Source organism: Zeugodacus cucurbitae, chromosome 3 (assembly GCF_028554725.1).
Source record: "Zeugodacus cucurbitae isolate PBARC_wt_2022May chromosome 3, idZeuCucr1.2, whole genome shotgun sequence".
NCBI lineage: Eukaryota > Metazoa > Arthropoda > Insecta > Diptera > Tephritidae > Zeugodacus > Zeugodacus cucurbitae.
Window position 1 is genome coordinate 75,115,976 of NC_071668.1, and position 272,124 is coordinate 75,388,099.

At 34.5% G+C, this 272,124-nt stretch overlaps 5 protein-coding genes across 13 annotated transcripts; 3 read left to right on the top strand and 2 right to left on the bottom strand.

Annotated features, from left to right (window-relative positions):
- Positions 1 to 11,397: 11,397 nt before the first annotated feature.
- Positions 11,398 to 15,425, bottom strand: LOC105212044 (protein gurken). Its single transcript, XM_011183793.3, has 3 exons — positions 14,560 to 15,425; positions 12,367 to 13,179; positions 11,398 to 12,078 (listed from the first exon to the last, which is right to left on the bottom strand). Exons 1-3 carry the CDS (start codon positions 14,621 to 14,623, stop codon positions 11,822 to 11,824), a joined length of 1,134 nt encoding a protein of 377 aa, XP_011182095.2. The 5' UTR covers positions 14,624 to 15,425; the 3' UTR covers positions 11,398 to 11,821.
- Positions 15,426 to 20,551: 5,126 nt separating this feature from the next.
- Positions 20,552 to 238,231, top strand: LOC105212045 (uncharacterized). Of its 2 annotated transcripts, none has more exons than XM_054227979.1 (11): positions 20,552 to 22,150; positions 44,687 to 45,210; positions 113,636 to 113,661; positions 145,829 to 145,981; positions 166,635 to 166,681; positions 184,888 to 184,917; positions 213,924 to 215,709; positions 219,594 to 219,809; positions 219,922 to 220,292; positions 220,374 to 220,917; positions 232,950 to 238,231. In XM_054227979.1, the coding sequence occupies exons 7-11, from the start codon at positions 215,451 to 215,453 to the stop codon at positions 235,550 to 235,552; spliced, it is 3,993 nt and encodes a 1,330-aa protein (XP_054083954.1). In that variant the 5' UTR covers positions 20,552 to 22,150; positions 44,687 to 45,210; positions 113,636 to 113,661; positions 145,829 to 145,981; positions 166,635 to 166,681; positions 184,888 to 184,917; positions 213,924 to 215,450; the 3' UTR covers positions 235,553 to 238,231. The 2 variants fall into 2 exon arrangements, with proteins under 2 accessions (XP_054083954.1, XP_054083955.1); XM_054227980.1 differs by lacking the exon at positions 20,552 to 22,150 and adding an exon at positions 28,637 to 29,400.
- On the top strand, positions 122,405 to 130,084 carry LOC105212047 (uncharacterized). 7 transcript variants are annotated; one of them, XM_054227982.1, is made up of 4 exons: positions 122,405 to 123,539; positions 123,598 to 124,334; positions 129,122 to 129,184; positions 129,285 to 129,376. In XM_054227982.1, the coding sequence occupies exons 1-4, from the start codon at positions 122,570 to 122,572 to the stop codon at positions 129,303 to 129,305; spliced, it is 1,791 nt and encodes a 596-aa protein (XP_054083957.1). In that variant the 5' UTR covers positions 122,405 to 122,569; the 3' UTR covers positions 129,306 to 129,376. The 7 variants fall into 7 exon arrangements, with proteins under 7 accessions (XP_054083957.1, XP_028895924.2, XP_028895923.2 ...); XM_029040091.2 differs by lacking the exons at positions 129,122 to 129,184; positions 129,285 to 129,376 and adding an exon at positions 129,936 to 130,084; XM_029040090.2 differs by lacking the exons at positions 129,122 to 129,184; positions 129,285 to 129,376 and adding an exon at positions 129,961 to 130,061.
- Positions 174,226 to 175,178, top strand: LOC105212046 (uncharacterized). 2 transcript variants are annotated; one of them, XM_011183795.3, is made up of 4 exons: positions 174,226 to 174,446; positions 174,561 to 174,572; positions 174,647 to 174,709; positions 174,764 to 175,178. In XM_011183795.3, exons 1-4 carry the CDS (start codon positions 174,280 to 174,282, stop codon positions 174,840 to 174,842), a joined length of 321 nt encoding a protein of 106 aa, XP_011182097.1. In that variant the 5' UTR covers positions 174,226 to 174,279; the 3' UTR covers positions 174,843 to 175,178. The 2 variants fall into 2 exon arrangements, with proteins under 2 accessions (XP_011182097.1, XP_054083959.1); XM_054227984.1 differs by lacking the exon at positions 174,561 to 174,572.
- LOC114803979 (uncharacterized) lies at positions 177,891 to 179,206 on the bottom strand. Its single transcript, XM_029040050.2, has 2 exons — positions 178,139 to 179,206; positions 177,891 to 178,071 (listed from the first exon to the last, which is right to left on the bottom strand). The coding sequence occupies exons 1-2, from the start codon at positions 178,604 to 178,606 to the stop codon at positions 177,922 to 177,924; spliced, it is 618 nt and encodes a 205-aa protein (XP_028895883.2). The 5' UTR covers positions 178,607 to 179,206; the 3' UTR covers positions 177,891 to 177,921.
- Positions 238,232 to 272,124: the final 33,893 nt, after the last annotated feature.

Sequence of the window (272,124 nt, forward strand, 5' to 3'; positions counted from 1 at the left end):
CAACAACAGCGTTTTGTATGCAAATATATAGAAATGTAGATATGTGTCAGTTAAATATTATATATAAGCTATGTACTTTCATAATTATATACTGAAGGTTCAATACACAGTTATAAAGCGCAATACATGCTATAAGCAGTCATCATATTCACACACACACATGCATTCATTAAGTCAATGCAAACTGTTAGTGCCTCTATGTATATATCTACTATCTATACATACATACATATATGTATGTGTTAGTGCTTTTAAGTGCCACTGTGCAATGGAAAACTGCATCTGAACATTAAAATTGTGTTGCACTTTTCTTCACATTTTCTATTCCCTTAATGCAACAACTTTTTACGCATTAAGCGCATTTACATACATACATACGTCTTAGCAATAGCACACACACACATACATACATACATACATGCATACATATGTATAACTAATGGCAATTACTATGGCTGCTAGCTTCTTCGATTAATCTTCGATTTTCTTACCTTTTGTGTGGCATTTGTTGTAGTTTTCTAATTTTGTCATATATCTACAACTCTTCTAGCAGCTAACTCTACTACACATGCCTTTCTCAGCTGCATTTTATGGCACTTTCTTACCATCAAACAAATAATCGTTCATGAATTCTAAGATGTTGCTTGATTGCAGCTTAATAATATTTTTTGTAGAAACTCACCCTCATTGTACTAGTTGTGGACTAGTTCATATTCAACTAAGAAAAATAAACTATGTATTTTCTATGTGATCGGATTTAGTTCAAATATGCGCCGTTTCGTTTAATCTGTTTCCTCCTAGACAACTTCATAATACCACCCTAGTAGAAGACCCCTCCTTATTTGCGAAGAACACGGACAGCCACTTTTCACAAGCCTCTTTTGAGTTCAAGTTTACACCACCAAGGGCGTTCGCCATGGACAGGACAGTTGGTAATCACTTGGCGCTATGTCCGGCCAATATGGTGTATGCGATAAAACCTCCCATCCGAGCTCCAGCAGCTTCTGACGAGTCATCAACGAAGTGTGTGGTCTGGCGTTGTCGTAGTGGAACACTACACCCTCTTCCTCTTCCAGTTGGCCAGTTCTGGATGCTTCCGTTCGATCGCCTGCTTCAATCGGTCCAGTTGTTCGCAGTAGATGGTAAAATTAAGCGTCTGATCATATGGAAGCAGCTCTGAGTGTATGATTCCCTTCCAATCCCACCAAACACACAGCAAAACCTTCTTGGCCGTCAATCCCGGCTTGGCCACTGTTTGGTACGATTCACCAGCCTTCGACCACGACGGTTTTCGCATGATATTGTCGTATGTGATCCATTTTTCGTCGCCAGTCACCAACCGCTTCAAAAATGGGTCTAGTTCTTTCCGTTTCAGCAGCATATCGGAAGCGTTGGTGCGGTCCAGAAGGTTTTTTTGAGTCAAATCATGCGGCACCCAAACATCAAGCTTTTTTGTATATCCAGCATCCTATAGATGGTTTAAAATGTTTTGGTGACTAACTCCCATCTGCTGAGCGATGTCACAAGATGCCACATGCCGGTCTAACTCGATGTTTTCCATGATGTGATCGGTATTCGTCGTCACAAGAATTCCGCCGGCGGGCTTATCAAAGCTGTACTTTTAACCCGCTTTGAATCGTCGAAACCATTCCTCCGCAGTTCTTGTGATAGAGTACCATCCCCCCAAATACCATTAATCTCACGGAACGTTTGTCTAGCGGATTTGCCTTTAACGAAGAAAAACTTTAAAATATCGCTTCTATAACTTTTGAACGCAATATCCAAACTAGTCATGCATAGCATCGTTTTGTAGGTTATGTCAAGACCTTTCAAAGATGTGTAGTATTTCCAGATACGAGCTCCGTAGCGCTTTATACATAGCCGCGAAATTCAAAATACAAAAAGGATATTTTGCCAACCTAATATTAAAAGTGAACCAATGAATGGGAAGCAACAGCCTCGGATGAGGCTACTATGGACTGAGTAGGCAATTTAAAACTATACTCTACAAGTCCCTCATCATTCCCGTCCTACTTTATGGTGCAGAAGCGTGGACGATGTCAACATCCGATGAGACGGCACTAGGAGTTTTCGAGAGAAAGGTTTTGCGGAAGATTTATGGTCCCTTAAACATTGGCAACAGCGAATACCGAAAACCACCACCCCGATGGAAGCACCAGGCGGAGAAGGACCTGTCTTCACTTGATATTACCAATTGGCGCCAAACTGCCAAAAGGAGAGATGCGTGGCGCGCTGTTGTGGACTCGGCTATAACCGCGTAAGCGGTGTCTACGCCAGTCAAGAAGAAGAAGAAGAAGAATATTAAAAGTAAAGTAATGATAGCAGTAATCACCAGTAATGATAACATTTTTTTTTTTAACTTTTTCTAATTTCTGAAAACCAAAAAAATCTGCTGGGAAATGTAGCTTAGTCCCACATAAAATAGCTTAATCTCAAATATAATTGCATATATTTAATATATAATGCATTTATATGTACTGCGTATGTATATACTTAAGTACTACTTATACTTTGAAATTTAATTATTTAAAATCTTAATACAAAACACAAATTTAAATTTATATTTTCAAATTATTGCTGTGGCAAGCGAGTTATGGCATAAGCATTACTTACTTACATAGCAAACATATATAATTGTCCGTCCATGTATTTATATTTTCATACACACATGCACACACTCAATTGCATATATGCTTTACTGCTTTATTACGAAAATTTGTTGTTTTTGTTGTTGTTGAAACATCTTGAGTGCAATCTTCTAAGAAGCCTACGCACAAAAATCTATAGGCCGATCACCTCAAAAGCGCCTTTGCCTGGACATTTGTGCAATTTTCTAATGTCGAACTCGAACACTTTTGTTTGCATTTAATAACGGCTTTTATATGTATGTGTATGTGTGTATGTGTGGCACTGTGCAACTACTTCAGAATTTTCTCAACATTTTCATTTAATTGCATTGGCCATAGATACAAGCGCACAAACGTTGCAGCAAGTAGTTATATATATATTTATATATAAGCAATTTGCGACACACGCACACACAGATGTAATATATTATTTCGTATGCATTATATGCTTATAAGATTTCCTCTGTAATTTTCAATCATTTTCTAAATTTCTAATAACCAAACATAAAAAGCATTTGTGCGGGTGTATGTGTGTTAGCTATATATTAATGTTGCTTTATTATAGATATTTAAATATATATATATTTATATATGCATTACCCAGCAAATGCCTCGAGTAGCTGCAACTGAAATTCTTTCTCTTGCTGCTTCAGTAAATCATATACACAAATACATATTTGCTTGCATTTCTTTGAGTTGTTGTTGTTGTTGTTATTGTTGTAATAATATTATTTCGGCAAGATTTTATAATAATATTATTGAAGAAATATCGAAATTTGTCATCGACTTCAACGAAACTCATTTAAAATTAAGACTACACTGATTTTTCATTTTGATTTCCGTGCTTTTGTGTGTGCATTCAGGCAAAAATAAGCATGCTTTTAGGCGCATAAATATGCTTGTATTAGTGTACATACTTAGCTGTTGCATAATGTATAGACAATGCATTTCTGCAAAGAAATATTTGATGGAAAATCATTCTTTTTTGTGCACATTTGCATAATTTATGTCAATAGCGAGTGCATTTTCTTAGACAATTTCATTTTAAGATTGCAAAAATCAAAATTTTCAATAAAATTGTGGGCGAAATGGCAGTCCACAAGAAATTTGTGTGATGTAGCTGCTGTCAGCGTAGTCGCTGTCTGATTTTCTTGGCGAAATTGCAAATTATTTTAATCTCCCTTTTCAAAAAGTATAGAACCTTTGCCCCAAAATGTTTAAAATACTAGAATGAACATACATAGAAAACACCTACTTTACCCTATATCACAGACTAGATAATTTCTCGCATCCTTTACAACAACCACTATCAAACAATCCTTTGATTCTTTTCTGTTAAATATACTCGCATGCCGGCTCCTTCTTTCCTACTTTATATCTGTGATTCTCCTTGCTATATCGCTCTTCAATTTTCTTCTGTGCGTAACATGTTTGTAATATTATATTGATCCGACTTTTCAGAGAATCTTCTATTTGAACTGTTAACCCTTATTCATAAACTCACTATTCATTCGTAATATTATTCACTATCTCACAGTCTCCACAAGTTCCTTATTACTTCTACTGTTTTTTCGGATTTGATAACATCTCAGATTTTAATCAAAATGACATGTTCAGTTTGGCTGAGGAGCAGCTACTTTTGGCTAGTTCCCAAACTGCACATTAGTTATGATGAATCCCAAGATACCGCCCTACTCATCTTCGAAGATATAAGAAGATCGTTTGAGTTCCATTAACTCCATATTACTTTCCGCTTTCTTAGATAATAACTTATTATGCTTGCATATTTATAGCCAGTAAAAGCAAAAGGCACACAAAAGTGCTTTTGAATATATTTGTTACTTGGCTGCCGTTATACTCGAATTTCAGGGATGAAACTGCCAACTCTCAGTATTGCCAAGCAATATTTGAACACTTTTCAGTGTGGTTATGACTTGTGATTAAATAATTTTGGACACACAGCGACCTCTGCAGGGAATTTGTTTTACATTTTGTCTTGGTGCGGAACTTTGCTAGTGTAATTAAATGACTGAAGATGTCGCTCCACGGACACTGTTCCATTTTGAAATCAATAAAGCTTTTGTCTCTATATGCGACATCTAGCCGTACATAGCAAAATCAAGGCAGTGCTTGCAAGCAATATGAAGCGCTTTTATTAATACAATGCTAGTAATTTTATTTTTTAGTTAATATACCAATATAGATTTACCTATGTATATTTCAACATTATACATATATTGGGACGACAAGAATATCATATTCGTATTGTTTTAAATACTTAATAGGATTTAAGTCAGAAGTTTTGACAGGCCATAGTAGGAGCAACTTGTGATTTGGGCTCAGTGTCCTGCTGCTGCATAGAGTTATCTTCTAAGTTGATTTTTTGTGCTGCGGTCTCTAAATTTGTACTGAGCATCACTCAGTACTACTCTCCTACCTTCGATTAATACCAGATTTGATAGACCACTGTAGCTACACATACTACATTTCCACTTCCGAGCTTAATGGTGCCTCGGATGTACTTACTTTGGAGTCTCTCATGACTCTTTCGTCAAACTTTTTTACTGCCTTTCGTATTCTTTAATTAAAGCTTGCTCCCATTACTCTAAATTAGTACTTTCCAAAAACTTGGCGGTATTTGATAACACTTTTTGGCAAGTTCAAATCAAGAAATATTAAAATAATAGTAGAAAATGTGGTGGGGTAGCCATAATTTTGTCGTATACTATATATGAGATTTCTAGTTCCTCTTTCAAACAGCTAGAGCATGTGATGTTTTGTATATATTGTGATTGCAAGAAGGCAGGGTTCAAGATACGATGAGATCTTTGTACCGTTTATACTCGCTAGTAACAAGGGGTTATTCTATAACCTCTGTCTGCCCATCCTTGGCGAAATAAATCTTACAACGTCCAATTTCGCTTAGTTTCTTTAATTGCAAATATCTCAGTCTTTGTATCGGATCACTGTGTAAATTGATTTTGACATCTTTGAAAGAAAAGCTATGTAAATAACTTGACACGACTGAATGTAATATGATCTTCCTACTGATCTTGGGATCTTGTATCAGTTCCCTGTTCGAGAATATTGAAATCACACGAAAACCATAAGGCTTTAGGCTAAAAGTTTGGATTGCTATAAGGCATTATAGTTTATATCAGTGCAATTCTCCTTCTTCCTTAAATCCTGTTTGAATGACGTCGACAGTGAAACACAGCTAACACTACAAAAGCGGGGATCTTTCCGAGAAACTCAATAACTGGGATTCATTCCTGAAATCAAAAGAACGTCATCATTAAAACATATATCCAGCCACACTCCACGAATGAACTCATGAGTTGGCTATCTCAATAATTCCATGCATAAAACGGCTGCAATCACAACCGACAGCCGAACAATTTTCTACTCGACTTGCACTCCTGCTCTCTGAGAGCACTCATCAGCATCTCGGTATAAGGGAGCTATGGGACGGCATATCAAACTCCTTACGTACAGCTGCAACCGAAACCATTGGTTTTCGGAAAAATCCAAAAAAAAACAGCTGGTATGATGAGGATTGTCGTCTCGCAGTGGAGAGAAAACAGACTGCCTACCTCGCAATGTTGCGATCGACCGCAACATGAGCGGGATGGGAAAGATACCGAGAGCTGAAGAGGGAAGCGAGACGCATTTGGAGACAAAAAAAGAAAGAGGCCGAAATGCGTGAGTATGAAGAGCTTGACAAGCTGGCCGACAGGGGTAATGCTCGAAAATTTTACGAAAAGATCCGGCGACTAACTGAAGGTTTCAAGACCGGAGCACACTCCAGTAGGACCTCCAGAGGTGATCTAGTTATTGATGACCAGAGTATACTGAGTTTGTGGAGGGAACACTTCTCCAGCCTGCTGAATGGCAGTGAAAGTACAACAACAGGAGATGGCGAACCCGATTCCCCAATCGACGACGATGGAGTAGATGTTCCATTGCCCGACCGTGAAGAAATTCGAATAGCAATTACCCGCTCGAAGAACAATAAGGCGGCGGGGGCCGATTGCTTACCGGTCGTTATTCAAATTCGGCGGCGAAGTGCTGATAAGGTGCTTGCATCAGCTTCTTTGCAGAATATGGTCGGAAGAAAGCATGCCTGACGATTGGAATCTCAGTGTACTCTGCCCAATACACAAAAAGGGAGACCCCACAATTTACGCCAATTACCATGGGATAAGCCTCCTCAACATCGCGTATAAGGTTCTGTCGAGCGTATTGTGTGAAAGACTAAAGCCCACCGTCAACAAACTGATTGGACCTTATCAGTGTGGCTTTAGACCTGTAAAATCAACAACAGACCAGATATTCACCATGCGCCAAATTTTGGAGAAGACCCGTGAAAATAGGATCGACACACACCATCTATTTGTCGACTTTAAAGCTGCTTTCGACAGCACGAAAAGGAGTTGCCTTTATGCCGCGATGTCTGAATTGATCCCCGCAAAACTAATACGGCTGTGTAAACTGATGTTGAGCAACACCAAAAGCTCCGTCAGGATCGGGAAGGACCTCTCCGAGCCGTTCGATACCAGACGAGGTTTCAGACAAGGTGACTCACTATCGTGCGATTTCTTTAACTTGATGCTGGAAAAAATTATAAGAGCTGCAGAGCTGAATAGAGAAGGTACAATCTTCTACAAGAGTGTACAGCTGCTGGCGTACGCCGATGATATCGATATCATTGGAAACAACACCCGCTCCGTTAGTTCTGCTTTTTCCAGACTGGATAAGGAAGCGAAGCGTATGGGTCTGGTGGTGAACGAGGACAAGACGAAATATCTCCTGTCATCAAACAAACAGTCAGCGCATTCGCGTCTTGGCTCCCACGTCACTGTTGACAGTCATAACTTTGAAGTTGTAGATAATTTCGCCTACCTGGGAACCAGCATTAACAGCAATAACAATGTCAGCCTGGAAATCCAACGCAGAATCACTCTTGCCAACAGGTGCTACTATGGACTAAGTAGGCAATTGAATAGTAAAGTCCTCTCTCGACGAACAAAAACCAAACTCTACAAGTCCCTCATCATTCCCGTCCTACTTTACGGTGCAGAAGCGTGGACGATGTCAACATCCGATGAGACGGCACTAGGAGTTTTCGAGAGAAAGGTTTTGCGGAAGATTTATGGTCCCTTAAACATTGGCAACGGCGAATACCGCAGACGATGGAACGATGAGCTGTATGTGTTATTCGACGACATAGACATAGTCCAGCGAATAAAAAAACAGCGGCTACGCTGGCTAGGTCATGTTGTTCGAATGGATGAAAGTGCTCCAGCTCTGAAAGTATTCGATGCAGTACCCGCTGGTGGAAGCCGAGGAAAAGGAAGACCTCCACTCCGATGGAAGGACCAGGTTGAGAGGGACCTGACTTCGCTTGGTATAACCAATTGGCGCAAAACTGCCAGAAGGAGGGATACGTGGCGCGCTGTTTTGGACTCGGCTATAACAGCGTAAGCGGTGTCTACGCCAGTCAAGAAGAAGAAGAAGAAGATATAACGTTTAAATCAGCTTCTCTCAAACAATATATGATATCGACCTCTTCAGGTTCTTGAAGCAAAACTTTCGATGAAATTTATTGAATCTCAATCCATAGCATCTAGCAGACAGGCTTTTGCCATTCTTCCTGACAAATTCTCAATTATGAAGCACCCAGCTGTTATTTAAATCCTTCATTTGTATTGACAGCCTGTCATGATTGCAATGCCCTCCATGGATTACAAAAGCGGATTATTATAATACAGCCGAAATTTTGCCAATAAGCGAATGCTAATTAAAATTCATGCAGATGCAAATTAAATGCGGAATATATACAATTTGAAATCTGTGTCTAATATCGAATAAAAACAATAAGCATTTAAATTCATTTGAAAGTATGCACATAAATGAAATTATTTTAGCACAAACATTCGCAAATAAACTCACAAACACACATACGTGAGTGTGCCGCTGCAAAGTCACGAGTCCAACCGCAGACCTCACATAAGCACACGCGGGCATACACATTAATCATTTGCCCAGCCACCCGCCGTCATTAAGTTGAAGCGCACACCACACACCAGATGCACACAACAACCCCACAATGCATTTGTTGGATACACAAAAATATATTTGCAACCCGACACACAAAAACACATACTCACACATCTACAATCGGTTTTCCAAAATCATTTTCACTTTCATTCCAGTTTCCCATAAAACTTACAACGAACTTTGTAACTACCCGCCACAGCGTGCGCTTTAAGCCGGTCTTCCAGCGCCGTGGTGAACCTCACTCAACCCAACTGCGGTTACCCCAACGACACCGGCAGCGAAATCACGTGCTCGCCAACCCCACAGCGTCTGCCGGCACGGTGCTCTGAGAGCCACCCCAATATCCAACATCCCAGTGTCACTCGCTTAATTTCCGCTCGACCACCTCCGACTGCACAACTCCCCGCTACCGCTAATCGCTTACACCGGCTATAACGGCATTTTACACAACAGCTGTTTCTGGTTACGTGGCGCTTGGCAACAATTTTCCAATGTCGTCAATGTCGTTTGCCATCGCTGACTTCCAACTGAGAATACATAGCAGCCAGTACCAACGGTTGGGAGCGCGAGGTGTTTTGTAAAGTTACACAAATATGCCTACGTATAACTGTTGTCAGCAACACCTGCTGGGGGGATGCCAAAATTTGTGGCTCTCACACTTTGCTTGGTTGGTATGCTACTACTAATTCTAAGATTAACACTACGCTCTCTTACAATGTTTCTCTCTCTCTCATCTTTAGATTGCTTCCAAGGTGGTAGCTTTCGCTCATCCGCTTAACTTTTGTCCAAAAATAGCTTTTTTACTAAATGCCTATATTTAGCCACTCACCCTTGTGTTGTGCACTCACACACTCTGCTCTCAGCGGTGCTCTCTTTCTCTATCTGTTTCACTGGCTGACCAAACATTTGTGGTCCTATGTGACCCTAAATACAGTTAATAATCGCATACATTTTTAACACCCACGTGCCGAATTCGTACAGTGTCTTGAAAGCGTAGAAAATTTGTATTAAAATAATTTTTTGACAAGCAACTGTCAGCAAAAACTCTCTAGGTCTCTCTTATTAGTCAGGAGACTAATTGGACTACTTTTAAACTGATGCTTATAGTTATTTAAGGCCGCTCTTAAATCAGTTCGTCCTGTGAAAGCTGCAATCTGTCATCCTTCAGTTTTTCTTTGTTAAACTTGTCATCTGTCATTAGTCATTAGTCATTAGTCGAATTATAGAACATATCTGTAACTTCTAGCACCAGCTCTACATAATTAAGAGATTATCTCTAAAATTTCAAGAAATTATTTCTAATCAAAATTTTTAGATAACTTTTTTATTATTCATCTTCTTGTTCCATGACTCTCCTCACTCACACAATAAACCAACGAAAGGGTTTTTCTCAAAAATTTGCAACCCTCAGTAAGTGACTCGAACTAATTTTGTTGTTGAAACAGATATGTAATTCAAACAAACAAACTTTGCTCTCATTAACACTTCAAATCTCTACCACCATCACCCACGCTCACAAAAAGCTAGCGTGCTCCATCACTACTACCCTACACTAGGCCACCTTCTAGGGGTCGTTGTTCGTTGCCAAGCATAATAAAATAAAACATTCTCTTTGCAATAGATAGAAGTAAATATTTGTCTGCTCTCCCTCACCAAGTCCACTTTTAAGGTAGTTAGGCATAACGTGCTTTTTACGTCGACAGCACGAGTAACACCAGGCAGCGCGGCGACCTACCAGCTGTTCGGCCGAACTCACGTGCCTAACATGTGCCGTTTGGTGAGAGAGAGCTTTGCAGCTTCTGCAATCATTGCTCTCACAAATATTTTATTAGAGATGGTTGTATTCCTTTGGAGGCGCTGTGCAACATGTTGGATGGTTGGTTTCAGTTGTGGTGGATTGAGTGCTCGGGGAAGGGTTTTAACAGCTAAAGAATTGTCGGATCAAAATGTTTAATATAGACTAGTACTATAGACTAGAAGTTTACTACAAGTAAGATGAGAAAAGGAAGTAAAGGACATGAAGCCAACGCGATGATCATTTCAAATATAGGTTTTCCATGGAACTTATTGGAAAACGTATTATCTTCTTTTTCACCTTGCCTCCTTCAGCCATATTCATCTATAGGAATTGGTTATGAGAAGTGGTTCTGCGGGAACTCTCACATTGTAAAATACATTATTTTTAGAACAAATAATCAAGTTTCGAGCTTGAAGCTTTGATTCTGGTAGAGAAATGGATGTGGTAGTAATGGTGGATTCATCATTAGATCCATCGCACTTTGACTATTCCATCGGTTTTTGATCGATATTTTCGATACATGAGGAACTAGATCCAGTACTTACCGGTACACTTGGGTGAGCTTAAAAAGCTCTTCCTCTGTTACTTTCAAAGGAGATCTCGAAGAAAACGAAAACTACCGAGTTGATTTTCTTGTTATTAGTATGTTTTTATTTTGAAATAAAAAGTACATTTTACGAATGCATCGCGAATGCAGAAAACCGGTTTCCGTTATTTTTTTAGGAAATTATATATGTGCATAAATATACTGCAAAATGCAGTGAAAATGTGAAAATATGTAATTAGTACATAGCAATGTATAAGAATATTAAATATTTTATGTGAATACTACAAATTTCTACTGAAGCTTCAGTGAAGTATGCCTAGTGTACAAAAATATAGATACGATACGAACCAAATTTGGCAAAAACGATACTTAAACGGGAATGCGCGCTTTCCCCGAAACTATAACAAATTAAAGCTAATAAAAAGCACTAACATACTAGTATATGTGTGGTAAGCTTTAAAGCTCACCGAGAAATGAAAAAAGAAAAAATAATAACTTTCACACGAGCGGAAAGCTGAAGCGTACATAAATTAAGCTACTAAAGTAATAAAGCTAAAATTTATTTTTTTGTATTTACTTTAAACATAAATATTTAAATATAACTTAGTATGTGTGCGTGTTATGGAAAGCGCTAGGCAATGCATGACCGACCATTTTAAGCTTTTAAGTTTAAAAAGCACTAAGCATAATATTTACAAATAAATTAAGTACTTTTTTCCGAGTGAAAAATTATTTTGATTTAGAAATATGTCTGCAATTTGCATTGCACTAGTCCGCATAGGTCGAGTAAGTGACTGTCTGGTCCACCATTGGGTAAGAATTCAACAGTATAAGCTCGCCAGCGTCATCATCGGGCAAAAGTTCCATGCGTTCTTTGATTGAGTGCGTTGGCGGGACGGGACGCTTGAACACAATCGCCGCGCCAACCATTATGTATATGACAGAGAGCGCCACCAACATGGGAAAGGAGAAGACGATGCGCGCCATAAGTATCTTCTGTTTTTTAATCGAGGGAATGAAGGAGCCTGCAAATGGAAGTATACATAAAGAACATCATTAATTACGACCACATTGAAATCAAATTAAGCTTTCTTTGTATGACATGATATTAGTGATATTTTAGAAAGCGATGACTGAAAGCCGTGTGATGGAGCTTTTATAATAAGTTGCTATTTTAAGAGCGAGATAGTGGTAACATAAGCTCTGTTCTTACATTCTTAAATTGTCGTATATGAAGATCTTGAGAAACTAAAAATTTTGTTCTTTTTTGAATTCTGATATAAATAAAAAGCTTCGAAAACTCAACTACTCACCATTCATACTCTTCGATTCGCAACGCTCACCGATGTAGCCGTCCGCGCAAATGCACGAATGTATCGTATCATTGCCGATGGGATACCGAAAGCAGCGTCCACGATTCAAACAGAATTCGGTATTGAATTGACCGCTACAAGGAAGTGACAAGAGATCGCGTACGTTCATAACATTCTCCACACTACTACCACCACCTGCACCCGCACTACTGGCGATTGTCGAGGATATAGGGATCGTCATCGTTGTTGAGCTTGACTCCATACTCTCAGGCTCAACCACAACGGTAGAGGTTCGCGCTCTTTGTGTCGTACTGATCTCACTCTCTACGAGTGTGCTTTGCTGGGCGTTTGTAGTCGCCGCAGTTGCTCGCGGTGTGGTTGAGTGTCTGACGGTGCTACTCATGCTTGTTGTACTCATCCTCGTCGTCGTAGTCGTTGTTGTTGTGGTTGTTGTGTCGAAAGCTGCTGCATCGAATATGCCCAACAAGCTTTCATATGAATCACTACCGAAATTCCCTAATTGCATTGCTGCACCGAGTATCTCCGTTTCGGTGGTATTCTCATCATGTTCATCCTTATCCCGTGAACGTTTATGCTCCTCTGCATAGTTTTTTATAAAGTCAATATCACTCTTGGCTATATCCACATATTGTGGTATCTTTTGTTGTAGCTGCTGCTGTTGTTGCCGTTGCAACTGCTCGTAATCTTCGTGTTCGTAATCGTAATCATCGTTTTGCGAATGGCGCAAACGATGTTGTTGTACGATTTGCAGTGTGTGTTCCTTGAGCAGTAATAATCGGCTCGAACAACAATCTGTATGGAATCGGATAAGGTAGGAGGGTTTCATTAGTCAAAATATAGTTCAAATGTGGATATATGTTTTATAAGTCGGTTATCAGTTAAAAAATCAGTCTGTACTTGAATGCTTGGGTCTCACAAAGACTGCGTCTCAATATAAATGTTTCGTAATGCCGCCAAACCAAGATGGAACTAAGAATTTCCATGGTATGAAATTATTGATCACTAAATCTCCCCAACTTAGATCTCTAATGTTCGGAGATCTTTCGTACAACTTTAAAATAGGGAAATTTTTTCGGTCTATAGTGCAAATATCAGTAGGTAAAATAGCAAGTTAAAATTCGGGCAAATTAAATCAGGCACTAATAATATCATCCTCATAAGAACATGGTCTTCAAAGAATCTTTGTTACTAACAAAATGTAAATCAATTGCAACGAAGTCTGAACTTCTGGAACACTATGGTGACCAAGTTCAAGATCAGTTTTGTGATAATAACACCACAAAATTTAATTTGGCGGACCCCAGTGTACCTTTACCTGTAAACAACTGGGTTCAATTGCAGTTAAGATCGATAACAAAAACATTTCAAGTCGAAGAAAAGGATCAACCAAGCTTCAAATAGCTCTAAGAGTAGAGAACTAGATCCAAAACGAAGGAAAATACACTTTCATTAAGGTGATGAAACTGTTATAGCTGCGATCCTCAATTAGTGAATCAAGTCGCAGGAGAAAATGAACCTATTGAAATATTTGTCGAGTACCTCGCTGCTATAAAATGGTTTACCAAAGAATACACTAAAAGAAATGTATTCGGGTTTAAGATGGCTGAGAAAGGCATTTTCATATATGAAACCCTAGACAGCAAATGATGTCAATTGCTGGTCTTAGATGATCAAGCTGAGGAATTAGTGTTAATGAAGTTTGATTAATGAAAATGGAACTTGCCAAGATAGTTGCAAAAATGGTGTCTCACGTCGAATTTAGCAGATATTGTATAAAGATCATAAAATGAAAATTTATTACGAGAGAACTCTCGCAGAAGAAACCTTATCATAAAAAGTTTTTATGGAACGAAAGAGGAGTTATAGAAGTGATTGAAAAAACCCTAAAATAATTTGTCGAGGAATCGTGCAACTAAAAACGCTTCAGAAAACCCATATGACTCAGATCTCTCGGAAGACGACGGTAATCAATTCTCGTATTCAATTCATATCTATATTTATTTCATAAACAAACGAATTTCATAAACATTTCCGTTGAAATTACTCCACCCTATGAGTAATAGCATTGCAATTGAAATTTATTCGTTGGCGTCTAGATCGCACACTTCCTTGGACAACAAAGAAAACGCCATACTAGACATAAACTATGGTCGTGTGTGGGTGAGTACGTACCAGTCACTACGACGATTGTTGACAGCATGAAAATTACTCTCAGCAAATTTTCCGAAATTTGCATTATGCCAATATTATGCGGTCATAAAAGATATTCACCACACGGAGAACGTGTGTGTGTGAGTGGTGAATAAGCGCTGTGCGCGAAGAAATGGATGCGAAAAAAGTCAAATAAAGTGGATATTTCAATAACGAATTGAAAAACAAAAACAGAAATCCAAACAGTAATTCAGACAGCAGCAGGCAGGCGACGACGACGAGCCGTGAAGCGCCAAAAATCCAAATGAAAATCGCGAGGTTAATTGAAGGTGAAGTTTCTGCAGCAACGATCGTGCGTTACACGTGTAACGACGAGCATTCGTTGCAAATGTTTGTATTAACAGGAAAAATGCGCAAAACTTGCATACTCATAGCGCGTACACTGTGAGAAATTCACTTCGAAAAAGTTTAGACAAAAAGTTCTGTGTCAATTGTTGGAACGCGAACACTGGAACGACACACTGCGCGGTTCATAGGAGAGAGAGAGGCATTTAATATGAGTCACATAACCGCAAATATGTGGCGTTTAACTTGAGTTTTTTTTTTCGAAGATAAATTACATTTTTTACTTCAACACTTTTTACTACGAAAAACCACTTTATTTAAATTATATTTTTTGAAATCTCTGAAGAAATAATCGCTGTATTAACACGAAGCGCAAAACTACTCGCTACGTAGTAATTGCTTGGACGCGTACGCGTACGTCAAATCCCGTTGCTCGTCAATGGGCGCACAAAATGAGACTGTGGTGAATGGGCGGCGCGAGTGTGGTGACAGGCCATCGCGGATCCATACAGTTCGTTCATGGCAGATCGCGCGCACAGCGTCCACTGCGTTGAATGTCATTACATTTTCATGTTATGTTGATTTTAGAGAGACACCACGCTAATTGAGGGTGCAAGCGGCGGAGGAGCGGGTGTGGGGCTGATGATTTAAGGCGTACGCGTGGGAGAATCGCTCTGTGCTGCAGGGAAATAGCCAAAATAGCTTTTATTAGCGTAGACGCTTTTATATCAGAACAATTTGTGCGTTATTTTATGTGGGCGCGAGGGGGACGCTGGCTAAGTGTCCGCAGTGTGGTGGGGGCGCGTAAGTGAATGAAAATTATTGCATTTTTAGTTTATTTGTTTTCAATGCGATTAAGGCATTACAAATGCGCTGTTGGTAGGTGAGTGATAGACGAAACGTTTTTGAGTTGTTGTTGATGGGTCGGCGGTGAGCGGGCTCTTCGTGCACGGCGCCAGGAATGTCACATCAAAAGATTACAAAATAAACGCAATTTAAGTGAAACAATAAATTTGTTGATGACGGAATTTGTACGCATATATTGCTGTGTACTTTTATTATATGTTTGTGTATCAATTCGAATATTTGGACAGTAAAATTAATAATAAAATTTTTTATTACTCATAATATAAATGAGAAAATTTAAAAATAATTTTTTTTTATTTGGAAATTTAATTTTCTTACTCATTAATTATCTACCAACGCTTTTTTGCATTTTTATTAGATAAATATTATGTTTGTCATAAAAGTTCAAAAATGTTTTCGAACAATGTACATATTTATATAAATTAGAAATGTATATTATATATATTCTAAATCAACAAAATAGCACGAAAGGAAAATAATTAAGCGCAATATTACCCAAAAAGATATTTTTGAGAAAATTTCTTAGATAATGAATTTCCTAGAGGGATATCTGACAAATCAGCTGCCAGAGTAAATACAGTGGAACTTCCATAACTCGAACTTCTATTCTAAGATCTCCATAATTCGAACTATTGAATTGGCAAGAGCGTTTAGGAATCAAATTTCATACTAATTTCCTTCCATAACTCAAACTTCCCTAACTCGAAGTTCTCCATAACTCGAACTCTTGAAGTGGCTTGCTTATGAATTGCAAAAATCATGTAACAAGGGCATGGGATACAGAAGTCAAGGGCCAAACAAGAGCAAAACGCAACAAAAAAAAAAATTACAGAATACAATTTTTAAGGCAGTAGTCTGCTTTAGAAGCCGAAAAAAGGCGTATTTTTAGCAATTTGTTTTTGAAAGGGAAGGAAATGATTGCGGTAAAGGGAATTTTAAGACCATAGTGTACTATATTTAAGGCTTAAAAAAACAATATTTATTATTAAAATATATTGAAATTTTTTCAAAGTTGTAAGTATTTTTCTGGAACGCTTGGATTCTGCACTTGTAAATCGGTGCCAGTGATGGAGGTCGTGCGATGCATCTGAAACAGTCGAACCAATTTTTTTTTTAATTTTTATAAGTTTCTTTTCTTTATGAACTAAAAAAATACCGAAGAAGTTAATTTTTTCGAAGTTTGAAAAAAAATTAATATTACTTCTAGAAACTACAACTAATATTTCAAAGAACGGTTGGACCTTTCCACGTTTATTCAAGTACAGTCAAACAATAGCATACATGGAGGGCGGAGTGCGCGCGGTCGGGTCTGCCTGAGCATTCGCACCTGCTCGACGCTCGGCCACTAAAACTGCTCTAGCTTCGAAAATATGTCGAATTGGCCTCTGGAATTTTAAAGACATATTCTTGGATAGTTTTGGAAGAGATTTAAAACAAAACTAAAAAATCGATTTTTGAAGCCTGTAAATCAGACTACTGCCTTAAAGTAAAAATAAGTAAAACTGTGTATAAATCTATATTTTACTGTTTTTTGGAAAATTGTATAACTCAAAGTCTCTTTAACTCGAAGCATTTTTTGTGGATTATGGTGATTCGAGTTAGAGAAGTTCCACTGTATATGTATTGAACACTTATATTCAGTAACATAGTTTATAGTACATAGAATCCAGAAAAGATTCTGCAGTCTAATATATTAATTACTGGTGTCAATAGTAGGCACTATAATCTTGACACTTTTGTAAACCAATCCAAAATGTAAAATTTACCTATTAAAATCAACGGAAGGTTCTTATTAAATGCGTTCTTGGTGATGATATTCACAAATTTAATATTTTGCATTCTAAGCATATAAGATGTAGTGGTTCCATTGCTATTAAATATAAAGTTTTCGGTCAATAAATCACAAGCACTACGCAAGACATGAGTCGATCCCACTTTTGATCAACATCGAAATAGTTTTCTATGAGCCACAGTCTATGTCAGTGAAATTTTCGACCATACTTCTGCCATGAAAAGACTGCTCATTAAATCCTTTATCTTATCGGTATAAAACTTGATAATTCAAAACATATGATTTTTATATAATTATATTATATTTTTAGAAAATTAATATTTTTTATTTTTTACTTTAATTTATTTATTTTTATTTATTTATTTATTTATTTAAAGGAAATACAATTATAAATAATTATACTACCTATAAGATATAACAGCACTAGCTACAGGGCCTTCGGCTGATTTTTACTTTAATATTTTATTCCAAGAAGGGTATACAATAAATGCATGTCAAACTTGTTCGATCTGTATGTTTGATTGCAGAAATACTTTTGTTGCAACAATTTGACTTTTTGTTCTCTCTCTTATGGAGAGCTCATTGCATATCACTAGACTCTCCTATTTGGATGCATTTTTATTATATTTGGCGCTCACTGCAAACTTATTTCTGCAAATAAGACCCACTGGACAGATGCACAAACAAACATTTGCCATTTATCTGACAACTGTAATGCTCCAGAGAGCCAAATCTAAAAGCAAAACCTTACAACTACAAATTTATTGTAATATATGTAATTTAACGTTAGCTATAGATATTAAAAAGGAGAGCGGCGGATTTAAAATATTTAAGAATATTTAAACTTTATTTGACCTTATCTAATACAGAAATATTTTTGTATCCAAACATTTATATACCTTTCCGCTTTTTTACGATTTCAAAGACCTCAGTGGGAGCCGGTGTGCGCTTTCGTGTAAGTACATTTGCTTGTATGTTTATTCAGCGCGATGTTTGCCAATGTTTGTGCAGCGAAGCGGCAGCCATAAATGCCAATTGCGTTTGTTGTTGTTGTTAGTTTTTCTCAACTTAACGGTTGGGCTGAAGAGAGCACCCAATGTGCGGGCTATTTGTACACATAGCCAAGGGTTATGTGTGTATGAGTTTATATAGAACTGCCAACAAATGCATTGAGCGGATAAGTTGCTAAGCTATTTGCTGCTGATGAGTGCAAACATTTGTAGTTGAGAGAGAGAGAGTGAGCGTGTAAGATGTAAGGTAGCAAGAGGCCAGAGGTAGAGGTGGTCAGCTACAATTTTTCATTGATTTGTATTATGGATCTGGAAAAGCTTTTGAACGATTATATGAGAAGTTTACCAAATATCTACGTTATATATATGGACCATATTATTTATTTGTCTCGAAACTCCCATATGTTTCCCATATGTAGGTTATTAGAGTGGTTGTTGAAAAAATATTTTTGATAGTTGAAACGGTCTCTATTATTTCCCATAGTAGATAGGTACGTGATCTTAAAATATTCTTGAAAAATTTGATAATTTTTCCACATTTTTTTTTGGTACTGTTATTGTTATTGACTTCAGACCCTCATAAGACGTTACTATAAAAGTTAAAAAAAAAAAAATTGAATGTAATTTTAACCCTGCTTAGATAACGTACGTCTGCGAGACGTACACTTGTTTTATTTTTCTTTCTCTCTCTCTCTCTCTCTTTAATACAAGTGAAATTTCCTTTCGATTTCTTAAATAAATAATAATTTTCTTGAAACAAATATCCGAAATAAAAGTATAATAATTAAATAAAAGATCTAGGTAAAAAATATCTGCAAAAGTGTTTCCATTGACATCCTTAAAGGACAAAAACTTGAATACGCCTCTCAGACGTACGTTATCTTTTCAGTACTTAAAAATAAGGTTATCTAAGCAGGGTTAAAGAAACCTGAAATCTAAACAATCCCACGTATGTAACTTTCAATATCATTAGTGCTTTCCAAAAAAACGAAAATATCTCGAGAACTTAGGAACATGGAATAATACATCTTTTTTAACTATTTTTCAATCATATTAGACACTTTCACTTCGAGCATGAATTTCATACAAACTAGAGAGAGATGAACAGAATATTGCTTGTTTAAACTAATGATCTGAAATCTTCTCCATTAAAAAGAAGTCTCAAATATATGTTCGAATACGAAAACCCCTTTGCGATTTTTAAACTCTGTTTCCGATTTTCGTTAGTAATTCTGGTATTCTTTGATATTCATCTTCACTCTAAAATCTTGTTTTAAAAGTTGAGGATTTACAGGCCTCTGTTAATTTCTAAGGAACTCACTAAAGAACTCCAACTTTTCGCTTGGGTATGCGCTGCCAGTGCGATTGCACTGAGAGCCACGACGCCCACCGTCACAAACAAACAAAATGTGTGACGTCGACACAACAATTGCGGTGCGCTGTCGTGTCAGCAATGGCAGCAAGACAATGAGCAGCGAAGTTTGACCGCAAGCGGCAGAAGCGGTGCACGGCGCGTTGCAAAGGGTAGACGCAAGCCGGTAGGCCAAAACGGCTGACAAACAGCGCAAACGACTAACTGACTGAGCATGAAGCTGTGGGTGTGTATATACATTGAAATGCAGATTGGGTAAGCAACTGACTGCTTGCCAAACTGGTTGTGTGGCACTGAGAGACACAGGAATCTTTAAAAAGTGTTTGCTGCAGTGGCGCACACAACGCGTGCCTGCCACCGAACCAACGGCTGACGGACTGTTTATTTGGCTGACGTTTGAGTTTGCTGACGCGAATGCGAAAGCTTGCAGCGCTGCAGCGCCGGAATGTGTGTACGTGTGTATGGTGAGGCAGCAAATAGTATTTAGTTAGTTGTTTGTAGCAGCTGGTTTTGGTCTGCTTTTTCCACTTTTGCCAATGTGCTGACGCTCAGGCAGCGCTCACCAGCCAGCAACCAGCACAGCCAACAGCCGACAGCCAGCATGCCCCAACCCCAGCAGACTCATCATTCGCTAGTTGAACGTGAACGTGTGAGGTGGCATGCCAATCGGTTCGGTCGTTTAGTAGACGCAGAAAGTGTTTGTTTGTTTGTTGTCGTGTTTTTGTTTTATTTTCCGACCCACTGTGCTGGTGTGCGTGAGTGTGAGTACTCAAAGTGTTTGTTGGTGTTAATGATTAGCGTTTTTTTTCTGTGTGACGTGAGAGCGCCGAATTTGCGGCTATATCACGCGAGTAAACAATCAAAATGTAAACAAAAACAACTACAAACTGCTTCTGTAGCGTTTGTTTAGCGCAAAGGTGGTAGGGCAAAAGTATTGGGGCTACACATTTCGATCGTCGCAGCACACACACAAGCGCATACTGAGCTTGCGCTCGCGAAACTCTCTCAAGCGCTCTCTGCCGCTACCGGTCAAGCGCTACATTGCATTCATGTTGTTGCTAACGTCATTTTTGCACTCTATGCTGCGGCTTCCCCTCCGCCGTCTTTTGTTGTGGCTGTGTGTGGAAACTGAGTCGCTGGGTCGATATGTCGATCGGCGCTTGGAAATGTGTGCAGTGAAGTCTGACAAAAGCATCTGCTCAATTAAATGCGATAAAAATGAAATGAATAAAATAAATGTGTAACCTGCAAGTACAAACTAAAACTGTAACAACAACAATAAAGCGCAGCAACAACCACCAAAAAGCGAAACAGAAAAGCTTAGCGTTCGAGCGTCGTTGCAAAAGCACACAAGCCGTAAGCAGCAAGCAGCTGCAGCACTGTCAATGCGAAACGATATTTGTAATAACAACAATACCTACTACAACAACAACAGCAACTCATGTAAAGCGCATCATTTGAATGCGCTGCCTCAGCTGCTCGTTGCTTAGCAAAATTTGCACAGCGCTTTAGTGCTTGAGGGTGTGTGTGTGTTTGCCTGTAACTGCTGGAAGCTGCGACGCTCAAGTGCCGTGTTCGCCGCAGCCGTCAGTGGGCCAGCGTTGAGTTGCTTTAGCAACGCCAACATTCTGTACTGTGTAGTCTGGCGTTGTGCGCGAAATTGTGAGGTCGTCGTCGTTGTCGTTGTCACCATCGTCTTCGTTCGATATTTTTGGTGTGCGTGCGAAATTATTTTGTAGTGAATTTTCGAAAAACAACAAAAAAGGGATTGTAGTGAAATTAAATGTTGGCTTAGACCAAATATAGTGTGTGGATTGGAAAATTGTATACAATGTAGTATTTACATTTAAGGCAGTGCTTTTAAACAGGTTAGCAGTGGAAAATTTATTAAATACTAAACAATATAAAATCCTGGGAAAGTGTTTAGACATTTAAAAAACGCGAACATTTTCGGAAATCTCATAAAACGCTTAGAAGTGAAGATTTTTGATCAGTTTAACAATAATACAACTTCCGGAATTGGATCTCGATTTTTTAAATATTTTTGTGTGTCAATGATTACCTCTGTGGTGTGCTTCTTATAATGATAATTATCTCATTTGTGTGTAAAAGGAAATGTCTAAATCAATTACTGTGAAATTCGAAGTGAATTTAAATTTAATTTCTTGCAACCAAGCATTGGAAACTGTATTATGATGTCTATTGATGGGATCCTTTGAAGAGAAAGTAAGTTTCAAAGTTGAAATTTTTTTTAAATATTTATAAATATTTATTATATATAGGTATTTATTATTTAAAAATATTTCGTATTTTTTTGTATGCTGGGGTTTTTAAAAGAAATTAAAAAAAATTAAATTTAGAAACTACTGAAAGAAGAAGGCCAGAAATCCACTCTCTTTTTATGTCGAAACAAGAAATTTGAAAATTCTGAAACATTCTACATACGAAACTAAAAATTTACTCTTACGAAGCTAAAAATTGGGTGCAGAGTTTACTAAGATTTCTAATTCTGAAAATGCCTAATGTTCTCCATACTTTATTATAAATAATTTCACTATCTAGAATTTGAAATGCAGGCACTGATGATGGGTGTTAAGTCCCATTCTACCCAATAAGAGCTAAGACAAAGGGTTTAGTTATTATTTCCTAGAAACCACAACCTTCGAAATTCACAGAAAATTGTATATTCAAAATGATGGAGGATGGACTATAGTTGCCGAGAGGGGATGCATATAAATAATTCAAAGTCACATCAGTCTGGGCTCCTATAACACAAAATGGTTCAATCGGAAGCTTTTTAATATTGATTCAAAATGAAATTAAATTTTTTCTTGTTTAGTCCCAAACCAAACCCTCAAGATAGGTAGCTTTGTATTTAATGACTATCATCTGATATGAAAAACGCTCTCCGAAGACCGAAAAGTAGGAATAAAATATAAGAGTTCTCAAGAAAGAAGTCTTTGGTCCGGTATTTGACTGTCATCCCAACTATTTATTAAAATGACTTAGCTGATAGATGAAGCTGATTAAAGATTCGAAATATTTCAGTTGAAATAGGAGATTTCTCAAAATAGAATCTGAGGACCGAGCGTTCATTTTTAAACAGATTTTACTGATTCTTGGGATTGCTTAAGATGATATAAATTCATTCAAATATTGTTTTCATTCTTGTGGTTTCCAAACCTAATTTGTGTGAGGTTATTGATGGTTGCGAACTGTTAATCTCTTTGAAGACACAAAAAAATTTTAATGTTGTTAGGCTATAGAAATGGAACACACATACAGATTGGAGGGCCTAATCGAAATATTTTAGTTGAAATAGGATTTAATTTGGTCTAGAAGATTTCTAAGAATTTGCGATAAAGGTTTATAATCTGAGTATCGGGTTTTTGTTTTTAACAAAATTTTATTGATTCCTGGGATACATAGAGATGCCATAAAATTCACTTAAATATTGATTTTTAGATTTTCGGTTTTTAACGGACTTCTAGCTGGTAATATCTCTGAGTAGACAAACAATTGTGAATGCTGAAGGAGTTGAGCTTTTAGAATGGAATAGGCATAAACATAGGCGGTAGGTATCTAATGCCATAGCGAAATACATTTCTCACAACGAAGACAGTTTCGAATAAAGCCATTCAAATGGTTTAGTTAGTCTAGTCTGTCGATTCTGTCAATTTACATGCATTATTTTTCCTCATATCATATTTAAATCACATGCAACTGGCTAACTAAGCTTTCAGGCCTTGTACACTGCATATATGGAGACCTCATATCAAATAATTGATATTTTCACTTAATTAAGTGGAATTGCCATATAATATTTATAGCGTTAGATGGCAGCAAATATAAATTACTTCAAGCACATACGCGCCCATTCGTTGTCGCTGCAATGTGACAATTAAACTAATCTAAATTGGAAAAAAGCGCACATTTCAAATTTCAATTACTTTGCATAAATAATTCAATTTAAAATCCTACTGACACTTGGCGCGCACACACATTATTGATTTTTCTTCCCAATTTTGTTGTAATTGCTTTTTTCGCACATTTTGCTACTACATATCTACAATGAATAGCACACACACAAACGGACACTCATACATAAAGCAATTCAATATTCAAATCTTAAATTAACTAAAGTCGTGCAAAAGAACAAATAACCGTGCTAAATATGTATGAGTGTGTGTGTGTGTGGGAGCTTAGGTGGCGAACCTTTGGCTTTGGTGTGCACAAACATTTATGCAAGCAAATGAAATCATTTCAGGAAATGTCCTTCAATCAGCGCGTAACAAATAAACGCTTAGATCTGCTTATACCAAATATATGCGACGCACACATTCATACAAACATTGCCAACACTTAAATGCTTTCTCCACGCTGGGTATTTGTGCGTGTGCTTGTGTGGGCCCTTAGGTATTTTTGTATGCATTGGCATAGAGGTAAATGTACTCGATGCTAAATTACCTCGCACGTTCCAGTTGGTAGTACCAATAGAGTCCCCCCTCCCCGCGCGCCGGGTCCGTTGACGAACATGTCGGAGGCAAGCCAAGAAAACGAGCATTAAAGCCACTTGCGAGTCGGCATAAAGTTCGTGTGCCAATCAAGAAAAACAATTGCTGCCACCGCCACTCCCATTACAAAGCATTCAACCAGCCGTGCCGGCAAAGTTGAGGGTGTTTGTGTACTTATGGGCGCTGCACAGTGGTGTTGAGCGGGAGAAATTTGGATTAGAGTTGAATTGTAGGCTGTTGTCTTTAGTAAATGAGATTGTACTGATTTTTATAACTTTATAGACTACTTGATATTAATCCAAGTAGCTGACTTACTTGCAAATATTTGACATTTAATTTGACACATGAACTTTGATATTGAAATTTTGTAGCTGAGAGTTTTTATTACATGTCTTCTCCATAATTGGCGTTTATCATTTTAACATTTCTTTTTGAATTTGGCTTATAAGTCAGTAGTTTATAAGTCACTCTCTATGTCAGTTTGCCATTCTGATAGTTGTCATTTTGACTTTGACATTTGCATCAATTGCATTTTTCCTATGACATTTATTTGATGCTTAGTAGTTGATATGGTATATGATGTTTCCCATTCTCACATGTCTGATTGGTATTTCTTTTAAGACATATGACATCTGACGCAATGTCATTCCGACAATTGTCAAATTTGTGTGTAACTTAGTAGTTGATATTTGACGTTTGCCTGACAGTTGTCATTTTGACATTTGTAACTATTTATTAATTTTTTGTTTCTATTTTATTTTATTAATTTTTTATTAATCGTTTGTTTGCAGTTCATTAGTTGATATAAGGCGTTTGCCTTTCTGACATTTCCTTTTTGATATTTGACATTTAACTGCCATTTCGACAATTGTCAATCCTCTGTTTGACATTTTTCTTTATATTTCCTATATTCAATGACTGAGAACATTAACCTTTAATTTTTTATAATATTTGATATTTATTTTCCATAAAAAATATTCTCTCCCACAACAAATAATGATTTACACATTTCTCACCACTCACAACCCACTGTACCACTTCAAATCAGTTCTATGTATGACAGTTTGTGCGAATGGGCAGGGCATTGGCACCAAGAGAAATCACTTTGTCATAAATTAAGAAATCTTGCAAATTTTCGTTTATCGTTTATTATTATTTTTTTCTTTCTGTTTTCGCCTTCTACTGTTCCATCAAATTTATGCTTGACATAAGCTTAGAAAATTACAATAAAAAGGCCGAAAAAAAAGAAGGCAAAAATATTTTAATTTAGCAAAGCTGATATTGCAATTCCAAGTCTAACGAAGTCTAACAGGCAGCGGCAGCTAGTAGGAAAGTAATAAAAAAGTTACTGTGCCGATTTGAATAGAACATTAAAAGGCACAAAAAGTAGCAACACAAATCAAGTTCTCGCTTTAATGAGTAGCAATTGTTGTCTACCACACTTATGTACCACACTTCGCCCACTAGCTTTTACGCTTTTACACTAGCAATTGTGTATGTGTGTTGTTGTACCCTTTAATAATTTTGCCGCTTCTCCACGTTGGCTGCCGGCTATAAGGATTCATCAAATGCCTGCAGTTGACAGCTGCCAACACCAACACCAATATATCTTAAGCCAATTTTCACAAGCTTCTCTTTGATTCGCGCCAAGTTTTATGCCCAACCACCTTCCCGCGCACTCTTTTATATTCTTTGCATAGTGTTTTCTTAATTATCTTCTTCGTTTGCTTTGCTTTGGCGTTTTCTCTAACGTTTTTATTTGACCTTTCACGCCTATGGAGGTAAACAGTAGGTAATGCGCGATAAAGAGGTGCCAAGAATACAATAAACCATGGGCTTTGCAGATGACAGTTGATTAAGCAGTTTCTTAATTTAAGATCTCAGATAATTTGTTTGCAATTTGGAAGATTATTCATGATTTAAGTTAATACATCAGATATCTTAAGCTTATTACATGGATCTGCTTTTAAGAACTCTTCTCAATATACTAACTCTCACTGGAGGTGTGTTCAAGGTTCTTTTCGAACACTCGAGATTTATCCCCAATCAATAACCCAAAATTTCTTGTTCTTCGAACTAGAAGAATATTATCAGAATATATAGTAAATAAACTAATAAGTCTAAATTTGTGATCTTGGAATCATAGGAAAGCATGCTGAGAACCATATTCAAACATATCGTCTATTTTCATTTCATGCTTCTTTGGCTAAGCAAAAAACAATATTTCTTCAAGTTTCTCTTTCTATGGTACTTGATTCCATAAAAGGTTATACATATATGGGATACAGATATATAATCTCATATTAGAACCTCTGTTAAACAAAATGTGGGATCTTTCTGTGAAAAGGTGTTGATATGAAATGTAGAAATGTACTCAACATGGCGGTCTAACGTTAAGTTGGATGTATTAAGTTCAAAGAGGACTTAATTTCTCAAAAAATATAAATAGTAACCCTGAGATAGAGCTTTAGAGTCTTCGAAAGTTGATATAAGACCGCATTAGCTCTTTAAAAGGTTCTGAACTTTTCAATAGTTGACCTTGAGAAAGTCATTGTAATACGCGAGATGTTCAAATCAACCCTGCGTTTTTGTATCTCTTATAATATAATCGAATTTCGTGTTCATATCCAGTACTGCAGTGCATAACAACATAAGCACATTTGTAGTACTAGGCACAATTGTATATCCATAAGTACAAATATATATATATACATATAGTGCCTATGTGACAATAGCATCGAGCAGGTTTTCAACTTGGAACATTAAATGCCGTAACTACAAATTCTTACTTAATGCCGGAAAAAGTGTATGCTTATATACATACATATATCAAACGATAAAAAGCAGTTGCTCATAGTGGCAGAAAAACGCTTAAGCATAAAGCTAAAAAAACTCGCTTTAAATATTATATTATAAGCGTAAATATATATTACATATACACGCCGATGCGCTGGGGCAAATAGAGAAGTTCGCCGTGAAGATTCTAGAGTCACACAAAGTAGCAAAACAGCTGTCAAACTTGTTATTACGACGAGCACCGACATTCTGGTGGATACACACCGCTTTGCCAATATGCAGTTACAGCAAGCAAAGAACGAAAAGCTTAGGACACAAGAAGACTGCTCTCGCCGTACAATGCATTCGCTTATCACACATATTTAGGTGTCGGTGCATGTCAGTGAGAGCATGTGCAGAGATTGTGTTTGGCCATAAAATGTTTATTAGCCACATAACTATACTTGTAACTGTAAGTCAAGAAGTCGAAAGAGAGACTGAGATTGTGGGCCAAACAGCAGTTGGTTTTTAAGTTTGCTGTAAGAAGTCTGTGTAAATCTTCAAGAGTTTATATTTTTAGCGAGAGAGAGAGTAGTGTTGTTGTTTAATTTTTTATTATATTAACATATTTTTTGCTATTTAAACATTCTCGTTTTTGATATCGATTTATTTACCCTTACGGCATGTTAGTTTGGTAAACGTCTACAAACAAGAGAGCATAGTTTTTACCATTACATTATGCATTACAAAACAGCTGAGCCAGAGAGAGATATATGAGAGAGCGAGCTGTCAATTAACATGCTGCTAGCTGAGATTACATAGAACTTAGTAAGAATGTATTTACATTGTAACAGTGAGAGTTAATTACATGAGTATCGAGCGCACTTGTAGTGTCAGCTTTCATTCTATGAATGTATATAAAATTTGCGTGGGTGGTTTACTAAATAAGAATATGGAATGTTCATTAGGGTAGATAGTTTTAAAAAATTGAGATAAATGATACAAAAATTACTTGAGAAGTTGGGATGGAAATTAGTTGAGATTGGATTGATTAGGTCTTGTGAAATCTACTAATTGCGAAGTTGAACTTGTTGAATGTATTTATTGCTTAGTTGAATTTGTGAAACACATATTAAATATAGTAATTGCGAAGTTGAACTTGTGAAACACATACCAACCAAAATAATTGAAATACCGTAGACACCAGAACGGTTTGATTTGTAAAAATAGTTTAAATATCTGGAAAAGGTATAGAATACTGAAGAAATTTCCATCCTAATAGAGCAACTATAATACCAATAGAGTTAAAGAGCCGATCACTAAAATCCGAGTAATATTTCCATTTTACTATCTTAAGGAGAAGCTAAATTTAGTGTAGATCCTACACACAGTTTTATTCTAGTCTCAGAGAGTTGATATACACAAAAACAGTATACTTATTTTGCAATATGTTATAATTTATGCAACTCGCTCAGCTGTTCGAAGCAAACTCTGCTCGCTCTGTTACATGATTATCTCATCAAACGTCCTCACGCGACGACAACTGTAACGCTACATACAAGCCCCATATGTTGACTCGGTGATATTGAACAGCGCTGTGCTCTCAGCTGATAGCACTTTCGCTTCCTTTGCGAACTGGCTGGTTGGCTGGCTGACTGCCATAAGCTAATAGCTGGCCGATTGCAGCTGTTGCAGTCCGCACGAACCCGTTGGCTGTTACTGCACGCTGTCACGCTGCTCTTCTAACATCCTATTGCTGTTACTTTGCAGCAACGCTATCCCAAAAAGCTATCGACATCAGCTTCATATGAACTTCAACAATTTTGTCTGCACGCAACTTCGTCCGTCGACCGAACGTCTCATGGCGTTGCGATTCCTGCAAAGTGTGGTCCTGTTCGTCCTGTCACCTCAGCCTTCGTTGTCGCCCGGTTCGTGCGTCAAATTGTTTGTTCGCCTGCTGATGCGCTTCATTTGCACGGCGGCTGTTGTGTTGTTGTTTGTTTTTGTTTGTTCGCCGGCTGTGACCGAGCTTTCTTCATAACGCACGCGCTGCAACGGCAGTCATTGGTTTTGTAGATAGCAAAGCGTTTGGTCGAATTCGAACAACTTCAGGCAGGACAGTGCCAGCGAGCCATCGAGCCAAGCCAGTCAGCCAGCCGAACACAGGCGGTACGCGGCCTCAGACCGGTAAATTGAATAGTTGAATTGTAGTGGCGTATTTTTTAGTAACGTAACAATTTACACTCAGCGATTTTTGTGTGCATAATACGATTTATATTGAAATTTGAAGTTGTGGTTGGTAAAAGGTTTAGAATTTTTATCGGCTGATTGAATTAATACCGGCGATAAAGGTGTAATGTTAGGCTAAAAATATAAGTTCTCTAATATATAAATATTTATGTGTGGAAAGGTGTTTTATGTTAGAAGCGAAGTAAGTTTATACTAGTGTGAGTGACTTCGAGATTTTTTTGCTTAAACCTGCAGAACAGATGCTATTATTAATTTTTTAATAATATATTCTAAAATTCTGTGTAGTTAACAAGCTTATTTGAATATGTTAAATATTTCTTAGCACTATAGTGAATGTTTTTGTTAGTAAATAGTTTGCACAGCACTGTCGGAAATGTATTAAAGATTATGCTAAAAATGACATTGTCATCCAAAATTAGATTTTAAAAAGTATTTTTAGCTGTTTTAAGTTTTTATAAAAAAGAGACTTGATTTAGCGTTGCATATCTTAAGGCGTATGAGCAATGTAGACATTTTAATAGGTTCGTAGTATTATATGTTGCTTAGTATTAATTCCATACAACGATATAAACTTGAAATTTATTGTTTAAAAATATGTTATGAGGAATTCTTAAGGTTTTAGCTTAAAAAGTAGGCTTTGTTTTTTTTTTCACTTTTAGTTATAATAGTGATAAGAGATGCTCAGTGCTTTAGAAATGCCGCAAATTTTGATATTATTTGAGTAAATAATAAATGTAATTAAAAAAAATTCGAGTTCGAAAAACTCGAAAATGAGTGTTATCTTAAGAGAATTATTTCCAAAATCAAGAAACTTGTTTCTAAAGTAAATAGTTTTTTCTAAATAATTATAAATATTAACGCAAACACCAAGCCTTCTTAAAAGCAAAAACTAAATTTGATATTTTACCAAAAAATAGTAAAATATATATGGGAAAATATAGATCTGCTGGGAAAATATTCTCTGCAAACAAATTTGAAATATTTTATATATTGAACAATTAACTTAATTACAAGCAATAACTTTATAATATTCATAAAATTATTATACAATTGAGAGTGCTGTAAATATTATTTTTTGACATGATTGTGAAAAGTGAAAAATATGGTAATTCGCTCAAATTTCGTCCTACCGAAATAAAATTTACTTTCTTGATGAAAAAAAAATTAAATATTCAATGAGTATTTTAATAAATGTTATATTTGAAAATAAAAAATAAATAATAACATGAAAAATCTCGAGAAAAAATATCAAAATTCTCTTGAATATACCAGTTTATTTATAGCAGTTGTTACAACGATTTGCCAATCTGCAATGTTCCAAAGATCGAAGGCAGTTTTTATAATTAAAAGTTTTCAAGCAAAATCTAACTAGCGCTCTCTTTTCTCTTCTATCATTTTCTCTTTTTATACGCGGTTCAAAATACAGTGGAACTTCTCTAATTCGAATCTCCCTAATCCACAAAAAAACTTCAAGTTAGAGAGGCTTTGAGTTATAGAAATTTTCATTAAAACATACATTTTTCAAAAATTTAGTTTTATATACAGCTTTGATTATTTACTTCGCATCACATTTTATTTAAATACATATAGTCTTTAATTTTGTTTTTTGCACTTTGCTATTGTTTGATTCTTGACGTCTGTATTCCATGCTTTTGTTGCATGATTTAAGAAATCCATTAGAGTAATATGATATTTTTTATTCACCTCCATACGATATAGAAAGACCCTTTTAAAATTGTGCCTCCATAGTAAAATTTTAAATTTTGTATTATGCCCTGGTCGAAAAGTTCGATTTATGGAAGAAAATTTGTATGAAATTTGATTTCTATTGCCAATTCAAGAGTTCGAGTTAGGGAAGTTTGAGTTATGGAAGGAAATTCGTATGATATTTGATTTCTAAACGCTATTGAGAATACAAAAGTTCGAGTTATAGAAGTTCCACTGTAGTTTTTTCCAATGTTATTGATATGATGTAGGCCCTTTTTTCTGGGTTACCTGAGCCAGATAATCGTCAAGCTCTATATTAATTATGTGAACGCTTCAAAATCAAATAGAATTATCAGAATGTTACTTAATCATATTCGTATTAATTAATAATTATATTGCTTCGGAGCTTCTTTAACCTTTCAAAATATAACAGCGGCCATAGACTATAGTCTAATAATTTTAACGGTGGCAGCTAGGATATCAGTCTTTAATGCTCCCCAGAAAACATGACGACTTTATCACTATCATATCAAAAGATCCCAGTTCAGTTCTCACTAATATTTAAGTTTAAAACTTATTATATAAGGTATATGTTTTTAGGGAAGGTTTGAAAGTTATCTTCTGAGCATTTTGGAATCATTGCCTGGAGCATTTGTGTAGTTTAATATTGATATCTATGTTGATGCCTGAGTAAACTACTGAAAATGTAAATAAGTCGATGGGATTTAAAAAGAAGCTGTTTAAGGAAGGTGGCTGTATCTGTATAATAAGAACGATATAGAAATTTGGAATAATAATGTTAAGAAGAATGTTACAGAGATTTAATTTAGTTCAACTCGATTAATTAGTATTCGGAATTTGATTTTTTTAATGGACGCTGTCACGTCGGCTGGCTCCATTTTTTTTTAACTTAAACACATTGAAGTATATATATTTTTTATCGAATTTGATTCCAGCCTTTATTCTGTAGACTGTTATTGAGCCTAAAGCATTTTCGAACATAACCATTATATGTATTGGGAAGTCGCTTGAAGTAGGGCATACAAATGTTCTTACTGAGTTCGGTTAACATTTTCCGAGATATGCAAATTAAACCTATTGGACGTGGCTCACTTTTCAAAACAGTTCTAACGTTAATATCTTAATCAAAGTTCATCCTTTTTAGCGCCTTCATGCAACCCGTAACATTTCAGCAAAATGTTTACGAAAATTTACAAATACAACTCACCTCAAGTACCGTAACCCAGTTTCAACTAATTGAAAACGATTTTATAAGAGCACACCTTCAGTTTCCTAACACTGTTTATTTACCAACATTGTTGTTGCTTTTGTGCAGCTGAACTATTACCAAATTTGTAGCACAACTTTTCACGGCTTCGAAAATTACGGATAAATTTAAACGTAACTGGTTCGAACATGAACCATTTGTTTGTTTATTTTACGCTTAAATTTTTGTTAAGTTGCAGACACATTTGTTTGTTTTTGTTTTTATTTTATTTTTAACTTAATTTTTTCTGTAATTTTGAACGAAAACCGGCTTTTTGCGGCAAAAACAGCTAAAGCGTGGAGCCACAACTCCATGGGTGCCGCCAGCGCTCGCAGCTCCAGCAGCTGGCTGTATCAGCGGCAGCGTGGCTTAGTTGTGCCGTTGGCCAGCTTTTTGGCAGTTTTAACATTTTTCAAAGCAGCCAGCTGCTGCTTTTGCATAATACCTACATTTGCGGTTGCTTACATATAAAACGGACTATATGAGATCTCGAGATATATAGCGTATATTTGAAGGCGCATACCGCCGAGCACAGCCATGTTTAAGTATTTTTTAATGCGCCTGCCCGGCACAGCATAGCATAGCATGGCATTACATAGCATTAGCTTACAAGCGCGCTTTGAGTTCAGTGTCTGGTTGACGATTAGTTGCCACACCAGCCACCAGCCACCAGAAGCTGCACTTTTTGTTTATTTCTTGCTTGTTTTAGACACTTTAAAGTGTTTCTGTCTATCCGTCTGGTCATTTCATTTCAAGTCGTCGTCGCAGTCGTCGTCATCAACGTCATACTTTAAGTTAACTCTTAGGCTCAAACGTTGATTGGCATCTATGTTTTGACTTCAATTTGCTTTGGTCGTGAAATTCGTTAGCGCTTTAATGGAATCGGGAAATACATATGTACTCGTACATATATCAAGCGTTTAAAGTCTCTGTAAAGGATTAAACAAATGTTATATTGTAAGTGGCTTCGTTAAAGTGGTCAGTGCTATGTGCTGGTTCTCTGAACAAGCTATAATATTTCCAATAAATGTCTTGAGGACAAACTGTAAATATTGGGGAAAACATAAGAGGAAGTCTAAGGTTTAATCTTACATGAAATGGTCTTTGGAAATTTGGCTCGACAAGTAGTATTTTCGGTCTATTTGGGTTTATGTATTAGTCGTCCTGATTATTTCTCCGAACTCGCATATTTTATTACAAATACATTAATTTGGCACAATTTGTATTTAGATATAAAAGAAATAAAGCAATATGGAATTCGCCCAACCGTCGGAAATAAAAACGACTCAAATGTAAATTTATAGTGAAGTGCAGTTGAAAATGGTGTTCTCAGAAAATCCTATGTTGATAATAATTATTGTGAACAGCTTCACGGTATAGGCCACTAAGATCTTTTAAGTATATTTTAGTGATCCGTTGCAACCTACCCTGAGGTGGAGCAATCTCTTTGAGTTTAGAGTTTCTGTATTCTACTTTTTCAACATTTATGAGAGACAGTCGGAATCAAACCACTCTTCGGAGGGCTTTCCATTTTTTCTCGAATCTGTGGATCAAATTTTAGATAGTTAATGTCGTAGATTTAGAAGGTTAAAGTCAAAGCTACATTCAAAAACATTTTACGTCTATTCGAAGAAGTAGTTTATCTCCCAAATTCACTTTCTTTTCGATAAGAGTTGATCCACTAACCTTCCAGAAAGAACAGGAGAGAGAGTGCTCTGGTCTTATTTCTGTTCAAGAAGGTTAGTGTTCCATCTTTTCTCTCCCGAATGCTTAAACACTCCGTTTATTTGCTGTTCGTGGATTCACTGTTTAGAGGCAGCAGAGAGGTATTATGAGAGGACTTTTGTATGTGGGTTCTTGGATATTTTTGTTAAACAAAATATTTAGGAACTATGCATATCAGAACGACATTCGTCTCGCCAAGCTCGTTTTCGCCCGAAAACCACCAAATGATAGTATAAAAGGTCTATAAATACCTCAGACATTCCACTCTAAAAAACCTTGGTTATCAGTTTAATTTTGGAAAAAACTTCAGTTTGTCTTCAAAGTAGATCATCAGTAAAGAAAAGGTGAGAATCTAACCAGAAACCACTTCTTTGATATCATAAAATTCGGAATTAGGCACTTTTTGTAAGCAGTAAATAATTGTCTTCCAGGGTTCTCTATGGTTTATGCTTACATTTTTGATCTCTAGATTAGGTTAGTCCACAAATCTGAACTTTGGTCGAATAAAATTTCAATATACATCTATTTAAAAAATTGTTGGAATCAACTTTTCATTGCCAACATAATATTGGGAATAATTGAATATTGAAGCAAACTCTGCAATATACGATTTTTTCTTAGTTCCAATATTTTTTATAATATACCTTTAGCAGGACTACAGGGAACTTTCATCTTTTTAGCGAAATTCGCTTGCTTTCATCGCTGCATTAGCACACTTCTTTAAATATACTATTTAGTTGCGCCAATAAATGAACCAAGGGCAGCAACAAAACAGAAGAAGGAGAAAAACGAGGAATATGTAAGTGCAACAACAACAACAAGAGGCAACGAAGAATAGAGCTAAGTCGCCAAACTTCTTTTTTTTAGCTTCAAATCTCGATGATTTTTTTGCTTGCAGATTTCTTTCACCGCTTGCAGCAGTCAAACCTAGGGACAAATATACAGACATACATAAATATATTTATAGATATATAGAAAATATATAGTTTTTTTGTCTGCGACGAATAAGGCGAAAAATAAAGCAAGAATTATGTTTTGCTTTAAGCTCGAAAAACTCGAAAACTTTGCTGCTGCTTTGTTCGATTACAGCAACGAATTTTTGCTGAGTGTTGCTCAAGCTGGCAGTTGTTATTCCTCGTTTTGTTGTTGGCAAACTTTAGTTGATTTCTTTATGCTGAATTTCAGTATTTTCCGTTGTTTTTGTTTTTTTTTTTTTGATATTTACTTATTTAATTTTTTAATTAATTTTTTTTTGCGCTCATTGTGTGTCTAAGTTTAGAAATATTGCCTGCTGTTGTTGTTGCTGCTGCTGCGCCTCCACATTGGCCTCGGCCATTTGGACGATTTGTGAACCCTCTGCGACTCGCCATCTATCAAATGGTGCGGATACTTAGCAACCAGTAGCAGTATATATATACAAATATATATATATAACTAATATATAGATAACATATGTACAAGGCTTAAGTATATGCTCACATGCTTCTATCACAGCTTGGCACGCTAACTTGTTTTTCATTGCGGCAGCAGCAGCAGCTTAAGTTGTTTCAACGTCCAATTCTACACAAACACACAAACACAGACACACTCATGCATAAATACTTTTATTCTTGTTGTTGCTGTTGTTATTTCATCTTTCAATTGTTGGCTTTGTTGGCTGCTTTTGCCACTTGTGCTTATGCACGAAGCTCGGACTTGTTTCGAAGCCAACAACTCTCTTGTTCATTACTCTTGTTCTGTGTGTCTATTATGTTGCGTTGCTTACTTCATTGTTGTTGTTGTTGTTGTTGCTATTATTATTAAAATACAAACGGACGCGCAGTTAAAGCACTTGAAACTAAAGAGTTATATAATTCATTTTAACAGTAATTGCGCCGGCGTAAAGACATGCGGAGCGCCAAAAATAATTTAAAATTCTTGTTGAGAGTTGGTACAAAAAACAACAACAACAAGAACAACACCAGTAAAAATTATACTTAAAAGAATTTATATTAATGATGGTTGAAACCACTTCTGAGACACTTGAAAAGTTATTCTGTTGTAAAACTATGCGTACAGGGTGCCACACCAGGAGGTTGAAATGAAAATTCTGAATGCGAAATTTCGGCTCAAATAAAGTCTAAATATAGTATATCATGGAAAAAAACACTTACTTAGTATCCTAAAAAACTCCTAAAATCAGGAGATTACGTGCCTTTTTCTGCTCAAGGGATTATGAGAATATTAAGGGGTCTGATAATTCAAACAAAAGATACATTCTAGCTTGAAACATAGATATTATTAGTAATCTATTGTAGAAACTACCTACCTCAGTATATTTCTTCTTCTTCTTGATTGGCGTAGACACTGCTTACACAGATATAGCGGAGTCCACAACAGCGCGCCACGCATCTCTCCTTTTGGCAGTTTGGAGCCAATTGGTAATACCAAGTGAAGACAGGTCCTTCTCCACCTGGTCCTTCCATCGGAGTGGAGGTCTCCCTCTTTCTCGGATTCCACCGGCGTGTACGGCACAGAACACATTCAGAGCTAGAATGTTTTTGTCCATTCGAACGACATGACCTAGCCAGCCTAGCCGCTGTCTTTTTATGAACTATGTCTATGTCGTCAAATAACACATACACCTCATCATTCCATCGTCTGCGGTATTCGCCGTTGCCAATGTTCTGAGGACCATAAATCTTCCTCAAAATTTTCCTCTCGAAAACTCCTAGAGTCGTCTCATCTGATGTTGACATCGTCCACGCTTGTGCACCATAAATCAGGACGGGAATGATAACCGACTTGTAGAGTTTGATTTTTGTTCGTCGAGGGAGGACTTTACTTTTGAGTGAAGTTACATTAGTGGGTGAAATTCAATTGAGATGATCTTTCTTTACAAAACTGTGATAGAACTAATTATACGAGAATAAATGAAATCCTTTCATTTTCAGTGAAAACGCAGGAACCTTTGATCTAAAAAGCTTTTGTGAAAAAGGTTTTTTTTATCACAAAGAACTGTTCTACAACTGTCAAAGTGTGATTGCCGTGCTCTCCGGTGATTAGGCGTTTCAACTAACCTAATTTAGCTCTGACTTAGGCTAGTCAGAGGGTCTTCCAACTTAACATATACTAAATCAGGATCGTCTCCATCATGAAAGTTAAGAGCTTTACATATAGAGGGCTACGGCAGTACGATGAATATACCAGTATATAGTCGAATCTCAACGGAAACTGAAAAGCTTTATAATACTTGCCGAAAGCTTTTTGCAATTTAAAGCTTCTAGGACCATTGAAATGTTGGCTTTAACAATTTGGAATTTAACCAATTTAGAAATTAGGCGTGTGAATTAGTCATATTAGAATTAAATGAATAACTGTGAAATTTGTGTGCAGGTGGCAACTCTGTTGGTATACAATTAACATTTTTTTTAATTCTTTTAATACTGATTAAATTTTTATTTGAGAATATAAGTAAAATAAAAGTTTTATTAATTATTTATTAATACGGAATTAAGTGGCAACTCTATTGAGAGATATATTTGGATAATGTTGCAGCATTTTTGTTTAAAAATGATATCAAGCTAGTTAGGTAAAATTTTCTATTAGATTCTATATTTGATACACATTTTTTATTCAACCAGTTGGCAACCCTATATTTATATTTTTTTTGCTTTTATTTGCTTTTATATGTACTAAATTTAAATACTCAATAGCAATGTGTTATTAAAAAATAAATATTTAATGCACGAAGTCATTATCGTTTTCTATAGCTAAACATAGAAAAAAATCCGTAAATTTGCCACTCAAACACATTTTCATGCGCTTAAATTTTTTCAAGCTTCTACTTCTACAGTAGTTATTTGGTTATTTCTGCAAAATTTTTCTAGTCTATTATTTCATCACTTATTTCAGTGGTATTTTTTTCAAAATTTTTGTTGTATTTTATGACCATGTACAAGTATTTGCATTGTTGTATTTCCTCTTTTGTGCAAACACTTCCATTTTGCGCATTCATTTGGGGTTTCGCTAATCGCTGTGCACATTTGTCAAACGTCGAACAAAATGTTGAAAAATATTTTTTTCTTGCGAATTGTTGGCTGCGCATAGTTTAACCCCCCGCGCACAACAATGTAGCGCATTTACCTATAAGAGCGCTATAAATGCAGGCATGTGTGTATATGCTTATTCACACTCATGTATGTACATATATATATTATATGTATGTGTGTTTGTTTGCCGTGCTGGTGTTGAAGCCGAAATGACTTGTTGGCCAGTTGGCAATTTGAAAAGGTCAAATATGGTTTAATTGCTTAAATGCAACAATGCATGACCAATTGACAGTGTAAAATAAAAAAGTAAAAAAAAAATATTACATGCAATAAAAAATGTTGAAAAAATATCGCATGTAATATAAAATTGCAAAAAAGTCACAAAAAACACGCCCTACTAATGACCAAGCGTCTGAAAAGCGTTGAACCACACCACTTGTGAGCTATTTGCTAACAAATTATGCGTTATTATGAAATACATACACACACACTCGAATAAGCATGCAAGAGTCTGTGTGCGCCTGAGTGATTGCCGTAAACACGGAAATCAAAAAGTTCGCGGTGAATGCAAAAGCTTTAGAGTTTATGATGTGGTCTTAAAAAATTATAAAAAAATAATTAAATGAGTTTATTAAAATTTACCGTTTTTTTATTTTCAATACTTTTTTTCTTTATATTTCTCATCGCACGCTTTGTTTATGTTCGCACTCGCCACCACCGCCTACAACTTATTAAATAAACAAATATGCCATAATTAAATAAGCGAGCGCGTACTTTTCGCCTCGAACGTGCTTTAATATGAAATACTAACGGTGTTTTTTGTCTTTTTATTCACTTTTTTTGCTTGAGATCTATGCTTGAGTGCGGCCAATACCTGCCATTTGCACACTTCGAATTAAGCTTTTATAAACAAGAAATGCGTGTACGGTTGTGAAAGCAAATAAAATATGTATTTGAGAAAAAAATGTCTGCAATTAATTGAATGTTTTCACTTAATATTTGTGTGAAATGTGCTTATATCGAAGGCCTTTTGACTTTTCCTCGCGTGTTGTTGTTCTTTTTTTCGCAGCTGAAGCTTTTTTATTTGGCTAATTCGGGCCGTGGTTCATTAGTGCAACGGTTTTTTGAAAGTGCAGTCGAGCTTTGCTTATTTAATTGGATATTTTTTAATTGAAAATTAATTGTTTTAATTAAATATTTTTCAAAAAGTGTTAAAATTCAATTTGCAATTAATGTTGTTTAATTAAAGCGAAATAAGTGCGTTCCAGAGTTGAAAGCTTTTAATAAGAAATCCTTGTGTTCAAGTGAAGTGATCAGTGCTTGTAATTCTCAACCAGTCACATTTAATTGTAAAATACCGCTTGAATCCTATTTTTAAAGGAATTATTTAAAAATTTTGAGCTTTAATCGTTTCCTTGTCTAAAGCAAGGTATTAAATATAAATTATTAATTTCGAGCCAGGAAATTTTGTAGCTCAGGTTTCCTAAATAGAAATGTTTATCAATCAAATTAATTTGGCAAAACTATAAGCAATCCATTCATGATTTTCTGATATTTCATTTTCATTGGTTGATACAAAATTACATACAATTCTCAACAGGTTTATAAATATTTGTTTTTAATAAAATACGGTTTTACGACACTTAATTTCATTTCAGTCGTACTTAGCAGCCATCTCTTTAACCATCAAATTTTCAACTGGTTTACAAATATTTGTTTTTAATAAAATACCGTTTTACAACACTTAATTTCATTTCAGTCGTACTTAGCAGCCATCTCTTTAACCATCAAATAAATTTACCTATCTCGCGTGCTTCATCTCTACTCCATATAATATTTACAGCTTTTCGAAAGGTCGCTTCTAAATTAGTGAATGCCAAATGCCTCAACCAGCATGCATATCACCAAAAATAAAATTAAAAATAAACCGAAATATATTTCCACATTCCAATAATGATATGTAATTAAATGAAAAAGAAAGTTAAGGCCTTCAAGGTGAAAGTAAACACATCCTCCGTCTCTACTCACCTTCTACGCACCCGGTCGAATATTTACATAAATGAATGTATAAATCAAGCACACACCCTTTTCGTAAGTCAAAACACACAAAAAAAGAGAAGAGAAGAAAAGCAACTTGCTTTCATTTGCGCGCTCTTTAATGCGAACCTACCTCAACTTTTCGGCTTTCAAAGCTCACCAAATCGACTAATTTTGGTTGAACTGATTTACTTTGTGGTGCATATAGATGTGTTTGTAAGTTAAGTTGTGTAAAAATCTATAACTAAAGCAATAAATCATTAGATTTGTATGCGGAAATTTTAGTCAAGTCATGCGGGTTGCTAAGCGTTTATCAAGTCTATATGTGTTCATTTGTATTTCATATGTTTATATTAACATATAATTAATGATTTTATAGTCATTTAGTTAATTTGTACTGGTTATATTTTATATTTTTTTATGATGCTTATTAGTATAATTATAATAAAGAGTGTCTTCTTTCGAGTTAATGAGCGAAGTGTTCAATAGTTTAGGTTTGTTAGTTAGTATTTGAGGGATCTTACGGGTTTGTTTTGGAACACTTTTTCTAGCATTGCTGGCTTTATCTAGACACTAAGTTCATAGTGGGTTCCTCAACATATAAAAAAAGGTACTCAAATAACGTCATATATATGGTCAATAACCAAAAGATCTATTCAAAAAGTGAAGGTTTCACGGAAATTATACCATCATGTTGGAACCACTAAGTGTCAAAACGATTTATAATAACATGGTACCATTTATCGAAAGATATGCATAAGATCTCAACCAAATTATATATTTTTCTGGATGATAAGACCCCTGGAGAGTCATTACAGGTTAGTTCGCACCCGACCATTCCACAATTTCTGTTGTTTACGTATTCATTAAGCTTGAAATAAGTAAAAATGAAAATGGAAGTCTGAAGCATTATTTGTGTTTTAGAAATATGTTTCCATGCTTTTTAAACGTTTTTCGGCGTTTGTCAAGCATTTTGAAGAGAAATGTCGAAAAAGTGTGCTCACTTTGACAACTCATTTGACAGGTGGTTTGATAGCACTCTCTCTTGGAAATACTCTGGCTCTAAAAACTCACCGTACATTAAATAATATAATGTAGTTTCATTAAATATCAACTTAATAAACTTAAGAAATAAAAAAATAATGAAAAAGATTAAAAAAACAATTTAAATATTTTTTTTGGCAATAAATTATTTTTTAAATTAAATCGAATTATTTATTAATTTTTTCCTATCATAAAAATGTACGCAAATACACCACAAAAGAGCAATAACTTTATTTGACATCTATTACGATTGGCGGCCATCGATTGCGTTTAATCGCCATTTCTGTCAAATAATTACAATGGCGCGGCACGTTTATCTACACGTTTTCATTTTCCATTTGATGTTCATGCTCATGTTTCCACATGTTTTGAAATATTTTTTGCTAACATGCAATTAATTTTGTTTGCTGTCAGCAAAAAGTAGGCAACACACACAAAATAAAAAAAAACCACACAAAAAAAAAAAGGAAAAATCCATCAAATACAAATATTATACATACATATGTTGATATATATATTTATAACTATAGTCCATATAGAAAAACCAACAACAATGTGTAATTTTGTTGCCAGGTAGAAGTAAACGGCACTTTGTTGGCACGGTGGAGTAAAAGAGGCCTGTCCGCGTGTAGAATTAATATGTTCATGTCACGAAAAAATTTAGTAAACACATGACTACTTGACACTCGCATCGGGTGGACAAACACAACACGCACAAACGCATACATATCTACATATATTCGTATATAAAGAAGTGAATATGAACGTGGTACATAGATACTTAGTACTCTAATATAACCATCGCACAAATAATTGCTGATTTTCTACAACCTTTTCTTGTACTCGGAAAGTGAACTATTTTTTTTTTGCTTTTTGCTGAGAAAAAATTTCAAAATTAAATTATTCTTTAAAAAAATTTAAAAATATTATTTTAAAAAATTAAAAATATTTTTAGGACCAATTTTAATTTAATTTAGACACCTTCATTCGTTTTTTTGGAAGTATTTTTATAAGAAATGTTTAGTTTTTGGATTGAAAAGTTTTAACTAGAATAAAAATTGGAAATAAAATTAAAAACAAAATATTTATTAAATCACTTTTAAATTGAAATTATAATAAAATAAATAAAAAAAAATTAAATTTCATCAAAAAATTATAAAATATTTTTTTAAATATTTTTATTAATTTTATAAATTGCTTTTTTAGAAATTTTTAGTTTTGAGAATTAATTATTTAAGTAAAACTCAAATTTTATTTTAATAAAATTATTTATTCAAGAATTTTAAAATTTTTTTAATATATTTCTTTCTTTCAGTCAGAAATATTTTTAACTGAAAATGTTTTTTTGCAACATAAATTTAACTTAAACAAATCGTCATTGCCCAATAGGCACACACGCTGTGGGACTAGCGATCAAGTCAGACGCTAGTTGCCAAAGCTGTTTGGAGGAAGACGAAGTGGAATCGTCCAAGCACTTCCTCCTTCAATGTCCAGCATTCGCCAGACTTAGGTTAAAGCACCTCGGTAGGCATATTTTCTGCAAACCCAGCGAAGTGACTGGAATCGACATTAGCCGACTTAAGAATTTTATTATAGAGTCCAAGGGCCTTAGTGATCCGTTAGGAGTTTTCTGTGTGTCACAATGGACAGTCGAATTTGTCTCAGTAAGATTCTCTGCATCTGCGGTGATCTACCGCTTAACCTAACTTAAACAAATTATTTAATAATTTTAAAACTTTTACTGAAAAATTGTCATTGAAATTACCTCAAAGAGTAGTAAAAAAACTATAATTTTTAATAAATAGTAGAACCCTAAAAAACAAGCTTTTGAAACTAAATCCGCATCGTTTTGAAAAACGGTTTTATCTCCTTAGAAAATTATGACTATAAAATTCGATTATCAAAAAATTTCGAATATCGAAGTGAGATGGCCATTTAAATCTCGTGTTTTCACCAAATTTGCAACAGAGAACATAAAATAAAGTCTGTGACTCTTTGCTTTAAGAATCTAATAGAGATGCTATCTCATTCATCTTTTCCCTACATTATTCCTTAGAAAATATGTTTTTAGCAGAAACACATAACCTCAAATATTTCTTAATGCGAAGTGTAGACCTTTTATAGCGTTTTTGGACAGCCAAACTAATTGATCAACTAAAATTTTTATTGGTTGCCTTTTATACTGCCGGCTATTCGATAACCGATCAGCTGTTATACATTTTTATTTTTCATAAGAAGTTCCATCAACTGATTAATATTTTTTATCAGCGACATCCGTAGCCTTTTTTTATAAGAAAAAAATTCAGCCAATTGTAATCTTTGACGCAGAGCTGCATTTCATTTTCAAATGAATTAAAATTGAATTAAAAATAAATGCAGATTTTATTTTGTATGGTAAATCGATCTTAACAAGCGTTTTAATCGAGCAGAGGCCGGTAAATTGATCAATTAGCTCCTGTCTCAAAACGGTACTTTATGCCTCTTTTGGCTTAATATTTTCTTAGTTTTACTCATTTTTCAATTGCGATCGAAACTCAAGTCTAGCAGATCAGTAGTCACATACTCAACGCAAACCATGCGACCAAATTGCGCATAGTATTTTTGGCCTAATTCGACGTTAATGTACAATAATTAGAAACAATAAAACTGTATATACTATACATATATATATGTATGTATGTATGGACGGTGTCAGTCAGTCTCGCATTGCAAACTATAAAAATGACAGACAGCCTTCGTTGGAAGTTGACCAGCGTAAAAATCGAGCCAACGCGCGTTTTCAGTAATTACTTTTTGCGCTGCGCTGGGTGTACATGCGGGCGTACAAATACCGCTGTGTGCGCTTGTATGTACAGTTATGTGCAGTATATTTGATGCCTCTAATTTATTTATGTTCTGAATGTGCCAATTGTTTTGTGTGGATTTTTTGCTTTCTTTTGTTTTTATTTTTGTAAATTTTTCTTTTATTTTTGTAATTTTCGCTTTGTACTCGCTGCTTTGAAACAGTTCAGCGAACAGCTGCGCGGCACTACGTGTACTTTGTGGTCAAATGACCGACCAACTGCCTGACTGGCCGGTCTCTTGCGCTCGTCTACTTGTTGCTAAGCGGTAAAGCAGCGCAAATTTTTTTTTTCGCTCCACCGACACAAGCTCGCGTGCTATTATCCCCTTTTGTGTTTGAGTTTATTTATTTTTTTTACACTTTTTATTGTTGTTTTGTTTCGTTTTATTTGTTGTTGCCTTATTTGCGTGTGCTTTGTTCTCATTTTTATGGTCAACTAATTTCGTGTTTGCAATTTGGCTGTCCATTATTAATCATAACTGAAATGGGTTTATAATTAATTTTAAAAATTTATGCAAAAATTGACGCAAATTTTCTAAATATTTGTTTTTTGTTTTCCTCTCGTTGCAGAAAACATCGCGTGAACATCGTCTCTCTAATGTGATAATTTGCAAGTCTGCTGTTTAAATGCTGTGAGATCCCCCACTAACTGTCGCCTTCTGGGTGTGTGTGATTGCATTTTCTAACAGTTAAAGGTAGAAAAACCAAAAAAAAAAGTTTGAATAAAATACTTAAATAATTATTAAGAGCAATACTTCAAGTGAAAATTAAATAACTACAATATTGATAAACAATGAAATACGAAGAAAAAAATAAAAGAAGTGTTTGTAAACATAAAATAAAATTCTAAAAATTACAAATATTGCTCAAAATGTCAGCATTAAATTAAAATTATTACAAAAATTTTATTGCGCCAAAAATGGCATATTACAACAAGAAAAAAAAAATGATTAAAAAGTAATTAATCTGAAAAAAAACTAAAACTAATTACTTTGAATGGTGTTTTTCATAAACAAATATGCAAAAATTAAAATAATAAATTTGAAGGCGTATTCTTGTACCAGCTGCATTTCTACGGCGGGCAAATTTGTAAGGTGAGTAAAATTTGTTTTAGATTTTTCCCATTATATTATTTTTATTCCCTTTATATTATTATTATTATTATTACTAATAGAAAGTGTGTGCATCCAATGTAAAATGTTTAAAATACATTTTTTCAACTAGTAAAACGAACCTTCGTCCTATCATACAATATAGAAACAGTTCTTTGACTTTTTACTATGAATTTGAACTAAAGATCAATTCATTGGATTTTATATGAAGAAAATGTTACCCAAATTGAACCGAAATATTTCCTAGCCTAAATAGTATGATAAGAAACCATGAGAAACCACTGATTCATTAATATTGATTCGCACTATATACTTTCCTACATATTTCATATTAGTTCAGTGTTAAAAATTGAAAACTTGAAACACTTTTTTATCAGAACAGTGTTTCCTTCAGTTTCACCCAACGTATCTCGGGAACTGTTCGACGGATTCATCTGAAATTTGTACCATACACTAAGCTTATGTAGCTCTATGATCTAGAATTAGTCATACATTTTAAGTACTAATACTTTTTTTGTAAGGATGAAGTAATGAAACATAATTCTTCGGAACGTTGTCGAAGACGTAATTTAAATTAATTTTTCTAATTACTCTTTGTTTTATTTTTTTCCTGGTAAAATAATTAACTCTTCTTATACGACAAATTATAAAAACAAATAAGCAAAATAGAGATTTTGAGCTCTTGGCAGATCATCTTGGGCACGACATTTTTATTTTAACTAAATTAGAGTATAGGATTTATATTTACCAATCGAAAGTCTAGTGAAGCTTTCGAATCTATCGGGTATTATTATGTATCCTATCTTTTTCCTTTTCTTGTGAAATTTATATTTTATTTAGCAACCTGCATTTTGTTGCAGTATTGTGGTAGTAATTTCTATTTCATCTTACTAGAGGGTTAGGGCTAGGGTCCCGAAATGTGATTTTCAGGATCGAAAGTGATGGATCAGATTTCATTTATAAGACCAATATAGTAAGGTCAGATTGAATATTTGCCCACATTGTTTTTTTGGTCGTTGGGAGAGACAAAAATCGTACGAGGAACTTATTTAGAGAAAAATTGACAAATCAATATCTGAAACATAGATCATGTAAATCCATTATTAGTATATATCATACTGATAGAATTATTACCTTAGTCTTCTAAATGGAGAACTATATTAGGAGTTATTATTAAGATGACTGGGGTTATTATAAGAGACTATTTCAACAGATATGTTCCAGAATACCTCAAGAGTTATATTAGTTGGTTTCAAGACCTTAGACAAATTATAGTATAGAAGACGGGCTTATAGTTGAAGTTTTGAAAGGTGATAACTACTAATCTGATTATCATCGGCTCAAAAATAAAATTTGATCTCAATGTATATTTATGCGATAACTAAATGTTATGTAAATAGCATTGATTTTATTTTATAAAAGTCTCTGATTTATACATCTATTAGCTAATGCACACTCTCATAGAAATCACAGGAATGTACACAAACATTTACACACGACTAAGCGCTCCTTGGCGCCCATTTGCCACGCGTTCGGCGTAAAATCGCTGAACTGCTCGTAATCTGCCAATTTTGCGGTATTAGAAAATCAATTAAAATCTAATTTTCAAGCATAATACAATTTTAACTCGCTAATAATAGCACACAAACGAACAACAAAAACAACAACAGAGCCAAAACAACAATAAATGCATTGAATACAATACAAATTAACAACCATCAAGTATATTAAAAACAAATAAATGTTCGCCATATTAGTATGTTTATGTCGACAAATGATGTTAATGCGAAAAATTTTAAGCAGCTGAAATTTGCGAAAATACATACATACATACCAGAGCGATAACAATTTTAAAATACAAAATTTATTATTAATCATTTGCATATTTCCGTTTATGGCCGCTACTGCGATACAAATTCATATTTGCATATATGTCCATATGTGCGGTTGTATGTGTGTTGTGTGAGGTGCTTTGTCACTGCATTTTATGCTTTTTCGGTTGCCAAAATATTTAGCAGTATATTTTAACTGTAAACAGTTCTTGTGTGCTATCCATTTGCGATTGGCTAAATAATCAAATAAATCGTTAAACTGAATTTAGTTGCATAATTGAATACCATAAACAATAAGTAGCGATTTGAATCGGCGAAACCACCAACATCAATAAGCGATAAATAATATTTAACTAATTTATTCATAAGCTTGGTGAGATTTCTGTATAATATTCAATTTAATTAGACAGTGGATGCAGAAAATAGTAGGACAGGGAAAATATAATATTTAGATTGCTTGGTATTTTTTTGGAGTTGTAGATTTATCTTGAGGTGGTTACTAGACTGAAAAGGTCGCTTCCATAAGATGGATGGATGGATGGAGTAGTAGTAGCTACTTTACCCATACATTTTGTAGTTAGACCAAACCTTCAAAATGAGTATGAATTTCTCAGCTCAAGGAGACTGTTAAAGACAAAATGTACATAACGATCCATATATTTAATTTAAATGGTTGTAAAATGAAGTAGATCAAGATATTTGACACTTCAAACGCCCTCTCTTGAAATCACCTTATACATGGAATCAACTCTTTATCTCAAGATACTCACTGGAAAGAAATGCCTGAGACTGAAAACTGTTTGAAGGTAATATACCAATGAAAATAGATCCAAAAAAGTAGAAGATTAGCATAATCCGAACATCGCCCTCAGCGATGTGACAAAAAATGTACGTTTTCGAGAAAACGGTACGTCATTTTCGGTAGTCAAAAGTTGTTTCTCAATAGAAGAGGGTGTTCAGTGGAGATGTATATCAAATTATCTGTCTGTATCTATAATTTTATCCACCACTATATTTCATGACTTTCTCAAGCGCCACTCAACAGCTAAAAATTTCTAAATAAATTACCAAAAAGCTGTTTTCTGACTTCAAAGAGTTACTTCGTGTAGAATGAGCATGTTGTCAATTCTCAACCGGTTTATAAAATGTATTTTTTCTAATTCTTATTAATTTTTCTACTCAAAAGCGAATAGAAAGTATATATTTATATGTAAGGACCTCTGTATATCTTAGTGCTTGTTGTTATTGTTGAGTTATAAACATCATACGCCCCTATGCTGTAGTCTAACAACAAAAACCGCTCACTTATTATGTCAGCATTTCCGTAATTTGCGTTGGTGGATGATATCTCATAAATGATTAATTATGTGAAAATCGCATGTAAAAGTAGCGATTAATTAATAAACTCAGTTAAATAATCATACACAAACACTTGCATGCATATAAATAAATACTATAGATACATTCATGTGTAAGTATGTACTCATATCTGTAGCGCTGTCATGGGAATTCATCACTTTGATATACTTCGCCTTCTCGCAATGAAATGAAGAGGGCTACAGCAAAATTTATTACCGCATTGTTTGGCGGTTTTCCTAAATCAGCAGGTGATAATAGCTTTGTGAAATTCATTTCTTCTAATTTTTGCCGAGAAAATGTTGAGTGATAAAAATAAGTGCATTATATAAATGTGAAATGCAGAGGTGGAAGCAAAAGGGATTGTTATTTTGGGATTTCAACCCACAATTTTTTGAGCAAATCAACAATTCAAGAAAGAAATTTTAATGCTCTTTAATGTCTTTTTACCAAAAGCAGTTGTGTATTCAGCTTCATAAGCGGCTTACCCCTCTTTAATATTTTTTATGCTACTTGTGGGCTAAAACGAAAGCATATTATTAATATATTTATTTTCTGCTTACTCTTTGCATTAAAAAAATTAAAAATATTTTTTAACCAATATATATACATACCTCACCTTGTTTTAAATTTGTTCATTTTTTACCCTTCTAAATTCAATTCACTTTCAAATAGTCTCTAATTTCCTTTCGTATTTCCTTTCTCCGCGCTTTTTCCTTGAAAAATAATATTTATTTATGTGTATTTTTCAAAATATATACATACACAAAATATTAATGCAAATACATTAGCTATTAGTATTCAGTCACCAAGATCATCAATCACACGCCAACTTTAAACATCTCGTGCTCTATTTTATCACACATCTAAAAATATATATAATAATTTAAAAAAATATTAAAAAAAGTAAAATTTCGCTAAGGTATTTTTGCTCAAGCCGTGCGAACTTAGTTTATAAATACTTATTAATTTTTTTTTTAAACAGCAAGTGAAAGTGTTGATGTAATGAAAATAAGATTAACCAAAGTGTGTTGAAATTCGAGCATTAATTAGTTTAAGTATTAATTATATTTTAATATTTTTTTCCATTTCGAAAACTGCAAAAAACTTCTGCGATTGTATAACTTTCAAACCTCATTCGCGCAAAATTTTTATATACTTGTTCATACTTATATGGTTTGTCCAAATCAGCAATAGTATTAAACTAAATACTCATACCCGTAGTCATACTCATACATAACCATATTGTGTTATACACATAATTTGCTCACATACACTCAATACTCATACTTATTTGTACTCGTACCTATAGTAGGACACATTTTCAGAGCGTATAGTTAACTGCAATATTATTTATTGACCTTACTCCTACTTACTTCTACTCATATTTCTACTCTAATTTGCTCATACTCAGGCATAATTTTTCACAGTTTAGATTATGAATAAAACTACACAGAACTTATCGAATACTTAATATAAATATTACTCATACTCACTCATACTCATAGCCATACTCGGTAGTACTCACACTCACTAGTACTCATTCTTTTTTAATTTAGTTTCACATTTTCTCAAAAATAAATCATATTCATATCCATATATAACCATATTGAGAACCACTCATACCCATTCACATTCATACTTACTATTGCTTTTTTAATAAATATTCCAGAAAAGTAATTAGTGGTTTCTTCAAAAGATTACATAATTTTTAATTTTTTTTAGAGATATAAAAATCCGCTGTACCATTTTTGACTGTCAGAAAGAAATTTTAAATCAAGTAGACACAGTGAACTGGCAAAAATAATAATTAAAAGTAATGTCAATAAGCGAGTACTTAAAATAGCTTTCGGCTTTAACTGACTTCGATATTCTTTCAACTATTATTTTTTTGCATTTCGCCGATTTATATTTCGTTCTCATACCTACATATATATAAATATATAGATATGTCTATATGTGCCCATATATAAAACTGCTGTTTGACTTCATGCTTCTCTCACTCGGTTCGGTTTCGGCTTCGGCTGCACTGTTTGCTGTGCTGTCAACTGTCAACTGCCAAATGTCAGCTATCAGTTATGCAAAAATTACGATGAAACAAGATACAAAAGAGGAGCACACAAAACAAAAACCAAATAAAAAACGAAAAAACCCGTAAACACAATAAAAATTGGGAAAATACTTTCCAAAAAACATATTGCCGTTACAGCACCAATCTAGCGCAACAACAAAAACTAATAGTTTACAAGCTAGGCAGCGGCGCTGTCGATAGTTTTACCGCTAGTGCGGGAGTGTGCGCAGTAAACAATGTGTTGCTATTGCTGTTGTTGTAAAAAGCTTGTACGTGTTAAGAAAGATGGCATTCTCGCATCGTAGAATCACCGAAAAGTATCACCTGTCGGCATAAATTATGTGCAACAACGGCACACCGTAAAGCAAGAGGCGCAGCAACACTTCAAATAAACAACAACAGCAACAGCAATTTGACGGTGTGAGTGTTGAAACAGAAACAAAAACAAAAACAACAACAACTAAAAGCAGCAAAATAGTACAACAGCAAACTGACAAGCAACACAACCTATTTAAACGCTCATCCATCTAAGAAACAATAGGTAGCAACACAAGTTATTTATACGAGACAACGAATAGTGACTTGGAGAAATTTAATGCCGTCGTAGTGTCTTGCGCAAAAAACCAAAAAAAAAGTGTGACAGAAAAAAGTAGAAAACCAAAAATCGCTGACAAAAGAAATTTTTTCTCATTACGAGCATTTATGATTGCTTGTATTTCGCCTGAAACTACATACGTAATATGAAACAGCAGCGCAGCAAAAAATTATATAATTTTTGATTTTTTTTTTGTATTGGAAATTGAAGAACGAAAATATTGTTTTCTTGCTCCGCTCGAAATTATGCAAAACCGCACCAGTAGCACACACTCACAAGGAGATCCGGGTTCAAGTTGTTATTTGCTGTAAATATGAATATGAAGTGAGTGAGGAATATTTGCGGATAATTAATTAATATTGAGCAGGCGTGAAGCCTACCGAGTCACTGAGTCTTATTGTAGTTGGTTGAAATTAGAGACCATCATAATTGATGGTCCACAAGCTGTCCAAAAGCAGTAGAATTAATGCATTTTATTAATTATAGTTTTTGGTTCTAGACAGCAAAATTAAAAAAATAGTGATTTGAGTGTTAAACGATCGCTTAGTAAACAGTTTGCGAAGAAAATTTAATATTCAGCACTAAGGCTGAGGACGCATCGAAGCGAAGATCATAATCAGGAATAAAAAAAAGTAAAATATGGACCCTTTATGTGAATATTGAATTTTCCAAAGTAAGAACTTGATTTCAAAAAATCCAAGTAAATGTCAGCCAGAAATACCTCAGATGTTAGGTTAAGCAGTGTAAGTTAGAATTGAACATTTTCAAAATAAGCTTATTTATTCCGTTATATAGTGTGCATCATAAAAATTGGGCATTCATTACCACATTCTGATAGCTTCACATTCATTCTAGAGTATATTAGGTCTACAACTTTGCTTCCGCCGTTTTCCAATAGTTTTCTCTAGGGTCAAGCACTGTTGTAGAAGCAAAGTTGTAGACCTAATATTATAAGGCTAATTTCAACTCTTCATCGAATCAGGTATTCTCTGGCAGATCCTTCTTTAATATCTTGTTTCTTTAATTATGTGAAACCATGTACTATATGTTATCAGATGAGATACTATCCACAAAATGGAATCAGGATAGAACTGGTAACTTCTTCAAACTGGTTCCACTGATCGCGTGTGATTCTATCAACTATGAACTTATGAAACACTTGAAAAAAATTATATATAAACCTTAGAAATGTTAATACCATCTCTGCTTAAGCAAAGGCTGTCAATAATAAATAAGACAAGACTACCAAAAATGTTTCTGTGACCTGATTGAAACCATATACCAACTATGGACTTATGAAACACTTGTGATAAACTCGATAAACGATAACGACATCTTTGCTTTACCCAAGACTACGTAAGACCGTAAGACCATATATCTCAATTGAGGTCGACTAGATGTTTCGGTAAGCTTATCCTCCCATTGGTGGTGTACGAAAGAGGACTTACAGTAAGGGAGGCTTGTTTAGATTCCTGAAATCTAGAGATTTTGAATTAGTGGTGAAAAGAGTAGTTAGATAGACCCCTACTGAAAAGTATAAAGAGCGGAGGAAGTAATGCCGTATAATTTTCACTCGAAAACTTGAGGAGAAGGATTCCACTTTCATAAATAGAAAGTTCAAACTCTTATAATTTTCTTCTAAATAACATATTAAGTCTACCACTTGATAGATTTATTTAAGTAATTCGGAGATCGTCCAAGACTAGCCCACAAACTATCGTACTTTTGGACTTTAATGTAAACCGTAACATAATGATTGATTTGGGTTTTTACTTATCCCCAATCTGAGGTACTTATACAAGTCGCGGTGATATCAATTATGCTGAGATTCTGAAAGTTGCATACACCAAAGATTATAAAGTAAGACTTTCTTGTCATTTGGTTACAAATTTTCAACTTTTTACAACTTAAATAAGAGTTCAAAATCACACAACAAAAAAGTAAAAGAAGTCACAAAGTATGTGAGATAAGCGCACAGATATGTGAGTGCGTAACTAGGTGGATAGATAGCTAGATGGAGATAGAATACAGTGTTCTATCTAGCGCGAGTGAAGAATACATCGCCTTCATAATTCCACAAACACACACTTATATATTTACTAACACATGTCTGCTGGCGCAAGCAAAGCCTCGTCCATAAGCCAATGGCACGTTGCAAGATTGCCAAGCAAACAGCACAGCACTGTGGCAGCAACTCCAGAGTGGCGTAGTTAAACTAAAGTGAAGTAGACGTTGTAGTTGTTGTTGTCTCTTACGTTGTTTTTTTCATATCTCCATTGCAGCATCACTCTGGTGTTGCCACTTTAGTGTCTGCAGCAATTCCAGCTGCAACACATTGTCAACTATGATAATAGCAGAATAGCTGTGCCATCGCACGCCGCCTACGCCGTGCTTTGTCTACCCGACGTGCCTTTATATTCACCATAGCGTACTTGTATGGGTAGTGAAGCAGGCATGCAGATTTTTTATGAATTTCATTGGCTATGCTGCTTAAGTGCGCGTTACTTATGCAAACGCACGGCGCAAGTTACAGTTATATATAAATGTGTGTGTGGCAGCCACCCGCACCTTCGCTGCCTGGTTGAGAAACGATCACTGGAGTTGCGTCCAGCTGCAGCAGCAGTTGTTTGCCGTGCCACATAAACTTTAACACTTTTCTGTTTATACTTTTCATTAAGCATTTTTCAATTCTCCAGCTACACTTTGCTACTTTGGTAGTTTTATGCACCTCACGATTCCCGGTATAAACTCAGGTGCACACAAGGAGGTGGAAAAAAAAACTTACTTGAAGATGGAGTATGCAGGAATTGTGCCGGAAATAGATGCTGGCGCTTGAATAAATGTGCATAAACTTAAGGGAAGGTTTAAAAGTAGTTATAACGGTAAAAAAATATTTAAATTAAAATTTAAAGTTAGCATACTATTTTGAGCCCTTAACCTTGAATGTATTTTCAATCACAATTTTGCTTCTCGGTAGCTTCAATAAGCTTAGGGCGGATAGAAAAAGAAATTTAGGACCGACATTCAGATATTTTGAGATGATATAGAAATCAACATATATAGACAGTACCTGTTTTGAGGATTCAGGATCTTGATATTTCTATAATTTTTTATCGTATTATCAAACCAGAAAACTTCATAAATTAAAAAGCTCGTATTTGCCTCTCTAAAATAAGGATTGTTGGAGCATTCTAAAGAGAACAAGAGTGCATCATCTGCTTACTTATCGAATTTGCTGGCCCCTATTAGAGGATTTGAGTACCATTTTAAACTGGAACTACGAAAGCTTTCTAGCTTTTGTCGAAAACACAAAAAGCTTTTAAAGTTCGTTTTATGACCGAGTTCACTAGATACTCCATTTTTCAGTGAAAGCTGCAAGTTTCCTTGCGGAAGCTTTTATCGAAAGCACAGTAAGCTTTTTAACTTCGTATTATAACAGAATTCACTAGAGAACTGACATTTTCTACAGCAAACCCCAGTTTTTCTCGAAACCCTACGTTCTGGACCTTGTATCTGGTTACTTAGTTAAATTATAAAAAAAAAAGTATTAAGAACGAAGACTGAAAATGTGGGTCATACTGATACCCTAGAACGCAATGCAGAAGGTTAATATCTTTTCCAACGATATTATACATACTAAGGGATAATCAGTGACCTGATAGTATATTCTTGGTGCTGGATCATTAATGGTTTAAGTTGTAGAGCAAACTAATGTTTGTTTCAGGTACGGAACACAAACTAGTTCATAACTAGACCGAAAGTGTATTAAAATGTGTGAAAAGACAGATCAATTCTAAAGTTGGTCAATTTCTATTGGTCTATATATAGTCTATAGGTACTGTATATGGTCACAAATAATGAAAGTACTCACGCATAGATACATACATACTCACACGTAGCTGTGCAACTGCCTCACCTTTTTTCATTGAAATAACTGGCTTACTTATTAGCTTGACCAGCTTCTTTCTTCAGCACAGAGTTCAGCTTGCACTTCTAACATAGTTTCTGCAGAATTATGAAGTGAGTGCAAAAAAGTGTCTAAAGTCTACCAACAGCGATTGATTTCTTGCTACATAGCAGTAACAATAACAAGAACAACAACAACAACTATAATAACAACAAAAACCGTCACACATCACTTTGTGCGCTGTGCTGTTGCATAACTGTATATTGAAGGCCTTCATTTGCCATTTGCCGTTCTTCGTTTGCAACACTCGCATCAAAGCCAAGCCAAGCTGCTGCATAACTGTTTCGTTTTTCTTTCTTTCTTTCACCGCTTTTCTCACATATATTATATTTTGCGTTTCTATTTGTTTTTCTTGTGCCTTTGATTTTTCTTAAGTTCGACTTGAATGCATTTATAACTTGACTAACGACAGCTGGCATTGCATAACATTGCGGACACCGTTAGTAAACAATATATAGTTTTTTGCAAATAAGAATAATAACAAAAACAACAACAGAAAATATGAATAAAAATGCGTTGCTGCTGTTTACCGAACAATTTGATCAGCGCAAATAATGCAGTGTTGTCTACATAAAAAGTTGTTGTTTAAATATATATATATATATATATATATATGTATCTGTCCATATTTATTTATGTCACACCTTTTTACCAGATTTATTTATCTCTTTATTTATTTAATGTTTCCAACTAAAAGTAGTTTAGTGTTATTTCTAATAGCAGTAAATAAACAAAATATTTACATGCAAGCTTTAAGCTTTATTAAGCTAATCAATCATTTATAGCAAATAATCAGTATTGCTGTTAAAATATCTCTATCAAAATGAATGTAAAGAGACATTTATTATTTCCTTATTTGCGAACTTTTTATTAATGCACACACTGCATTTGAAACAAACAAGCTTCGGCTTAAAATCTTAATTTTATAAACGTTAAGAGCTTTATAAAATAATACAAATCTTCACTACTTTGAGTAAATTTTTTGAATTCAGAATATCTCAGTTTTGAATTTTACCTTAAAGATTTTAATATGAGCTTTCTCTAAAAACATGTTGAGTACACAAATTCAATGTAATCTGCCTACGTAGACCGAACTGTGCTAGAGAGAATGCACACACTGCATTTGAAACAAACAAGCTTCGACTTAAAATCTTAATTTTATAAACGTTAAGAGCTTTATAAAATAATACAAATCTTCACCACTTTGAGTAAATTTTTTGAATTCAGAATATCTCAGTTTTGAATTTTATCTTAAAGATTTTAATATGAGCTTTCTCTAAGAACATGTTGAGTACACAGATTCAATGTAATCTGCCTACGTAAACCGAACTGTGCTAGAGAGAACCGTTAAATTATCTTATTTATACATTCATTCTGGATATAAATCCAACTGTCGATAAACCAGTTGGTTTTCGCTTTAATGACGAGATCTGTAGATTCAATACCCATACTATACCGATTAAGCTACTCTTATATGTCAGAAATACACTCGTAGAGGTTGACACAAAGAACTATCCTACGAGTATAAGATTACACTTAGAAAGCACAGGGAACACTAAAAAAGCTCTTCCAGCAACAAAAAATGTCTACAAAATTATTCAGAATGATGCTTGAGCTTTTTGGAAAACGGAGACTGAGCTTTTTGAGCTTTCTAATATTTTTTAAATAGCTTTTGTGAGAACGGTGCATTTATCTTACTTACACATCATTCGAAATTTTTTATGGTTCTATAAACTGGAAACACAGGTTCTTGGCAGGATATTAATCCAAATGTCGTGAAAACGGTTGGTTTTAGTTTTAATGTCGAGATCTATGAATTCGAGACTTCTATTAGACCGATTAGACAATTCTTGCATGTCAGAAAAAAACTCGTAGAGGTTGAGACGAAAAACGTTCGTATTACAAAGCACAGGGAACACTAAAAAAGCTTTTCCAGTATACAAAAACTTCTACGAAATTATTCAGAATGATGCTTGAGCTTTTTTGAGCTTTCAAATATATTTAAACAGCTTTTGAAAAGTATTTAAGGCTAAATAATTTTTTTCTACTAAAAAAATTAGCCAAACTAAAAAAATACTCAAATAGATTGAGATTTCGAAATATTTATTAACGAAAAGTCAGTGAGCTTTCATATAAACTTAAATCTCATTTATCCCATATTACACAATATAAATCCAAATAAAAATATATAAATATAACAAAACTCTTTGTACTTAAAACCCAAATCGACAATTAAGCTGCTCTCATAGTTGCTGACTTTTCGTGATTTAAAAGCAACTGATTGGCTTTTAATAAAGCACTGATTGAGTTAATTTCATCTCTTCTACAAATATAAAGTGCATTTGTCTTTAAAAATGCCGATTAAATCACACAAAATATGTGTGCAAGCAACTAATATTTGCTGGCCTAGCATAAATTGTCTGGCCAAAACTGCAATATGTATAAGCAAGCGTACGGTGCGTATACGTAATGTGCTTTTCCGGCCATTTTGAAAATGAAATAAATTTCATTTCAAAGCATTTAAATTTCATAAATCTCTGTGGTGCAATAAATGAGAGAGAATGAAGCTTAAATTGTTGTTTTTCTGTTTGCATTTCGAAAATTTTCCAAAAGAGTTGGGGACACAGCAACGAGGCTAGAGCGCAGCAACACAGTGGGTCATAAGCGCCGGATGTGCGTCTGTATGTCGAAATAAATTTCTATGAGAGGAAATGGTAAAATGCATTTTAGAAAAACAGGATCTATGCAATTTGCTAGCAAAAATAAATTAAGCAATGCAGTAGTTAGGAAAAGTGCATGTTATAACGCATATGCGCACAGAGAGCTTACTGAATGCATATGTGTTTGCGTACGGGAAACAAGAAATATATTTCTTAAAAGTGAACGGAAGCACGTATTGACGTGCTGGCAAGATTAAAAGTGCATTTGTGTACAGAGAACTTGGAAATATGAAGTTTTATGTGTGTGTCATTATGAAAGGGGGAAGTTTAACTTTGTAGTCGGTTAGAAATATATATTTTGAAAATATTCACTGAAATAAAAGTTAAGCTTCTTTGTTACAAATAAAGTCTCAAAAAGTTGAAAATAATGCTTCGATACTTCAAAAATGAATGTACATTGAAAAGACTGGATAGCTTACTAAAAGCTTTTGTGAAGCTTTAAAGCTTAATAGAATTCATCAAAAAAGGAGACTCAGCGTGTTTTTAACACAATTAGCTTCATCTGCAGCACTATTTCTTAAGTAAAATATTCCGTTATAGCTTTCGGTGCACGACAACATATAGACTTAAAGCTCATAAGCATGCTTAACAACTTCTGATACAAATTTATTTACTTCATCGAATTTTTTATTGTCTGTGTTAAAATCACAATAGTTCGTAACTTCATTCGCATTTATTGATGTCTCGAATATAATTGAAATATTATTACTGTTAGAGCTTTCATACATATATGACTATTATTCGTATATTTCATATTGTAGGACAACTGGATATCAGTAATTGGTCTAAGTTACTGCCTTTATTCATATAATATGTAAGTAAAAACTTGATTGCATTTTTAGAGCTTTTACAGCTCACTAAAAGCTTCAGAGCTTTTATTTTTTAATATTGAAAATAAAACTAAAAAATTTTTAATTTGTTTGTTATTTAGTTTTTCTGTCTTTGATAGAGTTCATGAAAGCTTCCGTAAAGCTTAAAAGCTCACTTAGAAAAAAAATATATTTTTTAAAACTCGAAAATATCTCATAAATATCATTTCTTATTATTGATTTAATTTTTTCTCTCGCTTCCAGAATTCCTGAAAGCTTTCATAAAGCTTAAAAGCTCATTTAATTTAAAATTGTTTGCAAATTTATTATAACTTTTAGTTAAAATTATTTATAATGATTTAGTATATCACCATCAAGTTTTTATAGGTAGTGGTTGAAACACTTAAAATATACATCAAAGAATCACTATCAATGTCCATATATACGAGCCCGCTGACATTTTTATCACTCTTTAATAGTTCCCAGACTCACTCTGTCATTAAATATTTTATTGTGCGGCGACAATTTCCATTACTTCAAGCTCCATTTAGCATAAATGTGTCCTAGTCGCTAGTCTTATCTTGAAAAATAATAAAGAAAATCACTTTTAGAAAGCGAGCGCAGTTAAAAAGGCCAACTGGGCAACTGATTGGCCGCTTTTATTGCGAGACATGTGCAGAACAACAGTTTCCTTTTTATGTTTATTTAAGTGCAAAATGAATAAAAGCAAATAAAAAGTTGATAATAAAAGTAAAAGACTGTCAGTAATGCCACTCATACGTAAATTAGTATGCCCGACGCTTTTTATGAATTTAATAATGCGATTGTGAATAGATATATTTATATATCCTGACTTCAATGGCACACCCACACACACCGACGAGTGCCTCGATAGCACTCACTCAGCCAGTCAGTTGCACTTGAAGGTGTTGTAGCTACACGCTCTCGACAGCGACAGGACTCAAGAATCTGAAACAGACTTTGCGCTTGTAAAGCTTCTTCATGCCTTTGTATCGTTCTTTCCTCTGCTGCTGCTGCTGAGCAGTCAGTTTTGCAAAATATTCATATTATGATTGTCCAACGCAAGCAAACATAAAATTGATTGCATCAAATGGTGCAAATGTTGGAAATGTTGGCTGCCGGTGGCATGATGATCAGTCTGGTCAGCAGTATACTGTGAAGGCGGCACACACAGCCATCCATGTCTTTGGTTTTGGCGAGCGTCTGCAAATGCTTGAGAAATGTACTGCATAAAATGGCTGCTTAAAAGTGATAGCTTTACAACTCATTACATGCTTTTAGGAGTATTTTATTCTTCACAGACTACAACTAACTTCCTTTGTTATTATATACGAGTATATATAACGAAGTGCTAGTGGTTATATTTATATTATGTGTTCAGATACTTATACATAGTGTAGAGTTTCATGTACTGTCTGTTTAGTTATTCTATGCACTAGGGACATCCTCAATTGCAGAATGAAACTGTTTACAACATATTTGTTGCAAAGCAAGTGTACTTTTGTAATATTTCTAAGAGGGGGAGATCTTAGGAGACCCTTCAATCCTGTGGGAGTTTTCTAAACGTATCAAATAGAGATCAAAAGCTAGTCTTCCATAATAGATCTAACTAAGCTATTCCGAGCATTCTCATAAGATTTGCCCCTAATTTCGATATTATAAAATATATACAAACCCGATTCTTCAAGGAAGAGGTGATCTCACATTGGATTAGAATTACTTTAAATTGTTATATGGAATACCGTAAACATATTTATGATCCTGTTAATATCGGTATTCATTCTTCCAATCCTGACCAAGCTCCTATTCCTCTTTTCAATTACAGTTCAATATCTACCTCGCCATCCTTCTAGGTTAATAGTGTAACTTTTCCTGACCTCGAACTCCGAAAGTCAGACGTCGATATATTTTTGTAGAACAAATCCATTGGTTAACGGTCTTTAGATCTATTTTACAGAAGGAAGACTGATACACTGTGGTTTACTAAGGTCATGGTAAAGAGTCTTCTTGACCGAAATATCGCAGAGTTACTTTATGGTTCAGAAAGAGCGGAAATAAGACATCGCAACAGAAAGGGTTTGACAAAATGGTACATACAGAGGAAATAGAAAGGAGAAAAGGCCCCGAATCGAAGAGCTTCCGCCGGTTATGCTCCATTTTGAGGATTACAATACGAGACAATTTTTCCAGATTTCTTTCTACTCCATTCCATATCTGTCTGTACTGTTGTATTCTGTCATTATAAATCATTTTCAGGATCGTTTCTGACTATTGGTATCAGAAAAAAGCCCGCATTTGGACGACTTGAGCTGAAGGCCCCTTCATAATATCTACTAATTTATTCTTTGCAAATATAAATTCATCTTATGTTTCCTACCATTTTCCTTCCAAACATGGGGAAGATTTAAAAACGTGCCAAGTTGCTAACTTTCTATGTGTACTCCATAGCTTACTGGGTTTTTATAGCACAGTAAAACATTCACTTCCAAACATTCCGCATATTCTGCCGCTATAGCTCCCACTACTGAAGGTACACACACCGGCCATCACTCAGCCTCACAGTGCGTCAGTCACTCAGTCAAGGGCTAGTGGACAATGCAGTCTGCTGCGCCCTTCTATGCACCACGCCACCAACGCTGTCGCCAGAAACCGGTTGTAATGCAGATCGGCTGCCAGCGGCCAGCATTTGAATAACAACTGATGCATTCAATGCCAGGAAATGAAGGCTGAAACGATTTTCATAGCAATTGGACACTGCTGTGGCAGTTGAAGAAAAAATTTGCACAACCAACAACAATAACAATAACAATGGCAACAGCAACAGCAACAAAATATGAATACACCAAATGAAGCAAAACTGTAAAAAACAAAAACTGAGAAAGAAGCGAAAACGAAAATTTAAACAACACAAACTAGAAATTTGCCAGCGAAAATTATACGAAACGCTGAGCGTTGAGCGAAAAAGAGTGAAGAATGCACGTAGCCACCTACTCGCTGGCTGGCTGGCTGGCTGCCTGACGTACCACGAGGCATAGACAAATAGACAAAGTGTATGCATTCGAAATAAATACTCGAACACCCGAGTCGGGCTAATGCCATGCCATGCCTGTGCGCTGTTATTCCTTTTGCCTTCTGCCTTCTTAGAATAGAACGATAAACGTGTCTTTATTTCGTTCCATTTTTTGTTTTTTCGTTTGCAAATTTACGCTCCACAGTGTGCGCGCCGGTGACTGGTGCCTGGTGCCTGCCATGTTTTGGCGTACGCTCGGCACATGTTGTTATTATGTTAATGTGATTTGTTGTTGATATAGTTGCAGCTGTTCTCTATGCGCTATTTTTTCGATATTCTTGATTCTTCCATTTTTTTCCTATTTTTCTATTTTTCAGCGAAACGTGAGTGCATTCGTGCAATGTATTTATTTGTCTAATTTCGAGGAGAAGGGTGCTGTGTGTACACAGTTGTTGTGAAAGCTTTGTAATTGTGCGGAGTTCTACAGCTGCAGTTGTTGTATAGCTTTGCGAACTTTTTGCTTTGGAAATTCTGGGAAATATTTATTCCTAAGTTAATAGTCGCCCCAATAATCAAATCAAAAATACTGTTTATTTGAATTTTCGCAAGTAGGGATTCCAAGAAGTAGAGCCTAGATAGTAAACGATATTGTGAGATTTAGGTCATAGCTACAATCTAACTTCATATGTTGTTCAAAAGCTTCTTGTCACTTCAACTCATTGCCGAAACGTTGGTGTTCGGGTCAAATAAACGTCATTAACTTATCTTTCAAGTTCGCAATCGATCCGGAAATCATGTGGTAGTCGGAGCAGATACCTCAAAGGAAAATGTCTTAAATTTAATTTATTTTTCCAATAGAATACAACGAGAAATTTCTTTACTTTAGTAATCAATGACGGAACCTTTAAGACTCACAAGACTTGTTGAGTTCCTTTACAAAGTCACTGTAATGTCATTGAAATGCCTAACTGCAGTCTTGTGTTAGCTCATCCATAGCATACGCCTGAGTCGCAATCTCGGCAAACCACTTGACTACTACTAAGCCCGCATAAATGTAGATCTCCTGGCTGCCGCTTCTCTATGACTGTGCGTTAAGAGTGGATAAAGGATCTATGGATCTCTGTAAGCGGAATTACAGAGAATTGTAAATTAGATGAGCTCTTAATATCAGCCATGTGGGAAAACAATGGAGTGCGACTGCCTTCTTACTACTTGAGGAGTCACTTGAGCGACAACTATGTTGTCATCAGAATTTCTACTGTTATATGGTCTTACTGACGCATGGTAAACCTCAAGAAGATTAGTTGACCTTGAGTAAGGTTCGTCTTTCACTAGTTGTAGGGGTTTTAACCGGTAAATACTAATTTAGTGTACATTAATGCATGCCAACTATCCAAGTTGTTTGGAAAAAGGCGAGAGAATCACCTAAAAACTTTATTTTTGAGCTTTGCAAGGTTAAAACCGTAAAGTCTTGGTTCTCAAACCTTCTATCGAGTTGAAAAAGTTAGAATCGAAGTGAATCAGCTAAGCAGTATCGTGATCAATCCAAGGCGTTTGTAGTCGAAGTGCGATCTCCATTTTAAAAAACAGCCATGGAACCATCTTGCAATCTCCATCTTGGACTCAAATATAGAACCAGCTGGAATCAAAGTGATTAAGCAGAATCGTGATGGATCCAAATCGCTAAATGTCTAAGTGCGATCCTCGAAAGTCAGCCATATCACATAAGCTAATCCAACCAATATCCAAGACTTTATAAGAGTTGGTTACGGCTCACCTAAATCATATTCACATCATCTAGGGTGCACTTGAAGTACGGAGCTTAGAGCTTGCTTGCCCGTCGCTTTCATAGATCTCACCTAAGTTATATTCACATCATCTAGGGTGCACTTGAAGTACGAACCTCAGAGCTTCCTTATCCGTCGTTTTCAAAGATCTGTAAAACCCCAAAAGAATAAAAAATTGAGGTTGAAATGAAAGATGTTTGCATTGCGATTGGAGTTTTATGACTTTTGTTTGGAAATTAAAAGAAATAGCGCAAATATTTGCTGCAGGCAATATTTCTGTGCATTCCGCTGGTGTGTTTGTGTGTGCACACGGCTCGTAAAAATATTTAAAGCTTTTAACGCGAAAAACGTAATTAAAATTTCTGTGCCGCTCTTTTTTATACAGCGTAGTAAATATAACCCCATTCGACGTTTAGATGCTGTTTTCGGTGCTATATTGTTGTTTGTTGGTGCTTGTCGTGTTTTTTTTTTTTTTTTTTTTTGTTCAAAACACTTTTATAACTTAGCGATGAACAACAAAAACGACAGCGGTTAACTAAGTCCAACTGAACGTCGCGAGGTCGTAAAATGCACCAAAACATATTTGCGATGACCAGAAATGAAAATAAAATTTACGAAGATACCCGTAGCAGATAGAAGAACAATAAAAAGGTGACTAGCATTGTTATTGTTGTTGTTGTTAGTAAACTACACACAATACAACAGGATGGCGATTAAAAGGAAATAATAGCACATAGAGTTCAGCGGAGCAGATAAGTTTCCAGCTTCACAGCCACAACAGCAACGCAAAAGTAAGAAAAACAACAACTAAGCAAGAGCCGCAGCAGCAGTCGCGCGCAGTCGACAGATCAAAAATAGTTGGCTTGGCAATAAACTTGTTGAAGACATCAGACAATACTGGCTGAAGAACTGTAGAGCTAACTGGCAATCAACTGGATCTAGAACTCAACTCAACTGGACTGGACAACTGGACGCGCGAGCACAGCGATTGAGTGACTGGCTGGTCAACAGCAGCAATAACAACAAAGTGTATGCGAGCAAGGAAACAGGTAGTCGTCGGACAGCCAGCCAGCCAGCCAGGTTGAATGAACAGATCTCATCGTATATTTTGCGTTTAGAAGGCAAATTGATGGCTGTGCCAGGCGCGCAAGCGGAGCTGCAGATTCGGGACGTGCATGAACGATGTTGACGACGGCGACGTCCGCTGTGGAATGGGCGGATATCAGCGTTTACGAGCGGACATATAAACCAAACAAGTTATGGTGCGTCGAAAAGTGAATAAAATAAATACTTTAGTTGTGGAAAGTGAGCTTAGAGTGCTGGCGTTGGAGTCTGTGCTACGGGGATTTGCAGAAATTAGAACAAAAGGACTTTAGCGGCTGCGTAGCGTTGGCGACCAGCGGGCAGCCAGGCTTAGCCACGAGAACCGGTTGCAATCGACGTAGGTAATAACAATAAAAGTGTCAGTGTCGTAGGTAAAGGACGTCAAGGTAAACGAATGTGGAAAGGCAAACCAAAGAGCAAAGGAACGAGCAAGGAGAGCTGGGTCGTAAAGAAATTACGAGTGGCAGATACTTGAGCAAATGGGAGAAATATGTGTAAACTCCATTAAAATATTATTGTTTAATTGTGTTTTGAGACTTAGAACGAGAGATGAGAACAAAGTGATCCGTATAGTGGTCGGCGCTGAGGAAAGTATAGATCAGCATTGAAAAAGCAGCTAATTTTTTTCCAATTATTGAATTTTAGAACACAAGTGATGCATTTTTTATTTCGCATGGAAATTAAAAAGAAAATTAAAAAATCTATAAATAATCAGCATTTTCAAGCTCAGCTTAAATATGTATGTGTACCTTATAAATAACCTATAATTACCTTGTTGCTATTCATAGCATCTTTAATGCATATTAATACGCCGTTAATTGGAATATTTTCCAATTCAGCAAATTCATGAAATTGAATACATTTTCAGATGTATTGAAAATTAATCGCATTAACGGTTATTGCAACAATAGAGAAAATAGCTAAATTTGCTTTCACACTAAAAAGCTGCATAAAAAACGATATTTTTGCCGTGAGCAAAATCGGCTCAAAGTGCAGCTGGCAGCAAGAGCTTTACTTTTTTGTAAATGAAAAAAAAAAATTTGATTTTGATGACAGTGTGAGTGTAATGAAAAGTTTTGTTAATAAAAAGCGAAAAGCGCAAACAAAATAGAAATAAATAGTATAAAACATTTTTTAAGCAATTCTTTTTCATGTCACTCCATGCACTGCTGACAAATTTTTCGCGACTGTGATTAATGACAGCCTTTCCGCCATTGCAGTGCGAAGCTTTATAAAAATCTGCTTGCGATTGTGTGTGTGTGTGTACTATGTATGTCATGTAACTGACATGCCATGCAACTTGATAAATAATCGCTTTGTGCCCAGCAAGCACCAGGCAAAAAATAAATAAATATGAAACAAAATAGTTGTTACGAAGTGAATTATAGAAATGTCCTTGAAATAATACGCTAAAGATACAATAAATTATGCTGTTTATGAAGCTTCATTGGTTAAATGCAAGATTAATTCATTTTTATATACTTTTTTGTGGAATTTGTAGAGTGGTTATTAGCACAATTTAAGCCTCGATTGAATTGTTTGCAGTGAAAATATATTTGAAGAAATATATTAAATTTCAAATTTTAAACTGCCTAAAGGTAGGCTAAATTCTATCACTATCAAAAACACGTTGCCTACATTTAGGCTTATCATATAGTTTTAATACTTTTTAGCAAAATGTACAAATATTTCATTAAGTAAGCTCCGTTATTGGTAATTTTGTAAGCTAGTTTTTCTTTGTTTCGTAATTTACAAATAAACGTTGTCTACATTTAGGGTGCAGAAATATTTTGGATATTTCGGTGCAGAGAATATTTTTCAAAAATATTTTTTGGCTGTTTTGCAAACATTTTTCATATATATTTATTATTATTATTTTTAAAATTATTTTTAGAAATTTTTTTTAATAGTTTTTACCAAATCCTTCAAAAATCACATACATATAATTAGCACTCATTCCGAACTCCATACAATTTGATCCACATTGTAATTACGATTTATTGAAAAGCAATCACTTTTGCGAATTTCAAGCACCACTCAGCAGTTTTTAAGGATATCACGACAGCCTCTGAGCCTAGCCAGTCACTCAGCGCTTAACTCCATATCAGTCACTTCACTCAGCGCGGTGCGGCGCGGCTCGGCGGGCTCACTTCAATACGCCTGTGAGTTGCGCATGAATTGGCAAAAGCGCCTTAATTACTGCAGTTTTTGTTGTTGTTATTGTTTTTATATTTTGTTGTTGTATTTTGTATGTTTTTTTTTTTGGCATTCCTGCCAACTTCGTTGCCTTTGGCTATGTGGATTCGCCTGCATTTCGAGCTTAATTAAAAATTATTTTCTACATAAAAACATACACCGAGCTTTATTGCCGGCAAGAGCGCGCAAAAACGTTCGGTGAAAAAAGCTGAAATATGCCTGCAGTGCAAAAAAGAACTCTCAAAAACTGAAAAGCATACACAATTACAGATACCAAATAACTCAGGCCACTTCATGGCATGCTGAAATATTAATTAACAAATACGGTGAAGTAAGCACGAAAAAAAGGAAAACAATAAATAATAAACAAAATATAATGAGTTGAAAAAGATTGCCAGAAATTGCAGCTTAAATGGATTTCGCAGCAAATTTGCTTAAATTCTGCAATTTCATTACGGCATGCATGCGCCTGTGTCAATATGCTTTTAGCGCAAATAATTGCACGTCGCTTTTAAGGCGAGATTTATTTAGACGCTTTGAAATGCAAATAATTTCTTCATTAATTATTTTTTTTTTTTTTAATACTTAAACGCATAAATGCAAGGTCTGAAGTAGCGCTCCTCATACATAATATATATACATAAAGATCTGCGTCGCTGAGAATAAATATTTTTGGAGCTAAATGTAAAAAGAACACTTTACTTTATGTATATAAACCAGCTTATACATCTTTTAAACCAAATTCTTCTATTCAAATGTTATATAGGCCCGATAAATTATATTTAGAAGAGACCACGGATTTCCCTCGCGAAATTAGTAGAAATTCTCCATAATACTCTGTCATTTATATATTCTTCTTATGTTACTCAGAACATAGTTATCAGAAAGCTTAAGGGTGTGGCAAGCTCGGTTATATGTATTCCAATGATGACTTCCCAAACTTATAATAAAACTACCTGAACATATTGCCTAATCCAAAAGTGCAAGCTACCACCAAAAAAGCAAGAAACGTGTCAAACATCGTCTATGATTTTTGTATATAGCGAACCTTATTAGATACTGTCTCATAAAGACCCCAACCCTTCATTTCAGATAACTGCCAGTGCTTCCTGATACACTCGGAAAGTCGCCAATGTCTATTCAGTCTCTAAGTTCTTTATTGCACTTCTAAATTTCTTTCTTGATATTGTTGTTCAGATTATTAAATGCTGTTTTCAAATGACTATAGTTCGACTAATAGATTAGCTCTTTTCGTTCGAAAAATCTGTATTGTCATCATTCCTTTCCTTCTGCAAACTCGTTAAGCACCTAGTACATTCGTAAGAAGGTTATTTAATAAGCTATGCTATGGCTCTCTTTTACCATCTCAAGTGTGATATTTGAGAAATGGTTCCGACGATTCTAAGCGAGTAAAACGACACCATGGATAAACCAGCCGGCGGAAGACCTGTTACGACGAATACCGATCAAATCATGAAAAAAATCGAGTTAGACCGGCATGTGGCATATCGTGACATTGACCAGGAGTTGGGAATTAGTCACCAAACCATTTTAAACCATCTGCAGAAGGCTGGCTACACAAAAAAGATTGATATTTGGGTTCCGCATGATTTGGCGCAAAACAACCTTATGGACCGAATCAACGCCTGCGATATGCTGCTGAAACGGAACGAACTCGACCCATTTTTGAAACGGATGGTGTCTGGCGACGAAAAATGGATCACATACGACTATATCAAGAGGAAGCGGTCGTGGTCGGTGAATCGTCCCAAACAGTGGCCAAGCTGGGATTGACGGCCAGGAAGGTTTTGCTGTGTGTTTGGTTGGACTGAAAGGAAATCATCCACTATGAGCTGTTCCCATATGACCAGACGCTTAATTCTACCATATACTACGAACAACTGGATCGCTTGAAGTAGGCGTTCGACCAGAAGCGTTCAGAATTAGCCAACATGAAGGGTGTAGTGTTCCACCAGGACAACGCCAGACCACACACTTTGTTGATGACTCGTCAGAAGCTACGGGAGCTCGGATGGGAGATTTTATCGCATCCACCATATAGTCTGGACATAGCGCCAAGTGATTATCACCTCTTCCTGTCCATGGCGAACGCCCTTGGTGATGTAAAGTTGAACCCAAAAGAGGCTTGTGAAAAGAGGCTGTCCGGGTTCTTCATAAATAAGGAGGGGCTTCTACGAGGGTGGTATTATGAAGTTGCCATCTAGATGGAAACAGATTATTGAACTAAAACGTATCACTGTCACACTTTTTATAAAGCAGTGAATAAAGAGCGATAAAGAGGATAGTTGCCAACCTAATATGTTGCTACTGTTAATCAATATACTGTCGCTTTGAGGAGTAATCCAATGTGGTTTCTTGCTTCCGCCCTGCACTTGTTTTATTAGGTCTGAGGTACTATGAAAGCTTTTTCCTTCGACGATTAAATGTGGGCTCGAATACTGTCTAAGCGTAATTGTCAAACTGACAGCCAGTTCTGTCAAATATTGATTTCGTCATATCTTCGAAGCGGCTTACTATGTTAGTAAATTTCCCATTGAACTACCTTTCCTATATTTCAATTAATATTTGTGTACTCTCAAGGCATGACAGAACGTGAAGTACATTTTGTGATTTTTCATTTTACTATGTACATAGCCTTAGGGTAATTGGAAGGCTGTATAACAGTATATGAAAAATTGTTAATTTTCTAGGGAATAGAGGCAAATTCTGTTTATCTTTTAAAGTAATATACACATATGTATGTGATAAGTATATAATCCAAGTAAATATTTAACTGTGTGTGTGTGCAACTCGGAGTGACTAAACGAAAAACATTCTAAAGTGAAACAATTTTTCCGCTAAAATTCACAGCACAGCAAAATCCATATGCCAATCACATAACAACAACAGCAACAACAAGAAAAGTACACATTACCCGCACATTACAACAAGGCTTTTTGGGTCATCGGGGACTCGAGTCGCGTTTGATGTAAAATATTTTTGTAGTTGCTTGCTTCTGTTATTGTTGTTGTCTTCATTCTTTACTTCGCTGACGAAATTTTCCTTCATGTTCGTTGGCAGAAGCGTTAAAAAGCAAATATATCGTAAACATGCATGTCAATATACTTTAAATATACACACGAACACACACACTGGCAGCATATTTTAGCGCTGGTAGATTTTTGCAACAACACTAGCAGCAACAACACGTAGAACAAAAGACAGCCACGCTTGTTTGCGCGCTTGAAATGAAATTGATGTGTTTATTTTTTGCGCTTTGCAATTTTATCTAGCCAAACATTGATGAGGAAAACGAACGAACAACAACAACAGCAATAACAACATGAGCGTCGCCAACGAATGTCTTCAGCGTTCAGCGCTGCGACTGTCACCGTCGTCACTATCAAAATCATCATCACTGTCGCCATTAACATCGCTCATCGTGGAATAGACTCCTCATTGCGGTGCTTTATCAGCACAATGCACGGGCGGGAAGTGGGGTGTGGAGATGGTGGTGCAGGGTGTGCATTGCAAATTTTAGTCAGTCGTCAGTCAGTTTGCCTGCGACTCTCCGCAGTTGTTTATATATTTTTCGCAACTTCTTTCACCATCAGCAACTAGACAAACAAATAAATAAAAATTCTCTTAATGTATGCATGTGTATGTGAGTGTGTGTGCACTGACGCTTCGATAGACAGTTAGGCGAGCGCATTATTTGCGACAAATATATATGTGTTTGTATGTGTGTTTTTTTCGCACAAATATACAGCTATGTGTGCTCAAAACTATGCTTTCAAGCGAATCGATAGCTTTTTAATATTGACATATGTGTGCCCCTGTGTGTATGCCTCTGTGTGTGTGCTTAATATTTAAAAATATTAGATAACATGCAACATCAAGGAAAAATAAACATTCTCCACTCAACGTGAGTTCGTTTTATTGCACTTCCATTAAAATGCTCGCTGCAGTTGTTCTAAAGCCGTTAGGGAGAGGTGGGCGAGGGGTGCTTGCAACTTATTGATAAACATTTTTGCACTTAAGAAAGTCACAGTCTTAGTCATGACTCATGTGAGTGTTGAGTGAAAGGCGATCCGTGTTGGCGTCTGAAATGTTATTGATATGCGGCTTGTTGATATAGTGGCTACACAACGGCTCCGCTTTGAACTTCTTGCCACACAATTGCTTTTAGCGGAAGGAATAAATGAGTTGATGAGTGATTGGCAGTTGGTTGTGGTGTTTATGAAGTCTTTGTATAAAATGCAGGATCTCATTAGTTCTTTTTGATTTAAGGCGTTTTACCACCAAAGACTTACTAGTACATGGCTTTATTTGGTTCCAAATCGATGACTAATCTCCGAAATGAGCTCTCAAAGCCAAAAGACCCCTATTAATGTAGCATATATTCTTCTTTGTGACATTTAAATTGATTTCAAGCCGTCTGCATGACACCTGATGAGTTTTATGAGGGGTCTTGTCTATTTTTTGGCTGAAATACACTCGAAGATTTAACTACGTCTGCTTATTGTGGAGTTCTTGGTTATGTTATCGACTTGTCTGCTTTTATTTCTAGTTCCGAAGGAGGTTCCAATTGAATATCTTCTAGAATTTACTTACGATCTGATCTATCTTTGACAAGCAACTTATCTTCTTCTCGTATAAAATAAGTTCTGACTTGATATTTCACGTTTTAAATCTATTTAAACTATCAACTCGTACTTTATGGCTTATGCCTCAGTCTAATGATTGCTTATATTTTCGCAATAAAAATTTTGATGTTTCATTATAACAATAAACTCAGAAAATATCACTATAAAGTAAAAATAAATAAATTCCTCACCACAAAATACCCACGACAGCGCTTACATCAATATTTTTTTGCAGAATTTTCACACGCTCACCGAAAAATTTATGCCGAATCGCAAATATATTTAACAAATATGGGTCACCATTAACAACAAACCACCATAACATTACAATCCCCTTTCAGAACGCCAGGACGTATGAGTAACATTTTTACGAAATGCGTCAGCAACAGCAAAACGCCATAACAAAATTAGCGCCAAAGTAACATAATTTCCCTTGATGTCTCGGCGGTGTAACCAATGAGTGGCAAAGGATTTTAACAGCCAGTGAGCGCTTAAGCAGCAAGTGATTACTCATGAGATTTATGTGGTCGCACGAGGCGGAGGCGGGTGGTGTGCGACGGTGTGGCCATTGGACATGCTCGCATGCCTGTGTGTCTGACGAGCACGTGACGAGCCTTGGCAAGGTCTTAATACACAGAAATACACGAAATTCGAGTATACACGCATAAATATATATACACACACATAGAAATTTAGTAAGACCTGTCATCGCTTAGACATTTTTGCCCACTAATCCATATTTATTAGAAACATTTGTGGCTTTGTTCGGGCGTTTAGCATTCTTTGTGCGCGTATTTTGTTCAACAGTAATGTCATTTATTTGCTGCTTTATTTCATTGCCTTTCACTGCTATTTCTTTGTTATTATTTTTCGTTTTGTTCAATTTTTTTCTTGTTTTTGCTGTCTTTTTTTGTTTCTTATTGCTCAGCGCTCCGATTATATCTACTCCAATTAATGCCACCCATATTTTGGTCGATTATACTAATTTTCTGTCAGCGATTAGCATCGAGCGTACACACCCACTTTCATTCACTAACCACTCGCACTCACACACACCAACACACTCAAACAGTTGTAAATTTGAATTTGTGCCACAGTTGTGTTGGTGTTGAGCGGAAGGTGTGGCAGCTTGATGGAAATTGAAATGGAACACAAAAAAAGCGCGAGAGAGTGCTCGTTGAAACGGTGTGCTGCCAAAGCTTTGCGGTTCGTTTGTACTGTGTGAAGGACACGTCTCGCGGTCAAGGTCGTCGGTGCGCTGTGTAATTGGAAATTCCCATTTATTTATATTTATGTGCGTTCGTGTGCATTGTGTGTGTGTGTGTGTGTGTGTATAAGCCTGCTGTGTCACTGCATTAGTAATACAATATGTTATGCATTAGAAATGACCTCAATTAATTGTGTAGCCTTAAATGCTTTGCATATCTCTGTGAGTGTCGTGGGAGCGAAACACCAGATTTCTTGCGACTCATATTTTTTTACAGAACAAATTTTCTTTTTAGCTAATTACTTGTAGAGTTGCGGAGAAAACTCAATTGTACTGTTTTCTGTGGAGTTTCACTCGGTGTAATTAACAGGTGTGCTTGATAAATTAGGTTAGGTTATTACTGAGTAAGTTATAGAGTGAAAGAGAGAGACAGAGAGATAGAGATAGAGATGGAGATAGAGATGGAGATGGAGATAGAGATAGAGATAGAGATAGAGATAGAGATAGAGATAGAGATAGAAATAGAGATAGAGATAGAGATAGAGATAGAGATAGAGATAGAGATAGAAATAGAGATAGAGATAGAGATAGAGATAGAGATAGAGATAGAGATAGAGATAGAGATAGAGATAGAGATAGAGATAGAGATAGAGATAGAGATAGAGATAGAGATAGAGATAGAGATAGTGATAGAGATAGAGATAGAGATAGAGATAGAGATAGAGATAGAGATAGAGATAGAGATAGAGATAGAGATAGAGATAGAGATAGAGATAGAGATAGAGATAGAGATAGAGATAGAGATAGAGATAGAGATAGAGATAGAGATAGAGATAGAGATAGAGATAGAGATAGAGATAGAGATAGAGATAGAGATAGAGATAGAGATAGAGATAGAGATAGAGATAGAGATAGAGATAGAGATAGAGATAGAGATAGAGATAGAGATAGAAATAGAGATAGAGATAAGCAAAATCAGATTAGGGTCAACTTCATATACTTTTTTAATTTTTGATTTTGATTGATGATTCCTTGCCAAGTTAATACATAGAATAATTCAGACCATAATCTCAAAGTAATATGCCATCGTTAAATTTGGACCCTGAACAGGATTAACAAATTCCTTGACTGACTGACCATCAAGATAAGTTTTGTACTGATATCGCAGCGGTTTCGAACAAGGTTCCATAATATATTGAACTTGTACAAGTCGCAAACATTCAATCAAGCACAGAACTTAGTTTACCTTGAACTAGAAGTCAATTTAGGCAGCGTGTTCAACAACCCCATTACTGCACATATTTGCATGTCTGCCGGAGAGTCAAAATATTTGCATTAACGCAGTGGTACAGCACACACTCTCATACATACATACGCGCAAATAATATTTTACTGTTATTTCTGTTTTGTAATACTTCTTCGGTGCGGGTCTATAACACCGCTGTCGCATGACTAGCACCAGTCGAGCTAATGTCTTTGGTGTGGATAATGGAAATTCCAGCACACCCGCCGCTAAATTAAATAACAAACAATAAAAGCTTTTACCAAAACCAGACATTAAGGCGTCACATAACGGTATGCGGTATATTCCACGAATAAAGCAACCTTTGTGCCACACTCGCTTGTGTGTGTATTCACTTTGGGTATGTGTGTGTGTGCAGGTTTTTATGCCACACATGGCCCGTAGCAAATTGCTATGCGCAGACAGAAGTACTTACTTATTGTAATTATTTATTTGTTGCATGCAATATGCATTCGCAATGTCCTTGGAGGCTTCGCAGAATGTGGTCTTCGTGAAATGAAATGATTCCGTTGAATTACATAATAGATAAAGGAGTATCACATTGGGTTCTATAAGAGTTAGGTTTTAAGAAAATAAACTAAGCTTCGTCATAGGGGGCACCCTTCTGTTTGGCCTACGAAACTTGCATTTCTTTGTTGTAATCTAAACAGGTTTGTACTAGAATATGATCTAGGAAGTACTGTCCATTTGAACAAAACGGTAAAGTCTATAAAAATCGCTTAGAACTTGTTAGTCCGTCAAATATTTACATTTCGATATCTTGTGCCTTTAGAAGATATTTGGAGTTCGCACGAAGTAAGATTGGTAGGAGATAACGGCTTTGAGATTAAAGATCCATGATATTTGACAACGCAGCGGGTCCCACAAGGACAACCAAAAATGCTGGTCCTTTGTGATATAAACGAAAACACTTTTACCTATGGATCAAGGCGACCAGTTTACTTAGCGGCAGGACCAAATTTTTGCGAAACTTTTACGAGTTGAGAATCAGAGCTCGTTTCAGTTATGTGGACTGCGGCTGCAGTTAGAACGAATATTTTTAACTTATTTATTTTGTTTTCTTTCCTAAAACTTTGTAATTCTCCGCAGATTGTGTTTGAGATCGCAGTGGTTGCGACTTGAGCACTCACATATCGACCAACCGCTTGGAGTCTTTCACAAATTTCTTAAGTCGACTAATATCAACGCCGGCCGGTTCGATAAGTTCGCCGAAGGTAGGCCTACTGAGATAATTCAACCGCAGTCTGACGAAAGCTGTACACTGAAGGATTCCATCTCGCCTAGCTCCATACAGCTTTGGCATCTTCCACATGAGTCTCACAACACGCTTTCCTATTGCACAGTGGCCAGTCATCAGTTCCATAATTGCAGCAAGATGAACCTTGTAGATACAGCGAAATACATAGAGGACTCTTGTGACTCCATTCCGAATCAGAAGGAATGATTGCCGTCCAGCGCTTAACGCAAAGCCTGTTTGTCTAACGCCGTAACGTCGTGTGGATCTCGGACTACCGACTTATTCCTAATCCGATGACAATGAGACTTTTCTTGCTAACTTATCGGTTTTGCAGTTTACGATAATTCCATTATATACCAAAAAGTCGGGTATGTAAGTACCTAGAAGCTAATGCCTTGACTCTATACCTTGACTACCTTTGAGAGTGCCATCGAACTCAAAACCAAAGCCTCTGCTTCTCAAAAAGAGGTCGCGCTTTGAGCAGTACTGGCACATCTACTGCCTCCTCAACCACCTAAGTCTACACCACGCTCCACACAACAATTTATTAGCGGTAAAAGTTCGCTTGACTTTCAGGCTTAAACTTTCCAGTAAGTTAATCCTTTTTATCGCCGTCGCCAGCCTGCTACCGTACAGAAGAAAATTACCACATGCCTTCATTACTTACATGATTACATATGATTACACTTTTCTTATTACCCGAGTGCCACACAAAACTCGTGTAATTTTCGTAAATCAGCAGATAAACAAAAACATTGCAACAAGACACCGCAAAATTACATTTTCCCCGCTTAATCGCCATCGCTCCCGCCTCCCCCCAACCACGGCATTACATTACCTAAGTACTTAATTTTAACTTGAAACACATTTAATGTGATTTTTTTTCTTATTCGTCTTCTTCTTTCTATTTGCAGGTAAGCACTGTGTAGCGTTAATGTGGTTTGGTAGGTGGCAACCAGACAGCTAGACAGCAAATAAAACCTCGAAGTGAAAAAACGAGAGTGGTGAGTATGAGTGACATGCACAACGTAACGAAACACAATAACAATAATAACAATAATAACAACAACAACAACAGCGGTGCAGCCATGGAAATTATAACTTACACGCCGCGCACAACATCACGTGATAATTGCGAGTACGAGTGGGCCAACAGCAAATAAACTAAAATAAAATGAAATATAAAAGGCTCAGCTCAGGTCTGCTCATGTGTGTGTATGTGTATGAGAAGTGGAGTAGCAAAGGTGCGAGCGTAGCTGACACACGGAAACGACGGTGATAGGGTAATCAGGATGGCAGGTCGGTAGGCAGGCGACTGAGCAGGCAGGCAGTCAGACAGGCTTTTGTGTAGAAGCGGCTGAGGCATGCGGTTAAGCAGGAAGTGCAAACCCAGAAGGCATATCCAACACACAGCCTTTGCTCCACACAGTGCAAAAAAATGAAAACAGAAACAGAAAGCAGGCAGAAAAAGTGAGGTTATAAACCGAAAATGCGGTGAGACATGAAAATGTCAGAAAATGCAAGCGGTAAAAATACTAATTCAGTGGGAAATGCAGACGACATAAAATTTATTTATTTTTTTCGCTTTTTGTTTTTGTTGTTTACTACACTTAATTTGCTCTGTTTTTTATTTTATTTCATTAAAACGTTTGGCCGAAAAGTGAAAAATTCACCGAAAAAGATAGCAACAGCAACAAAATTGAAATGAAAATGCTTGCGAAAAAAGCGAAAGAGCGAAGCTTCGTGGGTAAACACTTGGTTGCAGGAAATTTTATTTGTTGAACGGAAATGTTGTCTCACAGCATTGGCTGTGGTGGCACTGGCGGGAATGGTGACTGGTGAATGACGGTGTCGGCGGCAAAGTGAGCGTGTATTTAATCTGGATTAGATTGCACAAAGTGCAGTTGACTTTGTCACTGGCGCATTTGTGGGTTTGCCTTTAATTCACTTTTTGCCAGTTGCGGTTGGCTTTCAAAGATTTAAGTGCCGTTGGAAATTAAGAAACAATGAAAGGTTGTTAATGAAATTTCGGGTGTTAGGCGGTATGAGTGCAGTTGGGTTGAAAGAAATGTGAAAAGGTGAATGATTGGCGGTTTAAGACTCTAAGCAATTTGCTTTGAAAGTGGTTAGTGGTATATGGAGGCTTTTTTTGGTGTGTTTGGTGTAATTGATTGATTGTTCGCGAGAGTTCGTAGCTGTCTACAAAGATTGCCAATGAAACCGCATTTTCTTATATTTTTATGCTAAAGGCTAGCGAGAGTTGAATAGATTACTTTTCTAGCCCTCTTAGATCTCTCTTTAAAACGAACTTTCCAATTTGCCTTAAATGTTTTGATATCTTTGAGAGTAATTTTTGAGATCATTAATATGGTTTAAAGGCCTGGAAAAGAAGTTAGAGTATGGGAGGAACAGAACTAAGTGACTTCTTCCACGACCGAAAAGAGAATATTCTCATTATTTTATAATAATATTTGAGATCATTGAAATACGCATTTGACAGACAGAGAAAGACAGAGAGAGAGAGAGAGCGTGATACAAAAACCGAAAGAGAGTGATACAAAGAAAATGAGAGAGAGACCAAAAGGTAAAATAGTATAAAAATAGAGAGACGCGGATATAGATATAGCGGAAAAAAGAGAGTTACATATTCTCAGTGCTTTTGAAGAATTAAGATCTCTCTAGAAAACCTTCAAACTGTAATATGGGTTACGAAAGATATATTTCTATATTATCCACCAAGAAAGAGAACACATATTGTTTATCTCTGAGAATATACTTGTCATCTCTTTATAATTGTTCTCCACAAATGAAGGGGAGGTTAGAAAGATGTATAGCTAGAAATCTGTTATCTATAGATGGATAAAAAATTTTGGAAAGAACTAAACTTTTAGAGATTTTCACTATAAATAAAAATTAAAAATAGCAAAACCCTCATATTTACAGTTAAGTTTAAATAGATGGCTGTAACTATACCACTGAGGAACAAATTTATTATACCCAAATTCATTTAAACTCAGAATAATCAATATACACATAAGACTAACTACCGTTATCACTACCAAACTACATACATGCATAATCTTCTGTCCGTTTGGCAACACTTTGAGATTTATTAACGCAAATAAGCACATATTTAAGGCAATTAAACACACAAATATGATGCTCATATCAATGTCCTGTGATTTCTTGCAACACCAAACAACCATTAAATATGTCTTTATGGACATTCAATTGCACAACTACATACACACACTTACATGAATTAGTGTATATTTATCTAGCCAGCTGGTTGGCCACTTGGTTTGGTTCGACTGCGTCGCTCGCTTGGCCGGTCAGACAGGACAAAATTAATGATCTGCCAAATCAACATGATTGCCGTCATTGCATTTGCAATTGGTATTTGGCTAACATTTCGGTTGTAACTTTTACACGCACACACATAAACCACTTCCAAGTAATATACAACAACAACAACACAAGTAAGTAAAGTGTTGCACACACACTTAGCACATTGCTAATGTGAGCTAAGAGCACTGCGTATTTACTTGAAGCATTCAAAGACACCAAAATGCTTTGTGGACAACAGTGGCGGGGTGGAGAGTATCAAAAGGGAGAACAGACAAGCTCAACCATACAAATGTCTTCTATACGACAACCGGCTATGCAACGTGTGGCAGCTGTGGAGGTCAAAGTGGAGTTTCGTTGCCGCAAAATAAAAGAACACTCTGCCATTTATGTGCATTCCAACGTTTTAAATGTGCGTTTTCATGTTTGTGTGTGTGTTTGTGTATTATACTTTGCACTTGCATACTTTCGTCGTGGTGTTCGTGTAACTAAGCCCGGGATGAATTTGTAAATTTTGGCCATTTTCGTGCGTTATCGACTGTGACATGACCAACTTATGGCCCATTCACACCAATAACAGAGAGAGTCAATTGTAAAATATTGTTTAGTAGAAATCTTACTGTGATATATGAGCAATCGTCTGCCGAAAAGTTACACCAGAGAGAGTAGTGTGTGTGTGTTTGTAAAACAGCCCAATAGGAAATAATAAGTTGTAAATTGGAATGTGTGATAAATAGGTTTGCAACTTTGCTAAGATATGTTAAATTATGATCTCTGCCTCACTCTCCCTCTCTCTCATATGTTATTGCTATATGATATTCTATTCTGCATAAATAATTCATGTATTTTAACTATTTGCTTTTCATACTATTTTTATATAGATAAATTATCAGAAATCTTGTTCCATCACGATCTTCAACACACTCTTTTCCACATGTCATCCTAATCAATTCTTCAATTACCTCAATAACATTACCAGATATGATGAACCAAAGCTCTACTGAAATCTCTGGATTTTGCTAAAATAGAATCAAAGCCTAAATGTAGGCAACGATAATTTTTGTTTATACAAATATACTGTGCTCTTCGGTCGTTGGTAGAATATAATGTCAGTTAAAGCCAGGTCCTTCTCCACCTGGTCCTTCCATTGGAGGTGGAGGTCTCCCTCTTGCTCGGACTCCAATAGCGGGTACTGCATCGAACACTTTCAGAGCTGTAGAATTTTTGTCCATTCGAACAACATGACCTTGTCTTTTTATTCGCTGGACTATGTCTATGTCGTCGAATAACATGTACAGCTCATCATTCCATCGTCTTCGGTATTCGCCGTTGCCAATCTTCCGCAAAACCTTTCTCTCAAAAACTCCCAGTGTCGCCTCATCGCATCTTTCTAATATACTTATTCACTCACTCTCAGCAGGGTAGCCTCTCTCCCTTTTTCTCTATATACTATGTAGATCTTGGTCTCGGCTTAGCTAAGGCACCTACCATTAAGTCTCAGTACAAATCTATTAGGGCTATTAAATATTACTTTTGCCTTTCTTTTAATAATTATTTATGCTTTAAAATCTTCTCTTATTAATTTTCAAATGTCAAAGCTTACCCCAAATGCTCACAATCATTAAAAACATGCCAATTTGTAGGTAAACAAAGCATGAAAACAAAGAAATCAAAATATTTCTGCATGCTTCTTATTGTCTCCCTCAACCATTTAGAGAACTGTAAAATTAATTGAAAAGCACACATTTTACGCCAGCGATCAAATTTCACATTGGGCTAAATGCCTGTCACGTATAGCAAAGACACGCACTCAATTGTTGGCAGCAACAAACGCCGCTCACTCTTCTCTCTCTCTCGGAGGATGTAGCAACATAACAATTTTGCAATAACAACATTGTTAGCGACAGTTAAATTCGTCTGCGGCGCTGGACGGTGCAAGTAATAACAACGACAACAACAACAACCAACAAAATACTACATAGTCTACTATACGCTAGTATACGTGTTCTGTATGTCCGTCCGTACAATAAAGCGAATTGGAATTTTCGCACAATTTGCAATTGCAATTTCGCACTTTACACAATTTACAATTTCGGCCATAAATCAATGAGCAATAAATTTGCTCAAACGTCACAATGTCCTGTGCGAATCGCCGTCGTCGTCGTTCGAGTTCACGTTCACGTTCATGTTCTTAACTCCGTTCCACAACTGTTCATGCGCTGTTCTTCCGAAGATTCGAATTTTTGCCAACGTACGTGGAGCATACACACTCGCACAGACAGCCGTTATATGGGGATAAACGCTTTACTTTATGTTTCCTTCTTTTTTGCTCTCCGACCAGCTGAGGTGTTGTTGTTGGCTGTTACTAGCATTTACTTACTCGAATGCGCCGTCCGGCTGCGGTAATGTGTGGCAGCAACTGGCAGAAGTTATAGCATCGGTAAATGAAAAATTCAGCTGCCATCAGCAACAGTAGCCAAAAGTGTAGACAGGCAGCACAACAACAAAACAGCAGGGCGCCCGGTGAATGGGTGTGTTCGTGTTGTTGCATAATGATGTGGCTTGTTTTGACTGGCGCACAGAATCGTACAAATATACCAAATTTCATTGGAGGCCTATATTTGGGAGATCTCAGCATGTTTTTAATTAGTTATATTTCGATTGCTCTTGGCTGATTCAAGATTCTTCTCACTAAACTGTATTTAATTAATTTTATTTATTATTAATTGCTGTCCAGAATTGTTAACCATCATTGAAGCATACAAGAATGGTTAAAAATCTTTTGATTTTAACTTTCTCTCCGTCTCTCTCTTTTGCTCTTGAAACAATTGCAATGTATAACTCTTTGACTCAACTAAAAATTTTTTTATTGGGTGTGTGACTCTACTAAATAAGATCAGCACCTAAATGTAGGCAGTGTTTTCATACGGGGATCAAGAGTTGACAATATTTTTATTACCCAGGTGTAGCTCAGATTGGAATAGAATATTTAACATTAAATAGACCGACATATCTACGCAAACTTATTTCTACAGATGGTTAGGGTTAGGTTAGGTTAGAGTGGCTGATCTCCTGTGCTACAAGAGATCTCACTTGGTCCTTTGTGATGCCACAAACTCTTAAAAATGGCGACGAAGTGCTTTGAGCCTTTCACGAATTTGTGCAGGCAACTAATTTGTAGTCTGGATACTTCAGCTAGTTCCTCGAAGTTTGTCCTGCCAAAATATTTCCGCCGCAGTCTAGCGAAAGCCGGACAATAAAGGAGAAAGTGTCTCGATGACTCAATCTCTCCATTTTCCATGCAACTTTGGCAATTTGTATCCGTTTGGATATTTAGTCTCTCGGGATGTAACCCCATCGGGCAATGGCCAGTGATGATCTTCTGCGATTCATCTTAATCCAAAATGATCTCGCAGTCGCACAGGTACGGATTGTTGTTCATCGCCTACGATGCTCATTCAACGACCATTGATGCAGTAGAGAGGCATTTGTATAGAGGGGCACCACCATGTTCCCACTCTGATGAGATTGCAGCTTGGGTGCCCTTACGGCCTGGCAACCTAAGTTGTACTTGACACCAATTTCCTTGCAGAGGACTCCTCCAACTTACCCTTTGCACTTAGATCCATCAGTGAAAAAGGTTGCCGCGCCTCTTCTCCACCGGTTTCGACTCGCTCACATTTCTTTCGTAGGAATACGGACAGAGAAGGAGCCGCGGGACAAGTCTCCTATTAAAATGTATATCCAATTACTAGAAACACAAGACTATTACCAGAAATCAAATGGATTATACATATGACAGATTTAGCTGTCATCCGTTTGGAATTCTTTTTCACTCAAAATCAGCAAACTGCTCTTTGCTCTATGAATTGTAGAGACAATAAGTCGGTTTTTATATCTTTTAAATTGAGATAGTTCCTGTCTAGATATTGACAATATCCAAATTAAAATATTAAAATACTTTAGCAAACATTTACTCTCTAGAAGCTTCATTGATTCATCGATTTCAACTACTTGGTTTTCTACTATTTTAATATAGACAAATTATAAGAAGTTTTGTTCCATCGCGGTCTTCTCCCCACTCTTCTCCATATGCCATAGATATTATGAAGTTGAACCTAATCAATTCCTCAATTACTTCAAAAAATTCATCAAATGTGATAAACCAAAGCTATACTGCAAACTGCGGATATGTGACTCCGCTAAATATGACCGCATCCTAAATGTAGGCAACAATTATTTTTATTTATAAATTGTACATTACAGACTACATTTATATTTCTGCCTGAATCCTGAATATTTTCTGCTTTGCATATTAAGCCGATTTCCATTCTTCCCCCCACAAAAGCGTAACCAAAACTCATAGTGAACTTAAAACCGGCTTAAATTGCTGCCTTAACTATGAACCATTCACATGTGCACAGAGCAAAAAAAAAAAAAACAGAAAGACCTAAAGGCTAAAGGCAGTCCCTTCCCTTTCAAACATGCGCACTGAATTTTTTCTTCATTTTGCTATAAGCTACACATAAGCAAACCAGTGTGCTCATAAAATACATACAAACGCGATGCCTCGGCTCAGCTGTGTATCGGCAACCAATGGACTGCCTGTGGTTTTTCCTGCACTCATATAAAAGGAATGCACGGCTGCCGCTGTTGCAAGTGAAGGCGTGGGACTCAGCATTAGTGTGTTGCATGTATTCTTCTGTACATATATTTGCGATGTATGTGTGTGTTTGCGACGGCCCGTAAGTATATGCGCCGGCTTAAAAGCTTTGCTGCCATAATACACGTACTCGAACACCTACAAGGCTCACTGAACAGTACATTTTGGCATGAGTTCGACCGCGCCAATGTCCAGCTGAGAACATAATCTTGATTGATTTTCAGTTGATGTGAAAGCCGCTCGCCATACACACAGACAGAATACTCGAAGCGTAAGCCATTTAAGCTGCTCATGGTGGGCAGGACGCTGGCAAACGCAGAAGGAAGGAAAAGGATTGTGTCGCTGCAAGTAGCGGGCGGCGGCTTAAGGGCAGGTGTGTGTGTGTTGGAGTAAATCGCAGGATATGCACATGGTTCGATTTTAAGTGCTGAATCGGCAGCTGAGATGCAAGCGGTTTAATATTTGAGTGTTTTTGCGGTGCGGAGGGGGTAAAAGTAGTCGCAATAAGCATTTGCTGTGAGCGTGGTATGCTGTTGAGTTGATTTTATGGGAAATGAGACTTTTTGGTGGGCATACGTCGATTTCAGTGAATAAAATTTTATTTTATTTTTTTTTTTTTAAATATTTGCCAATTTCAAAAAAAAATATTTTATTGTTTTTTTAACTCTTCGTTTAATAAAATTACATTTATTTACCCACAAGTCTTTTAATATTCTGCACATAATTTTCGTATAATTAAATATTACATTTCCCTTGCAGACTGTTGTGGCGTATTTCTCGACATATATCTCCCTTTGTGTGCTACTTAACCTCATTTAAAATGCAAAACCACATCAACAAAGTAGAAACAAAATTAGCAGATTTTTAGGGTCCTTTTGATTAAGATTCAAGCAGTCGGTGTTTACGTGCGTGTGCGTGTGCGCTTGTGTTTGTGGTACTTAAAAATTCTGCTGTTTTCACTTGAAAAGGTCTGTCAAATTTACAATCTTTTTTAAGAGCTAATAAATGATTTTTATGGCAATGGACGAGTAGTAAACGACCTTCTTGCCGGCACTGAATTGAAAAAGGCAGATTTGAGGACGCAATAAACTTTATTTGTGTATATTTTAAATTAAATGAACAAATAATATTTGTGGAATTTCAAGTGTCTCCACGCAGGTAGGTAGCTTGAGTGACCGTTATTTAATATGCTACTTTAAGTTGTTGGAGAGTTTAAAAATTCTAAGAATGCGCTTTGTGAGTGCTTTACTCGGACGGTACTGAATTTTGTGTACTGAATGAAGGGAATGAGACTATTTAAGAGTTGTTTGCTGTATTAAATATTCGTATATTTTTTTTAAATTACGTGGCAACTCTTCCCGATTATATTTATTAAATTTAATGATAATTGAAAATTAAAAAAATAAAGTTAAAGGCAGAGAGAACGAGAGATTGATAGATGGATTTATAGAGAGAGAGAGTCTATATGAGGGCCCCTCACTGAGGGGAGGAAGAAGCAAGACAGACTGAGAGAAAGATAGATAGATAGATAGAGAGAGAGAGAAAGAGGGATAGAGAGGACGTGGAAGGAAGATAGTAAGAGAGATATATATAGTAAGTGAAATAGAGATGTATATAGCAAGAGAGAGAAAGATGGAGCGAAGGATCTGCAGAGATTAGATGCCATATAATAAGAGATTTCTTGAGAGATATAGGAGAAACGACATAAAGTGAAAGACAGAGAGCGCAAAACTAAGAGGCATGGTGCGAGAGACGGGATAGACGATCAGGAGAGATTAGATGGCATGTAATGAAAGATTACATGAGATGAGATGAATATGATTTTAATTATTAATTATTAGTATTAAAAGTAATCTGGGATATAAGATACAAATCAGATTGCAAACTATAAGAATTATGATATAGTAAGTGATAACAGAAGAGGGGAGGAAGAGGCAAGATAGATTGAGAGAAATACAGATAGATAGATAGGGAGAGAGAAAGAGGGATAGAGAGGACGTGGAAGGAAGATAGTAAGAGAGATATATATAGTAAGTGAAATAGAGATGTATATAGCAAGAGAGAGAAAGATGGAGCGAAGGATCTGCAGAGATTAGATGCCCTATTATAAGAGATTTCTTGAGAGATATAGGAGAAACGACATAAAGTGAAAGACAGAGAGCGCAAAACTAAGAGGCATGGTGCGAGAGACGGGATAGAGAATCAGAAGAAATTATATGATATGTAATGATATATTCCATGAGATGAGATTTGTAGGATGATATGAGATTAACTAATGAATAAGATGAAAATGCATGAGATGATATAAGATAAGAATCAGATGGCAAACTATGAGAAATGTGATATGGCGAGAAGAGTTAAGTGAAAATAGAAGATTTCGAGTATTCCTTTTTGTTTTTGTAATCAGGTAACATCTTACAGAACGCAAAAGATATGACTGAAACCAGTTCGGTATATCAGAGATTTGGTGAGATTTTGCTTTGATAACATATTTGCTTTTGTTTTTTTTTTTTATAATATGGTAATACTTGTTTTGGAGATTTTCTTCACATCAACAATATTCTTGCCAAATTATGAAGTTGTTTGTTAGATATTTCATATTTTATCTGCTTAATAAGTGTTTAAATAAAGTTCCAGCAATGTGACATTTCTACATAAGCTTAAATTTATATATTAGTTATTTAGTTACTCATACGCCATGGCGTCCTTATACAAATTCTTGTACTCATATTCGCTACACTATTAGCCAAAACTTCAAAACACTACAATCTTTCATCTATTAAATTGCTGAAGTGAAAATAAAATTGTATAAAATGCACCAAATAAAAATAAGCTGGCAAAAGCGCCACTCTCAGCCACGATGAGTCTGCATTCGTATTCAGCGGAGTTGTACAGGATGTACGCTCGAGGAAATGCAATGATATTTAGCTAGCTAAAAGCGTATTGCTTGTTTAATTTACTTAATTTTTGCTCACTTCTTTTCGCTCTTTCGTTTGAAGCTTAACTTTGTAAGCGAGATTTAACGCTACTTGAGATACTTGAGAGTCTCTGTGTTCTTACAATTTTATATAAAAACTGTAGATGCTAACAAAATAAAAATATCTTAAACAAAATGTAGTAGATTTCTTAGACTTTAGCGTGAATGTACAAGTACTACTTGTGTATTTGACTACAAAATAGATACGCACTTGAAATAAACTAAATGAAAGCTTTTGAAGGTAGATAAAATATTATTAACCTAATAGCGAGCGTACACAAAATGAAAAGTAAAGCCAGTTTTAGTAAGCCCTTTGAACTAAGAATGAGTACCACCAAATCCTGTCATACCACGAAACTGAATTTGAAATCCAGCAGTCATTAACTTGTGCAACATTCTTCCTCTTGTTCAACATTTATTTCCTTTTCCGCAATAAATGCTTTCCAAATTTTTATCTTTTACTTTTTACTTTCGCTTAACTTTCTTAAGTCCTTCTTCTTTATTGCCGTTTACATTGTTTTAGCGACAACCGACACTGTTGTATGCTGAGATTAAGAGCGGCGTCTTATTTTGTTGCGAGTGCAACACTTTTTCGCAGACAAATATTTGTTCATTTAGCAGCAGAGCAATAATTGTGGGTAAACGTAAATGTTTACGGTGAATTTATGTAATTGTTTATTTAATTTTGCCTTTATTAACAAATGTTGGCTTGAAGTGGCTCATAACATAGATTGTTGCAACGTTGGTGGCAAAATTTGGTATGTAGGTGAACTCACAGCGGGTTTAAAGCAATAGTGTCAGTGGTATATAATTAGAATCGATCTTGAAAGTGTTTCAAGAAAATTATTTCGACTTACACTGTTACTTTAGAGCACAGATTCGTTATTAAAAAATAATGTAGGGTTCCTCCAAATCACTCGAAATTTAGGAAAGCTGCAGAGCAGGTCTTTTCAAGCTTATAATTTCATTATGCGCCGTTTCTTTCAATAATCTGTGACACAGACGGCAACTTCATAATACCCCCCTCGAAGAAACTCCCTCCTTATTTGTGAAGAACTCGGCAGCCACTTTTCACAAGCCTCTTTTGAGTTCGTCTTTACACCACCAAGGGCGTTCGCCATTGACAGGCACAGGGGGTATTCCGGGCTATATGGTGGATGTGAAAAAAACTCCCATCCGAGCTCCCAATCCCACCAAACACACAACAAAACTTTCCTGGCCGTCAATCCCGGCTTGACCACTGTTTGGATTGATTCACCGGCCGGTGAAGGTCCAGAAGGTTTTTTTGCGTCAAATCATGCGGCACACAAACATCAAGCTTTTTTGTGTATCCAGCCTTCTGCAAATGATTTATAATGGTTTGGTGACTAACTCCCATCTCTTAGGCGATGTCACGAGATGCGACATCCCGGTCTAACTCGATATTTTCCATGATTTGATCTGTATACGTCGTCACTGGTCTTCCCTCGGCTGGCTTATCCATCGAATCGTTTTCACCCGCTCTGAATCGTCGATACCATTCCTACGCAGCTCGAAGAAATATAATATCATCCCCCAAAACACCATTAACCTCATGGAAAGTATATCTAGCGGATTTGCCTTTAACGCAGGAAAACTTTAAAATAGCGCGAATTCCGGGGTTAGTGAACTACATGTTTACACGTCTATAACTGTTGAACGCAATATCCAAACTATTCATGCATGGCGTCGTAGTTTATGGCAAGACCTTTCAAATATGTATAGTATTGCCAGATACGAGCTCTTTATACATAACCGCGAAATTAAAAAAAAATTCTTAGTTGACAACTTGATCTCGCTCTATCAACGATATGACAACTGCGTGAAACAAAAATTAGGCCCAAGAGTAATGAAGATTGACCAAAGTTGCTTGGACAAAAAAGGTTAAAATGTGTTGAAAAGTGTCACTAGAAAACAGCAGAGTAGGATGGATAGGAAAGAACTTGACTGGAGTAATTGATAAGCACTTAATGTCGGGCTATTACCAACTTCCGGTAATAAGTTTTTGTGGATATGGGTCAGCCATTAGATTAACTAAAATATATATTATCTAATTAGCAAAACATAGTTATGTAAATTAAATGAACTTTTTGCTAATAACAAAGTTAATCCTGGAACTACAAATATTTACTTCCTTCAGGAAGTATACCACTCATTATAACACACTCCACTTGGAATCAGTTAAAGGTGATAAAATGGCTGACAACGGTGTAGATTTGTGCGTGTTGCTGACATACTCAGTAATTGATGGCATTAATTGACACAACCAAGTGAACTTCCCTACAGTATTAGATACAAGTATGTAGACATAAAAAAGCGAGGCGAGAGGGATGCAAGACGGAAGTGGAGAAGGTCGAAGTGAGTAAACTGTAGCAGATTGTCAAGCTGTGAAGCAGACGAGCGTAAATCTGTTAAAGGACAAAATGCCAAATGTATGAAAGAAGTGGACAGAGGAGAAAGAAATAAAAATAAAGACAAAAAAGGAAAATAAAATCATGCGAATAAAAGATGGCGCGCAAGACAGAGCGAAAGAGTGTTGGCAGCGGTTGCTTTGCCTTTGGTTGTGAGTGAAAAACGCAAGCAAGCGCAAACATTAATTAGCTGCTGAATGACTGTCATTCAAATAGACATACGAGTGAGCGAAGCTATGCGACAAAAAATAACCGAACATATACAGTTATCTATATATGCACTCTTGTGTGTAGGTGGCTTCAGCAGTTATTCCTGTGCGCTTTTTTCTATGACTTACCGTTTGGTTAAGTGTCAACGTGCGTTAGTGTGTGCGCTGCTTTGAATTGCTACACAGCAAACATTTATATGCAATCAGCTAGCTGCTTTAGTCTATACAATATGTATGTGTGTGTAAGTATATATCCCAGCACTTCAGTGAGACAAGCAGCGCATCCTTTTTGCATTTATTCACGTATAAATGTGTGTGTTACTACTTGCAACACGGCATGATTAGTTGTTGATTAATTGCAAGACCATTATAAACACACACGCGCACACATACATACATTTGTACCAGCTAGTGTAAACATACGCTTCAATAAGCCAGAATAACAAGCTATTCGAGCGTTTAATCAAATATACATTTAGCAGCAAAAGAAATACGAAAGAAAGCAGCGAAAAAATATGTATGTATGTAAGCTAATAAAAACAAACGCTGGCACAACATTAGCTTCTGTGCTTAATTACAAGAAAACACACACACACACACACCCACACACATATCTAAGCATGTGTTGTAGTATCCGTAGGTAAATAGCGGATATTCTTTGTTTTTGCTGTGCAACTGTCTGGCTAATTAAATGCGTTAACAAATGAAAATATTTATCGTGCACGTGGCAAGTTTTGGGCGCCTTCGCCTTATTATAGTCAATGCTGTATTTGTCAGCTAGTTTATTTATTAAGGATTTGTAATTATGAAAAATAACAATTTCTGTTGCTGTTTGAGATTTGGTCGTCAAAAGGGTTATAGAGGAAATATTAATATTTTCTCGTAATAACCATTATATATAGCATAATAAATTTTTTTTTTTTTTTTTTTTTTTTTTATTTTTAAGAAATTTGTACAATAATAAATTATTTGACAAATGAATATTTAGCAGCGCTAGCAACAAGGGCCTTCGGCTGTCTGTAATCTAATATAACGTTAATGTTTAAGGTGTTAGTAGAGCTAACTACGATTTATTCTTAATATTAAATATGCTTTAACAAGTCAGTCTCTTTCAACAATTTGTACATCTTTAGAACGTTTGTGATGTTGGCCTCTCTCAAAAGGCGAAGGAAGAATTGACAAAATTCACTCATATTTGAGTTTAGAACAATATATGAACCCACTATACCCAGTTTTGGTTGCGATATCTTATACCAAGGTCTACAACTTTGCTTCCGCCGTTTTCCAATAGATGTCTCTAGGGTCAAGCACTGGTCGATTAAATCGTTTTATATCGATCTTGGACATTTGTGTCAACATTAACCCAACAAAATATTTGTGGAGATCTGTTTGCATCCCAAACTTATTCTCAACGACAAAATTTCACTTTTTGAGCCGAATTCTCGACATTTCCGGAAAATTTTGCTTTTCTTTTTTAATTCCAAGAAAAGTGCGGCTGAGGCTCCTCGAATGCTTTCGGATACGTACCGTGAGGCTGTCCTAAGTGAAACAACATGTCGCGAATGGTTTCAACGTTTTAAGAATGGTGATTATGAAGTCGAATACCGGCATGGTGGTGGAAGGGAGAAGATTTTCGAAGATGCTGAATTGGAAGCATTACTCGACTGAAACCATCACAGAAGATCGATACCGAACGCAATTGATGCGTTTGAGCCAAGCACTAAAAGAAAAAACGGCCACAGTACGAGGAAAGACACGATAAAGTCATTCTCCAGCATGACAGTGCTCGGCCTCACGTCGCAAGATCACGTGGAGATCTTACCCCACCCGCCGTATTCTCCGGATACCTTATTAACGATTAGATTTTATACATTTTTTGCTGTTCATGGGAAGTTGGTAAATTTCATCAGGTGATTGTTATTTTGTTAATAACCTTAAACTAATTTTCAGCAACTTGATTTGTATTCGATTAAAAATTAATGTAGTATGTATAATAAGATTTTACTTTTGTATGGTGAATCGATCTAAATCAGCGCTTTGATCAATTAACTTCTATGTTAAAAGCGTAGTACAATTCAATTAACACTAAGAAGGATTTAGAGGTAAAAAGAAACCACTTCTGAATATATTAACCAATTTATAACTAATATGCAAGATCTTTCTGGAATGATCATAATCACAAATGTGCCTTATAGCGTTTTTAGACAGCCAAAGTAATTGATAAATTAAAATTTTTATTGAGAAACCCTTTTTCGATAACTCGATAACCGATCAGCTGTTACACATTTTTGTTTTTGCTTGTCATAAGAAGTTGGCAAGTTCCATCAGCTGATTAATTTTTTTAGCAGCGACATCTACCGTAGCTTTTCTTCATAAAAAAATTCAGTCAATTGCAGGCAAAGAACGTATATCGTACGTCTTTGTCGCAGAGTTGCATTTGTTTTTCAAGTCGATTGCAATTCAATTATAAATAAATTTAGATTTTATATTGTTTGATAAATAGATTTTAATAAGTGTTCTAATCGAGCAGAGTACGGTTAATCGATCAATTAGCTTCTGTCTAAGGCTATTATTTACAAAAATTGTCCAATATACTCTATAACAATTTTGATCAGCCATCGATCAGCAAAATTAAGCTGAAAATGTAGGCATCTCAAGTCGGAGAGTTAATTTCAAGTGAGAGAGGTGATCTTGAGTTCAAAAGGAAATATCTTCTAAGATTACTGCCATTGATTTACAAAGTCAGTCAGTTGAGTCTCAGTCTTTATACTTGTTTTGTGGAGGCAAGATGGTAAAACCAGTTTTACAAGTTCTCAATAGAATTGTATAAGAAAATATTCTTCTTGTAAAATTCTATAATATTCTACAAAAATAATTAATGGTTCAACAGTACAACTAGTTAAGGTAAAATCAATAGAAATAATACGAAAAATCTTTTAGGAGGCTAATTGCTTTATTTAAAAATAAGAAAATATTTTTTTCGCTATAATGGTATTCGCTTTTCAAAACTATAAATGACTTTACTTTCGTTAATCATCAAATAATTTCCCCAGAGAAAAGTGCAATATTTCAAAACTGTCAAAATTCATTAAACGCTGCTAAGATTGCAGCACAACGTGCAAGTACGCGTATCTACAGACTTTGTAAGTGAATATAAACTTATTAAATGCAACTATGCAATCAAACGTTGACACGTTGCACGGCAAACCGCGGCACGTTGCACATTTGAAATATTTTGCATAGCATATTTTAAACATTTCTATTCCCGAGCTATTTCTGCCGCACACGCGGCAAATTTACGCCCGCCGCCGCCACCGCCAACAAATGGACGAATGTGCGCTGTCATTGTGCCACAAAATTAATGCGAACGATTGTGGCGGCTGCGGCGGTGGCATGCGGTCGTGGTGGCAGCACAACGCGGCGTGACAGCGCAGTCATCGGCGCTGCTCATTTGTAATTCTAATTAAACTGCCTCTTATGAAGTTTTTACATTTTTGTTTTATATTTTTATTTTTTGGTTTCTGGTTTTCCCGCGCTGGCCCACAACCGTTGGTGACTTTTGCCACGGTTTATTGGAAAGAAATTGAAAATACTACTGCTATGCAAAAGTTTCAAGAATTAAATGTGAAGAAAAACAACAGCAAAACAGCACAGAAAATTAGAGTTAAAGCAAAGCGTAGCAAAAAAATGCACAAATACGCGCGCGTATAAAGTCTTAAGAAAGGCAGCAGGCAAGCAGCGATTAAGGAAAAAAGCGATTCCAGCTGTGTTTGCCTGCTGCATAAACAAACAAGTTAACAAGCAAACAACGGCGTGCGCGCAAAACCGCGTCACGCCAACAATTTTACATGCCAACGTTACAACGCTTGCTCCACTTGAAACGCGGGTCGCGTCGCGCTCTGCTCTGCTCAGCTCAGCGCGGCTCTGGTTGCATTCTAATGAAATGCAGCGCTGGTAGCCACAACAAAATGTGCCTGCGGAATAATAAAATTTTTACCGACCAGCTGTGCTGATTATGGGCGCTGCCTATTTTACATTGCCTGCGCAATAAAAAAACCGCAACTGCTGCTTACCGATATTTCTGGCGGCACTACAACAAACATATCAATTAGCATGCGTACTGTTACATAACCAAGTAGAAAAAATTTAAGATTTTTTGAAATTCGTTGAGTTAAAGTGTAGTTAACCAGCGGTTAGCTAGAGTGGAATTAACCACTGGTTAGTGATTCTAGTATTTTCAAAATAAAAAGTTTGCGTTTAGGAAAAATATATGTATTTTATCTTTAACTCATGTAAAGTTAGCATATGCTTATTGGAAGGTTAAGCACTAACCTTCGGTTAAATTGTATTTCCATTATCCACCAAAAAGACAACTAATTTTTACAATTAACACTAATACTAATTGATAACCATAATTAAAAACAAGTAAGGAAGGGCTAAGTTCGGGTGTAACCGAACATTTTATACTCTCGCAATTTATATATTTAACTTTATTTATATTATATAATACACAATTTGACCCAAATATTCGTCATATATATTGTATAAAGTCCACTGAAAGTTGGAAACTATAATATTAGGTTAGAAGCACCGAGGTCCTCGTGTTCGATATATGGGGCCTTAAAAACCTATGTTCCGATTTCGGCGATGTTTAGAATGGGGCTGCCACACTATTAACATAGTATTTGTGCAAAGTTCTACATCGATATCTTCACTAGTACTTACTTTATATATTGTAAAGTTAACGATTCAGATTGTCTTCAAAGTTCTGGTATATTGGAAGTAGGCGTGGTTGTGAAGCGATTTGGCCTATTTTCACAACATATCATTGGGATGTAAGGAAACTATTACAAACCAAGTTTCATTGAAATCGGTCGAGTGGTTCCTGAGATATGGTTTTTGACCCATAAGTGGGCGACGCCACGCCCATTTTCCATTTTGTAAAAAAATCTGAGTGCAGCTTCTATCTGCCATTTCTTATGTGAAATTTAGTGTTTCTGATGTTTTTCGTTAGTGAGTTAACCACTTTTAGTAACTTTCAACCTAACCTTTGTATGGGAGGTGGGCGTGGTTATGACCCGATTTCTTTCATTTTTGGACTGTATTAGGAAGTGGCTAAAAAAAACGACTGCAGAAAGTTTGGTTTATATAGCTCTATTGGTTTGTGAGATATGTACAAAAAACTTAGTAGCGGGGGCGGGGCCACGCCCGAACGCATATACATCCGAATATGCCCCTTCATAGTGCGATCCTTCATAACAAATTTTATTTCAATAACTTTATTTATGACTTAGTTATGGCACTTTATGTGTTTTCGGTTTTCGCCATTTTGTGGGCGTGGCAGTGGTCCGATTTTTCGAAAGCAACCTTCCTATGGTGCCAAGAAATAAGTGTGCCAAGTTTCATCAAGATATCTTAATTTTTACTCAAGTTACAGCTTGCACAGACGGACGGACGGACGGACGGACAGACAGACATTCGGATTTGAGCTCCACTCTTCACCCTGATCACTTTGGTATATATAACCCTATATCTAACTCGTTTAGTTTTGGGTGTTACAAACAACCGTTATGTGAACAAAACTATAATACTCTCTTTAGCAACATTTGTTGCGAGAGTATAATGAAATATTTTTTAATTCGATGACTTAGAGTGAAGCTAACCACCGGTTAACAATAGTGAATTTAACCACTGGTTAGTGATTCTAGAATTTTGAAAATAAAAGTTTGATAATGTGAACTAAATAAAATGAAATTAAAATTATTAGTCCGGTTAAACACTAACCACCGGTTAAAATTTATTTCCTTTATCTACGAACCACAAATTATTATAAATCGATATAGCCAAAAACAACACATTTTGTTTACTGGTCATCAATCTGATTTTTGCTAGTTACTTCATAAGCCTACCGTTACTAAACACTAGGTTCACTATAAAGTACTGGTTACGTATTTTGCCCGCATAACCTCACTCTCATCGTGTTAAAGAGTGTTGGTTTCTTTTATTTGTTGTTGTTACTGCAAATATTTCTGCATTAGTAATGCATTGCTATGCGCTGCATTTTGTTGCTGCAACAAGTTTGTGGAAAAATGAGGCATTGAACTCAAAATTCGTAACGTGCGTCTCGCTTTTCTTACGCAACTGCCAAGCAAATCAACAGTTACTACCACATTAGCGGCAACGGCGTGCGAAATTTTCCGGTTTGAAAGAGTTTTGTTTTTTGCTTTGCTGTTTTTTTGTTTCTTGTATTTTTGTAATGGTCAGAAGAGAAATTATTGAACTGCGGAGTGAGAAATTGAAGTGTTAAGTCTTTGCATTTTTTATGAGTTGAAAGAGTTAGTGTTGTAGGAAGTGCTTATGAGATAATTGATATGTGATTTGAAGATTTCATAACGAAAAGCTAATAACTTTTCATTAAAAGAAATGGTTGATTGATTTAGTGACTAAAAACCAGTAAGAGTTTATAACAAGGAAGGCCCTGAATAACCAAATCTCGTTGGAGGAAATTGCAAATAATCTTGTTTTGAAGGCAATGTAACCAAGCTAATAGTAGCCTAATTTCTTCTATGATTTACTGTGGGTTCGATATTATTGTCGTTTCTTAAAAGCTCAAGCTTCCTGGCTTGTTCATGACTTTATTGCCAAAAACAATACTGTAACGATGTTCGAGCTTCCATATTCTCCAGACATGAATCCGTGTTACTGTTTTCTATTTCTTAAAATAAAGGAACTCAAAGGACCGTTGTTTTACAAGCGTACAAGAAAGCGCTGAAAGAGCCAAAGACTATCCCAAAAATTGAGTTTGAGAAGTGTTTCGACGGTTGAAAAAATCGCTGACATCAGTGCATAATATCGAGTTCGGACCATTTTAAAGGCGATAGCATTAATATAGACGAATGAATAAAGGATTTTTTTAATGGAAATTCCCGCTATTTTTTGAACACACCTAGTGGGCTGAAAAAATCAGTTTTTGATTATATTTTGCAAGATTTTTAACGAAATCTATTATGTAGACCACTATTTGTTTACAAAAATAGTTTTACGAGTCTCGAATGAATTCCAAAAGATCTCGATTTTTCTTCCTATATGTATGCCGCATCTTGAAGTCATTATACAAGTATCGTTTGCACTATAAGTTGGAACTCTTAAGAGTGATTTAGAAAAAAGTTGAGCAAATTTAGATGCGTCTAGTTTTAAGTTATCTAAAAATCTATATTTTTTTCATTTTTCTTTAAATTAGTTATTTCCAACTGACACCCTGCAAATATATTCTAAGCGGCAAGGCGACTGAACGCATAAGAAATTTAGCAGACATTGACTCCACGCTAAATATATGCACCCTTTGATGCGAGCGCGCGTTATTAGCTGCCGCACTTTTATGCTTATACAACAGTGAATGAGTAGTTTACCACGCTGCCACAATGAAAACACGCATACTTGAATATTTTCACGCGTTTTTTCGACGAATTTCAATGCTTCAAAGCAAATCAGCAGCCGGTGTGGGGTGTTTTAGATAAATCAACATTTTTCCCATCACACAGTGTGACCACAAAACACAGAGACATACTTACGCTTATAAATTTATAATATATATAGTTAGAGCATATGTGTGTAACAAGTTAAATAACAAAGATCAGCGCTAATATTTTAGAGAAATTACACGAAATGAAGCCAGTGGCACAATTGTGTCGGTATGGCATTGGTAGCGAGTATGCGGTCGGATGGTTGGGTAGTTGCAGTGCTTTCATTTTACTTTTCATGTTATTGCGTTGTAACTGTTTTCGCTTTTTCGCATTGTTGTTGCTTTTCTTGTTTACACAGCGCCGTTGTCATTGTTGTGGTTACGTTTATTGCTTTCCCACTTCTTTGTTATTGTTGTTGTTGCTGTTATTTACCAGCATTATGCATTGTAAGATTTCTGCATGCATCACTGCGGCGAGTGCAAATGATTTGTTGACATATCTCCCCTTTTTATCACTCATACGCCCTGCTGGTCGCCACAGTTGCGCCGCTGTCGCTGCTGATATCACTCTGGCTGCCGTCATTATCACTTCTGAGCGATGCTCGCTCGCTGCAGCAGCTGCTGATTAAATTTTGCACAATGTCATGCACTTTTTATGGCGCTCGCGCAGTTATTTTTGTTGCTGCGTCTTCTTTTTTATTTTCAATAATTTATTTTTATTCGCTTGCCAACGCTTATCAAGCGTTATTACACACACAATTTATTATTCTAGCAATGCTGCAGCTGCATTTTGTCTTTTTTTTTCTTTTATCCATGCAAAATATTGATAAACGCAACGCTTGCCGGGCTTATAACGCGACAGTGACAGCGGCGCGCACTCGCATGCACTCTTACATATGCAGGCGCTTGACGCGAGAAACTTGCAATCACAGATTTGCGCGTATTCTCCCCCGAGTTCGCACTTTGCATAATTTAAATTTATGACAAGCAACCAATTTGGCACATACACACACACGCAAATAAATAGATAAAATATACATGTACATACATATGTACCGCTTCTCGACTGCATACTTAACACCCGCTTAGTTGTACTTGCACTGCTGTCAGCGATACTTGAGCGCCACTTGCTCATCACAAGCGTTGCTGGGTTGTCGCTCTGTTTATCGTCTGAAATATGCTGTTGCATGCAACCATTGCTTTCCGCGCCTTTGCATTTGCTTTTGTGTGTGTGTGTGCGTGTAAGAATGTTGCATGATATGTTATTTGCTATGCAGGCTTTATTTCTGAGGGAGTCTACGACTGCGAGTTGAGGCAGCTCTTCATGAGATTGTGAGGTCAAAGATTCGATTTATGCTTTTGGTATGTTTAATTGAATTGGTGGCAAGTTGAGTCATATGTAGTTTTTGCTCTTTTTTGGTGGGAATAGTGTTGAAATTTAAGCGATACAAAGAAGTAGAAGAAATTTTTGATTATGAATGCTCGAAAGGGTACATTTGTTCGAATATTTCAACTCTTTGATTGCAATAAGATATTTGACAACCATTTCTGATCTATAGTCGAGAGGGATTTCCAACTCATCAGGCTTCAGTATCGCTAGCGGGGAGTCTAGAGATACATGCTTACTAGGTTAATCAGTCTTATTCAATCTTCAAAAGGTCTTCGTTGAACAGTTTTCTATATAACCTGGAAAAAAGTGGAAAGCGTCGACTTCTTTCCTATGAGGTTCCCAAATACTATACTACTACAAGATATGACATGGAGTTGCTGATTCATTTACTAAAAGATAATATATTTCCAATTTTAAGATGACTAACAGATCCCATGTTTAATCTTTTCTGTGGAAAAATCTTCAAGATCCTTTGTTCAAAATTTCTATATCGAGAAAGGACTTGGCAGATTTTTTGTAACATATTAAGTTAACTATCGCTTGAACATGGCTTAGGACTGTGTTAAATAGTCAAACTTGGAATAATTTTTAGACTAAAAGATTCTTATTTTGAATTAAGAAAGGCCAAGTATTTATTGAAAAGTTAAGATATTCTCAAAAATGCTTCCCGAAAAAAAATTCTCTGAAATTTCTTAAAAAAAATAATATTCGAGCACTTACTAACAATAAATTCATTTTCAATATCAACTTTTAGGCGCACGAGCGCTACCCATGACATTGACTTAAAGTCACAATTTACACGCGTTAAACCAATTTTCTTGCATCACGTTGTTTATGGCAACACTCCAATAGTCCGTCACAGTACAAAGAGTTTTTCATAGACTCTTAATTGTGCTATGTGCGCTACAGACCAACTGTGCGCTTAACTTAGCTGCATTACATCAGATTGCATACATTTAGGCGCACAGGGAGAGGGAGTTGAAGAGATTTTGCACCGCGCAGGAAACGCGAATAACGGACACAGCTTGACACAGAGCGCATATCAAATGCTGACCGCGATTGCCGCAATTGTTCGGAAGCAAAGTAGGAGACGGCGTGGAGTCAGTGGCTTGTGTGGTGGCTATGGGCGAATTAAAGAAAGCAGCAAAGCGCATTGAGAGAAAGAAAAAAGGGCAACGAAAATTGTTTGACATTCAAAGGCAGGCGTTGTTTTCGATTTGGCCTGGCGCAATGCCAAAATAGCTGTAATTTCTGGTGGATTGTGTACTGTGTGCGATTTAGTGTGCGTGAACGGGCGAAGGAGCCTTTGAGCTGCTAGAATGTTGTAAACAAGTGTATGGTGGAATGGAGTGTGAAGGCGCTTGAAGATATCAAAACAAGTCAAGTGATTTTGGAAAAAAGAAAAAAATTAAAGAGATATTGAAGTGTTTAACTGTTAGTTAATCTTTTTAAATAACTTTTTTAATCTTGAAAACGGCAGGAGTTATTTTTGACTCTTGTGCGGATATGCACGTTTTCTCTTCTAGTTAGCTTGTTTTAAAATTTATATTTTAAATTCGTACAGTTATTTAACCAAATGCTCATCAATCAATATCAATTTTTGGCAATCTCACAATTTTTCATTTAATTTCAATTGCCATTTTTCATGTCTGAGCCAGTGTCATTAATTTTTCTTGTTTATTCTGATGCGATATTTTTCTGTTATGTTATTTTCCTTCTCAGACATTTTTTCTGTCAAACAAATTTTATGGCGGGAAATTTTTTTTATGTCAAACAATATTCCTTTCAATTTTTTTTTTATGTCAAATAATACATGACATATTCCGTGTCAGACATAATTCACGACATAATTTTTGCAAATATTTTTTTACGTCAGAAATTTTTTATGGCAGACATATTTTATGTCGGACATTTTTTCTGTCAAACAAATTTTATGGCAGGAAATATTTTTATGTCAAACAATATTCCTTTAAAATTTTTGCCAGACAAAACTTTTTTATGCCAAAAAATACATGACATATTCCATGTCAGACATAATTTAAATCATCTTTTTTGGCAAATATATTTTTGCCAGACATATTTTATGTGGAAAATTTTTTATGTCAGACATTTTTATGTCAAACATTTTTTATGTCAGACATTTTTTAATTATAAAATTTTCGTAGATTAAATAAATCAAAGCAATTCTTCATTATAAATCGGATTCAAGGTTACGTTTTGCAATGACAGTCCCATTCAAATTATTCCGTATTTAGTTTCGCACTGTTTTGGAATGCGTTTTTTAAAAATGCCATGCCATAAAAAATACAATTAATATGTGTTAATATGGATATGGAATTATTTTGGTATGACATTTTTATGGTATGCCATATTTTATGATATAAGAACTAAAAATTTTTTTTTTTAAAGTTTGTCGTAGTATTGTATATTTTTACTTATTTTTTCTTGTCATAATTATTTTATGTCATATCATATTTTATGGCGACACTTTGTTTTCTTGTCATATAATGCAGTTTATTAGTGTTCTTGCTACTAAATTAGTCATATATAATTCCTTCTTTGTCAACTTGGTCACTCATGGTCACACTCGAGCATTATTATGTAAAATGACTAATTGAAAAAAGAGAATAAACTCCAAACTAATGCCATAAAATCCTAATTGATTTTCACAATTACCCTACCATCCATCACTTCCGCGTCTTAAGTGTGTGTGCTTGCTTGAATGGTCACAGTGCAAATATAATCGAAGCATCGAGCGTAAATGCTGTTTCTTTAATTGCAACAATATTATTATTTTCAATGTGTTCCGCACAATTGGTGGCATGCAAAAATTCTAATTAAATTTGCGCAGCCAAGCCAAATGGAAACAAATCAATTACGTAGCAGATGCTGCCAAGCGAAAGATGCAAAAATAAAATGAAATTAATAAAAATATATATATTCAGCAGAACGAAGAAAAAAAAATGGCGAAAAATTATAATACTTCGCAAAAGTAAAATGAGTCAAAGCGTTGCAACGAATTGCCGCCTTGCTTCCTGCCACTTCAGCGACTAATTCAATCAAGCAAACCATTTAGAGCGCTTGGCGTCGTGGCTGTGAACAAAAATTGCATTTTATTCAGACTTAAATGGGGGGGACTAATAGCACATTTTACAACACACACACACTCTCTCATATATACCTATAAGTCCGCCTGTATAAAGGTCTTATTTTGCCACATAAGGCTACAATATATGTATGAGAGAGTGTGTGCTTTTATGTAATTGAATATGCAATCTTGTTTGAGTCATGTGTTTCTCATACATACAGACATGCACACATATTGAAGGCCAATTAAGTCATTAAAAACTGCGAAGCGCGCATTTATTTTCATGCATATGCCGCTACTTAGCACACACACCCGTTGATGTGGATACATGCCTCACTTGTGAGTGTTCAACAGCAGCAGCTTAGACTAGACTAGACCAGTCAAAAACGAGCCACACACGCACTGTGGTTTGTAGTTGAGAAATTCAGCAGAATTTTTAAAACATGTGAAGAGAGAAGGAAAAAATTTACTATCTTTGATAAAATGGTATGAAAGCTCAATTTGAAAGCTCGACAAAATTGTAAAGCTTTTAAGGAAGTTCTGAAAAATTAAAATCATATTTTGGTGTCTTTGAAAATTTTGTAGAAATCTGTAAAAGCTTCCAAGCTACATTTTGCGAAGCTTTCGATTAGAGCTTTTACTTATTCTTCCGTTTTTTATACATGTATATATTTGATTATGGAAAATTTTATATAAATACATATGTATCAAATTCAAATTTAAATTACTTTTTTTCTTTTATAGCTTTCGGTTGGAGCTTTCACCAGAAGTTTCGATTTGTTTAAATTTAAGATTCTTCCGGATACAACACTATTATAAATGTTGTAGAAATTTATACCAGCGCGAAAGCTCCATATCCCAAGCTTTCGACTGGAGCTTTCACATAACATTCGCATTAGCTTTAGCGTTTCACTTTGCTCTGAACAAATACCAATCTCTGTACTTCAATTGGCCCACAGTGCTGTGAAATTACCGTTTCGTCGGCAAGCCCACACCGGAAGTCACCACTGTATGCATTTATCAGACGAGCTTTAACATTAAAACGAGTAGCGCTCGAGGCGAAACCGACAACCATTTAAGCCGCACACTTAAATACCTACACAAACTCATATACGTTCGCTAACTAGACCAAGCCAGCGCATTCGCAGGGTAGCTCGGAGCCGGAGAGACGTTCTTACTGTGCAAAGTAATTGTTGTTATTATGTTATTATTAGCCAATTGCCTATTCAAGTGGCTTTTAAAAAGTGGCAATTTAGCTTTAACGCTTTTTAACTACCGGTTGCATCCAAACTTTTACAACAACATTAACGCACATACTACCTACAAGCTTGTCAAATAAAATACAAAGTCATGTATGCGGGTACTTATGAGCGAGTATTTCACTTTAAATGACTCACAAGCGCTTGTGTTTAGGCATGACTGCATCGCCAGGATGCAGTTGGCAGTTTCCGCTCGTTTGTTGTGAACAACTTTTTCGCTGTCCTCAAATTGCGGACTTCGTCTTTTAATATCTGCTTTTTTGGGAAACTGGAAGTGAGTTCACTAACTTCCTCGTAGGCTGGAGGATTTTTATTTTTTAGAGTTTGAAGTGCTCGTTTTTGCAATATGGAAGTCACCTTCTTTTGGCTGAGTGATGTTCTTCAAAGAGTAAGATTCTACAATGCTACAAACCTAAAGACATGGTGAGGAGGTCGGCTAAGAAAAGTTGCATAATTTTTATTTTGGTATAATGGTGGAAATGAGTCCTTTTAGCTGAGAGGTAATATGTACTCAAAGTACAAATTATTTCAAATGAACTTCCAAAGAATTTACTTAAGATTTGATGTATTACATCATCAACACATATCAACAAGTCACGTCTTTACTGCATTCGTCACATCACAAAACATCAATGCCTTCGTTTTATTTTATTTTTCACATTAAATCACATCAATCATTTAAAAGAAGAAATTCAATTGGCGCACATCACGTCACGTCAAGAGCAGTTGATATCACATCAACTACAATTACATCACATGATTATATTTAAATTTGGAAAAATCAAATTTGGAAGTCTTAAGTACAATTATTATTTATAATAGAACGTAATTTTAAGATAAATTTAGTCAAATGACGTCATATCATATGTAGTGATATCACATCACACCTATAAGAAATATCACCATTTTAATCTAAATTACATAAAAACAATTTAGATCAACATCACACTGTCCCAGAAAAGTCATACTAACATCACATTATTAAACATCATTTCTAATTATGTCATATGTTACCTCATGACATCACCTCAAGTGATATCGCAAGAAATGTGGCTTCTATAACGAGTGATTTAAATAAAATTTCCTTCAATATGGCTCTAAAAAATAAAAAAAAAAAACGACTTACCAATTTATACTTGATTTAATCATATCATATATTCATAGTAGACGAATTTTGATTTTCAATCAAAAATACGTAATACAATACGTTTCCACATTATTTTGAACCTACTCACACACATCACTCCAACCAATATTACATCACAACACTCAAATATGAACAAACGATTTTCACATCAAATAATGTAATATCATATCATTCATTACATCGTAACATTACAACACTATTTATTTCTACAAAACAAATCAAAGTAATTTCGCATTGTACCAAATCACCTCGCATCACATTAACGAACATCACGCCGGCCATATCGCAGCATATCAAATCAGTACAAATCTCGGCATAAGTCAATAAATATTTTTCTTTTCATAAATTGAATAGTTCAATTTACAGCTGCTTACGCCCGCACGCCGAAAAAATGTTTTGCGCAAATCGATTTTCGCATTGACTTCAAGTTCATAATAGCTGCGCGCTGAGGCACCGCAAGACACGGCTCACGCTCACGCTCGTGTGGGCATACACTAATGGAACTTTAATCAAATGCCAATTTTGTGCGGTGCCTTATTTGCAAAAAAACAAACAACAAAATACCAATAAATTGCTTTTCAACGATTAACTCATACTTCTGGCAAATTTACGAAGTCATTCCATGAAAGTGAAAATGGCAAAAAAGCTTAAAATGTAATTATAAGAAAAAACATCTGTAAATGGAAATTGCCAAATAAAGGCGATTTTATGGCATATCAATTATGATGCGGCAAAAATTATGGATTTTATTTCATTTTATATTATTTTAATGCAAGCGCTTTGACTTGCCTGGTAATTGCCATATCGAATTCAACTAATGCAGTAGTGAGTGTGAAAATATAATTTATAAACAGGACTAATGAGTATTATAAAACACACACTTTCCTCTCACTTCCCTACATTTGCTAATTTTTCATTTTCTTTTAATTCCCACATTTCTTCCCTGAAGCCATCAGCATACTTCCATTTGACCTTTTTGCATAATTAATTATAAGTGGATGAGACATGTTTTTCACTTAAAAAATTGAATTGAAAAAAAAAAAACAAAAACAAATATTTCTCCATTTCAGTAAATGAGAAAAGTCCACTTTGGTTAAGTTCCGTAGAACATTTCGCATTTGATAAAGTGAGTAAGTAATTTTTTCAAAGCAATTATTGTGCCGCCTTTCATTTTTTATTTATCTTTCATTAATTTTTTCTCTCTCTCTTTTTCTCTCTGTTCCCCTTAAGTAGGGACACACTTATGTAAAGCTTTATGCTTTTTCTTGCCTGCAGCTTTTAAGTTTCTTTGCCTTTTCCGACCTTATTTCATAATTTTCATGCATAATTTTTTGTGGAATTCTTCTGTGTTCAAAGTGTGAGGGAAATTAATTTACTTGTAGTCACTTGTGTAAATTTTTTTATGTTAAAGAAATGATTTCGAACTGAAAATATATTTTTGGAGAATTTTTTGAATTAAAATTCGTTATAATTTGGTAATTTTATTATAAAAAAAAATTTAATTTTTTTAACGTGGCAACACCATCAAAATAGAATATTTTCAACTAAAAAAATAAATGAAGGTTTTTTTATTGAATAAATTATTTTTGTTGACTGAGTGGATAATTAAATTTAAAAAATATTTTAATTAATTGGCAACCCTAAAATTATTTTTGATCCATTTTATTTAATGACTCTTCTTGTTTAAAGCCATGAAAATGATAATATGATAATAATTAGAAAAATATTTTTGAAAAAAATATGTGATGGCAACCCTGTCACAAAAAAACTTTCTTTCAATTTTTTCGCCAAATAAAATAAAAGAAGAATTATTTTCCAAAGTAATAATTAAAGGAAATTAAACTAGTAAAACCAAAATATATGGCAACATTGTCGTTAGGATTTTCTAGGACTTTTTCTAATCTCCTTCAATACACATTTTGGGATTTTAAATAAATCATTATTTACTCTTATATTCGACTACATTCATACCCGTACAGCCATCGTACATCTGCTGAGTTCATATTATATCCACTGTGGCAACACTGATAAAGTAAATATTGGAAAACGCATATTCAAGTCTAAAATAAACATATTCATCATATAAAGTGAAGCAAGCCACCTCAAAAAATAAATAAAGATTAAATATAGATATGCATTCAATTCTCGTGCCCAGTATATTTATATAATCAAATGATATTCCTCGCTTGTCTACAGCCAATCAATTGCTATAAGTTTTAATATTCCACAAATATGTATTTAAAATACACGAGTAATGCATTTTTACAGCTGCTCCAAATGCTTTTATCGAAACGTGTGCGCCTGCTGGCTGATAATTTGCGTTGTACGGAATTTTTACGCTTCTAGCTGCCATGTAGGAAAAATTTCGAAAAATTAAAAAAAAAAGAAATTAATTTTGACGGTTACTACTTCATTGGAGAGAGAAATAATAAGCATTTATTTATGTATAAATAATTTTTGATCACTTCTAGATGCCCTGTTGGAAAAATTTTAAAATTTTTTTACGTTTTAATATTTAAAATTTTTTTTTAAATATTAAAATTTATTTCGACGGTTACTACTTTAGAATTTATTTACAAATATTTACATATATTTTTTTTGCTGCACTTTTCACTCATAGCTTTCCTAGTGGACGCTTGGGCACGTATAGTAGTACAGAGAAGTACCCACAGGCGCTTGTGTATGTCCAGTATTTACATAAAACGCTGTAATTTTCCACTTCAGTGTTTGTAGTTGTGTATAATGATTTAATTTTTAGCGTAATTCCTGCTTGTTATTAATGATATGAGCATTATGCATACATATGAGCGTATAAATGACCACACGTGCACACACACAGGAGCACAATGCTCGGTACTGTACTCTTTTATTTTATTTTAATTAAAATTGTACCGCATATCATTTTTACCCTTCATATTTGCATTATATACTATTTTATGGCTCATTTTTATTTGCTGTATTGTTTAATTCGCCTTTTTTCTGCGGTATTTATTATTTTTTTTTTTTGGTTTTTCCAACTGCACACACTTGACATTGTTTGCCACCGCATGTTCAATTTTTTACACTCGCCACAAACTTACATATATTTTCACCGCAATTTATTTACACGTTTTCAATTGCAATTTACGCACATTTATTTAAGTTTATTGGTTTTATGAATGCCAATGTGAATGTGTGCAAATAAAAGTACATAAGAGCATTCTTATGGTTTTGGTTTTGGGTGAAGTGTGTGAGTATATGAGTCACATTTGAGTCTATTCGATCGAATGAGTCATTGTGGTGAACGTTTTTAAGTTCTTTGCATGAATTTATTGTAAAAAGCTGGATTGGGTGATCTTTTAGAAATTTAAATTGTTTAAAAAGCGAAGTGTTTCAGAAGAACAAGCGAGTAATTGTCTATATGTAAGAATTGCTGCCCAAGTCTTATACGCGTCATTGGTTCATAAATCTCATAAATCTCATTCAGATCTTTCTCGCTTTCAAAAAATATTTATGAAGAGATGCAGCGTCATGGCTGACTGTAACTATCCAGCAGATCCCTCACAAATATTCTGTGCGTCCACTTTTTTGAAATTTTATAAGAAAATGGCAAATGAAATCAGGAAAGTGAATTATGGTATACTGAGACCCAAATGAATTTTTTGAACATTAAGTAGATTAGTAATTCTACCTTGGAAACTTTTGATTTTATTCTTCACATAGTTTGAACAGTTGTTAAAGTATATGATCCATATTACCCCAGAAGTACTCTAGTATTTCTCTTATAGACCATAAGTGGAGAATCTCAGGTTAGATGCCAAAAAAAAAATACATAAAATGGGACATGCTAGAATACTTTGAAGGCGTAATAAAGAGGAAACAATAAACATTTATTAATAATATATAATATATATATATGAGCTCATCTGGTTCTTCGATATAGATATATCTCAAATAATTTCTGGATATTTAAAACGGTTCTAAGTATAATAAAGGTTTAAAATATATAAACAACTTCATTTTGTTGCATATTAGGTGTATAGAAATTAATTCATTAACCATAGGAGAATTGGTGAAAAAATGTATTAACGAACGAAATTTAATTCTTCAAGGCTTCTAATTACACAAACTCAAATACGTTGCTATCTGTCGTGCGACATGTAATTTTTAGCTTAATTAAAATATTTATCGATTGCAATAGTTATCGATTAATATAAATATCGATTTCCATAAATATCGATTATAGTAGTTATCGACTTTTTTTCGAAGAGCACAAGTAAGTTTACACTTTATGTCATATTACAAATTTAAAAACATATGTTAAACTTTAAGCAGACACGCATACACAACGTCTGCATATGGGTCCACATAGTCACACAGTACACATATGTGATAAGTGAGTAAGGGCAGAGCGCAGAGTGCACGCGCGACACAGCGTCATAAATTATACGCACCCGAACACAAGCCCCTCGAGGCTTTTATAAATATAAATAAGTGTTGGGAAACAGTTCGCTTTTTTTCATATTTTTAACTAGGCCTTCTGCCATAGTCGCGCATTAATTTATGAGGCAATATAAAATATTGCGGTTTTATTTAAACTCACGCACACACACAGACACATGCGTAGCGTCTGTTTTTATATAAATTACACGCACGTTACAACAGCGTTATCGATAGCGCTGCGTTTGCATGCGTGGCGCGATTATAAATATGGCAAAATGAACTTTGACCTCTTTAAGTGTAGTGAAAATGAAATGAATTTAAAGCTACAAACGCTCAAGCAAATGCATTTCTAGAGAAATTTCCAAATGATTTATTCTGTTGCACTTTTAGTGTCCCACACACATATACTTTGCTGCATAAATGCATATATTATCTCACATCCACGCGAGTTCCAGTGTTTTATGTCCACACACGTGGGTTTTAGTGGCGCACATTTAGTGAAGTCTAATTGCAACTGCTTTGTGATTTGTTTGCAATTCCTCTATTTAGTTTTTTTCTCATATTTATTTCATTCAATAAAAAATTAATAATTATATAGTGACCGGTGCAATGCCATTCTCAGCTATCAATTACGCTTTAATTGTGGTCATTTCTAACACAACATGATAAATAAATAAATAACATGTTAGTAAAACACTAATGAATGGTATTGATATGTAAATTGAGTGGTCGATTTTTTCCCCCTTTTTTCTAATTTTATTTATTTTTTATTTTAATGGAGAACAAGCTTTCCACAGCAACTCCACGCATGCACAGTCACACACACAAACACATGTTGCGGCGGCACAAGCGCAGCGCAGTTAGTCGCTACGAAAACCGCTTAACCACCGAAGCGTGCGGCGGTTTGCGTTCACACACACACACACGCACACGCGCTCTCTCAAACAATTGGTTAGTAAAAAACCACAATCTGTTAGTCATTAGTAAAACTGATTGCCTTAAAACTGCATTTGATGGCGTCGATTTTTTTACTGCAGTTTTATTTGTTGGTGAAACGCTAATTTACGATTACTCAACTATATTTGAGAGGCGTGTCCCACAAAAAATAAATGGTAGTAGACAAATAATACAACTTTATGCTGCAATTCTTTGTTAATTCAGGGTCGCAGGTCGCATATGTTGAAACAAATTAAGACTAATTTGAAAGTGAACGAGCCAAATTAAATTAAAACTTTCTAGTCACCACTCAGCACAAGGCTTAAAACACTTAAAATTTGTGGCGGAGAGTGAGATCTAAGTTGTTGAAACAGCCAATTTTTTATAAATTTTTACGGATTTATGAAAATTTGATAGATATGAAAGAGATAGGTAGGTATAGTGTATATCGATCGATGCACCTGGGCCTTAAGGGGTCCATTGTGATACTTGAGTGATTAGTTGTATAGCCATTGGAACCAGTTAGATCAGTATATTGGCCGTTTATCGACATACTTAAATGATTATGACAATAAAAAATACCATATTTACACCAAAAAATACCTATAGGAGTCTCTCGTGGTCTGAAAACCTTTCGTGAACTAAAAAAAAATCGATTGAATACGCTAGAGAATAAAAACGGGACTTCGTATTTTGAGGATTAGTATTTTGTAGTTCTCGAGTTTTATTTTAGTAAGAAAAATATTTGTGTCGACTGCTTTAAAATGACGGTTATAGAACCACCGACGCATATTCTCTCATACGCTAAAGAGAGCGTAATTAAGACGAGCTCTCAGTGAAAAATGGAACAGCGCGATTCCCAGTATTCAGTATTCCCTTGCTCTGATGAAAGTTGAAAGTTTAATTTTTATGTAAGACCTAAAGCAGCTAATAGCGTTTCTAGCCACGCAAATTAATTTATCAATCAAAATTTTTATTGAGAAACCCTTTTTTGTCTTTTACATTGCCGACTACTCGATAATCGATCAGCTGTTATACATTTTTGTTTTTGTTTTTCATAAGAAGTTGGTAAGTTTCATCAGCTGATTGATATTTTTAGCAGCGACATATACCGTAGCTTTTTTTATCAAAAAATACAGCCAATCGCAGACAAAGAACCTATATCGTATTTCTTTGTCGCAGAGTTGCATTTCATTTTCAAGTCGATTAAAAAATTCAATTGAAAATTAATGTAGATTTTGAATTTGTATGGTAAATCGATCTGTTTTAATCAAGCACAGGACGGTTAATTGATCAATTAGTTCCTCTGTAAAAAGGCTATAAGCTTCGAAATGAGGTTGATTTGGACAGTTACTCAATCTATTGGGAGAATCCTAATAATCTAGGTAGATCGTAAGTGCTTGTCAAAATGATGAAGATTTTGATCTGAATATTTGATTATAGATTAGACCGTGTAATTTTCGAAAAAGCTCTTTAAAATCTTCTTAAAACTTTGATTATTTTTACCCAAGATTATCGAATTGTGCTAAAGCAGACACTGAATGGAGAACTGTTACCAAAAACATTTATTTTACGATGTTCATGTATGTTCAAAAAGTAACGGGAATTTTTAAATTTCTGAAATCAAAGAACTTGCCAAAATCGAGACAACTTAGATGTAAGAATTTTTCGAAGTTAATTTTCATACGACATTAAACCTTGTAAGTTTCGAGAACGGTTGTTATAAACTTATTACAACTTTAATTGTATGGATAAGATTGTATAAGATTCAGTAGCGAAATCATTAGTTATGTTGAAGAATAGCTACCTACGAACCGATGTAAGATTTTATAAAAAATGTCTTTACGAATAAATACTATTCTTGTAGTTGTTATGAAGTCAACTCGAAAAACTCTACCTTGGCATCAAGGAGAAAATTTGACGCCTTCCCGAGGCGCTAAAATAAGAATCCAAAAAAAAAATGGTTCAAAATATTTTTGGGTTTCCTTTAGTGTTCATTTTTCTTCATCTAAACTAACTAGCTTCACCAAAAAAAAAAATACATTCTTCAATTTTAAACTTGTGCTCGGCAACAAAAGTTAATAATCTAGTAAATTTCCAGTTCTTCCCCTTCATACAGTGGTTTTTATTGTTATTTTTATGATTTATATCGCAATAGTATCATTCGTAAAAGAGCAAAACAGCAGTGAGAACACACAATAACCGCCAAATAAAGAAATACCCAACAAAAAGGCTAATAAAATACGAGAAGAGAGGGACGAAGTAAATCAGCGAGCGCTTGGAGCGTGGCATGCCACTGTGTGGAACAACTTTTGGCACTTTATCAAATTTATCGATTAGTGGGCAATTGTAACCGCAATATTTTGTTTTGCGTAACTTTATGATAAATATTTATAAGGCAACGGGCAGAGAGGTGATGTAGTATTTGTGGGTAAGAATGTGTAATTTTTTTGGGTTTATTGGGTTTATATGCTATTAATTGAGACATATTATTGAGAGGTGGATGCTAAAACCAATCATTAGTGGAACTAAAATATTATAATTATTCGAAGTACCGTTATTTTAATTTATTCCGTTACGACTTTGAAATAATATTTTTTATTTTTCTTTTTTTTGTTAATTTACTGGTAAATATGAATTCCAACGCCCAGTTGAAATGCGTTTCACCGTTATCTTTTTCAGACATATTACACAGATTATTGAGGTTTTTTTCTTGTATTTGTTATGAAGTCAAGTCGAAAAATTCTACCTTGGCATCAAAGCGCAAATTTGACGCCTTCGCGAGGCGCTAAAATCAAAATCCAACAAAAAAAGAGCTTTTAACCGATTTGCCGTAGAAAAATTGGAGAATAAATTTGTAATTTTCGAGGCAAAATTTGGCTCATGGGCACTGTGGTAGCGCCTTGAGCGGGTTAAATTAATTTGAGTTCTTTTTGTTGTCCAAGCAAATTCAATAGAAAACCAAATACAAAATGCACACAAAGTAGCAGCAACAACAATAGCTGCTGTTGCAACACCGCTGCTGCACACGCTGCCACCATAGCGACTGTGTAGGAGACGCCGCGTCGCGCTTTGAGGCGCGGAAACATTTTACAATGGAAACTTTTTGCACAACAACAACAACAAGTATTGTAAAAATGTTAAGTTGTAAAACTATAAAAATTACAACATTTTTACTTTTAATTGCAAATGCTATTTCGTCAGCGCTTATGTATTTATTGTTTCAGCACTTATTGTAATGTGCGCTTATGTGCTTATATATGTGTATGTGTGAGTGAGGTGTGTGTGTTTGTGCTACCACCGTTTGGCTGCGCCGCTTGAGCGTAACTGGATATTATACTTGAGCAGCATGCGTTGGCGTGCTCAATGACTACCAAGCCTGAGCCTCCAAACCAGCAATAACAACAACAAAGTTTGCTTCAAATGCAACAACACCAACAATAGCTAATGTCTAATACAAATCAGCACATTTTTCATTACGACCGTCTAACAAATTGACAAGAAATTTAACTTAATTTACTAATCATCGGTTGTTTGCTGTTCGCTGTTGTAGTTGTTATTGTATTTTTTTTTATTATAACATAAAGCCGTACCCTTGCTAATTTATGCGCTACAAATGCGCATTTATTTATTATTTCATTTAAAATATTTAGCATGTCTTTGTTGTTATTGTATTCATTTTCTATTTTTTATTTGCTCGCTATTGATCAGTTGGCAGTAAAATGTTAAATACAAAAGGCGTGGGAAGCAGCTGCCGCACTGTGACCGCCAACGCCTAACCGCATGCATGTCGAGTGTGTGTAGTGCGTGGTTGGGCGCATGCGCGCGCGACAAATTTGCATATGTTTTGCATTTATAGCGAGATGTCATTGATTCGTTTAGAAAAAAATGTTAAAAATAAATAACTAAAATAAAATGAAAATAAAAACTAAAAAAATTTAATTTAAATGAATAGCTTGAAAATAATATAAAAATTGAGATTACCAATAAAATCCGTGTTGCTAATGTTCAGCTTGGGGACTGCCGTTTATTTCAGTATGTCTTCAAAAGTAGCACTCATCTACTGGGAAGCACTTTAATATGAGATATTTGTATTAGTTGAATATATTTGTGGATAATATTTAGTAAAATAAGCTGTACTAAGTGGATAGTAACTAGACCCCAACTAGTCCGTAACTAGTTTCAAACTAATTTAAAATGTATTTGGAAATGTATTAAATACTTTGAAATATATGAAATTAAAATATAAATGGAATTCTACCGCAACTATACCCTATTTGGGCTCCAAAATGTCCGTAACTAGTTCCCAATAAGTAACTAACTAAACCACAGCTAGTCCATACGTAGTTACCAACAATTTTGTGACTATTTAGTTCAAAAATTTAGTTATATAATTTTATTAATGAATTAATTTTTAATAATAAAATCATATTCCAATAATCCCTAACTAGACCTTAAGGGGTTTCATGGGTTTCGTGGGTTCAAAAAATCGATTCTGTGTTTTTTGCTAATTAATTTCTACAACATCTCAAGAACATTATCCTAAATTTTCAAGTCAATCCGAATAATAGTTTCGGAGATACAGCCTTTGGTAGGTGTGCGCTCCAAGTCAGGTATTATTCTTACTCAAAATTTTAAATGCGTTTTTCTCGAAACCGTGTTTTCAAAATCTGTTGTCAAAAACTACTCAACCGATCTTGATGAAATTTTGCACAGGTTTTCGAGATACAATTTACTCGTGCTTGAACGAAGGATTTTTTCTCTTTTCAATTACAACTATTTAAACAAAAAAATACAAAATTTCAGGCAAATTTGACCGAAATTCTTATTTTTTTTGGAAAAAATGTCTGCCAAAATTCCAATTTTTACTTTTTTTTTGTCTTTCCTGCTTGAACAACGAGTTTATGGTCATACCTTTTTTCCGAAGGGACACCTGAAATGACGTGACAATGGAAGAGTTTTAATTTTTTTATTGAAAATTTCAGAAATTATTCATTAAATTCAATAAAAAAGTTTGATTTAAATAAATATTTTTTTACATAGAAAAAAAAACATTGAAAATAGGCCTTTTTTATTCGACAAAACCCATGTAACCCCTTAATTAGTCACCAACTAGTCCGTAACTAGACTATAACTAGTCCGTTACTTGTCTCTCACTATTTTTTCGTACTTTCTTTATATATTCAACACATTTTAACGCTATATTTTTTCTATTGCAGATAAAAACAACAATGAACATTTCTTGGTGAGTGTCTAAATAATAATCTTTCTTTTTATATATACAAAAATTTATACTTAAATGCAACTCTGCCTTAATTTCAATATAAATGGATCACTCAAGCATTCACACATTTGATTGCATTAAATTCAAGGAGTTGCTTTCACAACAAACACTTCTAAGAAATACAAATGTGCGGAGGTAAGATCCATCAGCAGGTGACAAAGGTAACTACTCAGTGTGATAAGTGTGTGAGCACAAATATTATTCCTTACAACAGGACACACTTGAGTGTATATGATATTATTGAAGCTTAACACTGCAGTCAAATTAACTAATTGAAGAAACAAGCAAATTTATGGTTACTTAGTCGAAGTGCTGGTTCCAGTTTTATACAAAAAATAAAAAAATTTTACGGGATAAAGTCAACAACAATATTTTCTGCAAGAGCAACTTCGTTTTTCTCACAACCTTTTGTATTAAAATTTTCAAATATCAACTCATTTTGAGACTGATCCTCCATTTCTATCGAACTGTTCTCATTTTCATGCTATTCGGACCAGTTGCATACTTAATTAGCAACCGCTTCGTAACTATCTTTATCTTAACTGCTTGCAAATAAAACTTTTATGCATTGATACGACCACCCGTATGTCGTCTGGTATAGCATTTCCTATGTACACAACATTTACATACATACAAACAACCATACATATGGTGATGTATTTGCAAATGCTCTTAGCCAGCAAGCCGCTGGACATTGAATGACACTTACGCTAAGTGCGACAACATCAACATTAACACTGTCCAAGCCATAAAAGCGCTTACACACATACAAATTACATAAAGCACACACGAACACATATCTACAATCGTACATACATATCTATATTGGAATGTCTATAAATGCTTGTATTTGCTTTGCTATTCACATCAGTAGCAACAATATTATTAATGTCTTCATTTTCACTTTTGCTTAAACCAACATTCCACGCTCAGTGGATGAGCTGATGAGCTGTGTGGGTGTAGTGGAGTGGTGGGCCCCTCATCATTATGTGACATTCGTTAATAACTCTAGCTGAGAGGCAATCGAGGAGTTATGTACCTATATACATATATATTACATAATATTGAAAGCGTATACATACATATATACATGTAATACCCCGTACTCTCCTCGCAGTGAAATTTTCATATATGTACATACATACATATGTGTGCCCATACAGTTGCCATTAATTTGGTAATTTCCTTTGCTCCATTTCCCCCTTTGATTTCACGAAATTCCGACCGCAACTTGTGTGCGTAACCATCTGCTGGTCATTGCCATTTGCAAATTGGTATTTTGGTTGCACACGAGCCAGTGTTGCCATAGTTTTTGTTACAATTTGTTAAAAGTTAACCGAAATTGGTTTTTGGTTTCCTTTCAAGCAGCAATTTCAATATAATTTCTCTTTTTAGTAGAGAAAGTAGAATTTAATGGAATTTCTAGATTACAACAAATTCTTTTAAATCCAGATCACCCACCTCTTTTCTTGGTAATCCTTTTAATTTTAATAGTTAAATATGATCTATTTCAATTGGACACATTTTTTGGTTAGAGATAACACATCTAGGCATGTCTCTCTAAATTTCCATAAGCGAAACTTTTAAAAGTTATGCCATTAATGGTTTAACATAAATATCATTGGGACCTACAAAGCGACTAAAATTTTTAGATCTAGAATTAAACTCTAGGCATAAAAAATAACGTAATTTTCAACGTTCAGACAAACTGAAGTTTTAAAGATGAATGAACTCCCAACTTCGGTTCCCGAATTTAATAACACAGTGTCATGACCTGGGCCTCTCACTATGTGTGTCATATGTTTTTGGGTCCGAATCCGAGGTCCATTTAACCCCATCAGATCAGGGTTTTGAGATAACCCCAGAAAACCAATATGGTGGACAGCGATTTTTAAAATTCATCGGATTCGCATGAAACTCGTTATTCGGGTATTTTCGGGGTCGCTGATTACGAATCCGGTATCGGTTTTTCAAAATTCAAAATGGCGGATCGAATATGGCGGACGCATTTTTGAAAAATTCATCGGACTCGCTTTAAAGGGTTACATGGATTTGGTCGCGTAAAAAATTTTCAATAAAAACAAAAATGAGTGTTTTAGGTAAGACCATAATTTCGTGCTTGAACGAAGGAAAGACAAAACAGTGAAAATTGGAATTTTGACAAAAAAAAATAAAAAATTCGGTCCAATTTGCTTGACATTTTTTTTCGACTTGAAAATTTAGGATAACGTTCTTGAGATGTTGAAGAAATTAATAAGTCAAAAAACAAAAAATCGATTTTTTGAATCCATGAAACCCATGTAACCCCTTAAACTAGTTATTCGGGGGTTCTCAGGATCGCTGATTACGAAATTGACGTTACTATTTAAAAATTCAAAATTACGAACGAATGTGGCGAACATATTTTAAACCTTCCAATATTGCATTCGCCACCTGGTTTCGGACCAGTTGTCGCGAGAGACAGTCATTGAAACTTTTCGTACCTAACCCAATAGGCATTTTGCTTTATTCTCTTTTATTCTTCATTCCATTCCGATTAATCTAAACGATTTGTTATCGTCTTATTCCATTTCAAACTTTGTTCCGTTCTAAATTTCCCACCAGTAAATGTTTCATTTATAGTATTGTCATTTTGCCTCTTTTTCTTTCACTCTTCATTTCATTCCGATTAATCATAGTGATTTGTTATAGATTTGTTCCACTCTATTTTGTTCTAAACAGTTACTGCGAATTTTAAACCTCTATTTCATTACATTTCGTTCTAAATTTCCCACAAGTAAGTATTTCATTCTGTAAATTTTAAAATTTAATAATTTCCATTTCATTCTTCTGTTCTATTTCGGAAGTGTATGTTTCATTCCGTTACATTCCACCTTGTACCAACATATTTAATTTCAATTTACTTTATCGCACTCCACAATTCTATTCTATATTGTTCCACCAACTTTGTTCCATATCATTTCGCCCACCCTAATATTTTTCTCTCATTCATTTCAATTTACTTGATTCCGCTTCAAAAAACATGTTCCATTCCGTTACATTCCAACTTCATCTAAAACATTTAAATAAAATTTATCTTATCCCACTCCATAATTCTATACCATAGCGTTTCGCCCAACTTCGTTCCATACCGTTTCGTTCTCATTCAATTTTATAGACCTACTTTCATTTCTCACTTTCAAATATTCCTTTGTTTTACTCAAACTTAAACCTCGAAATTTTAACCACAAAACATTTAAAGTAACTAAATTGAGCTCTCAAAATTGGAACCAACGGTATTGAAGTGTCAAATACTTTTACGCACAAGTGTCTCGCAACTATGCATTGAGCTATGCAAATTCATGCGAGAAAAGTTATTGACGAGTATCAGTGGATGGCGCGTTCGAGCGATTAAATTAATTACAAAAACAACATTTTCACAGCCAATGCCTCGCTGCATAATTAAAAGAAAATAAAAGAGCCACACAAACACAGACACACTTACCTTCACAAAGCTAGAGTGTAATGAAAGGCGAAATGAAGCAACAACAAAAAACGCTCGCTTTGAGTGGCGTTGATAGCCAATGAAGTTCAAGAAAATTGGGGGTATGTATGGTAAATGGAAATAATAGAGACTGAGTGCGAGAACTCGTTAATGGAGATATCGACAGAGGAGTGTAGTGGGTAGGAGGTTAGTTAGAGAAAGACATTGGGCGTGCGGGGTAATTGCAGAAACATGGCCATTCAAGAGCAGAGCATAATAGCCATTTGAACTTTTGTGCTTTTTCTGTTCCTGTCGAGGACAAAAGTCCGATGAACAACGAATATGAATGGTACACGCCAGATACCATAGATAGACAGATAGATAGGAAAAGGAAAAGATGGTTAGGTGGATGAAAGGATGGATAGATGGATTGTTGTTGGTAAGTGTAACAAATTGCTGATGATGAGCTCATACAAAGGTGAATTTGCTGACTGACTCGAGACTCGATAAAGTGAGAATTATGTGTGCGCTCGTCCGCTCGTTCGAACGCGATGGCGGAATGGGAAGCCCAAAAAGAGCTAAGGACATGGACTTTGGACGTTTTCATAATTGAAACTGTTGTTGTTGTCGTTGTTGTGGTTGTAGACAACACCAAAGTAGATAGGTGTTGTTGCGATTCACTGATTAAAGAGCGCAGCCATAGAAAGACGCTGTGTAGACCCCCCACACCATTCGCCCCATTACTGCTCCGGTGTGTTACGTTCATGGAGCTTAATTGAAGCGAAGTCACTACGCTTTGGTGGAGTTAAATACAAGCTGCGGAAATATGCTTGCCATTCTGTGGCTGTGTGTGTTCGGTTGTCTGCTTGTGCTCGTGGAGATGAGTGAGCTGGCTGCTTTGATTGAGTTTCTAATTAAAACGAAAATATTTGTTTAGTTAACTTTATTTATTTTTTCGAAGATGGCACCTTCGGGCTGTTTGTGTGTGCAAATTGTTGAAGTTATTGTAATTGTTGTAGTCGCCAAAGGATTGCATTAAGTGGTAGGGGAGATATTTGTATATGTAAGAATTGGAGCAGAGATATTAAATTTGTATGATGAAAACTAATGAAATATAATAATTTGGTAATTTCATCGAATCATTTTAGATTTGTCAGACTTGCTGAAGAATCATGAGAAGCTTTTAGATTTGGGGAGAACCTCTTTTATGTTCCCTTTATTTCATTCGTTTTAGAGTTTTTATAATATTATTTTCTAAATACTATTCGATTCTGACCACACAGTCTATCACGGAGTAGTACATCCTTATAACATGGAGTCCTGTATATTCTAGTATTTAGTTATTATTTGCCTTAGATCTATAGAGCCAAATTTAGATGAATTAGCCTTATAATGACCTAGGCAAGTCCATTAGATTCCAACATTCTTTCGATTACCATTTTCAAACAAACAACCTACCAATGTAGATCCTTCTCGCTCGCAACACCTGCGTCTTAGGAAGGTTGAAACCTGGTTGTTCTAAAAGACCGTTAATAAGAGTTCTGAACCGCATCACATCGACATCTATTTATTAGTCTCTGAAGATATATTGGTTTCTTGTTCTTGATCGACCTCTTCTTGGCTTTTAAACCGTATTAACTTTGTAGTCAAGATAAAAATATACACCGTTAGAAAATATTTTTTACAGTATTTAAGACGAGATCGTTTCTTTTCGAAATAGATACTTCGAGAGTAGATACCTATACCATCAAATAAAATATGTACGTATTTGATGGCAAATTATGAATATAGACTTTATATAGTCAGTCTTGTTACCGGACCGAAGCTAAAAATCTCAAAAAGTTGGATTTTCCCCAGATGGCACTTCATACTGATGAACCTGAAAGCTTTAGTCCAATCGCGAGCAAAACTGAGTCTGTAGAATCCAAGAGATTTGAGTTGTTCAAGGTTATATAATTCCTTTCCCCGTTACCTCCACTTTACTAAAACACAGCAAAATTCAAAAATTCTATTCTATTGCAATTCGAAAGCAACTTCATTATCCTATCTTCCAATAACACAGCAACAAATATTTCACAATTAAAAAGCAATATAAATTCTCGCTCAAGTAAGGCAATATTTCCAAAATTTTAACAACCTCAACTAACTAGAGAAATGTTAATTCAAATGTAAGCAATTAGCGAGGAATAACAATTTCCATTCGTTGCCCTATTTGGCTTTGAACATTGCTGTTGCTGTTGTTGTTGAGTTGTATACAACCAAATCAGTTCGCCGCTATTATGGACTTGGCCACCAACGGAGCTACAGCCACATAGTCCAGAGCCACTGCACTCATAAACTCATTTCATAAATAATGTTGTAGCCGCGTTCGAATTAACCGTATTTGGCAAAAACAACGCCAACGGGGGGCCACTTTAAAAATGGCGTGCATTTTCGGCCAATGGCAAATTAGTCGCACTATTTAATTTGTCAATTCGGTGCCTGCAATTAATGGGGAGTTTTCGTGACACGTGACGGAATGAGCGCGCGTTCGAGTGGCGGCTGGTGTGTTGCTGATGAAAATTAAAATTGCAAAAATTTTTGTATGTTTTCCAAATCGATATTTGGTTTTTTTTAAGTAGTGCGCACATGGCTGACTGTATTTGTATGTTGTTATTGGTAGCGCGTGAGCTACATGACAAATTTGTTGGCACTTGTGTGGGAAAATGCAATTGGAGTAATCGAAACTAGTGAGGAAAATGCAACTAAATATTAGATTTTTGCCCAAAAAATTTTCAAGTGCGGTCCGTACAATTTTTTTTATTCTGGAATTAAATTTTATTCGTTTGAAAATATTTCCGTTAACCTCTTTAAGACTTTAAAAATTAAATTGAATTTCGATTTGAAAGTATTTTCTCGTATAAAAATATATACTTTTAGAAAAATAAATTTAAAATAGTTGCCAACCCTTTCAAAAATAATTTTGACTCATATACTCTCTTCACACTAGTATTAAAGTTTTTTTTTCACTTTTTAAACTTAAAAAATTTAGCAACCCTTTTGAATGTATTTCCAACGTTTACAAAAACAATTGCCAAAAAATAATTTTGAACCATATTACTTTCTTTAACTAGTATTAAGGCATTTTTTGTAATTTTTTTTTTAATTTTTAAAATTTCAAGAATGTGGCAACCCTGTTGTATGTATTTCTAACTTAAATTTATTTCACAATTCCTATGAGTTTCTATATGGATATATTTAAAATCAAATCATTTTGTGGTTTGAAGTTGTTTTTCATAATATACATGTACCGAAGGGAGTTGGCAACCCTAAAAATTGTGTTGAAAATCTAAATAACTCAATATATACTGAATAGTTAGTAACCCTACCGAAAATTTCCTTTATTATCATAGACTATAAAAGCTCTTGAAACCTTCATTGCCCCTACAAAATAGTAGATCAATGCGACAGATGGCGCTATTGATGTAATCTTCAGAAAATAGCACCAAATACAATTTTATTATACATATTATACCTAAATTTGCACTTGCATGCGAGTATGCGCCCAAAAGTCATTAGTTCGCATGCACTAAATTCCTCAACTCTGTGGCAATACTTTGCGCCACATACCGACACACGCATAACATTTTTTTTTTCGGTTACATAAATGCTTGAACACCGCAAGTAGCAGATTTACACGAGAAAAATCACACGAAAATGTAATAAGAAAATGCTAAAACAATCAACTTATGTTCACAGGTAGCGAATTTGCCGCAACACACACACAAAAAGCATTCACACTACCTTTGGGTGTGTGTGTGTGAGTTTGCACTTTTCATTTGCGCTTTGCAAATTCTATTTTTATTATATGCTCGCTTATAGTCACATATTTTCGCGCAATGTGCCATCGCTACTGTTGTGCACACTGGCAGACAGGCGATGTTGCATGCAACATATTGCCGCAACAGCAAATGCCAGCGCTGTGAATGATTTGCGGCATTGCATGTCACGTTGATTGTGTTACATGCTTAGCATGCGAGTGAGTATGAATTTGGCATAGTTTCTTTTTTTTTTGCAACTCACATACTCTATATACATACTGAGCAAATGGTATGCTGGCATAGCGCTTCAACGCTGAAGTGTGAAGAATTAGCAACTTAGTGCAGCACTCATGGCTAAGCATTAATTACAATTGCTCAACAATTGACTATGCAATCAGTGATGGCACAACACACAGCCATACAAACATACATGTGGCTGGACCGACATATCTCTATTTATCTGTGGCGCATTAATGCAGTGCATCTAAATGTGCTAATGGCTCGATTGTGGCGCTTAAAAATTATATAAAATAGCAGATCATGGCGCTGCGCTTAAATTTTCGCCTTTATGCATTTACAAAATTGCTTTGCATTTTATTAGCACTTCGTGTACGTGCATTATATGTAACGCTTAGCATCTTGGAGTCTATTTAAGAACTAGCTCTGCTTGAGAAATTACAAAAATTCGGTTTCTTTTATCATCTTGGTTTAAAAATGCTTTCCAATATAAATAGTTTCAAAAAAATAAAAAAATGTTTGAAAGCTTTTTTTGTGTATGAAAGCTTATATCACCAAAGCTTTCACCATTCATCAAAGAAAATAAATTAAAAAAACTTCAAAGAAGGTGGATGTACAAAATCTATTAATGATATGTATCATAGCTTCAAAGTTAGATTAGGATTATTATTAGTTTCATTTAAAATAATTTGTTAAAAAAAGTAAAAAAAAATAAATTGTGAAAGCTCTTGTTGTTAATGAAAGCTTACATAACAAAAGCTTTCACTTTTCATAGTCAAAACTAAATTAAAAATCATATAAAGGATGCAGTAAGTACAAAAACTCTTAGCGTAAAAGCTCTCACTTTTCATGAACTAGCGTAGTTATAAATCTCACACGTTCGATCTGTATTACATTTTATTTTATTTCAAAAGTTTTTTTTTATTAAAAATTAAGTAATGCATGAAAACTTTTGCTGGGAGTGAAAGCTTATTACAACTAAAGCTTTCACATTTCATACACAAAACGATACTAAAACGTAGAAGGTTTAGCGTTACAACTTTCACTTTCTATGAACTCGAAATGTAGCTGAGAATTTTCAGGTTTATTTTCATAAATAAACACCAACGAGATGCTTGGTGGATTATCAAATATATCTGAAATAAGATTAACTTAAAGCCTTTCACCAGTAGGCGCACTTGTTAACTCACAATTAACAATCACCTCAATGACTTCTCACAAATGACATAGAAAAATGTGTAAGAAAAATATCGGTAAACAATTTGACTTAATACAAAACATCAAAATAACAATAAAACAAACAAATAAAATTGGATTGATATAAGGGAAAATTTAGAGTTTTTCGAAATTTTTTTGAATATTATAAATAATGGATTATACAAGGGATAATAAGCAGACTACAGAGACACAAGATGAATCAAATGAGACGAAAGATGATGACGAAGATGCCGAATCCATTAGTCCACGACAAGCTGCGGATGCAGCAGAAGCCGAACGCGCACGAGAAACTGAGAAACAGGAAGACACTGAAGATGATGATGAGGACGGTGTACATGCAGTCTCCAGCGTTAAGGAATTCAAGCCAACGCCACTGATGGTAACACTTGAGGGCACACACACAACAGATACAACCACCGAGTCGCTGGCGAGTGTAGAGAGCACCGCTAGAATGCAGAGGCACGTTAATTTCGAACAGGTCATGGAGGAGCTGGGTATGCCTACGCCATCTACCAGTAAAGTGGTGGAGAATGTGAGAGAATATGTGAAGCAGATTGAAAGCCGTTTAGAGGACTACGGAGCTGGCGCCTGTTCCTCACCACGATTTGGGTCAACGCCACAAGCAAGTGCCGCACAAATTGTTGAGTTACCAAGGGAAACTTTAAAATTGGAGACCATCAAGGGAGCATCAGAGTTGAGTTTCACCAGCAAGCTTAGTGACGACTTTGCCGCATTCAACGAAGTCGAACGTATGGCACACGACGAAGTGGAACGCATTGTGGCGGAGAATATCTCGCCAGCGACGAAACGTTTGACCGAAAGACCAGACTTTCAACAGGTGGAACGCGAAAATCAAGAGATCGCCGAACGTTTTCGGCAAATAATGGAAATGTTCGATAGTTTTACCAAAAATTTGGAGAGTCTCGAAATGCCAGGATTACAGACAACCGAAGAAGGCGCTGAACGTGCAACATTGCCATTAAGTCGGCGTTTGAGCTTTAAGGGTGTACGTGGCGCAGAGCAAACTGCAGATGCAGCTGTTGGCGCACCGTCAGGCGGTAGTGTCTACAATGAATTTTACTTGGAGGTGCATGGTGAAAGCAAAGGCGATATGAGAAAAGGTAAGAGGCAATACAATTTTTCACAAACCGTATAAAAATTCTATGCACGCACTTGCAGAGGTGCCCGCGGTGCAAAGCGTTGCGCATAAATCGTGCAACACGCCTAGCAACAACACTTATCCACAAAAGTCCGAAGCTGGTTTGGATCCAATGTATCGCGATATGGCCACAACAATCAGTGGTTTGGAGTTGCTTGATGAGGCGAAGCCACCAGCAACAGTACCATCGTACTATACACCACGCGTACTGGCCGTACAAAGTCTCACCACTATTGGTTGCCAGACATCTTCCGACTACTTCACGGTGCAAATCTCGCCAATGGAAACCAGCTCATATAGTCGTTTACCCTCATCGTACGCAAAAGATCTCTCGCAGACCGAAGATGATATTATCAATGCGCTCATAATCGATTCCAGAACAGAACCACCTACTAGTTCTACAGCTGGTGCAGGCACTACTACTACCTACAACGACGTCACCGAAACCAGCGAGATTACTATCCCACAGCCGAAGGGTAAATTTCTGGGCTCCACCGATCAATCAGCGTTGGTGAAGATACGTGAACCACCGACTACAATCGACTTAACACAAGATCCGAATGCACCACGTGTCACCTCCGTAGTCACCGACAGCGCTGGTAACACCACCGATGCGCCCTGTGAACGCACCTACCATACCATACACATTGAGGCCAACTCTTCGCCCTCCTCGAGTGTGCTGCGTCGTCCGCCGCTATGCACACGTCTCTGGAATGTCATCACCGATTTTTGTGCCGCAGTCTGCCTATGTCTACAGGTTAATAAGGATTGTCTTTTCTGTTTGGGTTTCTTTATTGCATTCGTTGTGAGCGCTTCATTCTTAACGGCTTTTTTCTATCGTACTTTGAGTATTAATCCACACCTAGTGCAAGTGCCAGCAGGTTCCCCGAATTTTGTAAGTCATGCAAATGCTTTGCATATCATGCAAAATGACAACACTTTATATGGGATGTGAGCAAAGAGCGAAGGTTAAGCTTTTATAGCTTTCGCATGAATGAAAGCTCATATCACTAAAGCTTTCACTTTTCAAAAACATAGTTAACTGCTGTGCGCTCGCAATATTGGGTGTGGATTACATATGTGACTTTTTTATATTCGAGTTTAATCTGTGTGTGCTTTGTAAATGTATGTATGTATTGTATGTATACTTTTTTGGATAAACGTTTTTGTACCTGTAGGCATATGTATATGTATGTAACGATTGTAATCTTGTATATGCACGAATATAAAATCTGTCATATTGTTGAAGTTGAGTTGATTTGTTTTTATTTGAGTTTGAGTTGAGAGCTTTAAAGCTCTAGCTTCTATACATTAAACTAATTTCACAGAAAAACAAAATTACAAATCAATAAAGAACGAGTGAAGTGAAGCTTACAGAAGCTTTTAAAGTGGAAAAGTGGAGCTTTTGTGAAAACTTACGGAGAAATAGTTGCCGAAAAAAGTGAAAGCTCAGTGATTAAATATCGTAGAGCCAATAAGTAAAGATTGAATGAAGTGAAGCTTTCAGAAGCTTTTAAGGCAAGCAAGTGGAGCTTTCATGCGCATTTGAGTAGAAATAGTTCTGAAAAAATTTGAGATTTCACTAGACTGGATAGCATAGAGCAAAAGAAGCTCTCTCCGGAGCTTTTTTTTAACTCGGAATTTAATGCTCTATACAACTCGGTATACTAAAAGGCTCTTTAACAAAAGAAAATATTATTTGACAGTAAAAATACATTGTAGTCTATCTGTAATACTCTCTAATCTTTTCCAAAAAATGTGTGTATCACCACTACCGTTAGCAGCCTATAGCAACGCCATTGAAGTGCTTTGCAGTTACTCATAGTTCCCAATGAGAGACAACCAATTCACAGCTGCAACTTTAAGTACCTTTCTACCACCTGACAATGCATATGCGAACGTGTGAGTGTGTGTGTTTGTGTGCCAAAGTGTTTTTGTCTCCACAACAGCACTTCAGTTGTGCTGCAAAGTGAACGTGCCACAGCTAAAAATGAAAAGTTCTCTGTATGGCACGCTTGTTGGCTTTGCGTTGTGTTGTGTTGAGCTCAAGTGTTCGAGTTGCTGAAAAATCTGAAATTATTCTCGCACTTGCAACTCTGTTGCCAGCCAGTCAGCTAGCTAGCTTATTTTCAAAAACTTTTCATACACGTTACAATTCTTTCAACAATTTTTGTTTTTTGCTTTTTGGAGGCAACTCTACTTTCGTGCGCAGCTTAATGATGCAACAGGATATAGCTCTTCACTATAATTGGTTGTATTCATTGTCACTCGGTGTATATATGCGGCGTCCAGAGATTGTGTCTGAAGTGCTTTTCAAGTAGACAAAAATGCATTGTGCGACTGTAATTCTGGAATTGTTTTTGTGTTTTTTTTTTTTGCATAAAGAAAAATTTAATGTGTATGGAACAACATAGGCACTTTGTTGTGATTATATGTTTCATGAATGGGATGGGAGCTGCACATGGTTGTTAAACGATTTGTTTCCACATAGAATATATTTTTCGGAAATCTCGACTCCATGTCTTGACTGCTGATCTGGCAGAGTAGAGCAATCAATGCGGAGGAAAAACATTTTTAAACAGTCTTCTCCTATGGAAGCTTTTTAAAGGTCTCTACATCTAGATATTTCCTTCAGATGTTTCTAAATGATAAAAGTATAAAAACGACGGGTCGTCCCATAGGCATTGCTTGAACTAAGTTTCTTTTTTTAACCTTGTAGAAAGATTTTATAATATTATTAAATTTTTTTCAGTTCGAGTAGAACCTGTTCTGAGTCAAAGCACTTCTCACCGTTCTTCAATACATATTTTTTTATTATTTTTTAGTTCTATGTCATTAAGTTAGACAATTTAACCGTATTTTTAGATTTCTTTGGAAAATAAGTCTTAAATTCACCAAAAAAGTGCTTCCCATTTACACTCATTTCTTTCAATTACCTGCTTCCGTGCTACTAAAATATCTATTCCATTAGTTTTTGTATCGTTCTATTGCATTATGCATCTTAACTGTATTTGCGACAATCGAAAAAGCATTTGCATTCATTTTTGTTCATCATACGCCCCAGCACACAGCGCCAATCAGCTTGCTTATGCAACTGCAGAGTAGGGTTTAGCAATCTTCTTGTATATGAGAGTGTGTGTATATGTGTTGGACAATTGCATTTCAAATTTCAATTCATTTGCTTTTCCCCATTTCCTTTTCTCATAGTTTTTCTACTGATACTTGGTTCTCTAACACATCGCATTTACTGTAGTAATTTTGTATTTTATACTCATTGTTGTTGTTGTTGCATTGTAACTTTAAAATCATGTTTGCATTGCAAATAACTGCACAAAAAGGTTTGCATTAGTTAGCAATTTTCTAATTCACTTCTAAATGCATGCTAAATTTTTATTTGCTGCAAAATTTTATTCAGAGTTGTATTATCTCGACATTTTCAAAATACATAGATACATAGATGTTGCTTATACAAGTTGTTTAATAGCAAAATGTGAGCATATTGCTATGCTAAAATGATTGCTTGCTTTGTTTACCACATGCTTTTACACTGAAATTGTTTTAACATAGTTCGAAGTAACGTTATTTCTTTAAAATACAAAATACAAAATTTTGTTGAAGAATTTTGCAATTTTAGTATTATGTATTTATTCTAGAGAATTTTGCATTGGAAAACATTTTGCTGCGCTTCAATAGCGCTATATAGCCATTAATTTACCCACATTGTAAACCAGCAGTCATTAATTGTTAACACACGCCCACATATTTAGCTTTGAAATAATATACATTCTCACCACTCCCATCAATAGCCTATAATTCTTTGCGCTAATCACAGCCGAAGGTGCCATTAGCAATCATCTCTCACCTATGCGAGCGTTTCAATTAATGGAAAAAGTAAAAATCCACTAAAATATTGCATACTTATAGGCGTTTATGCTAGAGTATTAAGCGCTGATAAATGACCACGTCGAAGTATATAAATATAGAGCTTAGTTTGGTGGTGTTGAGCGAAAAATTGTGCAGCTGTAGTGTGGGGCTTAGCTGCTGTTTATGCTGCGAAGTTTGGAAATTTATGTGATATGTGAAAGCGCCAAAATGTAGGCAAGGTAAAATAGTAGAAATATAAATTTAGTTGTAGATACTGCATATATCATTAAAATATGTTCTACGTTAAGGATTTAAAGGGTTCTCGTCTCACAGCAAGATATAATCACACCGATTTTCTATATATTACAAGGGCAAACCCCTTTCAAACCTCGTCTTCAGTTATTAAAGTAAAATATTTCCACTATTTTCTTTTCAAAAGTCTCCCCACTGCAGCTTACTGTCAGCTGTGTTTGCGAAAAACATTGCAGTGTATCTTTTGTAAAATATGTAGATAATATAAATTTTATTTTCTATTCCATTCACTTTGAATTCAATTGAATAGAATTGAATTACATTTTACTTTGATTGCCGTTTGGTAAAGTACATATATAGATTTGTATGTGTGCTGTAAAGGCAGGGTGGCAGACTGTCGCAGCTGTAGCTGCAAAAAAAGCTTCAATTTATTTTAATTTTCTAAGTGAAATAAGAAATGGTTTACACATATAAAGTGAAAAGATAGAAGTGATATTAAAGTGATGTTGCGTTATAAAGTTGGGTTTGGCGTTAAATGGTTTTCTTAAAAAAAACCAAGCAGAGTAGTTATGGCGCCTTAAGTTTGATTAAGTTAAGTTAAGTTAAGTTTAGTTAAGTTTATTTAAGTTAAGTTATGTTAAGTAAAATTAAGTTATGTTAAGTTAAGTTAAGCTAAGTTTAGTTAAGTTAAGTTTAATTAAGTTTTATTAAGTTAAGTTATGTTGAGTCAAGTTAAGCTAAGTTAAGTTAAGATAAGTATTATTTATTTAAGTTATGTTGAGATAAATTATGCTGAATTAACTTTGGTGAAATTGAATTAAAGTTAAGTTAAACTACAAATAAGTTAAGTAAAGTAAATTTATTTAAATTAAGTCGTTTTACGTTAAGTTGAGTTAAGCTGAGTTAAATGATTTTAAGTTTAGTTAAAGTAAAATTTCCCTAATTAAGCTTGGTGGGATTGAATTTTAGATTATTAAAGTAATATTTAGTTAAGTTAAGTCAGAATAAATATGATTTAAAGTTAAGTCATGTTACGTTAAGTTAAATTAAGTGAAGTTAAGTTAAGTCAGAATAATATAATTTAAAGTTAAGTCATGTTACGTTAAGTTAAGATAAGTGAAACTAAGTCAGAATAATTTAATTTAAAGTTAAGTTATGTTACGTTTAGTTAAGTTAAGTCAGTATAAATATAATTTAAAGTTAAGACATTATAATTTAAGTGAAGTTAAGTTATGTTAAGTAACCTTATGATAATTTGAGTTATCTTATTAATAATATTTAATTTTTGCATACAGAGTAGTTGTGATTCTTCAGTAGTACTTACAGCTTACGTTTCGTATCTGTCATAAGTATTCTAGTTTTCCAAACTTCTTTTGGCTTTACCAATCTTTACTATCAATATTTGTTAATTTTTGTTCTTTATTTCAGAATTTTACTGTTTTCTTTCTCTTTGTGTTCTTCGTAGTCATAACAAATGTGTATGCTATTGAGGTAATGCCTTAAGTATTATTTGTATATTATAAAACATTAATGAAAAATAAAAATAATTGACACTTAACTAAATAAATTGTATTTATTGTACTCCATATAGTTTAACTGTGAATTATATTGAAATTTCAAGCTACACGCATTTGACATCAAATTTAGATGAAAGCAACTATTTTACGAAAATTGAATATTTTAAAATAGAAAAATTGTTAAAAAAAAGTTTTCAAAGAATCATATGACCACTAGATTTTAATGTTGAATAGCCTAATAAATTAATGTTGAATAAATTAAAATAAATTTGTTGTATTAAATTGTTTGTTGTATTTACATGTTTTTTGAAATTTAATAAATTTTGAAACAAAAATTTAAAATTGTGGTTTATAAAGGTGCTTCAGTAGGATTAGTAGTTAAAAACTTTCAAGACTCTTGTGAAATAAAAAAAAAGTTCTTTTTAAATATTTCTACGCTTTAAAGTTTCATAGTAATAGAGTACGCTTTAGAGGTTGCTTGGTCACCCCTCTGCTTGTCTAGAGCATATATGTATAACATATTGTTGGTATTGACATGGCGTTTGTCTAGACTAAAGCAAAATAATCTTTCTTTTATTTATTAAATAATCATTTTTGAAATATTTAAATTTCTATTTTTACTAAAGTTTATTTTTATTTTTATAAGTATATTTATATTTTAAAGTAGTATAAAATAAAATTAAACTTTCAACTGCAATTTTGGCTGACTAATTCAAATAGCTTAGCTATTATTTGTTCTATATTTTGCAGCAACAATATCAGAGGGGCGAAAACCCAAGACCGTATCATAAATCTCTTAGTAACTTGTCAAAACAAAATTGAGTGATCCGAAGAGATTAAAAAAAAATCTTCTGTCAAATATAAATAATATAATAAGTAATAAAAAAATAAATTGATTAATAAATAAAAAAAATAAAAAAAAATTGAAAACTGGTATAAATCACAAAGAAATGGTATAATCAAAGCTATGCACATAGCAAGCGGCTGTATAGATAAATGACCGTACCAAACACACAACTAGTATAAAAACAGTATATTGGTATAAACTAGCAAGCGATTATACCACTTTAAGAAGTAATAAGCAGCCTTCGATTCAACATGTCTTAGAAAGAAGTGAGTCTAACATGTAACTGTTATAAATATAATGTATGTATGTGATTGGCGTTCAACCGTTTAGGCCCTCTCCTTCCTCGGCATTCGGACAACATGACCTAGCCAGCGTAGCCGCTGTCTTTTTATTCGCTGAACTATGTCAATGTCGTCGTATAACTAGTACAGCTCATCGTTCCATCGTCTGCGGTATTCGCCGTTGCCAATGTTCTGAGGTCCATAAATCTTGCGCAAAATTTTCCTCTCGAAAATTCCTAGTGTCGTCTCATCTGATGTTGACATCGCCAAGTTTCTGCACCATAAAGCAGGACGGGAATGATAAGCGACTTGTAGAGTTTGATTTTGGTTCGTCGAGAGAGAAGTTTACTGTTCAATTGCCTACTATCGAGGCTGACATTGTTGGTGTTGTTGATACTGGTTCCCAGGTATGCGAAATTATCTACAACTTCAAAGTTATGACTGTCAACAGTGACGTGGGTGCCAAGACGAGAGTGCGCGGACTGTTTGCTTGATGACAAGAGATATTTCGTCTTGTCCTCATTCTCCTCCAGACCCATTCGCTTCGCCTTCTTATCCATGCGGGAAAAGGCAGAACTAACGGCGCGGGTGTTGTTTCCAATGATATCGATATCATCGGCGTACGCCAGTAGCTGTACACTCTTGTAGAAGATTGTACCTTCTCTATTTAGCTCTGCAGCTCGTATTATATAATATAATAGACTGGTTTAATATTAAAAATAAGATTAACGAGTGAGTTTTATCATTTTTCATGATAGGAGAGCAGGTCACAAACATTTTGAGCAGAAAACCGCCGAATCGAAAACGCCTAGGTAGTGACATATTAGGATGATATTGATAAACACTAATATTTCTCTGATAATGATTTTTAAAAATCGTTAAAGACATGTGATATGGCTGTCTTCTCTTTACATTAATATCCAGTAAATTCATTATTCTTCTCTGAATACAAATAATACTATTTGAAATTATATTTTCAGTAACAAACTACACTGCCACCCTCCTACCACACTCTTTTATTGCAATTAATCGCCTACTCCCTACTGTGTATCACCGTATCTCAAATCGCATCGCAAATGCAACCGAGCATTACAATTACCCACTAACCGAATTGTAATGATGATGATGATGACACAATTACTGACTCTAAAATTATTACTTAATGCATTTTCATGCTCTTCGTTGCATCTTATTGTACAATTAACAACCATACCGCATTCCAACAACAAATTTGGTATTTTAGCGATGAGCGCATATTGGGGGCTTACAAGTAATGCAATAGCATAGAGATAAACATAAGTACACACAGACATACATACATACTCTCCACCAAACAGGTGCGCATAAAAATGAAAAAGAAGCGTGCAGCGGCCCCTTCCAACTGTCAGCAAGTAATATTTATTTTGTTTTTTTTTTTACTGTTTGATGTCATAACAGAGTTTCGTGCAACATTATTTAATTGTTTGTTGTTGTTGTTGCTTTTTTATTTATTCATTTTTGAGTTGTTGTTAAAGATGCGATTTTCTCTGTTGACAATTTTGGCCGATAGACCCTGTATCTATATTATTGTTGTTGTTATGTGCCATGAATTCGTGAGTGCTTTGAATTGCATGCCTGTCACGCCGCAGCAATGACAGCATCATTCCAAATAATTGCAGTTAATTTAAAATTAGTCGCAGTTCAGCTATTATGTGTTTAGCTGAAAATCTAAATTATTGTCAGAAATTGGGTCGATAATGAGGGTTATATAGCCTTTATGTTGCTGCAATAGATTAGAACTCGTAGAAAGAAACATTTTTTGATATTGCTCTGATCATCAAACTAATCGTGTCAAAACTGGTATCACAAATTGATATCTGGGTGCTTAAGAAACCCTGAAAATAACTCCTCTTATGTTTTATTATCATAATTTTATTCGAAGAACACACTTTTTGGCAAACTCCTTCTTCCCTATTCAATCCATAACTTCACCAGAGACTCTCATTTTGTAGCTTAGAGTCTACAAGAGTGCTGCTTCACTACAAACTCTGCTCATTTTGGATGTTGAGAGTGGTACGATATATCTAATAAGTTCGCTCACTCTCATGATCACTTTTATCCAAAACGAACAATACTAAGCTAAGCACAGTAAACACCCCATCCGCTAAATTTGCATTTCCATCTCATAAACACTCGTTTCAAAATTTCTTATTTTCAAAATTGTATACGTAATATGCTCAATTTGATAACACAATTTGTTACGCTTGATTCTCAAGGTACATATGATATCCAAGGCATGCTCCGCTAACCTTCAACGATTTTCTTTCAAAACTTTCGCTTTGCAATTTGGAAAATTTGTGCGACCTTCATAGTTTTTCTCGATTTCTTGCACATATAATTTGCTTAAACATTTTTTATATGCTAATGTATTTATGCGAGTATGAAAGCACATATCTACATACATATATACTCGTATTATGAGTAAATAGTTTATCTGACAGCCGCGTTGACATGCGTCAAAGAAAATTACGCAAAAATGGCGAACTAAAATATATTGCCATAAACTTTGGCATTACGCATGCTTTCGTGCATAACCGGGCTAATGTAGCGTACATGTACATACATACCATATGTATATATAGAAAATAGGTACCAATATTGTTTAAATTTTTAAATTTTTTTCAAAGTTTTTAACAAATTAGTAAAATACATAAAACGGTTAAGATAAGAAACTAAATTGTTTATTAGAGAAATAGTAATATATAAAATATTTTTTATTTAATTTTAAATTTATTTAAATTATTAATGTCCTGTATTATCAAATCAAATGGTGTTGAATATAATGTCGTACAGTGTTGAATGTCAGAAAAAGCCGTACTAAGAATATGCGAAATTTTTAGAATAATCTATCTTTAGTCTATTATCATACCCTGGAATAACCCCATCAGTGTATTAGAACTGCCATAACTAATACAACTTTGTTAAAAAGGTCGATTAAAGCTTAATGAATTTCGCTCAATGCCTTAGGGATTTTCATCATGTTTTTCGGTAGAATTTTTATAACGAAATTGAACTATGAAAATTTTTAAATTTTAAAGTTTTTTCAAAAATATATTTAACATTTATTGCATTTTAAAATAATTTGAAAAAAAAAATGGTAACGCATAATACAGTGCTTTGTAAAAATTGAAATTTATAATTTTTATACTCTCGCAACAAATGTTGCTAAAGAGAGTATTAAAGTTTTGTTCACATAACGGTTGTTTGTAACACCCAAAACTAAACGAGTTAGATATAGGGTTATATATACCAAAGTGATCAGGGTGAAGAGTGGAGTTCAAATCCGAATGTCTGTCTGTCCGTCCGTCCGTCCGTCTGTGCAAGCTGTAACTTGAGTAAAAATTAAGATATCTTGATGAAACTTGGCACGCTTATTTCTTGGCACCATAGGAAGGTTGCTTTCGAAAAATCGGACCACTGCCACGCCCACAAAATTGAGAAAACCGAAAACACATAAAGTACCATAACTAAGCCATAAATAAAGCTATGGAAATAAAATTTGGTATGAAGGATCGCACTATGAAGGGGCATATTTGGATGTAATTTTTTTGGGGAAGTGGGGGTGGCCCCGCCCCCTACTAAGTTTTTTGTACATATCCCGAAAACCAATACCAATACCGAAAACCAAGCTATATAAACCAAACTTTCTGCAGTCGTTTTTTTTAGCCACTTCCTAATACAGTCCAAAAATGAAAGAAATCGGATCATAACCACGCCCACCTCGCATACAAAAGTTAGGTTGAAAATTACTAAAAGTGGGTTCACTCTCCAACGAAAAACGTCAGAAACACTAAAATTCACATAAGAAATGGCAGATGGAAGCTGCACTCAGATTTTTTTACAAAATGGAAAATGGACGTGGCGTCGCCCACTTATGGGTCAAAAACCATATCTCAGGAACTACTTGACCGATTTCAATAAAACTTGGTTTGTAATAGTTTCCTTACACCCCAATGATATGTTGTGAAAATTGGCCAAATCGCTTCACAACCACGTCTACTTCCCATATACCAGAACTTTGAAGACGATCTGGATCGTTTACTTTACAATATATAAAGTAAGTACTAGTGAAGATATCGATGCAGAACTTTGCACAAATACTATGTTAATAGTGTGGCAGCCCCATTCTAAAAATCGCCGAAATCGGGCCATAGGTTTTTAATACCCCATATATCGAACACGATTGCCTCGGTGCTTCTAACCTAATATTATGGTTTCCAACTTTCAATGGACACTATATATGACGAATATGTGGGTCAAATTGTGTATTATTAATATAAATAAAGTTAAATAAATAAATAATCGGTTACACCCGAACTTAGCCCTTCCTTACTTGTTTTTTTTTAGTTTTTTAGACATCATGTTTAGTGATTATAGTCTATAACTGTCACACTTTCCATACAGTTTTTTCAATTTTAAAATGTTCAGCAAAAAAAAAAAATATTTATTTTGAAAAAGTCACACCCCTAATATTCGTATATGCAAACTAAGTCTTACTCAAATTACAAGTAATTAGTACTCAAGAAGTTGATTATTCCAGTCGAATTGTGACAGCGCGCAATTTCACGCTTCGCATGCGCTTTGGATGTTTTTTTATAAATAATAGTATGGGTGAGATTAGGCGCACTAGAGCCAACATTTTGCACTATTTTTGATAATGACAGAAAATTTATTAAAAAAAAATAGTTTCTTAAATGAAAATTATATATAATTGTTTTAGTATTTTTATATAGCAGCTAAATGGAGTTTGGTTCAAAATCCCAGTTACCACATAAACGCTTGTATTTTAAATATTATTTTTTTTTATGTAAACGTATTAATATCAATATATATCTGCATCAATCAGCTACAAATTTTGTCCTCGCAGCTTCTTCTTTTATTTACTGTCAACAAAATAACAAGCTCCTTCTTCTACAATAAAGATTTCTTTCACTTCAGGCTATATGTTTTGCTTGGCTGATTTTGTTGTCAAAAATACGCTGTAGATATATGGATATATACAAATGTATATAATAAATCATAAATTTTTGCGTCTGCGTTACATGTGTATGTGCCATGGCGTATAATGAAATTATGACAAACACATTGCTCGCTGTTGACAGTTGGCTGACTTGCACTTAAAGTTGAAATTTAAAACAAAAAATTATATATATGAACATGGCAAAGACAAGCGCACAATAATAATAAAAAAAATATTCGCATAAAAAGCTGAGACACCCATTAGGCGAATAAAACGAAAATATGTTCAATAAAATTGACAGTTGCTGAATTATCACATATGTGACATGTTTTTATGATATATGGCGTATGTGGGGCTCTATAGTATATATGTACATACATATCTATTACTAAACAGACATGGAAAATCTCAAATATTTTATTTTTTATTAGGTTTTTGAGTGCACTATGGAGACATACATATGTACAAAAGTGGAATCTATTGTGTTTAAAAAAATAAAATTTCTCTCTTGTCCGAAGGTTTTATTAAGATTTAAAAATTAAGCAAGCTGTCTTCAAGGCTTCAAATGATATTACAAGATGAATAGAACTTTAGCAAAAAGAGGCTTGTAAAGTTGGTTATTTCTTCATATATCATTTCGTTCGAAAATTATCAAAAAATATTACTTTCTAAGACTCATAGCTTAAAAATATAAAAATCCAGCAATTACGTAATGCTTTTCATGTATCTAAGAGTATATTAATTTTTTTGCATTATTCTCCAAATTGAAAAGCACAAAATGAAATGAAAATTGTCGTAGTGCTCGGCCGAGCGCTTGTAATCTGATCGCGCGTGTTCAGTGTCGGGTCTGATGTGAAAAATGTTGCTGTGACCCGCATTTAACCCAACAATGCGCCAATTCATCTGAAACACACATGACAAGAACAAACGCTGCAACAACAACAATAACAATCCCGCAAAGTAATAAGACAATGCTCATGTAGTCACATGAACGAACGTACTTACCGACTGCATAAGCGTATGTATGCCTGTGCTGTTGGTTGTATAATTTAAGTCGCCTGGCCAGTAATATGGGCACGTGTAATTCAATGCGACTGCAATGACTTTTTTCTCATGCCAACGTTTGCGTGCCTTCATACACATTCAGCGGCCCATATATGTGTAAATGTGGCCAGTAGGAAATTATGGACTCTTATTGTTGTCGTCAATATTTTTCTAGACTTAAATGAGTAGTTTGAATACCTGAAAGTTGCTGCTCAATTTTCTAAATAAAGAGTCTAAGAAGTTGGCATTCAAGATACCTTGAAAAAAGATTCCGGTGTGTTCCTTTCATAGCACCGCTATCTCTTCGAAGCTGTATTTTGAAGTGATGCTTTTCGTTTAATACAAAGATACGGGAATGATTTTCTGGATGAGATGGGAAGTTGAAGAATCTAGTGGAAAAGTCTTCGGCCATATGCTGTAAACCCATCTTCCCTTCTATAAACCGTAGTATATTCGTGTGCCTTCTACCTTGGATCGATCTATCTGCTGAGTTGTCATATGAGCAGTAATTGTGTTGAGCCAATGGTGGCCGGCTTATACTGGCTCATAAGAGAGCAGAACCTTAGGTATGGCAGAAGTAAGATATTTAAAAATGGGCTATAAGAGATAAGAGTCTTGAATATAAGGAATAAAAATTAATTATTATAGGCAAAAATTATCGATTAATCGAACTAATATAAATTAAATTGTTCCATCTTATCCTTTGACTTAATCAAAAATTATCAAAAAAGCGCCTTCATTTAGCATTTAAAGTATGCTAATTTAAATTTGAAAACCGACTACCTCTGGAGAGCTATTTTTGAACGCCTTTATAGTAGTGTTTGAAGTACATGGTATATATGTCAAGACAGACCCAATAATATTTCTAAATTCTAGGTAGATAGGAGTGCAGCCATATAATTTTAATGGGGTCAATTAGCACTGGATGTGCCATTTTGATACACTAATCGTAGACCTTATAATTTACTGCTATCCCGTTTCATCCTTCCGTTCAAACCACTTTGTGTTTCCGATGAAGCTACTTATGTCCAATATGCTTTTAGTGGACATCCATTCAAGGTTTGATGCCTGATGGATCACAAGTGTCCTGTGTCGGATCTGCGTTAGGGCTGGACAGTCTCAGAGAAAGTGGAAAATTGTTTCCTTATTCCCCTCTAGTTCACAGCCTCGGCAAATGTTATTGTAGGGCATGCTCATTTTCATTGCATGTTCTTCAAATGGCCAATTAGCCCTTATAGTAGCTGTAAGTCTGAAAATACTTTCCCTGGACCTATTTAGTAAGGCCCGATATCTCGTCTTATCATATTTTGGCCATATATGTTTAGTAATTTTATAATTTGTTGAATTTTTCCATATTTTCTCAGCTAATTGGTCGAATTGTAAGTTGAGCTCTCTTCTGATTGATCCTAGCGGGCATGGTATTAACTCAGCATCGGACTCGTCTAGAACGGCTCCTGCTTTTGCCAACTCGTCTGCCCTTTCGTTAAATGTGCTAAATGTTCCTGTGGTCGGGAACCTAGACCAAGTCTAATTGTACTTTATCTTCTACAGTGCTCAATGCCTTCTTGCACTTATGGACTACGTTGGAGTTAGTCATAGGAGTGCCGCCTGACTATCTGTGTATATTATTGCTTTATATATCCTCTCGTAGTTAGCCAATAGAGTTCCAAATTACTTTTTCTAAGATTTTTTAGAGCTACATGCCGTCACTATGCTCAGCGAGCGGTTACAAGCTAGTGAGTAACAAGTAGCTGTCAATTATTATTCGCTAACGTGACGTCACAAAGGAAAGATTAATGGTTTCGTGAGTGACATTAAGATTCTTCCCTATACACTTCTTCGAGAAATAACCGAAAAAAGAGACTTTTGTCTCATATATATAATTAGAAATAGCCAAACTTTCCAAGTCACATTTTTCCTACTAGGCGCTTGAGCTACAATTACATACACCAATTTGCATGCGAAAGTGAACGTAAGCAGAAAATGTTACGTATGTAGATTCCAGAGAATTTCGCACAAAAAGCATACCACACTGTCACTGGCACAGCTAGTCAGCGAAGCGTTCTGGAGATGGTTGCAGAAATATGGTGGTCTCAGCGGTAGCAACCGACTCTCTGTGTGCCAGTGTGTGTTTGTGAGTGACTTACCTACGGTGCATGCCGGTAGCCGCAAAGTTACGTAGCAGCAGACATCAAGACGGCAAATAATGACGTCGGTCCCATGTGCGTAGCTGCATAGCAGCGCTTACTTAAAATAATTACATATATGTATGTACGTAAAAGGCAAGACATTTTTGTTTGTTTTCTTCTACTTTTTATATGCAAACGTAAGCATATTTGAGACAGAAGCACACAGACTGTCGTATAATAAGCGCATTCAATTATTTATTGGACACGACTCTACTGAAAAATATCAATTATTATGTAATTTTTCATTCTCTTTGAGCTGCCAACCCATCCGCCCCCCTCAACTGTCTTTTGCACTGCTTTTGTGAAAATAATTGCATGCAACCAATATAAATGACATTTATTTATTTTCGGTGCGCCTACAATGGCGCTCAGAATCGCCACTGTCACAACTCATATCTTTGGCTGCCACTGAAAAACAGTACCAACAACAACAACAACTCATACGTACATTAATAAGAAATGCTGGCAATAAAGTATGTGTCTGCAAAGTTTCCGAGCAAACAGTCGTGCGGCTGTGATGGTGAGCTGGGCAAAATGCCAAAGCCAGAAGATGCCACTGCACTTTCTTTGGAAATTTTCAAAGTCACCATTTAACAATTGCCTCTAGGCGCTGGGAAAATTTACTACAATTTCGGCGCTCAAAAGAAATGAAATGAGAGAAAAAACACATACAAATAAAATAAAATAATGATTTACCCACTGACTAACTTACTGCCACAGACACTTGGCTCGATTGCGCAATTCACTTTTGTGTGTGTACTTTGCTGTTGTTATTGTTGTTGCTGTCGAATTTTCATTTTATTTGTGAAAAGCCCAAGCGCTACTTACATTACAATGGAAATAATGACATTCGATGGGCCAAAGTGTCAGTCGGTTGCATGCACCTGAACGCGGTCGCACAATGTGTGTGTGTTGTGGCGGCTGACGCGAGCGTTGAGTGCCGCACTTTATATTGCTTTGCGGCTAAAGACAATTACGTATTTCTCAGGTTCACCTGTTATGTCAGCGTGAGGGCGAAATGTTATGCCGCTGTGAGATAATGAAAATGTGGGTAAACAAAATAAAAATTGATGATGAAAAAATGATTTTGGTTGCATGGTTGCATAGTTGTTATTTCGTTCGTATGCTGAAATTCCCAATTAGTTTATAAAGTATATGATATGTAATTTAAGGGCGTTTTTTCCACCGTGAAGGGCTATAAAGCTAGCATAGCTGTGTAATTGATGGAAGTGGTCAGATCGGATCGGTCTTGAACTCCACAAATAACCCTTTCGCATATCAAGAAGCTTTTCCCAAAAAACCTACTATTTGGATTCAAAAATGATGTTAAAGAGCAAAAGAAGGTCAAAATATAACGTCAGAGAGTATTCCGTTATATGTGTCATTCGTTTCTAAAATTATTAACTCATTGATCTCGAGGCTTGGTAAAGTTTTAGAGGCCGCTTTTATATTTATGTTACTAAAATTTGGTGAAAACTCATCGCTGTGTATTTGCATTAAGTTAGAAGGTCATAATGTACAAAACTGATTGAGAAAGATGTTCGATTTTTTATTGCATATCGCATTCTTAAGGCGCTTGAGGGGGGGTAAGGTTTGACAACTTTTTTTTTCCTTATTTTTTTTTTCTGAACCATCAACATCTCAAGAATATTGTGTTAAAATTTTAGGTCATGCGGAGAAAAACTAACGAAGTTACAGCAGGTTGAATAACGGTACCTCCAGCTACCTGCGCTGAGTGTACAAAACTTTGAATCGATTTTCCCTAATATGTCATTTTTAAAGTCGGTGACCAGCCTACGGAAAAAACTACTGCATCGATCGTTTTGAAATTTTGAACAAATATTCGACATATACATATATAGCTCTCGAATGACGTCGAGTTTTTACAAAACTTTTAATTGCTAACAATTTTACAATAACAAATAGGTCGATTTTTCGTCTAAAATCGTCATTTTGGCTTGAAAATGGTACCAAAAATAGAAAAATTGAAAGATTAAAAAAACTCGACGTCAATTGAAAGATAAACTAATAAACTAAAGAAAGCATTTTGATTTTTTGGTTTCGGATGATCCAGTGATGCTGTAGACTGGTCACCGAACAAAAACTTTTTTTCGAGCTGCCTGCAGAGATCGACGATAAATCCGTTATTCCTTGGTATTTTTCGATAAAACTTTTTTAAGTATCCTTCAAATGTTGTACTTTCATATAATAATAAGTAAAATAAACCTATAGCAATAATTTTTTCTAAAAAAAATTCATGAAAATAGGTATTTTTTCGACGAAACAAACCTTACACCCTCCTAAGGAAAGAATTTGTCAATTCTGAAGTTGACTCAAGATACAAATTAAATGAACCACGAGTCAATTAAACAGCCACACAAAAATATGTCTCATAACCTGGGGCTCTTATTATGTCTACCATTTGTTTTTGGGGTCGCTGAATGGGAATCCGTCAAATGGACTTGGCTTGAGATAACCCCAGAAAACCAATATGACGAACAGCGGATATTAAAACTCATCGGATTCGCTTATTCGTTATTCTGGGGTTTTCTGGGTCGCTGAACGCTTCCGGTGTCGGTTTTTCAAAGTTCCAAATTCCAATATGGCGGATCATTTTTGAAAAATTCATCGGAATCGCTCCAAACTCGTTACTCAAGGCTTCTCGGAGTCGCTGAACGCTTTTAAGTTACTTTTTAAAAATTCAAAATGGCGAGCCAATATGGCGGTTTAAATATTGCATCCGCCATTTTGATTTTTTAATAACCGACACAGGGTAATAATTATTATTGAGCTCTTGAGAGATTGTTTAAATACATACTGTAAATATGAAATTATGTTTTCAATAGTAACCCTAAGAGATGTAAACTGCAATTTAAAATTTTTAAAGCATTCTCATGTTGGGATTTTGAGTGAGTAAGTTAAAAGAAACGAATTTTAAGCAAAAATTAATTTTTTCGCTCAAAGTAACATTAAGCTCTAACAGATGGCGCTGCGTGCAATAGACATAATAAATATGATTCCTGGATTAATTTAAACTAAAATAGCAGGTTTTGTGGTATAACGAACTGTGATTGACAGAAAAGATTTAATAAAAAGCTTTATTGGTACGTCTATTTTAAGAAACTTTAAGGAAAAAAAGCTTTAGTGATTGAACTTTGAGTTCTAAATACATTCTGCTACTCTGATATATGAAGTTGCTATATATAGTTGCCAATATAAAAACTAAATCAGTCTTAAAAACTAAATTTTCAAAAATAAAATAAAATTGGACTCAATACTGCATTGTTTTTCTACAATTTAAAGCCTTCAACTCAACATATGCGAATTCCAAGCTTTAATAATTCAATTTGCAGAATGTATATTCCTCCACCACATGACCTAATTCGCCAGCATAGAAGACACATATTCTTTTCTAATACTATAATCATTTCAAAATTGATGGGTGTCATAACCTCAAACGAAAAAAAGCCACTGAATTCAAACGCCATTTTATATTTACGAGATATCAAATTTTGTTTTGTGAACGTTTTTTTTTTTTTCAACACCACATTTGCGCTTAGCAACCGCATATGAACTTGCTGACAACCAGCTACTGCTAGCTAAGCATTGCTGAGAGGGAGAAATCCTTTTTTCGCCGTAATTGAACGCCTAAGTGTTAAAAATAATAATAAAAGTAACAAAATAAGAGCATAAAGCAGGCGACTAATCAAGCTGACAATAACGCAACCCACCCAACAACAACAACCAGCAAACAACACATATGCAACGCGCAACGCTTGGCAACAACCCCTAGAGTCAAACACATTACACTAAACACACACACATATACAATCTCATATCCATGTGAGTGGTTGCAAACAATGTGTACGACTTGGCCGCATGTGGTTTAAAAAGTTTGACTTCAGCACGCTGATGACGCAGCTGCTGCAGCACTGTCTTCTTTCATCTTGCACAATAGCAAAGCTGTTGACCCCCATTTCAAAAAATCTGAATAGCAACAACAACAGCACAGAAATATATTTATATATATATAAACACAAATAGCGGTTGGGAAATCAACGCACGTTGCACGCAATCGCGATAAGCCGGATATTCATTTGCGTGTTTGCCACAGTGTTTGAATGTGTGTGCGGAGAGTTTGAGTGATGCAAACAGCGCACAGCTAAAGGGAGATGAAATAGAGACGAGACTGCGTGCAAAAGGCAACAAAAAAGCACACACACGGCATGCAAAAAATGCTATAGGGGGAGAAGAAAAGATTGGCAAACAGCAACAACAACAGCACTGAGTGGCAGAAGCTCGCCTGGCAACAGCAGTTGAAGCTTTACTACTTTAAATTATGTGTGTTCATGTGAATGCACAGCATTTAGTATATAATAGAAATACATATACATACATACACGCATGTATACATCTATACGTACTCGTATGTGTGTGTGTAAGTGCGTCCCCTTTTAAAATTCTTTTGCTACCTTTGTGGCACTCACGTTTGGGGTCACACACAGCAGTCGATAGTATGCGCAAATTTATGACTGAGTAGATGCTCCGCAAACATGTGCGCCGCAGTTCACGTTTTATTCGTTGAATACAGCAAAAGCTCACTTAGGTTTCACAAAGCACATAAATAATATGAAGAAGTGTGGCTTCCATGGTTCAATTTTCTTAATACTAGATTATATGCTATAAGGAATAACTTTTGGAGCGGACATGCAGATGATTCTTGTTGTAGGTCTAAGCTTAGGTCAAAGGTTATGAAAGTCGCTATTTTATTCCTTTTTCCTTCCTAGAATAGCTTATAATATAGAAAATCTTTGAAGAATTATTTCATTAAAAAATTTAATTCACTGAACTTTTGCTGTATAATGTTTCTGAGTCATAAGATACTCTTCTACCCAATAGTCTCTCTATCAAAAGTTCGTACAGTAGTTTAAGGATTATTATTTCAACTTTTGTGCGGTCCGGTATTCTTTGATTGAGGGTCTCTTCATCAAGTATTGCCTGTATTGAATAGTCTACAACATACAGGACCCTGTTTGCATGGGAGATTTTCGTCCAAGACGGAACCTTCGAAATGTTCATCAACAATCACTAACCTGAAATATCAGTGAAGCTATTTTAATACAAGAGCAGGCAATTCTTTTGTTAATCCGTAAATAGTATACGAAATGTACTGTTTTTTCGTGGAACATCATCCATTAGCTTTCTTTCGAGATCCGTGATCTTACTAATCTTCTCTTCTCTTCTCTAAATATAAATATTGTATGGTTATTTGTTAACATGACAACGACGCATTGGGTTATTTAGAAACTCTACGATTTCACTGTGCACAACCCGAAAAAGGACGGAGCAGCAAAAATATTAGAACAAACAAAATACCGAAATGCAAACCCAAAAACTGAGCTCTCAACTCAACTCAAACATGGCAAACATTAAAAGTTTCCAATTTTCTGCTCGTTTATGTGTTTTTGTGGTCGACAGACAGCTTCATGAAAAAATAATCGCTCCCAGTATACGCTTAGTGCCATGGATTTATGACCATTGGGTGGCAGTGGTGCGACAAAGTACTCCCGAAATATCAATATTTATGTGCGTGTGTATATTTGTGGTAGTTGAGGTCCGTGGGGAAAGAGAAGAAAGGTTTAAAATCGAGAAAAGTTTGTTGATTTCATGAAATAAAGGGAAAGTAGTGTTTGCAAAAAATATTTATAATTTTGATTGAGGGTCTCTTCATCAAGTATTGCCTGTATTGAATAGTCTACAACATACAGGACCTTGTTTTCATGGGAGATTTTCGTCCAAGACGGAACCTTCGAAATGTTCATCAACAATCACTAACCTGAAATATCAGTGAAGCTATTTTAATACAAGAGCAGGCAATTCTTTTGTTAATCCGTAAATAGTATACGAAATGTACTGTTTTTTCGTGGAACATCATCCATTAGCTTTCTTTCGAGATCCGTGATCTTACTAATCTTCTCGTTCTAGAAAATATATTAATTGGAGCATTGGAATATATTATGACCCAAGAGGGTTTAATACTGCTCAGACTTACTGTACCAAACGGATCTACTCTTTACTGAATATAATGTTTAGAGCTCTCTAAAATCAGCACCAGATAGTCATTCCATGGCTATATGATAATTTCGATCCTCAGCAGAGTTTCATACACCAAATGCAAAAGCTTTTTTTGTGGACAGAGTCGCCTATACGGAAATGAGCTTTGATTGAATAATATAAACGATTCTTCGACCGAAATATAAGGTCTACAACTTTGCTTCCGCCGCTTTTTTTGGAAATTTAAGTTTTTTTTTGTATAAAAACGGTTACAAATGTCGATGAGCCTCAGCCTCAATTTTCTTTGAATTAAAAAAGAAAAGCAAAATTTCCCACAAATGTCGATAATTCGCCTCAAAAAGTGACATTTTCAGTTGAGAATAAGTTTGGGATGCAAACAGATCTCTACAAATATTTTGTTCAGTTAATGTTGATACAAATATCCAAGATCGATATAAAAAATAAAATCGATTTAATCGACTTGTGCTTGACCCTAGAGACATCTATTGGAAAACGGCGAAAGCAAAGATGTAGACCAATATTTTTAATTTTAATATTATATTATCTTGATTTCCAAACAAGAAAAAACGTCAAACTCCGTTACTGCCACTTATGATTATAAAAAGCATAAAAAGTATCTGTCTGTGGTCACGGCTACATCTGATATGGACTAGTGGAGACTTAGAGCTTTTAAATGTCATACTAAGGCTTTTTCATTAAAAATAAATATTTGCAAATTTTCAAATTCTTATTTTTGAATATTTTGAAGAGCTTTTTTAAAAAGCTTAATTTTTTTATTCGAAAAAAAAAAATCGATATTTAGAGCTTTTATAGGTAATATAATTGAAATCTTTTCTGTTAAAAAGCTTCATATTATGAAAAGCTTTGTTAAAAAGCTTCAAAATTTTTTTTATAAATTAAAACTTTCGATAACATTGACCTGATCCATGTTTTAAATTGTATTTGAGAGAATTTCAGCTTCAAACCGCTTATATAAAACTATGTTAAGTTAACTAGTTAACTTCATAAAAAGCTCAAAGCCTTCAAAGTTAATTTACAATATCCAACATCAGCAGAATAAACACACAACTAACTATAACAGTACTATATTTTCAAACATGTTTCCAAATACATATATCAAACTCCCCTACCGATTCTTGAATTTATTAACATTTCCCCAATTTTATTTCCTCTTTATTTGCAGTCACGTGCGTGCAATTGTGTAATGTTCTAAACAATTTGGAAGCAAAATACATAGATAAAGCAAAAACTCTAGCAATTGCGACAACAGTAAAACGGGAATCCAAAAAATAACACACACAAACAAGAAAAGAGATGAAATAATAATAAAATAATGGTAAGTTGTAAGGAACTAAATGTAGCTCGGGATTTATGTATAGTTTGATATATGTAAATATATATTTATGTACTTGTGTAACTGTATATTTATGTGTGTTAGTGCATAAATTGACTGATTTTGTAAAACTACTTAAGGAAACTGAGTGAAGTGCATATTTTGTGATGTTCGCTGCTGACAAATAGACAGTATACTCACCCTCACTCTCTCACTGTCTCTCTCTCTTACACATATACAGATTCAGAAGAGTCTATATAAGACGATATATGAATAAATAAAATTGTATGCAGTTGACTGTGCCTTTATTTGCCAAGCAAAATATGCGCCGGTCTAAAACACCGGACATCCGCCTAAATGTATGCTTGTTGCCAATAGCAGTTTTAGATAAGAACGCTGTAAAATTGATTTCATATTTCTATGCTTACTTTATTAAAAAAAAAAATTTAGACAACTGCAGATATTAATTTCCTAGTTTTCAGAAATATTTCGTTTTTCATATGAAATTTAATACTAAAATTCATGCATTTCATTTGAATAATATTTGCACTGAAATTCTTTGCAGCGTAATCAAATTTCACAACTTTTCAAGTGAATACAAAAACACTAATTAATTTCTATTGTTTGGCTTTTTGCTTAATAAATTTCTAAGCGAGTTTTTATTTTGTTTTGTTGTTGTGCCGACGAAACCTTTGTTGCATTTACTCAGCTATTTGAAAACAAATACTACGTGCACTACCAACAAGCCAGCACGGCAGTGAGTTATGCCACATAATTGTATGGCGTATGCCATTTGATTTGCAAATATGTAGTAAATAAGTTTTCTAAACAATAAGGTTGCACCAAAAGTGAGCAATTGTGCGCACAAAACACGAGCTTGCAGCAATTTGCGCAATGAAATATGAATTTATGATGCGGCAGCCATAGCAAGCAAGCAGGAAATCAAATTAATTAATTTTCGTTTCGTCGGCAATGGGAAGTGAAAAAAACAGAGAAATACAAATGAAGAAATAAAAATAAAACTTTTGGTAAACATAATACCAGTTTCAACGAAGTTTGTTTGCAAGTCGAGTGCAAATATGGATGGCTTCCGCTTGAGGAAACGCATATAATAAAGTTTGAAATAATAATAATAAATACTATTAATTTCACAAATTATTTCCAGCAAATTTCAAATGTTTTGCACATTTTCATAGCATACATTTAGGCGCATAGTTCTAGAGAAGTCAAATAAAAATAGACTACAATACTCAGCTTAATAACACATTTATAAAATCTCATAGCATTTTCTCTAATTTTTCAACTATCTGCCACATTTTCTTGGCATACATTTAGGCGCACATTTCAAAGATAATAAATATATGTACGTTATAGAATATACAATTTTCCTGGTTTAACGACAACCCTAAAAATCTCATAGCATTTTCTCTAATTTTTCAACTATCTGCTACATTATCTTAGCATACATTTAGGCGCACATTATTTAATTCCAAGTATTCAACACTAACCACAATTGAATACACTTTTTCTTGCCTAATGACAGTTAGCAAAGTATGTGTGCAATTACAGTTATTATTTTCACAATTGCGTAATCTACTTTTAGGAGTTATATATACAAAAAACGCATATACTTCGCTAAATAACAGACAAATATACGCTTAGTCGAAAACACTCTCGCTATAATTTTCACACACACACTAACACCACCCGCTTCACTTATACATGCAAGCATTGCATATTTGCAGGCGTGCAACTGTAAAATTATTTCAAAGTTGTATGAAGTTTCGCAACAAATTGTTTCATTTCGTTTCATTTTTTTTTACTTTTTCTGCATACCAACTTATCGCTCTCAATAGCTGTTGTTGTTGTTTGCTATTACTTGTTCTGTTAATATTTTGTTCGCTGCTATTGTTGTTGTTGTTCGTTTTATTGGCTTTTGTTGCATGCACAACTAATTTAAACCATTATCTTTGCCACATGCCACAAACGCATATTAAACACATAGCACAGATGCGCGCACGTATGCGGGCGCAAAAATGCAGCAACGTTGTTTTGCATATGCCACATGCCACATATTGCATGCCACACTCATCAGAAACTTCTGATTTGGTGGCACAAAGTTTTACCGTTTTTTTTTTAGAAAGAATTAAATTGCTTTAAACTGCAAGAAATGCTCATACGAGAAAAAGAAGAGTTATGTGGGAGAAGATGTGAACTGAAGTGTAGACAAAGAGAAGGAGAAAATGAGGAAAAGTTGATCTGAGTAGAATAGTTGCTGAAAAGCTTTTCGAAGAAACTTTGCTTAAAATGTGAGACCAATTTCCCACTTGTATACTTATTCTTCTTAGCTGGCGTAGAAACTGCTTACGACATCTACAACTATATCTCTATCTTTATCTACTCTCGACCTATCTCGATCTGCATATCTTTACCTCTCTAGCTATCTACTTATCTATTTCTATCCTATCTTACAAGCTGACTCCAATTTGTATTTTTATTGCTATCTCTCTCAATATAAATTTTCGATCTCAATTTTTTTAGCCTCGAATATATTCTGTTAACTTTCTTTATAATTATTTTAAATTATTCTTTTCATATTTATAACAATTCACTTTCAAATTGGTCTTTTAGTTGTAGAAAATGTCTGTAATACAGTCAGTCATAAGGAAAGACTGACTAGATTTTCCAAAACATGTCTCTCGCACACCAAAATTACGTTGTGAACTATTTCTTAATCAGTATACCAATTGCTCCTAAATGTAGGCCACATAAAGTACATCTATAATTACGAACACTCCTCCTTCCTACCAAAATGCAACTCATTCAAATTCAAGTAACTGCAAATAAACTCAAATTTATTCTTGTCGGCAACTTTTCCACTCTCTCTCTCGCTTGATCAGTTGAGTCGTAGCAGAGCGCTTCAACCATTTAGATGACATCTGAGTGCCGTAAAGTATGCTAAACACTTCGGTCTGCTCTAGCTAATGGTAGACAAATACTTTTGAAAAATGATATTTTGCACTTATCAACCGAGCAACAACAACTTTCTTTTGCATGTTTAACTATTTGCAAATTTTGCACTTTTGTTTACAAATAATAATGTGAGTACCCAAAAATATAAATATTGTATGGTTTTGTTAACATGACAACGACGCATTGGGTTATTTAGAAACTCTACGATTTCACTGCGCACAACCCGAAAAAGGACGGAGCAGCAAAAATATTAGAACAAACAAAATACCGAAATGCAAACCCAAAAACTAAGCTCTCAACTCAACTCAAACATGGCAAACATTAAAAGTTTCCAATTTTCTGCTCGTTTATGTGTTTTTGTGGTCGACAGACAGCTTCATGAAAAAATAATCGCTCCCAGTGTACGCTTAGTGCCATGGATTTATGACCATTGGGTGGCAGTGGTGCGACAAAGTACTCCCGAAATATCAATATTTATGTGCGTGTGTATATTTGTGGTAGTTGAGGTCCGTGTCGAGAGAGAAGAAAGGTTTAAAATCGAGAAAAGTTTGTTGATTTCACGAAATAAAGGGAAAGTAATGTTTGCAAAAAGGATTTAAGAAAATATTGATACGAAATTATCAGTTCTAGAGAGACATAAAACTTGTAATCGAAATATAAAGATTTCACATATTCCATTTCGAAATGTTGCTGAGGCTTTCTAGAATTTAGAGCTTTAAATATCAGTACACCAAAGTGAAATAAGTTTGGAAGCTATATACAGTTTTTTATACTACTACAACAATAAGTTATTGTAAATTTTTCTAATGAAAACATCATTCCTAACACACACAGGTTTTTACTAAAAAAAAGCATACATTTAGGCGTTTTGATTAATTGCCGAACTTTTAACTACATTTTACAGCATAATCATCTAGAGTTTCTATATTAATAGCCTCATCGAATAACGATTAGAAAAGTTCTAAAAAAGTTAGAAGTATTTTTGTCCCTTTTATTATTATTCTCGCATTTATGTTATATACTTTTAGGCGAAAAAAAAACAATTATATAGGATTCAGCTCAAATACCAGTTCCGAGCCCTATTAAAAGAAGAAATTATATTTAGAGGAATTTTCAATTGTTTATAAGCTTTCTTATTTGTAGAATTGTTATAAAGTTTCTCTCCGATATCTCAAAAACTTTTTTTATCGGTCCTGTTTGAATTTCGGAAATATATGTAACCCTTTGAAGGTCAATAGGTCAACCTATGTAGGTACATATGTATGCAGTGCATATTATATTCAGTTCTACTAGCTTTATGGAAATTAAATGTAGCTATCTCGTTACAACCACAATAAAGTGGTTAAATACATTAGTATATATATATATATATATAAAGTTCCAGTACTATTATAAATGCATAATTTTAATTAGCTAATATTTGTGTATTTAACCTTTAGCGTTAGAATTTGTTATGCAATAAAAGCAAATAAATCAACTTTTCATGTGAGTTTACCAATTCAAATCTGAAAGTACATTTACTGAACTCACATATTTTCAGGAGAATCCTTGCACTCCACCACGCTATTTATATAGATAATGAGTATGATTTGTGTACATACCCTGTTGGAAAAGTTAAATTTTTGGAAATATTTCTAGCTACTTATAGAAATAGATTTAACCGCACAAAGCTTAATGAAATTTGAAACTAAGAAACAGAGAGAGTTGTAGAAAAAATGTATAGTTTTTTAAATTATAAAAAATTAAAACCAACTTCAATTTTAATTCCACCCTACAGGATATCTTCTTTCGCCTGCAAAACAACTACCACATTTGCCTTCCTTGCATTTTAGTTGTTCAGCTAACCCTACACATAAAAGTTAAGTAGCCATTGGGCATTTGCAGAAAAAAAACATAGAATTAAAATGTGAAAAACTAGCACACGCATCAGCTGCGCACTAAAACAAACTTGAATAAGATAATTTGTTTCCTTTTTTTCTCATATGCAACTGACCACTGCTCACATTCATGTTTGTAAACTGAATTATCCTTGCTGCACTCAACGCTTGGTTCATGGTTGAATGCTGGTTATATGTGCTTAACCACAGCATGCATTCAGTATAGTACCTACACCTATATTTAATCATTTCATTACACTATATTAAAAACTTGAGTTTAGAAATTAAATAATCCAATTAAGAAAAGTTCGCGTATAAACTTTTAAATATATTTTCACCCCAGATTTATAATATATTGTTTAAAATTTAAGTGATATGGAAATTAGTCACTAATTATTATTATTACATTAATAAAATTATAATAATATTCAGTTTGTTTTGTGCGCCTAGATGTATGCTAACAATGATTTATTAAAGCACAAATTATTGAATACATTTCTTTTAAGAAATTTGTTTAATATAAACTAGGGGTGTTAGATCAGAATACCCCCTTAAAGAGACATATATATTTAAGATGTTAGTTTGGCTTCTCCCTTCCGCTTCTTTGCTCTTTATTTGCATTGAAGCTTTATAAAAAGTTTTACAGTGATCGGATTTAGTTCAAATATGCGCCGTTTCGTTCGATAATCTGTTTCCATCTAGATGGCAACTTCATAATACCCCCTCGTAGAAGTTCTTATTTATGAAGAACTCGGACAGCCACTTTTGAGCTCAACTTTACACCACCAAGGGCGTTGGGACAGGAACAGGTGGACAGGAACAGGTGGTAATCACTTGCGTTATGTCCGGGCTATATGGTGGACGCGATAAAACCTCCCAACGAGCTCCCGTAGCTTCTGATGAGTCATCAACGAAGTGTGAGGTCTGGCGTTGTCCTGGTGGAACAGTACATCCTTCCTGTTGGCCAATGGACGCTTCTTGTCGATCGCCTGCCTCAAGCGGTACAGTTGTTCCTAATAGATGGTAGAATGAAGCGTTTGGCCATATGGGAGCAGCTCATGGTAGATGATTCCCTTCCAATCTCACCAAACACACAGCAAAACCTTCTTGGACGTCAATCCCGACTTGGCCAATGTTTGGCCGATTCACCGGCCTTCGACCACGATCGTTTTCGCTTGATGGTGACTCGCGATGAAAAATGGGTCGAGTTCGTTCCGTTTCAGTCCAGAAGGTTATTTGCCTCAAATTATGCGGCACCCAAACATCCAGCTCTTTAGCGTTATTGAACTCCATGTTTACACGTCTATAACTGTTGAACGTAATATTTAAACTAGCGTCGTTTTGTCGGTTATATCAAGACCTTTCAAAGATGTATAGTATTGCCAGATAAGAGCGCTGTAGCGCTTTATACATAGCCGCGAATCATAAGAAACTGCTAAAACTAAAACTAAAACTGCTTAAAAAATATACATATATCTCACTCGTTCAGAATAATGGTACCTTTGAGTGTATTCGTCAAGTAGCTCTCTTTCTCTCTCTTGTTTGGTAAAAGTAGCAGTCGCATGATCGAAGGTTACCCCGGACTTCCTTAACTTACTTTGTTGGAATTCAATCCAGACTCCCTGACAGCCGATAATTTTAGATTCTTGGCTCTGAAGGTTATGCGTGCATTCGAATATTAAAACCGCTTCCTTTTTCGATAAAAGTTAACATATAACGAAGGGCTAAAAAACCCTGAAAATTTAGTCTGCTTCCTGACCTAAACCCGGAAGAAGTAACTGATTTCTCCCATAATCATTTTATTGTCTACACATCTAGGTCGTAGTAAGGCAAATATTTAATTTCATACAAAAAAACTTTGATATCTTCTAGTCTCTCTTTGTTTTTTCACTAACCAAATGCGTTCCGGCCTCCATCTTAAATACGTTCCTAATTTATTAATCCATTCTAATCGAATAGAGTACACACGTTTTTTTTTTTTGCCATTAAATTTTTCATACGCAAAACACATTCATCACTGAGAGCATCCCTTCCACAAAACACAAAAACAACAAACACACACACACATACATATACATAAATATTTGAGCAATGTCACAGCTCCATTTAGCTGTCCTGTCTGCCAGCAAAACACGATTTTAATTAAATTGCTACAAAATGAATTGATTTGCATTGTAATTTATGTATTTCACTAACGAAATTTGTGCCACACTTTGTTTGCCATTGTCTCCTCCTGCGTCGCCGTACTGCGCCGAGACTTTCGCACATTCTTCTTTATGTTTCTTAGCTTTCTTAGCGAAATTTCCTGCTATCAGCATTTTGTGGCCATAAATTTTGCAAAAGTTCATTGTTAGCATATTTAAAAGGGACTAAAAGCCAGTTAGTTGCTCTATTTTTTATTATTTGCAACTTGTGTCTTTGCACATTTTCACAACCAACCAGTAGACACACAGATAAAGGGCGACAAGATTAAAATATGTGTGCAAAAAAGATAAAATTGTCACGTTGCCACTTAATTCATGCCTTTCAGTGGCTGACTGCTTGACCTCAGCGCTGTCGCCTCGGTGGTGGATGAGGAGTTTGTAAGAAAATTTTGAGTTTATGTTTGGCATCTTAATCCATTAAAAATTTTAATTCCGATCTCTAATATTTATTTTAATTTAATTTATTAAATTTCGATATTTTATTTATTTTTCAATATCACCCATTACTTCCGCCACTCCTCACACTCAACAACAAATTATGTCACTCCACTCACATGCGCATTAACATTCAAGTATCTGCTAAGTTAAGCCCCCATCGAGCTTTCCGCCTGACTTGCCACCAAGTTGCGTGTCTTGTAATTTTAATAATTGTGTTCGCTGTGCGCGCTGCTTTCATTATTCGTACTCTTGCCGCCGATTCCAAAAAAAAAATTTGTGTGGCACACCATTATCCTTGGCTGCCTTTGTGGAGCGCATAAGTCAGCGCTAGCGCCTTAGTATTGGTTTTAACGGGCTTTTTATTAGCCGTACAAAACACTATTATTACAATTTTATTGCTAGGTGTTGACTTGGTGCTTGATAATCATGTTTTTCCAACGGCTTTTAATTGCAATTTCGGTAGATAGTAAAAGAAGTGGTAAAAACACCGAAATTTACGGTAACTTAATGTGCGCGTAAAACCGTTAAGTCCGTTTTGATTGAGAAACAATTTTATTTCCCCGTCAAATAGCGGTGCCTTTGCCGAATTTGAAAATGTAATTCAGGTGAATTGGCTTATCTAAAACTTTTGCAGTAAAATTTAGATTATTTTGGTGGATTTATGGTAGGTTATTTGGTGTGCTGTGTGATGGGAAAACAGTTTTTCAGATTATGTAAACATACAATTTTGGATTGTTTAGTTTAATTTTTTTTTGATAGAAGAATAAGTGAGCTAATGTGAGGCCGTTTAATGCTACTTTAAGTCTCCAAAATGTACCGAGGATTTATTGATCTTATATCGAGGTTTGAATCTGGCCGGTAAGAAGAGATCAAAGTAGAGGTCCTTAGTTCTCATGAAATACAATGTGGTGCTTTTTTTGAAACTAAGAAATATCTAAGAAATAGTAATAATTTAAAAACTCTTCAGAATACTTTTAACTCATTGCATCCTATTGTACTCGCTTGGGTACAGAAAAAATCAAGTTTTTTTTTAACCCAGTGGGTACAATGGGATGGAATGGGTTAATGGCAACCATTTAGCCTAGTTTCCAACCCATCATAGAAGGTTGATGAAATATATCTCTTGCATTGTGCTGATAATTTTCTTTAGTCAGAAATATTTAACCTTTCTTGAAATTAAAACTTTGTCAATTTGAACAAGAAATCGACTGGGAGTAAAAAAATGGTTTAGAATTTGACTTTGCTAGCAAGGACAACCGACTTTTGAAACTCCAGGTAATATTTAATCTACCTAAGCATATAAACCCCCTATCTTTCATTGTATTCAGCATAGTTTAATATAGAATCTAGAACTGTCTCCATTTATGGATAGGGTCGGTTATTGATAGCGTTTGAAACCTTTTTGAAAGAATTTGGATATGAAAAGAGAGTTGAACCTATCTTGTGAAATAAAATCTCTAGGTTTATAAATCCACAAAATGTTTCTGAAAGAAATAATTAGATAACAGAACCCCCGTGAAAGTAATATCAAACTTATTCCTCGCTCTCTTTCACACTTTATATACCCATAAACTCACGTCTTTTGGCATTTTAAAGCAAAAAATAATTTTGCACCCGACTAATGAATGTAAATTTGACTCAAACTCTAGCATTACAAGCGACATTTGCGTGACCTCGCATTTACACCGTGTTAAATGTTGCCAACGCTCGGGGCAAGCAAGAGCGTTACACGCGAATGTTTTGCGAAAAATTAAAATGACTGCACTAATTACAAAGCGCTTGTTATTAAACTTGTTACGACATTAAATATTCAGAATCCTTTGGAAATGCAACTTGAGCGGACTTGCGTGTTTTGCCTGCACTGACTTGTTTATAAATGCATACATCGTCGGCAATATGAGCCCGTGTATTTGCAGTCGTTAAGTGGTGTTATAGGACATTGACTTGCTGCAAGAAATTATCGGCGCTGTGGCACTTGAACAAATGTAATTATGTGCATGGGTATATGTGAATACGTTCTTATAATACTTGCTATTACTTGGAGCATAAACAAATTTGTAAGTCTTTATGGAACTAGTACAAAAAATTAGTTGAAACTAAGTTCTACTAAATACCAGAAAAATGGCATTAAACTTTAAAAGGCGTTTTGCTATGAAAAAAAATAATCTGAAAGTATCTTTAAATAAAAAGTTAGCACTTTAAAGCTTGTTGAAATTTTCTTTAGCTTGAATTTCCTCCATTGCCTCTTTAATATATGCAACAGTCTACACTCCTTTGCGTGCTATAATCTAATGTATTTAATAGGAAATTTAAAGAGATTTGTGTCGAAAGCCTAACATAAAGTCAAATGCAAATTTCCGCTACAGTCTGACCGCAACAGGATGAAGGCAGAGAAAATAACTGCATACAGATAAGGGCAGACGAGACACCTCTATTTGCGCGTTGGCATGCACCTGTGTGCGGAGAAATATGCGGAAAATTGCTATTTTCAATAATTTATGAATGCAATTGCAGTAGTTTCCGAAGGTTTTCGCGTTCACACAGCCATATACGCGATTGTGTATTTTTATACTAGTGGTGCCCTTTACGAAATGCTGAACAAGTGGAACATATTCTGTTTGGTACAGTAGAGTTTTATATTGAGATTTAAGATTGTCTTAGTTATACGTGAAAGTATTTTCATATGCTAATTTAGAAATACTGAATGAGTTTCGTTAAAATTTTGTGTTAAGATATGAAAAGGTTATGATTATTATTATTATTATCTTTTTTTTGAAAACAGCAACTTTAGCATAAATAATTTCTATTGGGTAGTCCCCTACAATTTATATTTATTGCACCTTTCGCATATACTTCGAGAATTTGTTTCATGGCCTATATATGTATATGTCTTTGTTGTCATTATCTGTCCTCATAGAAGCTCAGTATGGACAACAGTTCGTAGAATAATACCTTGATACTCGCATGTGAATGCAACAGTTCACCATTGTCTTTAGTATAGCCCTTCACATAAGAGGAGGTGGAAATCGATAGTTAAATTAACCTTAATTGCTTTCGTTTTTTATTAAAGTTGATAGTATGTAATTGTATGTAGTTGAAAGTAAATTATATAAATAAAAAAACCAATTTCAAGAAATCATATTGCTGTCAAACCTGTTAATTCATTTTTGTCTATAAAACAAAGTAGAAAAAAACTTAATTTTTGACTAATATAAATCTTAGACTGCATCAATCTTGCTGTATTTAATTCAAAGTAATTATCTTTAATTTGATGATCTTTCTCGCGAGCTTTTATTACCATTTTCTCTCTATAAGCTTTACATTTCATATTCAGCCTGAATGTAGGCAACGTTTTAATTTCAGTTATTCAAATTACACACTAAAACATAGTGAACTATTGGCGCTGTGTTAAATCGTCTAAGGCTATAAGCCTTTAAAATATCATTTTCAGACACATTTTCAAGGAGCTAAACCATTCTTCTTCAAAACCCTGGAGTATTTTTTCCGCATATTTTCTTCTTTTTTAAAGCATTACTGTTATTTTACGATCATGTTATTAATATTGTTATTACTACAAGTACTATAATGTGTTTAACGACACTTAAGCAGCAATAATGGTGTTGCATGCAACACACTGATTTCATATGTACTCGGAGCTTATGACAATGTAAGCCCGTTACTAACAATCATCATTATATTATAGCGACAATAACGCTGTCTACATTTTACTAAATATTAAAGAAGTGCGCCAACACCCAACCTACACTTTTGATCGAGAATTGTAAGGAAGTTTGAGAAAATTGAAATATTCTATAAACATGAAAGAAGGAAATAATAAATAAGTAAATTCAATTGTGAAAAAATAGTGCAGAGAAAACAGGGTGATGTCATGAAAGGAAACAAGTACAAAATCATGTGAATATACAGGGTGTGCCATATTTTAGTTGGTATATAAATGACTCAGATATTTATTAAGCAATAAAATGTTTGGAAATGTTTTGGGAGCCTCAACACTACGAAATAGTGATACCTAGCACTGGAAATTGACACTCAACTGTCTTAAATAGTCGTTCATTCCGACAAGACACGTCTCATACCATTATATATCCCTATTTGGGGAGCAAAAAAATCAATTCGAGATTTATTAAATACCGTTATGTGTCCAAAAAGTGACTGTCGTGACGATTACCTGTACAGACTCCCGATATGACTCTTCCTGGCTTTTTGTTTTGAGGGAATATTTGGAAAGGAAATTGTTCTACGGCATTCATCGGACCATGAATTTGCGAAAGAAACACTTTTGAGCTCAAGAAGCTCGGGAATATAATTGAATATCCTTCAATTCTAACATAACGCACCCTGTATTTACTCCGTTATATGAACGAAGCCACTCAACTTCAATTCTCAATTCGGAATTACACACACACAAACACACCTACACTCGAGAGTATATGATTATGCATCGCAAATTGTTTACTACCGTTATAGCAAAAAGAAGCAGTAGAAGTAGGCGAACTGACGAACTACTCAGGCGAGCACGCAGAAATGTATAAACTTCTAGTATCCTCACACACGCACACCTATGTATCTACCCACCAACACAGTTACCTCGAAGCTGTTCCCAACTATTGACGTAATGCAAACTTTCCACCCACCGAGATGGAGTTATTGTTTTCTGCACAAGAAAACAAAAAAAAAATTGAGAAACTAACAATCGTTGCTACGGATATCAGCGCTGACTATGGAGACTTCGAACTGCTGTGGTAGTGAGGCGTAAGTAAGGATTCCTGATTTGATTTGCTTTGCTCGCCGCCGCTGACTGAGTATGTTCGACTGTAAGCTGCTTGCATAAGCAGCTAACGCAAGTTGCAAACATGCTAACAAAGCCAACAACAAAAACAACGAACAATGCAGCGAAAACAATAAGCAGCAGCAATAACAACAACAACACCCAGTATAGTTGAAACAGCAAGGAGCTGCATTTGCGAAAGGAATGCTTGAAGCTCTGGCTCAGTGCATGAGTTGTTTGCGTTGTTAACAACAACGAACTATGTAAGCTGTGTGGCATTGTGAGTGCAGAAATAACATTGCCACCCCGGTCATAGATATTAGACGTACATACCTAAATGGTAGGAGAAGGAGTAGTAGAAAGTCTCGCTGTTGTTGCTGTAAAGCTCATTATACAAGCAATTACACGTTTTATTGGCATTTGTAGCGAGTGGATTATGTGTGAGTGTGTGCGAGTTTGTAGTTTCTTCCACCCCAAAAATCCGTAAACTACGTGAATCTTCGATTTTTTTGCTATTTTTGTTTATTGTTATACTCTTTGCGGTAGACATAACGACGCGGTCGAACCGCAAATTCAGGTAAGAGAGAATTGATTTTGCGTAATATGAGGAAATCGAATATTATTTGCTAATTGCCGGTTTGAACTGCTTCTAAGAATTGCAATTAAGCTGCTTTCGATGGTTACTGTGAAAGAATGTGAGACGCTTTGGAAATATTGATTTATAATTTTAGTAAAATAATATTATTTTCAACGTGAAATTAAAGCAGAAAATTATTATTTTTTATTTAAATTGTAAATCAAAGACATACCCTTACCTTGGAGTACTTTTTCCTAAACTGTTATTACTTTAGCGTCTTCAAAAAACAACTCACCAATTACAAGTTTACTGCCAAAGTGTGTGATATAAATCTTAAAACAAATTACCATTTAAATACTTCACATAGCAAATGCGAAATAAATTCCCACCCAAGTACAGATAATGGCACTGGTGTGCGCTGTGTGTCAATTACACGCAAAATTATTGCCAAAGCAATAGAATTGTCGCGACACGCACAATTAAATGTGAATATTTAACGCAAATTTAACTTTTACGACACCAAAATGCGAAATAACAGCAATTTTCGTAGTTCATTGCATACTTTTGTGCGTGCCATAAGCAAAAAACAAATAAAATGCGAAATGATGGCTGGAAAAATTAAAATATCAGTGTGAAAAGTGTGTGCTAGGGAGCTATGTTGAAAAATCCTGGCAAATTTTTACAACGAGTTTATGTCTACCCAGACAGTACCCAAAATTATAGCATAGTTTTAGGCTATCGACAGTTGGAAGTTGTTTTTTGCAGTTTTTCATTTTTGTTGGTGAAATGGTATAGATATACTAAAATTTATATCTGATTGACTCGAGAAACTATTTTGTTTGCGTTTATAAATTAAGGTATAAAAGCCTAAAAGTATGCAACGATAGTAGCTCTTTCGAAAATACTACTTTCTGGTTTACAAACTTTCATATAAATCTTTTTTACACAACACTGTTTATTATACCAAGTACTTTTTGCTTGTGCGCCTAAAATTTTGCTACAAAAATTACCTTAGCTTATGGAAGTAAAAATTCAGCAAGCTTCTTTCAATAACTATATACTCAAACAGAGCAATTTCGCAACTTCAAGGCTACAACGCCTAAATGTATGCAATACAAATTTTAAGCATGATTGCTAAGTGTATATATAACTTTATTAAGTTACAAATATAAATTTAATAAGCTTTAAACTAGAGCACTCATCAACTTGATAATTTTTCTGTTGATGCACCTAAATGTATGCAATGCAGAAATTTAATTTTGCACTTGCACATATTTACGTCTACAACACATGCATTTCTGCCAATAATCACATTATTTACGCGACTTCCATTAAATTCACACCGAATCAATCAATTTATAAGTGGCTTAACGCCAAAAAGCAGGCTACAATCCAATTTTTTTAAGCAGCTATGCATGCATACATACAAAAATAAAATGCTACACCATTTAAAGCCAAACGATGTCGGCGATTACGCCGTTATGATTGCCAATGCGCTATCTGTAAATATATAAAATAAAGCCCAAAACTGCACGCCCACGCTGCACCACAAACTGGCGGCGGCCGTCGTCATCCTCCGAAGCGCCAACTCCGCTTAGCGAAAAAATGAATTTATTGCGGCAACTCAGTTTATGTGCTGCAGACATAACTCTACTGCTGCTGCCGCTGTCGCTGCACTCATTCAACTTTGTATTGTTGTGCTTTGGCGCTGTCATATGCGCATTTTCATTATAAATTTATCACCTGCATAACAGCACCCATGACAGACGTTGCATGCAACCAATCAGGGAACCAAACATAAAACACCAAAAAAACGAACGAACGAACCAACTTCTACGCCAACAAAAACAAAAGCAACCAAAACACTAAATGAATTTCAGCGGAGCGCAAAAAAAAATATTAAAAAAAAAACAAAAGTTCCGCTACACAAAAGTTGTAAATGAAATTTGATAAAGAAAAATAAACGAAAGTAAAGCGAAACAATTCTAATAAAAATTCGCTGCATGGGTGCAAAATTTGCAGCAGAAAAATGATGGCACACACACACACACGTGCATACAGACGCAGCGCCGCAGTTACATAACAAGCGCTGGCTTTCATACATAGTTGATAAACAGCGAGACGACAATCCAAAATTTCGCCATTTTTTCTGCTGTCGCACAACATGCAAGCGCTAAAAATATTTGCGAGCGGCGGAAATGACAAAGTAATATAAGTAAAATCAAGTGCGCGCGCGCGTGTGTGTGTGTGCATTTATTGAAATAAAATATAGTGAAATTCCATGACAGAAATTTAAAAATGAAATATTTAGGTTTTACAATCAACTTTTTTTTTGCTGGCTGTCGGATTAGAGCAATGAATATTTTGGACATGAGGGTAATAAAGTTAGCTAACAACAACAACAAAAAAAGTAATGATAATAGTAGCTGAATAAATTGCACTTCAGAGCGTTTGCGAAGTGGACAGAATATTTATATATGAAATTTAGGTTTAACCAGTAAGGAAAGGCTAAGTTCGGCTGCAACCGAACATGTTATACTCTCGCAATTTATTGACATAGTTTTATTATTATCTTAGCTTGGCTTAGTTGTGACACATTATAGGTTTTCGCCATTTGTGGGCGTGACAATGGTCCGATTTTGCCCATTTTCAATAGCAACCCTCCTACGGACCTCCCAAGGAACATGTGTACCAAGTTTTGTCAAGATATCTTAATTTGTACTCATATTATCCGTTGCATGAACAGACAGACATCCGGATTTCAACTCGTGTCGTCATCCAGAGCATTTTAATGTTAAAATGGGAAAACCGAATGGGGTGGCCGGATATGGGTATCCGGAATCGGTAATGAAGTTACCGGATATGGGTAACCGGAACAGGTATGGGGTAACCGAATCCAAAACTGAGGCTACCGGAAATGATGTTACTGGAACCGGATATGGGAAAACAGGATATGATGTTACCGGAACCGGGTGTAGATAAACCGGAAATGGGGAGTACGGATACGGGCACCGGGAACCGGAAATGGTGCTATGGGTAACCGGATAGGAGGCAACCGGGATCGGAAACGGGGAAGCCGGGTAAGAGCACAAATGTGGCATCCGGAGCCGGATATAGGGTAACCCGATATGATGTTACAGGAACCCGAAATAGTGTGGGCATCCGGAAATGAGGCATACGGAACCGGACTTCAAGTTATGATGTTACCGGAATCGGAATGAGCCAACTGGAACCAGATATGGGATAGCGAGAGAATAAAAACTATTTAAAATTTGACAGAGCTTGATAAAATAAATGTATATAATAATTTTAGTGGGGCTTATTATGGTTTTTGTGTGGATTTGGGCACTAGGACTTTTAACATTTAAACTTTCCTGGAAAAAAGTTTTACACTTATATTAATATCAACTCCGAGACTCAATCAAATAAATCACTGATTGTGATTTGCAGAGCTCTGGATCAGATTTATAGACTTACGCCTGATCTATTCTATCTTATCTATCTCACCATACACTTATTATCTCTAGTACAGTCTTATTTTGCGTTGAGTTCAACCTTATAAAAAATGTCGATTATTTAGCCGAACCGAAATGGTTATTATCCCCTCAGCTGGCATGAAGCTTCATTTCTCTACCACCCTTTGTACTTCGAAGGGAGTCATAGACTGTAGTGAAGGTATTCATCTATTGTCGTTCTCAAAGGGCATCTCTGTGACGTCATTTTGACGAATTTTGCGAAAAGATATTGTCCTATATCTTTACAAGACAAACTGACACAAGAGCAGAAGCCCCTTGACCACCAGAATCGTCGTATGTTATTGAATTGGGCTGATCAACAACCTGAAAATGATCTGGATTTTTATCGAAAAAGCATCTTCAGCGGTTAAGCTCATTTCTGGCTGAATGGCGTCGTCATTAAGCAAATTTTGCTTTATTGGTCAGGCAGCAATTCGCACGTACTCCATGAGTCACCATTGCATTGCGAAAAAATTACGGTTAAGTGCCGTTTATGGGCCGGCGACGTATCCTAATCATTCAATTATAGTGTTCTAGACAGATCTTCAACAATATTCGTACTTCGAGTCTCTGACAAATGAAAAAATGTTAATTTCATGAAACCAAAATTGATTAAGTATTGATTTTGGGTATTAGTTAACCCACCAGTGGTCGAATAATTCGAGAGCAGATGTTGGATAACTGCTAACTCTTATGGCGCTCGGGAGTTTGTTTTGAAGAGAGAGTTTTTATATTTAGTACAGAGAGGTCGATATTGGAATATAAATAAGATATTTATACGAATGTACACACCAAAAATCATTTGATAGCTTTCGTACGAAAAATCAATAGGGAATCTTTTGAATGGCGTTGGCGTGAAGGAGTTAAATTCGTAAACTGTGAACAAATATTATTCAATAACAAAAGCAAGTAAATGCCAACATTCGCATATGTGTTTGTATTTGCGCGCCGCAGTTGGTGAATTCAACACCGCCTATGTGACTGGCTGGGAAATTTTTTCGCAGAACGCGCGCCTTCACTACAGCTCTCCTTTGGTATTTTTCGATTTCCGATTTTCTGTTATTTGTACAACAACAACAATAACCGTTTATTTTGTATGTGCGAATTTTCGTTTTGCGGTTTTCAATTTATTTCGTGTGCACACGCCAGCAAGGTATTGGGGAAAAAAATCAGGTTAAAAACATATTTTCCCCAAAAAACGAAATTTCGTACCAAGAAAGCTGGTGGTGCCTATATTTGGCTGGTACCAGTCGAAATACACAGAGAAAATAATTTGAGTAATTGATAAACAAGATGAGAGTGCTATTATGAAGATATCGATTTAAGAGGTATGCACTTCGAAAGACACAAAAAGCAAAAGGAAGTCGAAAATAACGGTATCAAAACAGCAAAATTGTGAAGAATTTTATATAATTGTTTCAAAATGAACTCAAAATCTTATATTTCTCATATTTCTAACAATTCATGGACTTTGTGACCTCCATTTGCTTTGAATTCTATATTTATTATATATATTTTATGGTAAGGACCTCGTACTAAGTCTTTATAGCAAAAGCATTTATCGCAGTGCGCGCAGCACACCGTTATACACATGCTTACCCCCCTCCCCCCGCTCGTGCCACAACCAACTGGACGCTGTATGATGAACAACTTCCGCTTGTATATGACCTGCGACGCCGGCGGTGCGCCAAAAATCGAACGAACAACAATAAAATAAATCTGCTGAATGCATGCAAGGCTTACTTTGAATACACTCATATGTGTATCCTGATATTTATTCATTTATTTTCTCGGTGCCGTTTTTATGTTACCTGTCGGAAATAAAGCATTTAATTTATACGAGTACACCAAATGCGGCCGCGCACGAGGAAGGCGCGCCAGAAAAAATGGAGAGAAAATACAAAATAAAAGATTGAGAAACATAAATAAAATGCCTGCAAATCCATATAAATACCAGAAATGTTATTGTGTATTTTAAAAATACAAATATTTGCGCCGCAACACTAGTGCAAACACCAGCGCACGCCATTGTTTGTAGCATATGCCATGGCGCTAAAAATATGCGCAAATATCTGAACTGTAAATAGATTTCAATAATAAACCAATAGTATTTTTAACAATTATTCTGAAAATAGCTTGCGTGTGAAACGCTTTAATAACTTTAATTACGAAATGTGGAACAAGTGTGACGATGTAGCATACCTTTGGGATTGCATAGGGTGGCAATTACAAAAATATTATAGAAAAGAGCTATAAAATCCGTTACTTTTCAAATTGAAATAAATGATTACAATGTACTCGATTACCACTAGAATTGTGGTCACGATTTGATGACTTCTAAGTATGCCATTATGAGATCCTAGCTTTCTGACAATCTAGTTCTGAAGTGTTGAGCATCCATCATATCTTAGATACTATTGAGAGGCGGTTATAGAAATGAATGATGAGTAAGTTTGAAATGAAAATAGCGCTTTTAATTCGCCTATTTCTTGTTCTTAAATAAGTTTCGAATATAAGCTTTGTAAGCTTCTCCTATTTTGGAAACAGATGCATGCCTGGAGTGGAGGGGAACTCTAAGCAAATATATTTTGTGTTATAGGAACATTTACTGCAGTCGAACCGGGGGTAGAGAGCCCTTAATTGGACTTCCAAAGTCCTAAAAAATCTTAATCGAACCCTGTCTTGTGGTCAGGTCAATCCAAAACGCTTGACTAATCCAGAAGTATTCTAAATATTGCATAGAAGGTGACTTGTTCACCATTAAATGCCAAAAATCTCACAGAGCCTTCTTGACTAAGATCGTCTTGTCGATTAAATTTGAAAAACTGCTAAGAAATCTTGATTTATCTTTTTATATAAGTATCAGCTAAATGGGTCAGAAAACCCCGATTATACTTCCGATTGTTTACAACAGACAACTACCCGAATTTTTCATACGAAAATTATTATCTCTTGTAATTCTCAGTGGGTTAATAAAAAATTGTTATAGTACTCCACATAAGGAATATCAAATCTTCTACAACTCAAGATGCATAGTATTTCCAAAGCCTACGAAGATAGCAAACCACCACATAATTGAATTGGCTCTCAGATATCTACTATCAGCTGAGAAATGTCAAGAGGTTTCATCACATGACTACTGTCATATGGTTGCTGTCAAGTGTCTCTCATAAAGCTGTCAGGTACTATTAGCTAATAGCTGTCAATTGGCTGATATCATATAACGACTTTCATGCTGTCTACTGTTGACAAGAGGATCTCAAATAGCTGTCAGGTTTCCTTCAAACGCTGTCAACTGTCAACTATCAGATGTCCTTCATATGACTTTTGGAAGACGACTGCTGTCAAACAAGAGTTTTAGAGGTGTCTTATATTACATTATTGAGAGTTGGGTTAATAAAAAATTGTGATAGTACTCTACATAAGGAATATCAAATTTTCTACAACTTGAGATGTATAGTCTTTCCAAAGCCTACGAAGATAGCAAACCACCATTCTGCTATGATTATTTTTAACTTTTACAAGTAAGTTATTGTACCTTATGCCTTCGAAGACGTCTTACTTAAATTAACGCTTTACTCTCTCGAAGCTAACAGTATTATGCCTTCACTTATTTATTTAGAAATGCAAATTGTCAGCAATTTTATTTGTCCACTCAACGATTGAGTTTTATTGCTTACATGCGCTGCATTGTGGTCCCACGACGTTGCACTTTATGCAAACTAATGGTTATGCAAAAGGAAATTACATTTAACAACAGCAAACTAGCATACATTTAGGCGCTACACACACTTGTTTGTATGTGCATATGCCAAGCACTTATATTGTAATTGTGTGAGTAATAGCCAGCGCAGACATGTGTCATTTGTTGCAAAGCCCACTGTGTTGTTGTAGTTTGGCTGAGTTGAGCTGCTATACGCTCGCCACACATTTGAAATTCTACAGATGGCTAAAGCAATTTAGCACACAGACCGTATCAAATATTTATGACATAATTTTGATGGCGTTTCTGTGACATTTTGCACACTTATATACATATATTGGCTGCAATAAAGTGGTGCAAAATACAAAAATATGTCGACATCGTCTTTGATACAAATATGTTTCTTACTTCCCATGATGAATTAGAAATACTTGAATGAGAGTGTTTCATTGGATTCTATACTTACATATTTATTGTATAAAATTCTTATAGATTTTTGAGTTTCATTTTATTAAAACTTCCTTATGACCTTTTGAGTAATAAACACTTACCATCTTACATTCTTTCTTTCTATTTGCAGTAATTAAAAGCGCTACCACAGCTGAAGCACAAATGCGTTCAAGATATGTGAGTATCGTATTAATCAATTTATTTAAAAAAATTTTAAACGAAATTATGCTCAAGGACTTGAAAAAGTTAAAATTTTATTGATGTTTACATCTACTACTGGTTATTCTATGCCAAATTACCTTTTAACTCCTTTCTCGCCACTTTTTCTGACTGGTTGAGTTTTCGGCAAAGTAACGTTGAATCGTCTTGGTTCTTATGCCTTCAGTCATTTCAGCAAATCAGCTGGTATCGGAACTAGATTCTTCAATATATTATACTTGTGAAATTGGCGCTTTTGAATAAAAAAGCGTCTTAATCCATATTTAGTAGATATGGTCTACAACTATCCAAATTAGAACCCATTTCTGTTCCATTCCATAAGTTTTGCCGGCTACTCGATAACCGATCAGCTGTTATATATTTTTGTTTTTGCTTTTCATAAGAAGTTGGTAAGATCGTCAGCTGATTAATATTTTTTAGCAGCGTCATCTACCGTAGCTTTTATATAAAAAAATTCAGCCAATCGCAGACGAAGAACGTATATCGTACGTATTTGACGCAGAGTTGCATTTGATTTTCAAGTCAATAAAAATTCAATTAGAAATAAATGTAGATTTTATTTTGTTTGGCAAATCGATCTTAATAAGCTTTTAAGGTTAATTGATCAATTAGCTCCTGTCTAAAAACGCTATTTCCAAAGAAAATTTGCTCAACTTTTTCTTAAAATGACGTCGTTAAAAATGGGTTCGATGACATGTATGATAAAGTTTTTCTGAGACGATGCCTTCAAATTACCTCGCCGACCACTTCGACTCCCTAAAACACTTTTTTTTCTTTTAATAATCTTACATAATATTGCATTGCCAATACTTAACACAAATTTCACAATTTTTTTCCAAAATCTAGTCAGAACCGAATTTTATTGAGAGGTCCTAGTTTATTTAAAACGAAAAACTGATACAGGAAATAAAAAAACCGTTGCTCTAACTTCCTATCCCAAACTAACATAACAGTCACCACAGTATTTTGTAGTATTTTGTAGGTTTACTATAAAATACTCCTACATAATATTTAATTTACACAGTTAAACCGCAATAGTATCAAGTATAACTGTATAACATAACCTCAACATTAAATTTATTTTAATTCTCGTCTAGTTGCTAAGAAAATCTCTGCAAATTGCATTGCAAATAAAATTTTAAGCCTTCCTTATTTTCCGAAATACAACAACACATACGGAGATAGGGCTTATATCCCAGTGATTACTAGAAGTTGTGGTGAATTTTAACTTTTGCCACAACTGCACACCAGCTACACATCACATAAAATCCGAGCTTTATCTGCATTCCGCACGCGTACACACACACACACATAGCAACACAGCAGCAATAGCAGCGGCAGCTGGAGTTGCTCAACAGATTTCGTGCGAAGAAAAGGATATCTCTGTTCCCTGCTGCAGTTGCGATTTTATTTCAACCGTCAACCAGGGAGCCATGCAGGAAAAAAAATTGCAGCAGCAGTTTTAACACAGGAAGCGCCAAGGCATGAGCGGCGTGCGGAAATTGCAAGAAAAATCCTTTGCTGCCCACCCGCACTTTTTGTTCGCTTCGCTGCTGGTGCTGCTCTTCGCTATTCCCTATTCCCCACGCTGTTGCAGTGCGACTGCTTAGAAATGAAATGGAGAACATATGTACTTGAGTAACAGTAAAATTCAGCTGAATGCCACAATATTGCAATAGCGCTGCCGCTGCTCGCTGTTCGCTGTTGTTGCAACAATAATGTAAATTACTTAAGTTTTTTACTTCACACGATTTCTATGAAAATATGTAAGTGTAAAATGTGAAAAAATGTGAAATAAGCGCGGCGCTTGGCAGCTGCTGCAGGCGGCGTAAAAATCCCTTGCATACAACTAGGCGTCATAAATTGAAGTGCGCTGCTGTTAGTGTGTTTAAGAATGTGTGGCGCGATGGCACGTAGACTTAGTAAGTTTTCAAATAATACTACATGCGTCAAGCGAATGTTATTTGACGGCTGACGCAAGCATTTAGTCGACGCTCCATTAAAGTGATTCGTAAAATCAATTTTTTTTTTAATTTTAAATTTCCACTATGTCCTCTAGAATTAATAAAAATTCTGCATTTTTAAGAAAAAGAGTTATAACTACAACTAATACACTCTAACTTCACACTTAATCTCTACTGCCCTAAATATACATACCTATATATAAAAAAATATTTTATTTCTAGCATTCGTAGTCTTCTTCTCCCCAATTATTTCACCATTACTTTTATATACTCACATATGTATTCACCACCAACAATAGCAACAATGAGCAGCAGCTTGCACCCAATTTGGCAGACAGACTTGGATCATTTATCAAAATTCATTACCCGCATTACTCAATAATTTTTATTGGATATGCGCCATGAAGTAGGCAACAAAATAATACAACAGAATAATGCTCGTAGCTTCTCCTCATAAAATTTGTAGAAAATGAGTTAACGTAAATCAAAAAAAGACTATATACAGATATCTGACATCTAACTAATTTTGAGACAAAATTTTTTAATTATCTGAATTTTAATCTTTGAATTATTGATGAGTTACAGATTTCCTAAGGTCCTCATTCAGTCGAAAAAGCTAAACAGCAGCATTCCTATACTATATGGTTTCAGTATCACCACACTAAACATATCGACAGATTGATGCAACTAAACTGAATGAATGTTCAGATTTCGTTCTCTTTAAGACTAACTACATGCTTTCGCTATAAAATGGCAATGTAACTACCGGATTGTGACTTCATAGAATACAATTGGACTGCAAGATAATGGTATTTCTAACTTGAGCTTTTTCTAAATATTTTCGAGCGTTCTCAGGTTTTAATACATTAATTACATATACAAGTAAAGCTTCATTCCAGGATATTCTTATTTTAATTTACTAAATTAGCTCTCAGATACCTACTATCGGCTGATAGATATCAATGGGCTGTCATTATATGACTACTGGCTGCTGTCACGTGTCTGTCATTAGCTCCTATTAGCTCATAGCTCAGATATCGACTGTCAACTGATAGATGTCAAGGGGCTGTCATTAAATGACTACTGTCAGATGGTTGATGTCTAGTGTCTGTCATAAAGCTGTCAGGTACTATTAGCTGGGAGCTATCAACCGGCTGTCATCATATTACGACTTCCATGCTGTCTGCTGTTGTCAAGAGGATCTCAAATAGCTATCAGGTTGCTTCCAAACGTTGTCAACTGCCAACTATCAGATGGCTATCATATGACTTTTGCGAGACAACTGGTGTGAAACAAGAGTGTTAGAGAGATCGTGTATCATACAATCCAGAGTTTAGTGTCGTCATAACATAATTCTTAATTGATTTTTTTAACAAATTTTGTGAAAGTATTCCATCATATAATACTATTATATTAGTTTATGGAAATCAAAGCCGCAAACCAACGGCTCAACGAAGTTAAGCTCTAAGCAATTAATTAGCTTATTTGATTTCGAAATATCTAACACTACTATCAGCATTATTGTTGCTTTATAATTTGTCACAAAGGCAGCTAGTCTTGAACGCATTTGGCGCATAACCGCTTCATTAGAAAATGCAATTCGCGCCCAAAACTGTGCTACATAATCGCATTAATCAGCGCTAATTATGCATATACGCCCAGCGTGAAAGCGAAATTGTGCGGTTATACGCATGCAACAACAACAACGCTTATAATAAAATCAGCACCAACAACAAAAATAAGAACAAAGGCAACACTATTCCACGTCAGCTCTTCAAAGCAACGAGGCGTGGCATGTACGAAAGTTATGCGCTTTTCAGCAGCAATGAAGAAGAGTTGCAGAATAAAGCAACGCAACGGCTAAAGAAAATGAACAGCACTTAATGTTGCACTGCCTGCTGCGGCTTTTATGTGTGTACCGTTTGTCTGAGTGTGCGAAGTGCCGCGAATGGCTTACGCAGCAGCAGCAGCTGCCGCCGCAAATGTTGTGGATCACAGCTCTAGCGGTAAATTGAAAATTATTGCATTCAATGCCATCTGTCATGGCTGCTTTGACAGCTGCAATGGCGGTGCTAGCGCCTGCCGTTCGTTCTTGCAACATACGGAATTGGCTGTGTGTGCCAAGTGCCCAACTGCCGTTTAAACGAAAGACTGTGGTGACAAAAATAAAGTAAGAACAAAAACAAAAAGGCAGCCGCCAGATCATTGCGGTACTGCCGCATTGGCAATAAACCTCAAAATGTTGTCGTTTATACGCCGTGCCGCGTCGCGCTGCTGGTTGTTTTAACGATGTGGCCACAGCGCAAAAAAAAGGAAAATGAATGCAGGAATGGGGGGAAAAATCGAGAATCCCGCTGTAGCACAGACTCTGCACTGTGGGAGTACCAGTGTTCGAGGGTGGCTGTTTTGGCTGTAGCAAGATTTATTAAGCGACTTGACTAATGTTGCAGCTAATGCAGCAACGAAGACAACGCACAAGCACACACTCATCAAATCAATTACCACACAAACCGAGCGAAAAGCAGCAGCAATTCGATTATGGTGCCAAATAAAAGCAAAATATATTGTTGCAAAGTAGTCAATAAGTGATTTTGGGATAATAATAAGTGGAATTTTTGCATATATTTTCTTAAAAAAGTATACAGCGAGCTTTTAATTGTATAAAATAAAAATCATTATAAAGAGAACAACAGAATTTGAGTTTATAGAGGAGTGAAGAGCGAAATATTAAATAAAAAAAATATTTGAGATTTTTTGTTAGTAAATAATTAAAAAAAAATAAGAAAGCAAAATATACTAAAAAAAATTTAAAATTATTAGAAATTTAAAAAAAAAATTATTTCAAAATGTTTTTCTCATTAATATTTTTGCACTAAAATCAGTTTTAGAACTAATACAGATGAGTAAAAGTGTGCGTTTGCACTTAATGTACTAAGCTCATGTGAGTACGCCTAAAAGCATTCAGCACTTGATTGCGTTGTGAATGAAAAAGCATCTCAGCAAAAGCAGACACTGCACCTAAATGTATGCTAACTTCCTGCATGGCAACATGCATACCGTTTCATAAGTTCATAGGTACACAGTGCACTGGCGCGTGTGTGCAAATATTTGCTAGTAGCGAGCAAGCATTTTGACGAGGAAGCGCATTTTGCAATACCTGCCAGAGTGTATGTGTTTGTAAATATTGCGCTACAACTTCCTTTTGCCAGGTGGTGTTCTTTGCACTTACCGGTTTTTATACAAAATTGCATATGAACATGGGTGTATATTTATATTTTTGTAGCTGTGTATGTATGTATTTACTGCTGGTGCATCACTTCAAATCTGCAAAAGTGCTTTGCACATTTTTCTTTGCCTAAAAAATGTACAAGCATACTCATATGAGTGTATGTTTATGTGTTTGTGTACAGTAATTTGTAGCAGCAGGTTATTAACATTGCTCCAACGGAACTGTGTATATGTATATTGAGAATGAAAAAAAAGATTAATGTTTTACAGGCTTGTATACACTGCAATACAACTATATATGTATATATACTCCCATTTATATCACAAAATTTACAAAAATATCCTATGGAGCTCCGTCTGCACTACATACATGTGTTTAAAATGTGCCGTTATGCACATTTTAATTTTAATATTTGATAAAAATTCATCGATTTTTTGCAGCAACACCTTATTCCCAACAGCAAAGTATGAACATCTCATGAATAATTTTAATATATTTGGGGCTTGCACATGTGAAAGCTCGCTCCAGTCGGTATATATACATGAAATTAATTTGTTTGTGCTTACTTTGCTATTCCCATAAGCATCTAAAAAATTGCAAAATCAGTTTTTGACAAATTTTAGGGTATAAGGCCTAGAATTACATATATTTCGCATTAAGGTACTACCATATGAACATACATATATCTTAGTTTATAAATATATTTCGTGACTCAAGTCTGACGAATATAAAAGCTTCTGCATATTTTTTAGCGTTAATGATACTATATATTTATATATAGTTCCCTTATACCAATCACATTTTAAATAGTTTCACAAAAAGAATATGGAAATTCTAAATAAATAAGCTTACAAAGCTTTACAAAATGCCGAACCGCGCAAAAGTTGCTTACAGTCACATAATAGTGTTTTAGACAGGAGCTAATTGATCAATTTACCGGCCTCTGCTCGATTTACCATTTCTAATTGAATTTTAAACGACTTGAAAATAAAATGCAACTCTGCGACAAATACGCACGATATACGTTCTTTGTCTCCGATGGGCTGTATTTTTTGATAAAAAAAGCTACGGTAGATGTCGCTGTGTGAAAGGAAAAAAAGGGTTTCTAAATAAAAATTTTAATTTAAAAATTTATTTGGCTGTCTAAAAACACAATAAGCCACGAAAAATTTGTTTCTTTTCAGTAAAACATTATTTAATAACAAGTTCAAAGTTTTCCTTTAGTACTGAGGACTATGGAATAATCACTTTAAAACTCAGTTCTGTTGTAAAAAGATCCAGTCAGTTAAAAGTCGAAAAAAGCTTCAAAGATTTTTAACATATTTTATTCTCCTTCAATTAAGCACAATTCTTTAATTTTCGGACAACTCTATTGAGCTTGAAATACATCTGATTGAATACTTTGCATCATTATACAATCAGGGACTACTGCCGTTTCAAGTCACCTGCACAATGTAAAACAAAAAAAACTCTCTGTTTTATGAGAACTATCTGTGTGTACCATTTTATATATTTGTCATCCGCTTAAACATATGAGATTTCATTGTACTCAGCAAGCTTTATACTGGGGGACGAACATACGAAACTGCACTCTATTTTAAACTGCATATAGTTTTAACATAAGAGCTTAAAGCTCCTAACGTTTGAGCTTTTATTATTATCTGTTGATAAACTAAAATTTTTCATACCTTTTTACCAGTTTCTTGATTTAGTTAAATTCACTCTTAAGCATTTTAAAATTAAGCTGTATACTTCCTCCTCTGGGGCCACAAAAAATTAATATGTAAGCATATTAAAGAGAACAAAGAAACATGAGGTCTTCTTTTGGTTTGTTGTTTTTCATCTCAACATTTTCAGTTTTTTTCATATGGAATCTGAGTTTATTTACGCGACAGACAATCTAAATCGTTTTTAGTTCCATATAATTGTATAATAAGTTTGCTCAATAAGCTTTTATGTTAAAGTAGCGCGCCGAACTCACTGTTAAAGCCTAATAGATAATAAAAGATCACAAAGATCACTGTGTCTCATTGCGCTTCTTATGCTTATAATCAAACATATCTTGACCAACAGTACTATCACATTAATTTTTCATTTAATACATCTTTGATTGATAACAATACTCTGTTAAGACTCTTATTATATTTCTGAAAGCTTCCAAGTTGCTCTCCTTCTTTAAAGCTCTAAGAGATAATCTAAATCATATGATTTGCTCGTTTGTATATACTTATAGCCATACACTTATGGCACCGATCTCACCGCTGCTCGTTACGAGCGGTTCCTTGATATAGAGAGCATCCATAATTCCAGTTTGTTTTCGAAATTCGTTTTACGTAGTTTCAGTCTCAAACGTATTTCTTAAGATGGCGAACGTGTTGACGTGTTTGTTCGGCGTTTTGTTAATGACAGCTGTTGTCAGTGTCACAGCCGAAAATGGAATAACAATCTTCATCGATGGCGGCAAAGAATTTGACTCCATGAAAGCAGATGTGCAAGCAATTCGGAGTGCCGAGAACAAATTAAACAGAGAGTAATAATAAAAGTGTGAATTAGTTGCAACTTGAATTACAATTTTAATACATTTTTATTTTATTTTTTATAATTTTCTTGAATATCTGCGAACTTCTGACCGGTTGGTCGGCAGCATGTCAGAGAGGTGATTGTGTTTCTTAATAGTAAAGATCTAGAATATTTATAAAAATGTTTTTGTGTTATAATTTTTACTTAAAGATTAAAAAAGATCGAAGGTTCAATTGAGCAGCTGACTAAACTCATGGCGGATTTGTCGAAAAAGTAAGCACTACTACTTCAAATGAGAATACAAATAATGTGTTATGCTTTTTTCAGTGTGGAATCTATAAAGGTTAATCGTAAATGTCAAATCAGTGTTTCTAAAGGAAATGACCGAAATAATAAACTGAAATGAAAAGAGATTTGTACGTGATGATACTTTAAACTAATCATGTATAATAACAAACGCTGGCAATTCAAATGTAAAATGTAATTTAGCTCAATTCAATTAAAATGTAATTACCATCAATGTTGCTTACAAAAATTTATTCCAAATTAAAAGAAGAAATTATTAAAAATGTCAATGGCATTCTCATATGTGCTGTAGAATATGCCGAATATTATACTATATGTGTATATGCTGTAGCTATACTCAGTTTATCAGGGCCGTTTTATCAATTTGACATATACATATAGAGGAAATTCCATTGAAACTGAGATTATGAGAATATACTGGCAATAATTTATTATACTTTTACTGTTTTATTTTGATATTTATTAAATCCATTTTACATTCTTTATTTAGATTTGTGACAACAGAATTAAATTTAAATAAAAAGTTAATATTTACTATGCATCTTCTTGTAGATTAATTTAAAAAAATATTTTTCACATGTTTAAAAAATTTTGCTTTTCAAATAAAAATTTTCGAATTTTTTTTTTTAATTTTTTTCACAATTTCTATTTTTTTACACAAATATTAATGCATTAGTATACATTAATTAGTAAAAAATTATATTTTTTTGTTATAAATGTACTAGTTAGTAACCAGTTATTGAACTCGTTGATGCGAAAACAAAATGAATATGATTTTCATTTTAATTTCATATTTTTATGAATTATGAACGCTGTTAAATGTTTAATTATTTTTATAATATTTACTAACATTTACCAGATTGATTCTTTAAAATTTATTTTTGAAAATTTTGAAAAAAAAAGTTCAGAAATAAAATTTTCAAAAAATGTTTTTTGTAATATATGTTGTATGTAAAAAAAAATATTTTTTTATTGTAATAAAAATATTTGGATAAATTTTTTTTTTTGTTAAAAATATCAACTAACCTGTCAATGAACTAGTTTCTAACCAGTTATTGAACTAGTAACTGCTGAACAATAAACTGCTGATAATGCTGTCGAGATTGCTCCCAATTTAAATTATTGTTATTTTTTTATAATTTTTTGTACTTTTTGCCGAATCAACAGCAACTGATAAGCAAATCTTAACAAAAGCGAAATGATATTTGCAACCTACGGTAAGCGGGGGAAATATAAAGAACCGCATTATCATTGATTATTGCATACTTTTCGGATTTACTTTACAAATTCTCATTATTGGCTTGAAGAGAACGAACAAATTCGAATTTCGTATTTCTTCGGTTTAATTTCCCGTTCAACTCTTATATGCGTCATGAATAGTTCAATATTTACATATGTAAGTATATTTATTTGTTTCTTCCCATCATCTTCGCATTTCTAAGTGAATCACTCTCTGGCGCAGCGGCACTCATTACTATTAAATATTTGGTTCGCACTGCTCGAATTTTAGCTTCAATCTAATTGCTTCACCAATTTGCCATCTAAAAACAACAATACAGATACAATTGCATGGTGCTGCAGTGATGTCTTTGCCTTGTAGTTGTATTTGTAGTTTCGATTTTCCAATTATAAGCGTGAGCAAAGTTTCCCAACTGAGGTTACATAGCGTTAAATCAATTATTTATTGTATGTAATTAGCGGGTAATTGATTACAATTAAAATAGCAAAAACATATGCCGCGCTAGACTAGTTCAAGCAAATAGTTAGTAGTTAGACGAGCATAATTAACATTATGTGACCTTATCGGAGCATATACTAATAATATATATATGTGATTGGCGTTGAACCGTTTAGCCGGTTATATCCGAATCTAATATATAATATAACATATATATAGCATATTAGAATGAAGATTGTTTATTATTTGACTGGATTTATTTATATTGATTTATCTAGAAATTGATTTATTTAGAAATCGTATATAATACAGTTATAAGCGTACATATTCTCTGTTATATTCATGTTAGCCACATATGACACAAGCGCGAGTCGTAGTATTTAAACTGCCTATAATATTACGTAAAAGTTGAAAAATACTTTAATTGGCGAGATAAACTTTTAAATTGTCCAATTACTCCTAATTTAGTATTCATTTCAAAGTTTATCGCGTGTCATGTTAACTGAGATTATACTGTTACAGGAAAAACTTGCTAAGATCATTACATTCTAGCTAGTTTTATTGCAAATTTATTTTCTTTTGTTTTTAAAATACCAAAATATAATTTTTCATCAAAATTTTGTATTAACTTTAATTACTTCTTGGTGAATTTTATAAACTGTGGCAACCCTATTAAGTATAAAGTAATACGTATAGTTTCTAAATATATATTTTTTCAAATCCATTTTGAAGTTGAAATGACCTAAAACAACTACTTGAATTCGAAAAAATGTGGCCACTCTTTTCGGTATAAAGCAATACGTATATTTTGTAAATAACTATTAGGTTGGCAAATATCTCCCTTTAGCTTTTTTGCTCTTTATTCAATGCATTATAAAAAGTGTTCGGACTTAGTGATCGGATTTATGCGCCGTTTCGTTCGATAATCTGTTTCCATCTTGACGGCAACTTCATAATACCCCCATCGTAAAAGCCCCCTTCTTATTTGCGAAGAACTCGGACAGAAACTTTTCACAAGCCTCTTTTTAGTTCAACTTTACACCACCAAGGGCGTTCGCCATGGACAAGAACAGGTGGTATTCACTAACTAACTAACATTGCGTCGTTTTCAAAGATGTATACTATTGCCAGATACGAGCTCTGTAGCGCTTCATACATAGACGCGAAATTCAAAAGATAAAAAGGCGGTGGGAGAAAGGCAGAAGGGAGATATTTGACAACCAATATTTATATCACATTATATCCGACTCAGAGTATTTTCTGAAATTTAATAGACTTTAACGCAACAATACTCTCCTTCTTTATAAGGATAATAGTTCAAATTGAAAAGTAGCAAGAGAATACTACTTGTAGTAAACCGTCAAGATGGGGTTTCATAGAATATTGTACAAATCGAGGACCATTTGCTTTAACTACCTTGCGGAGACACTTTTTATGTAATGAAAAATAAATCACGTAAAATGATTGCACTTTATTATCATAAATCAATAACGTTTCAATTTCAATTGAGCACTCTTCCCACCACTATGGCCTGCCCGGCTGGACGTCCCTCATAGCGGAAATATAGACTAGTGTTGAAATATGTCTTCGGTATGTAAACGGGCAAAATAGATTCATTCACATCGAAGTCCGTGATTGTGTAATTCAAATTCTACAAAAAGAGTGAGAATTTCAGCTATTAAAAGTTCAGTGATAGCTTTTAAAGACGCTCAACTCACCGCCTTTAATGGACACTTTGGTAACACATTGATCTTTGTGAATATACTTTGCAAGATATTATCAAATGTTCTGCTGTTATGCCGACCATTTGCCACAATAGCACAGCAATCAACGCTTAAATTGAAAATATTCTTCAATTGCCCATGCGAACTGTAAATATCAAGTACAGCGTTGGCCTCCAGTCGAGCGATAGGTTGCCGTAGACGCAATGAGCCCGAAGTGTATACACGATTGTTACGTCGGCTGAGGTGACACTCGAAGAATTCGATAATATGCGGTACTGTGTGCGTGCATTTGATATGCATTGGTTCGATGCGTATTTGGCGTTTAGCGTCATCTGAAGTTTTCTTTGTTTTCAGCGAGGCTGTATGTGAATATGCGGTGTCAGTTGAGATGTCGGAACTCAATTGTAGCAAGAGCAGGATACAGCTGAAGCATGTCTTATGAACGTTTTTGAAAAGTCTCATTTTGGTTTTGGAAATTTTTTAAATATTTTTTGGTTATTGTGCAACTAAATAAACACTCAATCTGACGCTCGGTTGGCTACTGAAGCTTTAACATGATTTTGAGTTAAAAATTCGAAATTGTTGGTATGGTCTTTTACATGTTTCGTGTCTGAGGCAATTAGTATTTGGTAGGCTTTTTTGGTATTTTTTGAAATTACAAATGCGTTAGTTATTAACCGTAAACTAACTAGTGTTAAAAAGTTTATGGAAAAATACTCGACAATTATATGATTTATCTAGTATTTAGAATTATAAATAATATATTTTTATGAATATCCTCAATGATGTTTACATTAAAATTACTTTACCACCGTTATTATTTGTTCATAGTTTAGTTCAGGAAAAAGTTACTGCTAAGTTTAAGTTTACGGTTACGGTTATGTTAAGGACAACAAGAAAGTTAGTAAGGTGTATAAAGTTAAGGTTAAGGTTAAGGTTAAGGTTAAGGTTAAGGTTAAGGTTAAGGTTAAGGTTAAGGTTAAGGTTAAGGTTAAGGTTAAGATTAAGGTTAAGGTTAAGGTTAAGGTTAAGGTTAAGGTTAAGGTTAAGGTTAAGGTTAAGGTTAAGGTTAAGGTTAAGGTTAAGGTTAAGGTTAAGGTTAAGGTTAAGGTTAAGGTTAAGGTTAAGGTTAAGGTTAAGGTTAAGGTTAAGGTTAAGGTTAAGGTTAAGGTTAAGGTTAAGGTTAAGGTTATGGTTATGGTTAAGCATAAAAATAATATTTTAAATAGAGATATTATATATAAAGCTAAAATTAAGTTTAAGTTGAGGTTATGGTTAAGGCTAAATTAAGGTTAAGTTTAAGAATAATGTTTATACTCTAAAATTCAATAATTTTTTTAGCACCATTATTTTAATATTTCTTTTGACTACTGAGAAGGGTAACAGTATGTCAAATGTTAAGTTTAAGCTTATTAAAACACTTTCTTCATTCAAATTCATTACTTTAATTGTCTTAATACACATACATATTTGTTCTTATTTCACATATTATCCTTTTCGTGTTCATTAAATGAGGTTATCCAATTATTTAGACACCACTGCAATCAACAGTTATATTAACGGAGCAAAGTTGAAAACAGAAAAACCTTTATCAGCGCAAATTAACTGCTGTACGCATCAACTCTTCATGCAATTTAGTGCAGTAATATAGTAACGACTTCATTTATGCCATAAAAATGTAGAAAAAATGCGAGCAAAGGAGGAAATTAAAATGCACTCTGGTCACTCATACGCCCCGTCATACACACATTATTGCCAAACTGCACGGAAATGCATAGTCATGCATTAATGGCTGCAAGTGTGTGTGTGTGAGTATGTGTTTGTATGCGTGCATCTGTGCATTGCATGCGTTAAGCAAATGTCAGCTCATATTTGCATTTTAATTAAAAAATATCTGCGCCCATGCAAATAAACGCACAAACGTGCTTACAACACACACACACACACGCATATATATGAATATACAGTTACACATGGTAACAGCCAACGAAGTCATGCAAGTAGCGCTGCCTTGTTGTGTACCTTGTTGCATACATATACACAGGCATATAGGCGTCCAAGCCAGCCATGGACAATCGCATGAAGCCTAAATTGCGTGTGTGCAATCAATAAATTCCATATGTGTTGCACAAACTCTGTTGCATGTAAAAATAGATTGAGCAGACGTGGCAGGTATGTATTGCTCTGGTTATCAAACACTCACACACACACCCATATATGTATATGTATATATGTGTGGAGCTTGCATGTGCTCGGTTAATATTTGCAGAACGAAGCCAATTCCTGATTGTAGGCGATGGTATGCACGTACATTTTCATATATACTCATATATATACATATATGTATGTAAATGTATATAACAGCACATGAAAGTAATATGTGAGCCTCGTCGTAACCGAATGGACTTTAGTTAACTTTACGGCTTGCACTGGTTATTGGAGGTGTAGTAGCCAATGCTATTCGGTTACACACATATGTTTGTATGTAAATACTGGCACAAACACTATCATGTATATATATATGTAATTAAATTTGTAGAGTTGACACAGTGAGCCAAAATTTTTGTTTTAGAAAAACTTTTAATTGTTGAGAGGTCTTTTTTTGCCAAAGCTCTTAGCAGAGCTTTTTATTTGCAAAGCCATTTTTGAAAATTTAAGTTTTCAAGTAGATCTTAAAACTTTTCAAATATATTTAATTGTCATAAAAAACGAAAGCTTTTGAGGATCAAACTTCTCGTTTGAGAGAATCGTTTGGCTTATCTTGTCAAAGCTTTTAAGCAGGGCTTTTTATTTTGTAGAACTAATTTAGAAACAAAGCTTTCAACCAGAACTTTTTAAAGCTTTAACATTTAATTTTCATAAGAAAGGAAAGCTTTTGTGGATATAAATTCTTATTTTAGAGAAACATTTAATCTTTTAAGCAGAGTTTTTAATTGAAATTAATTTAGAAGTTCGTTTTGGAAATCCATGCTTCCAACAATATATTTTTTGAAACCTTTTTAAATATATTTAATTTTTTGGTTGTCATAAGAAAAGTGGTCTTTTGAAGATCACAGTTTTCATATAGAGCTTTTCATAAATCTATTAGAATATATTTAATTGTTTCCTTATAACAAATCAGAAAAGCTTTTGAAGAATATAGCTTTCAATAAGAGTTTTTCATAAAACTTTACAAAGCAGAATAGCTTTGAAGATTACTAGCAAAACCTACTATTTTTTTACTCTACCATAAGTAATATATCAAATTAAGTGAACAAAGAGCTTTTGTGGGTTCCTCTCTTGCTTTCTATAATTTTCTATTGATTGTACATATTTCCTCAATCATTCTATATTTCTCTCCGGAACACTCAACGCCCTGTAGAAAGTTTATAATCAAAACTTCCTCATTCTCATATTCTCCCATTTTCGCTAACTGGGTGCTTCGCTTCGACTACCAGTACATACGAGTGCACATGTGTACTCTGTAAGGCAACTCGTTTATCGTGCCAAAGGCTATTGTAATGCAGATTTTCAAATTACGCACAAAGGCTTTTATCCTAAATTAGTATTCGCCACGCATCAGGCCAATGAAGTAATTCTGCTGATTTTTTTGTATGCAACAAGGAAATCGAATGCAGCCAAAATGAGTAAATTACTTAAGCCCATACACACACATAATAGCATAATAATGTATTTTTATATAAATGTAATAAAACGGTGCTCGTAATTAAGGGTAAATAAATAGTAACATATTTATATAGCTGTGTATATGTATTATAATACAGATATCAGTATCAGCTCATATATGATTCGGCGGGTAGCATGGATGGCTGATATGGTTAAAATTGGAAACTACATTTATATTAAATTTCCACTTCTCTTATAATAGAAAGTTGAATTTGCTTGGAATTTACAATTTTGAAATCTTCAGAGCATTCGCCACTCGACTTATTATTAAGCTCAAGCATTAAGCAGTTATTTCTTCCACTCAATTGTTGTAGACTTACGCGTATATAGTATCGAATCAGTATTCTAAAATAAATGCTTATCTTTGAATCTGAAATTTTTTTACTCTACTCTATCCCCCTATCAGAAAAAATATTCATTCCTTAGCTCAGTCATCACTAGGACTATTTTCCAGTTCTGATGATGACATTATTGATCACCGCATCACATTAGCCAGTCGTTTCAAATTTACCATTATATAGATTTACAAGATTACTGCTTTATGAAAAGCTCTTTTTGAAATCTTCGATCGTCAAAACCTCATATTTCTTACTACAACTTAAAAATTTTATAAATTCGAAAAGCTTCGAGAAAAGCTTATTGTAAACTGTGATATTTAGGTTAGGATAGGTTAGAGGGTAGATCTCCGGAGCTGCAAAGAATCTCACTTAGACAGATTCGAATGTCTTTTGTGACACCCGTATACTCCCGACGGCTCTCTAAGATCCTTATGAAACCACAAAGCGCTTGGACTCTGTGATAAAGTTCTTAAGTCGGTTAGTGTCGATTCCAGTCACTTCACTGGGTTCGCCGAAGATGTGCCTACCAAGGTGTTTAATCTAAGTCTGGCGAATGCTAGATATTGAAGGAGGAAGTGCTTAGATGATTTTTCTTCGCCTTCCTCCAAACAGGTTTGGCAACTAACATCTGACTTGATCCCTTGCCTCACTGCTTGTGTGCCTATTGGGCAATGATCGGTATTTATTACCTTACACAAAAGCGACAAATAAAAAATACATAAACCAAAGTATTATTTCTATGCAATAAATATAGAATACTAAATATAGAATTTATTGCATTTCATATCCAAAAATACTCTTTGAAGCAATATCTGGCTAATAATTGAAAAATATATAGGGTGCTTTTTAAGGATGTGTGGAAACTCTTATTATTATATATATGTAGTATTCGTTAAATCGAAAGTCTAAAACTGAATAGCAAAGATTTTTCGGACCATGAAATGACCATAAGAGGCCATCCATAAATTACGTCACACCTTGAAGGGGGGCAGGGTATCATTCAGAAGTGACATTGCGTGACAAGGGGCAGGGGGGGTCAAAAGCTTTGTGACATCACATTTCAAAATTTAGGGCAATATCGTTTCCCGCTCTGCTGCGCTCCTTGGTGCTAGACGACTGGCTGCTCTGTACCACGCCGATCACGCAGCAGCATAATTAAGTATCTATTATTTCTTGACTAGTCATTCGTTGTTTCTGTTCTTTAATATTTAACTAAATGTTGATTTTATTAAAGATTATTCAATAAATATAAGAATAAATAGAATAACGTGTTTTTTTATTTTATGATAAATAAAAAGTCCTTAAATTCGTGTGACGTAATTTATGGATGGCCCCTAAATGGTCACCACATCTTTTATCATTAAACAATTTTTAAAAATAGTATAATATCTGAAATGGCACCCTTTATATACACACACCTGCACATTTGAAAAATCATAAATAAATATGCCTTAGCAAATGCTTAAATATTAATATTGGCTTCCCGGTGTGAATATTATTTGGGTTATAAACGCTAGAGCCAAGCAGCGTTTGTGAACATCTTTTCACATATGCGCACCAATACACTCGACTAACAACAAAACATGTCGTGGCCATGTGCTTGCCATACAATGGAAGAGCCGGAGCCAGCATGTGACCATTTCAGTCACCAACTGAGATTCAAAATCCAATTATTCATCCATGATTACATGGAAATGTCCTTATCGCTAACGAACAGAACAGCGCACATGTTGTAGCCGAGCGACTGGACGCTGGCCGCTGAGCCAATACCAGCAGTACGACAGGCAATGCAAAATAAGCCAGAAATATCGGTGATGCTGTTTATGAATGCGTGTGTATGTGTGTGTGTGTGTGCTTGCACGTGTCGGCTTGCGTGTGTCACCTGGGTATCTATATCCGAATACCTCGTTATTAGTGCTCTTTGAAGCACACCTGCTGTTGGCAGCTACAAAGGCCGCACACAGCCGGTGAGTATGACCACCATCGGCACACACACGAATTCAAAGGCATAAATGTAAGGCAATTAGAGGAGTTGGAAGTTGTTTGTAGACAGTTTAAAGGAATATTTGGCTAATTTTTGTGAAATTTTTCATTATCAATGAACTGAAAGGAAAGTGTACAAGTACCAAGGTTGATATGTATTTCGAAGCAGTTATTAATATCCTACTAAAAATAAAATATTTTATACTTCTGTATTTCATATATGAATCGCTAATTTCCAGTCTACGCCTAAATGTATGCTGTGATTTTACTCAAGTGGCATTTTTTGCACACTTTTTCGTTGTCGTACTAAATCATTTCGCCATTTAATGAAAAAATATGCACTTTTATGTTCCAGCATTCAATATTTTTGCATATTAAACATGATAGTATTAATAATTACCCCGATTTACATAATATAAGCATAATTATTGCCGTGCTTTTCTTTTTTGTAACGCATTATTTGGATCTCCGCATGTCGCGCACACTGGCATGTTGTCACAATTGCAGCCCTGTGGGTATTTAAAGCATTTCGCTGACCACCTGCGAGCATGTTTCGATTTTAATTGAATTCTGCGGCTGTCAATGTGCAATTTGGGAAAAAATAAAACCCTTTTTGATGATTAAGAGTGTCGAAGATAATATTTTAGGAGATAAAGCGTTTTGCAGAGAGACAGTGTGATAAAAATTTGTATATATTTCTTTTATTGCAATTTATTTTGTTTTTTTAATAAAAATCTTACTCTCTTTTATTTTCAGAATTTCGCTACACGGCAGGCATAATTGAATGTAAGTATATACCAGCTCTTAACAAAAAGGTTTAGTCCTTGATTGGGTAAAGTAGATTTATTTTATATCTCAGATATTAGTTTTCAAGTCACATAGAGTCTTAAAGCTTATAGAGAAGTATGGTTTTCTACATATATATATTTTATTAACGAATACTTACTATAAGGCTGAATAAATTTATTTTAGTTTGAGGTGATTTTGACGGATTTAATGGATTTGATTTGAGACGGATTTATTAGTCTTAAATCTTGTATCCAATCATTTAAGGATTAAACCATTCTGAAATTAGAAAAAAGTATATATGTACATAATGGGTCTTGAAAAAATTATCAAGTTTTGTTTCAAAAAAATAGGATCTTATTTCTCCGGCCCCAAAGCACTCATTTGACTCAAATTAATTTTCAATTTATTTTATAAAAATTTTAGTATAATTGATGGCCCATATTATATTTTAATTTTCCCATTATTTCCACAAAACAATATCTACCATACCACAGACTCACATTATCTACAAAATGTTTCAATATTCCTCTCTGCACAAAATTTTCCGGCATTCAACTTCAGCTGCTGTCACTTCTTTTATGGTACAATGTCAAATCCAGCGCTGATTAACCCCGAGTTCACCAAATATGATCCACGAAAATGACACAAAAAATCAAAATTGAGTTACCTCCACTTTTTGAGTAAAATTAAACCTGAAAAAACTCCCGTTATCATCAACAAGTCTGCATGTGTGTACAGTACGCTATCGCGTCACCCCGCGGGCGATGAACTGTTGTTGACAGCTAGATTCTTACGCTCGCTCCAATCACATTATTTTCACCACACCTGCTGCACGACGCGACCGGTCACTGCTGCTCGGTCAGTGTAGCCTTCGGGCAGCAACGTGTACGCCATTTGCTGCGTGCAGCAAGTACGGACATTAATTTTCAATCAAATTTTGTGTTTAATGAAATTGAGCAAGTTTTACGTTATTGCATACAATATTCAATTTTCAAACTTAACATGCGCACAACAACAACAACACACAAACAAGGAACGCTGCAGCCACTCGTGTCACCATCTCAAAATGGCTAACTTCCGCTGGCACTCATCTCCTTTTGCTGCATATAACACACATATACTTGCTGATAAATTATGTCCTTGCTCATACCTAAATGAATACACATAAATACATATGTGCATATCCCTCGGATATATTTTGTGTTTGTGCATATTTTGCATCGATAAATGCAAATGTGGTTAAATTTCAATTAAATGGCATATTAATTTAATTTTGTCTCAATTTGTTGTGGCCAGACCGGCTGGGTGTTCGGGTTTGCGGCGTCTACCCCACACTCTCCATCATGTATGGTCAGTGTTTCGCCTGTAATGGTGTTGCCATTAAGCAGTGCTTTTCTTCTGATACATGTTTTAGTTTTGTTCCGTTGGTTTTCTATGCGCTCAGCTTCAATTCATGGTAAATTGAATGGTTTGGTGATAAATTGAATTGGATTGGAGTTGGTGCGTCAATTTGGTTGATTTTAATTACATTGATTACGGGCTCTACATTGGTTCGGTGAGTTTATGGCGCTTTTGGGGTAAGTTTGTTATGGTTTAATAGTGTGAGATGTGCTGAGTAGTTCTCAGAACAAGTACAACTGTCACCAATAAATTTTCCGAAATTTTTTAACTTTTTACATTAAGTTAGACTTTTAATAAAAAGGTGTCGAATATCTGATAAATTTTTGAGTGTTGAATATAAAAGTTATCATATAGATATTAGACATAGATCTATTGCTTTATCAATAAAACAGCACAGAAGGCAAATGGAACCGGATTAATACGCGCTTTTATAAATCCAGTTCGTGGAATAACCCCATGGGAGGATCAATTCAATGGTAGTTATGGTTAAGGGTAACTTTTCTAGAATTTAGGAACTAAGCTAAATTTATTTTTTGATCCAATATCTGACCTGTACTGCACTACTTTACCAAAAGAATTGGAAAATTGAAAATATCGAAACTATTTAGTATTTTATTCAATGAAATGATTTTCTATATCTAGACTTTTGACAAATTATCTTTGAAGAAGTGGTGGGATAAAATGAGAACTTAATCAAAAATACACCAATAAAGGTTTTAGAAGATCTTGGAATTTCAAAAAATTCTTCGAAGACACCAAAAAAATTTTTTTGTAGAGTCCGAATATATTGAATAAATATAACTCAACTGACAGAATCAGAGAATCTTAAGACACCGCTCTATATACACTAAGTATAGCGTTATAGAAATAAAATACACCAAAAAAGCTTTCTAGACGATCTAGAAACTTCAAAAAAATTCTTCGAAGACACCAAAAAAATAATTTTCCTACATATAGATCCGATGTTCCACATAAGGACCTATAACATGTTTGAAGAAACAATTGGACAAAATCAGAACCATATCAGATAATGTTACATGTATGCACTAAGTGTTTCATTATAGGAATAAAATACAGCAATAATTGGCTTTAGGTGATCATGAAACTTAAGAAGTTGTTTGAAGACAGACATGGATCTATAACTTATGATATCGAAGAAACATCTGAAAAAATAAGAACGGATTCAGTTAGTGTTAAGAGAAGGTCCTATATACATTGAGCGTTTCAGTATAGTTATAAAATGATCCAATAAAGACTTCCAGATGATCAATTAACCTTAAAAAAATTGATCGAAGGAAGAGGGTTTCTCTTAATTTACTAACAATTTCATACACTGATTGTAGCTATTGGATATAATATCCATTTGGGAGCGAATCGCATAGCTTTTATAGACTCAAATGTTGCAATTTCGACGATCTAACCCTACTTGAATCGTTAAGTCTTAAGAAAGGCTATTTCTTTTTAATTATTTGGCTTTTGTTTTATTAAGAATTGTTCCAAAATATATCGCAATTTTTTTAGTGTACTTTTAAAGTAGTCAACGAAACGTGTTTCTCGAGAGTATCTGTACAGAAAAAAGTCAATTACAATAATTAAAATCTCTCTCCAAAGTATTACATATATGTATATATAACTACAGCTCAGTCATTACCACACCTGGAACCACAACTTTTACGTCTGCCCTCGTAACTTCGACAGAAAATTAAACTCGCTTTGCAAGACCATTGCAAAAAATAGGCAGAAAATATAAAACTCGCTTAATTGAATTAACTTTAGTGCCGCTGTCGCCCAGTCGGTTTAAGTACACTTTAGTTCAACTAATTTAACTTTATGCAGCGCGCAAAAGAATTCTTCAATTGTCAACTGCAGCACCGCCAGCGAAGCGTAAGTAATCACAAGTGAAGCTGTCTAGATATGTTTTCATAAAAAAATTTAGCACAAGCAACACATAACCACTAGTACATCGCCATTATGTATATGTGTATGTGTGTGCACAAGTATTTATATTAGCCTCTCGTGCATTGGTGTCATGCGTGTATTTGACTTTTATGATGCGCTGTAAAATACAAAAATCCATTTTTAGTATTATAAAATTTTAGCAAAATTTATGAGTCATTGCATCAATTGCTGCACATCTCACAACGACAGCAACGAGCGGCTGAGCGTGTTCGTCGGTGATGCTGTTGATGGCAGCCGCTTCGCTGGTGGCATATGTTGCATCAATGCCACACTTTTATGAGTTCAACAACCCAACTGACGGAGGTTGCAGTACATTGGGCGCGCGCAGCGTTGTCATTTCCATAGATTGGATTCGTGTATCGGTTGCTTTGATTTCATTTTTCGCTTGACGGCGCCTTTACCGCTGTGTGTGTGAGTGTGCGACTGGGCGATAAAAAGACGTGTAAACTTTTTAATCGTTTTTCGCGAACTTTTACGTTTGCAAAATACTGCAAATGCAAACAATAATGAGTGTAGAAAATATTTATTTATTTTTTAGTATTAATTAAGCTTGTTGAGCGAATTAAAAGTATATATAATTTCCGCTCTTTTTACTACAAAAATGCTTAATATTTTATTTGCGATTCGACTTCTATAATAATTCTATATGCACATATACTTTATCAGTTCAAAATTTGTAAACTCCTATCTGCTAGCATAACCAGCGAGCAAGTGAAGCTTAACCAACACACTTACACACTAGCTTTCACAAATTTATGTACCCATATGTTGCCACACTTTTCGTGTTCCTGCAAAACGTTGTCTCTCATAAATCATGGAGGAGCTCGTAAAATGCTGTGCGTTTAGTTTATTTTGATGCTCTGCGTAGGAGTGCACATACACAGATGCACTCATGTTGCCTGTTAGCCCTCAAGTTCCGTTTAGTTTATGTTAGTTTCCTCTCTTCTGTGTCTTACAGTTCCCTTTAAGGTTTTAAAAATTCTGCAATTAAAATTTATTTCCTTTATACCCAACAGCGAAAAATGTTCGGAGATCTTATTTACTTCGTACAATGTATTTCTAAGTGTCTCAAAGCATCTCTAAAGCAGACAAAAAAACATTACTCATACATTTTTTTCATTAATCTAACCTTTAAATATCATTAAAGATGGGATTAATAACATCGGCTGGCGCTTGTTTGTCAGTATTTTTATAATAATAACCTTTTTAAAACTGCAAAAGATAATACAAAAAAATTAATTTCGTTTAGAGGACATTGCGCCGAAAAATATGCAACAAAATTTAACCCAAACGGAGTCATATATACCGTATACTAATACTAGTCATTAAAATAAAGTTTACATTTCAGCGCGCAAATAAAAAATGGTACTTTTGAATATAGATTACATATTGGATAAACATAGAATGTAGATAGTAGTAAAGCAATGTGTTTATGTTTCTTCCAGATTTTTTGAAGAATTTGTAAATTTTAAATTTGTAAAATATAACACATCCAAACTATAAACTTGCTTATTTTATATTCTCTTCATTTTTCATTTTATTATATTTTTTTTGACGCACACATCAATATACATATCTTTTGAATATTTATGATCTTACTCTTCCTGTCTATTAATTTGTTACTGAGCTACTTTATATGTTCATAAATATACTTTATAGTGCTATTTGTCCGTATTTCAAAGTATACTGACTCTTCATTATCTTATAGCCTTTTCCCACAGGAGCTAATTGTTCAATTAACCGGCCTCAACTCAATTAAAATGCTGATTAAAATCGATTTACCATAGAAAATAAACTATGTTAATTTTCAATCGAATAATCGACTTGAAAATGAAATGCAACAAAGATTATTTGTAATTATATATACGTTCTTTGTCTGCGAGTTGTTGTTCACGCTCACACGACGGTAGATGTCGCTGCTAGCAATCAGCTGATGAAACTAACCAACTTCTTATGAAAAGCATAAACAAAGATGTGAAACAGCTGATCGGTTATCGAGTAGCCGACAGTGTGAAGTGCAAAAACTGGTTTCTCAATAAAAAATTTAATTGATCAATTAATTTGGCTATTAGTCATGGAATTTGAAGGAATATTTGTTCGATATTTTTTAAATTTTGTTCCTTTTGTATATATTGTATTAATGTGAATCAGTGGGTGGTTTTGAAGAACCTTTTAAGAGGTCAGTTGTTGATTTAATTCTACATGCCTTAAATTAGCATTTATTAATTAACTCTTAATTGACTCAACTTGAGATGAACGTTTATTAAATTATTCACTACCAAAAATTTTTGATAGATGGAGCTCCTTGCGCAGTGCTCCCACATTTGTGGCTTAAACTTGTCATTATTTGGCATCTACTCTGGAATCTTCTCTGAAGTACTGATCGAGTTGATAAGATTTAAATTCATATGCCAGAAAAACTGTCTAGAGTTGGCCTTCCCTTCGGTTCCTAATAGGAAGTTAATATTCGTCGGAAACTGAGACGGCATATAAGCCAATATTCAAACTAGATCACGAGAGGACTTCATTTCTTCATGTGTCTCATCCTGCCAGCCTGTTGTTTACAACATGAATCTATTTGTGAAGCTGAAATCAATACGACAGTCTATCATGTTTTGGTTTTAATAGATGGATTTTACCGTCACTATAATATAATAATCAGATGTCTCTTTAGAACTTCATTTGAAAGAATTTTCTGGTTTTTATCGAAACAAGTGGGATATATTCACATTGATGAGAGCAACATTTAGTTGGTGAGAGTAGTTATAATAAGATCACTTCGGTGGTAAATTTTGGGACCATCTTCATTCGCACCTCCGTCATTTGCTTTGAGAAAAACGATTTCTGAATTCAAAACTTTCTTCGTGAGACTATTTGATGGCAGTGGTTCTTTCGCTAACATATGTAATTATACACAAAAGTACAATTCGTTTAGGAGAAAAATCTTGAATGAAGATACTAAGACTTCAAAAATATATTTTTTTTCATCTAAATGCTTTCAATTTAAATGCGCTGACCAATCCCCAATTATATTTTCTGTCAATGACCCTTATCGTTGTGAAAAGTCTTGATTACGGAATAACAAAAAAGCCTACTCACCTTTCAGTACCCAAAAATTAGTAATTTTAAACTTTTTTTGCTTCATCTAATCTAGTTGTAAAAAAACTTCTTGCGCAGTAATAAAACGGAAAAGTTCCACGTGAAAGAACACACAACGCAACCAACAAACGCTGATATTGATTGAAAATTGCGTCATTTAAACGTCAACCTGAAGTAAAGTGATTTGGCAGCTGTCACGTGCAATCCGGCGGTGATTAGCTGACGGCATATTTGTCAGATTTTCGCCAGCGGCAGCGCGGTCGAGCTTTTAAATGCTTGTTCACCTAGCTAATGGCGAACTGGAAGCGCGTGTATTTGCCGGCTTCATTAATTTTAATATTTTTTTTACAGAACCACTTAAGCGATTAACGTGCAGCTTGAATTTCACGAGTATTTTTTCAACTGTTTTCTTTGAGCTCAACATCAAAGCGCTTGCTTTGGGGGAAGTCAAAAATACTGAAATATTCAAGCACAACGCACTCAAGTGGGCACAACGAAAATTGACACTTTTAATTACATATGACAAAACTTGTTTCCTAGTACTTGAGTGCTGAAAAAAACTAATTAAAGTAAATAGAAATCGCATACTAGTCTATTTTTTATCAAAGAAAAAAGATCTAAGTGTATAAAAAAACTTAACTCAAGCACCGTTTTACACTTGGCTTTGCAGAAGCTAGTTAGCTGTCACTGCGGTTTGTACAAAAGCGACCCCAAGACATTTGTAAGTGACTCTAGCTGTGTGGTTCCGGTACTGTGGGTAGTTTGGTGGAGTGGTAGAGACGTCGGTTGCTCACTGAGTGTCATTAAGCCGCATTGTTGGGCGGCAGCGCGAAAATTAACACCTCTAGATTAACGCTAAGCTGTGAAAACTGGTTTATTTTTATGGTAATGCGAACTGGCGGAATTATTATGTGAAAAAATTTACTCGAAAATTTGAAACCGTTAAGATAATTGACTAGTTTGCGAGCAAGTCAAGGTCGGGATTTTTTTTTTTTGTATATTGCTTTGCCTAAAAAATTAGTGAAAAATTTCAACAATGATGTCTCAGACTGCTTAAAAATAGTTTATTATGACTGACAAGTAGTTTAACTCAAGTATTTATATATAAATAGGTATTTTTCATTGAAAAACGTTGCTATAAAAATCAAGTATCTTACTCACCACCAAATCTGGTACGTGCTTTAGTTGCATATAAGCCAAATGCGCATTGGAAATGCGTTGTAAATTTAAGGTTAGATTAGTTTAAATTTAAGCAAAAATACTACACTCATCACGCCTGCTTATCATTCATTTAAATCTCACTTTAATAATTTCATAAGCAGTAATCTCTCTCATTTCTGTTCAGATTTTAATATTCTTCTGTAATAATTTCAACTGCACTGCTTGTAAAGACTTCAGCGCAAATTTGATAAATTTATGATGATGGAATTTTAAGTGATTTTTAACGAGTCTCTTCCCAACCGAACTCCCGCTGCAAAAATACTAGCAAAGTGACAGCGTCGCGGGTGTGAGAGCGACAGACGGAGTGATAGATATTTGGCAGCACTGAGATTTATGTTTGCAAGCAATGTAATATTTCACAATTTATGCTATATTATATAATAGAGAGGGTGCGATTACATAAATACATATATATTTGAATAAAACTGCAAATGTACGTGAAGCTTAAATTGCGCAAAATGCAACGAAATGCGTTACTAAGTTCCATGTGTGGTGGTTTTCTAGTGCTAGTAGAACAAGCGCTAGCATCTTTTGCGCTGATGTTGCACTATAAGTGCTTGTATTTACTATATTTTATTGATGGCGGTAGTTACTGACATATTATTTTGTTTCTACACATGACTTTTGCATGCACACGTATATTACTCATACGCACTGGTGCACAAAGCATTGTAAATGTGATAGCTTTGTCAAATATGCGCTAATTAGTGAAAGATATTATGAATAAATGAGTGAAAAATTTAAATGAGCTAACTAAAATAATTTCAGTTTTGAAAATTTTGAAACTGTCATTATAGCAAAGCAGGAAGCCAATAAACTGCGCTGTTTAAGTGACTTCTTTAGAGGTAAAAAAGAAAAGTAAAAGAAATTGGTGTTTATATAGGCTAGTATAATAATAAGATCGAATTATTTTAAACAAAATTATACTCAGAAATTATAGAGTTTTTGGAATATTGAAGACATTTTCATATAGCTCGTATCTGGCAATACTATATATCTTTGGAAGGTCTTGACATAACCTACAAATCGACGCCATGCATGATTAGTTTGATTATTGTGTTCAACAGATATATACGTGTAAACATGGAGTTCACTAACGCCGAAATACGCGCTATTTTAAAGTTTTCCTTCGTTAAGGCACATCCGCTAGTCAAACGTTTGGGGGATGGTACTGTATCACTTCGAACTGCGATTCAGAGCGGGTGAAAATGACACCATGGATAAGGCAGCCGGCGGAGGACCTGTGACGACGAATACCGATCAAATCAACGAAAACATGGACCGGTAGGTGGCATCTCCTGACATCGCCCAGCAGATGGGAGTTAGTCACCAAACCATTTTAAACCATCTGCAGACGGCTGGATACACAAAAAAGATTGATGTTTGGGTTCCGCATGATTTGGCGCAAAAAAACCTTATGGACCGAATCAACGCCTGCGATATGCTGCTGATACGGAACGAACTCGACCCATTTTTGAAGCGGATGGTAACTGGAGACGAAAAATGGATCACATACGATAATATCAAGCGAAAACAGTCGTGGCCGAAGGCCGGGATTGACGGCCAAGAAGGTTTTGCTGTGTGTTTGGTGGGATTGGAAGGGAATTATCCACTATGAGCTGCTTCCATATGGCCAGATGGTTAATTCTACCATCTGCTGCGAACAACTGGACCGCTTGAAGCAGGCGATCGACCAGAAGCGTCCAGAATTGGCAAACAGGAAGGGTGTAGTTTTCCACCAGGACAACGCCAGACCACACACTTCGTTGATGACTCGTCAGAAGCTACGGGACCTCGGATGGGAGGTTTTATCGGGTCCACCGTATAGCCCGGACATAGCTCTAAGTGATTACCATCTGTTCCTGTCCCTAGCGAACGGCCTTGGTGGTGTAAAGCTGAACTCTAAAGAGGCTTGTGAAAAGTGGCTGTCCGAGTTCTTTGCAAATAAGGAGGAGGGCTTCTACGAGGGGGGTATTATGAAGTTGACGTCTAGGTGGAAACAGATTATCGAACGAAACGGCGCATATTTGAACTAAATCCAATCACTGTAACACTTTTTATAAAGCATTGAATAAAGAGCAAAAATGCGGACCAACGTAATACTTGGGTTTTCGAACTTTCAATGGGCTTTATTCCATATATATGCCGAAAATATGCGAGTCAAATTATTTGTTATATTAATAAAATTAAATAAATAAATAAAGCATAAAATGTTCGGTGACACCCGAATTTAGCACTTCCTTACTCGTTATTTTTAAATTTATAAAAATAATGTTCAAATGAAAATTGAAAGGCGCTTTCGAAGTCCTTTTTATACTTACACAACATATTTTTTATATTTTTATTGAAATATCTGCACAACTCTTTCCGCATAAGAACTCCATTTTAGCTCATACTAACCACATGCATCAATTCAATACCATTTCAAAAAGTGTTTTTCCAACTCACACTTAAATATTGATGTTTTTAAGCGCCTTTTTCAACGTAACTGCACTTCATCCTCATTATCGGCAGCATTTATGTTAATCACTGGCTTCGCCGAAAAAACGCTACGCAAAAAGTTTTTACACATACATACATACATTTTTGAACATCCAATATTCATCAGCAAAAAAGCAGACAAAAAAAACGCACTTCGCGTGAATAAGCATAAAGAAAACTTTTCGCTGTTATGGAATTAAAGCAGATAATATGCTTGATTATGATAAATGCGTTTGTACAAAAATTTACACTCGAACTGCGGGCAGAAAAAGTCGAAAGTAACAACGCTGCAGCAAATTGTTGAAACAATAAAATTCCGAATATTAGAATAAAAGCTTGCGGCGGAATGGAATTTCGAGTGAAATCTCTGCATTTATTAGACTAAACATTTTAATTAAAGTCTTTAACATAAAAATTTTACGCTTACCGTTCTCGCAAAACATATTTTGCCACATCTCACACACACATTCTTCTATCACCGACACATGCAAGTGTAAGTGGAAAGCGATTTCAAAGTTACGCATACGCACCGGCACACAGCGCCATTAGTATGCATGGTAGGTGGCTGTGTGTCTGCCAGCGTCCTGTGTTGTTTTCGTATTACTATTTTCTTAGGCACTTCGGCGCTACTAACTTTTACTGCCAGTTTTGTTTATTTTAATTTGCTCTTGCGTTTTTGCCCATTTGCACTGCCTTGTTGTTGTTGTTGTGCACTTTTATTACAGTTGTTTTTTCGTGTGTGTGTATGTGTGTGTGTTAGTTGTAAGTAATGGCCAATATTTCTTTACTCTCTCGAAGTACTTAATTGAATTTCACTTTTCGACACAAGTGTGCATACAGCCTGCGGGGACACATGCGTTCAAATGGGTGTGCACCAATAACAAATTTATAGATATGTAAATATTAAAATTTTGTGCAGTTCGAGTGTTGTCTAGTAGTAGTAGTACTGCAAAGTAATTTCGAATAACATAAAAGTATTTATAGTCTTCCGTTGTGGTGTATGCTGTGTGTAAGGCGCTTAGTGTTTTGCATGAAAGTTTTATTTTATTTTATTTTATTTTTAAAGTTTTTGGTTTCTTCGCTTGCTTGCGTTTTATTTGGAGTGCAATCGAATGACTTTAAATTTCGAGTTCAAGTGAACGAACATTTAGCTGAGAGGTTTTGAATATATGTAAGGTTCTTTAGCGGAGCAACATTTTCTACGAAAAGCTCTCAGCAAACAAGCGCTTCGATTTAATATTGAGAATATTTGGTAGTTTCTGAGGAGAATTTTATAAGAACTGTGTTTTACATTGAAAATTAAGATTTTTTTTCAGATCCATCCATAGCTAGGACATTAAATCGTTCGGTCACTCTCTCTCTCTCTCTCTCTCTCCTCCTATTTGTTTTCTGTCTCTGTATCTTTCTCTCTATATCTCTATACCTCTCTCTTTCTTTATCACTCCTTCGCTATCTCTCTCTTCATGTCTCCTTCACTCTCTCACCCTCATACCTCGTAATTTCTACTACTTTTTCTCTTGTTCTCTCTGAAGACTTATCGAGAGGCAGTAACCTTACTGTCCTTACGACAATTTTAGAAAGATAAACCCCTAATGGAATTTGCCAAAGTAACAGCTGCAGACTGGGAGGTTAGGAACCTATATAAAAAAGAACCCTGAAAGTAGTGAGGATATCGAGAACAACATATTAAACAACCACAAGAGAGGAATTAGAAAACTACAATTTGAGATACCAGCTTTTACTTGTATTCATACTATAGGATCCTTTGCGATTTCAGTCTAGTTCAAGTAAAAAAATGAATACCGAAATATTGGTTGGGCACTTTCAATCAAAAATCAACACCAACATAATAATTTAATCAATATTTCAACAGGTCTATACCGGCTAACAGAGTACCGTTGAATAGCTGTCATGTCAACTGCAAAATAAATGTTATCAAAGAAATATATTTTTTTTCCCAGCGACTTCTACTAAAAAATCCATTACGAATTGGAAATGAAGTAGTGAGAAGAAATTAAACTTTTATTTACTTTTCGTTAACTTTTTTGGCAAGTGGCAGAAGTTTTTCGCACTTTCCGCGAACTAACTTTAACGAGCAACAACTACAGTAAATAGTTAATGCGAAAAAAACGAAGGCATAGCAGCAAGTAATAAAAGCGAAAAGTAAAATAAAACTGTAAAAGCAACAAAAAAAAAACAACGACACAGTCAAAAACAGTAACAAAGAGTGGCGAACGAGTGGTTTAAATAAAGAATAATAAACTAAAGAACAAACAATCGATCTAACGAGTCATGCCAAACAACCCATACACACGCCAACTCACACACACTCAAATGCAGTCTAGCTTGTCCAGCGCACTCGGCGTGTATAGCGTCAAGCGTTTTTTGTTTGGCATATTTCTACCGCTGTGACTGCACAACAACATATTACTGCCGTTACTTCCTAAAATAGTGACTATCGCAATTTTTCGCACTTCTATGCCACTCTAAAATCACCAAAAACAAAAAAATAAAAACAAACAAAATTGTAAAAGAACATGCGACGCTGACTTTTAAAAATTGCAAAGTTTTCATCATGCAGGCAGCAAAAGAATGGCGAAGAGTGTGTGCACAGCAACAAAAAAGGCAAGAAACGGTAGTAAAAGCATTGCTCGAATTAGTAGGAAATCCTAGTCATATAAAGCGCGCGCGCGTTCAGGGCAAACTGGCAAACAAGCACCAAATGGCGAGCGCAGTTTTCGTAATAAACAAATCCAACTAGATAAAACGTTGGCTGCAGTGGGAAAAAAGTTAAATTGCTGCTAAATTACAGCGCGAATTCACTGTGTGTGCTATCTTCACATTGACTGCCCACTTGCCGGCACGCATATCCTTTCGCCTCCCACTGTGCTCTCTCTATGCTGCCATGCATTGGCAGGACGTTTTTGCTTGGCATTCTGCTTTGTTGCTGTTGCTTTTGTAAGCCTAATAGCCGCGAAATTCATACATATATTTATGTGTATTTGTGTGTGTGTGTGTTTGTACCAGTATCTGCATCGCATCTGCTTTGCTATAGATCATGTTACTACAGGCAATAAATTTTCATTGAGCCCTACGTTGTTAGAAAAATGTGCGCTTTCATATCGAACATGTTTGAATAAACATAAAAAGTGAGCAGAAATATTCAGGAAACTACTGTGGTGGGCGCAAACTCATTTTTGTTATTTTTGGCGAGTTGAAGTTCTAAGTTAACAGAATTTAGTTGGGTTGCAAACCTTGAAAGGCTAAGAGAAGACCTTAACAGATTTTAGTAATTTTTGGTATCCTTCCGCTTTTTTGCTCTTTATTCAAGAAGACCCCCTCCTTATTTGCGAAGAACTCGGACAACCACTTTTCACAAGCCTCTTTTGAGTTCAACTTTACACCACCAAGAGCGTTCGCCGTGGACAAGAACAGGTGGTATTCACTTTGCGCTTTGTCCGAGCTATATGGTGAATGCGATCAAACCTCCCATTCGAGGTCCCGTAGCTTCTGACGAGTCACCAACGAAGTGTGTGGTCTGGCGTTGTCCTGGTGGAAAACTACACCCTTCCTGTTGGCCAATTCTGGACGTTTCTGGTCGATTGCCTGCTTCTAGCGGTCCAGTTGTTCGCAGAAGATGGTAGAATTAAGCGTCTGGCCATGATGGGAGCAGCTCATATTGATCTCCTTTCAATCCCACCAAACACAAAACCTTCCTGGCCGTCAATCCCGGCTTGTCCACTGATCGCCATCACCATCCGCTTCAAAAATGGATGGAGTTCGTTCCGTTTCAGCAGCATATCGCAGGCGTTGATTCGGTCCAGAAGGTTTTTTTACGTCAAATCATGCGGCACCCAAACATTAAGCTTTTTTGTGTATGTAGCCTTCTGCAGATGGTTTAAAATGGTTTGGTGACTAACTCCCATCTCCTGGGCAATGTCAGGAGATACCACATACCGGTCTAACTCGATGTTTTCCTTGATTTGATCAGTATTCGTCGGCACAGGTCTTCCGTTGGCTGGCTTATCCATGGTGTCGTATAGTATTGTAGCGCTTCATACATAGCCTCGAAATTCAAAAGACAAAAAGGCGGAGGGGAGATATTTGCCAACCTATTATTATGACAGGTGATATTGTCTATCGTAAATTTTAACTCGAGATGTGTTCCATTTTTACCGATTTATGAGGAGTGTTCAAAAAATAACGGGAATTTTCTTTTATTTTTTAAATATGATTAATTCGTCTATATTAATGTTGTCGCCTCTAAAATAGTCTCTATTCGATATTGTGCACATATAGCAGTCATTCCTCCAATCGTCGAAAATCTCGAACTCAATTTTTGGATTGCCACTGGCTCTTCCAGCGATTCCTCGTAGGCTTGAAAAACTACTGCCTTTTAAGGTTCTCTATATTTTTGGAAATAGGAAAAGTCACACGAAGGATTGTCTGGCAAATATGGAGACTAATATGAGCTTTTGACCAACGCCAAGCTCATAAAAACACGTCTGACCTGACCAAAATAAGCAAGGAATACAGCTGAACATGGTATTGTACTTCAGGGGCATGCAGATCCACATAATCAAAAACACAACCTCTCCACACCCAAGAAATTTCAAATTTTAAAATTCCCGTTATTTTTTGAACGCACCTTGAAATTGGCTTATTATTAGGAAATCTATGAAAAGTTATAAACCTTTTCAGCACCACAATTATCAAGAAAAAAGTATCCATCTCGTTTAATTTTTGATGTAACAGGCAATTCTCGATGAACTTCAAGTACTATAAAACGTAAAATCATATTTTAAAGCCTGAACGCATCACTCAATTTTAATTTTAATTCTTTCTTTAACGCCAGTTGCTTCTTTATTAGCAAAAAATAAATATAAAAGTTTGCGAAAAAATTCATTAACATTTTTGATTATTCTGCATAATAATTCATTTCCTATTTTCTGTTTGTAATTAAAACCCATAAAATTACATTGCAAAATCGTAAATAAACAAAAGCGAAATGGCTGTGATTGCATGCATTCGTTTCATAAATATTTACATTCACTTGACTCGTTATTTACACTAACAGCCACGCACACATACACAAATATACATAGGTATGTATATTTACTGGTTTATATATTTACTTTTCTCAGATTTCGATTTCAATTGCAGTATTCCAATCAATTTTGGTTCATTTCATTTAATTACCGACAATTAAAAATCTTTTTGAATTCACTCATCAAAAGCGTGTATTTAGCGCACTGAATTTGACGGCAATTTTTATTATCGACACAAACACATCACTTCCGGTTATGCCGCCCAGCCATCAACTCAACTGTCAGCGGTGCAATAAAGACTCTAGGTATATATAGTATGTTTGTATATACCTATATGTAAATATGTATCTCTGCATATATGATTGGTTGTATTATGGATATGTGTTTTTGCTGCGGAAATCACGGGGTAACGGTACAACATATTTAATTACCCATAAACATGGTGTGTGTGTGAGCTTGCGCCTTCCAGACCTAGTCTCAACATTGTCGCCGTCGACGCCATGCCAGCGGTGTGCCCGCCTGCAAAATGATTGACTTGAAAAGAGTAAATGAATATTTGCACTTTAATGACAAGCGCGGCGCGCGTCATCAGTGCCACTTGCACAACTTGTAGGTGCAACAAAATTTCGTTTATGTCAGTCATTCAAATTTTATACCAAATTGTGGTTTAATTTTTTTACTACTTCTTAATGTGCCATATTTTTGAGGTTAGGCACTCAAAATACTTCTGAAAAGGGAAGAATTTTGCAATAATTTTTAAAGTTTTTTGATATTTGGTTTTTTTGCTTGCAAGACTACATATTAAAAATGTTTGGCAACCCTACAGAGAAATATTTGTTACATTAAGATTTAATATAAAAACTATATACATATATTCTTGATGTTCGAAAAAAAATTCAGTAAATGGCAACAAAAAATGTAATTCATAACATTTTTGAAATCAATAGAGTTGCCACCTTTTTTATATTTCAAAATTATGTATCATATTGAGATAAGTTGCTTAGCTAGAGATAATTGCATCGAAATATTGTGCTATTTGAAATTAAAAAAATATATTTTCTTACATTTCGAAACTGGAAGAGTGGCATCTACTAAGAAATGTATAATTAACAACAAAAAACTTTAATCAATTAACCACCACAAATTTATAATAACGGTGATTCGACCTAAAATTATTTTTTTTAATGTTTACAGGATTGCCAACTATTTTCCGAAACTATTTATTATATAAAAAGTTAGTTATTAGTTAAAAATTGTGTACGTGGTTGTTTTATTTTATTTTATTTTATTTTATTTTATTTTATTTTATTTTATTTTATTTTATTTTATTTTATTTTATTTTATTTTATTTTATTTTATTTTATTTTATTTTATTTTATTTTATTTTATTTTATTTTATTTTATTTTATTTTATTTTATTTTATTTTATTTTATTTTATTTTATTTTATTTTATTTTATTTTATGTTATTTTATTTTATTTTATTTTATTTTATTTTATTTTATTTTATTTTATTTTATTTTATTTTATTTTATTTTATTTTATTTTATTTTATTTTATTTTATTTTATTTTATTTTATTTTATTTTATTTTATTTTATTTTATTTTATTTTATTTTATTTTATTTTATTTTATTTTATTTTATTTTATTTTATTTTATTTTATTTTATTTTATTTTATTTTATTTTATTTTATTTTATTTTATTTTATTTTATTTTATTTTATTTTATTTTATTTTATTTCATTTTATTTTATTTTATTTTATTTTATTTTATTTTATTTTATTTTATTTTATTTTATTTTATTTTATTTTATTTTATTTTATTTTATTTTATTTACAATTTAAGAATAATCGTAGAAAATAGTGCCGCGCTTATTTTTATAAGCAGATTTAAAAATAAAATAATATTTTTTTTTGGATTTGTGATAAGCGGCTAAAAATCAAAGAAGCTTCACTCTAAAAGGTAGTAGTGAAATTGAAACCATAAAAAAAATTTTGTGTAGAAATTCACTTAGTGAAGCTCACCAAACCACGCTTTTTTGTGTTCTTATCTTATATTCTGTTCCTTTCTTTATTTATTTTTCCAATTTCATTTTAAAATACACTTCATATGCCGCACGTCAAAAGGCGTCCGTCGCCAAAATTACTTTGCTTTCATTACGAAAATTTTACAATTCAAATGTGGCACCTGCCAAATGGAGGCGCGCACCCAACCCGTCTGCGCCTACAAGTATGTCTGCATGTTTGTATGTGTAGAAGTTTTACGACCGCCCACCTAAAGGCATACGCTGCTTTGGGTACTTTGTTCATATTAAAATACGAAAATACTGAAGCACGTTCAATCACATTTCGCTATTTATTACGCGCATTTGAGCTCATTAATATGCAGCGAGCGTAAGCAGTCTCTCGTACGACAAAATAGAGTCAAGTCAGTCAGTCAATCAATTATTTGCTAGCCTTTAGGTTTGCTACTGTTGTTGTTGTTGCTGTTGCTGTGCTTAATGCATTGCCTGTTCTTATTACCATATGTATCGAAGTGCATACTTATTCAATACGTACACACACACACACACACATGCCTAGCTGTTCGCTACCTGTACTACTTGTATTGCTGTTGTTGTAGTTTATTCAGCGGCAATTTGTATTGACGTCACGTTGTCAGCTGTTTTCAGCTGTCAGGTGGCAAAACATATGAACGAACGATTTTCATTGATTTAAATCGTTGTTCTTGTTATTGTTGTTGTCGTTGCTGTATACTTTTGATTTTGTTCGCATTGTTTTTGCATTTTTTTTATTTTTTTTTATTTGTTAATTATTGAATTTCTTTCAGACACAGCTGGTTTCGTGCACGTTCTCAATTTCGAAAGAGTCGCAATAAAATCAATAGGCGCCCACTTCGACTCTTGTTGTTGTTGTGCATTTGTGTATTTTTATTTTATTTTATTAAATTTATTCAGTTGGTTGCATAGTGTTTATTGGTAATTCCGTTTTTATTAAGAAGTACGAAAATTTGTATATTTCTTCGTAATCATTGAATATTTCCGAAAACATATGCACGTTAGTCACACAAATTTTCTTCTTTTTGTGTACTTCCCTGTCTATATAAACGCATTAGCATATTGAATAAAATATTTGAGACGCTTTGTTTCTTAATAGTATGTATTTTAGTCGGAAAGTGCAAAGTATTTGGCGCTTACATTTTTGTGAGGTGTAAATAAAGAGTTTCCAATAGCCCAATGATCCGAGCCCGATAGCCTCATTGTTGGCAATCTTCCAGAAGTTGTATTGCGTGTAATGAACCCATTATTTTTATTTTTGGTGGTTTATTATTTTTAAAGAAATAAAATTAAATAAAAATTTGTAATTAATAAAGTCTCAAAAAAGGAAAAAAATCATCGGTTATTTCGTGATATTTTCTTTTAAAAATTTTTGATGAAAAAATTCAAATAAATAGTAACACTTAAAAACTAGTGGCAACCCTCTTTATAAAAAAACTTACTAAAAATGTTTAACAAATGAATGAATGTTAATATATACTAATTTTTGATTGATAAAATGAACAAATAAAAAAATATATATATTTATACTTACAAAATGTGGCAACTATTTAAGAACTTACTTCAATAGAGAAAATTTACATATTTTATTTCTTTCTATTTTAAATTATTAAATAATATTTTTTTTTACATGTGGCAGCACTTTAAATATAAAAATTGTTACAATAAATAAATATATGTATTACCCATTTTTTATTTTATAATTTTTGTATAAATTTGATTAAAAAAATTGTTTTAATCCCTGGCAATTTTGCCAAAAATTAATTGTTTAATATTTGTGAAATATAAAAGTTTTCAAAAAAGTACACAAAAAATTATTTTAATAAAATAGAAATAAAAGTGAAATTTAAAATTTCTTCAAAATTAATTACGCAAATTTCAGTAAAAAAATAATAAATCAAAATAATTGGAAAAACAAAATTTATTATGCCAAGATGAAAAATAGTATGGCAACCCTTCTACACAAAAATATAATATTAAGTTGTTTATATCTAATATATAAAATTCTCGTGTCACGGTGTACGTTATTGAACTTCTCTGAAACCGCTCGACCGATTTTCGTGAATCTTAGCGTGCATATCGGCTAGGGTGGAGAATCGGACAACATCTATTTTTCATCCTCCTAAATGTTGAGGGTGGTCCACCCCTAAATTTTTTTAACTTTCCGCGAAAAAAATTAAAAATTTTCTAAAATCGGGAAGTTATTGGTTGTTGAAGTTCAAACCGATCTGGCTAATTTTAGTCTTGAAATATTCGTGGAAGGCCAGAAAAAGATTAGAAAGTGAGTAAATATGGAAAAATTGCGAGGAAGATATCAATAATAGAATTTTATTCGAGTTGACAAGAAAAATATAAAAAGAGAAAACAAAAAAATAATATTTTGAAGGTTGTCATTATTGCTTTGTTAAAATATTTTTGTTATTGTTCAATTGTATAAGGTTGTGTCGATAGCTCAAAACAATTTGTAAAAAATAAGGAAAGGCTAAGTTCACGTCCAACCGAACATTTTACACAATTTATTGATGTAATTTTATTAAGATAACATACAATATGGCCTATATATTCGGCATAAAGTCCAATAGAAAATCATCACATATAGTATATGAGGGCTGATGTAATTCCAGAACCAATTTCACTCATTTTCACCAAGGTTCCAAGGTTTCCAAGGTTAACGGGAATAGGCACCTGTTAGTAGGCAAACAAATTACTCCTAAATTGCAAATGAACGAAACACCAGTTGGCAACATCGCCAAAAATAGCACCAGGATTCTGTTAACAGGTGATTTACGCCAGACTCTTCCAATTATTCCTGGATCAACTGTTACTGACGGGCTAATCGCATGCCTAAAATCATTTAATTTGTGGCGACACATAAAGTATTGCCAATTAACAACAAACATATAAGTGTTTTTGCAACAATATCAAATTGCGATTGTAGAAGCAGTTGGAAATGGTAGGGTCGCAGTTGACACCTCGATGGATTAATAGCATTTCCAACAGATTTCTGTCATTTCATTGACTTGAAAGAGAAGTTTTCCTGACATGAAACCTCAATATGTTAACCATAAATGACTGATTGAATGACCTATATTGGTGGTAAAAAAACAGAGATATTGATGATCTTAATGCGACAATTTAGAATTTCGGTCCAGCAGAGTTGACACAGCTACAAACCAGGATGACGTAGTCAATTATCCCAAACTTTTTAAAATTGCCTGTACTATCACCACTCACTTTGCAATTAAAAGTAGTGTGAGTTATCATCATGCTGCGTAACATAAATCAACCTCGAGTAATCAATATCGTCGCCGAAGCCAAGATTGGACCAACTTAATTGAATGTATACCTTAGCCACAACAACGTGTGGCCGGGTACCGCTAATAATTAAAATTTAAAACCATCTTTGAAAACCTTCCGCTTGTGCATACAACAAAAACATTAAATATCAAAAAATAAAATTAAATAAATTGACGTTTAATGCACCAATGCAATTACGTAATTGAAAAGATTCGTCTCTACAAAGGTATAATTAAGACTACACCTCTTTGTTACAGTCGCACACACGCTTCTTTAAACACACACCCTATATAAATATATGTACGTATGTATGTTTGTATGTATGTTTAAATTGCTGTGTGGAGCAGCACGTCCGTCATATTTAGCGCATGATGCATTGTAATGCAAATATTATATATTTATATTTGAATGTGAATAAATATTTTACTGTAAATTTGCACAAACCCTCGTAAAGGCTAATAAAACACACGTATGTGTCGCACAACTCCCACTTTGTATTGTTTATATTTGTATATAAATACTCCCATCTGTGTGTGTGTGTGTGCATGTGCTGTAAGTAAGTACTTTTGCATAACGTGTTCATAAGTACGAATACTTAAAGTTTATGTGCTTCGTGCATCACTTAAAATGGCAATGACATGTTTGCCGTCACCGTGCGCTGCTATCACACACAGGTGCAATTGCCGCATTTAGTGCACAGTGGGACAAGGTTGGTGCATAAGCGATTTGAATTTATATTTTATAAAAGATCGTCAGTTTTACTAAAAAAAATGCGAACAATTATATTTGAAAAAAGTGTCAAAATCACTCCATATTAATAAAAATCAACTTATAATTTTTTTATTATTTTTAAATTTTTATTTAAATGATTAATTAATGTTCCAATAGCATTTGTCAAATTCATAATCAAATAGCACTGGAAAAAATACAATTTTCTATAGGAAATTATATTTCAAAGAATTATATCCCACTGTGTTTCTGATTATGTATAACTGCGGTATATAGTATGTATGATCGCTTTAAAAAGGTGTAGCTCTATCGAACTAACATTATATCTGCATACGTACTCAATATTTGCATTTTATAATGATACCGTTCTTGTACACTTGTACTTGGAGTCACCATGGTAGACTTACACAAATCCAGCATAGAACCTACATAAGTACATATAAAAGGATTTTTTTAATTATAAAGGTGTGTATGTCATTCACACTGTGCCTTATGGGTTAGAAGATAGACTTAACCTGAACCAATCCATTGACACTTCTATCTTTCAGCTTCATTACAGCGACACTCTCAATTGTGACTATGTTGAACCATTGAGTCGTTTTATTTTATTTTATTTTATTTTATTTTATTTTATTTTATTTTATTTTATTTTATTTTATTTTATTTTATTTTATTTTATTTTATTTAATTTAATTTAATTTAATTTAATTTAATTTAATTTAATTTAATTTAATTTAATTTAATTTAATTTAATTTAATTTAATTTAATTTAATTTAATTTAATTTAATTTTATTTTATTTTATTTTATTTTATTTTATTTTATTTTATTTTATTTTATTTTATTTTATTTTATTTTATTTTATTTTATTTTATTTTATTTTATTTTATTTTATTTTATTTTATTTTATTTTATTTTATTTTATTTTATTTTATTTTATTTTATTTTATTTTATTTTATTTTATTTTATTTTATTTTATTTTATTTTATTTTATTTTATTTTATTTTATTTTATTTTATTTTATTTTATTTTATTTTATTTTATTTTATTTTATTTTATTTTATTTTATTTTATTTTATTTTATTTTATTTTATTTTATTTTATTTTATTTTATTTTATTTTATTTATTATCAGTGCAGCTTTCAATTATTTTTTTAGTTTTGCGCTGCATTTATTCTTATTATCGCCTTTGTCTCTATTTCATATTGATTTATTGCGCACAGCCAAATCTGACAGTTTGTTCAATATTAATTTCACCACTTGAGATCAATAGATATTATTGACAAACAGCTGGCGAGGACATGTTTACACAATTATGGCTATGTGTTTGTGGCATTAAGAGATAACACTCCCTCATAGGTATACATATGAATTTATTGGCGCACACTTCCGCATATTCCGTAAATTGCCTCATATGCCGCAATTAAGCTGCAAATGAATATTCAACGAAATTAAATATTAGTCAATCTACTTGTAGGCTTCCCCTGATAAGATTACGCACACAATGCGATGCCTACAAACAATAACAATAATGATAACAACAACAATCACATCGGGCACAACAACATTATCGACGGACTTCACCCAGTGCACTCGATATTCAATTCGATTTACGGTCATTTCGGAGAAGACACACACAGTAGTAGTTCAAAGTCACTTTCAAGGTCTTTGCCGTTGGCAACTAACTGCTTTGCTCATACGTCAAGTCAAAAGCGAGCCGAGCCGAACTACTAAAGCGGTAAAAATAAATAAGAAAACGTCATTCCACGAAACGCAGCCACAGCGACGTCAAAAAACGACGTCGAATTTCAAATGATTTCATTTCAATTCATTTTTTGTTTCGGTTTTTTACGCTGCTTCATTTCATTCAAGCCACTTTCATGTGGAGCGATTCATGGGGTTGGAATGTTGTGGGTTTTCTGACAGCGCTGTCCGCTGTTTGTAGCTGGTGTTGTTGTTGTTGATAGCGCATAATTTAAGAGTGTTTTGAATTTCGTTTATATCAGTTGCTTGATTTGCCATGCTTTTAGTGCCCTTACCATACGTTGCTATTTGGCAAGTGTACCCCCCACCGTTGCGTCGACATACATTTCATGCGCCCCCAACGTACCTTTCAGCGTTTGACATTTAGGCTACATACTTTTACCAACAACTGTTTCCAAATAAATTAATTTGATTGCACATTCTTTGCCGCGGATTATTATTTATTCTTAAATTTCTTTGTTTTTTTTTTTGTATTTTTCTTTGTTCTCTTCATTATCCTCTTTCTTATCATACCAATGAACCGTTAAATCACAGCTATATTATTTTCTTTCGGCGCACTTTCCTATCTACCTGCCGTGTCTACGCGCATATGAGCATTGTTTGCGTTGTGTTCTTTCACTCTTTTCTCGCTGGTGTCTACACTTCCTCACCTCGCGCGGTTCAGTTATTTTATGGCCTGACACTCGACGCATTTAAATATGTCTATATATGTATGTGAATATATATGTCCATAATTTTTTTTTAGCGTCTAGCGCTTCGCCGCTTTGGTCCCCTGCCACAGCTGTAGGCAACTGGTTCTAAATGCGCGCACGTTATTGACCTTCCTCTGCGCTTACATATCGCATACACATACATATGTACATATTGAACATACTCTCATGCTCATGCATTTTTATGTCTTTACACATACTTACATATCTTACATTATATACACAAACATCTACTATATGTAGATATGTATATACGCCGAACTGTGATTCATAGTATTTTACCCTGCGACAGAAGTTAATGACAGCAAAAAGTCTAGGCAAAAAAATTATGAATTGTGAAATTAAAAATTTAAATAAAATACTCACCAAAATGTGTGAGTCTTATCAGAATTAAGTCAGCAGATTTTTTTATTAAGAATTATGATTTTTTTGTTTAAACAAAAACAAATTTGATTATACTCACCACATCATCTGTTTTCATATAAATACGATACTGAATATATCGTTTCAATTTCAATTCTCATGACAGCTAGTTAATTCCATCGATTCCTTCAAAGTTAGTGAGAGCTGTGAGATCTGACTGACCATTTTGGTCTGCTTTTATCTCGGACTTATAGGGAATTGACTATCCCATTGATTTTTACTAATAAAAGGATTTGATTTTATAAGCTGATTGGGTACTCTGAAATACTGTCTTATATATAAAATAAAACTGAAGAAGAACTGGAATAAACTTGGAATAATTACAGAATTTCTTGTTAAATATATCACATAAGGTCATGTGACCGAGAAATAACTAAACTAATCTGAAATCGAGCTAAAAGGACCAAAATGTGTTAAGATTTTAGATATAAAATCTCTGGATAGTTTTTCGTTCTAAAGGTTAAGACTAGAGAACCAAGCAGCTATCAAGACTCTCACCCATGAAATAATAGTGGAAATTAAGAACCTTGACCAAATAACTTCTGAAGAGGACATCACGAATGCCATAAGCAACCAAATAAAAGAACTTGGTGGTTTTGATGGAGCTTCTATCAAAAGTATCAGGGCGGCATACGCGGACACGCAAACAGCTGTCAGAAGCCTCCCTGCTCTACAAGCTAGGCTACTTCTCGAGGCGAAGAGAATAAAAATCGGATGGGTGGTATGCCGCATACGGGAGAAGCCGAACCCAATAATTTGTTTTAGATGTTTTGAATACGCTCATCTAGCGAGAGCGTGCAACAATCCAGATGATAGGAGTCAATGCTGCATCAAATGTGGAGAGAAGGGGCATTTCGCGAAGAGCGCCAAGCCTCTGATCCGATCCGCATCAAAACTACGAAAATTTTTTATTAGGTTGGATGTTCCCATATCCAGCAACCACGTTGGTCAAATGAATTGGACCATAGACTACTAGGTTCATTCGACCATCAGGTTTACACAACCGGAACGGAGATGGGCTGTCAAATCATCAAATACCCCCCCCCCCCCCCCCCCTTCATCAACAACAGTGGAAGGCTATAACATTGAGAATCTATAATTTGTTGGAAATTTTTTGATTTAAGAACTTGGATTTAAGCAACTGACTAATACGGATTTGAAATATCAAATCAATCAGGTTCTACCGCTTTGTGTATAGTGTTCTTCTTCAGTAGTTTGGTGCCAGTAGATCTCGCGTTATCGAGCAGCTTTCGTAAAAGAAATCCAGGAAATGGAGAGGTACATTTTCGTCACACCTTTTTGACGAAAAGATTATCCCAGTGGTGATGTCTGATGAAATAGTTATTCAAAATATGGAAAAGAGTAAGATATATCAATAAAGAAAGAAGTGAAAGAACATAATGCAGTCTTCTTTATCTAAACACCTCTCCCGGTTAAATAATTTCATAAACACCTTCTCAACACCCTTAAAATCTAATAATAATCGAGTTCATGCTTCAGAGCATTCTTCGACTATTCGGAGTCAGCCTTAAGGGCTAATGAAATCACCAAGCAATCAAAAAATTTAAAAAAAAGAGGCCCGCAAGTGCGAGCAAGTACTTAAAACTGAAGTACGTCAAATTTAATTTATTTAGTTTTATTTATTTTTTTTTGTTCACACATCACACATTCTGAAGGTCACACCTATTAATTAAGTAAAATCGCCCAAAGTGAAAATTCTCAAGCAAACCATAAAAATCACGTATGTATGTATGTAAGTGAGTATGCGCGCACTTGAAAGCTAGCGCTCGTCATAATTCATAAATACTCATTTTAGTAAAAAGCAACAACAACAAGAAATATATATGGCAGAGAGGCTGGTGCGGTCTAAATAAATTTGAGGCAAAAACAATAAATACAAGTAGCAACAAACAAAAACAAAAAAAAAAAAGAACACAAGAACAACAATAATAGTAATTATTGAGTTAGAAACCAAAACTAAATGCTTGTTTGTATGTCTGTCTGTCTATTTGCTTATAGATGTCCGTTTGTATGTGCAAACATTTGTAGCCAAAGTACACACGTTTTTTACTCGACGCCGGCATGCCTTACCGTACATACAATGTATTCCTATGTACACACTAAATAGATATCTTGCTTATGTACATTGCAAAAGCTCCCGCCCCGCCACAGCAAATCTCCCCCTCGCCCATATGACGCAAGCAATTGTGCTTGTTGCTTGCACGAGTAATTTAGAAATGGGGCACCCCCCGATACGCCACCGCCCAGCTAAATCCCACTACCAAAAGCAGCAGCAACAACAACAAAACTAGGAACAACAGCAGCGGCAGTCCAAGTGACGGCCCGTGCGACTGTGACGTCGGCCGCTTTTGATTATCACACTTTAACAGCTGCCGCGAGACAGCGCAATGCCAGCCAGCAAGCTAGAAAGCTTATCGCCAGTCATCGGTGTGCATGTCAGCGCTCGTAAATGTACATATGTATACTAGAATGCTTATGTATATAGAAGTGTATGTGTGTTTGTATATGTTTGTATGTGATTTGCTGTGTCGTAGGTGGAGGTGCGGATTAAACGTGCTCATTTTTTCGCGATTCCTCTATAGATATTATAGAATTATTATTATTATTTCTTATGTTTTGCTTATCTCCTTCAAAGTGGTATTAATTTTATTTCCTGCTTTAATGTGTCAGACTGCCAAATATTGCAAAGAACTCGTAAAAAATACCATAAAATATTTTTTTTTTTTATAATTCTAAAATACAAAAGCTTGATCTTTAAGAGATCGCAGCTAAGCTAATTCAAGGAACAGTCATAAATTATTTCGATTTTTGATTTTAGCTGAAAGCATGCACTACACGCAAGCAAATCGCATGCTTACTGCATAAGTGACATAACTCAAAAATATTAGATTTACAGTTATTACTACATAACTAACGCCATTTGCATGTTATATACATTAAAATACTTGATAACGGCAATATTATACACTTCTATACTAGTTTCCTTCAATTGTTATTCACGCTCTAAAGCTTGCAAGCTTTATGAGCATACTTTACCATTTTTATACATTTTGTGTTAGGTAATTCTTGCTGTAAACAAGCGTTAAATATTATATAAAACGCTCCCCTGGCCACATACTCGTAAATTACGACATTCAAAATTATCTTGCAATAATTTTAAGCTTTTAAGCATTTAGGTAATTATAAAATGTGATAGCAAATGATTATTGTCAAAGTGGTTAGGAAGCAATTGTAGCACGTTTGCAATTTATTGCAGTGAAAGCTCGATATAGTGAACTTGAAAATAGTGAGAAAGCTTAAAATGAAATCGTTTTATATTCAAGCTGAACAATGTAAATACTGTAAAACAGAAGACGATTTAAACTGAGCTTTTCTTCTTTTTCTTGACTGGCGTAGACACCGCTTACGCGGTTATAGCCGAGTCCACAATAGCGCGCCACATATCCCTACTTCTGTCAGTTTGGCGCCAATTGGTTATACCAAGCGAAGCCAGGTCCCTCTCCACCTGGTCCTTCAATCGGAAGTGAAGGTCTCTCTCTCGGCTTCCACCAGCGGGTACTGCATCGAATACTTTCAGAGCTGGAGCACTTTTATCCATTCGAACAACATGACCTAGCCAGCGCTGAGCTTTTAGTTCTTCATAAGATGAATACATATGTATATCTAAACTCCCATAGATACGAAACTAACACGCTGAACTCCCTCGCTAATAGTTCGAATCGATATTGTTGTGCCGAAAATCACTAGAAATTGCTTTCACTGTTAGTTCTATAAGCATTTATCCTTTCACCTAATTAGCTATAAAAACTGTATACTAAACATACTGACCTACTTGGAAGCTTACCAAGCATTTAGTGTCTACTTAAAAATTTTTGAGTTTTAATGTCAGCATGCTGATTTCATCGGATGAGAGCTTATTGGCTTCATAACCATAAAAACAAAATAAACAAAAAATTTAAAATACAAGATTATTATATAAAGAAAATAAAGCTTATTTCACACATAAAGGAGCTTTTGGAATAGTGAAAGCTCTATGTAAAGTATGTAAATTAAAATAAAATTAAAATTATGAATAATTTGTAAAACTAAATACAGTTAATATTAAATAAAAATAAAATATAATATGGAGATAGAGAATAAGAGAACTTTTAGAAAAGCTTAGCGAAAGCTCTTTGTATTGTAAGTATATTATATATGTATTGACATAAAATGATACATTTACCAAATAAATCTACTTTATCTTTGGAGCGAACAAAAAATTTCAGAAAAACCTGGTTTCAATATCAAAGCTTTAGTATAAAAATATACATTTATATACTGAACAATCTACCATAATTTAGGTCATATTTTATACGAGTGTTTAATATGTATTTATTAAATATATGGCAACCTTTCTTAATAAATATAAATTATTTACACCATAAAACATAGAATATGACTTCATTATATACATATGTATATGGTTACTTTTTCGAAATATTTTTATATTCAGAATATTCCTTTCGGGTCATTGAGATACCTGTTCTATTCATATGACCTGTATATACATACGTACACATACACCAAATAGGTATTCACCTACATATATACCCCGCTTTTGTCGCACAACAACAATGCGACGCGCTGCACAACAAGCAGTCGGCATTCATTACACGAGTATCCTCACCCATTACTGCCAGCAAACTATTGTTAAATTGCGCTTAATATAAGAATAATTATTTTTATTATTATTACGAGTATACAAACACACTAATTGTTGTTGTTTTTGTTTTCTTTACTCGCCATATCTACAGGTAACCAACCCCGCCAGTTAGCAAAGCAACAAGAGTACACGAGTACGTGTATACAACAACAACGGTCTGTGCCTGTCTGCTTGACTGCCTCTCTGCGCTTTACATTGTGTGGCTACTCAGTCAACATTGTTGTAGTCAGCGCTCAGTGGTGAGCACCAATCAAGCAAGCCAGTCAGCAAGCAAAATCGTTCAGTTTAGCAACTAACTGATTGACTGGCTCTTCACATTTGTTGCTGTTGTTTCATTATATTACGGACGTCGACAGCGAAGTCAACGTTTTTTACAACAAGCGCACAACAATACAGACAGCTGTAGCTGGCAGAATGTGTCGATGACGATGACGCCCGACCGCTTGGATTGACTGACTGAGTCACAGCGGCAGTTCATGCCTTCATTGTTTATAGCGCTCAATAGTCAGAGTGCAGTGTTGTTGTTCTTATTATTGTTTTGTTTGGAGCACATAAACACACACACCAACAGCAACAGCAACAAGAACAACACAAACATACAACGAACTGTGTTGGGGAGCTTCGTTTGTTGGCTAGCGTTGACGTTGGCCGGCAGTTGCATTCGACTCGCCAACGGAACGGGTCGCGTCTACAGTCTACGTGAGTCGGTCTCGCCGAGTGGTAGTGAGCACGCGTGTCGTTAAGGTCGTCAACGCGAATTTTTTTCCGCTTAGCGATACCCTTACAGCCAAACGCACAGCCGTACATATATATATCTGAATATATATAAATGTTTTGTCGTCAGCAGCAGCAGCGTTGTCAACGGCGTCATTAGCAGTCGAGTGTGTGTGTACGTGCGCGTAAGCAGTGCTTTTGGGGCTGTAGATCATGCCAAATACGGGCCGGCAGTTGACAGGCTAGCACAGTGTGAATTAGAATAGAACCAAGTGACAACGAGTTCTGCTTGGTTTGGCAATTGAAATCCGGTGTGTGTATGTAAATAAACCAAGTGTGCAGCGTTAAGCAAAGCAAAAGCCAGAAAAAAATTGCAAAAACATGCAGAGAAGAGTGAAAACTAAAAAGTGTGTGATTTTCGTAAGGATTTTGAAGTGTTCACGGCAAAATATAGAAGAGTTAATTTTTGAAGTGAAACGAGAATAAAAAGTATAAAGGCAAACACAGGCAAGCAAGTGCACTCGAGTTATCAAGAATAACAACAACAACAGCAATAATAAAGTGTAGTGCGTACAACATTCCAGTAGCAAAGCAGAGCAAAAGCAACAACAACAAATAAAATAAAAATTTAAACGCGTTCACTGTGTGTGTGAGCGACCAATTTCATTGTGCTGTGCGCAGGCGTGCACGCCCTTCCCTTGCGGCAGCTGCGCCCAGAAAGCAGCAGCAATAACAAAAAAAAATACTACAACAAAAAAAGCAAAATCGCAGTGCTATTGTGTGTTCCCTCGTCGTTAAACAATTCATTTCTGTTTTTGTTGTTTTTGTGATTTGTGTGTGTTGTATTTTTTTTGCGCGCGCATTCGCTCAAATCACCGATTGTTGTTGTTGTTTGCCTAGCGAAATGACTGATTCCATAAAATTATCCGAAATGCAACGCAGCAGTATCGAATTCGAACGTCAACGACACTTGGCCAACTGGTTTATCAAGAGTAGCCCGCACATGGCAACACCAACGACTGTCGCCAGCGTTGCAACAACAACAACAACGGCAACAGCAGCTGGTGCAACAACAGATAATACAACAGCTACTACCACGACAAGCGGCGCAGCAGTAGCAACAACAATAAAAAACACAACATCGTCAACAACAAATCTAGTAGGTGAGTACGGTACCCCCCGCGCCGCTTGGCGTTGAAAATTCTTTGAATAAAATAAAAAAAACGAAATTAAATAAAAAATGCAGTAAAATTGTAGGATTGTTAAATAGATATACACAAGACAGTTACTATGCGCACACACACAGAGACACACACACACAAGCGCTGATTTATTTATAGGCATTGCAGCGTAGCGTAGCGCCGCTCTGCCGTTAGTAGCCGCAACGCAACAATGTTGCGCGTAAGCAGTAAAGAACAGCTGAAAAAAGGCAGTAAGCGGGTTGCCGAAGATGATGAAATGCTCACTGCAATCAATTAATCATTTTAATCGTTCTGGCAATGAAATTGTTGGACTTTTCACATGTCACGCGCTCGTTGACAATGCGCTGGGAACGCTCTAAGTGGTTAATACGGCGTTTAATAGTGCTTAAATGATGCTGCAAATAATTGTTTTATGTGCAAAAAGTCATGAAAAAAATGAAATTAAATGTGTGACTTCGCGACAGTAAGACAAAAAGCAGTTTTAAGATTGCGAATTTAATTTGAATTGCGTTTTTAAAATGAGTTAACGACGGAATCGATTAATATTAATTAAAAAATAAAATAAAAATAAAATTATTATCAAGTTCGAATAATATTATCGAGATTTACCAAAAATGTTAATATAGTTCAAACAGACAACATTTTTTTTAAAGAAAACAAAAAAAAAATAAAATAAAATAAAATAAATTAAAATAAAATAAAATAAAATAAAATAAAATAAAATAAAATAAAATAAAATAAAATAAAATAAAATAAAATAAAATAAAATAAAATAAAATAAAATAAAATAAAATAAAATAAAATAAAATAAAACAAAATAAAATAAAATAAAATAAAATAAAATAAATTGAAATAAATTGAAATAAAATAAAATAAAATAAAATAAAAGAAATTAAAATAAAATAAAATAAATTAAAATAAAATAAAATAAAATAAAATAAATTGAAATAAAATAAAATAAAATAAAATAAAATAAATTAAAATAAAATAAAATAAAATAAAATAAATTAAAATAAAATAAAATAAACTAAAATAAAATAAAATAAAATAAAATAAAATAAAATAAATTAAAATAAATTAAAATAAAATAAAATAAAATAAAATAAAATAAAATAAAATAAAATACAATAAAATAAAATAAAATAAAATAAAATAAAATAAAATAAAATAAAATAAAATAAAACAACATAAAATATAATAAAATAAAATAAAATAAAATAAAACAACTTAAAATATAATAAAATTAAAAATTTTCGAGTGATTAAAAAAAATAGTAGCACTAGAAAAAGTAAATATTGTAAAAAAAGAGTATTTTGAAAATATTTTTATGGTATTACTTTTTATTAAATTTCTAAAATATTATATTTCTAAATAAAAACCTAAAAAAAAATATAAAACATAAAAAAATAAAACAATGTAAACTGTATACTAAAATATAATTAGAAAAAAATTTAAAATTTAGAATTTTGTATTGGAAGATTTTGATTACTCACTTAAATAATTAAAAAATATATAGAAGTGATTACAAATACCACAAGCAACGAAATTCCAATTTTGTGGTTAACTATTCATGAAATAAGAATTTATTAAATATTTAAACTTGAAAAAAAAATATAAAATTTTGAAACCCAATTTTTGCTTCCAAACATTACAACTCGACATGTCCTTAGCGTATACGTATATATATTGTAGACTCGTTCTAAATAGCTTGACTTTTCAAAATATCCATATGCATTTTCCGATAACGACGTGTACACTTGACAATTTAAATTTAAATTGAAAAAAATATAACTCAAATTACATGAGACTTGTGCATCATGTGACCTCCAATGTTCTGAAGGAAATTTCAGTTGTTGAGTAAATATCAAATATGTCAAAATTTGATATAAATGAGCAAAAGCTTTTGGCTATAAAAACGTATGAAGCCCTCAGAGAAGAAAATATAGATTTTCTCGATATTTATAGAACTTTAACAAGTAAGGAAGGGCTAAGTTCGGATATAACCGAACATTTTATACTCTCGCAATTTATTTATTTAACTTTATTTATATTAATAATACACAATTTGACCCATAAATTCGGCATAAAGTTTAATAGAATATCGAAAATCGTCATACATAGTACATGAGGGCTGAGGTAATTCCTGAAGCATTTTCAGCAGCAAGGTGCACTATATCCAAGACTATACGCTCACTTAATTTTGCTAAGATATCTCACATATTAACCTATATATATATGCGGAATAAAGCCAACCGTGTTTCTGAAAATCCTATTATTAGGTATATGGGAGCTAGCAGAAGATAGTTTTGAAAAACCTACAATGAGGTATATGGAGATGTTATGACCCGATTTTAATAATTTTTGGAACAGAGACATTCTATTAGAAGAAAACAATTTCCTCTGAATTACATTAAATTATCTGAGAGATTTACCCATATTTTCGGTTAAAATTTATCCTTAGGCGCTGAGTTCAACATGTTCGATTTCACAAGTGAAGCCAGAGATGATATGCACTATTTGTGTAAAGTTTTATTCCGCTATCTTCATTGGTTCCTTATAAATACTTGATAAAGTGAACGAATCAGATGGAATTCAAAATTGAGTTCTAAGGAAAGTAGTCGTGGTTGTGAACCGACTTCGCCCATTTTTTATCCGTGTTATCAGGGTGTCAAGAAAATATTATATACCGAATTTCTTTGAAACCTGTCGACTAGTTCCTGAGGTATGGTTTTTGATCCATAAGTGGGCGATGCCACGCCCATTTCCCATTATGTGAAAAATTCTGAGTACAGCTCGCTTCTGCTATTTCTTCTGCAAAATTTAGTGTCTCTGGCGCTTTTCGTTACTGAGTTAACTCACTTTTAGTAGTTTTCAACCTAACCCTTGTATGGGAGGTGGGCGTGATTGTTATCCGATTTCTTTCATTTTTGGACTGTATAAGGAAATGGCTAAAAGAACCGACTGAAGAAAGTTTGGTTTTATAGCTTCATTGGTTTGCGAGATATATACAAATAGCCGATTTGGGGGCGGGGTCACGCCCACTTCCCCCAATTACATCCAAATATGCCCCTTCTTAGTGCGATCCTTTATTCCAAATTTTACTATTATAACTTTATTTATGGCTTAGTTATAACTCTTTATGTGTTTTTGGTTTTCGCCATTTTGTGGGCGTGGTAATGGTCCGATTTTGCCCAAAGCAACCCTCTCACGGTCCCAAGGAATATGTGTTCCAAGTTTCATTAAGACAACTCAATTTTTATTCAAGTTATCGCTTGCACGGACAGACGGACGGACGGACAGACGGACGGACAGACATCCGAATTTCAACTCCACTCGTCATCCTGATCATTTATATATACATAACCCCATATCTAACTCTTCTATTTCTGGGTTTGTGTCACCCAACCGTTATGTGAACAAAACTATAATGCTCTGTGCAACATGTTACGAGAATATAAAAATATCGGAAACTTTGCAGCACAAACATATTTACAGAATAGTTATATATATATATATATTTGGCGTAGGAACCGCTTTAAGCGATTATAGCCGAGAATTTACAAATTAGTTACAAATTACAGAATAGTTACTTACATATAATTTATTTTAAGTTAAGAAACTAGGTGGAAAGTCTTTGACGTCAACTAATCAAAACGGAATTCTGTGCGAATTGTCTAGCCAGTGCTTAGTTGAATAATGAATTAAACGGATTTAAAAAAATTCCAGTTTTCTTCAGTTTTCCGTTCTTTACATTTGTCTAATCGAATCTTAAGTACATTACTCATTCTCCAGTCATTTGCTAATGCAATAAATTCACACGTCTCTCCTCTTCTACACACTTGCAGGTGGCAACCATACAAATGGCATGTCGTCGTCGTCAGCCGCCGCACATCATCAGCAACAGCAATTGAATGCTAAGCATCACAGCAGTTGTGGTGGTGGCGTCGGCAGCGGTAATCCACCGCCTCCTGTCTTTTTCAATCTTGTCAATGGCAGCAAGCACAGCAGCAATGCGTCACCGGCTGCTACAGGTGTTGCTACGCCGCCCAATGCGATAAGTGGTAAGTAATTAGCAAGCAGATCTGTTTAAGTTTTATTCTGCGCCATTTTCTATTCATTTGTATTCAACGCGACATGCAAATGACTAATTACGACACACTTTGTACATTACAGCTGTCTCCGGCGGTCCGTTAGGCCATTTCGCAGCCGTCGAGGGACGTAAACCGAAATTGCGGCGCTTCAACTCGCACGACACTAGCGCCAACATGTTCTCCGTGGCGGATTTCGAGAATGCAAGGCTGGCGCGACGCAATGAAATCGAAATGAAACAGCGTTTGGCACGACGCATGCGCATGAGTGCCGGCGGCGGTTACTGCTCGGCAGCCGGTGGCGGTATGGGCGCGAATCTGGCCGGTGGCAATGGTTGCGGGCTGGGCGCTAACGGCAATGGCAACGGGTTGGGTAATGGTGGCGGTAGCGGCAGCATGTGTGGTGGTGGCGATTACTCCACCGGTGACAGCAAAGCATCCAAATACAGCAATGAGGTGAGTGGTGAACTCGAAAAAAATATTACAAATTAATTTATTAAATTTACTGTCAACATTCTTTTTTTTCGCTTCTTTCAGTCTCAACACGAGCCATTACCTGCGGATATCTTTCTCGATCGCTACACGCTGCCAAGCGTTGTGCGCATCTCGTATAAAACGAAGTTCTCCGATGAGACGCTGCAGTCATCTTCTTCGAATGGCTCGTCCACAGCCACGACACACACCACCGGCACCAGCGCCTCGAACTCATCGGTGAGCGCTTGCGGCATGACGGTGGCCATCAACACCGGTACCTCCTCATCGACGGCCTCCTCAAGCGGTAATGTGAATGCGCAAAGCTCGGGTGCTACGAATACGAGCAGCAGCGGTGAAAGAGTGCACAGCAAGCACTCCACATCGCATGGCACAACATCAACTGCAAACACTGCAGCCGCGGCATCAGCAACTCAGTCAAATACAGCAATTAACGGTAATGGCAACGCCGATGCGGATCATCGCGATCACGGTGAGCTGTTCCTGCTTTATCGGCTAATACGCCAGCGTCACATATTTCATGGGCATAATGCCAAAACGGCGGCGGCGAGTCGCAAGAAAGGTGTGCTGATACCACAAGAGTTTCCAGGTGAGTCAAAGTGAAAAACGAGCTGACGCAATGACAACTAGTTAAAAGCAATTTCATGCCCTTCACAAATTTTAATTGAATACATATTGGTTTGGTTGTGCTCATACATACATACATACGTATATTAAATGTATAGAATTGTGAGTCAGTGCTGAAAGGAAAGTTCTGTTTAGAGCTGATAATTTAGCACCGTACGTGCTTATACGAAAGTATGAGCAAATAGCGAGTATTCTTTGACTAAAAGACAGTTTTTGTTGTTATTTACATATGTATATAACGGTAAAAAAAGTTCACAGTTGAGTGAGGTGATAATAGAGTCTTACTAATCATCACTAAGTATATAACTGTACATATACAGGGCCTCAAGGAAGGCTCAATGCTAAGGCTCGAGTTGAACTTTATTGAGTAGGTAGAAAAGGTCTTTATAGATTAGTTTTCAACAATGAAAAATTATTTTTGGAAAACCGTTCGAAAAATCTAAAGTATTTTTTTGTTTCATAAGGATTTCAAAGGAACTCAGTTTTAAAAATTGTTTAAAATTGTACTTTTTTCTTGGAATTCGAAGTTTTATATGGTTAGCTCGGATGTACCGTTTTCGAACCTTAAAACATATCCGCTTACTTTAAGTCATATTTCACACATTTATTTCAACTAATTTTGGTTCTGATTTCCTATGTTAGAATTTTCTAGAATGATTATCGATATTGTGGACCGTTGGTGGACAATGTTCAAATAGTAATTGAAAATGTTTCTTAAAGCGTTTTCTTGATCCATATCATTATTTGGCTTTGCTTATGAGCTTATTTGGAATAATCCTAAAAGTAAGATTATATAGAATACTTTTAGGCGTAAAATATAGCATACTTTTAGGCTCAACGTTCATTTTTTATTTGTTTACCACGAAATCGATTCCCAAAAAATATTTTATTCCAAATTCGAAGTTCCAAAATCTTATTATACTCAAAAGTCTTTTCTAATAAAAAATACGGTTAATATTTCCAAAGTTTGTCAATTTTAAAATACCGACATGTAGGATTGCGCGCCCTGTACTTTTACATTTCTTAATCTACAAAACAAACAGTGAAAATAATGTTATGAACGTAAAATTTCTTCTCCAAAACATTCATATAAGCGAATAATATATAATATATTTGAGCCTACAACCCGGCCGGCAAATAGCGCCGAACTCTCATATAAAAATACTACAAAATTCTAAAGATTCAAAAAAACAAAAAAAAACTCGAAAACAGGTTTCTAAATATCACTCAACCGTAATTTACATAACAATTGATTTCGAATTTCAAGACAGACGATTTCAAACATATTTCATCGGAAAGCAATAAAATTAGCACATTTCGCTGCAAAACATATCGACACACACACGTAATTAGCTGTGAATTGAAACGGAATATTAATAATCGACAAAGATATAGATTATTTCGATTTTTTTCGCAGCCTCGTTGCCCATTTCACAAATTCACACAAATGCCCATAGTATATGGCGAGTTGAAATGGCATTAGCTTTTGAATACAATTGGCTGTCATTAATATTAAGTACTTTTGGCCGGCAACAGTAGCGCCAAACCATGACACAATGGTCATTACATTATAACAACAACAACAAATAAACTAAAGTATATGTGTATGTTTGTGTTATATAACTGTATATAATGTGCTGGTTGTGCACGATCATATGAAAAATGCAAATGTGGTGTAAAAGTGGCTAATAATAAAAATAAAAATAACAATAACAACAAAAAGCCACAATAGGATATCTACTGTAACGAAGGCTAAAGTAAAGCGATGTGTTGAAAGAAAGCACACACTTACTAGCATACATATATGTATATATATATATTGCCACACATGTGTTTATCTGTATTAGTAGTTGTGTAATAAAAGGAAAACAATAAATGAAATGATTATGGCGGCCGGTTGGCAATGCCAAATGTCCTTCTGACAACAGTTGTCATCATTTGCTGTCAACGACTTCGATGGCAAACGGCGACGATGGCAAATGTAGCATTTTTAATACACACACACACACATGCTCATATACTCACATCCACTCATTCACTTACTAAACTACAGTTATTCTCAAAGTTGTCTCGTTGTGTAGTCAGCGTCGTGCTTATTGTTGTATATTTTTACCATAGTCATTAGTGTATATGTATTTGTATTTGTATTTGCTTATGTCTCTATATGTGCGTGCGTTTGTTTGCAAAGAATATACCGTATTATAGTTATGGCTCGTTGTTAGCCATGATAATGCCATAATGCCAACGTTTTGGTTAAATGCTGTTGAGCCGTATTGCCACTGCCTTTGGCGCTATTGTATACATATTTTGTTTTTGTTTTTCTTGTCATTGTTGCTACAAGCAGCTTTTGTTGCTATATTATTACATTATTGTTTACACAATCGCACTTTGACATTATGGAAGTTATTTCGCTTTTGCGCTTATCAACATATGTACGCGCATATGCAATGCTTTGTCGTCGTATGTTTGTAAAGGGTTACATGTGTGTATAAACATTGCTTAAACTAGAAATAGTAATATGTGGCCTGTAGGAATATTAAAATAATCAATTGCGGAAAATTGTGTAATAAAAAAATTATAAAAATCTTGACAAGAAATTTCGAAAATTTTATGAAGCAAAAATTCTAAAAATTAATTTTTTTCGAAAATTTTATTTTATTTTATTTTATTTCATTTCATTTCATTTCATTTTATTTTATTTTATTTTATTTTATTTTATTTTATTTTATTTTATTTTATTTTATTTTATTTTATTTTATTTTATTTTATTTTATTTTATTTTATTTTATTTTATTTTATTTTATTTTATTTTATTTTATTTTATTTTATTTTATTTTATTTTATTTTATTTTATTTTATTTTATTTTATTTTACTTTGATTTTTTTGCTCTTTAATTGATTTGCATGGTATTCAGAATGTCAAAAAATTTCCTACAGGGCAATAGAGTGTTTGCGCTTCATATGTTTGTCTTTTTTTGTGGTTATTGTTGTGAATGGTACTTTAGTAATCGTGATGTTGCAATAATGCACGAGATAAGTGCAGCGAGAATCGCAGCTTGTTTACTAATTTGAGAATTTATAACTGTAAAGAAAAGAGTTGCATTGATAATGTTCTGTTAACAACTAAGTAGAAATAAATAGGAAATATGGTTCCTATTTACTATAATATGAATAACTAACAGAGATGGTACAATGTTTTTTAGATTTTATAAAAAAGATCAAATATTTTTTCAAAAATTTAAATTTTTCCCGGTTTTGTAAACCCCGACGTACAATATTTCTGCGCTTTAAAAAAAGATTTATATGTCCTTAAGTATGCCTATTTATAACTCCATTTATAATTATGTGCGCATACTTTAAACTTTCATCAATATATTATAGCCCTAAAAGCGATAGCTCTGCCCACTGATATGACTATATCTAATATGAATAATGTGGAATTGAATATAAAATTTATCATATGATTTCATCATGGCTGCATTTATTAAAATAGGCACGTAAGTGCTGGAATGTGTAGACACAAATGCATGCAACATGCGTGTTAAACACATATGAGCACACATACACACAAACATTAAAGCATTCTCATGTGTCTACATGCATTTAGCCACCTGATTGCAGGCAAGTAAGTTGGCTTTTTAGAACTTTTAACCACTTCGTACACGCACACACACATACACTCATAAATACATGTGCACACATATATGTACATATGTAGATATATCAACCAACATCTGTTACATGGGTGATAAATCAAATTAGCTGTTGCTGCAACTAACCACAAAGTGTAGTTAATGTCATGCATTGTTGCAGCTCCGATGTGCCATCATGTCGTACATTTTCAACGCACATACACAACACATAGCCAGAGCTGCGACCGTTCTTTATAGCATTCTAATTGTGTTGCCTCAAATTGCTGGCATTGTTTGCTTGTTGTTGCCTTCAAAATCAACTCTTCAATGACAAGTTTATCAAAAACAGAAAAGAATTCTATATAATTTATGCGCATAACTCACATCTGCTGTATGGATTATTAATTTTGTGTAGCTAATTCGTATTTACATGGTCGCAGTTATGATTACTACATACAAATTGAGTAGTTGAGAGAGTGGAGGAGAATATTTATGTTCTTTTATTATTATATGAACACCAGAGCGTGCACTCTTCATTTCAGGGTAACATTTGTTACATGTTCTCAGCTATTCGCTGACCCTAGCATTAATAGAAAGCTAGTAAGTATAATTTTTGAGTTATCTCTCCGTTTAAGCTTCCGAACCGAAGTCATCACTTACAAAAAATGGTCTTGCTAGGAGTTTAAAAGCTTAATTTGAACATAAGCTCGCAAAAAATCTCAAAACGGCACACTTCTATAGTCTTCTTGCTAGAATCTACTTCTCGGTTCTGATACTGATTTTGTTACATTTCTTAATCTTAAGTTCATAAAAATGATATTAATATCATTCTGCTCTATACTCAGCTTTAACGACGATATCTTTATGAGAGCCAGGGCAAGTACTAACCCGATTCTACAGATATTTTTCGACAGAGACATCTTATTAGAAGGAAAACATTTCTGAATTTCTATAAATTATATAAGATACTGATATTTTCGATTAAAAATTATGTTTAGGCCCTAAGGCCTTTATGATCGGTATCTGTGGTCTTGTACAGTTATAGTCATATTTTTTTTTTTTTAATTTTTAAATTTTGCTACACCAATATAGTATTTGGACAAGATATTCCGAAATCTTAGTTGGTTCTTCATTTATATAGGTATTGTAAAGTCAACGAATCAGATTAATTATAAAACTGAGTTATACGGGAAGTAGGCGTGATTGTGAACCGATTCGTGTTTTCCATCCGTAAAATCGGATTGTCACGAAAATAATATGTACTAAATTGGTCGAGTGATTCCCGAGGTATAGGTTTTGACACAAAAGTTTTGCGATACCATGCCCACTTTCAGCTTTGTCTACCAATATTCGAGGTCTTCTGTACCATCTTTTCTACAAAATTTAGTACCTTTAGCTGATCATTTAAGTCTTTAAAACTTCATATCTAACTCGTTTAATTTAAGGTTTTATAAAAAGCTCTTATGTGAACAAAACTATTATACGATGTTCAACATGTTGCGAGGGTAAAATAAAAACAAAAAGTTTGGATTCCACAAAAATTGTTTTAGAAATTTTAATCGTTCAAATTTTTTTCTCTGAATGACTCTTCAGACTCTTAAGCATCACTTACCATACATTTGAGTATCAAAGAAAGAATAAAACAACAACAACGCACCACAAGAGCTTGCGCCCTCATAAAGACGAATAATTAAACGGCAAAGTAATATTGCATGCCATAACCACCATTTATGTGCTGTTGTTGACATTTTGGCTAAAAGCATTTGCCAAATATATTTAGTACGTCATCAGCAGCATGTTGCATGCTGCCAAATTGCAGCAATTGTGGCAATGCGCTGCTAAACGTTACCGTTCACCTGCTGCCACAAATTATGCTCGAGCGCAACTCACTCGTAAGCACTGCTCATGCTCGTTGGCTCGGTGGCGGCTCGGTGTGGAAGTGTGGCTGTGCAGCATTGGTTGCTTAATTTGTGCAACTTGCTGCAAGTTGGCAAGTGCAGCTGGCCATTTAACACAAAGGCCGCAACAGCGTCTAATAAACGTTTATTGTGTTTGCGCGTTTCACTGGCTTAGCGCATTTTATTTATGCGCTTTTCTGAGTTGGAGTGCAGCACTGTACTTGTGGGTGTGTGTGTTGGTTTTTCCTTATAATCGCCTTTGTAGTTGTTTGCAAATTGCAATATTAATTTGGCGCCAAGTGCTGGCAAGAAAAACCGCACTTCTTGCAACAGCAGCCACACAACCGCACTCCACCGCTCACCTACCCACACCCACAGCATGCCCCTTTGCCCTTTCACCAACCAGCGCTGACCACATGCTGTGCTGTTTACACACACACTCACATGCATTCACTCATACATACACAGAGTTGCATCGAAATTATTACGACAAATTATACTCATGTTTATGATGCTTTTAAGGCACCGTCAACGCGGCAATGGTTTTTGTTGTTGTTTGCACCTCTTGTTGCCAGCAATTTGAAGTAGTCTGGCGCCCACACATACGCGTACTCACAAAGGCGCAGTGGCGGCGTAAACACCCCCACAAACATCAAGTTTTAATGGCGGATTACAAAATCAAACGAGCGCCTTTCCTTCCATCTAAGCACCCAAGTACAATTGCACCATTATTTACTGTGATTCTCATATTTGCTCTGTTGCTTATGCCTATTTTTGTTGTTGTGTGAGCTCAAGTAGTAGAGTTATAAACTGTTTGCTCTGGTTTCTTTTGAGGAATAATGCTTTCGATAAGTTTGGTATTATATAAGTATATACGAAATAAGGCATATTCGCTTTGGCACCTGGAAGTGCTATAGGCTCAGTTCAGGAAGGGTTAGTTGGATCAACAGTTCATAGTTTGCATTCCACCTTCATAAGTGCTCTATAGAGACAATAGGAGCATATATTTGCCCTGATTTCTATGGCACATGGGCTTCACCATTATCAGATTAAATGATCCGCATTCAAAATGTTTTCAGAAAAAAATGGCTCTGGCCAACCTTTGTAGAAACAAATAGCGTTAGATCGTCGAAAGAACAGCCTTTAGCCGGATACAATTCGGGTAAATTCTGATCAAGGGAATTTTAGTTAGCTACCTCTCAGATTATTATTTGTGGCCTACTATAAAATTTTTAAAATTGATATGCTTGAGATTGACTTCGTCAAAATAAAATAGATTAGGCGAGGTTAATGTCATAGTGGAAGTGTTTCGTCCGAATGCGGCCTTTTTTCTGCTATCGGAGTCAAATATGCTCAATAATTCGGCGTAGTAGAGCCCTATTACCATTACCTGGTATTTAGCAGTGATTCAAAGATAACTTGTTCCTCTCAACTATGAGAGTGGGGATCCATCAATATACCATCGGACCTACTTCGTCTATAAATTTCCCACAACAGCCGATTTTATGTTATCGAAATTGACCAGGATATTATTCACCACGGACTGTTTTTTCGAAGATCTAACCCTGATTGGATCAGTAATGTGTTGAGCTTTCGCCTTTAAAGCTTTCTCCCTCTCCCTCTTCGAGAATATAGTTATGAGAATACCAAATCATATAAGATGAACTACAAGGCTATAATTCATATCTCGTTAGTTTACACACTATCTAGAGAGTGCTTTGAAAATGGACTGAATTTGAGAATTGACTGAAGATAAAATTAGAATTATTAATAAATTTTTTGATTGTGTACTCCTTAAGTCAATCATTCTTAATTTAATCATTCTTAATTTTATAGATAAAATTAGAATTATTAATAAATTTTTTGATAGTGTACTCCTTAAGTCAATCATTCTTAATTTAATCATTCTTAATTTTGTCTAAACTATTTGCAACTCCTATAGTATGTAGAACCGACTAATATTATACCACCAGGTACTCCATCACACTTTTCTAGCCACTCACACCTTGCTGCAGCTTCACTGGCTTGCCACTTTTCCGTCAACTTTTATTTTATTACACCATCTCTCTCATTCTACTTCACAATTTACTATATTTACACAACTTTGCGCTTTTTAATTTATGCTATGCGAAAATATTTGACGGCATTGTTTGCGGAGAATTAACTAACTTTTATTGACATAACCAACTACAGAGACAAACAAAGGGGTGGCGGTAAAAAATAAGAGAAATACAATATTTTGGCAAAGGTTATGCGAATAAAAATTTCACGAGAAGATTTGTTCAGCGAAAAAAAATTGTCATTGTGCAAAAAATATATGTGTATTTGAATATAATTTAAATTTTCTTAACATTGGCACCTACTAGTTAGTAGTAGTTGAAGGAAACTGTTGGCAAAATTTTGTTAAATTTATGAAAATTAAAACACAGTGCCTCTTCAGTGACTGTCTTAGATCTTCTTTATAACACTTATTTTAGTAATCTATTAGGTTAGGTTAAATTGTAAGGCTGATTCCCAAAGGGAAACACAGATTGACTTTAAAATAAAGTCCTTTGGGAAGCCTGAATCCCACCTAGATTCGCAATTAGGAGTTGACAAAGCGCCCTGAACCTTAGTAATCTATTAGGGGATGGAAAAATGCTTTCTTAGTATGGAGTAGAAATGTAAAAGCTCAATCATAATCTGAAATGCTTATGATTCAACAATTTTACCATGTTCTCAGCTTTTTCTTATGTTAATAGTAGTCCTTGAAACAGTAGCTGAAGCCCACTTTTTATCAAAATAATCTATATTTACCCAAAAATGCTATATTTGCCCAAAAGTATGCTAACATTTTCGATAAACGTCAATGATCTTCATTGATCTTCGGAAAAGTACAACATTTAATCTTTTTTGATACTTTTGAAAGGAAATGTAGAGGCTATCGTGCAATTAATTCAATTCCACATTCTTCTTTATTCAGTATAAATCTCTCTAGACTACTGACAACGGACTACAAACCAAAACCTACTACTACTTCAGTAAAGCATCAAGAGTTTTAAGTAATTTTTTCATGCACGCTATGTGACCGCAAAACTCATATTTATCTCCGAAAATGTCAGTTTATTTTAAAAATATCAAAAAGATAATAGCAAAAATACGTCAAAGCTCCTTTTAAATTAAATATATCCTTTTGCCGTCAACGCTTCTGTATGCTGACAAGCAAAAATTTCACGCAAAAAAAATGCAATTTTATAAAATACACGCTACCAAAATGAATGAGGAGCACAGAATGAAACAGAAAATCAGAGTCTCTTTGCCATTTTCCACAGCAGTACTCGTGGTGTATCCTTGTGCTTTTTTTCTTGATATATGTATATATTTTTTTTGATATTTTTACTTCACTATCTACACATTTTCAGCGCTCTTAATTTTTTATGCGTTTCGCTGTGTGGCACGCATTTTTCGCTCGCAATTTTATTTTATTTTTGTCATTTTATGTCTTTATGACGCTAAAGCTTTATGAGCTTTTCAGTGATTCATGTTTTCGCTGCATTTTGCTTTTTTTGCTACTGCATGAAAAATGCAGGAAAACGCCACTTCATAAACTTAATTTGCACGCCAAAGTGAATGCGAACGAAGGATAATAGACAAATGGGAGAATAACATATAAGACAGATGACGTACGCGCTGCTGTCTGTCCGTCAGTCGTCGTTTGCGGTTTTGCAACTGCCTTTTAATGAAACCGAATGTAATTAAAATATTATAATTTATGCGCGTACTTGCAATGAGCACTATTTTAAATTCTTTATTTGAATATAGTTCGTTTTGAAAATAACGCCTAAAAGATGCCAAGTTTTTTTTAAAGCTACCTGAAAGCATTTTTTTATGAAAATAAAGTAAGTTATTAGTAGTTCTGAACTTTAGCAAGAGAAAACAGCATAGTGTCTCAATTATTCTTACAAATTATAAAAAATTGCGCCTAAAAGTATACTACAATTACTTGAAAACTTTATAATATTTAAACTTGCAGCTTTTTTATCTTCTTATTATGCTATTTTAGATTCCTTTACAGTCTCATTGCAAATCCAAGCATTTTCCTTTAATAACATACTCTTTAACGCCTTAAAATATGCTACATTAATTGCGCTGCTGCACAGTTTACTACAATTTCCTTCAACGCCAGCTATTTTTTCCTCAAATATTTTGCCGAATCGCCATTTTAAGCGCTCATCTTCATTAATAAGCAACGTCTTCATTGAATTAAGCAAATTTCGCGAATATCTTAAAATTGCTCAAAAATTCCTCAAATTATTTTCTTGCACTTGCATACTTGTTGCTGTTGTTGTGCACTTTTCTAATAGTTTACACGCCACTCAGCATTTGTGATGGCAATTTTCAAATCACTGAAGCATTACATTTAATGCCACTGCTGTCGATTGGTGCCAGCGCAAAAACGCTGTGTGCCAGCAATGCATTTTTCTGCAATTCACTTTCTTCGCTCCGCTATACTTCTTCGACTATTTATTTGTAATTACGTAATATGATTCTTTTATTTTAATATATATTTGCTATTTATCCTTCCCCTTCACTGCTTATAATCGTTTGCTTATTTGGCTCTTAATTAAATTTGTTCCCCAGCGTAGCGCTCGCCATTGGTCATCAGCATGCAATATTTTTTGTTGTAGTTGCTGTTGTTGGTGTTAATGGGTAGCTCCCCCAAAATGCTCACTGAATAAATTGAATGTGTTTAAGTGCAAGCATATTCACTGTTATTTATCACTTATTTTTTGGTGGAGGAAGAAACTCTGTAAGACAGAAATATAATGGAGGTGATTCACAATATTTTTCCTGTTTATTTAATTATCGTAACTTTTAAATAATTTTATAAAAATCTCCACGTTTTCTAGTCATCTTCTTTCAACACTTTAGATATTCCTGTATAAAGTATATTAAAAATGTACGAGTTTAAACAATTTTTATTTTTTTAAATAAGAAAATTCTTCTAGAAGATATAATTAATGTCTAAAAACAAAAAAAAAAAGTTTTAATTTTTTATATGTTTTTTAGCACTTTTCTGAGAATTTTTTTCTTTGTTCTACTTCATTTTGTTGTCTTCGTTTTTTACCTGCATTGTTTAAAATATTTTATTTATTATAATTTATATTATTTCGTTTACATTATGCTCCTGAACATACCACTGTACTTCCCCAAATGAAGTTTAATGAAGACCTGACGGGTAACTCTCTGCTTAACTATTTATTTGGTACTGAAATTGTGTGCAAATGTTGAAACAATTAAATGTACCTTGTTAATTAATACAAATACAGTAAAATGCTGAGGGCGTTCTTCTAACTGGAAACAGTAAACTCCAGATAATTTTAACTTTCGAAGTAATCAGACTTTCAATGCAATTCAATGAATAACTTCTGAGTTTTATTTTATTTTGCAAATTAATTTTATTTGTTATGAAAGAAATAGTAAATAATATTTTCAAAAATAATTATATTTATATAGTCATTTCTTAACCCTCTCAAGTACTACAGTAATCTAAAAAATCGAGAAATCAATTAAAACCAATTTCACAAGATCTTCAGAAAAAGTTTGTAATCTTTGGAGCCCACTGTACTAAATGAATGTATCAGTACCAAGTTTCACTCCATGCGTACGCTCCCTTGGGCCACTGCAGTACATAATCATGTCATTAATGCCCCATGTCATACACACACATACACAGACATATGCCATCTGCACCATTGATGTGGCTCCGCACTGTTAAAACACAAATAAAATATTGGTTCACTGCTAATATGACATGACCCCCAGATATACCATAGTAGACACTAGCATTTTCTGCCATCTCACTCACTCACATTATGCAACTCATTTATACAACTTTACACATGTGCCATTTAAATTGTAGTAGTTGTTGCCCTCTAGGATTCTGATTTTACCAATATACTGCTTTTGGCGTCCTTTCATATTTATGCGCCATTTAACATTTTCATTTCACGTGCTAATTGCTAGTTACTTAATGTTGCAGCAATAACGATACTTATGCATGAGGTGGTGCAATATACGCGTCAGAGAGAAAACAGCTGAAAAGTTGAAGATACTCTTTTATGTAACGCATTTGAGAAGTTTACGCTGAGAATGGGGCACGAATGAAATCGGTTGTGAATTTAGCTGATACTCACACCACAATATTAAGCATTTTCTATATAGTAGAAGCCTTGAAATTAAAGCTTACGTGTGAACCATGAATCAACTGCGAGACACTACTAAGCTCTCTCCCAAGCTTACCCCTCAAAAAACCTTCTAAACGAAATCGTCCGATTACTTTAATCTTTTGTAAACAGTTGGATTTAAATATTTCTTTATTACTTCCATCTCCAGGAAAACTGCAAATTTAAATTACATTCAAATTTCAATTTTAATTCAAATGTTTCCCAACTCATACACATTTTCCGCTCTCATCCTTTCAGGCTACTTTTCGCTGCTCAACGACAAAGGTATCACCACAGCCACGCTTTACACCTCACTGATACAGCTCGTGCGGGAGCGAGTGTACAAATTCGTCTCAGTCGACAATATGCCCGCCTTCACGGAATCCCAACCCAACGTAAATAACCCACCCACAGAGGGTTGCATACCAATATATACCCAACCACCGCCACCACCGACCAACAATCGACCGCAGTATGTGAAGACGACAGCACGTGGTGGTCAAGTCTTTCGACTGCTGGCTGTTTTCGAAGATGGAAAGCAAGATCACGCAACAATCGGTTGTACCGGTGGTGTAACAACAAAAGCGAATAACAATCATGGGCGCGAGAAGGAGAAGGGACGCTATGCGCAGTTGCTGAACGAGAACCGACAGGTGCTGTATGTGTCGCTCTCCACGAAGGGCAAGTTTTACGAGATCGAACCGGGCATACCGCAAATACTGCAGAAACTCGGTGGTATCGGCAATGAGGCGAATAAGAAAGTCAATCCGGATTGTGTGCATCGCATTACGGCGCTGATAACGCCACAGCGAGAGTTGCCGTTAACACTACGCTACATATCAGGCCCGCAGGGTTGTAGTAGCGCGATACCCGAGAATGTTTGCATCACGCACATAACCACTGAAAATGTGGTGATCGCCTGTCCCATCGAAGATGTGGAAGTGCAAAGTCCACTGCATTTACGCAAGCTGCATCTATCCAAAGAGATGAATTTGTTGAAGAGCTCACTCGGTTTCGAGAATGAACAACGCATGCTGGCGAATCCGAATGTGCAAAATATATTGAAGTTCTGTCAATTCAATTGTGATCAATTTTTGAAGATGGTTGAGGTGGAGATATTGCACCGCCCTGAGCGCTCTGGTTCGAAGAGTCGCGGTGAAGGTTTGAAAATTTTGAAGCCACTGCACCTACCAAAGCTGTTGCGACGTGAAAAAACCACAATACCGGCACATGAGAAGGAAGATTCCATAATCTTTCTCAGCAAATCGGATCTAGCCAATCTGGAGGCGAAGGAGGCCGCAGCACAGGCTGCCTTTGAAAACGCTGCAGGCAGCACAAACCGCATTAGCGATAAGATGAAAGTTTTTCAGTCGACGAAGAAAAAATGGTTCCGCAAACAGGACAAACATGCTGCGCACACAATGACCTCCTACGAACTTGATGTGCAAGCGAAGCGCATGAGCATGGAAAGATACTCGGATATGTCGAAGCTGTTGCAGGAACGTTTCGGCGACAAACCAAATACGCAGCCACAAGACGCGCATGAATCCATTTCGGAACCGAGTGGCGGCGCTTCAGATATTGGTTGCTCGGACACGGAGACCACTACGCTGGCGACCATCGAGGAGAAATTCAAGAAAGTCGAAACCAATGGCAGCAAATTGATAACCAAATCGATGTCTCTGCAGGATATTGAGCTTATTAGCGGCGGCGCCGCAGCACGCAAGCCCGATTTGCTACCCAACACCGATACCATCTCCGAGGCGGGCACCGATCTGGAAGATCTCGAGAATCAAGATCTCATGCCACAATCTTTTATAACCGAAAAGCTTTATAATGAGTTTCACGTCAAAACGCGGCAGTACAGCAAATCGTCCTCAAGTCTGCATCAGCTTTTGAACTTTTCATTACCGCAGAAAATGCAGTTACACGACAACAAACGTTCCTTGGCGCAGTTGAAGCACAATGGAAATAACGGCGTGTTCGGAACAAAACCAACAGTAGGCGATAGACGACTTGATTTTAATATCGGCGAACCCGTGACTGGTAGACGTGCCGCTGGCGGGCTTTCACTGCTTGCAGGCAACGGTGGTTTGGGCCACTCAAGCAATCCCACGGCGCTCGCCTCACCGCTCACACCCACCAGCCTAATTGACGACCTGCCCTACTCGAGCGTGCGCGATTCGCTGGTGCTCTCAAGCGACGAATCGGCTTCGGAAAATCCAACGGGCAACATTTGTCAGGCACTCAACATGATCGACTACAACAAAGAGAATATCTATGCGGAAATATGTCACGACAATATTAGTCATAATGCAGCAGCAACAGCTGGCACCATGGTCTCAGCAATGGGCGGCATTTGCACATCCGCCACACGTGACACCTTCTCGGCTGAAACACACTCCACGCAGATCTCGGACGATTACGGTGACTACGCATCGCTGACATACACCACAATCGCACAGCCGTTGAACGGCAGCGGACGCAGCGCAAGCATCGCCAGCGCCTTGAGCAAATCAACAAGCGGTCAGACTGTGGTCAGCGCAACAGCACCCCCAGCAGGTCTGGCTATCAGTCGCGTACAAATCAATTGCAACTCTGTCAGTCCGGTGAGCTACCACACGGTGTATTTGGGCGATGAGCCGCTCAACAACGACAAACAACGCGAACGCGCCGCAAGGCGTGGCAAAGTGGGCAACAAGAGTCGCGCGCATGTCACCACAGTGGCGCTGGAAGGCAACTCAACATCGGTCAACGACTCGCACCAAAGCAGTAACGGCGGCAGCATAGGCGCTACCGCGGCGAGTCTTGCAAACGAACTGGAGGAGGTGGCCGACAATATTTACAATACACTGAAATGATGACTAATGTGATTTAGTTGGAAATTGGGTGCATCGGTGTTGAGCATGATCAGCAACGGCAAGGGGTTCTATTGAGCCGCCGGAAACGTTGCCAAAACACACTTGCTCAGCAGAAATTTAAACTGAGTGCGTGAGAACTAGTGATTAAATGTAATTTAATATTAAACTACGATTCGAACTGCTCGAAAGAGGAAACAAATATGTGATGTTTAGGGTTTTCTAAGAGATAATGATAAAGGTGCGTTTAGAAGGTATTTTTTAAATATTGAAGATACTTATTAATATGGCTTTAGCTTAGTGTGTGGATGGCGAGGGATTTTGTATTAATTAAGTGTAATAGATATAGAGAAATATATATCGAAAAAAATATAGTTTTACCTAAGATGAACTCGAAGACATTCAAAAAGTTCGAAATTTAATTACATACATTACGATTCATTAGTCGAGAAAAAATTAGCCAGAAAGCTTGTGAGAGCTTCATTGAGTGAATTTTTGTGAAAAAGCGGTGCAAATTGCTTTTTAAAAAAACTTTATTGAGAGGTAGTTTTAGATAGAAGAGTGAGAAATTGCGTAATTTTTGATGACTTTCTATAGCTTTCGAATCAAAAGTTCTTCTTTCTTTCCTCTTATATAATATTATTATTTTATATGCTCTCAATTTATATTTGTCTCTGGAATTATATCTCTCACTATCACCCGTTTGCCTAAAAAAAACTGCTGAAATGGTTTTGATAAGCTCAAATTGAAGCTTTCGAGCGTGCTTAACTCTCTGAAGCTTTCACAGATGAGAGAAACACACTTTCACTCTCGAATGCCCTTCTCGATGTTTTCTGGCTAATTTCAACTCCAATTTCTGAACGGAGAATTTTTTTCTTTTAAACAGTATTGCATATAAAAAAAAAATATTCATTATTTACAATAACCACTACAAAATATTTTCATTAAATACACAAATAAAACATTCATGGGTAACTTAAACGAAAATCAAAATATGTCGCGCAAATTAGTATTAACTAAAATTCAATAAAAATCAATGAAATAGTATTAAGCTTACAGCAGTATAAGCACCAAAACGCATTTAAATAAAATCTCTAAATTGAAAAGCATTAATAAATATTAGTAGCTGTGACATTAGAGGTATATAGGCAATCAAACAAATAGCAAATCGGAAAACTTAATTGTATACGGCGCAATGTTTAGTCGATTAATCATAGTTTAGTTTCAAATGAAATTAATCTGAGATTAATCGACTATCTTGAATTCAAATTTAAATATGCTGAATAATCGATTAATCGAAAATAATTCAGCATGCAAATTAAAATCGGATTATTAATTCTGATTCGAAATAGTAAAAAAAAATCTGTAGAAATAAATAATTAAAATTGTTTAACTCAAAGTGGTCGATTAATTAATCACTCCCGCAATTAATCGATTATTCACATTTGCAAATAATCACTCATCTTCACAAAATCACAACTAACATATAATCGTCTTTTAAAACAAATTACAGGTATATATTTACTTTAAGAACAAATAATAACAAACCACAATCAACATCACTTAGCGTACATTGTAAATACAAAAGCATACTAAATTGTAGCAGAGCAAATATACAATATAAATATATAAATCATTACTGTCATAAATCACAAAATCATCAAGCAATTAATCAAGCCATCAATAAAGGTGTGTCACAAATAAAATATACAATAGTTCATACAAAAGTTTTAAGCCTAGAAAATAACTACATAGGGAACTCTCAATCAAGTTAAATAAAAATACAGCTGTCCTGCAATGAATTTAAAATTTCACTCAAGACTCAAGATATCAAGAAAATTTCAAGTTTTTTTAAAGGTAAGGTAAGGTTTTGTTTTTCTTTTTGTGAAGAAAATACTTTATGGGAAAGTTTTGAGCCAATTATTGCGAAATTATAAACAAAATTCGCTAGAAAATCATAATTTAGTAGATTTGTTTTAGCTCAAAAAAGCTTTCGGAGCTTTTGAAGCTTTCAACTGTTAATTTTTCGATCATTAAAATATTACAAGCTTTATGAAATATGTATTTTCATGACAGCTCGATGAACTAGACCAATTATCAAGCTTTAAAAAGCCTTAATCATGAATGAAAGTGCTATCTCTTAATGTCTCTGATGTCTTAAAGCAACATAATTTGCTTTAATTTCAATTTCAGTCTTTGAGTAAACAGAATTTTAAAATTTTAGCTCAAGCATTAAGCGTCAAAAGCTGTCAAAAAGCTTTTCGCTAAAGCTTAAAAGCTTGATGAAAGCTCTAAAGCTTTTATTGAAATTTGAATTTCAGTGCTGAAAGCTCCGAAGCTTTAAAGCATAATGAAAGCTGTGAAGCTTTTACTGAAATATGTGTTTTAATGCTTAAAATGCTGAAGATAGGACTATTTCGGTCAGTTTCTTTATTTTTTGTGAAGTGAATGAACTTTTGAAATGAAAAGGCGTGTAATTAAAACTAACAACAAAAATAAATACCGGATAAGAACACTTGCAGGACAGTGAGTATTACATCAATTATATAATATTTGTGTACAAATAACTCATCATATCTCGTCACTCACTTAAGCATCATTATCAGACTTGGAAATCAGTAAATTTGCACTAGCGCAAATACTGTTTGAATACTGTAATCACCGAATAAATATCAATAGCCATCTCAGAGCACACATATAACTGTACACGCCATTTGAACACACAAACACACACATACTCAATAACAGTTAGCAGTAGTTAGCTGTTATTGATAGCGCTGCAACCCGACTCCATCAATCAACATACAAGTCAAAGTCATTGAAATATTTACAACCAACAAATATAAAAATAAAATTAATTGCACAAAATACAAATCAGTTATGATTGAAATCGAATATAATATATTGTGTATGTAAAGGCGGTGCATATTGCAATTTGCAATTATAAATATGTAAATATTAAATTTCGAACCAAAAGCGATAAGCAATGAATTTAAAGTACATTTTTAATGAGATATTTCAAACTCCAATATCTATACAAATTTAAATAAAATAAAATAAAATAATATTATGCAAGGCAATTTAAATTTTCGCTACAACAACAAATCGGCTATACGACGCCTGTAGCTTGTGTAAAGTATTAAATTAGCGGTAAAAGCATTCATTTGTAATTTTAGCTGTAAATAATATGTAAGTTTGAAAATAAAAATTTGAATATGTACAGCGCCGATTAACGCGGTTATAAGCATATAATATATATATAGTAAATAGTAGATATTAAACAATTAAAGTACATTTAAAGTGAATTATATACCCAAGCATGCACTTTTAAGATTTTTTAAAGCGATTTTACTTTTCCAATGTATGATTTTGTAAATTACGTCAAAGGCCGACGAAGAATAGTAGAAATGACAACTCAAATGTAATATAAAAAAATATAAAAAAATCAAATTAAATTTCAGCGAATCATGAGAAAAAACATTTAACAAAAATTTATTGCTTACATGAAAAAAATAAATTCTTAAAATATTAAATTTTTTTTATTTAAAATTCTTAAATTAATGTTTTTTTGCTGTAAATAAAAAAAAAATGTGTAAAAAATTTGCATATTTTTTTAAAACTACTTATGTAAGCAAATTATATTTAATTGTGAGTTACTATTATTAAAAGAAATTAAAAATTAATAATAAATAATTATTTCTAAGTAAACACACACAAAAGTCATTTTAGTTTGTAGCAACAAAGTAATATTTATAACTCGAAATTTTGTAAATTTATTAATTATTAAAAATAGCGTTTTTAAGCGAATTCAATACGATTTCATTTAAAATAATAAGCACTTATAAAATACAAAATTTTTTAACAAAATTTCGATGCATCTAAACACTTGGTATACGATTTTTGGTCTCAATGAAAACTATATTTATTTTTACAATACAAAAAAACAATAAAACCTAAAAATAAACAATTTACGCTCATTTTATACATATATATTTTCAAACACAGCATACATACAAATATATATAAATAGTATACATAAAATTTCAAAAAAATAAAAATACATTTTGGATCACATACACCAAACACCAGCGGAACCGCTTTTGATTTCTACTCCACTGTAAAAAAAAAATATAAAAATTACAGTTAATTGTATATTAAGTCTGTAAGATCTACCTTTTTAATCAAACACAAACGAATTTGGTTCTATTTACTTTTATGCGTATTATTAATTATATATTATTTTTTCCACTTAAGCATAGCAATTATCAATATACACACATATATTTACTTTAATTTATAACACAAAAAAGGCAAAAAGCGAAACTTATAAATACAAAATACATATACATATATCAGAAAAATCAAATATTTTTGTTTTATTTAACAATTTTTATTTATTAACCCCCTCCGTCTCTCCAAGCGGCAGTGAAAATTACAATAAAAATTATTTTATATATTTTAAAAACATTTTTCAAATAATTTTTAAACGATATGGCATACCTACACACACTTTAATGAAACTGTTATGAGTTAACGGTATTCTTTTCGCAAAAAATTATTTTATTTTTCAACATTTGATTTTATTTTCCAAAAAAAAAAATTAACGAAAAGTGAAAGTTTTACACACCAAGCTAATGTTAGTGTAACTGAAAAAAATCACGGAAACGCACATTTATATTATAAAATATTAAGTAGTTATGTAATCAAATATATATAAATGTCTATGAGATACCAGAATCATACATACCCACACATGTAAGCATAAAATAGACACCGGAAAGCGGCTAAAACGGATTAAGATTGCTGGAGAAATTGCAGAAAATATAGGAAATATAGAAAATAATTTCAAGGCCCACAATGCAGCTGAATGCTGGTCTACAGTCGGTCTAGGTAAGTCACATATAGTTCGTATAAGTTTCTGAATTTAATTTGGGTTAAAGAAGTCTCCAAGTTTTTACGTAATGGATCACAGCGACTAAGGTTTCTAACACTGTAACGCCAAACTATTTTTGTTTAAAAAAAACTGTTCCCGAAAATTTTTTTCTGATCTACTTCGATAGAGAGCCGGCATCCCATCTCCTAAGAATGATCTAGCTGATGATTAACTAAACCCTTACGTGTCTTCGAATCATTGAATCCGCAGCGAATTCGATTTCGATACGATAAGGATTTTCGATAGAAAATTTTCTTGCATTCATTGATTCCGTCGATAAACTACTTTACCATAAAGTGAGACCGTAAAACTGTTTTATCGACTTTCATCGAAAAATGCGACAAATTTGATAAATCTAATTGTCTGGATTGGATTTGTCCTGGATTGGAGAGCTTACACATTTTAACTCTTGTAAAATTTCTTCCTAAAAAGTATTTAATTCGCCTGAGGCTTTGAAAAAATGCTTGCCCTATTTCGGGGGCAAGTTTATATCGTATTTAAACGCCTCAAATAAAGTTATGTTAAAGTGTTTTTGACTCTTGTCTCTAAAAAACCCATATAAAACATAATTTAGTCCGTCATCAGTAATTGTTTACATAAAAACTTTCAAATGGTTTATTTCTTTTACATTTCCGCAACTCATTCACCAACGGATAGATTTCGACCAAAATTTTCGATTTTGCGGATTCAATAATTTCGTAATTAGCGACATCTATTAGCCGCGGAATGTATTTTTTCGAGTCAGTAAGTGAGTTCAATGTGATCGTAAATTTTATTTTCGATACGGTTTTAATGATTCTGACATAAAATTTTTCGATCGAAACGGATTCAATGATTAAGTCCCATATAAATAAATTTACTTGGAGATTTCATACCCTGTCACATCTTCAGATTATTCAAAAATGTTCATCTGTCAAATAAACACTTTCTTTTTCAGACGCCAGACAGCAAGATTTGTGATGAGAACACTGATGCAGGCACACATTCGTGCATTTTTGTAAGCGTAAACATGGAAAATCATATCAAAAGCACCAAGGACAACAAAACATTAAAGGACATACAACAATAATAATAATTATAAATATAATATTAATTAAAGCAGAATTTTAAGATACAGTATAATTCATTGAATAATAAATAAATATGTAAATTCCACAAGACATCACTGATAAATATACATGTATATAGAATTACATAATTAATGCAATAAGTAAAACAAAGTGGCAGCAAACAAAATTACAAACATTTAATGGCAGCTATTTTACATTTTTTCATATAATATTAAACAAATACATAACAAAAAAAAATCATAATGGTAAAACAAAATCGTGAATTTGTAAGGAAAAATGTCAATAGTTGATTTAAATTAGATGTTCAAAGAGTGTTATATAACATATGCTAGTGAAGCAATTTGAAGTTTTGTAAATACCTAGATTCTAAAAAGACATTACAATATTCAGCTTTCAATTCCACTGTAAATATATGAAATAAGCGTTCATCTCTACAAATTTGCATATACTATAGTTATCAAAGGGTTTTAGCAATTTCTTATTGCTTGCAAGGAATTAATCTATTAATTTATTTATTATAATTTATATATACATAATGATAATGATTTATCTGCTAAACACTCTTAAAAAAAATTTTACAAAATTAAATTTTATATAGTTATTTGAAGTCTTAAATTGAAATTTGAAATGGTCAAAAAGGCCTGTAGGTTATGTACAGGGTGATCACAAACTAAAGAGAATTGTAAAAGCAAATTTAATACAAAAATCTCGACAGTTAAATTTTTATTTTCCAAAAGCTTGTGTTCTTCCTGAGTGAACCATAATATTCAATATGGTTTCTGCAGATAAAAACTTTGGTGTGTTCTTTAAGCAATCTTCGCTTAAATATCTCAAGATCAAATCCCACAAGTTCGAAGGAAATTGCTCCCAAATAATAATTTAGAGACATTGCAACTATTATGTGACGTCACATTAGCGAATCCCAGGCATATATAGGTGAAAAAATTTTCAAAATGATCTATGCGGTAAGGAAATAATTATGAATAATTCATTCTGGATCATTAAATATGAAGTTATTGGTATTGGAAATTCACCTTAAATTAAATAGCGTTATTGATCTAGACTTTGGGATCATAGACCCAAACCAAATCACAAGAAATGCGTCACTCTGTATAAATATTCTGAAAATAATGATGATTTATGAGATTAGCAAGTCTAATTAATTCTAAAGATCAACGATCTATCAATTTGAAAAATTAGGTAAATGGTTGGCAATAATTATGACTATACGGAATATACTGTAGGCGAATCTACATTTTAATGAAAATAGTTTGAGAATCCTAATTCTTTCCACATTTTATGTTATAAATTTATTTTTAATTTTATATCTTTTTATAATGTCTTCAAATTTATTTTATTAATTTTTTTTCCAATTAAAAACAATTAAATTAAATTAAATATTTTAAAAATATTTAAAAATTAAAATTATTATTTTTTTTTTTAATTTTTGGGTTAAGTAAGAACTAAGTTAAGCATCAATAAATAATATGAGTCAAGAAAATTTAAATAAAATATTTATAACTTTTCTCTGACTTTTTATACCAACTTTTTTTTCAAAAATATTTTATTATAAATTAAGCTACTTGAGGCCCTATGTTCCATCTAGGAACTATGGGAATATATATATATAAGGTAGTTGCCTGTAAATAATTGTATGTAAAATTAGCGAGTAGACAGCGTTTGCGCTGAAAATGAAATAATCCTTGTAAAAATACAAACGATACTCACAAAATAGCTATGATATTAGTATTAAAATGATGGAATACAAATACAAAAACAAATATTACATAATATTTGTACGATGTACAGCTTATAAAATAAACAACAAAAGTAAATGGTAAATATGTATTACATATGAGACAAGTGTGTTATGTATAGTAAGTGACAAATATTAAAAGTAATTCAAACAAAACAATATATACTATATAATACGTAAATACATACACATATATGTAAATATGTATGTAGTTGTTAAGGTAACTTTTTCAAAATGACTCGCTTTCAATGTCAGCATTTGCCGTCTAACCTCTTCTAATACTCAATGTGATAGTAGTGAAGTCTATTTTTGCAAAAACAAAAAAAACAATAATAACAACAATTAATAAAAAAATATATCAAATAAAATGCAAATAGAATTTCTAACTCAAAAAGTATAATAAGAAAAAGTGAAAGAGTAAATATTGAATTTTTAAAATAGTGATACAACAAAAACAAGTTAATGAGAACTATTGCAAAATAAATTAAAATGTACAAGTCTCAATATGAAAGCTAAAAAAACTCGCAGAGTTATGTAGAGTGTGAGATAAAAGTACTTCAACGATTTCATTAAACTTTTTCTTTTCTCAAGTGTCAAATTGACAGCAACGTTCTGTTCGCGAGTGAACATTCCTCATGCGAAATTTTTCGAAAAACTGAGATATAAAATATAATTGAAGATAATACATAACCAATAGTAGAATTCAGTGTTAGAAACATGCTTTAAATTTATCAGTGTCTAAATACATATATATATGAATACAAATATAGAAAATGTCAAACATCAAGTTATATATAGGATAAAATAAATTTTGAAATTAAAAAAAATGTAAGGCAGGAATAGTGGAAATAGAAGTGAGCAACTCAATAATATAATAACTAGAGAGTACTAGTATTAAATATGAAAATGATTTTACATTATGCTTTTATCAATTTTGAGTTATTTTTAGTAGTTCTGTGCTTTAATACGAAGTCTCGAGAGAACGAATTTCAAGATTTTTTTATTGCGAGTTTTCTAAAAGCAATTTTTCATGCGACTTACGAGATTTATATTTTCATTTACAATTTTTATATACGTGAATTTCATCTAATTCGCGAATACTAATCAATTTGACAATTTTATTTATTTTTGAAATTTTTTTTTATTTATTTATTTTTTAAATTTTCTTATTTATTATTTTTAAATTTTTTTTTATATTTTTTTTCTTTCAACAATGGAATTTCATTATTTACGTTTTTTTTCAAATCTCATGCTAGAGATCATTTAAGCTAGAATTTAGACACTGTACTTAAGTAGCAAGTACATCCTTATCATACCAAGTATAACCACTTCAAGTCTTAGTAGTCTACCTAATTGGCATACAATGTTGCTTATAGTAAGTACATACTTAAGCATTTGTGATACGTAAACAATCAGTATATTTATTTATATGTAGTAAATAACCAATTTCTTCATTATGAAAGCACTTGAATGCTATAGGTACATACTTTTAATTAATTTCAAAATATTTTCGTACCGATTCATTGGAAGACTTTACTAAAAATATAAACAATATATTATTAGTTCTTCAATTAAGTTAAAAATGAAATTTGATTAGGAAAGTAAGAATTGATGAGTAATTTAAGAGCGAAAAGCACAACTCAATGTTAGTTGATAGGTTAGGAAGCATACAATAATAACGTGATGACGTGAAGGGTATAAGAATATTGTAGGAGTGTAATAAATGCAAATATAATTGTATAAAAAAAATTAAAGATAATAAAAATAGTGATAAGTGAAATTGTTAAAATTGTGAATTAAAGCACTCGAGTTGGAGTGTAGTGAGTGGAAAACGTCCGAAAATAGTTATATTGAGAGAAATAACGTGATAACACTTAACATTTTGACAGGAGCGCATATAAATGTTGCCGTAGAAGTAACGAAATAAAGGCCTCAATTAGATTTTTGATGTATGTATGTCAAAAGAAGGCGAAATAAATGATAATAAGAAGAGAATTATGAAAACTTAAAAAGGAATGCCGAAATAATTCTATAAACAAGTGTGTAAATGGCTGAGTTGAGGCAATATGTATATGAGATGATGCGGAAAGCTAGTATTAAAAGTTATGAAAATTCGGTATACAGTTGATCTCCTTTTTGCACGGTTAACTGGGACAGTAAATTACTCGTGTAAAAAAAAAACCGTGCAAAAAAAATAAAATTTTTATATAAAACTCACTATTGGGACCAATTTAAGAAAAAAATGGTGCAAAAAATAGAAAACGTGTAAAAAAGATCTAATTTTACATGAAAATCTATCTATTCGTACAGTGAGAATTTTCACTGTTGTTGTTGTTATAGACTTTTCTGGTATTGTATGTATGTACATATTACTGTTAGAAGGAACAAACAACAACTATTCTGGGAATGGTAAAAAAATAATACATTTCAAAGTTTCGTCATTAATCGCTGTGTCTTCTTTTTTCTTACTTCTTCATACAGCTTAATTTTTTAGTTTAAACCTAATTTAGAATTTATTAAATTCTATTAAAAGCAATAGATTTATGACGTATTGACGTAAGGAATTTTGATTTTATTGCAAAAATGTATACAATTAAAATAAAAAATCCGTGTAAAAAAAGTAAAACCGTGTAAAAATGGTAACTGGGAAGTGTTCAAAAACACCGTGTAAAAAAACCGTGCAAAAATAAACCGTGTAAAAAGGAGATCAACTGTATATCTTCGAAACATATGTGTAAAGTTAAAAAAGCAATAATTCGTTGAGATTTTGTATGATTTGGCAGCAAAAATGCCAATTAAATATCAATTTTCTTAGAACAAAAAAAGAATATTTTCTAAGACTCATTTATTACAACTAAATATGTTGAAATGACTTATTGCAACCGGATTTATTTCGTTAATCAGCTATAATGACTCAATATTTCAAAACCGCAGCATAATAAAAGTCATTATGAATTTTTAACCTAACATATATTATTTCAAAAATCGGTTAAAATGGAGTTATGCTGTTTTTCAAATGAGCATAAATAATAATATAATAAATCTAAAAATTTTAATATTTAATTTACATTTTTTTGCTCACGAAAAATTATTGAATTTTTAATAATAAAACAAAATTAAAATGTGAAACAAAAAAAAAATAATAATAAAAACACGAAACAAATAAAGCAAACCTCCCCGCCAGCATATATTCAAATGGTGTGATAAAACTCTATAATATTAAAAAATAAAAATAAATTAGATTTAATAACTAATAGGCTAAAAATTATTAAATACTGAAGCTATGAAAAAAAAATATTTAGCAATAAAAAATTAAAAACTGGAGAAATAAAATATCAAATAATCTTTATTTGTAAAAAACAAAATAAATAGTATAAGAAAAGTGATATAAAATCGTAGAAGAGAAAATTTAGTGGAAGTGAAAAATTCAGTGGAAAATCTACTCCAAAATGTGAAAAATTCAGTATAAATCTACTCCAAAATGTGGCGAGAAGGCATAGCAGCACAACTCGATTTTGAAAAAGAACGAAATGCGCACTTAAAGTGACTATTGGAGCAGTATTAAATGACAATTTTTGTTTTATAAATTTGCAACTCGTTAATTTAAATTTTGAGCTGTCGAAATAGAGTCAATAAAAATGGCTAAAATTGTGTATTTCAGCAGAAAATTCTGTTGTGGCACAAATCGACTTATGCGCTTATTTCTTGCGACAATGGTAACAATGAGCACATAAATTATGACACCGAATCTTCATTATTTTACAAACTTTTAAAAGAAATCTTTTAATTATTTGAATAACAAAAACAATAAAACATAACAGTTTAAAAGTAATTTCTCACTAAAATAAAAGTAAAATTTAAAAACAATATTTCTAAAGGCAAAAAATTAAGTTTTCTCTTAAAAAGCGCATAAGTGCATTCCCATCTTTTTGATTTTCAAAAGCAACATGTCCTATAGTGACTTAAAAACTCATATTTAGCGAGCAGTGAAGTTACTTAGCACTTAAAATAGCATATAAAGCATATAGCAAAAAATACAACAATAATTATTTTATAAAGAATTTCCACTTTTTCGATGTCTACGTTAAACAAATACATATATCATATGATAATTATTAAATATATATATATATATATAGACATATAACAAATGTAGCTATGTGGCGAAACAAAAATAAGTCCTTTAAGGAAAATCTAAGCACAAATTATTAAATAAATTGCAATAATGCAATAGTTATCTAAATATTGTAGGAAACTAATAAAAATAAAACAAGTAAAGTGAAGAAATATGAAAGTGAGTTTAAGACATTTCATTTTAGAGTTGAAAAAAGTTATGTGGAGATAATCTGTTTTAAATGAAAATTTTTGGAAAACAGTTTATTATAATTAACAGTATAGTCTCAAGTCAGAATGAGACAAAAAAATAAAAAGAAAAAGAAAAAATTTAAATGCAGTAAAAATTATTAAAAAAGAATACTTGTAATTGTTTTTGTTTATTAAACATTTAAAAACTGTATAAATTTTTTTTAAGAAAATACTTTGAACGTAATGTATTTATATTTCGTGGTAAAAAACACAAATGATTCATTCAAGATTATGACTTAATATCTTAAAATTTTTTTTTTCTTTTAATTTTTAATAAATGTATTAAAAATTATAAAAAATATATTTTTGTTTTCAAGATTAAATCATATAATTTGAATATCATAATTCCATTTCGTATAACAATAAATAATTTTTATTAAAAAGAAAACATAAATGATTCATTAAAAATTATGACTTAATATCTTAAATATTTAATTTTAATATAAAAAAAAATATTTCTCTGGTTTTTATCGTAATTTGTTATTAATCACTCTAACCATATCACAATAAAAAAATTAAAAATTATTTGCTAAGCATATGCTAATATGCCCACAACTACAAACATATAAACCACAACTGAAAGATCTAACAACATATACACCTACATATACCGTTATAGTGCATAAAAAATATTCACACGATAACTGTGCTCATATAAAAAATATAAAACAAAATAACGAGAAATCATACATAAAAAGGAGAACTAAAATACATTCGCACATAAATACCATGAAATATTAATATGTATGAGTCTATAGTTTGCACGGGAAAGTAAAAAAACAAAATTTCAGAAACCGACATTTTGTTGGCAATTGAACATTTTGTGAGGTTAAGTTGACCAAATAAAAAATACAGGTTAAAAGTTGGTTCAAGATCATCTATAGGATAGATTTTGAAGTAAAAATACGGTAGTTGAGTATACTGCAAATTCAAAGAGTAAACCAAAAATTCCAAATTTTCAACTGCCCACAGGATGTCCAAACAACTAATTTTAATCACCAGCTCACCAAATCAAAATATGCAACCGAATACAATAACCCAAAAACATACATACATACATACATACATATAAAAATGCATAAAAAATATACATGAAATGAAAAATATACTTGCAATGAAAAAAAATATATATAACAAATAATATTCAAATAATTAAACCAAACATATTTAAAATATAAAATAAAAATTTCAAACTACATGTGATTTGTGCAAAGCCACAAAAACCAAAAATAACTGTAATAAAAAAAATTATGATAGCAAGTATTAAACGAAAAATACACCAGAAAGAAACTACTCACTAAAGTATAAAATGAAAAGAAAGCATTTACTTAATACAAAACAAAAAAAATTTTAGGCACTCAAAAACAAAATTTCTAACGAAAGTTATATAGATGAAAATAAAAAAATTACTTAAGTATTTGAAAACTAAAACTCGTATCTGTGCTAATATTTCGATAAAACGTGTTGCGGTGGCGTACAATTTTGGCTAAACATTTTGGAAAGACTGAAACGAAATTGAAAAACTGAAATTTGAGATTAAAAATTGTTGAAAATTTTGTTAAAGCATAATAATGATAAAGGAGTTAGGGAAAGAAGCAAGAAAATAATTAAAAAAACAAATTTATAAATAAATAGCGGAATACTAAAAATAGTAATAAATTAATGAAAATAAAAAAACAAAATCAGAGTGACAAAATTGTGTGTTTGGCAAAAAAAAAAAGGAAATTCAAAATTTAGAAAAAATAAAAATATTAAAAAAATAGAGATAACTTGATTATTGTGAACTCACTTTCTCTCAATTTAATATTTTTTGGAGCTCAAATTTAACTTAAAAAATTAAAAATATAATTTCCACAGTATACAAAATTTTTATGACCAAAGATATAACAAAATGACCACACTGAAGGGTTTGCCATAATAATGGCATAGTGGGAACCAGACATTAGTTTTCAATGCTGTAATGCATGCATTTTCAATAATTCTAATTTTCCATTTTTTTTTCACAAAAAAGTAATTTTGCTAAATGAAATGAAAATAATTTTAGAGAACCTTATAATACCGTTAATTTTATATAAATTTTTTATGAAAAAAAAAATCATTTAATTTATACACTACATTCATTTTCAACAAAAATCTCTCTCTCAAAGGTTTCCTCTCATTTGCATTTCATACAAAAAATTTTAATAATAACACAAAATATAAAACAACAACAAAAATAAAAACAATATTGATGCAAGCAAGTGTTGAGTAAATGCAGCTAAACTGTTAACGTATGTGAGCTAGTATAATTAAATTGAATTCTTTATAAAAGAATAAACCGTATGAGAACTGCTCGACAAGAGTGGCAAGGACAATGAAAATTAATAAAAACACAATTAAATAGTATATAAAAGAATTGATGATGGTGAGAAAGTAAACAAATCTATATGCTATATATAAATAAATAAGAAATTGTAGGATAACAAATGCAAGGTGAAAGCAAACACAAAACACATACATATAAATACCAAATTAATAGAATAAAAAATTAACAAAACACAAAAAAATCACCAAATAAAAAAAACACACAAAAAATTAGATACCAAAAACAAAATAAACAAATATTAGATACAAAAAATATTAAAAGAAAAGTAAAAATAAAAATAAATGATAAAATTTTTTCTCTCTTTTATGTGTGCGTGTGTAGTTTATAGTTTATAATCAATGAGCAAATTATTAAAATCATTATTAGCTACGAATGTAGCGAAGAACGAAAACGAAAAAATGTGCAGTAAAACACTGTATGAGAGAAGAGAATGGTGTTGAAAAGAAAGCTAAAGTTGGTTGGTTTCAGGCAGGATAGTGAGCGAAAAAAGTTTTGAAAATGCTGGATTGTCAGGAAACATAATTCAGGAGAGGCTTGAAATAATATTTGAGAAAAAAGAACAGAACCGAGTATGAAGTCGCATGTCGCTAGAAATTTTATGGAGGAATGCTGTGAGTTAATTCTGAACGTTTCAAGTAATAATAACTTTTATTTTTCTCGTGGGGAGTGTTGCAGTAACAAGCCATAAAACAGAATAAGTACTGTAATGGTATTAGTTAAAAAAAATTTCGCATTTTAAAATACTTACATCAGGATTCTAGAAAAATGCTGGAATAATTTTTGACACGTAAGAAATTCAAATTCTTTTTTGGACAGGTTTTGACCTTGGAAGACTTTTTCATTTTCCTTGTGATATTTTTTCTTCCAAACCCCTTCTCATTTGCTTTTCAAAGATATTTTGGAATTTGGATTTGAAAAAAAAATAGGATTGGATTTGCTAGAAATCTTAAAGATAGTCCGGTAACCAGTGTCGCAATTTTTAACTTTTGATATTTATCAAATTTGTTACTGTAATATGTTTTAAACAATTTAACAAAAGAAAGTAGCACAAAAGAAGGAATGATTCCTCAGCCATGTGAAAAACCCTGTAAACCAACCAAGCGAATTGTGCTGAAAATATAAAGAAGAACAAGAAAATAAATTAACTAACACAGAATACACGAATTATTATATTATAATATATGAAATAAACAATATATAGAAAAACCAAAAAATACCACAAATAATGTGAATAAAGCATAAAATGATTAAAAATAAATAAGACAGAGTTTTTATTAAAACTACGAAGGAAATGGGTGGTGTTAAACAAGACTTTGATGATAAAAAACTCGGTCGGATTAAAATATGTCTTATATTTTTTAATTATTATTCAAATTGCAGAAGTTATATTATTTTATTTATTGGTATTGAATGGGAATTTAATCTTATTCAGCCACCTTTTTTCTTAAACCGATTTAATGTTGACTGTAAAAACACCTAAGAAAGCAAAAAAGATGAGATTTAGGGATGGTAAGATAACAACTAGCTTTGGAGAGCTATTGACATTCAGCACTTGTTCAGATAATAAGGTTATAAAATGCTGAAGGACAACGGTACTGAAAAGTTTAATATGAATTTATAATCTGACTGTTCCTAAGTCCATCCCTAAAAGCGCAGCTCCAGATTTTTACAAGGTTGGTTACTTCGGCGATATATTCAGCTACCACTTTCTTATAATTTCTTAAGTTTTATATGCGCTTAAGGGGACCCCCCCATTCTCGATTTAAAATTTTTTCAATGGGCTGGTAAATGAACATACATTAATTTTTAGGGTTATAACTTTGCATACATTCATTTGAAGATCTAAAAAAGGAGAAAAAAAAATTTAAAATTTAAAAAATTTAATTTAAAATTTTTTTTTGTTTGTTGTTTTTTGTGATTAAACAAAAGCCCTTCTTTTCGGCGGCGCATGTTATTTCCGCTCACTGAAACATCGGAAACCAAAAATTCCAACGGGATTTGGCTCTGGCATGAACTAGGATTATTAATTTTGCACAAAAATTAACAAAATGGCGGACCTTTGAAAATTTTTTTTGAAAATCGCCTTTTTTTCAGCCACAAATCAAGTAGAAAAATAAAGAAGATCTTCACCGATTTGATTTATCCTAGTTCATACCATAGCTATATATGTATAGAATAACGTATTATTTGGAACCGATTGGATTAATAGGTGTTGGGTAACCTCAGGCGCCAGTTGAAAAAACACTGGTTCGAGAAAAACGCGTTTAAAGGTTTGAGAAGCTCTTGCTATCGCCTGACGCTTCCACCATAAATCGGCTATCTTCAAGCGTTTTTGAAATTTTCACTTGAAATTTTTAAGGGACATTCTTGAATATTTATAGGTTCGAATTAAATTAAAAAAAATCAATTTTTTTAGAACCGTGAATGGGAGAGGGGGTTCCCTTAAAGTGACAAGTCACTATTAAATGGGTTGAAGCTATCAAGAATAATAATTATTCTTTTTAAATTTTTGTTTTCTTTGAGGCGCCCTGTGATTAAAAATTTAAGATTTCGCAAATTTAGCAAGTCCATCAACCTCGGCTGATGTGTGTCACGGCTATAAAATTAATTCTCGGACAACTTTCAACTCCGAAAAAGTCCAAGAAAGTTTTTCTGGACATATTTCCCTGTATTAAAATTAGTCAAGATAAAAACCGATGAAACGGTTATTTCCGAAAACCTTTATTTGGTGGAAATATATGCTATACTAATAGCTTTTGCACCCAACGCATATTGCAACTGGAAAAGACAAAATTTTTCGTGAAGCCGCTTTATATAATGGCATTGATGAATTATACTTGAAGTTCAATCACAATAGAAGCATACATTAAACGGTTTGAAATAGACTTGCTACACTTTTTTTTAGTAAAAGAGTTTCCTTTATTTTCACACTAAGCCACGCGGCCCCTTTCTCACACTATATCTCTCTCTCTGATCTTATATTTCTCTCTCTCAGAGTCAAAGATCTGTATCTCCATAAGAAGATTTGTTTTCTCCATTAGAAAGTAAGCTTTAATTTTATTCCCTGACCTTTAAACAAGACTATCAAAAATCCAATTGCTCTCCACTTTCAGACTCCAGATACACTGAAAGGCTAATAGGCTTGTCAAAGGTTATTTATACAACTCTCGAACTCCACACATCAATTCTCAAATTACTTATAGAATAATTTGATTTGATTGCAAATTTATATAAATCCAAAACGAGGTTTCATTTGGGGATGGTGATGAAATGTAACCAGGAAACTCTTATTATATTTATAAGCCAAATTGCAGGCAGTCCTTTTTATGGGGGAGGAGAGAAGATGAGCGTGTCTGTATGCCTGCTCTTGTGCGTCTGCTGGCATGTTAACCGCATTTTATCAAACCACAATTTATGCGTTTTGTATACGAATACCGGCAAGAACAACAACAACAGTAACTGCATGAGTACAAATAAAATACAACAACAACGGTTATTCGATTTGTGTTACACAGGGTTTTGGTCATGTTACCGCCGCTCCATTCCATTCGATTATGTGTGAGCGCACACATGCACACACAAACACAGTTATAACTGTAAAGCAAAATGTCCGTTATATCAACATTCAAATATCCTCTCACCCATAATATCGGCTTCTCCACTCTTCCTCACACACCCACTTTGGAGCTTTTGCTCCGCTCCCTCCACAAGCGCTGCGATGATTTACTCGCTTGGTTTGCTGCTGTCCGTTGCGGTTGTCGGTGCGCTGTTTTGTATCCATTGCAGCTTGCTGCTCATCCTGGCACATTCTCGATGCTGGCATTTGCATTGAGCATTTCAGTCATCGGCTTGGTGTTTGCTTCCGCTTTTGTTGGTGGTTATGCTGCTGCTGTTGTTGTTGTGTATTCTGAAACTGTGTTGATTTTAATCGTCCGTTATGCCGCATGCTTGTTTTAAGGTGTGTCTGTGTCTGTGTGTGTCATGTATTTTTGTGGCGGGAAAGCAATTGACTCTTGAATGGTAATTTTCTGCTGCAATTTATCATTTCATTTTTTAACATTTTATTTTTTGTTATTAATATATCCATTTTAAGTGCCTCTTGTGTGAAAATATGAAATGAAAATCATTTTAATTGATTTACGATAATATGACTTGCAAATATCAACGATGAAATTAATTATTATCCTTAAATTGCAAATTGACTGCGAAGCGTTGGTGTGAAGTGTATCGTTATGGTTGTGAAAATATTTTAAATCATTTAAGATATTGCTGCTGTGTGAATTTTTAAATTATTTATTACTTATTTATATATACAAGGACAATATACAATGGAGTTTTCTTTTTATAATTTAATTATAACAATTGTTGAAAAGAGCTTAAAGCACAGTGAATCTTTTAAAAATAACACTGTTAATTAACTAACTTACTTAATAAAAATAATCCGTGATGCAAATTTAAAAGCTTTCAAAGCTCGATCCTGAAAAAGCTTTTGGATTAAAAAGCTTCTAAAAGGTTCTTCAGCTGATAATAAATATTTATTAGAATATGCTCAGAATACATTTTTTTGAAAGCTTTATCTTCCTTTAATAAGCTTCTTAAATATGCCTGTAATAAAGCTCTGAGCTTACGTAGAGCAGTTTTAAACCAGTAGAACGCTCAATTCGATGAATAAAATTAAATATGTTTAATTACTCCTCTACATTATAACTGAAAAGCCAATATATTTATAAGCAAGTTGTATTTAAAAGGTAATAAACGGTATTTTAGTAAACAAGCACAGCGAGCTTTTAATGATTTTCTCCCAAATGTCAACATTTGCTTTTTTATACACGCACCATCATATGTTTCCACACTAAATACTATATCACCGCTGATTTCATGTTCATCACAATTAAGTAGTTACCCTTAAATATTCCTCCATCGGTCGATCACACCCACATCCGGCACGTGCTCGTCACGTGACCTTAATCCGGACATCATAGTTTTCTGACATTTGTCATTTTATTGTTGCCCTCATAACTTAATTTACATTTTAATTATTGTTTTAAAGTGTTGATTTACAAGAATCATCCCAGTGTAGTGTTTAGCAGATGAAGTGCACCAACGTCACAAGCAGGTGGGGTATTAAGGATGTAAAGCGGGAAACAACCACCTTGTCATCTTGTTTTTATGAATGAGAAAGTATGAAAGTACATAAATGTGAAGTACCAAACAACTCCCCTTATTACATCGAGATTGTAATAAGTAGGTACATATATGTTTCTGACGTTATTATGATTGATACGTACTTCGTCGACTTTTCTTCTACACTATGTTTTAGCCAAATAGGCATTAACTAATTAATCAGTTCTGTCAAAGAGTTTAAAGATATTATAAAAATTGTGAATGGGAAATGTATAATGATTATGAAAATACGAAGGATCTCATCGGTTCCAAGAATTCCTATTTTCCACCTAGGGCACTGTTATAGTAAAGCCACGGATAGTTGAAATCTTTGGTTACGGACTTTTTATGGAGTTGATCCCAAAATTCTGAGAATAAGTCCTCCATTAGTATTTAAGTTAAGGCAGAAAATATATCCGAAACTGGATTTATTGAATTATATTACATTGGAGCGATTTGGAGTTAATTTAGAACAGAGAATAGTGAAGCAAATTGTAAAAAGCTTTGAAAATTTAATTATTTTGTTTTCGTTAACTTTTCACATCAAAATATATTTATTTATGAAACCTTTACTAGACAAGTACATTTGTATTACAACAAATTTACAACACATAACAAACAATTAAGCACACATCGAGTGTTTTCCCCAAAATGTCTCGCCTCAACGAATGTCCTGCAACATTGCATAGTAAAAACAGCGTAAAATCTAACAAAAAAGAAAACACACAATGCGATTTACATCCAGTCAGTAGTGCCACTTCAGCCTTACTGTCAAGTGTGGATTTTCATTATTGAAATTTCAAACGCATTTGCGGAAAATTAGTGAGAGGAGTGAGTGTATGGTTGGTGGAATGCGTCTGCAGTGGTCTGCAGTAACACACCACAGTTTCTATATTAGTGTTCTGTTGTAATTTAAGTAGTTTATATACCAGTTCCAAACTGGTACATTTTGGAACAATATCAGATTCTGTAGTAATTTAAGTAGTTTATACACCAGTTCCAAACTGGTACATTTATCATATCAGATTTTGGAAAAAATCTAGCCAAGCGTTAATTTCATAGATCGTATGAATGGATTCGATTAATTCAGAGATACATAAAAAATATTTATATGAATTATTCTATAAAAAGCTCGCTTATATCTTTGTAAGTTTCGAAGCTTTTCAATGCTCTGAATGTCGAAGCTATCTGACAAGCGCTCGGTCTTACGGCCTATAATCTTCTTAAGATATTACTTCTAATGTCAGAAACAATTTTTAAATGTTTAGAGAAAAAAAACTTAATTCTCTCGCGTTTTACTTGACTTCGTAAAATCGAATAATATTTGCAATTTATTGCCTTGTGAAATCATTCAAGAATAATCAAGGTTAATTTAATATTTTTTTTTACCACCAAAATAAATTTTCCTTGATTAACCACGAGAAACCCACAAGCTCGACTGTTTCACTTTTCATGATTTTCGGGCGAGTTCAAAGCCTGTTACTAACTCCAGTCACATTGTAGTAGCTAAAACTCCCATTCATTCAGCAAAATTTTTTGCCGCTCTGGTTACTATGTGCACTTCGTTGTTGGTAGATGACATTAGGGATATGACTAAATAAATTAATAACACTTCAATGCCTGCAAAAAGTAAGCAGTGAGTGGATATTCGAGTGTTGGATGGCCGGGGAAGAGAGAGTAATGATGTTGCTGAAGTGGTTCGTGGAGTCTCAATTGTGTGGCTGGCATAGCGGAAAAAATCAACAGGTATATGCTATGCACTAGCGCTTACAAAATTAATGGGTAAAGTAGATTAAAATACGATTTTAAAAGTTGCAAAATTTAAAAAAAAATATTAAGTAATTTTTTGTTTAATTTTATTTTTTTTACATCAAGCTTTTAATTACCTAAAGTTAGATAATTTTAAAATAAAATGTACTAAAACAATAGATAAAAAACTAGAATTACTCTACCTTTTATTATTGTAGCAAATATAAATATTTCAAACAAAATATATTTCCATAACAATCAAAAACCCTCATTTACACAACTTTGCAACATTCCATTTTCATAACTCACACGAATAATATTTAACTTAAATGCCCATTAGTTTCCAGCTACCTTCACAAATATTTATGTGTATAGGTATTTAAGCCGAAATTGCTTCAGTTAAATGAGGGTCACATAGTTTGCCGTTAGCTGATAGGGCTCATATGCCACTCACTTACACACTGCTTGCCACCCGCAGTCACAACAGAAAACACTGTAAATTTAAATGTGGCTACATGAAATTTAACTAAAAAGGGATATCAAGATAAGCCTACGCACACTAAGTTTGATGTACATATACACATGCGGTTGCAGCGAACGCTTTAATAACACTTAAATATATGCGCAGCTACTCAAGTTGGATTTTTCAAAACACACAATATAATACATATTTAAATACTCACGCATATGTATGAATGTATTTGTGTATCCTTTTATATTTATTCCGCACGCCCTTTTGTCGGCCTTTATTGCCTTCCAATCAGTGGCGACAGCAAACACATGCATGTAAGTCCATAAATGTGCGTGCACATACAAACTCACTTGTAATGTTGGGAAATGTCATTTTCTTTTAACCCTCAAATGGTTAAATTTCTAAAGTTTGCTATTGTTGTTTCATATTGCCTCCTGTTAATTGTTACTTTGTTGATTTGAAAAGCAGCTATGGTGTAGATATAAATGCATACTGACTTTTAATAATGCATTTATACAGATGAAAATATAGATATATATTAGGTTGGTAAAAACCTCCCATCCGAGCTCCCGTAGCTTCTGACGAGTCATCAACGAAGTGTGTGGTCTGGCGTTGTCCTGGTTGACACCCTTCCTGTTGGCCAATTGTGGACATTTCTGGTCGATCACATTCTTCAAGTGGTCCTGTTGTTGGTAGTAGATAGTATAATTAAGCGTCTGACCATATGGGAGCAGCTCATAGTGGATTATTCCCTTCCAATCCCACCAAACACACAGCAGAACCTTCCTGACCGTCAATCCTGGCTTGGCCACAGTTTCGGACGATTCACCGGCCTTCGACTACGACCGTTTTCGCTTGATATTGTCGTATGTGATCAATTTTTCGTCGCCAGTCACCACCCGCTTCAAAAATGGGTCAAGTTCTTTCCGTTTCAACAACATATCGCAGGCGTTGATTCGGTCCAGAAGGTTTTTTTGTGGCACCCAAACATCAAGCTTTTTTGTGTATCCAGCCTTCTGCAGATGGTTTAAAATGGTTTAGTGACTAGCTCCCATCTCCTGGGCAATGTCACGAGATGCCACATGCCGTTCTAACTTGATGTTTTCCATGATTTGATCGGTATTCGTCGTTACAGGTCTTCCGCCGGCTGGATTATTCATGGTGTCGTTGGTGCCCGCTCTGAATCGTCGAAACCATTCCTCCACAGTTGAAAGTGATAGGGTACCATCCCCGAAAACACCATGAATCTCACGGAACCTTTCTCTAGCGGATTTGCCATCAACGAAGGAAAATCTTAAAATAGCGCGAATTCCGGCGTTAGTGAACTCCATGTTTATGTCAAAATGTATAGTATTGCCTGATACGAGCTCTGTAGCGCTTTATACATAACCGCGAAATTCAAAAGACAAAAAGGCGTAAGGGAGATATTTTCCATCCTAAGATATATCCTAAATCTAGATATTTGACATTTCCTACTATAAGATTTATCCAAACCATTAACTTATTTGAAAAGTTTGAAACCATCAAGAAGTGTTTAAGAACATGCAGCTATAACTTGATACAAAAAATAATTATAATCTGTAAGAAGTTGAGATAAGAAATTTTCAATGAAAAATATCAATTATGAGAAACTAAATACGTGGCAACTCTATGCGTTGAGCTTTATTTGACATAGAAGTGAAACTAATACTCCAAAAAAATCTATAACTAAATGGAATCTCGATGATTTAAGTAATAATTATAATACTACTCATAGAAAAGTTTCAATATGCTGATGAAACCTAGGAAATAATGTAAAATCTTGATCTTAAAATTCAATTACTGTTTAGACACAGTAAAGCGATTAATATAGTCGAGTTCTTTAAAAACTTTGTCTTATATATGAAGATGCTATGAAGAACTTGATAGAGAGGTTTGAATAATATCCGAGCCCTACCTAATTAACATGAGATTTGTCACTTTTTTATTCCAGCAGCGTCGTAAGACCTTTTATCTGATACGAGTAAGAGTGGATATTTTCAAAAATTTAAATCATTAAGTCTTGAGCAACGATTGTTGCTTGGGAAACCCAATGAAGATCGTTTAATCGTATTTCTTATTCCTTCATTAAATGTGTTCTGTTTACTCGATCGATTTTGTACACATTGAGATTGAAGTGTTGTTCTTCAGATCGAAATTATTTATCCTATAAAGCATTAAAAATATTTCTCTGGATCTTAACTATATATATAATCTGATATTGCTATCGTTCCTTATAGGCATATATTACTTTTTGCTGCTTTTTACTGCTAAAAACGTATATCCATTAATATGTATGTCTTCTAAATTAAGTTTCATACTAAACTATATTCCAGAATATATAATTTTTCCATACATACTGTTGAATAATGGAAAGTTTAGGTCTTTAAACTTTACTTGATTAATGGTATTAATTTCTCTCATTTGAGTTAGCCACTCTGAATATGAATATGAGATAAATATTTCAATATTTAGAAAATTATGTAAGGTTATGCTATTTCTAGTTTGAAATAGTCATAGTCTTAAAACATTTCCAGTATTATCTATCTATATACTGATTTTTTCGTTTTCAGAACCGTTATTGTAAGGTAAAACTCTATTTATAAATTTTTAATATATTATTATATTTTCTATTATCTTATTTTATCTTCATTTCATAATCGTGTTTCCAAGCAAAGAGTCGTCTCTTACCATATTCAACACTAGAAATCACCTTTGTATGTAAATATTTTCTTTCGGAAAATACAAAAATATTCCCAATTTTTCTCTATTTACTAAATTAATCATCATTTGGCACCCCTATCAATACCCACTTGATATCGCAACAACAACCGTACAATGAAATTTTTGTGCATTGTGTACAACAAATAATTGCATTGTCGCTACAAAGCTTTCAAAACCCCAAAAAATTCGCGCAAAGCAAAAGATAAACACAATATTATCTAACGGCAAACAATAACAAATACGTTTTCAAGCGTCAATGTCAAGGATTCTCCAAAACTAACAACAGCAACAAAGCAAGGCACAGCAAGTGAGCGAATTCAAGAGCAACTGAGCGCCAACAAAATTGGAGTCCCATTCACAACTGTGCGCTTGCTGTCGCTCTCCCACAAATAACACCCGCAAAGTGTTTGGAGAGCAAATTAACGGAAATGGGCATTTTTCTCACCCACAAACCCAGCCACCCAACAATATGTGCGTGCATGCAACGTGCCATCAGTGAGCGACGCCATGCGCTCCAGTTTCGTTTCGACATTCGCGTTGAAAGGTTGTGCGGAATAATCGCGAGGGTGCAACGGTAAGTCAAGGCTAAGCAAAAGGCAAGTGACTGACACTCGTGCGTGCGGCGAAGAGGCAGCAGGCGTGCTGACGCGGTGTAGGCGGCGGTCGGTCGGTGAAATAAAATGTGCAAAGCCCAGCAGTGTGTGATTGCTCGTACAATTGTGCAGCGAAAGGGATGCGAAAAGCAGTTAGCAAAGCGGCTGTGTTAATTTCATAACATTGAAATCGAGTGCAGAAAAAGTAAAATTACGAATGAATAACAAACAGTGGAAATGCTGCAGAGTGCGTTCTGCTGTGAAAGTGAAAGTGTGATATAAGTAAGTTGGTGAAAATGGAATTACGCGTTGAATGGCGATGAAGTGGCCATATTGTGAGGTGCATGGAGAATACAAGGCATGCTCTGACTAAAAGTGGCTGTCTTTAAATTTAAGAAAATGGAATCTAAGCAAATAACGTTGCCAATTATAGAAAAAAACCTGGAAAATATCTAATTTATATATAAGTAAAAGCTTTCCTCGAAGCAAATTTGTGCAATATGGTGAAATTAGTTTAATTATATTGAAATTGGTGAATTTAATGAAATTTAAATACTTAAAATATAGTGCAATTAATATGTTTTTCAAGGAAGTGGTACTAATTTTTTATTTTTAAATTCATAAAAATTTTAATATTTAAAAATTTAAATGAAGTTATAAATAGCAAATATTTTGAGTCAATATTAAAGTGCAATAAATAACGAAATACAAATTACTCCAATTAGATAAAGGCCAAACATTAGATAAATAAAAATTAAAATAAAAATTATAAACAATTATTTCGAAATGCAAATGTTAGTGAAAAATATATGAAATTAATTAAAATGTATTGAATGGTGAATGATAAAAAGTGTTTTGAAAACAAAAAAAATTGTAAAATGTAATAATAATATATTATCTAGCGTGATTTAGAAATATTAAAAAGTACCGCTTATCAGCCCTTCAAGTGTAAAAAGCATTCAGCGATTATGCAGCTTTAAAAGCACACACAAAAGCCCTACCGAAATAATTTGCCGGTTTTTGCACAGCACGCTAAAACGCCCACGCATACCCATAAAGAACAAACACATACAAAGACACATGTGTGTCCTGTGGCACGCCAACCAAACCCCCCAATTTCGCATATCTTAATTGAATCAAGTACGAGCATAACACGTCTGATTATCTACAAATTTACAATGTGCCACAAAGGCATGAACCTGCGTGCATACGCTTCAACGCATATCGCAACATCTACGCACACACATACAGAGACACCCATACACACCTAAATGACGCGCTTCAACGCTAGAGCACCGCATCCTACTATTTGACGTGTTCGCGTTTATCTTAAATCGGTTTAAGCGTTTTATGTTCGCGTTAATCGCTCCATCGGTGCACGCAATGCTGCAACAACAACACAAGCAAGTGTGACAAGCAACAATAGCGTTAATAAAAAGTGCAATAAGCAAGTGTTGTGAGCTCATGCAGCCCCTGCCAATATTTCGTAGTGCAAATCAATAGTGTTTTTTGTTGTATTTGCATATATGTGTGCGTAACGGTAACCACCACTTTGGAAGATTCCTGCGTTTGCTGCTACTTTTATATGCATAGCGCTAGGATATAAATTGTCACTGCTGTGCAGACAAAGGGATTACAGCGTGGATTTGCGCGTGCGGATGCTTTGGTTTCCGTTGGGTAAGTCGCTTTTATTGCTAAATATTGCGGAAATGCGTAATTTATTACCCTAATAATGTGTCGGTGCAAGAGTGCAAGCATTTTTATAATTGACCTATTTTCAATATTCCATTGGGGTGATTTGAGAAGGAGGACATAGCATCATGTCATCTATCTAGTTTTGTTGTAAAAATTAACTAAAGCGCTTCAAAACAAATTGAAGCAAACTCGACTTTTACATCCAATGTTCCTTTGAAAAATATTTTATATGGTGTATTTCAACCAATTTCGAGTCTAACGATATATACTTTGATTCATTAAATTAAGTCAACATTATTGACAAAACTCGTTCGAACTAGTCTGCAAAAATTACAAATTCTTGTTAACTCTGAAACTTTAAAATCTCCAAATGTGGCGCTTACAAATGTGCAACATACAGAGTCATCTTATCAGGTTCTAAGCTATGCACACAATATTGGCGTTTTTCTAACTCGATTATATGGTCTAAGACAGCCAAATTATTTGATGAATTAAAATTTTTATTGAGAAACCCTTTTTTGCTTTTTATACTGCCGGCTACTCGATAACCAATCAGCTGTTATACATTTTTGTTTTTGAATTTCATAAGAAGTTGGTAAGTTTCATCAGCTGATTAATATTTTAACCTGATTAATATTTTAACAGCGACATCTACCGTAGAGTTTTTTTATCAAAAAATTCAGCCAATCGCAGACAAAGAACGTATATTGTACGTCTTAGTCGCAAAGTTGCATTTGATTTTCAAGTCGATTAAAATTCAATTAAAAATTAATGTAGATTTTATTTTATATGGTAAATTGATCTTAATAAGCGTTTAAATCGAGCAGAGGCCGGTAAATTGATCAATTAGCTCCTGTCTAAAACGCTATTACATCGATAGACTCTCTCCACTTGCTTCATTCAGAAATATCGTATGAAAGCATTTTCAATTTTGTGGATCAGGCTACTGAAACGTGGAATTTGGTTGTAGAATTAGCATCTTCCTCAATTAGAAATAAATTCAGATTCATTGATCTGATTTGAGGAAATTTATTTCGGGAGATTGAGCAAAGTACTACCGGCCTCCTTTACGGAAAGGGTTTAGTGAAAGGACTAGGATAGGTTAGGTTGGTCTGGTAGGCCTGCAGGCCACGCATAGACCAGTTATGGTCTTTAGCGATACCAGATGGAGTGCCTTCACGTATTGTCTGAGTAGTAGTCATCGTTTAGGATGCCTGCGCTTAACGTGAATTTTAGGAGTTTCTGAGGCCTCACTAGCGATATCTCCTCCAGCTTATGGTATTGTGGGCGCCTAAATATCTGAAGCGTTGTTTCGCTAACGCAGGACAAACGCACAAGATATGCTCCACTGTTTCCTTGGTGCCCCGCTCTTGACCTGCATTCCTCGCTGTGGCCAGTAAGAATGCCAACCATGGTCCTACAGCTCTTTCTATCGAGTGCCAGTAAGAACCTGGTATATTTCCGATCTACTTCTTTGCATATGACCTTTGCGGTTTTACAACCCGGCATATTCCTGGCGACACTCTCCACTGCTGACCTGCTACTCAAAACACTTTTGGCCGATATTCGAAACGAGGTTATTATCTTGATTGCTGCTTGGCTGTCTACGTAGACATTAACCTTAGAGTATCAGCAGAGAACGTTAAATATAGAGAAGGTTCATGGTGTGCCGATTGTCAAAGTGGTCCTCTTTTCGCAGGGGTACTCGCCAAGATGAGCGTGTTTCACCACAGAAAATTATTAGGGTGTTTCACCACAGGTTTAACATCAGCGCACTCGAAAATAGCAGAATTGAGCGGTTTCAGTGTTAAATGAGAAAAATTGTGTTAATTTGAATGTTAATAACTGTACGCTTACAGATTCGCTTATATACAGTGCGCAAACGACTCGCTATATAATTTCATTTACATTTAATATCAAAATACATACGTATATATGCAAAACTTTATGATTTATTCCATAAAATGCTTTGAAGTATATAATGAAATAATTATTTTATATACATATGTTAAAATATAATATAATTATATACTGCATACATATGAATATTTATTTTCTTTGGTTATTAAAAGTTTCGATAATATACCAAAAGAATAAAAGTTGGCGCACAATTTGTAATTATGTGTGCATGTAAACAAAATCGAAAGAACCATACGCATAATGTTAGTAAATTTGTTTACATGCATATGTGCGTAAATATGAGCCTCATGGTTTGTTGTAAAATTTTCGTTGCCACAGACAACGAATGGCCGCAAATTGTGATTTTTTGTTCTCAAGTCAAAGCAGTGTCGCACGTTCGAAGGGAAGGGGTCCAGTTCCCCAACTCATGTTATCGTTTGAATTTTTATGTCTTGATTCTTACAGAAATCAGTCGTAGTACATTGAAATATGGCATAATACATTGGTAGAATATTTAAATACATTTAATTATTTGTATTTGCTAATTGTAGTTCAATACTATACAATACATAATTAGCGCATTTATAATTAGGGAGGGATCACTTGAAACGCCTCTGTAAAGCTCGATGTGTCGAAGGTTTGATGGCCGCCTGCGCGACGTCAAAACGACGCAACATTGCGTTGTTGGTAGAAAATCGGCTTGTCGTAAATATGTATGAATATGTATGAGCATGCAAACATATCGACATAAATTTTTGCGATCCTCAAATCAGAATTTTTGCTGAAAAATATTTTAAAAGGCTATGTTGCCATTTTTGTACCTAGGTTTTTGCGATGTTGTAAATTTTCCTTCTGGAGGGAACATTAGAAAAATCTTCAATTTATGATTTTTGTCATCGTCGCGAAAAGCCGTTTGTAGACATGGCATGCGCAGGGAGGTGTGTATGGCGTTGCTTTTATGAATGAAGCAACTTTGCCAAGTGAATGTGCGCTTGCGTTCATGAATGAAAATGGTTTTGTTGTATGTACTATAAAATTTGGCTGCGTTGATTGGCTGCCATATTGACTTGTGATTCTGCTTATGCGTTTGAGGCGCTTGTTGTTTTTGTAGAAAATGCTTTTGATTTTTTGTGATGGTGACAAACTTACGTGTACGCATATGCGAATGTGAGTTTGTGTATGCATTACTTCTTCGTCGATGACATACAAACATATTTATGTATATGCATATGTAACAATGTGTGCATATGACCTTCACTGATAAGTGATAACGAGACAATACGAATTTTGGAAGATGTCTATACATATGCATCTACATATGTATGTATGTACGTAAGCGCTTTTGTATATATCTAGGTATACACATGTATGTATATACAAGTCTCATATAATGAAATATGTAGTTAATTTTAGTATTGTAAGAAATGCATTTAATATAAAAATAAAAACATTTTTTATGAAAGTAGGTATATTATTTTAAAACATTACATTCATATGTAGGTTCGTTTAAACATGCCGACAAATATGCCTCTGAAATCGCATAATTTATTTGAATAGAATAAATTTTGCATGCAGTCATAAATAAATACCATATTAGCACATATGATTGCATATAAATGTATCAATATATAAGCAAACGGGCATATATTAGAAATGTAAATCTCTGAGCATATTTTTCATTTAATGCTCAGCAATGTTAACGTGACGCTGTTGAAATTTCTCCTTCCGAGCTGGCTGAGGTGAAACACGCTCATCGTGTTTTGTTAGATTTTGACAATTCACACGCTGGTCCGCAATTGGACCTTCTCTATATTATACGTTCTCTGGTATCAGGTTGGTGCGTTGGAGGCTAGCAATAGCAAAGACCTCTGCTTGAAATATACTGCAGTGGATCGGCAATTTAAACGGTTGCTTTATGCCTAACTCCGGACAATATATACCTGCACCAACTCCATCATCCATTTTCGAGCCATCCGTATAGATATTTAAGGAGCTGCATATAGTTACAGTACCCTTGCGCCAACCATCCTTTTCCATGTTTAGATTGAACCCTCTTTCCTAGTTGTAGAATAGGACTAAATAGTTGTTGCTTGACAGGCTGCCCTTAGCAACTGAGCTGTGTCCGAAGGGTCTATATGTGAATTCTCCAGCCGCTAGCAGTCGTCCCGCCGAGAGATCTATAGGTGGCAGGTTTAATATTAGTTGAAGAGCGGCTCGAGGCAATCGTTATAAGTGTACTGCTGTTCCCAAGGCATAGTCGGCTATATATAAGGACTGTTCACTCATCAGCATTCTCTAATATTATTTCGATATTTTAACATGACGCTACAACAACAACAATTGTGTATACATTTTGTTTCGGCTGCATCCTACATTAAAAAAGTTCAAAGAAAGATTCAGATTTTGAACCAAAATTAATTATTAAAGGACCAAAGAAGAAATCTATATAAAAGTACGTACACACATATAAAAAGACAAAGTTTGTGAAACTTCATTCATAATTTCACAGCACAAATATGTAAGAAAAATATTTATGCGTCACCTCGAACGAGTAATTCACACTGCGTTCAAAAATCATGCCAAACACCTAAACCTCAATCAGCAAATCTTACGCACCCAAACTCATAATGGGTTAAAATTAAATATTTTACACCTTTCTTGTGAAGAGCACAACCCAAAATAAAAAAATAAAAATAGCAGAACAGCTTAAAAGCGACAGTCGAATGCCGACGCAGACTTTGGACTTTGTTGAAAAAAGGCAAATTGAATTCTGCTTCCGTTGCACAAAACGTGTGTGAAAAGCAAAATGAAGCAATCTGGCAAAAAGGTGGCACAAATACATACTTCACCGGCGATGCTGACACCAACTAGCAAGCATACTTGCAGGCGCAAACACGAAAAACATACAAATCGCACGGCGCTCGCGTCAGTGTGTGCGTAAAAAGTCTATAAAAATATTTACGAGTAAATATTACAACTACCCAGGGAGAGCTCCCAGGTGGCATAATATTGCGTTATATGGAGCAGACTTAAGTAAAATTCGAACGTGAGTTGGGTGCATAAATATAGTGCTAATGGAGAGGTGGAGGGGGCACACAAAAACTTAAGCAGCTAAAGTAAGATGTTTCTCGCACAAAAGACGTGGCCCCGCAATTTAAGTGTGTGCCGTATTTAAGGGCGCAAATGAAATGGAAATGAAAGAAAAGAATTGCAAGAGCAAGATAAATACTACAACAATGCCGTTGTGTATAGCATATGCACAGGCGCTTACCAAGAACAAAGCGGCCTACACGTGCTGCCTCGAAATTTGCTACGTCATCAGTGTTGCATTTCAACTCACTTTTCACTGAAAGTTCGCCAAATGATTCATACACAGAGTTTATTTATGACTTTTTGTACTGAAGCCAGCATATGAAACCGTTATGAATCATGTGAGTGTGAGCTGGTAATTTGATCGCCTATGGAGCACTAGACTTGGGAGGCGCATGGAGCTTGTATTGCAATCAGAAAATTCCACACACAAACACAATTATAGACACAAATACACAGACACCCAACAGGATCTCCACTGCTGCTTGTAGTTGTATGTGTATTTCTGCCAATGCTGTCATTTCATCTGCGCTTTTATTACTTTCCTGCCCCATTTTTATTACCCTGGTATTATTACCAGTTTTGTTTGTATTGTTTTCCAATTTCCTCATTTTCCGTTAGACGCGCGCTCGTTGGCAATGCATTTGTACTGTTTGCCAGAGTACTCATTATATATATGAGTGTGTGTAGGTAATAAGTAGCTCTTGGGGATGCAATAATATAAATGTATGTTCATAAAAAAATTTCCTGCTAATGTAATTATGACAAATGAAAGTGCATAATGCAAGCAAGCAAATGAAAAGAAATTTTACTATTAGTAATATACTGGTTATAGTGGTCGTATTGCTTCGTCATAACTTCACCCATCGCGAACAGGCGGACAGTCGGGGAGGCATATTGGTTTTATTATTATTATTAAAGAAAAATAATTGTAGGTTACAGGAATAGTGTTTGTTTGTTCTAGAAAAAGTTCTTAAGAACTTTAGGTTACATCTTAAGCATCTTAAATTTGTTGGGAATATAAATTTATACAGAATTTTGAAAACTTTGTTGAAATGTGTCCTCTCTAGGATATATTAATACTTAATCAGACCTCCTTGGCTAGAAAACATAACATACTCGAGAGCTTTATGGCCGCTTTGAGTATCTTGTTTTTAAGTTTTTTGTTGAGAAGTCAATTCAATCGTTCCGACGAACAAGCTTTAGGGTGAACCGAAAATTATTCAAACAAAAATTTCTGGGGTTTTGTCAAATGATCCAAACTTCGGATCTTGGGAGCAGAGGACGTAATAAGGCTACTAAGCATTCGAAAAGCAACGATTAGGTGTCGACTGATTCTGACCAGTGAACTCGACGAAAATCACTACGGTTAATATGTCGTGCTGTTCAAGAACATTACCACATATTAATTACTTGAGTAATCATGAATGTTGTATAAACATAAAACCTCAAACAAAATATTCTCAAATGTTTACAATGCATTCAACTCAAACTCAATCTCACTTCACTGAAGTATCAAAACTCCACTACAAATCAGTCAATAAATCAGTTTTGAGATAATATAAGCATGTTGTTAAAAAGTTATCAAAGAACACATCATTAAGCCACTTAAAGTTTCCACCGAATACACTTGTTTTAACGGCTAATCTTTACTTACAAAATTAAAACACTTTTATACTAATTTCCTAACTCACACTCCCCGCAAGCTACAGTCATTTAGTCAGTTTTCTTACCCTCCACTAACTTATAAGGTAGATGAGCAGTCTCCCCAAATTTCCCTTAAATGCACTCCCTCTAAAGCTCACACATACAACTCTGGTGCGATTTGACACTTTGGCAAGCTTCCTTATAGGCCTGCTAGCCTCTTGGCCCTTTATTTGTCAATCATTATCATTTTATTTGTGTAAAGTGTCCGTAAACAACCACCCAGTTTGTTGTTGAGTCCACAAAACACCCCACACTCGTATACACCGCTACATAATCGTCGTCGCCGCACAAACTATGCGCTTGTAACCCATGCCGCCACCCAGCAGGCCTTAAGTGCCTAACACCATGATAACAAAGAAAGTTTTCCCTTACAACGCATTCTCGCTTGCGTGTAACGCGGTGTGTCCTGCGACATTCTGCTTCCTTTACGTGCCTTTTCCACGCTGTCTTGCTGCTTGGTGTCAATGCTATCACAGCGTTATCATCAAGTCACTTGTCATTCGTGTTCATGTTTACAGCGAAATTCCTCTCAACTGAAGTATTGTTTAGATTACCATCTCATATGGTGCGTCTGTGTTACCATTATGTCTGTCCGCGACTTATTATTTTCCGAGGAAGTTACATACTTCTTCAAGCGTAGTGTTTTCGTCTGTTTGACATTCGTCGTTGGTGTCTATTGTTGCTGCTTGTAAAAATTTTCCAACTTGCTGCCGCGGTTAATCTGTTGGAAAACATCAACAACAATATTTATGCTAATCTGCGGCTGTATTCATAAAAATATATGATTGTACTCGTAGTCTCTGGGCTTTTGTTGTTCTGAAGTTTTGTTGTAAGTTAGTATACAGCACGTTTTTAGTTAGTTAAGAGGATAAATGTAAATTAGCTTCGTGTAATAAAGCTGGCCAGCTGGCTTTCGCTTGTTATTAGAAAGTATGCGAAACTACTTTTGTAGTGTGAGTGTTGGCTTTAGTACTAGGTAATGTAATACTAGGTGATAAAACTGATGTTATTTTCGCCGCTGAAACACTGTTTTTCGTGAAATAAAATATTTAAATTCATATTTTGATTCGGTCTTCCTAAAACAGGGAGCTTCTGCTGCTGTTGGAAATGATTTTCGAACTTTATCATAAAAACCATAAAACCTCGGATATTCAAGTTTCGACCAACTTCATTTCAAAGAGATAATCTGTTAACAGATGGTCTGGTAATAGATAATCGGTGCATCAAACTGGTTTGCTCTCTAAGAATCACTAACTTATTTCAGTGACACTTCAAGGAGTTGATGGGTATTTGGTCAGTGAGTGGTGACCTTGTCCAACTCTTCAGTCATAGTTAATATCTCCTCTGTAGCCAAATTGAAAGTCAATTGATTTATATAATATAAAATATGTTATGGATCTGATATTAATGTTGTTCTTTGTGGAAAGTAATGAAAGGACGGTGTAACCAAAGGGATCTGACTGACAGACCTAGAATTTTACACTATAATCTGTGGGTGGATAGAAACCTCATCAACAACGAAATAAATAAAAATTGTCTAACAATTTTTTAGGAAAGAAAATATTTTTTTGTACCCCGTAAGTCCTCTTCTTTGACCTATATAGTCAATCTTCACACATTTTTTAATCAGTTCGATCATAGCACCTTGTAAACTAAAATTTCGAAACAAGAACCAGTTTTCCAACATTTCGTGAAGTCATATTGTTAGTAGAGCTTATTTATGACTGGATTTCCGGTTAACAGAATTAGTTCTAGATGTAAGTCGCTTCAATTCCTGCTATTAATAATCATTGTTATGTAATGTAGATTAACTATAGACAGGGTTTCATCAAAGTAAGAACTTAATGTATTCAATATTGTCGCATTAACAATAATTTTACGCATCCTGAACGCCCATTATCCAAACCACATTAATCATTTGGCAAATAACAATACAATTACCGCCACATACTTAGTATTAACCCTAATATGTATACATTATCACGCCCAATAATTTATTATTATTACAATTAAATGGAATTTTCATCATCCACATAACGGCATATGTAACTTTAAGCATAAACTTTAGGAAACCACAAAACAGCCGCACAATGACCAAATTCTTCGACTTTTAGGTTGGATATTATAAGTAAAAGTAAAGCAGCACGCACGCAGACACACTAATGACCCGGGACATATATAGTATAGAGATATGTTTATAGTCATGTGTGTAAAGCAAAGGACATCAAGATTTTCCTACCCCATTAAATAAACATTTGCCATGAAGACAAAATGTCAAAGGCATACACTGAGGCGCACTGAGTCTGTTTGTTGAGCACGATTATGCATACACATAAAACTAACAATGTGTGGAGTGACATAAGAAAATCGTCTTGTCTCGTTTGTTTAGTTACTCACACAAGACGGCCGCTCACTTACCCGCCACTCACTCACTCACTTTCTTGCTAAGCACTTCAGTCACTTTTATGAGCCTCAGCGCATATGCGTGAATGTACGAGTATGTGTAAACACTTGTACGGCACTGAAATACTTAAATTATATTTATTTGACTTGTGGTCCAGTTTAGACTGTTTTCATTTTCATTGTTTGCTTGCGAAACTCACACTAAGTTCTGTGTATACTATTTTATTATTTATAACTTACAGTCATCTGCTATGACATTTTTGTTTTCTGTGTTATTTTAAACCTAATGAATTGCCCAGATGTGAATGAAACTTTCTTATATACAATATATTTGTTTGTTTATATTTTGTTGTTGAATAACTTTTGAGTGTGCCACATGCCACTTGTCACTTGCCTCTCACACTTGTAAGCACTTGACACTTACCATCATCAACTAATCACCTTCCAACTTTTCTAGGACACTCAAGAAAGTTATATCTTTGAAACCCTTTTTGTGCACTGTATATTATGTTTAAGTTGTTTTTGAAACTATTACAACACAGAACTTGTCGTGTTATCAAATCAAACCACAAA

What these genes read in the sequence shown, in the direction of transcription:
- LOC105212044 (XM_011183793.3), bottom strand. Translation starts at nt 14,623, where the DNA reads ATGCAAATTTCGGAAAATTTGCTGAGAGTAATTTTCATGCTGTCAACA. An exon ending in AACAATCGTCGTAGTGACTG is followed by an intron (nt 13,180 to 14,559) that starts GTACGTACTCAC and finishes GATTCCATACAG; the next exon opens with ATTGTTGTTCGAGCCGATTA. An exon ending in CGAATCGAAGAGTATGAATG is followed by an intron (nt 12,079 to 12,366) that starts GTGAGTAGTTGA and finishes TTCCATTTGCAG; the next exon opens with GCTCCTTCATTCCCTCGATT.
- LOC105212047 (XM_011183796.3), top strand. Translation starts at nt 122,570, where the DNA reads ATGGATTATACAAGGGATAATAAGCAGACTACAGAGACACAAGATGAA. An exon ending in CAAAGGCGATATGAGAAAAG is followed by an intron (nt 123,540 to 123,597) that starts GTAAGAGGCAAT and finishes ACGCACTTGCAG; the next exon opens with AGGTGCCCGCGGTGCAAAGC.
- LOC105212046 (XM_011183795.3), top strand. Translation starts at nt 174,280, where the DNA reads ATGGCGAACGTGTTGACGTGTTTGTTCGGCGTTTTGTTAATGACAGCT. An exon ending in ATGGCGGATTTGTCGAAAAA is followed by an intron (nt 174,710 to 174,763) that starts GTAAGCACTACT and finishes TGCTTTTTTCAG; the next exon opens with TGTGGAATCTATAAAGGTTA.
- LOC114803979 (XM_029040050.2), bottom strand. Translation starts at nt 178,606, where the DNA reads ATGAGACTTTTCAAAAACGTTCATAAGACATGCTTCAGCTGTATCCTG. An exon ending in CAAAGTGTCCATTAAAGGCG is followed by an intron (nt 178,072 to 178,138) that starts GTGAGTTGAGCG and finishes CTCTTTTTGTAG; the next exon opens with AATTTGAATTACACAATCAC.
- LOC105212045 (XM_054227979.1), top strand. Translation starts at nt 215,451, where the DNA reads ATGACTGATTCCATAAAATTATCCGAAATGCAACGCAGCAGTATCGAA. An exon ending in GTCAACAACAAATCTAGTAG is followed by an intron (nt 215,710 to 219,593) that starts GTGAGTACGGTA and finishes ACACACTTGCAG; the next exon opens with GTGGCAACCATACAAATGGC. An exon ending in GATACCACAAGAGTTTCCAG is followed by an intron (nt 220,918 to 232,949) that starts GTGAGTCAAAGT and finishes TCATCCTTTCAG; the next exon opens with GCTACTTTTCGCTGCTCAAC.